At 41.3% G+C, this 206,156-nt stretch overlaps 4 protein-coding genes across 9 annotated transcripts; 2 read left to right on the plus strand and 2 right to left on the minus strand.

The window, feature by feature from the left end:
* Positions 1-27,913: 27,913 nt before the first annotated feature.
* Positions 27,914-34,227, minus strand: LOC139386478 (carbonic anhydrase). Its single transcript, XM_071132032.1, has 7 exons — positions 33,502-34,227; positions 32,960-33,157; positions 32,250-32,368; positions 32,054-32,146; positions 31,891-31,953; positions 31,602-31,757; positions 27,914-28,922 (listed from the first exon to the last, which is right to left on the minus strand). Exons 1-7 carry the CDS (start codon positions 33,533-33,535, stop codon positions 28,803-28,805), a joined length of 783 nt encoding a protein of 260 aa, XP_070988133.1. The 5' UTR covers positions 33,536-34,227; the 3' UTR covers positions 27,914-28,802.
* Positions 34,228-40,870: 6,643 nt separating this feature from the next.
* LOC139387200 (discs, large (Drosophila) homolog-associated protein 1a) lies at positions 40,871-158,615 on the plus strand. Of its 6 annotated transcripts, none has more exons than XR_011629138.1 (12): positions 40,871-40,983; positions 76,737-76,817; positions 111,873-113,008; positions 118,419-118,645; positions 128,412-128,607; positions 129,942-130,182; positions 153,226-153,623; positions 154,120-154,205; positions 156,260-156,693; positions 156,924-157,015; positions 157,130-158,062; positions 158,141-158,188. XR_011629138.1 is itself a non-coding variant. In XM_071133269.1 (12 exons), the coding sequence occupies exons 3-12, from the start codon at positions 111,941-111,943 to the stop codon at positions 158,354-158,356; spliced, it is 3,111 nt and encodes a 1,036-aa protein (XP_070989370.1). In that variant the 5' UTR covers positions 40,871-40,983; positions 76,737-76,817; positions 111,873-111,940; the 3' UTR covers positions 158,357-158,615. The 6 variants fall into 6 exon arrangements, 5 of the variants coding, with proteins under 5 accessions (XP_070989370.1, XP_070989371.1, XP_070989373.1 ...); XM_071133269.1 differs by having other exon boundaries at positions 157,130-157,282; positions 158,141-158,615; XM_071133270.1 differs by having other exon boundaries at positions 157,133-157,282; positions 158,141-158,615.
* A 9,239-nt stretch (positions 158,616-167,854) lies between these two features.
* On the plus strand, positions 167,855-168,780 carry LOC139387466 (pancreas transcription factor 1 subunit alpha). Its single transcript, XM_071133657.1, has 2 exons — positions 167,855-168,455; positions 168,563-168,780. Exons 1-2 carry the CDS (start codon positions 167,855-167,857, stop codon positions 168,760-168,762), a joined length of 801 nt encoding a protein of 266 aa, XP_070989758.1. The 3' UTR covers positions 168,763-168,780.
* Positions 168,781-177,541: 8,761 nt separating this feature from the next.
* Positions 177,542-196,400, minus strand: c28h10orf67 (chromosome 28 C10orf67 homolog). Its single transcript, XM_071133629.1, has 16 exons — positions 195,995-196,400; positions 195,606-195,726; positions 194,778-194,921; positions 194,595-194,669; positions 194,195-194,347; positions 191,924-192,071; positions 190,762-190,820; positions 190,540-190,605; positions 187,139-187,204; positions 182,206-182,325; positions 182,011-182,093; positions 181,686-181,751; positions 181,431-181,518; positions 180,673-180,753; positions 180,496-180,589; positions 177,542-177,672 (listed from the first exon to the last, which is right to left on the minus strand). Exons 1-16 carry the CDS (start codon positions 196,078-196,080, stop codon positions 177,551-177,553), a joined length of 1,572 nt encoding a protein of 523 aa, XP_070989730.1. The 5' UTR covers positions 196,081-196,400; the 3' UTR covers positions 177,542-177,550.
* Positions 196,401-206,156: the final 9,756 nt, after the last annotated feature.

Below are 206,156 nucleotides of genomic sequence, written 5' to 3' on the forward strand. Positions count from 1 at the left end.
GAGATACATCACAATAGCAGGCTCATGGATACATCACAATAGCAGCCTCAGGGATGCATCACAATAGCAGGCTCAGAGATACATCACAATAGCAGCCTCGGGGATACATCACAATAGTAGGCTCAGAGATACATCACGATAGCAGCCTCAGGGATGCATCACAATACCAGGCTCAGAGATACATCACAATAGCAGGCTCAGAGATACATCACGATGGCAGCCTCAGGGATGCATCACAATAGCAGCCTCAGGGATGCATCACAATAGCAGGCTCAGAGATACATCACAATAGCAGGCTCAGGGATGCATCACAATAGCAGGATTAGAGATACATCACAATAGCAGGCTCAGAGATACATCACGATAGCAGCCTCAGGGATGCATCACAATAGCAGGCTCAGAGATACATCACAATAGCAGCCTCAGGGATGCATCACAACAGCAGGCTCAGAGATACATCACAATAGCAGGCACAGAGATAGATCTCAATAGCAGGCTCAGAGATACATCACAATAGCAGGCTCAGAGATATATCACAATAGCAGGCTCAGAGATATATCACAATAGCAGGCTCAGAGATACATCACAATAGCAGGCTCAGAGATACATAACAATAGCAGGCTCAGAGATACATCACAATAGCAGGCTCAGAGATACATAACAATAGCAGGCTCAGAGATACATCACAATAGCAGGCTCAGAGATACATCACAATAGCAGGCTCAGAGATACATCACAATAGCAGGCTCAGAGATACATCACAATAGCAGGCTCAGAGATATATCACAATAGCAGGCTCAGAGATACATCACAATAGCAGCCTCAGAGATATATCACAATAGCAGGCTCAGAGATACATCACAATAGCAGGCTCAGAGATACATCACAATAGCAGGCTCAGAGATACATCACAATAGCAGGCTCAGAGATATATCACAATAGCAGGCTCAGAGATATATCACAATAGCAGGCTCAGAGATATATCACAATAGCAGGCTCAGAGATACATCACAATAGCAGGCTCAGAGATACATCACAATAGCAGGCTCGGATATTTCAAAGGGTAAAGTAAAATGGTTCTAAACCTGACTACAAATAGCCAAAGGCTAGGTTTCTAACATGGGATGTTGTCTATCTGATACAAATCTGAACGCTTTGTTTGGCCATTGCCTGGAAAGATTGATGATACCTGTACCTTTGACTGATATGAGCTCATTGATATCAGGCTGTACACCCTACTAGCTAGACACTAGCATTTCGCTGCACCTGCGATAAGATCTGCAAATCTGTGTATTCGACCAATAAACTTTGATTATGATTTGAGTTCTGCCTGTACGTAGTTTACACAGACAGCTCTAGTCTAAACATTGTATAAACAGAAAATAACAAGCATCAATTATCTTTTAATACAGGATTATAGTGGCTCTCTGCTAATACCTAAACTAAAAGGTCCATTGCCATTCTCAGCCTATTGTATGTCTGACACAAAAGAAGATGGGAGGTAAAAGACAAGGAGACAAAAATCATTATTTTAGTTTTGTGCGAAATCCAAAAATGTGATTCAAACAGCCTTCAAAGGATTCCAGATTTTGTTTTCATTCCAACCCCTGGGATTTTTTTACCATGTACATACCTCAGTGAAGTCAAGGACAAATACCAGAATGGCTCTGGAAACTGAGCGGCAACAACTTCAAAGAGAAATGTCTAAGGAATCGATGGGGAACGGAAGGATGCAATGAAATGAAGCAACGTAATTGATCTCATTATCATGAAAGTGTTGTAGTTTACTCTCTCTCTCTCTCTCTCTCTCTCTCTCTCTCTCTCTCTCTCTCTCTCTCTCTCTCTCTCGCTCTCTCTCTCTCTCTCTCTCTCCTCTCTCTGTCTCTCGCTCTCTCTTCACTACTGTAACTTCCTGAAAGTTGATGAAAGCAACCTAGACTTTACTAAATCAATTCTGACAGGTGGTGCAGCAAGTGTATAAAATGTTGCTATCTTTTGCTATCTTTACACATTTTTCCCATGGTTGTCTCTTATGTCTAAGGAGGACTGATGGGTCTCCTAAGGGAACAAGAGAGGTTTGAATCGATATCAGAAGGAAACCAAATGATGAACTACACTAACTGCACTAAGAAGAATTTAGCTGGGATATCTTGAGTGCTGGGAAAATAAAAATCCATAACAAGTTCTTAATTATGGAGGGTAATGGAAAGTATTGGATTGACATTTCAGAGAGTGGACCACTTTTGTACATGATTAACATTTCACCAGAAAAGAAAAAAAAGTGGTTCCATTAGTATGAACAATTTCATCCTTGACTGTATCAAATGCACATCAGGGGGGCTTCCAAATGCCAGTTGTTCTATTGGAGCCTGCCATGACCACCTACAATGTCTCCACAGGAAACCTGGAGACGCTGAAAGAACACTATATGGAGCGATCGTCACATTAAAAGTCTCAGACGCTTAACTCTTGTAGCCTATGTGCTTTCATGTTCCACTTAGGATATTTTTGATTGCATGTCTTTAAAGGAAATGGTATAAGTAGATGCACTTATACACTCTGAAGCAACAGTCCAAAGTCTATAATGGCAATGTGTAAATGAAGTGCCTGAATTTTATACAGTGAGCAGTTTTGTTGTGACTTCATTATTGACTGATCGGATCCAGCAGTACTCTACAACACTGTTTAGGCTACTATGCAGTCTTGCATTGCCTGCTCCTCCTCTGCTTCTTACAGTAACCTGCATGTAGGTTGTGCTAAGATACTGCAGGGTGTAGGTATTGTTTGATACTGTATTAAGTACATTCAATGCATTAAATACTGCAGAGAGAACCAGCTTCCAAGTGCTAAGCACAGGAGGTGTCTGCGTTGCACTGGGCCACGCATTCTGCTGTGCTGTAGCAGACTGCAAGGCGGTGTATTTTAATTCCCTTCACTGATCAATAGAAATACTTACACTTTCACAGATGAGATGAGCAGTTAGGCTCCACAGGGGACTACCCGGATCCATTGCTTTGCATACAAATGCTGTCCACTCTGGCATCCACACTGACTGTGTAGGGGCAGTATCATGGAATCATTCAGACGTTATTTCATAAGGTTAAGAGGTGGAAAGAATGTAAATTCACGAAACCTCATTATGATGTTATGATCCTACACTTTCAACATAACCAACTTTCACAAGAAACATTTGAATAAATCCACAATATACCCATAGCAGAGAGAATATGGCCTGAGGATTTGATGGATGGGTGTAGTGCAGATATTGGATAGCCTAAGTTCACTGTTGACTGCACCATTTCTTCCTCTAATTTAATATTCTCTTTCTGACACCCCACATCTGACCCACCTTCCGTGACTTGCTTTTTTATCCATGATACATTTAGGATGAAGTCCTGATATCTGTGATTAACTTTTAAGCATGTCTCAGTTACATTTTAATTACTTTCAGTATGTGCTCAGACGGAAGCTCCATTAGGCCTCATGTAGGCATAATTAAATTCCATGGCAGATTCTGCGATTGGGAAATGAGAGTGAGACTATCATCACGCTCAGCTATCTGTCTCAATGCTAATGACTAATTATTGGGCCCCCACTAGCCCTAAAGGACGACTGAAGAAAGTTTCACATCAGGGTTATTTCCTGGTGGCAAAGTCATATTACTAGTGGGGTTCTGTGTGGTGTGTAGTGACAGCGAATGCCTGCAGATTTTGGAGCAAGGCAGTTTTTCACCCCAACTGAACGTCTGGGATTTGAATTGGATTATATTATACAGCTAATCAGAGGCTAAATATAAAAGTTCCCTCATCAAACATAAAACCCAAAGTGTTCTTTTAAACTTTTTATTTTCTAATGTGAACTAACCTAGCAGGAGGAAAATATAAACTTCCACTATGTTGAATTTGTCTCGGATAGCTGCTATGTCAGTAAAAATACATGACATCTAGTTACAGTTACACTGTACAGTGCGCTATCTTGGAGTTTGTGTCAGCTTGCTGTAGTAGGGCAATCAAAAACAACGGACTACCCGAGGTACTGAGCATATGGGATATGGTAAAAGGCATTGGGGGTTGGTGGTATGTCTATGTTCAAACGTTAGGCAGTCTCTTCCAGAATGGTAAATATTGAACGTGTGGTTAGAGAATGTAGAGAGAGAGGTGGATGTAAAACATGCATCACAGCAGTATTGTTCCCTTTGTTCCCACAGCAGGTGACATCCCCAAGGGAACTACAGCCTCTTTTTGAGGGTTCCTACCAGGGTTGGGGTCAATTCCATTTCAATTCCAGTCAATTCAGGAAGTACAGTCAAAGTTTTGAGAATTACACAAATATTAATTTTCACAAAGTCTGCTGCCTCAGTTTGTATGATGGCAATTTGCATATACTCCAGAATGGTATGAAGAGTGATCAGATGAATTGCAATTAATTGCAAAGTCCCTCTTTGCCATGCAAATTAACTGAATCCCCAAAAATCATTTCCACTGCAATTCAGCCCTGCCACAAAAGGATCAGCTGACATAATGTCAGTGATTCCCTCGTTAACACAGGTGTGAGTGTTGATGAGGACAAGGCTGGAGATCACTCTGTCATGCTGATTGAGTTAGAATAACAGACTTGAAGCTTCAAAAGGAGGGTGGTGCTTGGAATCATTGGCAAGGCTTCACAAGCAAGGATATTGCTGCCAGTAAGATTGCACCTAAATCAACCATTTATCGGCTCATCAAGAATTTCAAGGAGAGCGGTTCAATTGTTGTGAAGAAGGCTTCAGGATGCCCAAGAAAGTCAAGCAAGCAAAGAAGCCACTTCTCTCCAGGAAAAACATCAGAGACAGACTGATATTCAGCAAAAGGTACATGGATTGGACTGCTGAGGACTGGGCTAAAGTCATTTTCTCTGATGAATCCCCTTTCCGATTGTTTGGGGCATCCGGAAAAAAGCTTGTCCGGAGAAGACAAGGTGAGCGCTACCATCAGTCCTGTGTCATGCCAACAGTAAAGCATCCTGAAACCATTCATGTGTGGGGTTGCTTCTCAGCCAAGGGAGTGGGCTCACTCACAATGTTGCCTAAGAACACATCCATGAAAAAATAATGGTACCAACACATCCTCTGAGAGCAACTTCTCCCAACCATCCAGGAACAGTTTGGTGACGAACAATGCCTTTTTCCAGCATGATGGAGCACCTCTGACAATATATATCTATATCTAATATCTAGAGTCCCATAGGGCGGTGCGCAATTGTCCCAGCGTTGCCTGGGTCATTGGCCTGGGGCTTTACTTGGCTCATTGTGCTCTAGAGACTCCTTGTGGAGGGAAGGCTCACTTCAGTCATCAGTTGAACTGTGTTTTCTCTGGCTCATTGGTGAAGCTGGCTTCCGGATTCAGCGGGCGGGTGTTAAGAAGCACGGTTTGGCGTGTCATGTTGCGGGGGAAGCATGTCATGTTTTGGAGGATGCATGACTCGACCTTCGCCTCTCCCAAGCCTGCTAAGGAGTTTCAGCGATGAGACAAGATTGTAATTGTAACCGGATATCATGGAATTGGGGAGAAAAAATAAAACATTTAATAAGAAATTCCAATTATCTTCAATGAGGAACATGTGGAATTGGAATTTTGTTTACTTTCTGAATTTACAGGAATATAAATTGAAGCGACCCCAACCCAAGGGTTCACCTTGTCATCTGCATAGTGGTCAGGGTGCTTATGAAGGTTTAACTGAGGACGCATGAATACTACTTGGTACTTCAATGAAGAACAGAATTGTCTGTTGTTTGTAGAAATTCCCTTGCGGTTTCGTGGTCTTAGCTTTACCTTTTTCATTTTGTGGAAACACTGTAATACACCACCAGCATACCACAATGACTGAGCATACATAAAAGTGGAACTTTATCAAAGGCATTGTCCAGAATCCTTTTAGCACATTGAAGTAGCCGTTTATTCAACCTGTTAAAGAAAGACATTCAGGAAGCTGCCACCAGACAGACTTGTTAAAAGCAGTACACTTGTGTCACAATTATACAGAAACGCTCAGTCTAAAGACGTCACTGGAGGATTGTACTGATGTTCAAGTGTTGTGTTAAATCCCAACACCTGATTCAATCTCCACAATGGATCAGCAGAGCTTGTTCAGTCTGCCTCTCAAATCCCTCTGAATACTAAACCTTATCTACCTCCACCAGCAGGCCACCACACTGTGTTCTCAGGGTGGCTCAGAGCAAGAGGAGACAGGTTTGCAATAAATGGAACATAGACAACAGATCGGAATATTGTATATTGCATTTGTGTAATACTATATTGTGTGATTCATCCAAGTGGTTTTACAGTGCCTTGCGAAAGTATTCGGCCCCCTTGAACTTTGCGACCTTTTGCCACATTTCAGACTTCAAACATAAAGATATAAAACTGTATTTTTTTGTATAGAATCAACAACAAGTGGGACACAATCATGAAGTGGAACGACATTTATTGGATATTTCAAACTTTTTTAACAAATCAAAAACTGAAAAATTGGGCGTGCAAAATTATTCAGCCCCTTTACTTTCAGTGCAGCAAACTCTCTCCAGAAGTTCAGTGAGGATCTCTGAATGATCCAATGTTGACCTAAATGACTAATGATGATAAATACAATCCACCTGTGTGTAATCAAGTCTCCGTATAAATGCACCTGCACTGTGATAGTCTCAGAGGTCCGTTAAAAGCGCAGAGAGCATCATGAAGAACAAGGAACACACCAGGCAGGTCCGAGATACTGTTGTGAAGAAGTTTAAAGCCGGGTTTGGATACAAAAAGATTTCCCAAGCTTTAAACATCCCAAGGAGCACTGTGCAAGCGATAATATTGAAATGGAAGGAGTATCAGACCACTGCAAATCTACCAAGACCTGGCCGTCCCTCTAAACTTTCAGCTCATACAAGGAGAAGACTGATCAGAGATGCAGCCAAGAGGCCCATGATCACTCTGGATGAACTGCAGAGATCTACAGCTGAGGTGGGAGACTCTGTCCATAGGACAACAATCAGTCGTATATTGCACAAATCTGGCATTTATGAAAGAGTGGCAAGAAGAAAGCCATTTCTTAAAGATATCCATAAAAAGTGTTGTTTAAAGTTTACCACAAGCCACCTGGGAGACACACCAAACATGTGGAAGAAGGTGCTCTGGTCAGATGAAACCAAAATTGAACTTTTTGGCAACAATGCAAAACGTTATGTTTGGCGTAAAAGCAACACAGCTCATCACCCTGAACACTCCATCCCCACTGTCAAACATGGTGGTGGCAGCATCATGGTTTGGGCCTGCTTTTCTTCAGCAGGGACAGGGAAGATGGTTAAAATTGATGGGAAGATGGATGGAGCCAAATACAGGACCATTCTGGAAGAAAACCTGATGGAGTCTGCAAAAGACCTGAGACTGGGACGGAGATTTGTCTTCCAACAAGACAATGATCCAAAACATAAAGCAAAATCTACAATGGAATGGTTCAAAAATAAACATATCCAGGTGTTAGAATGGCCAAGTCAAAGTCCAGACCTGAATCCAATCGAGAATCTGTGGAAAGAACTGAAAACTGCTGTTCACAAATGCTCTCCATCCAACCTCACTGAGCTCGAGCTGTTTTGCAAGGAGGAATGGGGAAAAAATTCGGTCTCTCGATGTGCAAAACTGATAGAGACGTACCCCAAGCGACTTACAGCTGTAATCGCAGCAAAAGGTGGCGCTACAAAGTATTAACTTAAGGCGGCGGAATAATTTTGCACGCCCAATTTTTCAGTTTTTGATTTGTTAAAAAAGTTTGAAATATCCAATAAATGTCGTTCCACTTCATGATTGTGTCCCACTTGTTGTTGATTCTTCACAAAAAAATACCATTTTATATCTTTATGTTTGAAGCCTGAAATGTGGCAAAAGGTCGCAAAGTTCAAAGGGGCCGAATACTTTCGCAAGGCACTGTATGTGTAATCAATCAGAAACTGAAATGAATTTTCAAATATTGTGTAAAACTAAACGATGACTTGTATGACAAATTCTCTGAAATATCTTTTCGATTTTAAAACATGATCACCAATTGAGTTGTGCCACTCTGCTAAATCAATCAATCTGTCTCTCACATTACAATCTCGTCGTGACACAGACTGTCACCAACACCAAAAATGTAGTATACAAATATTTTTGGAGTGTTCTTTACAACCACCACTCAGATCAGGGCCTACTCTGGATACCACAAAGCATCTCAGAGTAGGAGAGCTGATCTAGAATCAGTTTAGCCTTTTAGGTCATAGTAAATAAGATGATATGGACAGATCCTATATCAGCACTCCTACTCTGAGACGGTGTGTGGATATGAGCCATGGTCTCACCTGCTCTACATACTTAGGCAGAAAGACTCCACCATCTAGTGTATGATAGGAGCAACTGCATATGAGTGTCATGCCTCTGTAGCACTGTGCAAGGCTCATATACTATGTGACGATGGTTGGGTGTGGGATTTCCTATTGGCAGTGATCTGTTGGAAATCATGTTCTACCCCTTACATTTTACAAATGAGTGATTTTTACAGCAAACCAGAGAATCCAAAGCTGATCTATGGACACTGTTTTTGACCCTGCTCTCACACTCTGCAAGCAGGACTATCTGAGCATGCCTGTGTCTGAAGTGTCAAGATTTCACCAAGATCATACCATCACACCACTGACGGGGAGAACACACAGACAAATCAGTGAGCGGTGAGAGGCCAAAGGTGTCCCTCTCAGCTCAGATCATGTTTCACTTTTTGTCTCCTGCCTAGTAATTATAATCCATCAACCATGAAATTGACAATTGTGGGAATATAGTCTCCCTGTGAGGTATAGGGCAGATTGCCAGTTCTTTCATTCAACTCTAGTACAATAGAGCGCTTGCACTGTGTGTGGCTAATCGGTCTAAATCAATCAAAAGATATGAGTGGGTGAATACATTAAAATCGATGAATTATTGAATTATGAACACATTTAGAATAACATTACTACATGAAACAATATGTTATGATACAAATGTGTTGCTTGTTATTTGGCCTTTACAATAACTTCAATAAGCAGGTACAAGAACAATACATGTCTGAATTCAAAGACATAAGTGTAATTGTATCATTATGACAATGTGCATGCATACTGAACAAAAATATAAACGCAACATGTAAAGTGTTTCATGAGCTGAAATAAATGATCCAAGAAATGTTCCATATGGACAACAAGCTTATTTCTCTCAAATTTTGTGAACAAATTTGTTTACATCCCTGTTAGTGAGCATTTCTCCTCTGCCAAGATAATCCATCCATCTGACAGGTGCGGCATATCAAGAAGCTGATTTAACAGCTGGGGACAATAAAAGGCCACTCTAGAATGTGTCAATCTAAATAGTCCGGTGGCCATATGATTAATTGTACAGCAGCCTTATGGCTTGGGGGTAGAAGTTGTTAAGGAGCCCTTTGGTCCTAGACTTGGCTCTCCGGTACCACTTTCCATGCGGTAGCAGAGAAAATAGTCTATGACTTGGGTGACTGGAGTATCTGACCATTTCTTGGGCTTTCCTCTGACACCGCCTATTATATACTGTAGGTTCTGGATGCAGGAAGCTTGGCCCCAGTGATGTACTGGGCCTTACAGACTACCCTCTGTTGCGCCTTACGGTCAGATGCCAAGAAGTTGCTATACCAGGATGCTCTCGATTGTGCAGCAGTAGAAGTTTTTGGTGGTCTGGGGACCCATGCCAAATCTTTTCAGTCTCCTGAGGGGGAAAGATGTTGTCATGCCCTCTTAACCACTGTCTTGGTGTGTTTGGACCATTCGGTGGTGATGTGGACATCAAGGAACGTGAAACTCTCGACCTGCTCAGATACAGTCCCTTTTAATGGGGGCCAGTTCAGCCAACTTTTTCCTGTAGTCCACAATCAGCTCCTTTGTCTTGCTCACATTGATGGAGAGGTTGTTGTCCTGGCACCACACTGCCAGGTCTCTGACCTCCTTGCTATAGGCTGTCTCATCGTTGTCAGTGTTCAGGCCTACCACTGTTGTGTCGTCAGCAAACTTAATGATGGTGTTGGATTCGTGTCCAGGATCCAGTTGCAGAGGGAGGTGTTTAGTCCCAGGGTCCTTAGCTTAGTCATGAGCTTTGTGGGAACTATGGTGTTGAACGCTGAGCTGTAGTCAATGAACAGCATTCTCACATAGGTGTTCCTTTTGTCCAGGTGGGAAAGGGCAGTGTGGAGTGCGATTGAGATTGTGTCATCTGTGGATCTGTTGGGGCGATATGCAAATTGGAGTGGGTCTAGGGTTTCTGGGAGGATGCTGTTGATGTGAGCCATGACCAGCCATTCAAAGCATGGCTACCGACGTGAGTGCTACGGGGCGGTAGTCATTTAGACAGGTTACCTTTGTGTTCTTGGGCACAGGGACTATGGTGGTCTGCTTGCTACATGTAGGTACTACAGACTCGGTCAGGGAGAGGTTGAAAATATCAGTGAAGACACTTACCACTGGGTCCGCGCATGCTTTGAGTACATGTCCTGGTAATCCATCTGGCCTTGCGGCTTTGTGAATGTTGACCTGTTTAAAGGTCTAATTCACATTGGCTACCGAGAGCGTTATCACACAGTAATACAGAATAGCTGGTGCTCTCATGCATGCTTCAGTGTTGCTTGCCTCGAAGCGAGCATAAAAGGGATTTAGCTCATCTGGTAGGCTCGTGTCACTGTGCAGCTCGCATCTGGGTTTCCCTTTGTAGTCCGTAATAGTTTTCAAGCCATGCCACATCCTCTGAGCATCAGAGCCGGTGTAGTAGGATTCAATCTTAATCCTGTATTGACACTTTGCTTGTTTGATGGTTCGTCTGAGGGCATAGCGGGATTTCTTATAAGCGTGCGGATTAGTGTCCCGCTCCTTGAAATCGACAGCTATAGCCTTTAGCTCAATGCGGATGTTGCCTGTAATCCATTGGCTTCTGGTTGGGATATGTACGCACGGTCACTGTTGGGACAACGTCGTCGATGCACTTATTGATGAAGCCAATGAATGAGGTGGTATACTCCTCAATGCCATTGGATGAATCCCTGAACTTATTCCAGTCTGTGCTAGCAAAATGGTCCTGTAGCGTAGCATCCGGGTCATCTGACCACTTCCGTAATGAGCGTTTCACTTATCCAATGTCATTTTAGAGGACTTGGCAGTACATCCAACCGGCCTCACATGTACAGACCATGTGTAACCACGCCAGCCCAGGAACTCCACTTCTGGCCCAACTGCGGGATTGTGTGAGACCAGCCACCCGGACAGCTGACGAAATCGAAGAATTTCTGCACAAACTGTCATAAGTCGTCTCTGGGAAGCTCTTCTGCTTCAATGTCGTCCTACCCAGGGTCTTGACCTGACTGCAGTTTGGCATCACAACCAACTTAAGTGGTAAAATGCTCACCTTCGATGGTCACTGGAATGCGGGAGAAGTGTGCTTTTCACAACTTCAGCTGTACCGGGCAGATGGCAGTGTGTGTGGCGTCGTGTGGGCCAGCAGTTTGCTGATGTCAACAGGGAGGGTTATGGTATGAGCAGGCATAAGCTACAGTTTGGGATGCTCTGGGTCGACGTGTACAACAGCGAGTTCCAGTTCCAGCCAATATCCAGCAACTTGGGAAACAGGCCACAAATTCCACAGGCCACAACCAACAGCCTGATCAACTTTATGTGTCGCGCTGCACGAGGCAAATAGTGGTTTCACCAAATACTAACTGGTTTTCTGACCTATGCCCCTACTTTTGTTTTGGTATCTGTGACCAACATACAGTATGCATATCATATGCGTATCCAGTTATGTGAAATCCATAGATTAGGGCCTAATTTCAATTGACTGATTTCCTTATATGAACTGAAAACTCTGAGTTCTGCTGAGTTCATTTGTTGAAATTGTTGCATGTTGCGTTTATATTTTTGTTCAGCGTAACACTTCAGGCTGTGTGTGGAGAAATAAAATACATCTCATGTTGTTCTGGAACAGAGTTCTGGCATCCTGCTTCCTATTCCACAGAATTGTCATAAGTAGGACCAAGAGTTTTTCCTCACCATGAAATCTCTTCAGGAAAAACTCCCTTTACCTGCAGAAAACCAAACTGTGTTGTCAGAATTGAACCACAAGAGGACACTAGAGGGTTTCATGATGATTTCTAAACGCGCATGAAACCAGTGCACAAAGTATCCACAAGATGGGGACATTAGATACAATAAAAAGGAACAATCAAATTGGTGACTCAGTCCAAAACGTTTGACAGCGTTAGACTAATGTAGTGTCAAACAAGAGTATACATTAAAATATGCAGTTTTAGATTTTGATACCATCATCCATGGCCTCAACACATGGGAGAATCAGGTGTATGATCAAACCATCTTCATCTTACAGTTTTGGACTGAATTGTAGGCAGGCCGTTCTTGAATTGTTGTGGCATTTGCGTTCCTTGCCTTTGCAACCATGAAACACACACTGAAATGACAAATAGTTAAATATCATACATGTTTTTGTTTATATCGAATTCTTTATCAATCACAAAACATAATGCAAGTCCTTTTGTAATGCAAAACTTTGTTTATACATTGTTTTAAGTACAGATGTACTTCATTTGAAATGTTGTTGCTGAGAATTTTCCTTCACTGCAGGAAATGCAGATGAGCTTCCTGATTTATATAAAATCATTGAAAACCTTTTCCACATTTTGTTACATTACAGCTTTATTCTAAAATGGATTACATTTTTTTAAATCCTCATCAATCTACTGATAATACCCTGCAATGACAAAGCAAAAACAGGTATTTTAAGACATTTTTGCATATGTATAAAAAAAATATTAAAAAACAGAAATACCTTATTTACATAAGTATTCAGACCTTTTGATATGAGACTTGAAATTGAGCTCAGGTGCATCCTGTTCCCATCGATCATCACTGAGATTTTTCTACAACCTGATTGGAGTCCACCTGTGGTAAATTCAGTTGATTGGACATGATTTAGAAAGGCACATACCTGTCAATATAAGGTCCCACAGTTGACAGTGCATGTCATGAAGCAAAAACCAAACCATGAAGTCGAAGGAATTGTCTGTAGAGCTCTGAGACAAGATTGTGTCGAGGCACAGATCTGGGGAAGGGTACCAAAAAATGTTTGCAGCATTGAATGTCCCAAAGAACACAGTGGCCTCCATCATTCTTAAATGGAAGAAATTTGGAACTGCCAAGACTCTTCCTAGAGTTGGCCGCTCGGGCCAAACTGAGCAATCGGGGGAGAAGGGCTTTGGTCAAGGAGTTGACCAAGAACCTGATGGTCAGAGTTCCTCTGTGGAGATGGGAGAACCTTACAGAAGGAGAACCATCTCTGCAGCCCTCCACCTATCAGACCTTTATGGTAGAGTGGCCAGACCTAAGTCACTCGCTTGGAGTTTGCCATTAGACACCTAAAGGACTCTTATACCATGAGAAACAAGATTCTCTGGTCTGATGAAACCAAGATTGAACTCTTTGGCCTGAATGCAAAGCATCACTTCTGGAGGTAACCTGGTACCATCCCTACGGTGAAGCATGGTGGTGGAAGACTAGTCAGGATCGTGGCAAAGATGAACGGAGCAGAGTACAGAGAGATCCTTGATGAAAACCTGCTCCACAGAGAAGGTTCACCTTCCAACAGGACAAGAACCCTAAGCACACAGCCAAGACAATGCAGGAGTGGCTTCGGGACAAGTCTATGACTGTCCATGAGTGGCCCAGCCAGAGCCCGGACTTGAACCCAAATGAACATCGCTGGAGAGACCTGAAAAGAGCTGTGCAGCAACACTCCCCATCCAACCTGACAGAGCTTGTGAGGATCTGCAGAGAAGAAAGGGAGAAACTCCCCAAATAGAGGTGTGCCAAGCTTGTAGCGTCATACCCAAGAAGATTTGAGGTTGTAATCACTGCCAAAGGTGCTTCAACAAAGTATTGAGTAAAGGAAATTAATACTTATGTAAAAGTGATATTTACGTTTTTATATTTAATAAATTTGCAAACATTTGTAAAATCCTGTTTTTGTTTTGTCATTATGGGGTATTGTGTGTAGATTGATGAGGGGGAAAAATTATTTAATATATTTTAGAATAAGGCTGTAACCTACTGGTTACAATGTGGAAAAAGTCAAGGGGTCTGAATACTTTCTGAAGCCACTGTATATTGTAAAAACAAAGAAAGCTATTTAAATAAATACAAATGTTCTAGCATAATGTGTGACCCTCAGTTTTATGGCTTTGGTGTTATCACATTGAAAATTACTGATTACAAAGATATACCTATAGGACCTAGAACATTCTCTGCAGTGGAAACCTGTTATCGGGGTAGGGGTCTACATTAAAGAAAATAGTTAGCCAATAATTTAGTATGTCATCATTTTAGTATGTCGTCAATTTGAAGATTCCATTGATAATTTGTTGAGTCTAAATCTAATGTGTAAATTGGTCCTAATTAATTTAATGAAGGGAAATAACATTGTGAGCAAATTATTAATAATCACTTTGGTAAAATATTTTTAAATGGTTGACTACCTTAGATTTGAACATCAGTTCCCTCCATTTGAGAAAATCCTGAATTAGGGGTTTAAGAACAATGTGGCATGTAAATGTACAATTATGCATTGGTTTATTTGAAGACTGCTCTCACCTTAAAGTCTGGCATCTTGTGATATCTTAACCTGTTTGTATTTCTGCACCTGATTATCATAATGTCAATATTAGTACTGTACACATTTCAGTGAGGTTATTTTTTCTTTATCTTGACGTGACCTTTCCTCGTGATATTGTACCATAGACATACTCTAATCTTATTGTGCAATACGTGGCATAGCCTATATATTTGAAGAGTTTCATTCCAAAATGCTCTGGGTCAATTTTCTGAAATGTTGGTAAATTAACTTTAATTGTTTAAAGAAATGATGTGTTTTTTCACTATCTGCTGCGGCAGGGTAGGGGGCGGCAGGGTAGCTTAGTGGTTAGAGCGTTGGACTAGTAACCGGAAGGTTGCAAATTCAAATCCCCGAGCTGACAAGGTACAAATCTGTCGTTCTGCCCCTGAACAGGCAGTTAACCCACTGTTCCTAGGCCGTCATTGAAAATAAGAATTTGTTCTTAACTGACTTGCCTAGTTAAATAAAGGTTAAAAAATATATATAATAATCATGGTATGGGGTTGTTAAATATGTTTGTTTGAAACATATCACTTGATGGTTTCATTTCAAAGAGTCAAATAATCATGTTTTTTGCTAAATGCTACATATCCACATCACTCTCAGAGAAATAAGTAGTAGTGCCAGGTATTACACTATCATCTGGTGAACAGCAGGAAATCATCCAGATAGTACCACAGCACACAGACTACACACTGACTACATACTGACTACGCAAAACATTAAGAACACCTGCTCTTTCCATGACAAAGACTGATCAGGTGAATACAGGTGAAAGCTATGATCCCTTATTTATGTTACTTGTTAAATCTACTTCAATCAGCATAGATGAAGGGAAGGAGACAGGTTAAATAAGGATTTTCCTGAGACAAATGAGACATGTATTGCATATGTGTGCCACTCAGAAGGTGAATGGGCAAGACAAAAGATTAAAGTGCCTTTGAACAGGGTATGGTAGTAGGTGCCAGGCGCACCGGTTTGTATGGGTCAAGAACTGCAACGCTGCTGGTTTTTTCATTCTCAACTGTGTCCCGTGTGTATCAAGAATGGTCCACCACCCAAAGGACATTCAGCCAACTTGACACAACTGTGGGAAGCATAAGAGTCAACTTGCAACACCTTGTAGAGTCCATGCCCACCAATGAATTGAGGATGTTCTGAGGGTTAAAGGGGGTGCAACTCAATATTAGGAAGGTGTTCCTTATGTTTTGTACACTCAGTGTATAGCATTTTGCAAGAAAACACATTTTCATACACATCTAAAATCTATGAATAAAAAATCTAAGAACACTAATATTTTACACATACATGAAGGTATGCATAAGCAATCATTTCTGATGAAAAAACAAATGTGAAAAATTTGTGGATACAGCGTGTTGGAAATAAACTTTTCATTTACCGGTGGTGCATAATTAGTATTCAAGAAACATGACTATTGTATTATATATAACACACTTCATAGATCTTGGTATTGACTTTCTTATACTAATTGCAGAATCACTCAAGTAGCGTGTAGATCGGAGTCTAACATGGTCCTGCAAATGCAGTGTTGGTGTTGCTAAGCAATGGGGAGGCCACATCTGTGTGAATAATACATTCTGCTCCTATTCATATTGTGATTGCACAGTTAGAAATGTACTGTAGCAACAGTCTTCGCACAATTTACAAGGGAAAGAGCACTGTCTGGGGAAGGACACAGAAGTCCAGTCCTACACTACCATTCAAAGGTTTGGGGTCACTTAAAAATGTCCTTGATTTTGAAAGAAAAGCACATTTTTGGTCCATTAAAATAACATCAATTGATCAGAAATACAGTGTAGACATTATTAATGTTGTAAATGAGTATTGTAGCTGGAAACTGCAGATTTTTTATGGAATATCTAAATATCACACAGAGGCCCATTATCAGCATCCATCACTCCTGTGTTCCAATGGCACATTGTGTTAGCTAATCCAAGTTTATCATTTTAAAAAGGCTAATTGATCATTAGAAAACCCTTTTGCAATTATGTTAGCACAGCTGAAAACTGTTGGTCTGATTAAAGAAGCAATTAAACTGGCCTTCTTGAGACGAGTTGAGTATCTGGAGCATCAGCATTTGTGTGTTTGATTTCAGGCTCAAAAGGGCCAGAAACAAATAACTTTCCTCTGAAACTCATCAGTCTATTCTTGTTCTGTGAAATTACGGATATTCCATGTGAGAAATTGCCAAGAAACTGAAGATCTCGTACAACGCTGTGTACTACTCCCTTCACAGAACAGCGCAAACTGGCTCTAACCAGAATCGAAAGAGGAGTGGGAGGCCCCGGTGCACAACTGAGAAAGAGGACAAGTACATTAGTCTCTAGTTTGAGAAACAGACCCCTCACAAGTCCTCAACTGGCAGCTTCATTAAATAGTACCCACAAAACACCAGTCTCAACATCAACAGTGAAGAGGCGACTTCGGGATGCTGGCCTTCTAGGCAGAGTTCCTCTGTCCAGCATCTGTGTTCTTTTGCCCATCTTAATCTTTTTTTTTTATTGGCCAGTCTGAGATATTGTAAAGGTTCTCTTGGGGTGAAGTAGAGGCGGACCAAAACGCAGCGTGATTATATTTATTCATGTTTAATAAAAAAAGATAAACACGAACACTACAAAACAATAAACGTGGAAAACCAAAAACAGCCCTGTCTGGTGCAAAACACAGAGACAGGAACAATCACCCACAAACACACCGTGAAACCCAGGCTACCTAAGTATGATTCTCAATCAGAGGCAGGTGTCATTAGTTGTCTCTGATTGAGAATCATACTTAGGTAGCCTGGGTTTCACTGTGTGTTTGTGGGTGATTGTTCCTGTCTCTGTGTTTGCACCAGATAGGACTGTTTAGGTTTTCGCACATTTATTGTTTTGTTAGTTTATTCATGTATAGTCTTTATTAATTAAAGAAACGTGAATAACCACCACGCTGCATTTTGGTCCGCCTCGCCTTCACCACAAGAAAACCGTTACAGATATGGCTTTTTCTTTGCAACTCTGCCTAGAAGGCTAGCATCCCGGAGTCACCTCTTCACTGTTGATGTTGAGACTGGTGTTTTGCGGGTAACGTGCCATTGGAACACAGGAGTGATGGATGCTGATAATGGGCCTCTGTACACCTATGTAGATATTCCATAAAAAAAATCTGCCTTTTCCAGCTACAATAGTCATTTACAACATTAACAATGTCTACACTTTATTTATTATTATTATTTATTTATTAATGATCTGATGTTCTGATGTTGTTGTTATTTTAATGGACTGAATTTGCTTTTCTTTCAAAAACAAGGACATTTCTAAGTGACCCCAGACCCCAAACTTTTGAAAGGTAGTGTACAGTGGGGCAAAAAAGTATTTAGTCAGCCACCAATTTTTGCAAGTTCGGTAATTTTCATCATAGGTACACTTCAACAATGACAGACAAAATGAGAAAAAAAAATCCAGAAAATGACATTGTAGGATTTTTAATTAATTTATTTGCAAATTATGGTGGAAAATAAGTATTTGGTCAACAACCAAAGTTTATCTCAATACTTTGTTATATACCCTTTGTTGGCAATGACAGAGGTCAAACGTTTTCTGTAAGTCTTCACAAGGTTTTCACACATTGTTGCTGGTATTTTGGCCCATTCCTCCATGCAGATCTCCTCTAGAGCAGTGATGTTTTGGGGCTGTTGCTGGGCAACACAGACTTTCAACTCCCTCCAAAGATTTTCTATGGGGTTGAGATCTGGAGACTGGCTAGGCCACTCCAGGACCTTGAAATGCTTCTTACGAAGCCACTCCTTTGTTGCCCGGGCGGTGTGTTTGGGATCATTGCCATGCTGAAAGACCCAGCCACATTTCATCTCCAATGCCCTTGCTGATGGAAGGAGGTTTTCACTCAAAATCTCACGATACATGGCCCCATTCATTCTTTCCTTTACACGGATCAGTCGTCCTGGTCCATTTGCAGAAAAACAGCCCCAAAGCATGATGTTTCCACCCCATGCTTCACAGTAGGTATAATGTTCTTTGGATGCAACTCAGCATTCTTTGTCCTCCAAACACGACGAGTTGAGTTTTTACCAAAAAGTTATATTTTGGTTTCATCTGACCATATGACATTCTCCCAATCTTCTTCTGCATCATCCAAATGCTCTCTAGCAAACTTCAGATGGGCCTGGACATGTACTGGCTTAAGCAGGGGGACACGTCTGGCACTGCAGGATTTGAGTCTCTGGCGGCGTAGTGTGTTACTGATGGTAGGCTTTGTTACTTTGGTCCCAGCTCTCTGCAGGTCATTCACTAGGTCCCCCCGTGTGGTTCTGGGATTTTTGCTCACCATTCTTGTGATCATTTTGACCCCACGGGGTGAGAACTTGCGTGGAGCCCCAGATCGAGGGAGATTATCAGTGGTCTTGTATGTCTTCCATTTCCTAATAATTTGTCTGTCATAGTTGAAGTGTACCTATGATGAAAATTACAGGCCTCTCTCATCTTTTTAAGTGGGAGAACTTGCACAATTGGTGGCTGACTAAATACTTTTTTGCCCCACTGTATATGTAAGTGGATACCTCTTAAAAATGGATGCTCTGTGTACCAGACGGGTGCGCATGTCTCATTGATGACATGTATCGGTGTGAGCAAGAGAGGGATAAATGAAAGAGAGAGGAGAGAAAGGAAGAGAAAGACAGCGAAGGCCCAAGTCCATAATGTTTGATCGATAGATAGTGTGCCACAGGGCTACAGTTGTCTGCATGGCCACTGCAGGATAACACACCCAACATGGGGGAAGTGGGTGGGGAGTGTGTGGTGGTCTGTCTGACTGAGGGAAACCTTACATGTCCACATGTAGCCCCTGTATCCTGAACTCGCAGTCTGCTGGCCTGCCCTTTGTGGCCTTGACTATGGGATCAGTTTATGTAACAAGGATGTCTCAACGTTATCTTGAATCCACATACTAATGTTAACCCACTCCCATATCCAGGGTTGCCACCCATGGGGCATAAGCGGTGGTGTCATTAACTAGGCAAGTCAGTTAAGAACAAATTCTTATTTTCAATGACAGCCTAGGAACAGTGGGTTAACTGTCTGTTCGGGGGCAGAATGGCAGATTTGTACCTTGTCAGCTCAGGGATTTGAACTAGTCCAACGCTCTAACCACTAGGCTACCCTGCCGCCCCGTCATAATGAAACAATAAGTATATATTTGGCGTATCTCTTAAAGTTATTGTGCCACTTGGCAAGAAGAGATATTATGGAATAAATAGGACATGAATGCATTTTCTTAGAGTACATATCAGATTGACTCTATCTTTTACATTCAAAGTTAAGTAAAATGCCCGACTAATCTTGAAAAAGTAAAACCTTTGAACACAGGGTAAGCCATTTTAGGGAACTTTTCTCTCCTTTGTTAACTCAATTTCTGATAGTAAAATACATAATACTCTTGAGACCTAGAACTGACCTCTTTAAAGGCCCAGTGCAGTCAAAGACATGATTTTGCTGTGTTTTATATACATTTCCACACTATGGAATAATACTGTGAAATTGTGAAAATGCAGCTAGCTCTCACAGACTCACGTCAGAATTAGACATTCATATATATATATATATATATCTCAAACATCACATTTCGAAGTTGTTGAAAATGTCACATTTCAAAGTGTATAACGTTAAGGTTAGGCATTAACTCCAAATGGTTAAGGTAAGGGTTAAGGTTTGGGGTAGGCTTAAGACAAAAATCTCAACATCTACTTTCTATCGCTTGATTTGAACTTGCAGCCTTTGGAATCAGAGGCAGACTGTGCACAGTAACTCCGAAGGGTTAAGGTTTGGGATAAGCTTAAAACAAAAATCAAAATAACAACTTAATATCGCTCGTTTCGAAATTGCAACCTTTTGAATCAGAGGCAGATGGTTACGTCCCTAGTGGCTGGTTTCCACGTCATCTCCCGACGTCCTCAGAAAATGATGCTAATGCCCTTTAATGTAAAAGTTGCTTGGAAAGACCAACATTTCAGTCTGTTGTGGTGGGATGGAGTTTTGGCCTGCTTGGTTACATCATCAGGCGGTAAATTAGTTAATAGACCAATAAGAAAGACGGTTCCTCTGCCAACAACAGCTTGTTTTCAGTTTTCCCCTCCCCACTCAAGACCACTCCCAGACAGTCCTAGAAAAATTCTTGTTTGACAAATTCCTCTTTGTTAGGAAGCTATTTTAGTTAATGAAATGCATTAACTTCCTCTTAGAGACTGCATGGTTATGTAATATGTAGAATATGCTATTAATCTCTATTACCTTTTGGGCTATAGATGAATTTCATCGTGAGAACCCCTAAAACATCTACTTTAGATACAACACCCTTACAGTATATTCCAAATTACAGCTACTCCTATAGGAAAGCTGACCTCTCTCAATGACGGATGATCTTCCCCTGTTTTCACTGTACTGTAACGTATTTTAGCTCCCTTGGTGAGGAGGTGCTTACAGTCAGTGCAATGCTTTCATAACAGTTTATATTTCCGACAACGTAAAAGTTACAGATCACACTACTGGGTCTAGGGGGACATAGTTGAGATAAATTATAAACCATCAACTGCCAGTATGGAACAACAGTAAGGTCACTGAAAGGTCATTGAAAGGTAGAATATGTCTGAACATTGTTTTAGCTGGAGTATATCATCTCTGGACAGCCAAGGGAATACATTTCCCAGAACATGGGGCAATTACAGTACGATCACACAGAAATGACTTGGCTTCTAAGTGTCAGCCCCATGTTACATAATGGCCTCCAATTGAGGCCTTATTATGTTGATAAATCAGAACTATTACCAGATACGCTTCTTCTTCATCTTTTTCTGCATGGATGGATCCCTTGATGTGAAAGATAAGAAAGATTACTTCACAGTAATTCACTGTATCTGATCAATCCAACCCAGTACCACTCTTTTCAAATTTCTGCCCGTCTACAGTAGCGTATGTCATCTTCGCAACCATGTGAGTGGATCGACCTCTTGTATTAACATTGACTGATTTATTGTTGTTACCTGCTAATGTCATCACCTTCAAAAGCACTCAGAGCAGGTGATGATTTCCCCAAGGTTGTAGGGTTCAACTCAACTAGCCTAATTAATTTCACAATTAATATCTGCATGAACAACTAGGATTAATATGGTTTATGGTGCATGTTGGAACTAGCCCCGTAAGCTTTTATAGTGGGAACACGTATTGTTTATATTCTGTCAAGGTTGTTGATAGTAGGAATAACATCATGTAAAGATGACAGAATAGAGTAGAATGTTGAAGCCGATTGAGTTCTATAGAAAGGAACATTATGGGTGACCACTGGCCAGAGGCAGTAAATCACAGGAAGTCTCCAGCTGCATAGGCTCAGAGTACTATTTGTGTCTGGTGATCTGGTGAGCAGCCCAACCAGGAACACATGTGTGGACCGTGACCCCTATCAAACCCTTACCACACCCCCTCATCAGCTGCACACTGCAGCCTCTGCCACCAGTGTCACATTCATAGGCACTGTGAGATTGCAGCACAACAATCCAATTTCCTGTGAAATCACAAGAGGATAATGGTTTAAAGGACTGTATAGTAGGAACTGGGAAATGGTTGAAAAGAACAAAAAAGCACTTAATCAAGTTTAAAGTAGATCATATTCATTTTCTGTGAATTGATCATCTGTTCCGCCATGCACAGAATACCGAATGTATAATACAGCTGCAAGAGACAACTGGGATCCAAGGTAAACAGTCAGTCAGTTGTAAAAAAAAAAGTTTTAAAAAACCACATGCAAAAACCACAGGCTGTTTGTGACTAACTGTACTCTTCAAGTCTCCGTTACCTAGTATGTTTACTTGGCAACCAGGTCCAATGGGTCTGTGAATGATGATCATATTAGAATACATTTACTTGCCTTAACTGAGATCTGATGCTGTAAACAAATTATAGTACTATTATCTAGCAGACCTACTATAGTCCCAGCTAACTGTTGTACTGTATAGCTATTAAATTATGTCTTTAAACTGGTCATCTGTATATCAGGTGACAACCATGCCTCTGGAGAACGTCTGTCATTTATCCTAGGATAGAAATTAACATACACATTCATAAAGATGTATGAAGTCACTAAGAATTGGTGAGAAATACAGGAATATGATGAGGAGAGGAATGGGTGATTACTAGTCCACAACTGGGGATCTTGATAAGGATGAATGGTTGATTATAACTAGATATTGTATAGACATGTCTGTAAAATTAGGTTACAAAACCAGTGTTAAGTTTATAAATTACATTGCAGCTATGCAATTACATTGCACCTGCAAGCTACACCACAAATCTGTTGTTTACAGTGGAACAATAATCCTGTTATTGCAGGTCCTGTGAAAAGTTTTTTCCCACTTCTTCGACTCATGATGAAATATGAACCTGCAGTTGCCATGGCTACCATCTTCACTGAGCCATGTTGGTGAAAGTGTGTGATTGATAGAGAGAGAGAGAGAGAGGGGGGTGGGGGGGGAGAGGAGAGAGAGAAAGAGAGGGGACGAGAGAGGGGAGAGAGAGAGAGAGAGAGAGAGAGATAAAGAGCGAGAGCACAGCGGGGAGGGGTAATGGAGGGCATTTTTCGTCTGCCTTGCTCGGGGGTCTCTCTTGTCCATCCATCCATCCATCATGCTGAATGTGGTCAAGTGCGTTGATTCACAGTGACACTCTCAGGGCATCCCAGTGCCAGCCAGTCCTGGAGAGCAGGGCAGACAGATAGAATGACAGAGGCCCCATCAATGCTCCTTTTATTGTCTGACAAAGGCTCAAACAACCACAGTGTTCTTCTAATGAGGGATCCTCTCCTTCTGGGCCATCCAAAGGGAATTCTTCCTGAGCAGCCTGCCAAATCTAAAGAGAGAGAGACTATAATTCACATACTGTAGAGCAAGGGAACTCTCTCAGCTCCCCACCAAAACTCCAAATGGTTTGCTATTCCAAAAGGTCCCTATCATCTTGAAGATAATGCAGAATTTGTATTATTAGGATAATACCTTATGATGTTATTGGACGGTGCTACAATAATGTGTGCTGTTGTGTAGGATAATGTAATGATGACGCTTGCACATGCATTACACAACAAGAAGTAGAATACACATCACCTAACCCTCCCCTGTGTCCAGGCACAGAGGGATTTCGGTTAAAAACAATTAAGTTTCAAACCCCACGGAAGCTTATTAGCTAAAACACAGTCTTTTGCTTGTTGTCTATGTTGTTGATTTGGTATGTTTATTGGTATAAAAGACAAATGTTGTGGTTCATTAGAAGCTAATTTTGAGTACAGGACCAGGTGTGAAGTGATGTTTGTTAGCTTTTCAAACACACCTCTCTCAGGGGCATGCATGAAGTCAATGGCTGCAGTGTAAATAAAGGAAATGAAAGTTCCATTCCAATGGGCTAACTATGTGCCTGTTTCAGTGTCGTTACTTCTGATAATCTAACATTTTGACATGAAATCAGAGCTTGTTCATTTTGTTAAAAAGATATTCAAACCAGTTGCATTTGGTAGAGTTTGGTAGAGTTTGGTAGAGTACTAGTCTCACTAGCCATGCTCCCTCTCCCCATGCTCCCTCTTCCCATGCTCCCTCTCCCCGTGCTCCCTCTCCCCATGCTCCCTCTCCCCATGCTCCCTCTCCCCCTGTCAGCTGATAACACTGGCTTCTCTGTAATAATGTTCTGAGAACCTCCCTCTCTTTACACCATGGCAGAGAGGAGATTAGAGTAGAGGAGACCCCACCCTCTGACCCAGCCAGACCTGATAGACCCAGCCAGACCTGATAGACTGACAGGCAGGCAGACTGAGGTCAGGTCTAAAGGGTCAGGGGAGGAGAGATGCCATCTTCACCATGTATTGCATTTTTTTTAAATGTACACTTGTTGACTCTGCATGGGAATGGAGGTAGGCATGTCCTCAGGTAGTCAGGAAATAGCAATGAATTTAAACTTAGAATATTGAGTCATGAGTTGTCACTTTTTAATGCATCTCATACACAAAAACACTTGTTGGTTGAAAGAGTTTACATGCAGTACGTGACTTTAGGAGGCTGTGTTCAAGACAGTGACTGTGACCTCTAAATAAGAGAGTAAGCCACTTTCAGCTATACACAAAACAGTAAGGTCCTGCATTTGTTTATTTTCTAAATACGGAATTTATATGGCCCCTTTAGAGCTGCATTTTACTTCCCTTCAAAGTTGATGACCTTCATCCAAAGGACACACAATATTGTAACATTTATCCAATGATTCTTTGTATTCCAAGCTCAGCACATTGGTGAAGCTTGAATAAGCGTAGAAGCTTAAGACAGGAAAACCTGTAATATATTGTCAATGTGTTCTGACTTATCCCACATATGGTCACTGATGACTGGTGAAACAGGCTGCAGCGGCAATATTTCTGTAACCAATTTGTGTAGTAGACATCTGGACCAGGGACGCCAGCAAACGTACGGCGAGCAGGCATTTGCCTCAGCACTTTTCAGTAGGGATGTTTTTTTAAATTAGATTTTATTGTCACAAAAACATTAAAAAGATACTCAAAGTACTGTTTTTTTTGACTGACTTGTCTTGCCTCATGATTCGTTAGCTTGCGCAAAATTAGTAGCCTATGTCATTCTCATCGGCGTGCTGCAGGGTTTTGGTTAGATGGAGTAATCAAAATCAAATCAAATCAAATTGATTTATATGGCCCTTTGTACATCAGCTGATATCTCAAAGTGCTGTACAGAAACCCAGCCTAAAACTCCAAACAGCAAGCAATGCAGGTGTAGAAGCACGGTGGCTAGGAAAAACTCCCTAGAAAGGCCAAAACCTAGGAAGAAACCTAGAGAGGAACCAGGCTATGTGGGGTGGCCAGTCCTCTTCTGGCTGTGCCGGGTGGAGATTATAACAGAACATGGCCAAGATGTTCAAATGTTCATAAATGACCAGCATTGTCAAATAATAGGTCTGGGACAGGTAGCACATCAAAACTATGAAATACCACATGTGGAATCATGTATTAAGCAAAAAAGTGTTCAATAAATCAAAATATATTTTATATTTGAGATTCTTCAAAGTAGCCACCATTTGCCTTGATGACAGCTTTGCACACTCTTAGCATTCTACAGCTTCACCTGGAATGCTTTTCCAACAGTCTTGAAGGAGTTCCCACATATGCTGAGCACTTGTTGGCTGCTTTTCCTTCACTCTGCGGCCCAATTCATCCCAAACCATCTCAATTGGGTTGAGGTCGGGTGATTGTTGAGGCCAGATCATCTGATGCAGCACTCCATCACTCTCCTTCTTGGTCAAAGAGCCCTTACACAGCCTGGAGGTGTGTTGGGTCATTGTCCTGTTCAAAAACAAATTATAGTCCCACTAAGCGCTGTCCAGACGGGATGGCATATCGCTGCAGAATGCTGTGGTAGCCATGCTGGTTAAGTGTGCCTTGAATTCTAAATAACTCACTGACAGTGTCACCAGCAAAGCACCCCCACACCATCACACCTCCTCCTCCATGCTTCATGGTGGGAACCACACATGCGGAGATCATCCGTTCACCTACTCTGCGTCTCACAAAGACACGGCGGTTGGAACCACAAATCTTAAATTTGGACTCAACACACCAAAGAACACATTTCCACCGTTCTAATGTTCATTGCTGTGTGTTTCTTGGCCCAATCAAGTCTCTTCTTATTGGTAATCTTTAGTAGTGGTTTCTTTGCAGCAATTCGACCATTAAAGCCTGATTCACGCAGTCTCCTCTGAACAGTTGATGTTGAGATGTGTCTGTTACTTGAACTCTGTGAAGCATTTATTTGGGCTGCAAGTTAACTTGCAGTTAACTCTAATGAACTTATCCTCTGCAGCAGAGGTAACTCTGGGTCTTCCTTTCCTGTGGCGGTCCTCATGAGAGCTAGTTTCAAAGTTCTTGACATTTTCTGTATTGACTGACCTTCATGTCTTAAAGTAATGATGGACTGTAATTTCTCTTTGCTTATTTGAGCTGTTCTTGCCATAATATGGACTTGATCTTTTACCAAATCGGTTATCTTCTGTATACCAACCCTACCTTGACACAACACAATTGATTGGCTCAAATGCATTAAGAAGGAAAGACATTTCGCAAATTAAATTTTAACAAGGCAACCTGTTAATTGAAATGCATTCTAGATGACCACCTCATGAAGCTAGTTGAGAGAATGTCAAGAGTGTGCAAAGCTGTCATCAGGGCAAAGGGTGGCTACTTTGAAGAATCTCAAATATAAAATATATTTTGATTTATTTAACGCTTTTTTTGGTTACTACATGATTCCATATGTGTGATTTCATAGTTATGATGTCTTCACTATTATTCTACAATGCAGAAAATAGCACAAATAAAGAAAAACTCTTGAATGAGTAGGTGTGTCCAAACTTTTGACTGGTACTGTAATTATTAACTGATATTGAATTACCAACCTGAAACATGGTTTCAGAAATGATTTACAGAAATGGTATTACCAGAGCTCCACAATCTTAGTGGGCTTTTGCACCTTCCATCAGAGCATGGATGGGGCGATGAGCTGACTGTACCTATAATGATCCAGAGAAATTCACTGACAAAGGGTGCCTGCCTGGCAAAGGCACCCACAAACACAGAACGGCTTACATAAGCATGAACATAGACAACAAGCAATCAGCCATGACTCAAAGCAGTAATGAGATGTGAACTGGCATCCAACTCTTCTGTCATCGCTGCGGCAGTGGCAGACAAAGAAGTGTTTACTTCTTTTCCTTTTTTCTTTCCTTCGAATTTGAGTTTGACTATAACCCTCACTCGGACAGTATTGACGTAAAATACAAAAGAACAGAGGAAATAGTCAACATTGTTTTAATTATATAGGTCTCTTATTGACATAAAGGCATTTATTTTGAAGTGAATGTTGTTTGTACCACACAACTTGATTGATGAACCAAAGGTAAACAGTCCCATGTTAAGGGCACACGACTGTAAAAGAGGCCTTCTATCTGTACTTAAAATAGGGATGTCTGACCATCAACAGTGGGGTCTCTGTCTCCCTATCTGGATAAGGCTGATCCCACACAGCTTACATTTCTGTAGTGTGGTCCTTCAATATATCTAAAATATAGCGAATAAACACAGGATGCACATGTAGGTACAGTTATGCCATTTATTTCACTGATCAAATTCCCATCCATCAAATTTGACATGAACGAATCACACAAACCTTCCATTCCCATTTTAACAATTATATGCAAGGCTTAAAAATCATTCCAGGTATTTCCAAAAACATACTTCAAGATTTAATTTTTCAATATAACATTTATTTAAAAAAAAACTAAAACACACATTACTCTAGTCCCTCAGTCAGTGATTTATTTCAATGGATGGACTTGGATGATATGACATCTCACACATCTTCTTTCACTCTCATGATTTTAAGACACAATGTTAATGCACTGGGGTAGGTAGTAAGTTATGAGTCGTTAAAAAAATAATCACTTGAATTGGATCTCTTCTTTTCAGTATTGACCTGTAATCTAAAGTAAAAACACTGATGACGATTTGGAGACACAATCCAAAAATTGAAGGCATGTAATTCAAGATTCCATCTCTCCTTGTGCTTATTGAGAGTAGAAGCCCAGTAGTATTATACTATAAAAGGCCTCTATCTCTGACTGGCTGACTGACTGAGTCAGTCGTCTGTTATTGCAGTGACAGGCAGCTAAATGACGTTAATCTGGGGTGATCCCGAGGTTTATCGTCAGGGATTACAGGAGGGGCAGGCAGGCCAGGCGTATAAAGTGCTGTCCATCCATATCGGCGCAATAATCTCATCTACACTGGCTCTTGTTATTAAACTGCATTGGTTTAGGTTTAGGTTTCCTTTCTGTTTTCTGATTACTGATTGTATTGTCTATAGGGTTAACAATCTGCAGATTCTGATAGCAATGCATATAAAATGGCACACAATATATATATAATCTAGGGGAAAGGTTGGGGATCGGCAATGGTGGGATGGGGGATGGCGTGATGCATAGCTGTTTACTTGAAGGACCGGCGGACCTTGCGTCCCTTGAGAGGCTGAGGGGGCCGGTAGTTGTCCTGCATGCAGCAAGGTGCCTCTCCATCACCACTGAACATTAAGCTGCGGAATTTACCCATCTGTCAGGAGACAGAGAGAGAGAGAGAGAGAGAGAGAGAGAGAGAGAGAGAGAGAGAGAGAGAGAGAGAGAACGAGAGAACGAGAGAGTTAGAGAGAGAAAGAGAGAGAGAAAGAGAGAGATAAAGAGAAAGAGATAAAGTGAGAGAGATAAAGAGAGAGAGAGAGAGATAAAGAGAAAGAGATAAAGCGAGAGAGATAAAGAGAGAGAGAGAGAGATAAAGAGAAAGAGATAAAGCGAGAGAGATAAAGAGAGAGAGAGAGAGATAAAGAGAAAGAGATAAAGCGAGAGAGATAAAGAGAGAGAGAAAGAGAGAGAGAGAGAGAGAGAGAGAGAGAGAGAGAGAGAGAGAGATAGAGAGAGAGAGAGAGACCAACAATAGAATGGTTAGAATCATAGTGTCTCGGTGCAACTGTGGTCTGTGGCTCATGTTAAAGGAGTGTCTGTGACCTACTGTGTTCCAGTATTTACATCCCATATTTAGATCACTCAATGAGCAGGATGTGAACTGTTATCCCTGAAACAATACCCATTTAGTACCAATGTTAATATAGAGGTCTAACTGATCATAATGTAGAGTGAAGTTTTAAATGTATTTTGAATTAATGTAGAGAGTACAGGACACAATCAGAGAGAGGAGAATGTAATAGTGTGTGCAACAACACCGGCGTGTAGCGGGTGCATACCTCTCTGGTCAGTAATTCACCTGAGCCTCGTTGTAAACCATGTGGGTCTCGCATTGTCCTGCACAGCCACATGCAATGGCATAAGAACAACCCCCCACAATACCCACAATTGGGAGCAATGGCTCCCCATCAACATCGATGGTCAGCCATAAGCAAGCATAGAGAGTGTAAATGAATGTTGCTATAAGCATGAAAAACGTCTTCTCTAATTTACTATTAATATGCATGACCGGCTCCATCATTTCTTTAGACATTCAAGACTCTGTACAGTCTCATTTCCAAAGTTCAAAATAGGTTTAGAGCAACAGTATCAATTGACACACTGTTCAACTTAGTTCTCATTTACCGTGAGAACTGAAACACTTCTGAAAGTGCATTCATTTCCTTCATTCTATAATCTCACAATCTGCAAAGAACAACTACAAAGGCTTTCTGAGGTTGCTAACACTCACAGATTTAGACATGGGTCCTACTGCATGTAGGTGAAAGGCTTTTCCAACACAACATTGCATCAGTTCTCAGTCAGAACAGTAAACTCTCTCCACCCACTTTATTGCTGCCTTGCACTACTGCTTAACTTATCTTAACAATGCATATGGTTGGAGGTAGCCCTCCCTAAATTTACACTTTCTTTTCGTCATGACATATAGGGAGGGGACAGTGCCTTCGACTGCAGCTTTCAATAAACAAGCATCCTTGGGGTCCCATTTAAACGCTGGCTGGTGAAATTGGACTCGGGGATTTGATATCCCCAAAGGCTCAGCATGGAAAATCAATAATAAGGGGATGTGTCAGCTGTGTACAGTAGCTTACAATAACTATGTACTGTAGTTTGTGTACGTTTGGTTGTTATTTTATGGTAGGACAAATCATTTTCTGTGTGAATTATTTACAGACAGTCACAGAAACTTCTGAGACAACATAGAGAAATAAAAACGTATTTAGTCCATGACCTATACTTAAGTAACAAGAAAATGTCCCAGGACATAGACATATCTGGTATTAACAGATATCTTAAATTCTTGTTAATCTAACTGCACTGTCCAATTTACAGTCGCTATTACAGTGAAAGAATGCCATGCTATTGCTTGAGGAGAGTGCACAGTTATGAACTTGAAAAGTTATTAATAAACTAATTAGGCACATTTGGGCAGTCTTGATACAAAGTTTTGAACAGAAATGCAATGGTTAATTGGATCAGTCTAAAACGTTGCACATACACTGCAAAATCTAAATTGCGCCTGGGCTGGAATAATACATTATAGCCTTTCTCTTGCATTTCAAAGATGATGGCAAAAAAAACGTTTTTTTCTTTGTATTATCTTTTACCAGATCTAACGTGTCATATTCTCCTACATTAATTTCACATTACCACAAACTGCAAAGTGTTTCCTTTCAAATGGTATGAAGATTATGCATATCCTTGCTTCAGGTCCTGAGCTACAGGCAGTTAGATTTGGGTATGTAATTTTAGGTGAAAAATTGAAAAAAAGGGGCGGATCCAAAAGAGGTTAATGTGGGTGTAGGCTGCTTTCGTTGGAAGAGACAAGCTTCCCAAATATGATACTAGCAGGAGTTACTAAATAAGCGTTATGGGCCACTCAGATAATGTAATCTAAAGTGACAGGCAACAGTCTTGACCCTCCCTGTTTTGAGTGAATGGCTGAAACTTCTACTAAAAAACGTGGTTGGTACTTGCTTGGTAAACACAAACTTTGTAGCAATGCTCACCAAGACAAGATGGAAAGCAGAAACCTACTGTACACACAAACAAGTCCTTTCTACTGTATTCTACTGCCAAGAAAGCATTTTATTTTTAGTACCCGCACATAAAGTACTTCTAGCTTCATAAAACATTTGATTATTTTCTAAAAGATGTCCTATGACGTCTGTCCTCAAACTGACCTCTTTCAATTAACTGGGCCTGATGAAGCTGATTAGTGAAAGGAGAACACATTTCCTTGTTATGAAGATACTGTATAAAATGATTTTACCTGGGTAGGGCTGACACTGATCGGTTCCTTCAGGACGATCCAGGTGACACTCTCCAGCAGAGGGGGAGTGGTCAGGGAGCCATCATATGTCCAGTAGTCCAGTGAGCAAGGCAACAGAGTTTTGGCATCAAAGTTGGAAAATGTAGTTTGCTTTCCCTAAAGAATGCACAAATTGTGATTGAATACACAATGAATAAACAAAGTCTTACTTCAACATTCCCAACCAATTCTAGTCATTCGAGGCAAGATTTCTAAATCTAAATACCATTTAAGATCAATTTGATTTCACCTTTGATTTGATGGCCCCCAGAGCATCGAGAACCTTCTGCAGTCTGGGGTTTGCAGCACCAATCTATAAGAAACAAGAATTCACACAGCCATCCAAGGGAATCAGGCTACTTTCAGAATGCACTTAGAGGGAAACAAATAAACAGTGTATGAACAATCTGCACCTTCAGAAACACTCCAACCACAGCGAGTCCATCGGGTTCACTAGCGGCCTCACCAAAGCTAGGGTACTTGGTGTTCCAGTGCACCAGATGGAGCTTGAAAAAACAAAGTCAGGTTTAACTCAGGTAGCCAATGAAAAGTCTGATCTGAATCCATACGGCTTGTCCCGTTGTATAATCTTGGTCTAGGACTGCCTACCTCACAGGGGAACTTGATTCCATTGACGGTGTGCTCAGAGCCCCTGTCGTCACTGGCGCCCCAGTGGAAGTGGAACTGCTTCAGCCTGTATATGCCAGTGATGGGGCCTCCGGTCAGTGCTGTGGATAGGAACACGCACACACAAACTTTTAATGTTGCTTTTCAAAATGAACTACGTTTATGAGCATCTGCGTGTGTCCAAATGCAGTCAAATGACATGATTACTGCCATCACGTAATGAATGATAGGGTAGGGTAGGAAACATTCATTTTTAACAATGTAGTCTGCAGATTGATGTGCTTGCTCCCAGCACCACAACAAAAGACCTGACAACTAGCGTACTTCAGCCCAACGATACTAAAACCTTCAGAATGAACACCTACCAGCCTGCTCTAACGTCACCTATCATCAATGTTATCTACTGTACAGCAACCTATGTGCACAATGGACAAAGACAATGCATCAAGGAAATGAATTCACCACTGTGTTTGATATTTGTTTTAAGCAAAGCCACTGAAGTTACCATGTAAAGCCACTGAAGTTAACATGTAACCAGTTTGCCGCAGCACTCGTTCTCTTGTTGCCGCTTCCCCTTTCTATTTCACTCCTCCCTTTACTAAATGCTCACCTCATAACCTATGTGAGAAATGGAGATGATAATGTATTGACATATTAGCTGTATATCATTATATATGAATTCAAAGGCTTACTTGAACTGTCAACATCATCCACAAAGCCAACTTGGAAGGAATGGCCATTGTTCAGAATGTCTGTGGAGTTGGATGGGTCATATTTCAGTTTGAGGGGCTTCAAGGTAGAATCATAGGAGGTTTGACCAGGAATTATATCAATAGGAGACTGCCTGGGTCCATTAGCAACAGGAAAGCCATCACACCACTTCTCAGGTCCTATGATGGGAAAAAAACATGGGACAGAGTCAAACAGAACAAAAACACAAATGTATCATATTCACTCTATTCTAAACAGTCCGGTGATATCTGTGTTCTCACAGATACATGTATAAATGTATGATAATAACCTAATAATGTAGGGCTAATTATGCATTCATTAAGTAGCATATCAGAAAATATTAACACTTATTTACAGAAGTTATTTTGTTCCGATAAGAAATGTACTGAGTTATTCATGCAACAAAATCATGCAACTGTTGAAATTTACAGTTTCAACTAGCAGTTCCAAAAGTGGAGTCAGCATCAGATGACAATGTAGAATAGATTCTATAATGCCTCACCATCAGATGGTCCATATCCCCAGCTGTGAGACATGATTATTGACTTGTGTTCCTATGCGAATATAATCCCTTTCAATTGTAAAACCAAGATACAAGGATCCAGTTTGTGCTAACCTTGAAATAACAATTGTGAGGGTTTATATAGACTTCCCCTCCTGACAGTAGGCCTACATCAAGTGGGTGGGTTTGGCCTCTTGGTTTTAGCGCAGTCCAGTCATCACAGCAGGAGGTGTTCAAGCACCCATCAATAGACGATCCGAGTCACACCTCCATGTTCATATGGTCCCATTCACTGTGGAGCGCATCGCTCTATCGGTCGACCTTCTATCCGGTGGTGAGAATGAAGCAGACCCTGCTGAGAGCTCACACTCAAGACGTGTGCATTCCAGACAATATAGTCTTGCCAGAAGATTTGGCGTTCGTAGACTAACATTACACACATGTTAGGTACGGTTTCTTCACCATGGTCTCCTTTAACGTTTTATAGTGACATCCCGAAATATATGTTTTTTTCTTCTGAGAGCAAGGCATGCCAGATTCACTGACCTTGGGTTCTTCCAACGTAGCCTGCGTCCGTAGTAGAAGTAGGCTACTGTATAGCATGTGAGATGTGCAAATGGAAACTGTGTTTCGTTCTAGGAACAGAATGGACAAGAATGGACAAGAAGGAAAGCAAGGATGCAAATCAAAACGTGATGCATTGTAGGCTATATTTTTCCTTGAACTGCCCATGTCACTTTGCAGCCTGCGTCAGCGTAAAAACCTAATATTTTAAACGCAATCGCCCCTTCCTCTCCAGTGCATAATTTTAAAGGGGCCACGACAATAGACTGCACTGTGCTGTTAGTCACCAGCAGGGTAGTACAGCTGACTAGATTTGCACAGATTGCATGAATAAATATGAAAAGCGTTTTATTATGCACCGACCAGTGTATTGGTCACTTTAGGCTAATAAGAGATGTGGTTTGGAATGAGTGGATTTAAATCAAACATGTGCTGATGAATTATGGATTACATTTTGTTGCTAATGTGATGCATAGTTTTTGGTAATACAAAATATTCCTTAGAATTCTATTTTTCAAGGTTTGGATATTTAATTCATTAATGGATGTGGATAATGGCATAAGCAAACTGCTACAAGTCCAAGAAAATGCTATGTGCATTTGCTTCCATCTACTGGTACAATGATGAAAGCTAACACAGACATGTGCTTCCATCTACTGGTACAATGAAGGAAGCTAACACAGACGTTTGCTTCCATCTACTGGTACAATGATGAAAGCTAACACAGCCATGTGCTTCCATCTACTGGTACAATGAAGGAAGCTAACACAGACGTTTGCTTCCATCTACTGGTACAGTGAAGAAAGCTAACACAGACATTTGCTTCCATCTACTGGTACAATGAAGGAAGCTAACACAGACATTTGCTTCCATCTACTGGTACAATGAAGAAAGCTAACACAGACATTTGCTTCCATCTACTGGTACAATGAAGGAAGCTAACACAGACATTTGCTTCCATCTACTGGTACAATGAAGAAAGCTAACACAGACATTTGCTTCCATCTACTGGTACAATGATGAAAGCTAACACAGACATGTGCTTCCATCTACTGGTACAATGAAGGAAGCTAACACAGACGTTTGCTTCCATCTACTGGTACAGTGAAGAAAGCTAACACAGACATTTGCTTCCATCTACTGGTACAATGAAGGAAGCTAACACAGACATTTGCTTCCATCTACTGGTACAATGAAGAAAGCTAACACAGACATTTGCTTCCATCTACTGGTACAATGAAGGAAGCTAACACAGACATTTGCTTCCATCTACTGGTACAATGAAGAAAGCTAACACAGACATTTGCTTCCATCTACTGGTACAATGAAGGAAGCTAATACAGACATTTGCTTCCATCTACTGGTACAATGAAGAAAGCTAACACAGACATTTGCCTCCATCTACTGGTACAATGAAGGAAGCTAACACAGACATTTGCTTCTATCTACTGGTACAATGAAGAAAGCTAACACAGACATTTGCTTCCATCTACTGGTACAATGAAGGTAGCTAACACAGACATTTGCTTCTATCTACTGGTACAATGAAGGAAGCTAACACAGACATTTGCTTTCCAATACCATTTTCTTACAAATGACTACACCATGTGGCAGTTGGTGGGTATTGATTCTTGATTCAGATAATTCCTCCCAAACTTTAACAAGATGGTGCGGGTAAATTAAATAGTCATGAATAGGCTATATGGGATAATGTTTGGGATTTTACCAGTTGTGCAGTAAGCACATAGATTGGAGATGTACCTCTCCGTGTCATTTCTATACCAGAAAAACTCAATCAGAAAGTAAATAAAACATTGCATATAATTTTAATAATAACCAATTTACTTAAATTAGCATTTTCATCATATTTTGACACAATCATACATCTGCCCAGCTAGTTCTTTATTTATAAACACATTGATGTGTTTTATGTAAGCCCTGATTGGATCCCCATATTTGACAGTTGCTTCTCAACATTTTATGTAAGCCCTGATTGGATCCCCATATTTGACAGTTGCTTCTCAACATTTATATTGTTTTTCATCACTGGCACACATACTCAATGCCCACACATCCCTTTGTGCATTTTGATTTGCAAAGGCTGGATGAGATGATCCATGATTCACACAGTACAGAACATCTTGGAAGGAGGAAGTAGAATGTATATTTTAAGAACATACTATTTTAATTATGCTTCAGTATTCTTTAACTGTTTTTTTTGCCAAACTTTTTCACTGCAAACGGCACATCATACAGACACTTCTGTTGGAGTGTGGCACAGAGGAGTAGAAGGTTCAGCAATTGTAGATATTTTTAACTGTACAGTCAGTATCATGTACATCGTTAAGTCATATTAGTGCAAATCATACTGCGACTCATCTTCTTCAGACAAATAAACAAAAGGCCTGCATAAGGCCTAACCTTCCGTCCTAAGAAAGGCAGCAGTAGTCAAAGGCTGAGTGAATACATTAACATACAAGAGAGACTCTCCTCTGTAATTAGTTGTACTTGTATTGATATGACCTCCACACACTTCAGCCCTCCAGTTGAGTAAGTGGCCCGAAGCTACTCAGTACTATTAGACAAAGTCTCAGTGAAAAGAAGAGAACTCATTATGGCCACAGAAAGAATGGCTTAATTTCGAATTATATACTCCACATTGATTTAGGGAAGTATTCACAACTATTAGCAAGGGGTCAAATGACAATGCTTTATTGGCTTTATAGTGGGAGAGAGGATGGGGTAGCATCAATCAGATAACTAAAATAAAATAAATATGATTTTCAGATGACTGGGACAAAGATCTTACTATGCAGGTGCCCATAGACTGTAAAGATAACATAGTAAACAAAACCTAGTTAAGGTAGAATAGAATGAAAATAAAATGGCATAAAATGGCATTGCAGAGTGAGTGCACCTATAACTGCAAATACAATATTCAGTAGCCTACTTCTCTTTCCATTTTTCATGCAGCCATTTGATGATACGATTTGACTTACACTGAATGAGCATGATTACATTTTAAGGATATCAAATACATATTTATCTTCATTTCATCCATTCAGCTACTGCATGCTTCTTTTTTGATCTTACCAAATAACACCTAATCTGAGGAACAAAATCGTTCAAGAAGAATGTCAGCTCTGACCGGGGTGTGAATTAGCCTCTTTTCATGCCAGATGTGTGTTTTTGTCCACAGTTTCAGATGGAAGAGTAAGCCTGCGTATGGAAAATGGAGCAGGAGGCACGGTGGGGTGGGATGGTGAGCTTTAGGGATCCCCAAACCAATATAAAGGTATTATCATTAGATAGTATGTGAATTTGTCATAAGCCATGGCAACATGTTTAGAATTAAAGGAAACTAGCTTTAATAAAACAGAATATTTTGCTCTCTGACCCATGGCAAAATGTGTAGCGCTGCAAGAAGTGAGCGGTTTTCCCCAAAACATATTTGATTCCTACTCTGATTTCTCTGACTTGCAAGAAATGGCATCAGCAGTCTAACAAAAGATGAATAGTTTGACCTTCACAGACAGCTAAGTGGAACGCTTTCCCTCTCATGTTTTAAGTTTCTTTACAACGATCCCAAAAAATACAGTTCCAGTCAAAAGTTTGGACACACCTACTCATTCAAGGGTTTTTCTTTATTTTTACTATTTCTACATTGTAGAATAATAGTGAAGACATCAAAACTATGAAATAACACATAATCATGCAGGAACCTTGATGACAGCTTTGCACACTCTTGGCATTCTCTCAACTAGCTTCAACATAAATGCTTTTCCAACAGTCTTGAAGGAGTTCCCACATATACTAAGCACTTGTTGGCTGCTTTTCCTTCACTCTGCAGTCCAACTCATCCCAAACCATCTCAATTGGGTTGAGGTCGGGTGATTGTGGAGGCCAGGTAATCTGATGCAGCCCTCCATCACTCTCCTTCTTGGTCAAATAGAGCTTACACATCCTGGAGGTGTGTTGCGTCATTGTTCTGTTGAAAACACGTGATAGTCCCACTAAGCGCAAAACCAGATGGGATGGTGTATCGCTGGAGAATGCTGTGGTAGCCATGCTGGTCAAGTGTGCCTTGAATTCTAAATAAATCACAGACAGTGGCACCAGCAAAGCACCCCCACGCCATCACACCTCTTCCTTCATGCTTCAATGGTGGGAACCACACATGCAGAGACAATCCGTTCACCTACTCTGCGTCTCACAAAGACAAGGCGGTTGGAAACAAAAATCTCAAATTTGGACTCACCACACCAAAGGACAGATTTCCACTGGTCTAATGTCCATTGCTCGTGTTTCTTGGCACAAGCAAGTATCTTTTTATTATTATTGGTGTCCTTTAGTAGTGGTTTCGTCACAGCAATTCGACTATGAAGGCCTGATTCATGCAGTCTCCTCTGAACAGTTGATGCTACGATGTGTCTGTTACTTGAACTCTGTGAAGCATTTATTTGGGCTGTAATTTCTGAGGCTGGTAACTCTAATGAACTTATCCTCTGCAGCAGAGGTAACTTTGGGTCTTCCTTTCCTGTGGCGGTCCTCATGAGAGCCAGTTTCATCATAGCGCTTGATGGTTTTTCTGACTGCACTTGAAGAAACTTTCAACTTGACATTTTCCCTTCAAGTAATGATGGACTGTCATTTCTCTTTGCTTATTTTAGCTGTCCTTGCCATAATATATATATATATATATATATATTTATATATATATATATATATATATATATATATATATATATATATATATATATATATTTTAACCTTTATTTAACTAGGCAAGTCAGTTAAGAACAAATTCTTATTTTCAATGACGGCCTGGGAACAGTGGGTTAACTGGCTGTTCAGGGGCAGAACGACATATTTGTACCTTGTCAGCTCAGGGGTTTGAATTTGCAACCTTCCGGTTACTAGTCCAACGCTCTAACCACTAGGCTACCCTAATATGGACTTTATCTTTTACCAAATAGGGCTATCTTCTGTATACCACCCCTACCTTGTAACAACACAACTGATTGGCTCAAATGCATTAAGAAGGAAAGAAACTCCACAAATGAACTTTTAACAAGGCATACCTGTTAAATGAAATGCATTCCAGGTGACTACCTCATGAAACTGGTTGAGAGAGTGCCAAGAGTGTGCAAAGCTGACATCAAGGCAAAGGTTGGCTACTTTGAAGAATCTCAAATATAAAATATATTTTGATTTGTTTAACACTTTTTTGGTTACTACATGATTCCATATGTGTTATTTCATAGTTTTGATGTCTTAACTATTATTCTACAATGTAGAAAATAGTCTAAATAAAGAAAAACCCTTGAATGAGTAGGTGTGTCCAAACTTTTGACTGGTACTGTGGATCCATGTCATTTAATATCAGGACATTTTTAAATCCAAAGTGTATTATAGCATAATCCGTCAGTTCATACAAAATGAACGCCCATCTCTCGAAAAAGCAAGATTTTATTTCACTGTCTTCAGTCCCAAACTTAAAAACTTTATTACATCATCTTCACAAACTAGTTTGCTGTCGTTCCTCACAGTTTTGGCTGATCAGCAGAATTTTTTGGCAAACTAAATTGCATCTGTCATGGGTTTTCTTCATGTCCCCCTCTGTTTGTGGTGACAGCAGCGTAGCTAATGAGCCACAGTTGTGGACAAGACCACTCTGTTTTCAAAGCAGATGCCAGTTCTCATTTGATCTTCACTGAATAACCTGCATTCTCCTCTCCTCCACTCCTCCACTCCACTCCTCCACAATCCCTACAATACCTCACAGGATGGGATGGGAGAGTCTCTTATTGTCTAGTAGTGCTATGATAGGCCAACCCACAGTAGGTTGAGCTGTGTGAGCATAGTAAAGTTATAGTATGTGATGTTTCTTTATAAAAATGTGTGAGACACAAGACAGGTAAAGACATAGCACAGATTGTACCTTAACACTAAATAATGTTTGTATGATACTTTTATGTCAGTAGTTCTCTACTTCAATACTGTAACATTTAGGGCTGGAGGACACTGAGTTTAGTATTGCTGAATAGTCCTGATAGTCCTGAATGTAATCCATCGGCATTTCACTTTAGCATGTTAAAATGACTTTCAATAACACAATCATTGCCACATTAGTTACTAACACAGCTACACTGTGTGTGAGATAATTCGAATATTGATATGAAAAACTGGACACAATTGTTTGAAATGATTTTATTTTATAAGGGCCCCTAACACGCAATATACTGCTCCTCTCTTCCTGTAATGCTGGATTATTGGCAATGAAGGGAAACAATCTGCTGTTGCTTTTTAGGGATCATGTTGACCAAAACTCTAGGAAATGCTGAATTAATTAGGCTATGAATAGCCTGTACCCAATTGCATTTGTCATGTGTATATGTATGCTGTGCATAAACCTGTTTTGGCACAAGTATTTATATCTCTGACTTCAAATGCCATTTTTTTACCAGTTCAAAAATAACGTTTGAAAATATGACAGAGCAAATAATTGTTATTAAGTCTGTTTTATGTCTCTTGTTATGCACTGAAGGAAAAGGCACATTTTATAATTTATAATATATAACTATATTCTTTTCTATAAAATTATAGTCTATTCCTAACGCAATCGTCTCTATTGCAACAGAGCAGCAGCTTAATTTGTTTCCCTCTCCTTAGTCCTTCTCCATGCCGGGTCTTATTGGCGTCCTCATTTTTCCAGTATGTGGGTTTTCGTCCTCTCTGCGCTGCAGCAACAGAGCGAGCTGTCATGTGCATGGAACAGAGGCTCGTGCGGTTTGATACCCAGCTATACAGCCACCACCAGTCGCTCTTTCTTATTATTTCTCATAAAACTAATATCGTTTCATTTAGGATTTATCGAATGTCACTCCACTCATGAATTCTGACTTGAGAAGACTGAAGGTAAGCTTTCAATATTTTCCCTACATGCTGCATGTTTTCCTCCATAGCAATAGCGAGTGGTTGATTGGTACATTTTTCCAATACTGATGCTGAGGAACGAACCACATCACTAGCCTACTATTATCTGCCTTATTTGACAATTGTTTGTTGACCGAAAGCCATTGTTTTCAATGAGGCTACATTGTAACCACCCAGATGACGGTTGTCTCAGAAAGACTTGCATCACACTAGATGTGAAATAACATCATTCTATCGCCGATACAGCAGCCCACATCAGTTGCACACAGCAGCGCACCATAGGACGCTTGATGAAGACAAAAGGCAATCCCTACTTACTGCTCTTTCACATGTCGTGAATAGTCTGTGTGCTATTCGAGATCAACCTATTGATGAATGCAATCCTATGTTCCTTAATACAGTATTATATTATTTCCTAGTGATGGAATGCAGTGCATGATGCGGTCAAGATATCGTGAATCATCTAAGTTCAAACAAGTTGTAGCAGATTTAGCTATTGTCATTGTAGTGTTTTCAATTAAACGACAGTTTCTGCCATTAGCACATATAAAATAACCTACCATTCATATGACACATTTAGTATTAAATAAACGGATACTGTTGCTCAATGTGCGCAGCGGTGTTCCATGTTATAGAGGGATAGACGTTTATCATCATTCTGACAAAGAGAGAAGAGAACATCAGTGTTGCAGATATATCTGTTTAACTAAGCAGGTAGCGGGAGGTTTTTGCCCTCCTAATTTTACATTTTAGTAGTCACTCTTATCCAATTTACAGGAGAAGTTAGGGTTAAGTGCCTTGCTCAAAGATATATCTGCAGATTTCTTCACCTAGTCAGCTCAGGGATTTAAACCAGCAACTTTCCAGTTACTGGCCCAACACTTAACTGCTAGGCTACCTGCGGTTACCTAAATATTTAGTACCTAAATACTAAATACTATTGATGTTTTTCATGGAGCTAAGCTGATATTATTGGAATCATAGGTACAGTTGGCTATATGTTGTTACATATGTTACATATTCCACTTGCAGAACTTTACAAAATATTTTAATTTGAACCTTATCCTCTTGTTGAACTTAAGAAAGTATGACAAGGCACTGTCACTACAATAGCCTACACTCCTTTTACTGTGACAGGACAAAATAAGTAGGCTATTTAGATTTGTGCATCTCTCTCATCGTCTGTATGTCACAGTGCCTTTATCTTTGCTCAGAAATGTACTTTCTCTCGATTTCTCTCTCTCTCTCTCAGAGGCATTGGAGCAATATTTGTCGCACAGTAACTGGAATGTATTGTCTGAGACGGTCCTCTTCCAGTCTTGGATTGGTGTTTGTTTGAGAGGCGACAAAAGGCACTACATCTGATTAAAGGTCCAAATTGGTCCAGACAGAAATACTTCATATCGATGTTGACTTAACTGGCTTCTGTCAGACTGCCATTTTCTGCCATTTTCTTTATAGTTTGTACATCTACCAAGATGTCACAATTATTTTATGTTGAAAGAAAGACCTTAAATATGTTAGGCTTGGCTACTTATCATCCTCGGTCACTTTTGAGCCCTTTATCAATTTCACTGGATCAGTATGCCCATTTATGTCTTGTTATTTGGCAGCAACAGTAGTAAACAATGGGTTAATTAATTTAGAGACATTTGGTTGTCAACTTCGTTATGCCACACACTCTGGGGGGGGGGGGGGGGGGATAGATACTGTATTTCAATTGAGTTAGGACCAAAAACTGTTTGTATTCCTAAACATTTGTTTTATATAGTTTGTAGATAAAGAAGCAGTGTCAATGTGTCTTAACATCAAGGGCTGCAGTATCACAGTATCACATAGTGGAACCAATCGTCAAGTGCCAAGCATCCTCCGCATCACAGTCCCCCTCTCACTGTGTCAGAACTATAACAGGATTACAGAGATGTCATTTCTATATAAAAGATAGAGCATATGTACGTACATACTCTACCCCCACAGCAAATATGCTCTTTTAGATGTTTCTTCATCCTACCACAGACTGCCACTGCTGAAAATGAGATGTTTAGATGTTTCATTCAGATAAACTTGAAGGAAATCTGACATCTATAAATATAGCACGTCTGACTTGTACTCTCTCTAATGTCATCACAATTGCGTACAAAGGAGAGGAGGTTTAGGCTAACATTTAGTCTGACTAGTACTCTGACGTCATCACCATGGGTAAAAGATAGAGGAGGCTTAACATTTGGTCTGGCTGCCGAATGCCTGTCAGTGTAGGCTGGTCAGTTTGTTTCAGCCAGTGGTTCGTCATCATCATGCAGTGGGGATAGATGACAACCGAGTCCTGAGGAGGAGGGAGGAGAGAGGCCTGTCCAACTGCGGAGGAGGGTGCATAATCAGATTCATTAGAGCACAGCTAGTCCACTGTGTCAAGTGAACTGGCGCTATGTCATTTCATCTCTGAACAGCGTCAGCTCCACACAGCCAGAAATAGACTCCAGCCGTGGCTTTGCTTTTAGAACTGCAGCCAGCTCTGTCTCTACCACTATAAAATACATTGGATTCTATTATATAGGGCTGGAGCAGAAACAAAAAATAGTCTAAATCAGGAGTTGAATCAGTGTGGTGTTTTATGTTGTAATTTGTTATTGAGACAATACATTTCCTCTGATTAAAGCTGAGGTTCAATTGGAATGAGGCGTGATAGCTAATAGGAAGCTGGGTACTCTGTAGTAGACCCTGTGGTAGACCTTTGTCTGGGACTGAGTGACACTATCTGTGGTCTTCCAGACAGATTTCTGTATGGATCTAAAGGACAAACACTCCTGGAACACATTCTGCTGTACACACTCAGTTTTGTATTCTTGTTACAATCACTGCCTGGTAGATTCTTGAACAAACTCAATAGACAGGTAATAATAGTGGTTTATATCCTCCTCATGATAGCCAGCGTTGGTTTATCTGTCAGCCCAACAATGCCTATTCCTCTCAAACGTCCTCCTGCTCCACTAGTCCCCAGAGAGTCCTTCCAATGGCTTATCATCTAAACCATTCAACCACTGGGGAACATCATACTACATTAGGTCAGGTGTAAGCCACAATCTCTCAGGACAGTTTGACCCATGTCACACTTCTAATCCAAGCCAAGCCAAAGCAAGCTGTGCTGTGCTATCCTGGTTACCCATCCACCATAGTTGCTGGAAAGAACCATGTGAAAAGAAAATAAGCAAGCAAGCATAGTGTTTCAGATCTGCACTAAAAGGGTGTGAAAAGGGTATTTAATTGACGGCCCCCAAAGTGGTCTGTTTACCTGTCCCAGATTTGACCTTTCAATAGAGTGCATCTCTATAAATAGGAACTGCTTGTATAGAAGAAGAGCCATCTTTGCCATAATATTTGACTCTTTCATAAAGTATGTAACAACAAACATACAAATCATGTGTGGAATAGTATAAAATGTTTTTGTGAAAAGTTTACCTGCAAAACATGTAGTAACGTGTTTTCAAAATGATGAATGATTTCCCCCTGCTTGTGTTGGACTATACACCCACCACCCACATTCACTCTGTGCTGCTGAACCTTTGACACAGTTTTGTCTGAGGATGGGCCTGGTGGTCTGGTTGGAATAACTTTGGATTAACAGAGACTAAAACGTGATGATGTTTTCAAATGTGGGTAATGCCGGTGTCAAAAAAAAGAATGTCATTTTAATCTAACACTGGGAAAGAGGTTCCTGAAGTGAAAGTATCCTTTGATTTAAGTGGAAAATTCATCAAACCGGCTAAATAGCTTAGATTGAGATGTACAGTATTTGCTTGAGGATTAAGAAAATATGTAAATACATTCAGAACGTTTTACAACAGACCTGCATAATCCTCAGCCATTTTGAATGTTGATTGTGAGATTGGTTGGTTTATGCATTCTACACATTGCACTGTACACTCCAAAAGAGTTCTCGGCTGTCCCCATAGGATAACCCTTTTTGGTTCTAGGTAGAACCCTTTTTGATTCCAGGTAGAACTATTTTGGGTTCCATGTAGAACCACTGTGGAACCAAAAAGGGTTCTTCAAAGGGTTCTCCTATGGGGACAGCCGAAGAACCATTTTAGTATCTAGATAGCACCTTTTTGTGTGTGGTGCAGTTTCCACGGTTACCAGGCGTACTGTTGACCCTATGCAGGAATAATAGACCATTGCATTGATTGCAGAAGGTCCAGGGAGTCTGGGAAAACATCATGATATGTGGTATAGCACTGTTTCCCAAACTCGGTCCGCTGAACCCCAAGGGGTGCACGTATTGTTTTTTGCCCTAGCACTACACAGCTGATTTCAAATAATTAAAGGTTGATGATTAGTTGATTATGTGAATCAGCTGTCTAGTGCTAGGGAAAAAAAACAAATGTGCACCCCTAGGGGCCCCTAGGACCGAGTTTGGGAAACACTGTGGCATAGCAAGCTGTGATATATCAAGCTTTGCATCCCATAGGATAGAAATTGAATAATAGACTATTGCATTGAGTGCAGAAGGTCCATAGGGCTGTGAGGGAATCAGGGAAAATATCATGGTATGTTGTCTAACATGCTTTGCATCCGGATCTCACCCCATAAGAAGTGGATCGAAATTGAACACCTTGTCATGTTTCACGTTTAACAAACTACTATCATGAAACGGATCTGCTTGTGCATGGAAAATGTTGATGACCATTTCTCTGTATTAAGTCACACTACTGCGTGGCTTTCAATGACATGGATGAGTCATATTGCACTGAAGAGAACTATTCAAGGCACTCCCCTAAGTATGATATATTTAAGCAATAAGGCCCAAGGGGGTGTGGTATATGGCCAATATACCACTGCTAAGGGCTGTTTTATGCACGACGCTACGTAACCCTCGAGTTGCCTTATTGCAATTTTAAAATGGTTACCAACGTAATTAGAACAGCAGAAAGAACTGTTTTGTCAAACCCGTGGTATACGGTCTGATATACCACGGCTTTCTGCCAATCAGCATTCAGGGCTCGAACCACCCAGTTTATAATATAATGTAAAGTATGCTAAATATGTTATTACACTTCACAGCACCAATTGTGATGATCATTTCAAAGAATTTCAATATTTAGCAAATTATCGTTTTTTTGGCTCATTAATAAATATGTCATTTGAATTGAAATGACCACAACCTGCGTTAATAAAAAACAAAAAAGGTTTTGAGTCATAATTTATTCACACCCCGATGTCTGAATCATAGTTTATTAATGTGTCTTAGTAAAACTACTTTCCCCACTGCTCTGCATGCCTTCATCTTTACTTTGTAATTGGATGTGCCAAAGGCATGGCCTGAATCCTTCTCCTGGTCCCTACACGCCACACTAGTTGATCTGCCAGGCAGGAACCAACTTACCACTGGGATTTGCTTTGCTTTTCATTAATAGCTGGACTTTCGCCAGTGTATGACTTCACACTATTCATTGGCACCCTGCCAAGTTGCCTTTCTCCATCAGGTGTCTCGTAATGTTTTACGTTGCTATTCTTTTTTTTAGGGGTGTGGGGGGGGGGTGTAGATCAGTTGTAATATTGCAGATAGATTGTGGCTCCCATCAATGTAATTGTCTGCATCATTTCCAATTCACCATATGTTTTTTGTAAATATACAGTGCATTCGGAAAGTATTCAGACCCCTTCCCATCCTGTTTCCATTGATCATCCTTCAATGGACTCCAATCCAAGTTGTTTAAACATCTCGGATTGGAGTCCACCTGTGGTAAATTCAATTGATTGGACATGATTTGGAAAGGCACACACCTGTCTGTATAAGGTCCCAGTGCATGTCAGAGCAAAAACCAAGGCATGAGGTTGAAGGAATTGTCTGTAGAGCTCCGAGACAGGATTGTGTCGTGGTACAGATCTGGGGAAGATTACCAAAACATTTCTTGGGGACCAAAGAACACAGTGGCCTCCATCATTCTTAAATGGAAGAAGTTTTGGAACCATCAAGACTTTTCCTAGAGCTGGCTGCCCGGCCTAACTGAGTAATCGGGGGAAAGAGCTTTGGTCAGGGAGGTGACTAAGAACCCGATGGTCACTCTGACAAAGTTCCAAGAGTTCCTCTGTGGAGATAGAAGAACCTTCCAGAAGGACAACCGTCTCTGCAGCACTCCACTAATCAGGCCTGTATGGTAGTGTGGCCAGACAGAAGCCACTCCTCAGTAAAACGCACATGACAGCCTACTTGGGAGTTTGCCAAAAGGCACCTAAAGGACTCTCAGACCATAAGAAACAAGATTCTCTGGTCTGATGAAACCAAGATTGAACTCTTTGGCCTGAATGCCAAGTGTCACATCTGGAGGAAACCTGGCACATTGAAGCATGGTGGAGGCAGTATCATGCTGTGGGGATGTTTTTTCAGCGGCAGGGACTGGGGTCTGAGACTAGTCAGGATCGAGGGAAAGATAGACAGAGCAAAGTACAGAGAGATCCTTGATCCTTGATGAAAACCTGCTCCAGAGTGCTCAGGACCTCACACTGGGGCGAAGGTTCACCTAACAGGACAACGACCTTAAGCACACAGCCAAGACAAAGCAGGAGTGGCATCGGGACAAGTCTCTCAATGTCCTTGAGTGGCCCAGCTTTAGCCAGGACTTGAACCTGATCGAGCATCTCTGGAGAGACCTGAAAATAACTGTGCAGCAATACTCCCCATCCAACCTGACAGAGCTTGAGAGGATCTGCATAGAAAAATGGGAGAACCTCCCCAAATACAGGTGTGCCAAGCTTGTAGCGTCATGCCCAAGAAGACTTGAGGCTGTAATTGCTGCCAAAGGTGCTTCAACAAAGTACTGAGTAAAGGGTCTGAATACTTATGTAAATGTTATTTTCAGTTTTGTATTTTTTATACATTTGCAAAATATTTAAAAATTCTGTTTATGCTTTGTTGGGCATTGTGGGTAGATTGATGTGGGGGGAAAAACAATGTAATACATTTGAGATAAGGCTGTAACATAACAAAATGCTGAAAAAGTAGTGTTTGAATACTTTCCGAATGAACTGTATAGATTTCTTTGATATTTTCCTTTATTCTTTTCCCCTAGCCCTACCATCCCTCCCCAAAATGGAGTAAACTAATGGACTCTTAGGCTTCCACTTCCAGCCTATACACACTATATATATTTTACAGACACAGCACATCTCACGTCCTTCAGCTCCACTCAACCATTCCCATCTATCTCTGAACACCACCCAGTTTCGATTTCTATTTGCCAAATTTTGACTGGTACTGTATATGCCAATTATTTGATTGTACGACCGCATTCTGTCCCCTATCAACACTTTTTTTTTTTTTTTGGTGCCAGCGAGAATGACATAAGAAAGTAGTCAAGACAAGTAGCTTGATTGAGCCTCCGCCATGTATATCTCACTAGGTCAGGATATTTAAGCCTCCATATATCCACTAGTTCCATTATATCTATGATATTCGTGACCCCAACCAAAGAGAAAGAGCACTGTAGGTGGCGGGATTGGATCATTATGTCATTATCTTAGCTTCAGCAATGGTGACTATAACCTGTTTATCAGGACTTGGGGAACTGTGTGCTCTGACACACATAATCAACAGGACATGCTGAGGAACCCAAGTGACTAAATACTGTACCCTGGGTAGGGCTTGTTAAAGACCTCTGTGGTGACACAACAGTAGCCTATGTGAGGAGCTGAAACCCAATCTCCAAATAAAACAGAATTAACAGAACTACGCCATGGCGTGACGTTTTAATTACCACATGTGTTGCCGTATTTTAGCTGTCACAGAATTACGCCATGGCTTGACATTTTAATTACGCCATGTGGTACTGTATTTTAGCTGTCATCAAAAGTTAAACCAAAACATATGTTTAGGCATTAATTCCGAGTGGTTAAATTAAGGGAAAAAAATAGTTCTTAGCACTGGGGTTGAACACGCGACCTTAAATGCCCATCCACATCCACACATCCACATCCACACCTCCTGGCGTATTCCATAAGCGAATAAACCGAATTAGAAGATATTCATATTGATTTCAAACAGATGGTGGCAAATTGACTGGGCAGAATCTGTTCACTATTTAATATACCAGTCATTCACTGTAGCGGTCAATTTGCTATCTACAGTACCAGTCCAAAGTTTGGACACACCTACTCATTCAATGGTTTTTCTTTATTTTTACTATTTTCTACATTGTAGAATAATCGTGAAGACATCAAAACTATGAAATAACACATATGGAATCATGTAGTAACCAAAAAAGTGTTAAACAAATAAAAAATATACTTTAGATTCTTCAAAGTAGCCACCTTGATGACCTTCAAAGTAACCGCCTTGATGACAGCTTTGCACACTCTTGGCATTCTCTCAACCAACTTCACCTGCAATGCTTTTCCAACAGTTTTGAAGGAGTTCCCTCAAATATGTGGGAACTCACAAAGACATGGCGGTTGGAACCAAAAATGTCAAATTTGGACTCATCAGACCAAAATATGGATTTCCACTGGTCTAATGTCCATTGATCATGTTTCTGGCACAAGCAAGTCTCTTCTTCTTTTTGTGTCCTTTAGTAGTGGTTTTGTCGCAGCAATTCGACTATGAAGGCCTGATTCCCGCAGTCTCCTCTGAACATTTGATGTTGAGATGTGTCTGTTACTTGAACTCTGTGAAGCATTTACTTGGGCTGTATTTTCTGAGGCTGGTAACTAATGAATTTATCCTCTGCAGCAGAGGTAACTCTGGGTCTTCCTTTCTTGTGGCGGTCCTCATGAGAGCCAGTTTCATCATAGCGCTTGATGGTTTTTGCTACTGCGCTTGAAGAAACTCAGAGTTCTTGACATTTTCCGAATTTACTAACCTTCATATCTTAAAGTAATGATGGACTGTCATTCCTCTTTGCTTATTTGAGCATTTCTTACCATAATATGGGCTTGGTCTTTTACCAAATAGGGCTATCTTCTGTATACCACCCCAACCTTGTCACAACACAACTGATTGGCTCAAATGCATTAAGAAGGAAAGAAATCCCACAAATGAACTTTTAACCATGCACACATTATAATTGAAATGCATTCCAGATGACTACCTCATGAAGCTGGTTGAGAGAATGCCAAGCGTGTGCATAGCTGTCATCAAGACAAAGGGTGGCTACTTTGAAGCGTCTCAAATATAAAATATATTTTGATTTGTATAACCCTTTTTGGTTACTACATGATTCTATATGTGTTATTTCATAGTTGTGATGTCTTTCCTATTATTCAACAATGTAGAAAATAGTCAAAATAAATAAAAATCCTTGAATGAATAGGTGTGTCCAAATGTTTGACTGGTACTGTATTTCAAGCTTTTAGTGTATTCTTTTTTAATATGTAAACATCACATACATCTGTGGAGAGGTTTTCCTCGTTTCAGGAGAAACCAATAGTTCTGACACATTGAAGTGTTTCAGCATGCATTATTGTTTCACATGTACTGTAATATAAACTTGTGTCACATTTGTCGTATTGAAGAGACCAAGGCGCAGCGTGATAAGCATACATTCTTCTTTTAATGAAGAATAAACACTGAACAAACTAACAAAGAACCAAACCGCTATATACCACAAGTGCTTACATAGACAATAACCCACAAAACCAAAATGGAAAATGGCAACCTAAATAGGATCCCCAATCAGAGACAATGATAAACAGCTGCCTCTGATTGGGAACCAATTCAGGCCACCATAGACCTACATTACCTAGACATACAAAAAAACATAGAATTACAAAAACCCTAGATAGGACAAAAAACACATATACCCACCCTCGTCACACCCTGACCTGACCAAAATGATACGTAAAACATAGATAACTAAGGTCAGGGCGTGACAACTTGGACATTTTCACAGTATAAATCCAAGACGTTTCTCACTTTATTTTTTTAAACAAATTGGGTCTTAATTAACGGCAGTTGAATAGATTGATTCAATTATTTGATATGTGTACTTTATGAGTTTGAGATGATGAACACATGTAAACTTTGAAATGATCAGATTTGCCAAAAGGTATTTCTCACATTGCTATTCTCGCTGTGTCTATATTAAATGATCCTTTTATTGATCTACTTCTTTGACATTCTTTAGTCTGTGTACTATGAGATATTGTTCCATAATGGATTATACATTTTTCACATTTCTTGAATCCTCATCTCTGTAGCAGTTAGCCTTTATTTTCCTCACTTTGCTCAGCATTCCTCAACCATTGCAGAAACCTTTTAGAGAATGTTCACATAGTACCATGCTATGTTAATTATGGATGGATGTACAGTTCAGTAGGTTAGTGTCCCAGCTCACAAGCTATTTCTATATATACTGTTAAGTGTTCAGATTTGTGATACTGGTTTGGTTTCTGTAGGATGTGGGCGATGTGGGTGGTGGTGTGGTTGTGGTAGCCTTACACTAATAGATAGTACAACTAGGCTGTGAAAGATCCACTTTTAGGGTGAACAAGATTTCCCCATGCACTCCCCACTGTGTTCATGTCTACCTTCTGCAAGAAGAAAGTAGCCATGTAAAGTGCAGACGTCAAAATGATAAACAGTGAAACGCATGAATATACAGTATTGTGCAGAGATGTTAGCAAGAGCCTGCTTCAATGTTTTTTTATCACTTTGGTGCAATTTTCATAAGTACGTGTTACATTTTCACAAAGCTTAGGACAAAACTCAAAACAGATCACCAAGCAGATCAGCAGTTGTTTCAAAACCATAAGCACATTATAAATTGACTAAGTACAGTTGAAGTCGAAAGTTTACATACACCTTAGCCAAATACATTTAAACTCAGTATTTCACAATTCCTAACATTTAATCCTAGTAAGAATTCCCTGTCTTAGGTCAGTTAGGATCACTACTTTATTTTAAGAATGTGAAATAATAGTAGAGAGAATGCTTTCTTTCAGCTTTTATTTCTTTCATCACATTCCCAGTGGGTCAGAAGTTTACATACACTCAATTAGTATTTGGTAGCATTGCCTTTAAATTGTTTAACTTGGGTCAAACGTTTCAGGTAGCCTTCCACAAGCTTCCCACAATAAGTTGGGTGAATTTTGGCCCACTCCTGACAGACCTGGTGTAACTGAGTCAGGATTGTAATCCTCCTTGCTCACACATGCTTTTTCAGTTCTGCCCACAAATTTTCTATGGGATTGAGGTCAGGGCTTTGTGATGACCACTCCAATACCTTGACTTTGTTGTCCTTAAGCAATTTTGCCGCAACTTTGGAAGTATGCTTGGTGTCATTGTCCATTTGGAAGACCCATTTGCGACCAAGCTATACCATCCTGATTGATGTCTTGAGATGTTGCTTCAATATATCCACATACATTTTCCTTCCTCATGTAGCCATCTATTTTGTGAAGTGCACCAGTCTCTCATGCAGCAAAGCACCCCCACAACATGATGCTCCGCCCCCGTGCTTCCCAGGTTGGGATGGTGTTCTTCGGCTTGCAAGCCTCCCCCTTTTTTCTCCAAACATAACGATGGTCATTATGGCCAAACAGTTCTATTTTTGTTTCATCAGACCAGAGGACATTTCACCAAAAAGTACGATCTTTGTCCCCATGTGCAGTTGCAAACCGTAGTCTGGATTTTTTTATGGCAGTTTTGGAACAGTGGCTTCTTCCTTGCTGAGCGGCCTTTCAGGTTATGTCGATATAGGACTCGTTTTACTGTGGATGTAGATACTTTTGTACCTGTTTCCTACAGCATCTTCACAACGTCCTTTGCTGTTGGGATTGATTTGCACTTTTTGCACACCAAAGTACGTTCATCTCTAAGAGACAGAAAGCGTCTCCTTCCTGAGCGGTATGACGGCTGCATGGTCCCATGGTGTTTATACTTGCGTACTATTGTTTATACAGATGAACGTGGTACCTTCAGGCATTTGGAAATTGCTCCCAAGGATGAACCAGACTTGAGGAGGTCTACAATTTTTTTTTCTGAGGTCTTGGCTGATTTATTTTTGATTTTCCCATGATGTCAAGCAAAGAGGCACTGAGTTTGAAGGTAGGCCTTAAAATACATCCACAGGTACACCTCCAATTGACTCAAATTATGTCAATTAGCCTTTCCGAATCTTATAAAGCCATGACATCATTTTCTGGAATTTTCCAAGCTGTTTAAAGGCACAGTCAACTTAGTGTATGTAAACTTCTGACACACTGGAACTGTGATACAGTGAATTATAAGTGAAATAATCTGTCTGTAAGCAATTGTTGGAAAAATGTCTTGTGTCATGCACAAAGTAGATGTCCTAACCGACTTGCCAAAACGATAGTTTGTTAAAAAGAAATGTGTGGAGTAGTTGAAAAATGAGTTTTAATGACTCCAACCTAAGCGTATGTAAACTTCAACTGTATAACACACAAAATCATACAGACACTTTTTCACCACACTTAGTCAATGTTTAATCTAGAAATGCATGTTTCACGTTCATATAAAGTAAGTGCTTTTCACAATGCAATACTCACATTATGTTTGATATGATTGTCATTTCATGCCAGCAGCATAACACCCTGCATCCCACTGCTGTCTTGCCTCTGAAGCGAAGCAGGGTTGGTCCCTGGATGGGAGACCAGATGCTGCTGGATGTGGTGTTGGAGGGCCAGTAGGAGGGTCTAAAATAATATCCCAATTCCCCAGGGCAGTGATTGCCTTGTGTAGGGTGCTGTCTTCTGGTTGGGATGTTAAATGGGTATCCTGACTCTCTGTGGTCACTGGCTAAATTCTGGTGTCCTGGCTAAATTCCCAATCTGGCCCTCATACCATCATCCCAAGCCTCCAATTGGCTCTTTCATCTCCCCTGTAACTATTCCCCAGGTTGTTGCTGTAAATGAGAATGTGTTTTCAATTAATTTACCTGCTAAAAAATACATATATTTTACTATTACTTAATCTGACTACTCTTAGTTGATAATCACTTACCGTTTGGTAAGCCTATAGATTTTAAAATGGTTAGTCTACTACAGATTTAGAGAACTAAATAATGAATATGTATGTAAGTATAAACATGTAAAGTATGATATATACTGTAATGTGCTATTATGATACTATTACGATTTTACTTTACGGTACTCATTTTTTGAGGGGATATTGACAAGATCAGAGATGTACCAGAGGAGACTGGTGGGAGGAGCTATAGGAGGACGGGCTCATTGTCATGGCTGAAATGGAATAAATGGAACGTATCCAACATATGGAAACCACATGTTTGGTTCTGATCCATTATTCCATTTCAGCCATTACAATGAGCCCGTTCTCTTATAGCTCCTCCCACCAACATCCACTACAATGTACTGTATGTAAAAAAATGCATTCCCATATACAGAAATCATGTATCCACTATTAAGTTACTAGGATATTTTTGTTGGTGGGGGGTGTTCACACTGCTTTGGTCCATACAGTACTGTAATGCCGTAATATATGCCATTTATGTAGCAGATGCTTTTATCCTAAGTGACAACATATCCTAAGTCCCTACATTTTTGCATGTGACCCCAGTGGGAATCAAACCCACAAGTCTGGTGTTGCTTACTAACAGAGCCATACAGGACCAAACAATACATAAGTACAGTACAATACTGTAAAATACAGTACATGATTACAATCCATGAGTGTGCCACCCTCCTTCAGGCCATGGATCAGGTATGCAATGATATCAATCAAGACCTACTGTGTCTTTGGAAACTATTCAGACCTCTTGAATTTTTCCACATTTTGTAACAACCTTATTCTAAAATGTATTAAATTGTTATTTTTTTCTCATCAATCTACGCACAATACCTCATAATGACAAAGCAAAAACTGTTTTTTAGAAATCTTTTACTAAATTATAAAATGTAATAAAACTGAATCATCACATTTATGTAAGTATTCAGACTCTTTACTCAGACGCTTGGCAATCAGGCCAAAGAGTTCAATCTTTGTTTGAACAGGCCAGAGAATCTTGTTTCTCATGGTCTGAGAGTCCTTTAGGTGCCGTTTGGCAAACTCCAAGTAGGCTGTCATGTGCCTTTTACTGAAGAGTGTCTTCAGTCTGGCCACTCTACCATAAAGGCCTGATTGGTGGAGTGCTGCAGAGTTGGGAGAACCTTCCAGTAGGACAACCATCTCCACAGAGGAACTCTGGAGCTCTGTCAGAGTGACCATCGGGTTCTTGGTCACATCCCTGACCAAGGCCCTTCTCCCCCCGATTGCTCAGTTTGGCCGGGCGGCCAGCTCTAGGAAGAGGCTTGGCGGTTCCAAACTTCTTCCATTTAAGAATGATGGAGGCCACTGTGCCCCGTTAATCTTTTTAGTTTTATTTCACTTTATTATTATAATATATTTTTTTAGAGGGTGGATTAGCTTTAATATTGCGGAGAGATTGTTGCTTCCATCAATGTAATTGTCCACATTTTTTTGGTGAATACATATACCTACATACACTGCTGTTCAAAAGTTTGGGGTCACTTAGAAATGTCCTTGTTTTTGAAAGAAAAGCCGAAAATGTTGTCCCTTAAAATAAAATAACATCAAATTGATCAGAAATAAAGTGTAGACATTGTTAATGTTGTAAATGAATATTATAGCTGGAAACGGCAGATTTTTTTGCTTATTAAAGAACCAATAAAACTGGCCTTCTTTAGACTAGGGTTCGATTGCAAGCTCAAAATGTCCAGAAACAAATAAGGGTGCACAACTGAGCAAGAGGAAAAGTACATTAGAGTGTCTAGTTTGAGAAATGGACCACTAACAAGTCCTCAACTGGCAGCTTCATTAAATAGTACCTGCAAAACGCCAGTCTCAACGTCAACAATGAAGAGGTGACTCCAGGATGCTGGCCTTCTAGGTAGTGTTCCTCTGTCCAGTGTCTGTTCTTTTGCCTATTTTATTATTTTCTTTCTATTGGCCAGTCTGAGATATGGCTTTTTCTTTGCAACTCTGCCTAGAAAGCCAGCATTCCAGAGTCGCCGCTTCACTGTTGATGTTGAGACTGGTGTTTTGTGGGTACCATTTAATGAAGCTGCCAGGTGAGGACTTATGAGACGTCTGTTTCTCAAACTAGACACTGTTGTACTTGTCGTCTTGCTCAGTTGTGCACCGGGGCCTCCCACTCCTCCTTCTATTCTGGTTAGAGCCAGTTTGCGCTGTTCTGTGAAGGGAGTAGTACACAGCGTGGTACGAGATCTTCAGTTTCTTGGCAATTTCTCGCATGGAATATCCTTCATTTCTCAGAACAAGAATAGACTGACGAGTTTCACAAGAAAGTTATTTGTTTCTGGCCATTTTGAACCTGTAGTTGAACCCACAAATGCTGATGCTCCAGATACTCAACTCGTCTAAAGAAGGCCTGTTTTATTGCTTCTTTCATCAGGACAGCAGTTTTCAGCTGTGCTAACATAATTTCAAAAGGGTTTTCTAATTATCAGGTAGCCTTTTAAAATGATAAACTTGGATTAGCTTACACAACGTGAACATTGGAACACATTAGTGAAGGTTGATGGTAATGGGCCTATGTAGATATTCCATTAGAAATCAGCCGTTTCCAGCTACAATAGTCATTTACAACAGTAACAATGTCTACACTATATTTCTGATCAATTTTATGTTATTTTAATGGATTTTAAAAAAATCTTTCAAAATCATTTCTAAGTGACCACAAACGTTTGAATGGCAGTGTAGATAAACTCAGCAAAAAAAGAAAAGTCCTCTCACTGTCAACTGCATTTATTTTCAGCAAACTTAACATGTGTAAATATTTGTATGAACATTACAAGATTCAACAACTGAGACATAAACTGAACAAGTTCCACATACATGTGACTAACAGAAATGGAATAATGTGTCCCTGAACAAAGGGGGGTCAAAATCAAAAGTAACAGTCAGTATCTGGTGAGGCCACCAGCTGCATTAAGTACTGCAGTGCATCTCCTCCTCATGAACTGCACTAGATTTTCCAGTTCTCGATGTGAGATGCTATCCCGCTCTTCCACCAAGGCACCTGCAAGTTCCCGGACATTTCTGGGGGGAATGGCCCTAGCCTTCACCCTCCGATCCAACAGGTCCCAGACGTGCTCAATGGGATTGAGATCCGGGCTCTTTGCTGACCATGGCAGAACACTGACATTCCTGTCTTGCAGGAAATCTCGCACAGAACGAGCAGTATGGCTGGTGGCATTGTCATGCTGGAGGGTCATGTCAGGACAAGCCTGCAGGAAGAGTACCACATGAGGGAGGAGGATGTCTTCCCTGTAACGCACAGCGTTGAGATTGCCTGCAATGACAACAAGCTCAGTCCGATGATGCTGTGACACACCGGCCCAGACCATGACAGACCCTCCACCTCCAAATCAATCCCGCTTCAGAGTACAGGCCTTGGTGTAACGCTCATTCCTTCGACGATAAACGTGAATCTGACCATCACCCCTGGTGAGACAAAACCTCTGCTCGTCAGTGAAGAGCACGTTTTGCAAGTCCTGTCTGGTCCAGCGATGGTGGGTTTGTGCCCATAGACAACGTTTTTGCCGGTGATGTCTGGTGAGGACCTACCTTACAACAGGCCTACAAGCCCTCAGTCCAGCCTCTCTCAGCTTACTGTGGACAGTCTGTGCACTGATGGAGGGATTGTGCGTTCCTTGTGTAACTCGGGCAGTTGTTGTTGCCATCCTGTACCTGTCCTGCAAGTGTGATGTTTGGATATGCCGATCCTGTGCAGGTGTTGTTACGCGTGGTCTGCCACTGCGAGGACGATCAGCTGTCCATCCTGTCTCCCTGTAGCGCTGTCTTAGCCGTCTCACAGTACGGACATTGCGAATTAATTCCCTAGCACTTCTGCAGTCCTCATGCCTCCTTGCAGCATGCCTAAGGCACATTCACGCAGATGAGCAGGGACCCTTTATTTTGAGTCAGTAGAAAGGCCTCTTTAGTGTCCTAAGTTTTCATAACTGTGACCTTAATTGCCTACCGTCTGTAAGCTGTTAGTGTCTTAACAACCGTTCCACAGGTGCATGTTCATTAACTGTTTATGGTTCATTGAACAAGCAAGTTTAAACCCTTTACAATGAAGACCTGTGAAGTTATTTAGATTTTTACAAATTATCTTTGACAGACAGGGTCCTGAAAAAGGGACGTTTCTTTTTTTGCTGAGTTTATAGACATATATACACATCCACACTTTTTTAGAATATACCTTTCTTTATTATTCCCCGCAAACCCTACCACCCCTCCCCCAATTGAAGTAAATTAATAAACAATAACACTTACGCTTCTACTTCCAGATTATACATACTATACACATTCTACAGACAATCTATTTTACAATAGTTATATTAAGTTTGTTTTTAGTCCTTGACCTTCCTTTATTTCTGATGTCCATCCAGTTTGATTTCTATTTGCCATATATATGTAACTGATATTTCACAGTTCTGAACCTATATACATTTTACAGACCCTGTATATTTTACATTTGTTATCTTGTTGTTTTTAGTCCCATCCTTCAGCTCCATTCAACCCCTCCAATCTATCTCTTTAACACCATCCATTTTGGATTTCTATTTGCCATATTTTTCAACTGTGCTGTGATGCTTCACAAAAGTACACGTTCATCTTTCCCTCGATCCTGACTAGTCTCCCAGTCCCTTTCGCTGAAAAACATCCCGACAGCATGATGCTGCCACCACCATGCTTCATCATAGGGATGTTTCCAGATTTCAACTAGATGTGACACTTGGCAGTCAGGCCAAAGAGTTCAATCTTGGTTTCATCAGTCCAGAGAATCTTGTTTCTTCCATCTCCACAGATAACTCTGGAGCTCTGTCAGAGTGACCATTGGGTTCTTGGTCACCTCCCTGACCAAGGCCCCAACTCTAGGAAGAGTCTTGGTGGTTCCAAACATCTTACATTTAATAATAATGGAAGCCACTGTGTTCTTGGGGACCTCCAATGCTGCAGACATTTTTTGGTACCATTCCCCAGATCTGTGCCTCAACACAATCCTGTCTCGAAGCTCTACGGAGAATTCCTTCAACCTCATGACTTAGTTTTTGCTCTGACATGCACTGTCAACTGTGTGACCATATATAGACAGATGTGTGCCTTTCCAAATCATGTCCAATCAATTGAATTTGCCACAGGTGGACTCCAAGTTGTAGAAACATCTCAAGGATGATCAATGGAAACAGGATGCACCTGAGCTCAATTTCGAGTCTCATAGCAAAGGGTCTGAATAAGGTATTTCTGTTTTACATTTTTAATTCATTTGCAACAACTTCTAAAAACCTGTTTTTGCTTTGTCATTATGGGGTATTGTGTGTAGATTGCTGAGTATTTAAAAAAACATGTTGTAACGTCACAAAGTGTGGAAAAAGTCAAGGGGTCTGAAATCTTTCCAAAGGCAATGTATATCAGGCTTGGATTCGCCTTGCCTAAAGGTTTTTCCCCAGGTGCATGAACAGTGATGACATTTACTGCGATGTCGATGGGAACCTATGGCCAAATGCTCAAGACAGTCTTGAGGCAAACTAGAGCCTGCTCAACATGAAATTTATTTTATTAATTTAATTTGTTTAATTTGATTACAGTAAACCTTTGTTGTAATTATATCTGATCAATACATTTATTTTTTGGCATAAATGATTGTAAAATATGTGAAAGATGTCTTCAATGATCACACCTTTGATCACACATGGGATAGAAATGATGGAAATTAGAGTTTCTGTCAAAGTGTATTGCCTAATATGAAAACAGTGTAATGTACTGTCATTTCAAAAGGTAATTTTGAAACATATATCTTGCATTTTTTGCTATTGGATTAAAACAATTAAATTGAGAAGGTGTCACGATGTGTTTTGGTGATTAAATCAATGTTCTCATGGTATTTCACAGTTAAATTCTATTTTGGATCAATGGTTGTGTGGTGAAAGATGTCTCTGAACAAAATCAATGTACCATAAAAGGTTTTGAATTTAAGACTTGCAGCATTACATGTGTTAGCAGTTTGGAGTTTTATACTAAACGTTTTGACAATTCACCACATACTTGTGAAAATAGCACCAAAGCAATTTTTTTTTTTTTAAACAAACTTGCCAACGCAGCTCCTTCTTATCTTCTAATTGGAAGTGGGATCTGTTAAAACACAACTGTGTATTGTTGGAGAGTAAGGTCCTGTGTGTAGCGTTAGAAGAAAGTGTGTGTGAATGTGTGTGTGTGTGTGTGTGTGTGTGTGTGTGTGTGTGTGTGTGTGTGTGTGTGTGTGTGTGTGTGTGTGTGTGTGTGTGTGTAAGCATGCATGTGTGTATGCTCTATATGGGTGGACTAGGGCTGTTATGGTGACCATATTACTGCCACACCGGCGGTCACGAGTCATGACCACAGTCAAATTCGACATGAGCGTTTAGTCACGGTAACTAGACATCTCCAAACTCTGATGCTGCTGATGGTCATTAGTAGCCCACCAAACTTGCTAACTGCCTGGTACTCAGCACTCTATTGTCCGTCTAATCACTCAGACATTAATGCAAATGTAATCAAAAATCTAATCAAACACTTCATGAGAGCACTTGAGCTTATGTTGCGCAACATTTCTATAGGAAATGCAATTGTGTGAGAAAACAGAGGTTTGACAGCCTCTACTGATGGCCTCAGCTTTCCATAGGCTAGGCCTACTATATTTATTCCTATACATTCCTAATATTAAGCACATTGCTTCTCTTTACAAAAGGACTATAGACTACCTGGCGGGCACGAAAATGAATCCATTCGCTATTTAAGTGCATAGATTACATGTATTTTTTCCCCTTCCCCTGTTTCGAGACTGATGCATGATAATGGTCAATTCTAAATCAAAACAAATTTCACACATATATTATTTAGTACAGTGCATTCGGAAAGTATTCAGAACTCTTGACCTTTCCACATTTTGTTAAGTTGAAGCCTTATTTGAAAATGGTTCAAATAAAATAAAAATCCTGAACATACACACAATACCCCATAATGACAAAGTGAAAACAGTTTTTACCATTTTTTGCTAATTTATAAAATATTTAAAACAGACACCTTAAATACTTAAGTATTCAGACACTTGTTATGAGATTCGAAATTGAGCTCAGGTGCATCCTTTTTTCCATTGATCATCCTTGAGATGTTTCTACAACTTGGAGTCCACCTGTGGTAAATCCAATTGATTGGACATGACAATGAAAGGCACATACCTGTCCATAGGTCACACAGTTGACAATGCATGTCAGAGCAAAAACCAAGCAATCAGGTGGAAGGAATTGTCCGTAGAGCTCCGAGACAGGATTATGTCGAGGCACAGATCTGAGGAAGGGTACCAAAGAAGTTCTGCAGCATTGGAGGTCCCTAAAGAACACAGAGGCCTCCATCATTCTTAAATGTAATACGTTTAGAACCACCAAGACTCTTCCTAGAGCTGGGACCTTGGTCAGGGAGGTGACCAAGAACCCGATGGTTACTCTGACAGAGCTCTAGAGTTCCTCTGTGGAGAAGGGAGAACCTTCCAGAAGGACAAAAATCTCTGCAGCACTCCACCAATCAGGCTTTTATGGTAGAGTGGCCAAATGAAAGCCACTCCTCAGTAAAAGGCACAGGACAGCACACAGGAAGTTTGCCAAAAGGCACCTAAAGGATTCTCAGACCATGATAAACAAGATTCTCTGGTTTGATGAAACCAAGATTGAACTCTTTGGCCTGAATGCCAAGTGTCACGTCTGGAGGAAACATGTCACAATCCCTACGGTGAAGCATGGTGGTGATAGCATCAGAGAGATCCTTGATGAAAACCTGCTCCAGAGCGCTCAGAACCTCAGACTGGGGTGAAGGTTCACCTTCCAACAGGACAACAACTCTAAGCACACAGCCAAGACAACGCAGGAGTGGCTTCAGGACAAGTATCTGAATGTCCTTGAGTGGCCCAGTCATAGCCCGGACTTGAACCCGATCGAACATCTCTGGAGAGACCTGAAAATAGCTGTGAAGCGACACTCCCCATCCAACCTGACAGAGCATGATAGGATCTGCAGAGAAGATTGGGAGAAACTCCCCAAATACAGGTGTGACAAGCTTGTAGCATCATACCCAAGAAAACTTGCGGCTGCCAAAGGTGATTCAACAAAGTACTGAGTAAAGGGTCTGAATACTTATGTGATATCAGCAAATTTTTCTAATAACCTGTTTTTGCTTTGTCATTATGGGGACTTGTGTGTAGATTGATGAGGGAAAAAAATAATGTCATCTATTTTAGAATAAGGCTGTAACGTAACAAAATGTGGAAAGATTCAAGGGGTCTGAATACTTTCCGAAGGCACTGTATATGTAAAGACAAGATTAAATCCAGAATAGTCGGATGGGTGGCAATATTTGTCTTTCACTTATTATATATGAAATGTATATTATCACTTGTGAATGATGCCCAGCTTGTGTGCTGTAAGGCAAGAAACAGAGCAGGCCATTTTTTGCAACTTTTTCAAATCATAGTCACACACCTCATGTAGCCCAGTCCCTAAGGCCTATGTTTTGATAAGGTTTGTACCACAACTAAAATGGCCAAATAACTTCTTAAAACTGAGCACAATAATTCACTTTACAACAGGTGTAGAGCCTAACTGGCATATATACAGTGGGGGAAAAAAGTATTTAGTCAGCCACCAATTGTGCAAGTTCTCCCACTTAAAAAGATAAGAGAGGCCTGTAATTTTCATCATAGGTACACTTCAACTATGACAGACAAAATGAGAAAAAAAATCCAGAAAATCACATTGTAGGATTTTTAATGAATTTATTTGCAAATTATGGTGGAAAATAAGTATTTGGTCACCTACAAACAAGCAAGATTGGCTCTCACAGACTGGCTCTCACAGACCTGTAACTTCTTCTTTAAGAGGCTCCTCTGTCCTCCACTCGTTACCTATATTAATGGCACATGTTTGAAATTGTTATCAGTATAAAAGACACCTGTCCACAACCTCAATCAGTCACACTCCAAACTCCACTATGGCCAAGACCAAAGAGCTGTCAAAGGACACCATAAACAAAATTGTAGACCTGCACCAGGCTGAGAAGACTGAATCTGCAATAGGTAAGCAGCTTGGTTTGAAGAAATCAACTGTGGGAGCAATTATTAGGAAATGGAAGACATACAAGACCACTGATAATCTCCCTCGATCTGGGGCTCCACGCAAGAGCTCACCCCGTGGGGTCAAAATGATCACAAGAACGGTGAGCAAAAATCCGGGACCAAAGTAACAAAGCCTACCATCAGTAACACACTACGCCGCCAGGGACTCAAATCCTGCAGTGACAGACGTGTCCCCCTGCTTAAGCCAGTACATGTCCAGGCCCGTCTGAAGTTTGCTAGAGAGCATTTGGATGATCCAGAAGAAGATTGGGAGAATGTCATCTGGTAGATGAAACCAAAATATTACTTTTTGGTAAAAACTCAACTCGGCGTGTTTGGAGGACAAAGAATGCTGAGTTGCATCCAAAGAACACCATACCTACTGTGAAGCATGGGGGTGTAAACATCATGCTTTGGGGCTGTTTTTCTGCAAAGGGACCAGGACGACTGATCCGTGTAAAGGAAAGAATGAATGGGGCCATGTATCGTGAGATTTTGAGTGAAAACCTACTTCCATCAGCAAGGGCATTGAAGATGAAACGTGGCTGGGTCTTTCTGCATGACAATGATCCCAAACACACCGCCCGGGCAACGAAGGAGTGGCTTCGTAAGAAGCATTTCAAGGTCCTGGAGTGGCCTAGCCAGTCTCCAGATCTCAACCCCTTAGAAAATCTTTGGAGGGAGTTGAAAGTCCATGTTGCCCAGCAACAGCCCCAAAACATCACTGCTCTAGAGGAGATCTGCATGGAGGAATGGGCCAAAATACCAGCAACAGTGTGTGAAAACCTTGTGAAGAATTACAGAAAACGTTTGACCTCTGTCATTGCCAACAAAGGGTATATAACAAAGTATTGAGATAAACTTTTGTTATTGACCAAATACTTATTTTCCACCATAATTTGCAAATAAATTCATTAAAAATCCTACAATGTGATTTTCTGGATTTTTTTTCCTCATTTTGTCTGTCATAGTTGAAGTGTACCTATGATGAAAATTACAGGCCTCTCTCATCTTTTTAAGTGGGAGAACTTGCACAATTGGTGGCTGACTAAATACTTTTTTTGCCCCACTGTAGGTGGTGCAAGAGTTTCAAGGTTTGGAAAGACAATTTTCACCATAAAAATGCATCTGCATTATCTTATTTGCAGTCACTTTTGAGAATGGTGTTTTCCCGCTAACTGATTGCATTTTGGAACATTCACTCGTATAGCCTACTGCCGTGTGCACATTGCTGCGCATATAATGTGAAAAAAAAGCCTAATAATTTATCAACATTTAAACCTAAATGTTCTGATCTGTTGCATCAGCCTCATTGCTTTTAAAATGTTTTTTGATGCTAGTAGTAGTATTCATTTGGGATCTATCGCATCTCACAACTATCCCAGACTATTTTTGGAATATGTATTTATTGCACAGAAGAATAGGTCAACTTTTGTACTATGGTGGATAGTAGATTGACGTAGGCTAGTGCTTTTGCTGTTCGTTAGGCCTACTCATCTTGTTGGTGAGTGTGGACAGTTCTTTCAATATCTTCAATATGCGCCTCGGAATTCGATAAGGACGTGCGCAGGCACAACGACAACTGGTCGCAAAAGGCATGTCTTTTTTTGTGGGCATGACGGCCCCATAAAGGAGGTGCCACCGGGAAATTCAAGGCATTATTATGTGCTTGTCAGATTGTGAATGAGAGATTGATGAGTTGTGTGCAGCCTGTGCAAAAAAACTAAGCAGCCTTTCATGCAACCTTTTTTCAAATCATCATTAGAGTCGCATCATGCAGCCTTCAAATGTATTAAATATCAAAACATATAGCCCAATGTTTGTATCACAACTAAAGTTGCATAAATAACTCTAAATTAAGCATATAGGTGGACCTGTTTCCTCCTATATGAATAGGAGTGTGCACTCCCTCAAATCATTTGGAGAAAATATCCTTTCTATTTTATTCAGCTACGTTTAATTGTATTCTTCATACTATAAAATAATGCCAGGGAATTCTAAGCCAATCTTGTCAGCTAAATGAATTTGTGTTGCCCACAGCCATATGGCATAGCCAGATCAGGGCCTAACATACGGACATCTCAGAGTATGGTATTCTGTTCTTCTGAGATAGAGTACATTTTCTTCATATCATGTTCTTTAGACCTATCTAAAATAAATTATGCATTTATTGTAGGCTATATTAAATGTATTTATTAGACTTTTTAAATTGTAGATGTTCCAAAGGTCTGCATCGGTGGCTTGTGTTGAAGCCAGGAGATGCTAAATGTGTTTATTTTAATTACATTTTAATTTCACCTTTATTTGACCAGGTAGGCCAGTTGAGAACAAGTTCTCATTTACAACTGCGACCTGGCCAAGATAAAGCAAAGCAGTGTGACAAAAACAACACAGTTACACATGGGATAAACAAACATACAGTCAATAACAAAATAGAAAAACCTATATACGGTGTGTGCAAATGAAGTAAGGAGGTAAGGCAATAAATAGGCCAATAGTGGCGGAGTAATTACAATTTAGCAATTTACACTGGAGTTGTTAATGTTTATTAACGGTCAATTACCGTGAGACGACAGTTGTTTGCTTGAAATTCACCGATTGAAGGAGAAAGTGCAGTGACTGCAGTCAGACCACTTTGGACAAGAACATGGGCTTAAACACAGTCCTCACAAAAGGCAGTGAAAATGCATGGGAACGCAGTGATGTCAGAGGAATAATCCGTTAACCGTATCTGGGCCACTGCAGCTAGGGGTGGAGGAACAGAGGAACCTCAGCTACAAAGGGAGCTAGGCTCTGTCACAATGGATGGCTGAGTGGGAAGGAAGAACTGAGAAGAGGAGGGGTAGGAGGGAGGAGGAAGAGGAAAGAGGAGAAAGGAGGAGGGGGTTGGATTGCCGTCACCACATTAGTTGTAGTTCTGACTAACTGAGAGAATGGCTATGCCAACAGCAGCGTTGACTTGAATCACTCCAGCTGACACCGAGAATTCTTTGCATCCTAGAAAAAAGGTTTAGTCCCCAGCCCGGCAACAAGGTTGTCTTAGTCTGTGTCCCAAATAACATATGAATAGGGTGCCATTTGGTACACACCCTGAGACGACCATTAATCAGATCCGTCACCCTCCTAGCCTCTAGTGACTCCCCATCCCGCATGAGGGAGCGTAATCATCGACTGACACTAATTAGCATAACGCAACGGACATAAATATCCCTTGAAAATATTCTTATTCATGAAAATCACAAGTGAAATATATTGAGACACAGCTTAGCCTTTTGTTAATCACCCTGTCATCTCAGATTTTCAAAATATGCTTTACAGCCAAAGCTAGACAAGCATTTGTGTAAGTTTATCGATAGCCTAGCATAGCATTTTGTCCAGCTAGCAGCAGGTAACTTGGTCACGGAAATCAGAAAAGCAATCAAATTAAATAGTTTACCTTTGATGAGCTTCGGATGTTTTCACTCACGAGACTCCCAGTTAGATAGCCAATGTTATTTTTGTAGGCGAAATAGCTCCGTTTGTTCTTCACGTTTGGCTGAGAAATCGCCCGGAAATTGCAGTCACGAAAACTCCGACAGAAACATGGCAAACGTTGTTTATAATTAATCCTCAAGGTGTTTTTCAAATATCTATTCGATAATATATCCACCGAGACAAATCGTTTTTCAGTAGGACCGATTGGAATAATGGCTACCTCTGTATTTTACGCGAGAATCTCTCTGGGAGCATCAGGTGACCACTTGCGCAATGTAGCCGCTTACGGGTATTCTTCAACATAAATGCGTAAAACTACGTCACAATGCTGTAGACCCCTTGGGGAATACGGAGAAAAAGTAATCTGGTTGATAGCCCATTCACTGCTCAATAGGGACGCATTGGAACGCAGCACTTTCAAAACATGAGGCACTTCCGAATTGGATTTTTCTCAGGCTTTCGCCTGCAACATCAGTTATGTTATACTCATAGTGTTTTCTATCCTAAGCTGTCAATTATATGCATATTCTAGCATCTTGTCCTGACAAAATATCCCGTTTACTACGGGCACGTTATTTTTCCAAAAAATTAAAATAGTGCCCCCTAGTCACAAAAGGTTAGTGAATATGAACAGGAAGTCAAGCTGCAGTGAACAACCTGAGATGATACAGGGAGAGGACCTCAGTACAGTATGTACTGCAGACAGTAGCTGTTCACTCTCAGCCCATCTACTGGTGAAAACGGAGAGAAAGATCCCTAAAGCTCCAAATCTTATCAGTTTAGCGCAGAGAGGGAGGAAAGTTGGACGGTTGCAGCATGCTTAGTACAGAACTTTGGAGAGTTTATAGGAATATGCATGGTGTCACGACTTCCACCGAAGGTGGCTCCCTTGCCTGTTCGGGCGGCGCTCAGCGGTTGTCGTCGCCGGTCTACTAGCCGCCACTGATCCCCTTTTCCTTTTCTGTTTGTTTGGTCTTATTGGTTGCACCTGTCTCTTATTTTGTTTTTTGATTCAGTCTATTTAAGCCTGTTAGGCCCGCCTGTTTTTGTGCGGGCTTGTTTTTCTGTTAGTCAGGTTGTGCGTGTTGTGTTCCTGTCCGTTTGTGCCCTGTGTTGGGTGGGACAATTTCGTGTCGATTTTCGCCTGTTGTTTTGGGCGTTCGCTTTGGAAACCTAAAAAAGTCGGTTTCCCCAGTATCCTCTGCTCTCTGCATTTGACTCTGCACCCACCACTCCAGGCGTTGTGACACATGGGCTGATCTGAGGAACATACAGACATAAGTAAATGTTAGATCCATGTTAATCTGTGTTTCAGATTTCTTGTAAAGATGAATAAAAAAAAAAAAAGAATACTTTGCCCCAACAAGTGATTTAACATTATGTTTCTTTAATCAACAGATTGCCAACAGAGGGAAATGTAAATTCCTTAGGCCGAGTGATAACAGACAAATCTGCATCAATAGATAATGCATGATGTCATTTGATCAAATAAACTGTGATTGAGTAATACCAGTTTTACAAGTAAAATTAACAGTTTCTTGGGACATTGACACAGGACAGATTCCAATTTGCATGTTTAAGGCACTCGTAATCCTAATCTAGGATTAAATATGGGATTCTAGGATCAGATCCAGGAGTTTGAAACAATCAGTTTGGCTTTTACGCATTTATTTTATAAAGCATGTGCTCCAGACATCAACAGTTGTTACAAATGACGGTGGGGAGCTTTCAGTTTTTAGATAGGGTTTGGGCAGCTGAAAACTCTACACTATGACATCACCTCATCTAGAGAGTAGGGATCTGTGACATTTACTGATTCTATGCTCAAAGGTCATAGTCAGAGACTAGTCAGACAGTATTATTACCTACAGTTTCACTAGGGTGATGGGAGGTGTTGGGTTTGCGCCAGACATAGCCTTTTCCTTGATGGCCAAAAAGCTCAATTTTAGTCTCATCTGACCAGAGTACATTCTTCCATATGTTTGGGGAGTCTCCCACATCTCTTTTGGATAATATCAAACGTGTTTGCTTATTTTTTTCTTAAAGCAATGGCTTTTTTTCTGGCCACTCTTCCGTAAAGCCCAGCTCTGTGGAGTGTATGGCTTAAAGTCGTCCTATGGACAGATACTCCCATCTCCGCTGTGGAGCTTTTCAGGGTTATCTTTGGTCTCTTTGTTGCCTCTCTGATTAATGCCCTCTTGGCCTGGTCTGTGGGTTTTGGTGGGCGGCCCTCTCTTGGCAGGTTTGTTATGGTGCCATATTATTTCCATTTTTTAATAATGGATTTAATGGTGCTCCGTGGGATGTTCAAATTGTTTGATATTTTGTATATTCTGTACATGGTGGTGCCCCTTGCTTTGTGGTGTTGCCTTTCAGAACAGGTGTATATATATTCAGATCATGTGACACTTAAATAAAGTCCACCTGTATGCAATCTAACTAATTATGTGACCTCTGAAGGTAATTGGTTGCACCAGATCTTATTTAGGTGTTTCCTAGCAAAGGGGGTGAAAAAAGTACTTTTTAAAATTTCACTTCACCAATTTGGACTATTTTGTGTATGTCCATTACATGAAATCCAAATAAAAATCTATTTAAATTACAGGTTGTAATGCAACAAAATAGGAAAAATGCCAAGGGGGATGAATACTTTTACAAGGCACTGTAGAGGGATGGCCACCCTACCGTTTAGTTGTGCAGTATTGTCTGGTCACTGCGGCGTTTTACACACTGAAATGATATCTACCAGTCAAGACAAATCTACTAAAAACATGACCTTGTGAATAATTTCTTATTTATATATACACACTGTGTACTTCACTATTCTGGGTTTAATGTGGTGATACAAAGGAATAACAAATATTAATATCTGCAAAGCTTTTTAAAATCCCCCCATGAAAAAAATAAATGTAGTGTATTTAATCTTTCTATGACGTCAGACACTCCCACGCTGGGGACTGCTATTCATTTTAGGCTGCAAAGTGAGGCCCTGTGTAAATGTAACTGTTGATGCATGTTGTATTTCCTTAATAATACAGTATTGCCAGTGTGGGAGTAATGTCTTATTGCACATAGTCGAAGACCAGCTATACAGTTGAAGACCAGCTCAGTCAAAAACATGGACTATCCACAGGCCTTCCTAGTCCTATAAGAGTGTATATCCTACATTTCAATTTTCTAGTTTTAATGTCACACATGCACAAGTACAGTGAAATGCCTTTCTTGCAAGCTCTAAACCCAACAATGAAATAATCAATAACAATGTAATACAAAAAATAATATAAGGTCGCACAGAAACTAACAAGAAATAAAAAATGTGAGGTAATGGAGTGTCCCACATGTGGCAGCAGGCAGGCTCAGGTTAGAGCTGATGTGATTAATCTAGTCTATTACAAGGGTGTAACTCTATGTCCAGTTTGTCTGGAGAGATAAGAGATAGTGGTGAGAAACCTTTCAGATAATTTAGGCTACACTCTTAGAAAAAAGGGTTCCAAAAGGGTTCTTCAGCTGTCCCCATAGGAGAGAACCCTTTTTGGTTCCAGGTAGAGCACTTTTGGGTTCCATGTAGAACCCTCTGTTAATGGGTTCTACATGGAACCCAAAAGGGTTCTACCTGGAACCAAAAATGGTTCTTCAAAGGGAACTCCTACGAGAACAACATAAAAACCCTATTAGGTTAGCATAGCATAATTTTTTCTAAGCGAGAATGTTCTCTTAATATTCTATTGGGGAATAACAGCTCAACTATGAGATGCAAAGCTCTTGTGACCCATCCTAATTAAGAAGATTAATGTGTTTAAACTAATAAGTACTAAGGGAGTGAGAAGCATTATGAATTAGTCTTTGGGGACTAGGGGGGTCCTTAGTTTCCTTTGGGATAGCTCTAACCACAACTGACTCTTTAAACTTGGAGAGGGAATTTTATTTGATGGCCGTGGATTACGGAAAATTCCTTATGGAGGAGGGAAGTATGTCTATGTGGAAGTGATAGAGTCTGCATAATTTCCTCAGTGCTTGTCTCTCTGTGGTGGATCAGAGAGTGAGCGAGAGAGCGAGCTGCTACCTCTCAGGGGAGCGTCTCAGTCACCATTCATGTTCTCTTCCTCTCTCTTATTTTTGGATCCAGCGTGTTTACTTAAAGTCAGAGAACTAGGCTACAGCTGCATCACGTTCTGTATTTGTCATTATTTAACTTAATGAGTCTTCACCATGTAGCCTAGCTAGACAATGCTTTCAGGTGTTAAGTTTCGTTCTTGGTCCTGGAGTTGGTTGAAGGAAAGGAAGGATTATGGTATTAGCTGCTCAAGGGTCAAAGGAGCTACAGGCAAATTCTTCCTCAAAGTAAACCTTGCTTTCGAACTCAGTTGTAAGGCTATACGTTTTTCTGACATTGGATATTGCATGGCAAATCTCCTGAATTTTCTGTTGATGTTGCATGTCAATATTTGGGAAATGTATGTCAGGAAGCGGCAGTATGGTCGGGCTGCTCAGTTTACAGACTCCCTAAATGTAGTAAACTATTGATAGTCTGCCAGCCTGACTGCCTTCTAAGTGTCAAAGCCCACCCTCAGTTTCTAACAGTTACGGTGGTGAAACCATCCCCATCACCCAGACTATGACATCCCCAGGAGAGGCACCTATTCTCTCTCACTCTTAGTCATCCAGCAGAGACTAAGAGACCTATTGATCCTGAAATCACAGTGCACTTCCCCATGGGTCCTTGAAGGACAGCTTTCTGACAGATCTTCTCTGGATGTTCAGTAAACGCCCAACATAACCCCACATAAACTCCCCCACTGAATAAACAGCTGTCAGAGAGAAAGTACATAGCTGTGTGTTCTCATTCCCACATTCTTCTCCTGCTGGTACTGAACCATATCATCAATGTGCAGTGCGCATCTAGCTAGCAGATATGTGTTTTGGGTTTTGACGCTGGATGTAACATTTTGTGGGGTTATTTCGTATGTTGTGGAACTTGTGGGGAAAGAATCCCTTTTCATTAGTTTCTATAGTTCGCAGGTAGCTCACCTTGTGTCCTTCAAAGGCTAGCTTTCGCATTTTACAGACTGACCTATTGCATGTTACTTCTGTCTGATATTGACTAATTGTATTGTTTATGGGATGATTAACAAACCCACTAATGATGTAAGTGATGTCTTACCTCCATGAATGATGTTAATTGCATCAGTAATTGCTACATGAATCATGAACATTCATTAGCAAAAGGTGGTTAGAAATGCCTGTAGAGCAGAGTACGGGGAAAGGAATTAGAATCACTGATACAGGATAGAGATACAGTTCGGAATACCTTTTCACCATTGTATTTCAACAATATCCGAGAACCACATTCTACTATATCCGATAACCACATATCCGTCGCTGTTGTTCATTCACAAAGCTTATCAAGGAAATGTACAGTTGAAGTTGGAAGTTTACATACACTTTAGGTTGGAGTCATTAAAACTTGTTTTTTAGGTTGGAGTCATTAAAACTAGTTTTTTTTTGTAATTTTTCTAACAATTGTTTACAGACAGATTATTTAACTTATAATTCACTGTATCACAATTCCAATGGGTCTGAAGTTTACATACACTAAGTTGACTGTGCCTTTAAACAGCTTGTAAAATTCTAGAAAATGATTTCATGGCTTTAGAAGCTTCTGATTGGCTATTTTATATAATTTCAGTCAATCGGAGGTGTACCTGTGGATGTATTTCAAGGCCTACCTTCAAACTCAGTGCCTCTTTGCTTGACATCATGGGAAAATCAAAAGAAATCAGCCAAGACCTCAGAAAGAAAATTGTAGACCTCCACAAGTCTGGTTCATCCTTGGGAGCAATTTCCAAACACCTGAAGATACCACGTTCATCTGTACAAACAATAGTATGCAAGTCCAAACACCATGTGTCTCCTAGAGATTAATGTATGTTGGTGCAAAAAGTGCAAATCAATCTCAGAACAACAGCAAAGGACCTTGTGAAGATGCTGGAGGAAACAGGTACAAAAGCATCTATATCCACAGTAAAAACAAGCCCTATATCGACATAACCTGAAAGGCCGCTCAGCAAGGAAGAAGCCACTGCTCCAAAACCGCCATAAAAAAAGCCAGACTATGGTTTGCAACTGCACATGGGGACAAAGATCGTACTTTTTGGAGAAATGTCCTCTGGTCTGATGAAACAAAAATAGAACAGTTTGGCCATAATGACCATCGTTTTGTTTGAAGGAACAACGGGGAGGCTTGCAAGCCGAAGAACACCATCCCAACCGTGAAGCACGGGGGTGGCAGAATCATGTCGTGGGGATGCTTTGCTGCAGGAGGGACTGGTGCACTTCACAAAATAGTTAGAATCATGAGGAAGGAAAATTACATTGATATATTGAAACAACATCTCAAGACATCAGTCAGGAATTTAAAGCTTGGTCGCAAATGGGTCTTCCAAATGGACAATGACCCCAAGCATACTTCCAAAGTTGCGGCAAAATGCCTTAAGGACAACAAAGTCAAGGTATTGGAGTGGCCATCACAAAGCCCTGACCTCAATCCTATAGAACATTTTTGGGCAGAACTAAAAAAGCTTGTACGAGCAAGGAGGCCTACAATCCTGACTCAGTTACACCAGCTCTGTCTGGGGGAACGGGCCAAAATTCACCCAACTTATTGTGGGAAGCTTCTGGAAGGCTACCCGAAATGTTTGACCCAAGTTAAACAATATATAGGCAATGCTACCAAATACTAATTCAGTATATGTAAACTTCTGACCCACTGGGAATGTGATGAAAGAAATAAAAGCTGAAATATTATTCTGACATTTCACATTCTTAAAATAAAGTCATGATCCTATCTGACCTACGACAGGGATTTTTTACTAGGATTAAATGTCAAGAATTGTGAAAAACTGAGTTGAAATGTATTTGGCTAAGGTGTATGTAAACTTTCGACTTCAACTGTATGTAAAATATGAAAATCATTGTCAGGTAAATTATAGGCAGAAAGATTTGCATTCGACATGCAAACTCATTCTTAGTGTGTGTTTGTCAGAGTGGTTGGATAAGCCAATTTCAAGTCAGCAACTTTGACTCTTATTGTTTCGATTGCAAAAGACTCTCTTTTTTTTGCCAGTCAAGAGTGACAAATTAACTCTGACAAACAAATTAGTTTGTGAAACAACAGTGCCACAAATCACTCGTGTGCAGATGATGAAGTGCTGCCTGTAATATCAACCCTGAGGAGAGAGAGACCATTATCAACATCTGACTACTTTCAGCACAACGATTATCAGCAGCTGCAATATGCTTGCATTCAGTTCCGTTCTGCTTTAAACTGCTCTGCCTGCCGCATTGCTCTCTCTCTGCCTCCTTTCTCCTCGCCAGCTAATAGCCTAAAATTACATTTTAATTAACTTTGAATGTTACCCACCTTATGCTTTCCTGAGGCCATTGCTAAGCTGTTCTTTAAACCGCCGCCGCCACGGGAGGTTTAATTTCAAACACTTCCCAACAACCGACATACCGAGGCTTCGGTGTGATTTCACATTCACTCAGATTGTCACATAACACAGAAGCGAAAGCACAGAGGATAAGTGTTACGAGACGGCCATATTGGAACAGCTTAAAGCAGGAGGCCACTCAGGGCAGAGAACAAGTGGATGAATCTCCTTCCGCTTCCCTTCCAGTGTTCTGACATAGCACACAACAAGAGCTTATATTACTACTACCTCCAAAGTCTATCGGAAGTTTACTTTTAAACACAACCCCAATTTCTTCACCTTACAACACCCTCAACCATTCTTTCCTGTGCCATAGTAGCAGACCTTCAATCTCCCAGTGAAATTCAACCCGTGTGTCCCTTCAAATCTGAACATATTGCATTATCCACCCGCAGTCATTTGTTCCCCCAGCCCCTTAGGCAGTGGCATACATTAAGGGCCCTGACTGCTCTACTCCTCACCGATCCTCTGCTGTATCTTCTCATACTGGTTTAATATTCCCCAGCTTATTCCAGGGTTCTGGTGACTGAGGCTAGAGCTGCACCAGAGGGAGGGAGGGAGGGGGAGGGAGAGAGAGAGAGAGAGAGAGAGAGAGAGGGAGAGAGAGAGAGAGAGAGAGAGAGAGAACTGCCTCATCACATGAGGTAATTGATAGAGGCTCATAACTCATCCTCATCAATCATAGAGCCTTGATGCTGGCAATCAGGCATAACAATAAGGGCTGCAAATGGCTGACAATTGAATTAGCCATCTGCTCTATGCATTTTGACAGCCATTTAACTCTCCACATATTAGTGAAAAGAGAGAGATAGGGAGTCTACTTCCCACCTTGTCAAACATGATTTTTACATTAAGTATGAATTGAATAAATTAAGTGTGGTAGAATAGATCTGGTCAAAGCACGACATGAGAGGGTAGGTTGGAGGTGTTGCAGAGATAAAAGGTTTTATATACATTTTAATTATAGATATACACAGTTTCTGAGTTTTCGTATGCACTATTTTGGACAGCATAACCATAGATATAGAACATGAGTGAACAAAACATTAGGAACACCTTCCAAGTGTTGAGCTGCCCCCTCTTCTGCCCTCAGAACAGCCTCAATTCATCGGGGCATGGACTCTACAAGGTGTCAAAAGCATTCCACAGGGTCATATATTTAACTAGGCAAGTCAGTTAAGAACAAATTCTTATTTACAATGATGGCCTACCGGGGAACAGTGGGTTGTTCAGGGGTAGAATGACAGATCTTTACCTTGTCAGCTCTGGGATTTGATCCAGCAACCTTTCTGTTACTGGCCCAATGCTCTAACCACTAGGCTACCTGCCCCCCCTGAATGTCCTTTGGGTGGTGGACTATTCTTGATACACACAGGAAACTGTTGAGCTTGAAAAACTCAGCAGCGTTGCAGTTCTTGACACACTCAAACCGCTGCACCTGGCACCTACTACCATACCCCGTTCAAAGGCACATACATCTTTTGTCTTGCCCATTCACTCTCTGAATGGCACACATACACAATCCATGTCTGGGGTTTAAAAATATTTATTTTACCTGTCTCCTCCCCTGCATCTACACTGATTGAGGTGGATTTAACAGGGTGACATCAATAAGGGATCATAGCTTTCACCTGGATTCACCTGGTCAGTCTATGTCATGGAAAGAGAAAGTGTTCTTAATGTTTCGTACACTCAGTGTATAGCTCTATGGGCATAACCATGTGACCTCCATGTGCTGCACTCAAGCACCTGGTCTTTAGCCTATTATAATCGCTTGATGGCAGCAAAGTAGTTTGCACTAGCACACTCCACTGTATAATGCACTCAGTAAACCCAGGATGGTAGTACAATGATTTGACATGCCCATATGCACACATCCGAAGCTATTTGCTATTTTATGAGATGCAGCTGGAATCTAAGTTGTCCTAAGTATGTGCGTGTACATATACATTTGAGTGCGTGTGGTGTGTGTGTGTGTGTGTGTGTGTGTGTGTGGGGGGGGGGGGGGGGGGGTAGAGATTGGGAATAGAAAGAATCACAGCACACACCATAAGTTTGGCTCATCTGAGAAATCAGCACTGCATTCAAAGTCATTACATCCTCTTTTTACTGGCAGTTTACAAGTTTCTGTTATGGAGTCTCATCAAAGATAACATCTAATGATCAAAGCCAATGATGCTTGTCTGTGTGAATAACGATGTTGCCAGAACAGCGTGTGTTGTGTTACATCCTAGGGCTAGGGGGACTGGCGATGTGTAATCAGGGAAATGTTCTTTTTTGACCTTGGGTTGAAGCTGGAGCTTATCTCATAGCTCCTTCTTCAGATCAAAGGGCTGTGAAGGACAGTTGAAAAAGCCATTTCACTGTGTGTATGAACTACTGTAATGTAGCTGGCCAAATGAGCGTGAAGGAATTCAAGTGTCAGAGTGTTTACTGTAGCTATGACTTCAGGATTTCTGATTGCACAACTTGCTCGGTGTGACCCCTGTGGCATCTGAACTGAAAATAACCTTAATTGATTTAACTTTATAAAATGGAAAAATAGACAGTGATTTGTTTGATGAGACACCTCTAATAAATCTTAATGAAATGACAATTTCTGTTTGTTTTCTTTTGTCCTTTCCAGTGGACTGTATTGGTGTGAAGGCTAACACACAGGGATTCCAATGCCTTCCAGACAACAATCTAAGATGGGGAATTGAAGAGGGTGAGTAGGATTATGAACGGTTAATCAAGTGTTTGCTTTGCTTTTATTGACATGCCTACAGAAATCTATACTGCCCTACAAAGGAAAAATGCAGTAACTACGCCAACAGTGAAACTGACAAATGGCTTTACATTTTTTTTGTAACCAGTCATGTATGTTGTAGGTAGATAAGTGATAATGCACTGGTGTATCATCTTATTATGAAGTAATTTTAATGCACATTGACCTTGACCACTGATTTGACCTATGAACCCTAAAATGCAGATACAAAGCTCTGCCATTGTATGACCTGAAACAACTACAGTGCATTTGGAAATTATTCAGACCCCTTGACTTTTCCCACATTTTGTTACGTTACAGCCTTATTCTAAAATGGTTTAAATAACACATGTTCCTCAATCTACACACAATATCCCATAATGACAAAGCAAAAACAGGTTTTTAGAAATTTTAGAAAATGTATTAAAAATAAAAACAGACATACCTTATTTACATAAGTATTCAGGCCCCTTTGCTATCAGAGTCGAAATTGAGCACAGGTGCGTCCTGTTTCCATGGATCATCCTTGAGATGTTTCTACAACTTGATTGGGGCACCTGTGGTAAATTCAATTGATTAGACATGAGTTGGAATGGCACACACCTGTCTATATAAGGTCCCACATTTGACAGTTTATGTCATAGCAAAAACCAAGCCATGAGGTCAAAAGAATTGTCCGTAGAGCTCCGAGACAGGATGGTGTCGAGACACATATCTGGGGAAGGGTACCAAAAGATGTATGCAGCATTGAAGGTCCCTAAGAACAGAGTGGCCTCCATCATTCTTAAATGGAAGAAGTTTGGAACCACCAAGAACCTTCCTAGAGCTGGCCGCCCGGCCAAACTGAGCAATCAGGAGAGAAGGGCCTTGGTCACTCTGACAGAGCTCCAGAGTTCCTCTGTAGAGATGGTAGAAGCTTCCAGAAGGACAACCATCTCTACAGCACTCCACCAATTAGGTCTTTATGGTAGAGTGGCCAGACAGAAGCCACTCTTCAGTAAAAGGCACATGACAGCCCACTTGGAGTTTGCCAAAAGGCACCTAAAGGACTCTCAGACCATGAGAAACAAGATTCTTTGGTCTGATGAAACCAAGATTGAACTCTTTGGCCTGAATGCCAAGCGTCACGTCTGGAGGAAACCTGAAACCATCCCTACATTGAAGCATGGTGGTGGCAGAATCATGCTGTGGGGATGTTTTTCAGCGGCAGGGACTGGGAGACAAGTCAGGATCGAGGGAAAGATGAACGGAGCAAAGTACAGAGAGATCCTTGATGAAAACCTGCTCCAAAGCGCTCAGGACTCAGACTGGGGCGAAGGTTCACCTTCCAACAGGACAACAACCCTAAGCACACAGCCAAGACAACACAGGAGTGGCTTTAGGACAAGTCTCTGAATGTCCTTGAGTGGCCCAGCCAGAGCCCGGACTTGAAACCGATCGAACATCTCTGGAGAGACCTGAAAATAGCTGCACAGCGATGCTCCCCATCCAACCTGGCAGAGCTTGAGAGGATCTGCAGAGAATAATGGGAGAAACTCCCCAAATACAGGTGTGCCAAGATTGTAGCATCATACCCAAGAAGACTCAAGGCTGTAATTCCTGCCAAAGAAGCGTTAACAAAGTACTGAGTAAAGGGTCTGATGTGTTTTTGCTTTGTCATTATGGGCTATTGTGTGTAGATTGATGAGGGGAGATAAACAATTGAATTAATTTTAGAATAAGGCTGTAACATAACACAATGTGGAAAAAGTCAAGAGTTCTGAATACTTTCTGAATGCACTGTATATGGGTAATTCAAAGGCAAAGTACAGTGTCTACAATCTAAATGTGTTTATCCAAATGTCTTGTTGTTTTTCTGTTTGACATTCCAACTGTATTTAATGGTTTCATGTAGTTATGTTTTCATGTTTTGAAGGTTGTATTGTTGTAACCCTCATTAATTTTTTCACCATAAGGTAAGGACTATTTCATCACGCATAATGTATATACTTAAAAAGTAATATTTCATTTTGTGAAGTATCTACAATCTGTTAATGTGTTCATCCAACTTTCTTATTGTTTTTCTGTTTGACTTTGTATAGTCATTTATTTGACTTAGTGGTCATAGGTCACATCAGTGCTCATGCTTGATAGGCATAAAACATGACTTCATAATAAGATGATACATCAGTGCATTCTCACTTGTCTGCCTACAACATATTTGGCTGGACAGTAAATAAACTTTAAAGCAATTTTTCTGTTTCACTGTTTCAATAGTTACTTCTCTTATGGCAGAGCGGGTAACTGCAGTCAAAACATAGTGGAACATAGCCTTGGTTTTTACTTAGATTTTGTAGTTACTGCAAATCTCACACTGAAAATAATTGATGGTGATATCGAATCGTTTCACCTTACTGTCCAAAAGCATTGTATGCAGCCGGCAATACACTCGTATCCGCTTTGGACCGGTTCATACCTAAAATATTCTCCATTTAGTCCTGAAAGTTGTGTATCGCTTTCAGCCAATCATGTTGCAGCAAATTAAATTAAATCAAATCATATCATTTTTTATTGGTCACATACACATGGTTAGCAGATGTTATTGCAAGTGTAGCGAAATGCTTATGCTTCTAGATCCAACAGTGAAGCAGTATCTAACAGAAAATATATAACAATTCCACAACAAAGCCTAATATCTAACAAATTCCACAACAAAACCTAATACATACAATCTAGTAAAGGAATGGGATAAGAATTGACAGTTGAAGTCGGAAGTTTACATACACCTTAGCCAAATACATTTAAACTCAGTTTTTCACCATTTCTGACATTTAAAGTAAAAATTCCCGGCCTTAGGTCAGATAGGATCACCAATTTATTTTAAGAATGTGAAATGTCAGAATAATAGTAGAGAGAATGATTTATTTCAGCGTTTATTTCTTTCATCGCATTCCCAGTGGGTCAGAAGTTTACATACACTCAATTAGTATTTGGTAGCATTGCCTTTAAATTGTTTAACTTGGGTCAAACGTTTCAGGTAGCCTTCCACAAGCTTCCCACAATAAGTTGGGTGATTTTGGCCCATTCCTCCTGACAGACCTGGTGTAACTGAGTCAGGTTTGCAGTCCTCTTTGCTCGCATACTCTTTCTTAGTTCTGCCCACACATTTCCTATAGGATTGAGGTCAGGGCTTTGTGATGGCCACTCCAATACCTTGACTTTGTTGTCCTTAAGCCATTTTGCCACAACTTTGGAAGTATGCTTGGGGTCATTGTCCATTTGGAAGACACATTTGCTACCAAGCTTTAACATCCTGACTGTTGTCTTGAGATGTTGCTTCAATATATCCACATAATTTTCCTGCCTCATGATGTCATCTATTTTGTGAAGTGCACCAGTCTCTCCTGCAGCAAAGCACCCCCACAACATGATGCTGCCACCCCCATACTTCACGGTTGGGATGGTGTACTTCGGCTTCCAAGCCTCCCCCTTTTTCCTCCAAACATAACGATGGTCATTATGGTCAAACAGTTCTATTTTTGTTTCATCAGACCAGAGGACATTTCTCCAAAAAGCACGATCTTTGTCCTCATGTACAGTTGCAAACCATAGTCTGGCTTTTTTATGGTGGTTTTGGAGCAGTGGCTTCTTCCTTGCTGAGCTTCCTTTCAGGTTATGTCGATATAGGGCTCGTTTTACTGTGGATATACAGTGGGGCAAAAAAGTATTTAGTCAGCCACCAATTGTGCAAGTTCTTCCACTTAAAAAGATGAGAGAGGCCTGTAATTTTCATCATAGGTACACTTCCACTATGACAGACAAAATGAGGAAAATCACATTGTAGGATTTTTTATGAATTTATTTGCAAATTATGGTGGAAAATAAGTATTTGGTCAATACTTTGTTATATACCCCTTTTTGGCAATGACAGAGGTCAAACATTTTCTGTAAGTCTTCACAAGGTTTTCACACACTGTTGCTGGTATTTTGGCCCATTCCTCCATGCAGATCTCCTCTAGAGCGGTGATGTTTTGGGGCTGTTGATGGGCAACATGGACTTTCAACTCCCTCCAAAGATGTTCTATGGGGTTGAGATCTGGAGACTGGCTAGGCCACTCCAGGACCTTGAAATGCTTCTTACGAAGCCACTCCTTTGTTGCCCGGGCGGTGTGTTTGGGATCATTGTCATGCTGAAAGACCCAGCCATGTTTCATCTTCAATGCCCTTGCTGATGGAAGGAGGTTTTCACTCAAAATCTCACGATACATGGCCCCATTCATTCTTTCCGTTACACGGATCAGTCGTCCTGGTCCCTTTGCAGAAAAACAGCCCCAAAGCATGATGTTTCCACCCCCATGCTTCACAGTAGGTATGGTGTTATTTGGATGGAACTCAGATATTCTTTGTCCTCCAAACACGACGAGTTGAGTTTTTACCAAAAAGTTATATTTTGGTTTCATCTACCAGATGACATTCTCCCAATCTTCTTCTGGATCATCCAAATGCTCTCTAGCAAACTTCAGACGGGCCTGGACATGTACTGGCTTAAGGATTTGAGTCCCTGGCGGCGTAGTGTGTTACTGATGGTAGGCTTTGTTACTTTGGTCCCAGCTCTCTGCAGGTCATTCCCTAGGTCCCCCCGTGTGGTTCTGGGATTTTTGCTCACCGTTCTTGTGATCATTTTGACCCCACGGGGTGAGATCTTGCCAGATCGAGGGAGATTATGAGTGGTCTTGTATGTCTTCCATTTCCTAATAATTGGTCCCACAGTTGATTTCTTCAAACCAAGCTGCTTACCTATTGCAGATTCAGTCTTCCCAGCCTGGTGCAGGTCTACAATTTTGTTTATGGTGTCCTTTGACAGCTCTTTGGTCTTGGACATAGTGGAGTTTGGAGTGTGACTGTTTGAGGTTGTGGACAGGTGTCTTTTATACTGATAACAAGGTCAAACAGGTGCCATTAGTACAGGTAACGAGTGGAGGACAGAGGAGCCTCTTAAAGAAGAAGTTACAGGTCTGTGAGAGTCAGAAATGTTGCTCTTTTGTAGGTGACCAAATACTTATTTTCCACCATAATTTGCAAATAAATTCATTAAAAATCATACAATGTGATTTTCTGGATTTTAGTTGAAGTGTACCTATGATGAAAATTACAGGCCTCTCTCATCTTTTTAAGTGGGAGAACTTGCACAATTGGTGGCTGACTAAATACTTTTTTGCCCCACTGTAGATACTTTTGTACCTGTTTCCTCCAGCATCTTCACAAGGTTCTTTGCTGTGTTTCTTGGATTGATTCGCACTTTTCGGACCAAACTACGTTCATCTCTAGGAGACAGAACGCATCCCCTTCCTGAGCGGTATAACGGCTACATGGTCCCATGGTGTTCATACTTGCGTACTATTGTTTGTACAGATGAACGCGGTTCCTTCAGGTGTTTGGATATTGCTCCCAAGGATGAACCAGACTTGTGGAGGTCTACAATTTCCTTTCTGAGGTCTTGGCTGATTTCTTTTGATTTTCCCATGATGTCAAGCAAAGAGGCACTGAGTTTGAAGGTAGGCCTTGAAATACATCCACAGGTATGTATTGACTGAAATGATGTCAATTAGCCTATCAGAAGCTTCTAAAGTAATGACATCATTTTCTGCAATCTTCCAAGCTGTTTAAAGGCACAGTCAACTTAGAGTATGTGAACTGTATTAGTATAAAATATATGGATGAGCAGTGACAGAGCTGCTAAGATGCAATAGATAGTGAAGAATAGATAGTGAAGGATACAGTATACAGTATATATATATATATATATATATATATATATATATATATATATATATATATATATATATATATATATATATATATATATATATATATGAGATGAGTAATGTGAGATATGTAAACCTTCTTCAAGTGGCATTATTAAAGTGACTAGTGTAACACATGGGAGTGAGAGACAACAGACAGACAACAGGAGCAAAGTGACGCACAGAGGCTCTGCAGCAGGATGGGACAGCCTGGTCAACAGTAGTGCACAAAGTAGGGAATAGGGTGCCATTTGGGACACAAGCAGGGAGAGAGGCCAGTGACCTCACACTGCACATGTGTGTAGATGATCTTCTTATACGTGCAGTATTGAGCTCTCAGTTCACCGCAACCAATGCCATGAGAATACCAAATATGATGTTTTGTTTTGAAGGGAAAGCCTGCAGCTAAACAACAAATATAAGCTGTTGATGAAATGGAGATCATGATGCCCCGGGATTAGGAACAAACTAAATTGGAAACAAATCTGCAACAACATGGAGTAACATGGAGTAAAGAAACAAGCTTTGATCCCTGACACACTGACACAAAGCTGGAGAGCTAGAGAGGAGAGGAGGGGTGGGGGTGGGGGGGGGGGGTGTAAGTACTCAAAGGCTGTCTGATCAGAACCACAGCAGGGCAGCATTCTCTAGTCAGTTTGAAGAATATAGTGGTGCGGACCCATAAGTGAACATCAGAGGGCTTTTCCACTGTCTCATAATAAACTCCATGTGTTTTCACAGCCGACCCCTGTAATTTGGTGGGCTGTCCCAAATTAACAGCACACATTTGTGTCCAAAATCGGCCTAACTGATTCCATCAATCTACCTATCTGTTCTGGGGGGGGGTCTATGGTTAAAAAACGAAAGAAGGAAAATAATTTTCATTATTATTTTCATAATATCCCAGCATTTTCAGCTGGGATTTTTTTGTCTAAGTGCACCAGAAGGTAAGATACGTGGTGCGAAAGGCACTCACTTGGAATCTGTGCTCCATTTGCCCCTGGCGGAAACACTGCTCATTAAATTTTAAGAGTCATTTTTGGTCTTCTAGTGGTGTTGTTGGGGGGAGGGGCAGAGATCTGATTGTATAGTAGATAGTGGATGAGATGAGAAGGAAGCATGAACAACATTTATTATTGGATTATACACGCTGGAAATCTAGGGGTTTTGGGCTAGTAGTGTATTTACAGTAGACTTGAGGTAGAGGTAGAAGCAATGAGGAGTGTGAGTGTAAGCATTCAATTGTAACCTGGCTCTAACACAATTCCAAAACTGTACACAAGTACTATAGCTTTAAGGTACTGAGGCTAGGACACCAGTCTCAAGACATATTGGTTTGACATGCTGATGACAATCATAATATGTTACAACTGATACTGCTCACTTGACTTCCTCAATCTTTCATACTGGTAAATATTGATTGAAGGCTGCCTATTGAATACATTAAGAGATTCATAAAAAGTGATTAGTGTCTTCTGTACATGTTGTCTTCTGTACATGGTGTCTTCTGTACATGGATGACCGCATACAGTATATGAACCTGTGACATGCTCTAATTCTAGTACACTCACTGGAGATTAGCAGGAAGACAAGGATGGGAATACAGCTAGGTAGGGTACTGTACCTCATCTCACAGCTGTGGTGTGACTGTGAAAGCCAATGGGGCTGCTTAGAGATGTCTGGCACTGCGGTTAATAAGTGGTGAGGTGTGGAAAAATCAGCTCTGTATGAGCATTGATCCAGCTGAAAGGCTTTGTCTGCACACCCAAATGACACCCTTCCCAGGGTCATTCCACAAAAAGAGTGCCTTTTGATATTTGAAGTAGAGATATTAAAAGCCTGTTATATTTAATGAAGTGCTCTTTAATATAGAATTCAATAAATCTGTTTTTTTATATATGAATAAAGACTTGCTAAAGTGCCAAAATTCAGCATTTTAACATGTCCCTCACATGCTGACTAGACCGGGCACACACGTGCGTCTGCGTGCACCTTCACACGCATGTTGATTTTGTCCATCCACACCAAACACGATCAAGACACGCAGGTTGAAATATCAAAACGAACTCTGAACCAACTATATTAACACGTCGAAATGCATGAAACATTCATGGCAATTTAGCTAACTTGCTGTTGCTAGCTGATTTGTCATGGGATATAAACATTGGGATGTTATTTTACCTGAAATGCACAAGGTCATCTACTCTGACAACGAATCCACAGATTAAAGGGTTAAACTAGTTATCCACATGGGTATATGCTCCTAAAAACCAATGAGGAGATGGGAGAGGCGGGACTTGCAGCTCTTGTCATGGGTCAAAAATTGAACCAAAAAACATTTACTTTGCAACGCTCCCGTCACTTCTAAAAAGATTTTAACCAAATTAACTCCAACATTTCACCAAGTTTTACCATCATTGTAAAGCCCTATTTATTTTGTTGCTTTGACAAAGTCATTTCTGAAGATTATAATTTAATTCATGATTAGTGATTAGTGATTCATTTACGTCTGTCCCTCATTTTAAGGTCAACCCTGTTACGTGAGGTGAACTCTCATTTTAATATGGTGAAACTAGTCTTTTTGTGTTGTATTACTTGAGACCGGTCTCGAGTGTCTCGGTCTTGACTCGGTCTCATACAGTGAGGACTCGTAATTTCTTCCCAGAGACCAGTGGAGTAAAAAAATCATAATTAGCAGCTTCCATTCAGTCAGCGCATAAAACAGCTTCGCCAGGCCAAATATATACACTCCTGCCTTTAAAAATTATCTTTAGCTATTTTAGACATGTTTGCGCAGTGGCGAACCAATAGGCCTTCAGGGTGTGACACTCTCATGTCGGAGAGTGCACTTTTTGTAAACACAAAGGGCCAGTGGTGTAGTGGAGAGTATACACATGTATAAACCGTATACCCACTTGTTCTTCACTGGGCATTGCGTATACTCGCTTCTTAATCCCTACTGATGTGTATCAAAGTAATGTAGTGGAGGTATACGACTTATCAATTATGTACAATAGAAAAAGCGTGCACAAAGTAGCCTACACAATCGCAAAGCAAGTAAAATATATTCATGTGCACATAGCCTAGTTTTAACGAAATATCATCTGCAGGCAGCAAGACTGTGCAGCTCTCAACTGGTTTTAGAATGGAGCAGCTCACAGAAGAATACATCTGTAGACTGTAGGGTAGGAAATACGTTTCAATTCATGATGTCTACCGGTAAATGCTAACAAAGGCAACGATGGGTATGCAACCAGGTATTGAAAAAGTTTATTCCTAAGTGTTGGTTAGTAGGCTATTTGTGATGTGCAATTACCATCATGCACAGTTTGTATCAGGGGCGTAGATATGGATGGGCCTGGTTGGACAAAGGCCCACCCACTGGGGAGCCAGGCCTTGACAGACCCACCCAATCAGATTGATGTGGTGTAAGCATTGTTGTGGATTTAGACCCTCAAATATTTGTATTTTTTTCTATTTTAATTGAGAGTGAAAATCTGAAAAATCTATAGGAAAACAAATAAAAAGGATTTTCCATCGCTGAGCGGGCTGTTTGGGAAAACTAGAGTATACCTACTTCTCCAGGCAACACTACATCACTGCATAGGGCCGATAGAAAGACAGCAGTCACACACAGCATGATGTTAACTTCTTTGGGCTCATTGGGACGCTAGCGTCCCACCTCGACAACATCCGGTGAAATTGCAGAGCGCCAAATTCAAATTACAAAAATAGTAATAATAAAAATTCATGAAAATACAAGTGTTATACATCGGTTAAAAGATTAACTTCTTGTTAATCCAGCCGCTTTGTCAGATTTAAAGAAGGCTTTACGGCGAAAGCATACCATGCTATTATCTGAGGACAGCGCCCCCATACAACAGCATACAAACAAGCAGAGGCGTCACGAGAGTCAGAAATAGCGATAAAATAAATCACTTACCTTTGAAGATCTTCCTCTGTTGGCAATCCAAAGGGTCCCAGCTACACAATAAATGGGCATTTTGTTCGAGAAAGTCCCTCTTTATATCCCAAAAACTCAATTTTGTTGGCTGTTTTGTTCAGTAATCCACTGGCTCAAAGGCGGTCAAAACATGCAGAAGAATACACCCTAATAGGACCGCTATAGTTTGTCGAAACATGTCAAACGATGTTTATAATTAATCCTCAAGTTGTCAATTACCTCAATAATGGCTAAAATTTCAACCGGACAATAGCGTATTCAATACAAAGGAAAAGAACGAAGAGCACGCACACAGTCACAGGCACAAACCAGTAGTGCATGATTCCATATACCCCTTACCAAAAGGTCTTATTCTTCGTTGTTTTTTAGAAAACAAGCCTGAAACCATGTCTAAAGACTGTTGACATCTAGTGGAAGCCATATGAACTGCAATCTGGGCCCTAAACCCTTTATATAGTCAATAGGCTTTCAATGGAAAACCACTCACATAAAAAAAAAAAAAATCCTGGGTGGATTTTCCTCGGGTTTTTGCCTGCCATATCTGTTCTGTTATACTCACAGACATTATTTTAACAGTTTTAGAAACTGTTTTCAATCCAATGCTTCCAATTATATGCATATCCTAGCTTCTGGACCTGAGTAACATACTTTGGGCATGTCAGTCATCCGAAATTCTGGATACTGCCCCCTAACCCAAAAAGGTTCAACAATAAATAGTCCATAAACTCAGACATAATAAGCTAGAAGGTCCCAATCATTAGAATACAAAAACAATCATTAAACATTTCCCAATCGAAATGTACAACTACTACTTCCATTTGCAAAAAGCATTTCACGTTTAGCACACAAAGTAACCTGTGACCTAAAGCTTAAAGTGGGAACTGACAGCGTTTTAACTACTTTGCAGATATGAAACATACAGACAATCATATCAGTAACAAATATCAAATGTATGCTATAATATTTTTTTTAAATAGGTTATATTTGAATCAATGTTCCATGACGTACACAAAGGCATTGTTGGCAGAATAGATGGATGCAGTTCAATACATGATTAATATAATTTACCAATATATTTCTTGGTAGTCCAAAAAATATTGCTATCAGGTTGTAAATCACAGGTGGCCTGGTACATTGTTTGCTGCCTCTGACTGACTGACTTTTCCCCCTCATATTGTTTTTAGGTAACTATGCACAGCTAGAGATGCATGTATCATTTGGTTAGCTAGCAAGAACTTGAACGACTGTTATCCAGTTAGCATATCTTTTGCGTTCGCAAATTCTACTACGATTTCAGAGCACTCTCGCCTGAGTGTGCCACAGCGCAGAAAAGCTGATGAATTTACGAACGCGCAACACCTGCTGAATAGGACCGGTGTCAGTAAATTTTGTCAAAAAAAGTAAGTCAAGAACACTCCAGACAACATTTAAACAGCCTAACCAGCTCTGTTACGACGAGTAAAATGGTCAGAGTGAGGTGTTCTCTCATTTGCGTCTGGAAGTAGATAGCTAGCAAGCTAGACAACTTTAGATTTTTAGCTTGGGTGCTTGGTTGGGACAAGCATGCATTGGCAGGCAAGCTGCTGATTTTGGACAGCCAACTAGCTGAAAAAGTTTGAGGGTTTATCTAATGTTCCTTCGTTAGATTTTAGCTCATCTTGCTCTGTCTAACATTAGTTGTTGATCTTGTTGTTGTTGATGTGCATAACTGAGGGAGAGAGAGCCTACCTTTTCAAGGTTGTTTGATCAATAGGACTGTACAGTAACCAAATGTAAGAGGACTACCGTGGTGTTTACATATTTGCGATGTATTTTGTGGCTTTTGGCAAATGCGTTCTAATGATCTAACGTTGCGATGTTGCAACTGCCTGTAAACACACAGTAAGGTCCAAAGTGAATGATGGCAGGTATTTGTGACAAATGGCTTGTTTGTATAAAGGCCTACTGTAGCTCTGATTGGCTATAGCGCACCGGTCTGTGTAGAGTCCAGTCCTGGACAAGACATGTTTTTATTCAGTTTTATTTACTGCAGTGTCTATTAATTGTTCAAAAGCATCGCTGCTTTCCCACTCTATATTGCTATAGAGTTTTCACAAATGCCTTAGTATAGGTAATTCCCAATCCCTCTAAGAATTTATGAAAATGTGAAAATGACTATATCTAAGTGGTTGCTTGTCCAAAAATGTTTTTAAAAAGTGTCATATTCTTCCTGGGGGAGTATATGAACAGATTTTAATAATAATGTCATGATGCTAAAATGCTGTCAGTTCCACTTAAAATGCTTCACACACACGTTATTTTCAAAGAGATGGCTAACAACAGCAACCGCGCTGCAATAAAAAACACAGTTCCACTCACCAGATGATGATCATTTGAAACTTAACTTCTTGTTGAAAGTTATTCTTGAATAGGTAGAAGCTAACAAATGAACAACATCCTCTTTGATAACAGCTGCTGCAAACTAGCCAACAACAAAACATGCTAGCTAGGCCGTGGGAAATCTAAGTTTTTGTAAAAACAGTCCCTCCCATTAAGTCAAAATGTGATTGATTGATTTCACTGTCACTCAAACATTTTCCCCGAATAAAGTTGAATGGCAGATGCCTTGATCTAGCTTCTGATGGCTTAGCCAATGGCTGACTTAGCTAGCTAGATTTATCTCCCCTGAGACCAGCAAAGAAAAATCCTGATTGGATATGTTAACCCTTTCCTTTCCCCAAGAAACTGAAGAGATTAAATAAGAACATAATTGAAAATAATATAATTATTATTATTATTATATTATTATTATCATCACAATTTTATAAATCCTTAGCCCTTCTCTGAAGGTGTAGAAGGCCCATTGTTCCCCATTGTGTTTGGGTTAGTAATAATTTGCATTTGTTTATCTATTCTGAATTTCAAAAGAAACCATATGTCGTTCTGAAATGTGAACCCAGAAAAACTGGACATTTTGAACTCTTATTATGGTGGTGATTTGACAAAAATACACTCATGGTCTTGAATTGGACTTTTCTGGTCTCGGTCTTGACTCAGTCTCGGACCCCATGTCCCCTCCCTATCTCGGACTTAACTCAGTCTTTACCCACAATCCGGTCTTGCTCTTGACTCAGACTCGATTTGCTCTGGTCTTGGTCTTGAATAGGTCGTGATTTAGGTTGTCTAGAACACAACACTGCAAATCATGGTGTAACAGTAGGTGAGCTGGTTCTACTCTTTCTGGTCACTTTCTGGTGTTTTGTGGTGGAAAACTGAGTGTGTTGAGCATAACATGTTAACCCTGTTACCCACAGATAGACAAGCTAGAAAGATTTTAACAATTTTTTTTTAATGAGGCTTGCATTCAATTGCCACTCACTGTTGCACACAACAAGCTTCCATTCCCTCTGTCACAATGGGATTCATGGCTGATTTAAAATTAAATCCTCAACCCTCTAACTTTATTTGCCACTTAATAGGCACTTACTATAGTCATTTTTTCATTTTACCACTATTTTGTTATGACCCCCCTATATAGTGCACTACTTTTGACCAGAACCCTATGGTCCCTGGTCAAAAGTAGTGCACTATATTTTTTTACATAACCTTTATCTAACTAGGCAAGTCAGTTAAGAACAAATTCTTATTTACAAGAGTCCATTCTACAGAGCTGCACAGTATTCAGCAAACAGATGAATCTAAAACCCTGGGCGAGTAGATAGATGCAGAGCAAAATAAACATGTGACGTGGAGACTATTGCTTTGTTACAGCACTTCTACAGAGCCACCATGGTTCATTCCAAACATGAATTCATGGTAGCCAGGTTTCTCCGATGTTTAGAGCCACCTGTAGTGCTCTGAACAGTGGGATAAGACTGGAGGAGTGGATCGTTGTGGATCCACAGGGAACAAACAGGCCATTTGATGAATAAATGTTTCCCATATTAATTAAGATGTGACTCATACTTTTAGGGTCGAGCAGCAGGATTCTTAGTGTGCACGTGAGTTCCTTAGCTAGCAGTAATTAACAAGCGGGGTGCTGCTCAGAGGCCAGATTAACTCAGACTTTGAAGACTAAAAAAGGCTTCTTCCCCCCTCCTCTCAGCTTGGTCTCTCTTCTCTCTCTTCACCCAGAGTGATTTCACATTTCCTATGTATGTGTTCTTCTATATTTAAATGTGCCTCGTCCGCTAGCTAGGCTATATCTAGCCAGAGGATATGCTAATGATGTGCTGACCCTTTCAGGATTAAAACATGGCTGGGTGCACTGAACAATTAGCTGCAGTATATTCATCATTAAGTTACTTTTTTAGAATGTTCAGTTGATTTTCACAACTAATGTTTTTTCTGTTCGTTTTTACCAAGTGCAGTTATGACGCGGAGTGAAATGACTATTCTCAATATGATTTCCAGGTCTCTGACCTCCTCCTTATAGGCTGCCTCGTTGTTGTCGGTGATCAGGCCCACTGTTGTGTCATTGGCAAATTTAATGATGCTGTTGAAGTTGTACCTGGCCATGCAGTCATGAGTGAACAGGGAGTACAGGAGGGGGCTGAGCATGCACCCCTGAGGGGCCCCTGGGTTGAGGATCAGCATGGCAGATGTGTTGTTACCTACCCTTACCACCTGGGGGCGGCCCGTCAGGAAGTCCAGGATCCAGTTGCAGAGGGAGGTGTTTAGTCCCAGGGTCCTTAGCTTAGTGATGAGCTTTGAGGGCATTATGGTGTTGAATGCTGAGCTGTAGTCAATGAATAGCATTCTCACATAGGTGTTCCTTTTGTCCAGGTGGGAAAGGGCAGTGTGGAGTGCAATAGAGACTGCATCATCTGTGGATCTGTTGGGGCGGTATGCAAATTGGAGTGGGTCTAGGGTTTCTGGGTTAATGGTGTTGATGTGAGCCATGACCAGCCTTTCAAAGCACTTCATGGCTACAGACGTGAGTGCTACGGGTCGGTAGTCATTTATGCAGGTTACCTTAGTGTTCTTGGGCACAGGCACTATGGTGGTCTGCTTAAAACATGTTATTACAGACTTGGACAGGGAGAGGTTTAAAATGTCAGTGAAGACACTTGCTAGTTGGTCAGTGCATGCTCGCAGTACACGTCCTGGTAATCCGTCTGAATGTTGACCTGTCTAAAGGTCTTACTCACATCGGCTACGGAGAGCGTGATGAGAGAAACTACTGGTACTCCTTGTATAAAGTCTCGTTATTGTTATTTTATTGTGTTACTATTTCCTTTTAAATTTTTTGTAAAGTTTTCTAACTTTTTAACTCTGCATTGTTGGGAACATGGCTCGTAAGTAAGCAATCCACTGTAAAGTCTACACATGTGGTATTTGGCATATGTGACAAATATAATTTGATTTGATTTGATTTGATTTAGAGAAATGCTGTAGTTTTTTTAGAGCAAATTATGGACCAAGGACATCTATGTCTTCAATTTGGGTTTTCTTTCCCTGCTTCTAGTGTTTGTGCTCTTTCAGGAAATGTAAACCAAGTCGGATAGCTAGCACATTTTCCAAGTTAATAAATATGTTAGCACTACAGGCCTTTGATATTTGCTTGCTTTTTGTTTGGTGAGGAGGGAAAGTACAGAAGCACTTTAATGATAGTGCATGCCTTTAGGATGTGTTTTCATGTGGAACACAAATGGTGGATCTCGCTTTCTTGAAATTTAGCTGGAACTCTTTTACAACCTACATAGCACGAAGACTCAAGGGAGTGTTGGTTGGTTGGTTGGTTGGTTGGTAGGAATTAAAGCTTGTTGCTGGAAATATAGTTTTGGTTTCCAATGTAAATCACTTTTGAGGACAACTTTCAAATGATGGAATTTGATTTTTTTGAAAGTAATAAAAGCTTTTCATAAGTGGATAATGTATGGAGTTGATGGAGTTGTTACCTACACAGTATGTCTTTATATTCTGTTTTCCTGTCCATTCCCTTTCCTCCCATATCCTTCAACTGTGGTGTGTTAATGCATGGTGATTTAGTTTAATTGCAATGGTAGATCCAATATGTTTTAATCTATATATCAAAATCTATAGTCTCAGCCAGCCAACATTCTGTTCCATTGCCAGAAATGGGAATAAAGAATGATGTTTGTATTCACATTGATGCTCAGCTGATAAGAGACTATTCTACGTACGTGACAGAGGGATTACATATAGAATGTATTTCTGTGTTCAATTTTTACTTCAAATGTATTTCATCCAGATACTCATCTTTGCATTTTCCGATTCCTCTCAGCATCAGCATCAACACCTTCCCTCCACCATCCCCCCATCCACACAGCTATTCCTTCCATTTGAATATATGCATATTCATATCTTATATGAGCAACGTTTAGCATTGGGTGTAGAAACAGATGGAGGTTCCTCCAGAACAGAATTGCAGGGGAAAGAGGGTTGGAGCTGGCTGTTTTCTGTGTGAGAGAGAAAGCAGGCTGAGCCCACGCTCTGTGCAGGCTGGGATGAATCATAAGAGTGAGTGGGCGGGAAACGCGTTTCTTTCCTCAGAAAGGCAGAGATTCTGCTCTGACGTATATCCCTGGCGTACTGGAGAATAAAGCCTCCAGGAAGTTTTTTTTCTGACATTTATTTTCTTGCACTTTCTCATTTTAATGCGACTGTATGTATTATGGGTGTCTGTACTCAAATGGGATGACATCATCGTTGACCTCTGACAACAGACAGGAAGTGTATATGCATACATTACAAACACCTGTGTCATAGAAATACACAACCTCCAAACAGTACCAAATCATTTCTTATCACTCGGTGCTAGACTGGACAAAGAAGCTGTAAGTGTCCAGTAAATATTGATTGAATGCCTGCAACAGATAATAATTGAGTCTCTCCATCAACCCATGGACTCATATTGACCTGTTCAGACTTGTAATGTACAGGTCATATACTGTAATGGGATAGAGGAGGGTGTAAGACAGTGTGTACACGTGGGTCATGTACTCCCGGAATGTCATCCCAGAGCCAGATTAATGAATGAATGAGGTCAGTGTGCAGAAGACAAGTGATACCGATCTGGAGAGCACATGAGCGGTGTCCTCATGCCGTTGTCTGCTTTGATTAATGGAGCTGCCATCAGAGCGTCTGCTTCCACTGCCAGCTGGGTGATCATCAGTACTCTCCCTCCTGAACACAAGTAGCATTGCCTCCTCTGGTATGCCCTTACAGGAACATGGACCTGCTGACTGGATAACAGTGGACTATACCTAGGTACAGGAGAACAACTAACTATAACGGACTTGGTAGTACACTAGAGGACCAAAATAGATATCCTTACTCTGTGTTGCAAAGGTGTTAGCTTTGAGCGTTTCCCTTGGCAAAGTAATGTAAGAGTTGAGTTTGTCTTTTCTCCCAATGCTGTGATTTAAAGATTGTTAAAGATACCATTAGAAAATACTGTTTTGAATAGAAATAGTCTGTCTGGAACCTATATGCCTATCAGTGAGTATCCCACTGATGTGCTGGCATCTGAACCTTTTATTAACTGGCATTTTGTCATAAATCTGAGAATTTGGCTTGGCCAGGAAATAGTCCCTTACTTTGGGGAGCAAAATTATATTATTGTCACCAGGGTTCATTTGGAGGGTACCATATTAGCCTTGAGGGTGTTCAATCAGATATATGTTTTATTCGAGTGCACACCTTATAGTGTGTGTCAGTTATGAACTGTGTTATTCAATGTCTTGGAGCCTCAGCCTCGAAAACCATCATTACGTTACACAATGTTATTCAATGTCTTGGAGCGTCAGCCTCGAAACCACCATGACATTGATGCACCATGTTATTTAATGTCTTAAGAAACAGCCCAGCAGCACTTAATTTACAATGTTGACCAACGAGAGCCCCTTAGCTCATTTTCATGATTCTCTGTCTTGCTACTGAGAAAATTATAGTTTTCTATTGTAGATCTACTGTAATACTAAGATTAGATAAGAGATGTGTCTGTCTTGCTCCTTCAGGGGTGGCTTTTGCACATCTAGCCTGCCTGCTTGACAGTGATTCTCACAGACAAGCCAGGCATGGGAACACAACGCAGTGAAAATTGTTCGTTTCCGATGAATTAGCTTTGAATGTTCAATCGCTGCTTTTTTACTCCAAATTCAAAAATGAATGGTCTTGGTAGTGGATAGGAGCCCAGTGATATCGTCACAGAGCCATCAGACTGAGCATTTTAGAATGCACTATTTAGTATTCCAGAAAACGTATCTTCCCTGGCTTTGCTTTTCCATCCACTTACTCAGCAGCTTACCTCTTTCAAACATGAGTTCAATAAAATGTGTTGTTATTAACAGATCAACTTCAAAGACAGTAGTCAATAAAGAAAAAGCACATGGCTCACATTCTAAGCACATAGGGGATGCCTCTAGTTCCCACTAAGTTTGTGATTTTAAACTCTGTTAATAGTGGGGCTGCTTACCTGAAACATCTAAAAGAGTCGTGCATTTTGTGATAAAAGCATCAGAGGTAGATTTATATACCCTGAAAAGGTTTAGATTGGGAGCCAACCCAGATTTGTCCCCTCTGGGCATGGTAGAATTCTTTTAAATGGCCACCAGCAGTACCATTATTTTACATTTCAGAAGGACTGTTTTGAGATGATGGCACCAAATTTGGAACAGAAATAGATTTATAGACTCTAAGAAGATGTAGAAGTCCCAGATTTGGCCCCTGTGGGCTGAGGTGGCCATCTTGTAAAATGGCTGACTACGGTAACACTATTTTACAGTTCAGAAGTGCTGTTTTGAGATAAGCACACCAAATTTGGCACAGAGGTAGATTTATGTACCCTTGAAAGACTTAGATATGGAGCCACCACAGATTTGGCACCTAGGGGCCTTGGCAGTTGTTTTACAGAATTGCCACAGACGGTAATGCAATTTTACAGTTCAGAAGGCTTTAAAAAAAAATAAACACAACAAAAATGGCACAGAGGTACACTACCGTTCAAAGGTTTGGGGTCACTTAAAAATGTCCTTGTTTTTGAAAGAAAAGCAATTTTTTTGCCCATTGAAATAACATCAAATTGATAAGAAATACAGTGTAGACATTGTTAATGTTGTAAATGACTATTGTAGCTGGATTTTTTTATGGAATATCTATATAGGCATACAGAGGCCATTATCAGCAACCATCACTCCTGCGTTCCAATGGCACATTGTGTTAGCTAATCCAAGTTTATAATTTTAAAAGGCAACTTGATCATTAGAAAACCATTTTCCATTTATGTTAGCACAGCTGAAAACGGTTGTGCTGATTAAAGAAGCAATACTACTGGCCTTCTTTAGACTAGTTGAGTATCTGGAGCATCAGCATTCATAGGTTTGATTACAGGCTCAAAATGGCCAGAAGCAAAGAAGTTTCTTCTGAAACTCATCAGTCTATTCTTGTTCTGAGAAATGAAGGCTATTCCATGCGAAAAATTGCCAAGAAACTGAAGATCTCATAAAACGGTGTGCTCTACTCCCTTCACAGAACAGCGCAAACTGGCCCTAACCAGAATAGAAAGAGGAGTGGGAGGCCCCAGTGCCATTACTGAGCAAGAGGACAAGTACATTAGAGTGTCTAGTTTGAGAAACATCCTTCTAGGCAGAGTTGCAAAGAAAAAGCTATATCTCAGACTGGCCAATAAAAAGAAAAGATTAAAATGGGCAAAATAACACAGACACTGGACAGAGGAAGATTGGAAAAAAAGTGTTATGGACAGACGAATCTAAGTTTGAGGTGTTCGGATCACAAAGAAGAATATTTGTGAGACACAGAAAAATGAAAAGATGCTGTAGGAGTGCGTGACACCATCTGTCAAGCATGGTGGAGGCAAAGTGGGAGATTTGTACAGGGTAAAAGGGATCTCAAAGATAGAAGGCTATCACTCCATTTTGCAACGCCATGTCATGCCCTGTGGACGGCGCTTAATTGGAGCCAATTTCCTCCTACAACAGAACGATGACCCAAAGCACAGCTCCAAACTATGCAAGAACTATTTAGGGAAGAAGCAGTCAGCTGGTATTCTGTCTATAATGGAGTGGCCAGCACAGTCACCGGATCTCAACCCTATTGAGCTGTTGTGGGAGCAGCTTGACTGTATGGTACGTAAGAAGTGCCCATCAAGCCAATCCAACTTGTGGGAGGTGCTTCAGGAAACATGGGGTGAAATCTCTTCAGATTACCTCAACAAATTGACAACTAGAATGCCAAAGATCTGCAAGGCTGTAATTTATGCAAATGGAGGATTCTTTGATGAGAGCAAAGGACACAATTATTATTTAAATTAAAAATCATTATTTATAACCTTGTCAAATTCTTGACTATATTTCCTAACTCATTTCATTTAAGTTTTCATGGAAAACAAGGACATTTCTAAGTGACCCCAAACTTTTGAACTGTAGTGTAGATGTGGGTTCCCCTAAAAAGATTAAGTTATGGAGCCACACAGATGTGCCCCCTGGGACCATGGCAGCCATTGTACTAAAAGGATGCAGACAGTACCACTATTTTACAAACTTCTAATCCACAAAAAGAAGTGGCCTATACTTCTTCAGATTTGTTTATGTCATGGCCTATACTTCTTGCCCGGGATCTCCCAAAAAACCAAAAGGTTCAACAGTAACACACAGTATAATACAATGAGTACAGATGGAAACACAGCATTCATGTTGGCCAAATTGTAGAAAAGTGTAGTGGAGGTGAGTTAGAATTCTCGTGATGAGGTAGCCCTGCCTGCATCTTAAAACTACCTTCAGCCCAAGACGCAACCTTATTTTGGTCTAATGTATAAGACGTTGGGTTCTGAAATGGGAGACCAGGGTCCACATCCTACCTGTTACTTGAACATGAAAATGGCTAATAAAGCTACTTTGCAATGTCTTAATCAGGAGCAAAATTCAGACTTAACTACAGCTGTATCTGGGAAACAGGACAATTCTCTTGAGCTGTGCTTTAGTCAGAGCTGTGCCTGAAATACAGAATATTTTACTTTCAACCAGTTCATGAACAAAAGTATTCCACTAATTTAATATAATATTCTGCAATTTGAACAAATTAAAGGCTATGTCACATTTTAGTATGCCTTGAGATTTTGGTGGTGACGGTTGATCTGGAACAGCATCTGATAAAGGTGTACTTCCTGCACCCTAAGGCACCTCCAAAATCATCATTCAGAATTAGTCATTTTCGGGTCAGTGGAGGCAAACACACTCACAGACAGAATATACACCTTTCGAACGAGATACATAAGTCGAGCATCAAAAGCCCTGGAACTAACTAGCTAATTTACTAGTGGCTACTAATCAAAAGAAACTCACCTGACCTGACACCCTCAATTCAAGTGTATGGTCAACCAATGCTATCTATCAGCCAGTGGCAGCCATGTTACAAAAATGTTAGATGGACACAAGGGTCTCTGAAGTATAACATACAGTATAACATCTAGCCTAATTGGGGTTGAAGGCATTTTGTTAGACGGCTGTCACAGCCCCCATTGGCCAAAGCTGTGGAGCTTCCATATCTACATATTTTTGGGGTACATTAATCGACCTCTGTGCCACATTTGGTGCATTTATCTCAAAAAAGCCCTTTGGACGGATGCCACGGAACCCAGGGGCCAGCTCTGGGTCCATAAATCTAGCTCTGTGACAAACTTGGAGCCTTTATCTTGAAATAGTCCTTCTGATTTGTAAAAAGATAAAGATAGCTGCCATAGCCCCTAGGGACAAATCTGTGGTGATGTTACATTCAAAGTATGACTGTCTATTATCTACTATCTAAGTATGTGGTATCCATCTTGCATGTTGAGCCAATAGTAGATCGGTATCTGTTGTTAGTGGCAGAGTGAGCCAGGACTCCACGCCTTTATTGATATTAACCAGTGTATTTATTGATAACATCCAAAGATGGCAATACTACTGTTGGCTATTTTTAATTTCAGCCATGTGCAAGCTGTTATTGAAAATATCAGATGCATTTGCAGCAATTATGCAACAAGGTTTATAGTTTTAAATTACATATTGTTTCCATGGTGACATGTCCTGTCCTTCCTTTTCTTCAGCAATATTCCCTGAAGCAGTATGCATGTGTTTGCTTACATATACACACATGCCATACTTTGACAACCCATATTAACACCCCAAACTAAATGCCATGAAAATGTGAAAACGTATTACAATAATGCCCCCTTTTCTGTAAACCACTTGAAATAGACCTGTATCAACTGTAAATGGTGCAGTAGTGTGTTGATATCCTTTTAGTATACTTGATAGAGCCTTTCACAGCTTTGTTTAGATCCATTAACGTCACACGGTTACGCCCTTGTCAAGCTTGCTCCGCATGGTGAGACCCATTTGTCAGGGATGCATAGTTACACTGTCTGGGCTGTGGTGGCTTCTGGTTTTCGTGCCTTGCTTAGTAACTAATTCAGACCTGGGAATTCAAGAGTGTTAATATATCTTCCTGATGTATTACCTTGCTGGAAAAGTATCCAATCAGATGAGACAACCATCAACATTCTGGTCCGTGCAACATTCTGGTTCTTATTATTTCAGCTGTAAAATGTATTATTAGTAAATTACCAGTAAACCACATAATAGCTGTGTTCTTTTTAAGCAGAGGTGTGCCTAGATATAGCCTTTAGCCGTGGTATATATTGGCCATATACCACAAACCCTGAGGTGCCTTATTGCTATTATAAACTGGTTACCAACGTAATTAGAGCAGTAAAAATAAATGTTTTGTCATACCCGTGGTATACGGTCTGATATACCATATAGTTTATAATCACATTATAAACTAACATCTAAATTGTTGAATCGTTACAGAGAGAAAAAACATAACATGGGCCCCGAGGGGCCCTCAGTAACAAATAACTTAAAATGTGTCAAACTGATCTCATTTATTGATCAAGATTAGTGCTGTAACATGTCGGTCAGTTTGTCCTAATATATCAAATAATTTCACATCTGAGGTACATGTAATGGAAATGTGTTAGTTCCATAGGTTATGCATATTATGGTTAAACCAATGAGTGTTCACATACAGTACAGGAGAGCATCCAATGATTACACATGTTCTTATGATAATGTCCTACTGAGCAACACACAACCCTTATTAAAGAAAGTGCCATATAGTGAGAAATGTAGAGTCTATGTGGACTCTCAATAGTGTTGGCATGTATTTCTGTGACTCAGGCTTTTGTTTGCCGGCTTCCTTAAAGCCTAAAATAACCTCATCTGAGCAGATTCTCTCTCCTCCTACACAGAATTCAAACGCTTGGCACAGGCGCTTTGAAAAAGATTGTTGAGAGGTTTTAGCTGTCAGTCTGATGGATTTTTCTGTTTCCATCCCTCCTTTAGAGAATGCAGTTTGTCCAACATTTATATATGTTTCCTTAGTGGTGGCAGGTAGCCTAGTGGTTGGAGCGTTGGGGCAGTAACCGAAAGGTTGCTGGATCTAATCCCCGAGCTGACAAGGGCAATGCTGTCGTTCCGCCCCTGAACAAGGCCATTAACCCGCTGTTCCCCGGTAGGCTGTCATTGTAAATAATAATTTGTTCTTAACTGACTTGCCTAGTTAAATGAAGGTTAAATGTATTATTATTATTTTTTATTTTTTTGTGATTTTTTGAACATTCATATCTTGTATATGCTATTGTGTTTCAATTGAGTTGTTTTTGCCAATCCCGAAAGCACTACAATGCACAGGCCTAATGGGTATTCTATTTATGTCTCTATTCTTCCTGTCGGCCTGATATAAGCAGCTTGGGTCCTTTCAAATCAAATGAACCAAGTCATACATCATTTCAGAAAAGCCTTAGACAAATAATATGCTGCTGCAGTGTTGGTACATTGTATACAATGATGTTACTATTGCAGCGGTGTGTTCATCATTTGTCCACATTTTTCTATTTCCCAAACTTTGCGGGTAAAACCAGTTAAAGGCCCAGTCTTTACAACAGGCTCATTCACGTACCTTCCCAAACCACTCATCAAACAGGACTACATGTGTAGCTCATGGTCCTTTAGTTTAGTCATCAAATAAACAAAAGAGAAGAACTTAATCAGATTCATCCAATAACAGTTCCATTCATAAAGCCAGGTCTACATGCTGCTCATGCAATTAATGTCCCTAACCCTAAGCTAACCCTGGCATCTACAGTGAACTCAAAAAGCATTACGAATAGTGACTTTTATTGTAAATAAGAATATAATATATTTCTAGACACTTCTACAATAATGTGGATGCTACCATGATCACGGATAGTCCTGAATGAATCTTGAATAATGATGAGTGAGAAAAAGCTAGACACACAAATGTCATACACACCAAAAAATGCTAACCTCCCCTGTTATTGTAATGGTGAGAGGTTAGCATATCTTGGAGGAATGGTATTTGTGTGTCTAGCTTTTTCTCACTCATCATTATTCACAATTCATTCAGGACTAGCCATAATTATGGTAGCATCCACATTAATATAGAAGTGTTTAGAAGCATATTATATTCTTATTTACAATAAAAGTGACTCCAAAATGACACAATACATTATTTGCCATTAATTTCTATTGGGCACAAAATAATCTGAAACACAACCAAAACAAACAGCAAATCCATCCAACAAGTTTGTAGATTCACAAGCCTGATGTAATCATTGCGTGCTAGGAATATGGTACCAAATACTAAACTTTTGACGACACATATAAATGAATTTGTCCCAATACTTTTGGTCCCCGAAATTGGGAGGACTATGTACAAAATTGTTCCAAACGGTTCACCCAGTATGAATGAAAATACCCTTCAAATGAAAGCTAACAGTCTTTACTATTATCCCACAGTCATGTATACTTTCAAAGTACTGGAGTACAGAGCCAGAACAACAAAATGTTTGTCTCTGACCCAATACTTTTGGAGCTCACTGTATATCAGGATGGCTTCCCACTGCTTTTCTATCTTGGAGTGGTGATGAATGATAGTCCAAGCAAAGTCCAGCCAGGCATTCACTCACAACCTGACAGCACTGAGAATGGGAGACTTTTGAAGGCCTTTGACATCAGTGTGTTTCAGTGTGTCACCCTGGCCCAGGCAGCATCATAACAGGCCAAAGCAGGGCTGTAGTGACAGGGAGACGGGTGGAGAAGAGGCCCTCTCATTACAGACCGGTAGAGCTGTGGACCTTTAAAGGGCTGGCAGAGGATTGTCAGGAGACATCATATGATGGATCTCTGCACTTCAGAAGGGACAATAGCAATATATTGAACCCTCAGTGGGCTGTCACTCCTATTGTACAAGACACCTGAAATATCATGATTCATATCATAACCCAGCAAGAAAGTTTGTCATTGTTGTTGAATTACCTTTTTAGAGAGGGCCAATACCCAAGAAATAGTTACAGAGAGTAGGTCCTTGTTTGATTGGTTACAGACGTTGATACCTTATTTTTGTTATTTTTGTTATTTTACATTTTTAGGGGGAGTAGATATTGCAAATAGACTGTGGTTTCTGTCAATGTAATTGTCTGCATCATTTCCAATCCCCCATATATATATATATACAGTGCCTTGCGAAAGTATTCGGCCCCCTTGAACTTTGCGACCTTTTGCCACATTTCAGGTTTCAAACATAAAGATATAAAACTGTATTTTTTTGTGAAGAATCAACAACAAGTGGGACACAATCATGAAGTGGAACGACATTTATTGGATATTTCAAACTTTTTTAACAAATCAAAAACGGAAAAATTGGGCGTGCAAAATTATTCAGCCCCCTTAAGTTAATACTTTGTAGCGCCACCTTTTGCTGCGATTACAGCTGTAAGTCGCTTGGGGTATGTCTCTATCAGTTTTGCACATCGAGAGACTGACATTTTTTCCCATTCCTCCTTGCAAAACAGCTCGAGCTCAGTGAGGTTGGATGGAGAGCATTTGTGAACAGCAGTTTTCAGTTCTTTCCACAGATTCTCGATTGGATTCAGGTCTGGACTTTGACTTGGCCATTCTAACACCTGGATATGTTTATTTTTGAACCATTCTATTGTAGATTTTGCTTTATGTTTTGGATCATTGTCTTGTTGGAAGACAAATCTCCGTCCCAGTCTCAGGTCTTTTGCAGACTCCATCAGGTTTTCTTCCAGAATGGTCCTGTATTTGGCTCCATCCATCTTCCCATCAATTTTAACCATCTTCCCTGTCCCTGCTGAAGAAAAGCAGGCCCAAACCATGATGCTGCCACCACCATGTTTGACAGTGGGGATGGTGTGTTCAGCTGTGTTGCTTTTACGCCAAACATAACGTTTTGCATTGTTGCCAAAAAGTTCAATTTTGGTTTCATCTGACCAGAGCACCTTCTTCCACATGTTTGGTGTGTCTCCCAGGTGGCTTGTGGCAAACTTTAAACAACACTTTTTATGGATATCTTTAAGAAATGGCTTTCTTCTTGCCACTCTTCCATAAAGGCCAGATTTGTTAAATATACGACTGATTGTAGAGCTGTAGATCTCTGCAGTTCATCCAGAGTGATCATGGGTCTCTTGGCTGCATCTCTGATCAGTCTTCTCCTTGTATGAGCTGAAAGTTTAGAAGGACGGCCAGGTCTTGGTAGATTTGCAGTGGTCTGATACTCCTTCCATTTCAATATTATCGCTTGCACAGTGCTCCTTGGGATGTTTAAAACTTGGGAAATCTTTTTGTATCCAAATCCAGCTTTAAACTTCTTCACAACAGTATCTCGGCCCTGCCTGGTGTGTTCCTTGTTCTTCATGATGCTCTCTGCGCTTTTAACGGACCTCTGAGACTATCACAGTGCAGGTAACAATGGCAACAATGCAAAACGTTATGTTTGGCGTAAAAGCAACACAACTGAACACACCATCCCCACTGTCAAACATGGTGGTGGCAGCATCATGGTTTGGGCCTGCTTTTCTTCAGCAGGGACAGGGAAGATGGTTAAAATTGATGGGAAGATGGATGGAGCCAAATACAGGACCATTCTGGAAGAAAACCTGATGGAGTCTGCAAAAGACCTGAGACTGGGACGGAGATTTGTCTTCCAACAAGACAATGATCCAAAACATAAAGCAAAATCTACAATGGAATGGTTCAAAAATAAACATATCCAGGTGTTAGAATGGCCAAGTCAAAGTCCAGACCTGAATCCAATCGAGAATCTGTGGAAAGAACTGAAAACTGCTGTTCACAAATGCTCTCCATCCAACCTCACTGAGCTCGAGCTGTTTTGCAAGGAGGAATGGGAAAAAATGTCAGTCTCTCGATGTGCAAAACTGATAGAGACATACTCCAAGCGACTTACAGCTGTAATCGCAGCAAAAGGTGGCGCTACAAAGTATTAACTTAAGGGGGCTGAATAATTTTTCCGTTTTTGATTTGTTAAAAAAGTTTGAAATATCCAATAAATTTCGTTCCACTTCATGATTGTGTCCCACTTGTTGTTGATTCTTCACAAAAACATACAGTTTTATATCTTTATGTTTGAAACCTGAAATGTGGCAAAAGGTCGCAAAGTTCAAGGGGGCCGAATACTTTCGCAAGGCACTGTATATATATATATATATATATATATATATATATATTAGTGTTTATTTTCCTTTATACATACAGCTTATATGTACTATATACATTTCATGGACACAGTATATTTTACATTAGTTATCTTTTGTTTGTTTTTAAGTCCTGTCCCTCAGCTACCCTCAACCCCTCCCATCTCTCTCTGAAGACTATCCAGTTTTGATTTCTATTTGTTATATATTTTTCAACTGTGCTGTGATTGTTTCACAACAGTTCTGAACGTATATACATTTTACGGACACAGTATACTTTACATTAGTTCTCGTTTATTTGTTGTTTTTAGTCCCACCCTTCAGCTCCCCTCAACCCCTCCTGTCTATCTCTGAACACCATCCTGTTTTGATTTATATTTGTCACATATGTTTCAACTGTGCTGTGATGTTTCACAAAAGTTCTGATCCTTTCTATTCTCATAGTTTCTACGGATTGTAAATTAAAGATAACATTATTTGCTAAGAGTATTATTATATTATTGATTGATTGATTGCTCCAAAACCTCCATAAAAAAGCCAGACTATGGTTTGCAACTAAACATGGGGACAAATATCATACATTTTGGAGAAATGCCAAAATTCACCCAACTTATTGTGAGAAGCTTGTTGAAGGCTACCCGGAACGTTTGACCCAAGTTAAACAATTTAAAGGCAATGCTACCAAATACTAATTGAGTGTTTGTAAACTTCTGACCCACTAGGAATGTGATGATAGAAATAATAGCTGAAATCATTCTCTCTACTATTATTCTGACATTTCACATTCTTAAAATAAAGTGGTGATCCTAACTGACCTAAAACAGGGAATTTTTAATTGGATTAAATGTCAGGAATTGTGAGAAACTGAGTTTAAATGTATTTGGCTAAGGTGTACGTAAACTTCCGACTTCAACTGTATAACATTATTTTGGTTGCAAGACTTTTGTACAATACATTTAATTGAAAAACTATGTTTTGAATCCGGCGTTTTGTGTGTCAGTTCATTAACCATGTGCCATGGAATTGGTATATCGCAAATCTCCTCCCACGCAATCTGTATGGCACAGAGGTCAATTATTTGGTCCTTAAATGAAACTGTTATACTTTTTTATTTCTCACAATTTTCTTTAACCAATTGTGGCATTTAATGCAGGGCTAACAGACACGTTCCTTACTTTCTCCCTCTTACACTTGCTTCTTCCATTTTTGTGGTGATGCTGCAATTAGCCGGTTGTAATGTTGGATAGTTGTTACCTTATTGGTAATTAGGAACACTTCAAAACCTAATCTGTGTCCCATCATATTACCTATATAGATAGTGCACTGCTTTTGTCAATGGCTCTGGTCAAAATCAGTGCACCATTTGGGACGTAACCCTAGTGTTGAAGTATTTGGTATGTTCAGATTATGAACCCGGAATGCAAAGGCAATATGTGAAACAATTGTGTAATGTCAGGATTGTAAATGTGAATGCTTTTGAGTAATGCTGTCACTGTATGGTTATTTATCTCAGTTGTTCAGGTTGTCAAGGTTACGCTGCTGGCTCTGAAAAGACATTAGAAAAAAGAGAAAAGCAGTAGAGGACAACTGATCAAAGGAGAGAGCGGAGTCCCACTCTCCTTTGGACATGGTCTGTTTGTCGACAGCACTCTGATACTGTCTAGCAGGAACTTCTCTCTGTGTGTCTGTCAGATTATTGCCTTGAATTACAATAATCTATTTATCTGTTTGTTAGGAAAAATGATTCTCAGTGGTGATTCAAATGCTTGACGGTATGCTTGGGAATGGGATAGCTAGCTACCATATCTTTCTATGCCCTCTCCACACTCTCTCTCACCCTCTTTCTCTCCCCCCTTCTCTCTTTCTTTCCTATCTCTGTGTCTCTCTCTCTTCCCTTTGTTCCATCTGCTCTACTTGCCTCTGTGTAATGACCCTTTTCCCTCAGAGACCAATTACTCACTAACCGTAACCACTCTCATTAATATTTACTGTATGAAACATACTGATGGATAGTTTTCGTGCAACACTGTTGTAATTACACATATAGTTAGCTATTCTGTGATTGGTGATTGTGACATCCAAACCACTGTTTCCACATCTTTGAACAGAATCTTAATATTATTAGACACTCTTTAACATAAAATGTGAAGTATCTAGGATAACGTTGAGTTGGAAATAATGAGTTCTTCTTTTTCACTAGGAAACTTCAATCAGTCAATCAATCAAATGTATTTATAAAGTCCTTTTTTACATCAGCCGATGTCACAAAGTGCTATACAGAAACCCAGCCTAAAACCCCAAACAGCAAGCAATGCAGACATAGAAGTGTGGTGACTAGGAAAAACTCCCTAGAAAGGTAGGAACCTATGAAGAAACCTAGAGAGGAACCAGGCTCTGAGGGGTGGCCAATATCAGATATGTCTATGTCCTGGGAAATGTTCTTGTTACTTATAACCTCATGCTAATCACATTAGTGCACGTTAGCTCAACCGTCCTGTGGGGGGGACACCGATCCTGTAGAGGATAAGCAGCATGCTGTCTGTGGAAGGCCAAGTATGTCAGGGAAGCCAGCATCACATTTTCCCCATGCAGTGGATGGTCCTCTGTGGAGTTAGAGGTGCTGCATACTGTACTTCAGATGTCCTTTGGGAGTTTTCTCTCTGAATGTGTTGAAGAGACCACCTTCCAGACTCACACACTGCCTGTGTTCCAAATGACCCACAGGGCTCTGGTCAAAAGGAGTGCACTATGTAGGGCGACAGGTGGTTAGAGCATTGGACTTGTAACCGAAAGGTTGCAAGATCGAATCCCCGAGCTGACAAGGTAAAAATCTGTAATTTCTGCCCCTGACCAAGGCAGTTAACCCACTGTTCCTAGGCCGTCATTGAAAATAAGAATTTGTTCTTAACTGACTTGCCTAGTTAAATAAATAGATAATAGGGTGCCATTTGTGAAACAGCCACTGTAAAACTTCAGATAATTTCTGTTCCTCTCTAGACAATGGCAGAGCAGATATAAATATATGTATGTGTTACAGCTCTTTCCAATTATTCATATTTTTATACAGTACCAGTCAAATGTTTGGACACACCTACTTATTTTTTTATTACATTTTTATTTAACCTTTATTTAAACTATTTTCCACATTGTAGAATAATAGTGAAGACATCAAAACTATCATGTTGTAACCAAAAAAGTGTTAAACAAATCTTTTGAGATTCTTCAAAGTAGCCACCCTTTGCCTTGATGACAACTTTCTCTCAACCAACTTAACCTGGAATGCTTTTCCAGCAGTCTTGAAGGAGTTGCCACATATGCTGAGCACTTTGGACTCATCATACCAAAGGACAGATTTCCACTGGTCTAATGCCCATTGCTCGTGTCTCTTGGCCCAAGCAAGTATTTTCTTATTATTGGTGTCCTTTAGTAGTGGTTTCTTTGCAGCAATTCAACTATGAAGGCCTCATCTCAAACAGTTGTTGAGATGTGTCTGTTACTTGAACTCTTTGAAGCATTTGTTTGGGCTGCAATTTCTGAGGTGCAGTTAACTCTACTGAACTCCTCTGTAGCAGAGGTAAATCTGGGTCTTCCTTTCCTGTGGCGGTCCTCATGAGAGCCAGTTTCATCATAGCTCTTGATGGTTTTTGAGCCTGCACTTTCAAACTTCTTGAAATGTTCTGGATTGACTGACCTTCATGTCTTAAATGATGGACTATCGTTTCTCATTGTTTATTTGAGCTGTTCTTGCCATAATATGGGCTTGGACTTTTACCAAATAGGGCTATCGTCTGTATATCACCTCTACCTTGTCACAACACAACTGATTGGCTCAAACGCGTTAAGAAGGACATAAATTCCACAAGGCACACCTGTTAATTGAAATGCAATCCAGATGATTACCTCATTAGGGTGGTTGAGAGAATGTGAAAAGTGTGCAAAGCTGTCATCAAGGCAAAAGGTGGCTTCTTAAAAAGAATATAAAATATATTTAGTTTTGTTTACCCCTTTTTTATTTCATAGTTTTGATGTCTTCACTATTATTCTACAATGTAGAAAGTAGTAAAAAATAAAGAAAAACCATTGAATGAGTAGCTGTGACCATATCTTGCCATTTCTACTCCACAGGCATAATTTGTGTTAATTATATACATGATGGCTGCATCAAATACTTATAAATCATTACTGTGTGGGTTGTCATTATGTGTTTCCAAAACTCCCATTCCTTGGCAGCAGCTAATGGGGATCCCTAATAAATACAAATACAAATACAAAACTAGCTCTCTCTCCCACCACAGAGAGTGATATTAGGAACATGGGGTGGGTTGGGGGCTGAAGCAGCGGTTCAACCCCCAGTACCATTAGAGGATCACAGTGGCCAATAATAGCCCAATAATAACATGGCTGGCTGCTCACTCTCTGCCACCCGTTGAGCCCTCTTCCTTCCTGCTGTGTGTGGCGCCATGTGGCCTGGTGTGTGCTGCTTCCTGTCCTGAAGGACGTCACACAATTAACACAGCTGAATGAAGAGCCCCTCCGCCTGCTGCAATTACTCTGATGCGCCTTGCATGTGAAATAAATTAATCGAGCCGATGTTTGTGCTCTCGTGTCTTTGATATTTATTTCAAGACGTGTGATTCAAAATACTGCCTCATTGTTAAGTATGTGGTTATGATCTGTTCTATTGTACAGTGCAACCAGAAGAAGACAGTTAACATATTCTTGTTGTCAGTGTTGGTTGGTGGAGAGGAGGCTTTTCTATTTTATTTTTGTACATTCTCTTCGGATGGGGTAGAGGTAAAAAAAGAGTCAAAGAAATATGTACTAAGATAACCCCAACTCATTCCCCCCTCAGTCCCCATCCACCCACCTGCATCCTCCCCACCCGGAAACCATGTTATAATATTAAATGTTTTCGCAGCAGTGCTGCCTGCCAGCAGTGATCTTCTCTGAGTGATTCAGAGATGCAAGGGGCTATCATTGTTAAGTAACATAATAGATGCAAAGCATTTAATATTTTAATTCATGCACTTTGAAACTGCAGGGCACTCCCTCATCATATGGAGGAATGTGTCTACCTGATTTAGGGGACACAGTGAACAGTTGGGAGTTGGGGACAATCTCATCATAAAACATTTCCTTGGTGTTAAGTACAGTCTGTGAACAAACTGAAAATGTTTTTCCATATTCTGTTCCATTTGAAGAGTTGTTCAGATTCAATCTGATCTGTGGACCTTACTTTTTTAATGGCTAGCTCAGAATATGAACTTTCCAAAGGTTGTTCCAAAGGTCAGTCCTTTTGGGAGCCCAGATAATGTTTTTTATAAATCCCGTCATTGGATGGTTCGGTAGTTGGGTTTCCCAAGGGACTCCTAAAAATTGTTGCAAGCAGCATAGTCAAAGTCACCAACACTCTGGATAACATGAAAATAGTCTAACCAGCTCTTCTAGGGCGAGTAAAATGGTCAGAGTGAGGTGTTCTCTCATTTGTGTCTGGAAGTAGCTAGCAAGTTGGCCAACGTTAGCCATTTAGCTTGGGTGCTTGACTGCCGTTGTGAGGTCAGAACGCTCTGATCAACCCTACTCCTCGGCCAGAGCGTCCAGTGTGCACTCGGAACACTCTTAGAGCGAAATGGTCTGAATTTATGAATGGACAATCTGACAATGCTCTGAATTTACGAACACCCAGAGCGCACTCTGAGTGCTCTCTGGCACTCCAGAGTGGATTTTCGAACTCACCCATAGACAAAAGGAGTTGCCTGGTAATGTGTATCTTTCAAATCTTGGAATGTTCTCAAACCATTACAGTCCATGATATTGGTAAGAGTACAGATTACACATTTGGACCATTGGAGGGATGTGAAAGTCCACACTCTCTATACTGAGCCAAGGGGCAGAAGAATCATGTCTAAACCAATTTAGGATGGGGCGAGATGCTAGTGACTGGAAATACGATTTAACGTTTGATACAGATAGTCCTCCTACGTCTTTCCCTCTTTGCAAATTCCAGTAACCAGAAGGGGGAGCTATGGGACGCAGTGAGCTACAGCAAAACATTTTTTACTCATCAATCTACACACAATACCCCATAATGGTTTTTAGAAACGTTTGCAAATGTATTAAAAAACATTTTTTTAAAACAGAAATGCCTTAATTACATAAGTATTCAGACCCTTTGCTATGACACTCGAAATTGAGCTCAGATGCATCCTGTTTCAAGTCATCATCCTTGAGATGTTTCTACAACTTGATTGGATTCCACCTGTGGTCAATTGATTGGACATGATTTGGAAAGGCACACACCTGTCTATATAATGTCCCACAGTTGACAATGCATGTCAGAGCAAAAACCAAGCCATGAAGTCGAAAAGGAATTGTCCATAGAGCTCCGAGACAGAATTGTTTCGAGGCACAGATCTGGTGAAGGGTACCAACAAATGTTTGGAACCACTAAGACTCTTCTTAGAGCTGGCAGACCGACCAAACTGAGCAATTAGGGAGGTGACCAAGAACCTGATGCTCACTCTGACAGAGCTCTAAAGTTCCTCTCTGGAGATGGGACAACCTTCCAGAAGGACAACTGTCTCTGCAGCACTCCACCAATCAGGCCTTTATGGTAGAGTGGCCAGACGGAAGCCACTCCTCAGTAAAAGTCACATGACAGCCCACTTGGATTATGCCAAAAGGCACCTAAAGACTCTCAGGTCATGAGAAACAAGATTCTCTGGTTTGATGAAACCAAGATTGAACTCTTTGGCCTGAATTCCAAGTGTCACGTCCGGAGGAAACCTGGCACCATTCCTACGGTGAAGCATGGTGGTGGCAGCATCATGCTGTGGGGATATTTTTCAGCAGCAGAGACTGGGAGCATAATCAGGATCAAGGGAAAGATGAACGGGGCAAAGTACAGAGAGATCCTTGATGAAAATCTGCTCCAGAGTGCTCAGAATCTCAAACTAGGGTGAAGGTTCACCTTCTAACAGGACAACGACCCTAAGCACAGAGCCAAGACAATGCAGGAGTGGCTATGGGACAAGTCTCAATATCCTTGAGTGGCCCAGCCAGAGCCCGGACTTGAACCCGATGAGTAACATCTTTGGAGAGACCTGAAAATAGCTGTGCAGCGACGCTCCCCATCCAACCTGACAGAGCTTGTGGGGATCTGCAGAGAAGATCTACCCTCACACATAATGGTCTACCCTCACACATAATGGTCTACCCTCACACATTACAAGAGGGTAGGATGCCGCTCCTTTAATATTCATGGAGATTCACTCATGACTAGCACATCAAAATACCAGACATCCAGTCAAAAACGTGGGCCATGGGAAACTAGCTAGTGTCGCAGAGGAAATAAATCACAGCTGAACTGTGGCGGAATTCTTGAAGTGAAGCTTTTTACTCTTTGACATACCCTCTGTGTCTGTCATTCTCAATGCTAGGAACCCAATACTCTTCTGGTTTTGTGTGTGTTTAAATCAAAATAACCTCTCAGAGACTCATGCTTTACTGACAAAGTAGATTGTGTATGTGTTAAAAAACACTGATTTAGGATCTCAGCTCTCCCCACCACAATCCTAACCTTCACAATTATTAGAGTAGATATGAGAAATAATTATTAGAGTGCATTGTTTTTGGGAGTATAAAAGCGCATGAACAGAAGGACAATACAATGTCTACATTTTCATTTCTTCTAACATTTTGTTGTTGTTTCTCCACCTCTGTCTTTACAGCTCCTATCAGGAACATAATCTGAAGTGGTTCCCAGGTTGGCCCACTGTCTGTGGACTGAACAGACACCATGAAGGGTCTATCAAGCAGCCGCAGCCACCACCATTTGGTCACCTGTGACCCTGGTTCCTATGATGCCCTAGGCCATGGCCACCACCCTGACCGCAAGCCCTACCTGATCAACCAGATGGACATGCCCATGTCCCACCCCTCAGACCACGCCTACTACACCCAGGTCCAGAGCCAGCATAACCAGAAGAACCACACTGCCTTCCCCTCAGACAGTAGTGTGGTGCCCTATGGGACCTTCCCCAGACGACACTACAGCAGCTCCCACCACGAGCTGAAGGATCGGGTGGGGATGGATGAGTGTGCTGTGGTGCCCTATGGTGTGGGTGTTGGTGTGGGTAACATGCTTCCCAACAAGGGCGTCAACATCCGCCTGCCAGTCAACCTGCTGGACCAGTTTGAGAGGCAGCCGTCATTCACCCGGGACGGCTACCACACGCTGCAGTACAAGAGGACTGCACTGGAGCAGCGCAACGACAGCCCCGGACGCATCCGCCACCTGGTCCACTCCGTCCAGAAACTCTTCGCAAAGTCCCACTCCTTGGAGGGGCCAAACTCCAAGCAGGGAAGCATCAATGGCAGCAGGAACAGCCCCGAGAGTGAGACGCCCCCCACGCAGAAGCACCGCAAACGTAGCAAGAGCAGGGAGCGCTGCAAGTCAGCTGAGCCCAAGCACAGGAGCCCCACCTCGGGGTACTGGAGCTCAGACGACATCCTGGATGACCGAGACGTCTGTCACAGCCTGTTGCACAGCCCCACTGGAGTCATGACCATGGGCCGCCACCCGGACAAGTCCCAGTCGCAGTACTTTATGGAGGCCTACAACACCATCAGTGAACACGCCCTGAAAACGTCGCGCAGTAATAACGACGTAGTAAAACACACCTGTGTCCCCTCCCATATCCCCATAAGCATGGACGCCCAGCTCATGAAGAAGAGCTTGTGGTCGTCCAGTCTAACGGTGAGCAAGGCTCGCCAAGTCTACCAGAAGGCCTCAGTAAATTTAGATCATAAAGCGCTAGTGAAATCTGAGGCTTGTCAGCAGGAGCGCTCATGCCAGTTCTTGCAGGTATGCAATTCTTTAAATTCACCCCTAAACCCAAACCCCCCCTTGCCCACCTACCTACCCCACCGGAGAGGACCTACCCCCTCCCCACTTTCATTTGATTTGAAGAGAGAAGTAAGTGCAAACCAGTAGTGGCCTTACTTCCTTTAGTAGGCTTTTTTCTTTTAAACCCATCAGTGACTGGCATTATTTCCTGTTTATAAACCTCTTAATTTCATAAATTTCCCAGTTTTTGGGTTCTTTAATTATTACCTAATAATTTTGTGTGGTGTGTGTGTGTGTGTGTGTGTGTGTGTGTGTGTGTGTGTGTGTGTGTGAATATTCTCCGGAAGTTGTACACAAAGATTACATTGCCAAAACCATCACCTGTGAAATTCCACTCACGAGACACAGTTTGCACAACAAGAGCACAAATAGCACATCTCTAAATGGATCTAAGCACTCAATTTCAACTCAGTTTATTTGCAGAAATATCCAAATACTGATTATGAATTATTATGTTAATGTAAATAGTATGTAAATGTTGTTCTCAACAATAGTTCATCTCCTCTCTTTCTCACGCTCACTTGTTCTACACTGAATGCATTTTCTAATGTATACCAGACATGTAGGAGTGGTTTTATGTATGATAGGCTAATAGAAGACATTGAGACACAGTCAGCAACACTGTGAACCAACACATTAGTGGATGTTTCCCATGTACTCCTTCATATCCTGCTACAGGTGAAGGATCTTAATTTGAATACCCTGTTGCAGAAGAACATTCCTGCGATGCAGGATATTTGAAACTTGTAGTGTATTTGAGGTTTAAACAGGCTTCTGAAGTTAGTCATTTCCACTGTGAAATTTCAGACATGATTTTCCCTTACGAAAAATGTATCAACCACTACAAAAATGACCATTAATTATAATCCACATAATAATTCACATTTTCTGCTGTAGCAAACAGGTTCAAATTAAGATCCTGTATCTCTTTCTGCCGTATATAGTAACTCTGTTACCATAGAAACACCCACCAACAATAATGACAGGATTGATTCGAAAGTTGGGATAGGATAGTGGTAGCTGTGTTATTAGTACAAATGGAGACCAATTACCTATATGTCTGTGAGTCGAGTGCCATGTGAGGAAAGATGGCAAAGATTTTATGCAGCTTTTTGAAATTATGTAAAAAATATATACAAAAATACAACTGGAGCCAAGCATTTTGATTTCTCAAATCTCAGATCTAAACTTCTAAATTAGTGTAGTTATTAGGGATGTTGTGTTGTGAGTAGACTTGTTATGTATTTTAAAGTATTATTGATACTGTATTGTGTACATGAATATCCAACAGGGAAGACCCCAGTGACAAATACACATGCACAGTACCCAATTACTTAGCCAGGCATCACAACATTTAGATCTCCACATATTCAGCCCCACACTGTGTACAGTGAACGGTTAGCTGCAGTAAATAAAAGTAACCAAAGCTGTTATAGGGGAGTTGTCACAACAACAAAGTGCTGAACACATAAAGTACGGTATTTAAGATACAGCACATGTTAGTTCTGTGTGAACTTGTGAAGATAGGCCTATTTCTGTGGCGAGCATGTTATACTGTGTTCTACAGATGTAGGATCTTAATTTGAGACAGTTTTCTACAGCAGGAAAATAATCCTGCAGCAACAGGAAAGGTGAATTATTATGTGGATTATAATTCATGAAAAGTTTGTGGTCATATGCACATCCTTAAAAACATAGGTGTTGGGCTAATAAATAATACTAGTAAAGAGAAGGAAGGCCCGCTGTTACGCTCTTTGATGGAAGGATCGGACCAAGGTGCAGCGTGGTAGGTGTACGTCTTACTTTATTCAATGAACACCGAAAAAACAACAAATACAAATGAAACGTAAAGTTTAGTAGGGCTAAACAGCACAGTACCAAAACAAAATCCCACAAACTACAGGTGGGAAATAGCTGCCTGAGTATGATCCCCAATCAGAGACAACGATAGACAGCTGCCTCTGATTGGGAACCATACCCGGCCAACAAAGAAATAGAAAACATAGATTGCCCACCCTAGTCACACCCTGACCTAACCAAATAGAGAATTAAATGGATCTCTAAGGTCAGGGTGTGACACAAGCACACTGTTTATGCTCCCAATTCACCGCTTTATTGACAATGTTTAGAACCGAAACGGATCTTCGTCAGGTCAAATCCCACCTCACATGACCATTACACACATGACGCATGGTGGGTATGGAAAAAATTCAAATCACTTTGCGCATAGTCAGTCATAATTAATCACAGAGGTACATATGGTCATTAGGGATTATATACAAATCGGTCCAAGTTAAAAACCTAGGCAGCAGTAAAAAAGATTACGTTGGAAACTGTTGGAATACCCACCTAGGGGTGGAGATACTGATCATCTATTACTGAGAAGAGAATTGTATTGGATTCACCATTTGTCTGCCATGTCTCCGAAAGGTCTCAACCAAGAGTTTGATATCAGACCATTTCTTACGTGAATATGTTATGTTGATTTGTCCTGCCATCCAGGTCTCCACTTGGTCATTTTGTACATTTGTATATATTAGATCTTCTGTAATTACTACATGTGCCCATCTCATTGATATCAAATTATTAGAGTTGTTTTTGAAATAGGTCACTGTAATTATATCAATAGCCACCATGCGTCCTGCGCGTAATGGTCATATGGGCAGGTATTCCATATGTTTCCAACGTAATCTTTTTCTACTGTTGCCTAGATTTAAATTTGGACCGGTATGTATGTATATATATATATGTGTGTGTGTGTGTGTGTGTGTGTGTGTGTGTGTGTGTGTGTGTGTGTGTGTGTGTGTGTGTGTGTGTGTGTGTGTGTGTGTGTGTGTGTGTGTGTGTGTGTGTGTGTGTGTGGTATGGTATGTATGTAATCCTTTATGTGATTGACTATGTGCAAAAGTGAATTGTTTCCACACCCACCATGTGTCATGTTCATAATGGTCATGTGAGGTGAAATGTGTATATTTTGGGATGTGAGTGCTCAGTCTGTTTGACCTGACGAAGATCCGTTTCGGATCAAAACGTTGTCAATAATGCAGCGAATTGGGAGCATAAACATTGTGCAGGCCTTCCTGTTCTTTACGATTATAATTAATGGATATTTTTATAGGGGTTGATGCATTTTTTGTTCAGGAAAATCAAGTCTGAAATTTCAAAGTGGAAATTACAGAAGCCTTTTTAACCCTTTACAGTTGTGGGAATTGGGCTTATTGGGCTTATTGGAGAAGAAATATGGAACGTATATGCATAAGGGAACAGTTTGGAGATTATGGGAAAATGATTAGATAAATACTGAATCCAAAACTTAAAGTACACTGTTGATTTTAGGTGCATTTTACATTTACTGTACTTTTTGCTGCATTTGTTGTTAACGAAATCTAAAAATACTCTGGATTCATTCAGTAACATGATAAGAATATTATTAAGGTGCAACATAACACCAAAAAATGTAAAGCGTTTGAGTGAGAGGTCTAACTGGTGTTCCTAAGGGGCCACATACCTCTTCAAAGAAATTTAAATGCACTTTTATGACTCAAAGGAGAGTCTTCAGCTATTAGGTGCTTTTTGAGCTCTCCTACCTGTGCAGTTGAGGAACTACAGATGTCAAACTTGTAGTTGTTTTCTTTGAAACACAGCCCTGCATCCCCGCATTTACACAATTACTGTTGTTGTTTACACAATCCAAAGACGGTCCATTATAAATCGCAATCTGGGTAAGGTGGGCATAATTTGAAAGCTTGTTCTATTGACTAGCTAAAATATAAAATACGATCTTACAGTGTTAGGATTTCACTAGGCAATTCAGTGAAGCAGGTCTTAATTTTAGTGCGCATAGAATGGCGTCATGAGTGCATTCAGATGTGTGGACCGCAGCAAGTTTTCTTCAAAACACAACAAACATAGGCTCATTCTGGTCAGGAAAACCCAGGATGGAACATCATGTCATCTTGTAACTGTACATCAAACATAGTGATCATAAATGTTGACACTGTGTATGACATGAGTTTTATGATATGGAAATGTCTCATCTTTCAAAATACATTGAGTCCTCGTAATTTGCAGCATTTCCCTTACTCAGACAATAAAACATTTGCTAAATTTCCCCAATAACTGGAGGGGTGTGGGCAACTTCTTGTTGCGCGTGTTGTTCATGTTCAGAATGGCTGTCAGTCAAAACCCATACAGCGCTGTGAAGCGGAGACCCTGTGCTCTGACATCAGGTATAGCATTTTATTGTATAGCCACTGCGTTCTCTTTTAAGCACTTATCAGTGTCCAAATCTGCTATTTTCAACCCGTATACAGGAACGAGTGTAAAAGGCTACACCTCAAATACACTACAAGTTTTACATTTCTCCTGCAACAGGGTGACCAAATTAAGATCTTACATCTGTAGTGTGTGGGCATGCAGCCGCTCAGCGGTAATAGAGTAACTCTGCCTCCACAGCCTCCTTTTATATTCAACCTGCTAATTTCTGCTCTGACGACAAAAGCCCTAGCAGCCTAGCCTTCCCAGCTCTGGCTGTCTCCCTAGTTACCAAGGCTCCTCTCCCTTTGCAGAGTCATGTAATTACTAAGTCTTCGGAGGAGTGGGATTCTCTCTCCTCCAGCATCAACTTCGTCTCCAAAGTATTTTTGAATGCAATATGGTAACTTCCCAAATTGGGTATATCACTGGAAGATGAATAGATCTTCTCTGGTAACACATACTTTCACTGTGTCTGAATGAACCTTTTGGAGAAGGGGCACCATAATCCCTCTCTGTATGGACGTAGTAGTATTATTAGTACTATTAGTAGTATTCCTATTAGTAGTATTTCTATCAACTATTATACAATAAAGAATAGTTTGGAAGTTCAGGTTGTGCTATTGTTTGTGCCCTAGTTTTACTCATTTGTTCAACACATATTTATGGCTACCTCATTGTGTTTCTCCTTCAAGCCATTATTTCCCTCACACCTATACAAAGCCTTAAAATACTTTGTTTCAGGTTAGCTCAAATGTTATACCACCCCGATGATGTTGTTTGAGCTCAGATAGACACCCTAGTTCTTTGTGAACATCCTCTTGATAAGTCTTTGTGTGCCCTTAGGAGGACTCCACACTAGCGGATGCCCAGGTTGTCAGGAAGATGTTTTTAGTGTAATCATGTGAACTCATACCAGCCTCTTCCTTAATCACTTGTTTATTACCTTCAATGCTCAGTATGAGAGATAGAGAGGTAGGGGTCTGACTGTGCGTTGGATGTTGTTGTGACGCTGCGTTGGCAGGACCGGACCAGGTAGATGTGGGTTCATGGCGCCATACAGTCATCCGTGGAGGTGCCTGATGCCCTGTTGTCACCTCCCCCGTCCCCACAGGTGCCACAGGACGAGTGGAGTGGCTTCTCGCCTCTGGGGGGTAAGGAGGATGACATCCCATGTCGACGCATGCGCAGCGGGAGCTACGTGAAGGCTATGGCCGAGGAAGAAGACAGCGAAGACTCGGAGGGAAGTCCAAAGCCATCGCCAAAGGTCCAGGCCCAAGGTCGACGGGCCAGCTATCTCAAAGCCACCCAGCCATCACTGACTGAAATGACCACCTTAAAGTAAGACTCTGCGCTATGATATTTTAAAGTGACTTTGACTTAATTTCATTATCATAGTCCTTATGATTTCACATTCTTTGGAGCATGATGTGTGTACTTAAATGACCCATTTACTGCAGTGGGAGAGAAGCAAAGCATGAAGAAATCAGACAACCGTTTAGGATAAGGTCCTCCGACCCCCAGCTTTATTGGGACCGTTATATAGAGAGGTTGCTCGTAGCTTTCAGTATCACTCTGGCACATCTGGGACTTCCAGCTAGAATTTGTGAATTCATTAAAGCAGCATCCAATTTAAGAGACAGCCAAGCCCGGCACCTGTGCATTTTCACCTGCATGCCGTTCCACTCAGTGAGTAAAGAGTATTAATGTTTCAAACACCAGGGGAAATGACTGGAAGGTTCTCCTGACTGTAGATGAAGTGAGAAGCTATTTTAAAAATGAACGTTTCAGTTGAAAAAGTACAGTATATTCTAAGTTATATAATTATGCTCTTATCTGTTTATTATAATCTTCACAATGAACAAATATGTCAATCCCTAAGCATTGCAAGCATCTCTCAATTTAAATTTGAAAGGATCTTTGTCAAAAGTTGAGCTAAAGGCACTAGGATTGTGAGAAAAGCTTCCCTAACCGTGACTGTGATCCATGTTCTAAATCAGCTTGTATTTCTGGCTGAAGCTCTGCATGCCTCATGACCTTTGATAGTGTACTGTGCCTCTCCTAGTTCTGTGGTTCATGTTATGAACTCCACTAGGCGTCTGAAACCGTTTGGCAGGCACTAAGTGATCCTTAGATTACCACATCTGCTGCCCGATGGTTACTGTACTGTATGTGGGCCATGCAGATGTACTACTGAACTTACTGTGGAGTAATGATGTGATCATCTACACTGATAAATCACCTTCCCAATCAATAAGAACAACATTGATTTATTACACAAAAAGGAATGCATTTAAAGTTTTAGGAGATAGATCAGTGTAATAGTTTTACACTTTTGTTTCATTTTCTCTCTTTGACGCCAGCCTACAGTAGCTAATAGGCTCCATAGACTTTGCACTAACAGCAGGGATATGATTAGGTTCTCCCCAGAAACACACCAGGCCTGTCTCTGTCTCTAATTAAGTACCCACACTGCTAGAGAAGGTATGGTGAGCCTGGGGACTTCTCTTTAAAAGTGCTGTACTCACAGATTGGAACTTCATTGCTGTGCTGTTTGAGATGAATTACAGGCAGAGGGTATGTGTCATCATTAATGATATATGCATTTTGATTCTGTTATCATATAGGCCAGTTTTGATTTTTTTATTATGGTGTTATGGTAATGTTTAATAGGAGTCGATATAATGTATGTGTCCCACATTTCTATGTGCATGTGTGTACGTATTCTTGACATTTATCTGTCTTCGTTTACTGCTTGTTAGATAATATTGGAAACATATTGGTTTATTCCACACCAATGACATCATGCATAACCAAATTCGTTAACATCCCAACACTGAGGCAGCCGCAGCTCTTGCTTCGCCCTTCAAGCACTTCAGGTTCCATCTTCTTCCATTTATTTTGTTCTGGATGTAGTCGGAGTCCAGCTCCCAGAAGGCTTGCTGGACCACAGTGGAGTTTCAGTAGGAGCTTCTGATCCAAAACAACCATGCTGCAGCAGCAGATTAGACATGGAGTTTAGACAGAGTTTCTCAGGTGCCAGCCCAACCCAACCCAGCACTGTCCTAGATGTCTATTCTGCGTGGCTTCCCTCACTGCTGCAGCTTAGCCGAGGTGTCTGTCAGCACGGCAGGCGAGAAAGATTTGCGTGGGCAGCCTTAAGTGAATTTAGCTGTTTCTCCTCAGCGCTGTGGTCGCTGGCTGGCCCGACCTGCTTTATGGGAGAGTGCATAATGTATGATCCCTTATTGATGTCACTTGTTGAATCCACTTCAATCATTGTAGATGAAGGCGAGGAGACAGGTTAAAGAAGGATATTTAAGCCTTGGGACAACTGAGACATGGATTTTGTGCCACTGGGCAAGACAAAAGACTTAAGAGCCTTTGAACGGGGTATGGTAGTAGGTGCTAGGCGCACCAGTTTGAGTGTAGTTAAGAACTGCAACGCTGCTGGGTTTGTCACTCAACAGTTTCCCGTGGGTGTCAAGAATGGTCCACCACCCAAAGCACATCCAGTCACCTTTACACAACTGTTGGAAGCACAACTGTTGGAATGCTCTATTGATTTAATGACATTCATTGTTGACCAGTTGAAGAAGGATTTTATTGAAATGAATAACACGATTAGAGACAAACGCACAGCTCTACAAATAGCTGTTAATGATGATGGCATATTCAATGAACTGATAAAAACTAACCAAGCGCTCCAGGACAAGTTGTCTACAGAAATAAACTTAAAATCAAGAAATTCAACCAAGGCAAAAAAGACAAGGCCGAGGATAGAGTCTACTTCTGGAGAAACCCTGACAGGGGAGGTCCTGCTCCTCCTCTCCATGGCAGACGCAGGGGGGATGCCGCTTCCTTCAATCCACCCCCGTCGGATCAACGCTCCACAACCAGCGCCTCATCGGCTTCCAGTGGTAGTTTTTTATTCAACGAGAGACTGGACGGACGGAAGGGCGGAGGAGGCCGCAGGCACGCGCATTGTAGAGATGCCACACCCGACGGGGTAAGAAGAAACGACTATCAGAGGCAGAGGAGACCGTTCACACGGTCCCAGAACCCACGGGACTGAGTGTCTTTAATTTATCAAGCAAGATATTGAGCCCTGCCCATGTCTCTTTGCTTAATAAAGGGTTATCTTTTGTGCCTACAACCCAGTGCAACCATTTTGATGTTAAGGTAGACAAGTTTTTTAGAAACATCCGTTTAAGGGAATACTTTAGCTCCCCTAATTCTGACACTTCCATTGAACCAGTAGGTTGCTCTCCTGCACATACTCCGACTCCTAGAGTTATTTTATACCTCCAGCCAATCGCAAAAATATTCCACACGAGGGCAGTATTGAAGCTATGGAACATTTTCTTCTGCAACGTGACCCTAACGAACTACCTTCCAGTGCATGCATTATAACATTGGCTGAAATACTACTCACACATAACTATTTCATGTTTCTAAATGATTTCTTCATTCAGACGAAGGGCACTGCTCTGGGATCCCCCATGGCTCCTAACTATGCTAATTTGTATGTGGGTTACATGGAGAAACAGTCTATTTTCAATCCTCTCAAAGGTGTTTTCTTGCCTCACATCATTATTTGGAAACGGTATATTGATGATATTTTTGTTCTATGGAGGGGTGATGCAAAACAGCTCCAGGCGTTCCATGTTTTTCTTAACTCCTGTTCTGATCCTTTGAGATTTACTATGCAATCTGACACACGTCAAATCAGTTTTCTTGATATTCTGATCTTGTGTGAAGATAATGTTCTATACACTGATCTTTACAGGAAGCCTGCTGATCTTAACAGTTTGTCACCCACTTCCCTTGAAAAATAGTTTGCCCTACAGCCAATTCTGTCGAATCAAAAGAATTTGCAAAAAACAATCAGATTTCGACAGAAATATGGCTGAGACGCAAAGAATGTTCAAGGAGAGGGGCTACAAAAATGATCAGATTAATATTGCCATTGAGGAAATTCAAAACAAAACGAGACATGACCTTTTTCAAGGTCAGTCTCGCAAAAAGACGCATTCTTGTGTTCTAACTACCCACTATTCAAAGCGTTCTGAACAAATGAAGGGAATCGTTCACAAACATTGGCACATTCTAAAATCCGATGATAGTCTCGGTAATGTGTTTTCGGACCTTCCTTTGGTCGTATTCTCGCGGGGCAGAAATCTCAGAGACCAATTGGTACACTCTGATTTACCACCCCAAGATAGTCCTGAACAAAGTCTATTTGCGCCCCTACTGGATGGAAATTACAAATGTAATGGCTGTGCTCAATGCAATGGCACTTATAAATGTAGAGCGTTCAAACACCCACAAACAGGGAAATCGATCCCAATCAAAGGTGTTATTACGTGCTCCACTAAGGCAGTTATTTATCTTATAACTTGCCCTTGTGGTAAAAATTATGTGGGTAAAACAAAGCGCGAATTAAAAGTACGTATCTCAGAGCATCGTAGCACCATTAGGTGTAAAAACTTTACTTACCCAGTTGCGGCCCACTTCTTAGAGGCAGGCCCCTCAATTTCATCTCTTCGTCTCGATTTCGTCTCCCTCCCTAGGAGAGGGGGTGACCTTGATAATTTATTGTTAAAACGAGAGGCTGCCTGGATCTTTAACTTAAAGACCCTTGCTCCCTTCGGTCTCAACGTAGACTTTGATCTGAAGCCATTCTTGTGATTATTGTGACTTTGCCATTGTAATTGTTTGTAAGCTTGTGTAGTCAAATGAATGTATGATCGTATGCTATCCATTTGTTGTTTGTATGCTGTGCTTTGTATGCCATTTTAATATTTGATAATTAACCAATGATATTAGGCCACTCTTGGCCATGATTACAGACACCTGTGTCTTTTGACACTACATAAACAAGTCATCCCGCAGTGTTTGTGATTATACCCTGATGAAGACAGCTTGGCTGTCGAAACGTTGGAAATTACATTTTTGCATCTGAGCTCCTAGAGTGTGCGGCTCTCTGTTATTTTCAAGGAAGCATTGGAGTCGACATGGGCCAGCATCCCTGTGGAATGCTTTTGACACCTTGTAGAGTCCATGCCCCGACAAACTGAGGCAAAGGGGGGTGCAAATGAATAATAGAAAGGTGTTTGTAATGTTTTTTACACTCAGTGTATAATGAATGCAAGGAGCAGAGTGGACAAACATGGAGTCAATGAATTAAGAGATCTTGTTGGACGTACTTTAAAAAAAAAAATGTTACCTTTATTTCACTAGGCAAGTCAGTTAAGAACAATGACAGCCTAGGAACAGTGGGTTAACTGCCTGTTCAGGGGCAGAATGACAGATTTGTACCTTGTCAGCTCGGGGATTTGAAGTTGCAATCTTTGGGTTACTAGTCCAATGCTCTAACCACTGGCCTACCCTGCCGCCCAACTTACCATAGTCAGCATTAAGGAAATCTGATGTGAATGTGCACTGAGCATGTACATCTTGTTGTCATCTATTTTCATCTGGTTTGTTTGTTTTTCCTCCCCAATTTCGATCTTGTTTCATCGCTGCAACTCCCCAACGGGCTCGGGATGCGAAGGTCGAGTCATGCATTCCCCGAAACGTGACCTGCCAAACAGTGCTTCTTAACTTCATCCTACCCCCTCCTTTTTCGAACATTCTGTTAAAAATCGCGCAACATTTCAGCGTCCTGCTACTCATGCCAGGAATATAGTATATGCATATGATTAGTATGTGTGGATAGAAAACACTCTGAAGTTTCTAAAACTGGTTAAATCACGGCTGTGACTATAACAGAGCGTGTGTTTCATCGAAAAGCGCAAGAAAAACTGGTCATGTATTTCATGTATTGTTTAAAGGAAACCAAATTTAATATGGACACGGATGCAATTCCTACAGCTTCCACACGATGTCGCCATTTTCATTGACAAAAATCCTTTGAGACATTACCAATAGATCCGTCATTCTATCCAGCCTACAACAATCGATTTTGGAAGATTGAAAAATGGACATTGTTTTCTTGAGTAGCTGCTATTGAATACAGATCGCCCAGTGATCAATTTGATCGCTTATTAACGTTTACAAATACCTAAAGTTGGGTTACAAAGTAGGTTGAAGTGTTTTGTCAAAGAATATAGGCAACTTATATAATTTTTAAAAATGACGTTGCGTGTTGGAAGAGAGCTTTTTTCCTGAAGCAGACAGGCTATACAAATGGATATTTTGGGCATTCATGGACGGATTTAATCGGGAAAAAGACCAATTTGTGATGTTTATGGGACATATAGGAGTGCCAACAAAGAATATCATCAAAGGTAATGAATGTTTTATATTTTATTTCTGCGTTTTTGTGTAGCGCCGGCTACGCTAATTATTTTGTTTACGTCGCCTTCAGGCATTTTGGGGTGTTGCATGCTATCAGATAATAGCTTCTCATGCTTTCGCCGAAAAGCATTTTAAAAATCTGACTTGTTGGCTAGATTCACAACGAGTGTAGCTTTAATTCAATACCCTGCATGTGTATTTTAATGAACGTTTGAGTTTTAACGAGTACATTTAGCATTTAGCGTAGCGCATTTGCATTTCCAGGTGCCATCCAGGATCAAGAAGTTAACACCCGCCCACCTAACCCGGAAGCCAGCCACACCAATGTGTCGGAGGAAACATTGATCAACTAACGACGAGGTCAGCCTGCAGGTCCCCAGCCCGCCACAAGGAGTCGCTAGAATGCAATGAGTCAAGTAAATCCCTAAGTAAAGCCCCCCCGAATCCAGGTCTGTAGTGATGCCTCTAGCACTGCAGTGCCTTAACCCGCTGCTCCACTCGGAAGGCCCTTGATTATGTTTTGATGGTGAAAATTAGACACAGCGTGTTATCGAACCAAAATAGACTATACCTCTCAATTGTGGTCTGAAAAAAGATTTTTATAATTTAATGTTCCAGTGTGATGATCCACGGAGCTATAATTGTGACTACTGTACAGCTTGGCAGTTCCCCAGGAACGTCTCTCTTTGATCTGTCCATCTGACGTCACTACAGCTAACAGTGCCATACCTTTGACTGATGGTCAGAGTGAAGTGGACTACAACTCACATACATCACTAGATGATGATGACATGCTTATTTGTCATAAGAGCCCATGACATCAGAGAGTAGCCTGATACCAGATCCCAGTACAAAATGGCGCCGACAGAGAGGGTCGCCTCGCTTCGAGTTCTTAGGAAGCTATGCAGTATTTTGTTTTTTTATGTATTACTTCTTACATTGTTACCCAAGGAAATCTTAAGTCTTATTACACACAGCTGGGAAAAACTATTGGATATAAGACCAACGTCATCTTACCAACATTACAACCAGGAATATGACTTTCCCGAAGCGGATCCTCTGATCGGACCACCACCCAGGACAATGGATCTAATCCCAGTAGCCGATCCAAAACAACGGTGCCGCAGATGGAGCGGCCTCCTGGTCAGGCTCCGTAGACGTGCACATCGCTCACCACTCCCTAGCATACTACTCGCCAATGTCCAGTCTCTTGACAACAAGGTAGATTAAATTCGAGCAAGGGTTGGCTTCCAGAGAGACATCAGAGATTGTAACATTCTCTGTTTCACAGAAACATGGCTCTCTCGGGATATGTTGTCAGAATCGGTTAAGCCACCGGGATTCTCCATGCATCGTGCCAACAAAGATAAACACCTCTCTGGGAAGAGGAAGGGCGGGGTGTATGCTTTATGATTAACGACTCATGGTGTAATCATAGCAACATACAGGAACTCAAGTCCTTCTGCTCACCCGACCTAGAATTCCTTACAATCAAATGCCAACCATTTTACCTACCAAAAGAATTCTCGTCATTTATAGTCACAGCTGTGTACATTCCCCCTCAAGTGAACACCAAGACAGCCCTCAAGGAAATTCACTGGACTCTATGTAAACTGGAAACTATATATCCAGAGGCTGCATTTATTGTAGCTGGTGATTTTAACAAAGCAAATTTGAGAACAAAGCTACCTAAATTCTATCAGCATATTGATTGCATGACACGCAGGGCTAATAATCTCGACCACTGCTACTCTAACTTCCGTGATGCATACAAGGCCCACCCCCGCCCTCCCTTTGGCAAATCCGACCATGACGCGATCTTGCTCATTCCATGTTATAGCCAGAAACTCAAACAGGATGTAACAGTGAGAGGAACCATTCAACACTGGTCTAACCAATCGGAAGCCACGCTTCAAGATTGTTTTGGTTACACAGACTGGAATATGTTCCGGTCAATCCCAGAGAACTACATTGACCTATACGGTGACTCGGTGAGTGTGTTTATAAAGAAGTGCATTGGAGATGTTATACCCACTGTGACTATTAAAACCTACTTTATCAGAAACCGTGGATGGATGGTGGGATTCACGCAAAACTGAAAGCTCGATCCACTGCATTTAACCATGGAAAGATGACTGGAAATATGGCTGAATATAAGCAGTGTAGTTATTCCCTCCGCAAGGCAATCAAACAAGTAAAATGCCAGTACAGGGACAAGGTGGAGTCGCAATTCAACAGCTCAGACACGCTATGTGGCAGGGTCTAGAGGAAATCACGGACTACAAAAACACAAACAGCCACGACACGAACACAGACGTCACGCTTCCAGACAAACTAAACACCTTCTTAGCCCGCTTTGAGGATAATACAGTGCCACCGTCAACACAATTCAGTGCCAACATTCAACACCATAGTACCCTCCAAGCTCATCATCAAGCTGGAGGCCCTGGGTCTCAACCCCGCCTTGTGCAACTGGGTCCTGGACTTTCTGACTGGCCGCCCCCAGGTGGTGAATCTAGGAAACAACATCTCCACTTCGCTGACACTCAACACTGGGGCCCCACAAGGGTGTGTGCTCAGCCCTCTCCTGTACTCTCTGTTCACCCATGACTGCATCTCCATGCATGCCTCCAACTCAATCATCAAGTTTGCAGACGACACAACAGTAGTGGGCTTGATCATCAACAACGACAAGACAGCATACAGGGAGGAGGTGAGGGCACTCAGAGTGTGGTGTCAAGAAAACAACATCTCACTCAACGTCAACAAAACAAGGGAGATGATTGTGGACTTCAGCAAACAGCAGAGGGTGCACCCCCTATCCACATCGAAAGGACCGCAGTGGAGAAGGTGGAAAGTTTTAAGTTCCTGGGCGTACACATCACAGACAAACTGAAATGGTCCACCCACACAGACAGTGTGGTGAAGAAGGCGCAACAGCGCCTCTTCAACCTCAGGAGACTGAAGAAATTTATGTTGTCACCCAAAACCCTGACAAACTTTTACAGGTGCACAATCAAGAGCGTCCTGTCGGGCTGTATCACAGCCTTGTACAGCAACGGCACCACCCTCAACCGCAAGGCTCTCCAGAGGGTGGTGCGGTCTGCACAACGCATCACCGGGAAAAAGTACCTGCCCTCCATGACACCTACAGCACCCGATGTCACAGGAAGGCCAAAAAGATCATCAAGGACAACAACCACCCGAGCCACTGCCTGTTCACACCGCTTCCATCCAGAAGGAGAGGTCAGTACAGGTGCGTCAAAGCTGGGACCGAGAGACTGAAAAACAGCTTATATCTCAAGCCATCAAACTGCTAAACTGCAATCACTAACTCAGAGAGGTTGCTGCCTACATTGAGACCCAATCGCAGGACACTTTAATAAATGGATCACTAGTCACTTTAAACAATGCCACTTTAAATAATGTTTACATATTTTACATTACTCATATCACATGTTTATGCTGTATTTTATACCATCTATTGCATCTTGCCTATGCCGCTCGGCCATTGCTGATCCATATACTTATATGTGCATATTCTCATTCGCCCCTTTGGATTTGTGCGTATTAGGTAGTTGTTGGGGAATTGTTCGATTACTTGTTAGATATTACTTGCCTGTCAGAACTAGAATCACAAGCATTTCGCTACACTCGCATTAACATCTGCTAACCATGTGTATGTGACCAATAACATTTGATTTGACTTTGTGCTGTCTTGCCAACTCCTTGTCAATGAGTGATCATGCTAACGTTAGTAGGCATTATTATTAACACCTGTTTGTTGACTTGTCTTCATTGGCAGGATCTCCAACGAACACTCTCCGAAGCTGCAGATCAGGAGCCACAGCTACCTGCGGGCGGTGAGTGAAGTTTCCATCAATAGGAGCCTGGACACCCTGGACCCCAAAGGGCTCCTGGACCCCAAAGCGCTGCTCTCCTCACCCCAATACCGCTCGCGAAACGAGAGTTACATGAGGGCTATGAGCACCATCAGCCAGGTTGGTGCTCCCGGCATTACGTCACCTTCTCTGGTGCTACGTCTGTGCAAGGGAGGAAAGTCACATCAAGTCAAAGTCAAATCAGTCATGAAATCAGCCACAAATTCATCTCTCCAGCGATGAGATGAATTGTATTTCAAACCAGTTTCAATGTCAATGTTCAGCCCTCAACCATCAAGAGTCAACTTAAAGAGAAGTAAAATTAATCTACCATTCCATTTACCATATATCCTCTCTAGAGTTTGGAAGAATACACAGCCTTTAAAGCCAGTTGTGCATTGTTTTATAGTATTTTGAAGATAGCATAACATAATAAATCATTATAAAAACCCGAAACCATTATCATATTACCTCCATACTGTATGTCATGCACATTACTTCATGTTACTCTTAGCTAAAGAAACATTTAAATATTGATTCAAATATAATAATCAAATTATTGTACAATAATCTATTCCAAGGACATTGTAGATACAAAAGTATTTTCAGAATAAACTAGTCACACAAAATATTTCTAATGAGTGACCTTTTGCTTTTCATGTCTGTAATTACAAATATAACTCACTGAACAATCATGTTTCAAATCTGTGAAATCTCCCAAACTAAAATGCGATAAAGATTTGGATTAAGGATCAGTATTCACCAACTGTTTCTTGTTTAATACCCACCCTCAGTTATCAGTGAAAATCAGATGGGATTACAATCATCTCAGCATTAGTGTTGCCAAAAGCCCCTCAAGCTCTTGTCTTTTGGTGCTTTAGACCATATCCAAAGCATCTTTATCCCACCCTAACCTACAGTATGTTATTAAACCATCTTAGATGCTCTGGCTCTTGTCTTACCTTTTCTCAATTTGTCTTTTCTCGAAGATCCAAGGTTACTTTTATGTGTTTTGGCGTTGAGGAGAGAGGATAACAGGAATAGAGGAAACACAAGTTGAGAAGGGAATGCCCAACTCCTTGCTTCAATAATGCAGAGCTCTGTTTTAGACCCTAAATTAAATATCCTCATCATCCCAAACAATCTCTTCATTGCACTTGCTTGTTCTCCAATTAACATTGACCCTCACGCTCCCATTCCCTCTGACTCTTCCTCCTGTTGCTACTGCTGCATTGTGGTTCCTCTTTTTCTTCTGTAGTTCTCTTCCTTACTTCTCCTAATGATTTCAGATGTGTTTACTCTGCCCCTCAGCATTGAATGTGCACGGCTATTAAACTCTAGGTAAGTGGCTCTTCTATGGTGCGTTCTCCAGGTTAGGGTACTGATATTTGGATGTCCGGTTGTGCTGCACCCCCTCTCTCCCCCATCGTCCCCGACACCCTGCCCCCTTGCAGGTGAGTGAGGTGGAGGTGAACGGGCAGATAGAGCAGGTGTGTGAGCAGGTGTACAGTGAGATGGAGTCGCAGGCCATGGATGCGTTGGACCTGCCCATGCCGAGCTGCTTCCGCATGCGTAGAAACAGCTACGTGAGGGCCATGGACCAGGGCTGCTCAGAGGATGACGGGATGTCCCTGCTGCCCTCCTCACCCCCCAGGACCACCACCACCACCGTCAGGACCATCCAGAGCAGCACAGGTCAGTCGGTTTATCACTCTTTGAATACACACGGAGTAGTCACAGGTCAGTCTAGATCTGTTGCTCTGTTTATCTGGCGAGTCAAAATATGCACTGCTCAACCATACCACTGTCCACGGTAGAAAATGTCAGTGTCTTCTCAATCACCCTTTAAATCACCTCCAGCAGGAGTAAATGTCTACTGGCTAGCAAAAACCAATGCTGCTGCACAGACCAATAAAGGTCAATGTCTCCACTGGATCACCATTAATACACACCACCATCACTATGGAAACCCTCAAGAGCACCACAGTTTGGTGTGTTTATCCCTTTCACAACACATATTGATCTACTGTACCAACACTGTCAGGGAACCACATACCAGCAAAGGTCAATGCCAAGAAAGACTCTCTCCACAGCAGCACAGTACTGTATGTTCACCTGACTCCCAAAGCATACACCACACAACACAATGTCATAGCAGCACTAAGCCTGAGGATCTTTGCTGTCTTTGTAAGCAGGAGGATGAAGAGCCTGAGGATTGTCACTGCTGTATCTCTTTGATAGATGATTATTTGAGTGCTATGGACAAAACATGGCTTCTTGCCTGGTCCAGTCCACATGAGCAACATAAGCATCTCTCCCTGGTATTTTAAACCATTATTATTATATCCACAACATTTCAAAACAGAGCTGGTGTGTGGAATAGGTTTGGAGAAATGTCGCACATTTCTAAAATGTGGTTAATTAAGGGATCTGAAGAAATTCCCCTTTTATAATTGGTTTTAATTCTGGCATTGTGTACATGCTTACAAGGAGAGAAAAAAGAAATGTTCTGTAATGAATAGCATGCTATCTGAGATACAGTATGTATTTATATGATAAGGACTCTCTGAAGTTTACTGTTATCAAGTTATTTATAAAAAATGAAAGCATGTTTTTATAATTTCACTGAAATGCTTCAAGCGTCTTCATCAAATGTAGAGACTGCCCCGTCAGATGAGTCCCAGATGTCAGTGCTGATTTGAGTCGAACTTCCTGCTACTTAGTTTGACTGTTCCTCTGGGAATTCTTAGATTGTTATCCTAGTGGTAATCCACTGACAGCAAGGTTCAGTTTGACATCCCAGGATGAAACGTTGAGAGATGTCTCTGTAGTCCCAGAAAATTATCACCTGGACCCTTTACCATATTCTAAATGAAAACAAATGTATTTTGGCAATAATTGTTATATTTATAGATAACCATAAAAGGACAGATACCATGCAGAGGTGGAATGAAATAATAACAGAACTGTAAAGGACCGAACTCTCTAACTGACGTTGAGTTGTGTTGTCTTGTGAAAACAAAATGAAGGTGGCATTTGCTTATCTTCAGGTTTATCTCTTGAAACTGAGAAAGCTTGAGTACTGGAGCAACAAATACTTCAGATATGCATAGTTGATGAAAAATAAGCTAGGCACAATCTTCTAAAACAAATAAATAATAAAGGCAGTATTTGACTTCCCCTTCAACTCTTTGCTGGTGCTGCATGTCTGAATGAAGATTGCCACTTTCCGTCCTGCTGCTCTCTGCGCCTGGGGCTAGTCAAGGCAGACATATGGGCTGGACCCACAGGAGAGCTGCTTGGGCAAGTGGAGAAAAGAGAGAAAAAGAAAACAAGGGACATGGGATGAGAGAACGTGTGGAGGGAAGTTTCTGGACTAGTTAATCTTTCATGATGGCCGTTGGGTCTGAGTGAAAACATCAAGCTGGCATTTGTGTCCCGTCCCGACTCTGCCGTCAGCTCTCCACAATAACTCGAGATATTGAGCTGTGTGGGGGATCAGAGGCTGCTCTCATCAGTTGGATGCCCAGATCTAGTTTGCATGTTAGAAGAATGGGCCTGAGAGTGATACTGTTTTTCATTTTACTGTATTTGGGTACAGAAGCTGTATATGTTTTTGATATACTCTGTACAGTACAGGTATGTTATTGTTCATGCAACAAACCTTTTCATCTTTATTCCTCTTTAAACTGACCTATGATGTCCTTGTCCATATTAAATAAAAGCCGTCGAAGCAGATTTCTAATGAGGCAGCAGAGTAATTAGGCGTTAGGGGAGCATGGCCCTGAAAGAGGTCATCCCCAGTTAAGAGCCAGACTAAGACATCTAAAGCCCATGCAAATCACTTCCCCTTTATGGCCCATGCAAATCACTTCCCATTGCATCTCTGATATCTTATTTTCCCACCATTTATAATTTCCCCAACCATTTCAAAAGGCTCTAAACGCAGACAAGCCATTTTATTTTTAGATAAATCTGCCTAAGAGTAATTCTATTGATATGAACATCCTTTGTAAACCTTGCGTGTGAATTGAAAACAGCAGCAACGACGTCATGAACTGTTTTGTAAGGAGTAGAGGCAGAATAGGGAGTCAGCCTCAGAGTACGGCCCTGACAAAACCTTGCGGTGTTGTGAGGAAAAGGGGTTTGGTCCACAAGGTTTTGAGGCAGCCAACCTCATCAGAGTGAGGCCCTGACATTGACGTGATGCTTGGTGTGGAGTGGAGGGAGTGGTGTGGTGTGGACAGAGATGGGCAGTATTTCTGTTACATGTATTTGAAATAGTATTTTGTAATTTGTATTAGACTGGGCTGAACTACAATCCAATGTGTTTTGTAACAAGATAACTTCCAGCGCTGTAATTTGTATTTTCAAAATACTAAATACTTTTCTATACCATTTTTCTATTGTGGTTCTCCATTTTGTGTCCCCCTTTCACCCTACGTTGGTATCAGAAGTCTGCTGAATGAACTAAATATACATGTATATGTACAAATGTACAATTGCAAAGCATGCTGATATTATTATAATGAGCTCCGCACTGAAACAAGGCCAATAATAATAGCTAGTGTGCTTTGCAGGTCATTTTGGTATGTTAATTTTCATATACACTACCATTCAAAAGTTTGGGGTCACTTAGAAATGTCCTTGTTTTTGAAAGAAAAGCACATTTTTTTGTCCATTAAAATAACATCAAATTCATCAGAAATATAGTGTAGACATTGTTACTGTTGTAAATGACTATTGTAGCTGGAAATGGCTGATTTCTTATGGAATATCTACATAGGCGTACAGAGGCCCATTATCAGCAACCATCACTCCTGTGTTCCTGTGTTAGTTAATCCAAGTTGATCATTTTAAAAAGGCTAATTGATCATTAGAAAACCCTTTTGCAATTATGTTAGCACAGCTGAAACTGTTGTTCTGATTAAAGAATCAATAAAATTGGCCTTCTTTAAACTAGTTGAGTATATGGAGCATCAGCATTTGTGGGTTCGATTACAGACTCAAAATTGCCAGAAACTCAAAAACTGCCAGAAACTCAAAAACTCGTCAGTCTATTATTGTTGTGAGAAATGAAGGCATTTCCATGCGAGAAATTACCAAGAAACTGAAGATCTCGTACAACGCTGTGTTAAGTACTACTCCCTTCACAGAACAGCGCAAACTGACTAACCAGACTAAGGAGAGGAGTGGGAGGCCCCGGTGCACAACTGAGCAAGAGGACAAGTACATTAGTGTGTCTAGTTTGAGAAACAGACGCCTCACAAGTCCTCAACTGGCAGCTTCATTAAATTGTACCTGCAAAACGCCAGTCTCAACGTCAACAGTGAAGAGGCGACTCCAGGATGCTGGTCTTCTAGGCAGAGTTCCTCTGTTCAGTGTCTGTGTTCTTTTGCTCATATGAATCTTTGATTTTTATTGACCAGTCTGAGATGAGGCTTTTTCTTTGCAACTCTGCAAGTAATGTTTGGAAAATATTTGGTGAAGTGAAAAAGGAGGATGATAGCAGTGCCGGCTATGCTGTGTGTGATTGTGAGGCGCTATACAATTTCCACAGTCACAAGACGAGACTTTAAGTAGGCCTATGGCATGTCAAGGAAAATGTAGTCTACTTTCGATTCGTTAAATGGAAACTGAAAATGTTACATTGACTAACCAGAATAACCTACTGACGGCCTACACCGGCCAAACCTGGACAATGCTGGGCCAATTGTGCGCCGCCCTATGGGACTCCCAATCACGGCCGGTTGTGATACAGCCTGGATTCAAACCAGGGTGTCTGTAGTGACGCCTCCAGCACTGCGATGCAGTTTCTTAGATCGCTTAACTTTTTTTGGTTTTTAAATGCGACGCGAGTGGTGTGGTCAGCATGTTACAACCGGTCAAACTGATGTCATTTGGACATTTTCCACAAAAAAATGTATCCCGTTTGTTTTTGCTTTATTGTATTTTCTCCCCAGTCCCAAAACAGCTTTGCTCACCAAAAGATGACTGAGAAAACATTACAAATGTAAACTAGATTAAAGCATTAATTCTATCGATCTATTACATTATTCTGTTGAGCAATGGTTTATTTAGTCTTCTAGGGTAATATATGACAAAAGAGAAGCTACATGTATCTAATTAGACAAGTTGAATAACAAATAGCCTACCAAATGTCAGAAATTATAAGCAGAAACATATCTAAATCAGGCAAAACAAAATCCTGCACCCCCTGTCAAAAAATCATTCTGCAGTCTTTGCCTGTAGCCTACAGCACATTTTCTCCATTTGCTGGTTAGGGTCGGGTGCAGGCCTCAGATTTTCACTTTATCACATATAGTCGGGTGGTTGCGGATGGGTTATTAGCAATTGCAGGCGGGTGCAGGTGAACAAACAGCAGACATGCGCACCAGCAGTGCACTCAACTAAGGCAGAGATGGGTATAAATTACAAATTACAATCAGAAAATACACTAAAGACCAATGTATCAAAATAAAAAGAAAGATACAAAAATAGATATGCAAGTAGCTGGCCGAACAGCAACAACATTCTCAGTAACGGTTGCAGAAACGTCTTACTTGCTACGACTGTGATATGTTGTTGTTTATCTAACTTAGTTGAATGTACTGTCACTCTGGATAAGAGTGTCTGCTAAATGTCCAAACTGTAAATGTATATTTTAAAATGAACAGCTGCAAAGCACACTGGGTATTGTCATTGGCCTTGTTTCAGGGCGGAGCTCGTAAGAGTAATACTCAGCATGCTTTGCAATTGTTACATTTAACATTTACATCCATGGTGGTTCAGTGCCGTTTAAGATTAGGGAGGATGATTTCATTTTTTAATAATCATGGCCTTATTTCTTTTACAGCATATTGGATGACTGTCTGTCCGTCATCCAGCTCAATGTAACACTGATAGGTTTAGGCTACTACATAATACTCGAATACTCGACAACCAAGCCTACAAATGAATGTTTGTAACATAGGTGCACAGGTTGAGACAAAAAGGAGTAATGAGGCTGACGAACAGTGACACATTCAATACCACCTTGCACAATCTTACCTGCATCTAGCAAATCTAGGATGTAATCATTAGTCTAAACAGTTGCAAAATGTTAAGTTTTGCAACTAAAACAATAGTTTCTATTGAACAAATTCAGGTAGGTCCATCCCCGTTTCATTCCGTTTGTTTCTGTTTAAGAAATGTTTTGCAGCAGTTTTGGTGGAATAAATACACCCATGATCCCCCGTACACACAGTTCACTTTTATAGCAGCCATACAAACAGCATCATCACATCTGCACGCTCTCCTCCTCTCTTATTTCCCCTTCTCTTGTGGACAACAGCTGTCTGTTACCATCAAAATAAACTCTCCAAGCCCAACCTTCATACCATAACCACTACACACAGCCTACATCATTGTCACCATATTAGCTAATGTCATAGTCAATATACAGTAGCTACTAGAACTAACACATTAGTAAGCCCACAATCCAATCCATGTGTACAATCACTCAGTACCATATAGCAAGCAGTTTAGCAGTTACACCGCCAGGCCCCGGTGGTAATAAATTATTAAAACCGGAAGCTTACCTTGATTTGGAAGTGTTGGTTAGCCTTAGCACCTAGCTAACATAAATATAATTCCTCTCTGTTTGAGTCAGGTTGTTGAGTAGGCTAAATTAGCTGCATTAGCTAGCATAAGTGAAACTGAAGAAAACAAAATCCAACCAAATATCTCTCTCTCTGCTGTTTCTCCTTAATTGTTTAAGAAATGTATTGAAAACTATTGTCTTTGTTTTTGAGTCAACTACTCACCACATTTTATGCACTGCAGTGCTAGCTAGATCTATCTTATGCTTTCAGTAGATTCATTCTCTGACCCTTTGATTGGGTGAACAACATGTCAGTTCATGCTGCAAGCGCTCTGATAGGTTGGAGGATGTCATCCGGAAGTCATCAACATTACTGTGTAAGTCTATGGAAGAGGGTGAGAAAATACAAATGACAGCTTTTGAAAGTATCTTGTTACAAAATAAATTGGAGTGTAGTTCAGCCCAGTGCAATACAACATACAAAATACTCAGAAGTAATTCAAATAAGTACTGTATTGCAAATGCATGTAACAGAAATACTGCTCTCTTAACTATGGTAGATAAAAAACAACATATTACAGTCATAGCAAGTAAAACGTTTCTGTAACTGTTACTGTGATTTTTGTTGCTGTTCCGGCCAGGCTATGTAATTTCTGTATTTTAAAATACAAAATACATGTATTTTATTAAATACATTTCAAAATACAAGTGTGTTGTATTTCATTTTTTTGTAATTGTATTTTGTCATTTTTGTCTGTCCCTGGGTCTGTAGTGGAGGGAGTGGGCAATCCCAATGATGGCTAATCGCCATGGTGCTGTGAGGGAGATTTATGCATGGCTGTACTGGAGAGAGAGAGAGAGTCTGGCTTGCCAATCGGAATGAGAAATGGAGAGGAGGGACCAATCACTTATGGGAGAGTTAATGGGGAGGAATGTTGGGGCTGACATTCAGAGGGCACCTCTGTCCCTCGTACACGGGTCTGGCTCCCTGAGACATACCATCTGCCTCTTGGTATGGAAAGCAGGAGCAAAGTTGTAACTCAGGTCTCTAGGTTAGTTTAGGTGAATGCACATTACAAGGAAGCCTTGTTGAAGTCAGATACATTTGGTTCTCTTTATCTGATTAAGTAAAAAATAAGCATAGGGGTGACTGAGGTAAGTTGAGACATTATTTACATTCAGCATCATTCCGTCAAGGGAAATATAGTATTCCTATTAACAAAGGTACCTACATATATTTCAGGATGTTGTGTATTCCTGGAAATAATCAGAATTCATGTAAACATTACAGTTTTGAAAACATAGCTTGTCCAAAAAAAGTGGTCTCTTGGGGAAAGTTGAACAGCAGAACAGGGTAATTTAAGCCGCCTACACATTTCTGTACTGAATGAAATATAACCACTACTTTTTAAAACCAAGTCTATCTTTATTTCCCAAACACAATTCAACACAATCACAATATTTTTTTTGTCTTTTAATCATTTTAAGCATATTTTAACACAGGCTTAACAAACACTTTTTTTTAAACACTTTTAAAATAGGCCAGGCCCTGTTACCTCATATCCCAGCGATAATGCCTTGCATTATGCCTGTGAAGTAAACACTTCAATTTGCTCAGCTTGCCATTTGCTCAAACATTGGCTCAACTCACCCCAAGGCAAACATTTTGACTGTATTAGCCCACACAGTTACAAGGATGGACTTAAATGATCTACTTCGGTTGAGGGACAAGCATCATGAAATTAATTTGACTTAGTGAAAATCCGTTTTTTTTTTTGTTTTTTTACCTAACTTGCATATTACTTTTTCTTTTTTATGTCCTATTTTACTAGACTTGCTATGCTATCCTTCCAAGTGTTGTTAGTCATGTGAGAATGCTTGGAAAATGAGGCTATATTTTTATAGAATGTATGCAGCAGACACGATTTAGAGCTTCAGAATCCCATGACACTTTTGAAAGTGTTTTCCATCCATCGTTCCATCGTTAGTAATCTGTGACGGTTGATGTGTGTGAGTGACGCGTTTCCCTAAACAGCTGCGATGATGGGATCCCAAGAGGCCCTTGATGTGTAGCTGTGAGTGGGTGTGGGTGCTGCTACTGAAAGTAGATGTGTGATTGTACATGACATCCGTGTAATACTGGTGCAAGCTGAGCCCTAGGGCTCTGGCTGGCTCATACATACAGCAAAGGAGAGAGGGAGGAGGTAGAGGAGAGGGAGGAGGAGAGGAGAGAGAGATGAGGAGAGGAGAGAGAGATGAGGAGAGGAGAGAGGGATGAGGAGAGGAGAGGGAGGAGGAGAGAGAGATGAGGAGAGGGAGGAGGAGAGGAGAGAGAGATGAGGAGAGGAGAGAGAGATGAGGAGAGGAGAGGGAGGAGGAGAGGAGAGGAGAGGAAGGAGGAGAGGAGAGAGAGATGTGGAGAGGAGGGGATAATATTACAGCTCAGGAGTTGTGCAAGCAGAACTGTTACGAATGGATGTCTCCTGGAGTAGGACAAGAATAGTGTATGTACTGAGTGTACTCAGTGTAGGGATCAGTATTTGGGGAAAGAGAGCACTCTTAACACACTAGATGTTATTGTATTGTGTTCTTCAAGAGGCAATGCATTTACGCTAACAAACTACAGTATCTTAAAAATAGTGACCTTCGTCTCCACCAAGACAAGCAAGGCGCTAGAATACAAGTAGCTGCCATCTTACCCTAGACTATTATTTCCTCAGACACTGTTATACAGTGCAAACAACACTAGCTACAGCTGGAGAGGCACTACATGTCCAAAAGTATGTGGACACCTGCTTGTTCAACGTCGCATTCCAAAATCATGGACATTAATATGGAGATGGTACCCCCTTTGCTGCTATAACAGCCTACACTCTGCTGCGAAGGCTTTCCACTAGATGTTGGAACATTGCTGCGGGGACCTGCTTCCATTCAGCCACAAGAGCAATAGTGAGGTCGGGAACTGATGTTGGACAATTAGGCCTGGCTTGCAGTTGGCATTCCAATTCATCCCAAAGGTATTTGATGGGGTTGAGGTCAGGTCTCTGTGCAGACCAGTCAAGACCTAGCCCGAACCATGAAAAACAGCCCTAGACCATTATTCCTCTTCCACCAAACTTTACAGTTGGCACTATGCATTCGGGCTGGGGTTTTTTTTCCGCCAACCCCAGATTCGTCCTTGAACTGCCAAATGGTGAAGCGTGATTCCTCACTCCAGAGAATGCATTTCTTCTGCTCCAATGGTGGCGAGCTTTACACCACTTCACCCAACGCTTGGCATTGCATATGGTGGTCTTCGGCTTGTGTGCTGCTGCTCGGCCATGGAAACCTATTTCATGAAGCGCCAGACGAATAGTTATTGTGCTGACGTTGCTTCCAGTGGCAGTTTGGAACTCTGTAGGGAGTTACAACGGAGGGCAGACAATTTTTACACACAATTTTCTGTGTGCTTGTGTGGCCTACCACTTCGCAGCTGAGCCAATGTTGCTCCTCAACGTTTCCACTTCACAATAACAGCACTTCCAGTTGACCGGGGCAGCTCTAGCAGGGCAGAAATCTGACGAACTGACTTGTTGGAAAGGTGTCATCCTACGACGGTGCCACATAGAAATTCACTGAGCTCTTCAGTAAGGCCATTCTACTGCCAATCTTTGTCTTATGGAGATTGCATGGCTGTGTGCTCAACTTTATGCACTTGTCAGCAACGGGTGTGGCTGAAATAGCCGAATCCACTAATTTGAAGGGGTGTCCACATACTTCTGTATATATAGTGTGTTAGTCATGTGGGTCCTGTCTCTGTGCCTCATTCCCAGAAAGAAGACCACAATGGACTGAGGTCATTCCCAAGGCAGTCTGAGTAGCACTGCTGGTGGACGATTCATCTGTGTGTTCCAGCTAGGAGGCCTGCTTCACTCAGCGTCCGACCCTGCCCTGGCTCCTGCCTGTCTGTCAACCACTGTTAACCTCCAGCCTAGCAGAGCATGAATGAGGAGTCAGTCCACTGGCTACTAACTCTGAGTCTGATAAGCCTGTCCTTCCTTCCGCTGACGCTGCATGCGCCAAATCACACAAGAGGGGCTCTACTTACACTCTGACCCTGTCGAGGAATACTTAAATACTTTGAATCAGTTGAAACAGCTGAAACTGTGAATCAGTTGACAGATACTTCCTACTGCGTACTGGAGCAGAGGAGATGCATATGGGAAGAACTGTGATATACACCATATCATTTTTTATGAGAAAATTCTACATTGTAAGATGGAATGGCATTAGATTCCTGAATTACATGTAACACAGGATCATTTCTACTATGCATGTTTATTAAAGTGGCTTTATGATGCCAAAGCTGATTATTTTGATAGATGTATGCTTTGGTGGCAGTGGAGATGGGGGCGTGGCAGTGGAGATGGGGGCGTGGCAGTGGAGATGGGGGCGTGTTAAATGTTGAAGTCCTTTAGCAGTTTGGAGGTCTTTTAACACTTTGCTCCATGTTTCACATCTCCCCTTTCACAAGGGCTCACACAGACAAGAACGAGCTGACATTGTGGGCAATTAAAAGGAAATGGTTGTCATGGCACTTCTTGTTACAATGGATTTACCTGTCCGCAGGGACCTTCAGCGTGGTTTATACCGTACTTCACCAACTTCATATTTAGCTTTTACTATGATTATAATTACCTCTCTTGAAGTAAGAAAGCGCTGTGTCATACTCACTCAAGGTCTCAATCTGTTCTCTTGGCTCCTTACTCATAGTCTTAATTCTGTACATTCCCACATAGTGCTGGTGACAGAGAATAGCAAAGGTAGAGATTAGTCTAAATAACTCAAGCAACAGTGTTTTGTAAGCCGCCATGTTTGTTGTTGTTTTCTATGTAGGACGGTCCTAATTAGAAGACGACTTGGCTAATGAGCTTTCTCTCCCCTGCAACGTATACAGTACGACACATTTCACATGAGTACATACTTCCACCTACACTGCCTGCTGAGTGATCATGCATGGCTGAATACAAGACATTAAGAATTCAACATGGCTCTCAAGTGTTATACATCGTCCATCTCTGTTCTTCTGTAGCAGAGAGGGAGGGAACACACAGCCACTTACTGTAGGGAGGGAACACACAGCCACTCTGTTCTTCCGGCGCCGACAGAGATGGCCGCCTCGCTTCGCGTTCCTAGGAAACTATGCAGTTTTTTGTTTTTTTAGGTGTTATTTCTTACATTAGTACCCCAGGTCATCTTAGGTTTCATTACATACAGTCGAGAAGAACTACTGAATATAAGATCAGCGTCAACTCACCATCAGTACGACCAAGAATATGTTTTTCGCGACGCGGATCCTGTGTTCTGCCTTACAAACAGGACAACGGAGTGGATTCCATGCAGCGACCCAAAAAAACGACTCCGATAAAAAGGGAAACGAGGCGGTCTTCTGGTCAGACTCCGGAGACGGGCACACCGTGCACCACTCCCTAGCATACTTCTTGCCAATGTCCAGTCTCTTGACAACAAGGTTGATGAAATCCGAGCAAGGGTAGCATTCCAGAGGGACATCAGAGACTGCAACGTTCTTTGCTTCACGGAAACATGGCTCACTGGAGAGACGCTATCCGAGGCGGTGCAGCCAACGGGTTTCTCCACGCATCGCGGAGACAGAAACAAACATCTTTCTGGTAAGAAGAGGGGCGGAGGCGTATGCCTTATGGCTAACGTGACATGGTGTGATGAAAGAAACATACAGTAACTCAAATCCTTCTGTTCACCTGATTTAGAATTCCTCACAATCAAATGTAGACCGCATTATCTACCAAGAGAATTCTCTTCGATTATAATCACAGCCGTATATATCCCCCCCAAGCAGACACATCGATGGCTCTGAACAAACTTTATTTAACTCTCTGCAAACTGGAAACGATTTATCCGGAGGCTGCATTCATTGTAGCTGGGGATTTTAACAAGGCTAATCTGAAAACAAGACTCCCTAAATTTTATCAGCATATCGATTGCGCAACCAGGGGTGGAAAGACCTTGGATCATTGTTACTCTAACTTCCGCGACGCATATAAGGCCCTGCCCCGCCCCCCTTTCGGAAAAGCTGACCACGACTCCATTTTGTTGATCCCTGCCTACAGACAGAAACTAAAACAAGAGGCTCCCACGCTGAGGTCTGTCCAACGCTGGTCCGACCAAGCTGACTCCACACTCCAAGACTGCTTCCATCACGTGGACTGGGACATGTTTCGTATTGCGTCAGATAACAATATTGACGAATACGCTGATTCGGTGTGCGAGTTCATTAGAACGTGCGTTGAAGATGTCGTTCCCATAGCAACGATTAAAACATTCCCTAACCAGAAACCGTGGATTGATGGCAGCATTCGTGTGGAACTGAAAGCGCGAACCACTGCTTTTAATCAGGGCAAGGTGTCTGGTAACATGACCGAATACAAACAGTGCAGCTATTCCCTCCGCAAGGCTATCAAACAAGCTAAGCGTCAGTACAGAGACAAAGTAGAATCTCAATTCAACGGCTCAGACACAAGAGGCATGTGGCAGGGTCTACAGTCAATCACGGACTACAGGAAGAAATCCAGCCCAGTCACGGACCAGGATGTCTTGCTCCCAGGCAGACTAAATAACTTTTTTGCCCGCTTTGAGGACAATACAGTGCCACTGACACGGCCTGCAACGAAAACATGCGGTCTCTCCTTCACTGCAGCCGAGGTGAGTAAAACATTTAAACGTGTTAACCCTCGCAAGGCTGCAGGCCCAGACGGCATCCCCAGCCGCGCCCTCAGAGCATGCGCAGACCAGCTGGCCGGTGTGTTTACGGACATATTCAATCAATCCCTATACCAGTCTGCTGTTCCCACATGCTTCAAGAGGGCCACCATTGTTCCTGTTCCCAAGAAAGCTAAGGTAACTGAGCTAAACGACTACCGCCCCGTAGCACTCACATCCGTCATCATGAAGTGCTTTGAGAGACTAGTAAAGGACCATATCACCTCCACCCTACCTGACACCCTAGACCCACTCCAATTTGCTTACCGCCCAAATAGGTCCACAGACGATGCAATCTCAACCACACTGCACACTGCCCTAACCCATCTGGACAAGAGGAATACCTATGTGAGAATGCTGTTCAACGACTACAGCTCGGCATTCAACACCATAGTACCCTCCAAGCTCGTCATCAAGCTCGAGACCCTGGGTCTCGACCCCGCCCTGTGCAACTGGGTACTGGACTTCCTGACGGGCCGCCCCCAGGTGGTGAGGGTAGGCAACAACATCTCCTCAACGCTGATCCTCAACACTGGGGCCCCACAAGGATGCGTTCTGAGCCCTCTCCTGTACTCCCTGTTCACCCACGACTGCGTGGCCACGCACGCCTCCAACTCAATCATCAAGTTTGCGGACGACACAACAGTGGTAGGCTTGATTACCAACAACGACGAGACGGCCTACAGGGAGGAGGTGAGGGCCCTCGGAGTGTGGTGTCAGGAAAATAACCTCACACTCAAGGTCAACAAAACTAAGGAGATTATTGTGGACTTCAGGAAACAGCAGAGGGAACACCCCCCGATCCACATCGATGGAACAGTAGTGGAGAGGGTAGCAAGTTTTAAGTTCCTCGGCATACACATCACAGACAAACTGAATTGGTCCACTCACACAGACAGCATCGTGAAGAAGGCGCAGCAGCGCCTCTTCAACCTCAGGAGGCTGAAGAAATTCGGCTTGTCACCAAAAGCACTCACAAACTTCTACAGATGCACAATCGAGAGCATCCTGTCGGGCTGTATCACCGCCTGGTACGGCAACTGCTCCACCCTCAACCGTAAGGCTCTCCAGAGGGTAGTGAGGTCTGCACAACGCATCACCGGGGGCAAACTACCTGCCCTCCAGGACACCTACACCACCCGATGTCACAGGAAGGCCATAAAGATCATCAAGGACATCAACCACCCGAGCCACTGCCTGTTCACCCCGCTATCATCCAGAAGGCGAGGTCAGTACAGGTGCATCAAAGCTGGGACCGAGAGACTGAAAAACAGCTTCTATCTCAAGGCCATCAGACTGTTAAACAGCCACCACTAACATTGAGTGGCTGCTGCCAAAAAACTGACAATGACACTGACTCACTCCAGCCACTTTAATAATGGGAATTGATAGGAAATGATGTAAATATATCACTAGCCACTTTAAACAACGCTACCTTATATAATGTTACTTACCCTACATTATTCATCTCATATGCATACGTATATACTGTACTCTATATCATCGACTGCATCCTTATGTAATACATGTATCACTAGCCACTTTAACTATGCCACTTTGTTTACATACTCATCTCATATGTATATACTGTACTCGATATCATCTACTGTATCTTGCCTATGCCGCTCTGTACCATCACTCATTCACATATCCTTATGTACATATTCTTTATCCCCTTACACTGTGTATAAGACAGTAGTTTTGGAATTGTTAGTTAGATTACTTGTTGGTTATTACTGCATTGTCGGAACTAGAAGCACAAGCATTTCGCTACACTCGCATTAACATCTGCTAACCATGTGTATGTGACAATTAAAATTTGATTTGATTTGTAGGGAGGGAACACACAGCCACTTACTGTAGGGAGGGAACACACAGCCACTTACTGTAGGGAGGGAACACACAGCTACTTACTGTAGGGAGGGAACACACATTCACTTACTGTAGGGAGGGAACACACAGCCACTTACTGTAGGGAGGGAACACACAGCCACTTACTGTAGGGAGGGAACACACAGTCACTTACTGTAGGGAGGGAACACACAGCCACTTACTGTAGGGAGGGAACACACAGCCACTTACTGTAGGGAGGGAACGCACAGCCACTTACTGTAGGGAGGGAACGCACAGCCACTTACTGTAGGGAGGGAACGCACAGCCACTTACTGTAGGGAGGGAACGCACAGTCACTTACTGTAGGGAGGGAACGCACAGCCACTTACTGTAGGGAGGGAACGCACAGCCACTTACTGTAGGGAGGGAACGCACAGCCACTTACTGTAGGGAGGGAACACACAGCCACTTACTGTAGGGAGGGAACACACAGCCACTTACTGTAGGGAGGGAACGCACAGCCACTTACTGTAGGGAGGGAACACACAGCCACTTACTGTAGGGAGGGAACGCACAGCCACTTACTGTAGGGAGGGAACACACAGCCACTTACTGTAGGGAGGGAACACACAGCCACTTACTGTAGGGAGGGAACGCACAGCCACTTACTGTAGGGAGGGAACGCACAGCCACTTACTGTAGGGAGGGAACACACAGCCACTTACTGTAGGGAGGGAACGCACAGCCACTTACTGTAGGGAGGGAACGCACAGCCACTTACTGTAGGGAGGGAACACACAGCCACTTACTGTAGGGAGGGAACGCACAGCCACTTACTGTAGGGAGGGAACGCACAGCCACTTACTGTAGGGAGGGAACGCACAGCCACTTACTGTAGGGAGGGAACGCACAGCCACTTACTGTAGGGAGGGAACACACAGCCACTTTTTTAAATCATTATTATAATTATTTTTTTAACTGTCTTGTTCAGGGGCAGAATGACATATTTTTTTTTGCCTTGTCAGCTCGGGATTCGATCTTGCAACCTTTCGGTTACCAGTCCAACGCTCTAACCACTAGTTTACCTGCCGCCCCTTACTTACTGTAGGGAGGGAACACACATATCTGTGCTGCCTGTCCGTGAAATGGAGACTGATTGTGTGGCTGAGATGGATTATCTTCTGGCAGTGTCGGTGTCATTCACCCTGTCCTCTAAGAAAGACCAGGGTTAGTTGGCTCTGTTGGGGACCTGTCCTCTAAGAAAGACCAGGGTTCTGAGCCCTCTCCTGTACTCCCTGTTCACCCACGACTGCGTGGCCACGCACGCCTCCAACTCAATCATCAAGTTTGCGGACGACACAACAGTGGTAGGCTTGATTACCAACAACGACGAGACGGCCTACAGGGAGGAGGTGAGGGCCCTCGGAGTGTGGTGTCAGGAAAATAACCTCACACTCAACGTCAACAAAACTAAGGAGATGATTGTGGACTTCAGGAAACAGCAGAGGGAACACCCCCCTATCCACATCGATGGAACAGTAGTGGAGAGGGTAGTAAGTTTTAAGTTCCTCGGCATACACATCACAGACAAACTGAATTGGTCCACTCACACAGACAGCATCGTGAAGAAGGCGCAGCAGCGCCTCTTCAACCTCAGGAGGCTGAAGAAATTCGGCTTGTCACCAAAAGCACTCACAAACTTCTACAGATGCACAATCGAGAGCATCCTGGCGGGCTGTATCACCGCCTGGTATGGCAACTGCACCGCCCTCAACCGTAAGGCTCTCCAGAGGGTAGTGAGGTCTGCACAACGCATCACCGGGGGCAAACTACCTGCCCTCCAGGACACCTACACCACCCGATGTCACAGAAAGGCCATAAAGATCATCAAGGACATCAACCACCCGAGCCACTGCCTGTTCACCCCGCTATCATCCAGAAGGCGAGGTCAGTACAGGTGCATCAAAGCTGGGACCGAGAGACTGAAAAACAGCTTCTATCTCAAGGCCATCAGACTGTTAAACAGCCACCACTAACACTGAGTGGCTGCTGCCAACACACTGACACTGACTCAACTCCAGCCACTTTAATAATGGGAATTGATGGGAAATGATGTAAATATATCACTAGCCACTTTAAACAATGCTACCTTATATAATGTTACTTACCCTACATTATTCATCTCATATGCATACGTATATACTGTACTCTATATCATCGACTGTATCCTTATGTAATACATGTATCACTAGCCACTTTAAACTATGCCACTTTGTTTACATACTCATCTCATTTGTACATACTGTACTCGATACCATCTACTGTATCTTGCCTATGCTGCTCTGTACCATCACTCATTCATATATCCTTATGTACATATTCTTTATCCCCTTACACTGTGTGCAAGACAGTAGTTTTGGAATTGTTAGTTAGATTACTTGTTATTACTGCATTGTCGGAACTAGAAGCACAAGCATTTCGCTACACTCGCATTAACATCTGCTAACCATGTGTATGTGACAAATAAAATTTGATTTGATTTGATTTGATTTAGTTGGCTCTGTTGGGGACCTGTCCTCTAAGAAAGACCAGGGTTAGTTGGCTCTGTTGGGAACCTGTCCTCTAAGAAAGACCAGGGTTAGTTGGCTCTGTTGGGGACCTGTCCTCTAAGAAAGACCAGGGTTAGTTGGTTCTGTTGGGGACCTGTCCTATACGGAAGACCAGGGTTAGTTGGCTCTGTTGGGGACCTGTCCTCTAAGAAAGACCAGGGTTAGTTGGCTCTGTTGGGGACCTGTCCTATACGGAAGACCAGGGTTAGTTGGATCTGTTGGGGACCTGTCCTCTAAGAAAGACCAGGGTTAGTTGGTTCTGTTGGGGACCTGTCCTCTAAGAAAGACCAGGGTTAGTTGGCTCTGTTGGGGACCTGTCCTCTAAGAAAGACCAGGGTTAGTTGGCTCTGTTGGGGACCTGTCCTCTAGGAAAGACCAGGGTTAGTTGGCTCTGTTGGGGACCTGTCCTCTAAGAAAGACCAGGGTTAGTTGGCTCTGTTGGGGACCTGTCCTCTAAGAAAGACCAGGGTTAGTTGGTTCTGTTGGGGACCTGTCCTCTAAGAAAGACCAGGGTTAGTTGGCTCTCTGTTAAAGACCAGAGAGTTGGCTCTGCTGCTGCTCTCTAAGAAAGACCAGGGTTAGTTGGCTCTGCTGAGGAGGCTGCTCTCTAAGAAAGACCAGGGTTATTTGGCTCTGCTGGGGAGGCTGCTCTAAGAAAGACCAGGGTTAGTTGGCTCTGCTGAGGAGGCTGCTCTAAGAAAGACCAGGGTTAGTTGGCTCTGCTGAGGAAGCTGTCCTCTAATAAAGACCAGAGTTAGTTGGCTCTGCTGAGGAGGCTGCTCTCTAAGAAAGACCAGACTTAGTTGGCTCTGCTGAGGAGGCTGCTCTCTAAGAAAGACCAGACTTAGTTGGCTCTGCTGAGGAGGCTGCTCTCTAAGAAAGACCAGGGTTATTTGGCTCTGCTGGGGAGGCTGCTCTAAGAAAGACCAGGGTTAGTTGGCTCTGCTGAGGAGGCTGCTCTAAGAAAGACCAGGGTTAGTTGGCTCTGCTGAGGAAGCTGCTCTAAGAAAGACCAGACATAGTTGGCTCTGCTGATGAGGCTGCTCTCTAAGAAAGACCAGACATAGTTGGCTCTGCTGAGGAGGCTGCTCTCTAAGAAAGACCAGGGTTATTTGGCTCTGCTGAGGAGGCTGCTCTAAGAAAGACAAGACATAGTTGGCTCTGCTGATGAGGCTGCTCTCTAAGAAAGACCAGACTTAGTTGGCTCTGCTGAGGAGGCTGCTCTCTAAGAAAGACCAGACTTAGTTGGCTCTGCTGAGGAGGCTGCTCTCTAAGAAAGACCAGACTTAGTTGGCTCTGCTGAGGAGGCTGCTCTCTAAGAAAGACCAGACTTAGTTGGCCCTGCTGAGGAGGCTGCTCTCTAAGAAAGACCAGACTTAGTTGGCTCTGATGAGGAGGCTGCTCTCTAAGAAAGACCAGACTTAGTTGGCTCTGATGAGGAGGCTGCTCTCCCTCTCCTGGCAACAACAACACAAGGCTACACATCTCATCATACTGATACCCTTTCACACTGCTGAGCTAACCTGAGCTGAGCCAAACTGAGCTGTACTGTCCTGGGCTGGTCTGCTTATGCATCCACCGTAGTTGCTGAAACCAAACTCTGTAAAAAATGTAAGGCAGCCAGCTGCAATAGGATCGTGAGATTGCTCAGCAAAAATGTTGTTGCGCAAACTCACAACAAAAAGTTTGTGTGTGAACATTTTCTTGAGAAAACTCAAACCTATTGCAGCTGGTTGCCTTACAATTGTACATTGAATCTTGTTTTTTACAGTGTACTGAAAAGGAAAATGTGATAAGAAAATATTGAAGCCACTATCTCCTCCACTGTCAAAGGCCATACACAACCCTGGAGGAACCTTCTACTATTATTAAATATATGTTTTATGTGTGTGTAATATACAGGGAATTTTTGGTCGTCAATGTTTACACACATGCACGTACACCACACACAGACACACACACACACACACACACACACACACACACACACACACACACACACACACACACACACACACACACACACACACACACACACACACAGTCAAGTTGTTGCAGTAATATCTTCAGCCTACCAACTAGAGAAAGTGCCTCTGTGCTTCTCTACCCATCACATCTAATTCCCATAAACTGACTGTAGACCTCCAATCATGCTTTACATTTTCAGATGATAACAGGAAAATCACTCTTATTTCCCATTCCAGGCATAGAAACAAGCTGTAGGGCCAGGGGCGTCCCGGGGCAGGAGGGGATCACACTGCACACACTAATGAGCTCCACAGTTTCAGTCAGAGCAGAGCTGGTGTGTGTCTGTGTGCTCCCTGCCAGCCATCACTTATCAAAAACATCTACAGGAGAACTCGCATGGAAAATACAGTAGCTGGCTACCACAGAATCTTTTGCCTCTACTTATAATTATTTCAGATGAGGTTCTTTTGTCTGTCTAATTTAAGAATTTAAGATATGGCATAAAACTGCAGCCGTTGAGATACAGGATGTAGATTTGAAATTAGTTTTATTGTCGTATTTGAAAGAGGAAATGGGATAGATGGAAGACAGTGTTTTGAAAGGAAATTACTGAATATATTAACATTTTGCATAGTTTCAGAACAATCTTGATTTTTTATTTTCCTTGTCAAGGCTAAAGATGAGGCCTACTCTTTTTCACACCATGTTTTAAAATGAAATCCCCAAAATGAGCTAGATTTCTATCATAAAAGTGTGTTCGCTTCAGATGTGGCAATATCAAATTAGTGCGTGTGTCTGTGTATAAGAAGGAAGGAGAGAGAAAACAACGGGCAAAGGCCACGATACTACTTATTCAGTCCTGTCAGAGTGTCCGTTTTGAAGTACTTGTCAAAGCAGACAGAACCTGGGGCCAAGACAGAGCAAGAGCTCTTGCTATCGAGGTAACAAAAATATCCTGCCACCCTTCATGGATCATTCCTCCACAGACACCTCACTTTCCCAAACCAGAAACCGTGGCAGCATTCGCACGAAACTGAAAGTGCGAACCACTGCTTTTAACCAGGGCAAGGTGACCGGAAACATGCCCGAATACAAACAGTGTGGCTATTCCCTCCGCAAGGCAATCAAACAAGCTAAGTGTCAGTATAGAGACAAAGTAGAGTCACAATTCAACGGCTCAGACACAAGAGGTATGTGGCAGGGTCTACAGTCAATCACGGATTACAAAAAGAAAACCAGTCCCGTCGCGGACCAGGATGTCTTGCTCCCAGACAGACTAAATCACTTTTTTTCTCGCTTTGAGGACAATACAGTGCCACTGACACGGCCCGCGACCAAAACCTGTGGGCTCTCCTTCATTATAGCCAAAGTCAGTAAAACATTTATTCATCAATCCTTATCTCAGTCTGCTGTTCCCACATGCTTCAAGAGGGCCACCATTGTTACTGTTGCCTAGAAAGCTAAGGTAACTGAGCTAAACGACTACGTAGCACTCACTTCCGTCATCATGAAGTGCTTTGAGAGACTAGTCAAGGACCATATCACCTCCCCCCTACCTGACACCCTAGACCCACTCCAATTTGCTTACCACACCAATAGGTCCACAGACGACGCAATCGCAACCACACTGCACACTGCCCTAACCCATCTGGACAAGAGGAATACCTATGTGAGAATGCTGTTCATCGACTACAGCTCAGCATTTAACACCATAGTACCCTCCAAACTCGTCATCAAGCTCGAGACCCTGGGTCTCGACCCCGCCCTGTGCAACTGGGTACTGGACTTCCTGACGGGCCGCCCCCCAGGTGGTGAGGGTAGGTAACAACATCCCCGCTGATCCTCAACACTGGGGCCCCACAAGGGTGCGTTCTGAGCCCTCTCCTGTACTCCCTGTTCACCCACAACTGCGTGGCCATGCACGCCTCCAACTCAATCATCAAGTTTGCAGACGACTCTACAGTGGTAGGCATGATTACCAACCATGACAAGACAGCCTACAGGGAGGAGGTGAGGAAACAGCAGAGGGAGCACCCCCCTATCCACATCGACGGAACAGTAGTGGAGAGGTTAGTAAGTTTTAAGTTCCTCGGCGTACACATTACAGACAAACTGAATTGGTCCACCCACACATACAGCGTTGTGAAGAAGGCGCAGCAGCGCCTCTTCAACCTCAGGAGGCTGAAGAAATTCGGCTTGTCACCAAAAGCACTCACAAACTTCTACAGATGCACAATCGAGAGCATCCTGTCGGGCTGTATCACCGCCTGGTACGGCAACTGCTCCGCCCACAACCGTAAGGCTCTCCAGAGGGTAGTGAGGTCTGCACAACACATCACCGGGGGCAAACTACCTGCCCTCCAGGACACCTACACCACCCGATGTCACAGGAAGGCCATAAAGATCATCAAGGACAACAACCACCCGAGCCACTGCCTGTTCACCCCGCTATCATCCAGAAGGCGAGGTCAGTACAGGTGCATCAAAGCAGGGACCGAGAGACTGAAAAACAGCTTCTATCTCAAGGCCATCAGACTGTTAAACAGCCAGCACTAACATTGAGTGGCTGCTGCCAACATACTGACTCAACTCCAGCCACTTTAATCATGGAAATGGATGGAAATTGATGTAAAAATTGTATCACTAGCCACTTTAAACTATGCCACTTTATGTTTACATACCCTACATTACTCATCTCATATGTATATACTGTACTCTATACCATCTACTGCATCTTGCCTATGCCGTTCTGTACCATCACTCATTCATATCTTTATGTACATATTCTTTATCCCTTTACACTTGTGTGTGTATAAGGTAGTAGTTGTGGAATTGTTAGGTTAGATTACTCGTTGGTTATTACTGCAATGTCGGAACTAGAAGCACAAGCATTTCGCTACACTCGCATTAACATCTGCTAACCATGTGTATGTGACAAATAAAATGTGATTTGATTTGACTATGTTGCCATGGAATAAAATATCTCATTGGAGATGTATTGGAGATGTATTGGAGAAAAATGCTTTTCAAATGAGTTCTTAAAGTATGTTTCACTTTTTACAACTTTAAGAACTCATTTGAAAAGCATTTGTCTAGTACAGTTGGACCTGTATTGATGTGTTTCACCAGTTACTGTGGATAGAAGTATGGCGTTTGTCTCTGTGATGTAAAGTCAGAACAGATACTGAGTATCTGTCTGCTAATATGTGCCGCACAATTTAACATCCTACAGTTCGGCACTATGGGCGCTGACCTACCGGAGAATGGAACTCCCTGGTTGTTCCCGAACTGTGGTTTATGTTTACCTTTTGGTTGTGTCATTATGAAGAGAAAAATGACTAACACCTCGTTATTTTTGCTGTAATAACACTACTCTGTCTTGTAAAGAGCAGGTAACTAACTCTTTGATAGGTTATGTAAGCTATCACAAAAACACGACATCATAAACTTTAAAAACAGGGTGAGCATAGTAAAAAAAATATAAAGGTGGAAAGAGAAGACTAAAAAACCCTTGTGTTTTATCCATGTCTTTGTATTAGTTGGCTCACAACATACTACTACTACTACTACTACTACTACTACTACTACTACTACTACTACTACTACTACTACTACTACTACTACTACTACCACTACTACTACTACTACTACTACTACTACTACTACTACTACTACTACTACTACTACTACTACTACTACTACTACTACTACTACTACTACTACTACTACTACTACTGATATTGACATGTTCCCTCTACACCAGTGAGTATAATGGTCCTCTGCTGATCGCCTATAGATTTGACTATGTATGAGAACATCAGAACCTGTCCACAGCGGGACAGTAGAATATAGAGTAGAATATACTTTGATATACTGCAACTCTGACATACTGTGTATGTTTGTTTATGTGTGTGTGTTAAATATCCCCCTGCCTCACAAGTACTGTATCTCTCCCATGGTTCCCCACAGTGTCATCATGCATCACCACCTATAAGAAGACCCCTCCCCCGGTGCCGCCCCGCACCACCATCTCCAAACCCTTCATCTCCATCACAGCCCAGAGCAGCACCGAGTCGGCCCAGGATGCCTTCATGGATGGCCATGGCCAGGGGAACAGGGACAGCCACCCCCGGGGAGACATGACCGTCCAGTCAGCCCTGTCCAACTCCACAGAGAGCATCGACAGCATGAAGGCCCTGACGGCAGCCATCGAAGCGGCCAACGCCCAGGTCCACGGCCCCGCCAGTCAGCATGTCTCAAACAGCACCATAACCATCACCACCACCTCTGCCCTGGCCCAGATCACTGAGGACAGCAGGAAGGAGCAGGCCAGGAGGGCCAAGTGCCAGCTGTCCATCGGCATCCAGGTCTGTGGTAGACGCTACCTCACAACAACTTTTGAGGTGTCATTTGACATTTAGTTTGATCTGATATGGGAATGATAAGAAATGCATTAGGTGATACAAGAGCAAGGTTTTGAGAGACTGGATCCCCATACCCTTTCTGAGTTGACAGGATGTGGTTCTACTTTTGCTCTATACTGTCCTCTAGTGGCAGATGTTTATATTTACTTCAGCCTGGTGTTCTGTAAATCAGTTTCCCAACTCCAGTCCTCCACTACCCCCAACAGTACACATTTTAATTGTAGCCCTGAACAAGCACACCAGATTCAACTTGTCAACTAATCATCAAGCCCTGGATGTATTGAATCAGGTATGTTTGTCCCTGGCTACAACAAAAATGTGTACTGTTGAAGGTACTGGGAACTGGAGGTTGGAAACGCTATGTGTATATTGTAGTGACTCTGAGAGGTAAATGTATATTTTATTATTTCATTTCTTTCTTTGATGATTTTATTTTCAGGTGGACGGACCAGAAGAGGAAGCTTTGGAGATGGAGGACCAGTCCAAGTTCCAATCAATTGGTGTCCAGGTGGAGAACGAGAGGGGGTGAGTCTCTCTCTCTCTCTGTCACCCTCTCCCTGTCTCTCTCTCTATGTCCCCCTCTCCCTGTCTCTCTCTCTCTCTCTCTCTGTCACCCTCTCCCTGTCTCTCTCTCTCTCTCTCTCTGTCAACCTCTCCCTGTCTCTCTCTCTCTGTCACCTCTCCCTGTCTCTCTCTCTCTCTGTCACCCTCTCTCTCTGTCACCCTCTCCCTGTCTCTCTCTCTCTCTCTCTGTCACCCTCTCTCCTCTGTCACCCTCTCCCTCTCTCTCTCTCTGTCACCCTCTCCCTGTCTCTCTCTCTCTCTCTCTCGCTCTCTGTCACCCTCTCCCTGTCTCTCTCTCTCTGTCACCTCTCCCTGTCACCCTCTCCCTGTCACCCTCTCCCTGTCTCTCTCTCTCTGTCCCCCTCTCCCTGTCTCTCTCTCTCTCTCTCTGTCACCCTCTCCCTGTCTCTCTCTCTCTCTCTCTCTGTCTCTCTGTCACCTCTCCCTGTCTCTCTCTCTCGCTCTCTGTCACCCTCTCCCTGTCTCTCTCTCTCTGTCACCTCTCCCTGTCTCTCTCTCTCTGTCACCCTCTCTCTCTGACACCCTCTCCCTGTCTCTCTCTCTCTCTCTCTCTGTCACCCTCTCCCTGTCTCTCTCTCTCTCTCTCTCTGTCACCCTCTCCCTGTCTCTCTCTCTCTCTCTCTGTCACCCTCTCCCTGTCTCTCTCTCTCTGTCACGGTCTCTCTCTCTGTCACCCTCTCCCTGTCTCTCTCTCTCTCTCTCTGTCACCCTCTCCCTGTCTCTCTCTCTGTCACCCTTTCCCTGTCTCTCTCTCTCTGTCACCCTCTCTCTCTGTCACCCTCTCCCTGTCTCTCTCTCTCTCTCTGTCACCCTCTCCCTGTCTCTCTCTCTCTCTCTGTCACCCTCTCCCTGTCTCTCTCTCTCTATGTCACCCTCTCCCTGTCTCTCTCTCTCTGTCACCCTCTCCCTGTCTCTCTCTCTCTGTGTCACCCTCTCCCTCTCTCTCTCCTCTCAGTCAGGTCAGAATGTCAGTCACTCACTGTTTCTTGCCTTCAATACCTTTTGTGGGAATGTCCAGAGAAAGGCATCCGTTTACAAATGAAGGCCGTTATCAAGGGAGTCATGGGGGTTTCTGGGGGAAGAAGTCTGAGCCTAGGGTTTTGAATGCAGTGGAACAGCTGTGCTAGTGAAACAGACATTTGGAACTATGGCATTTCCGGCCCCCTTCCTCTTGAAGGAAAATAGTGAGGGAGTTGTGTTTGTCTGTTGGACTCGCCAGTAACACCTCTTCAGTGACTTCAGCTGCGTCCTCTCCAGCTGACCTGCAATTGCAGTCTGACGAGGCAAATTAAAACGCCTACACTCTCTACACTTTTTTTGTTCCATAACGGAGATAGAAGTTAGATAAATAATGCTGGAATACTTTAAAGTAGCTGACTGCTGCAGCTGGTGTCTCAACTTCTGTTAATGAGGATCACTGACCGCCCACTATGGCAGCCTGGTCATACTAGACTGTGGGAGTTTTAATATGAATCAGAGTGAAATTATTCATGTACTAAACCTTATTGTATATTTCTTCCTGGTTCCTACGTGTGTTCTGCTCCACCCTAAGTGTTGTACAGGACAAATATAGCATCAACAGTCATCGGCATGGTGAGGCTGTTCTTGTACAGCTCTGCTGTGTGTCTGTAGTGTAGGGTGCTCGCTCTAAAGGAATGGTCATGGCTGGTGGGTGGTGTTTCACAGTAGTAGCCTGCTTCTTGATGACTGCAGCCTAGGGCCCATTCCCTTCCCTCACTCTGTCTCTGTACACCTCCCACACTACCTCTCTATGTGGGATGTTCATTCATGGTGCCATGGATTGTCTCAAAATGTGGTAAAATACAACTTCTGTCCATCAGAATGGATTCAATTCAGGGCCTGAGGTTTGTCTGACCACATGATCTGAACCGGAAAAACTCTGGGCCCTATATAGGCTTAAACTGGGGTTCAGAGTTTTTCCTGGTCAGGTCACCTCAGACTGGGCACTGATGTCTGTCTCCCCCTGTTGGCAGATACCGGCGGCTCACCCGCTCCAACAGTGTAACAGCCGCAGTACAGGCTGACCTGGACATGCCTGACATGTTACACAGCGCCCTGGACTCCCCAGAGACAGACCTGCCCTCCTCAGTCTCTGTGTCACGCCAGTACTCGCGCGACGCTGCCACCTCGCCAGCCTCCACCGTCAGCATCCAGGGCTCGGGGAACCACTACCACGCCTGTACCTCAGACGACTACGATGACGTGGGCTTCGACCCGTCCATCCTGCCCCCGCCCGATCCCTGGATCGACAGCTTAACCGAAGACCCCCTGGAGGGGGTCCAGAGGTCAGTGTGTCAACGGGATGGGCGCTGGTTCCTCAAGCTGCTGCAGGCTGAGACAGACCGCATGGAGGGCTGGTGCAGACAGATGGAGCAGGATGAACAGGAGAACGAGCTGCCTGATGACGGTGAGTCTGCCCAGTCCAAAGGCTCTTATACCACTACCTATCACAAATGTGGGTGTGTGTCAGTGGAGGCTGGTGCTGCGTACCTGTGTGTCATTGTACTTGTGCAAGGTACAATTAAGTGGGCTCATTCCAGCCATTACACTGAGCCAGTCGTCTGAGTTCTTCCTCCACCAGCCTCCACTGGTGTGTGTGCTATCTGTTCTGTGTTTACATGATCTTCCTCTCCACAGTCTTGGGGAAAATAAGGCTTGCTGTGGGAAGTGCTCAGCTCCTGATGTCACAGAAGTTCCAGCAGTTCCGGGAGCTTTGTGAGGAGAACCTGGTGAGTGACTCTTCTGGTTCTCCAGCTTCCTTTGTCCCTCTCCCCCTGTTCTTCACATTAAAGCTGAGATAAAACTCTGTTTTGTTCTTCCCCTCTTTACTGATCTGTCACCAGAAGCCCAACGCCCAACCGCGGCCCATCTCTCAGGACCTGGCTGGTTTCTGGGACATGCTCCAGCTGTCCATCGAGAACATCAGCCTGAAATTTGACGAGCTGCACCAGCTGAAGGCCAACAGCTGGAAGCACCTGGACCCCCCGGAGAGAAAGGTAAAACAGGCATCCAGAACCAGCTAGTGTCTGTCTGTGTATGACACAGAGTACATCATGATACCGACCAGCCGAGACACACTCATCATGCCGAAACAAATCAGTAGCTTTGTAACTCATCGCATGGTCTAGTATCGCTGTTGTAACTTCACTATTCTTTTATATTAACATACTGTATCAATGTTTTTGGCGGGGTTTGGCAACAACTGACGTTTGTCTAGATGGTGAGGGTTTATTAGATGTACCCCATACCTTATTAAGTGCTTTACACATTACAACATATACACTACTCCCACTGACAGCCTTTTCCCCGGGCGTCGAAGACGTGGATGTCGATTAAGGCAGCCCTCCGCACCTCTCTGATTCAGAGGGGTTGGGTTAAATGCAGAAGACACATTTCAGTTGAATGCATTCAGTTGCACAAATGACTAGGAATGCCCTTTCCCTTCCCAATAGTTTTGAACACAATCATATTTTAACACAGAGAAAAACCTCACCGCCAAAAGATGTTGAATGTTGCCATTTTCCTGTCATGTGTTGCATATAAGTCAATAGAGTTGTGTTTACTGTACTGTATCATGGCTGTTGCTTTTTATACTATTGATTTTCTGACCGCTTCTCCATGTTTTTGTTTTGTTGTTCTTGTCGACAGTGAGCTGGTTTTAAGAAGTCATTCCATCTGCCACGCACCACGAGGCCTGACCTCGCTGGGCCACCGTACTTCATGCGCTGCATCGCGTGTGGTTGTCTATCTGTAACTCTAGCCGTGTGCTGCTATAGGTGTGCAAATGCTGTCTGCGCTCCTGTCCCCATCCCCCCTGGGAGGCGGCTAACTGACTATTTGTCGTCCCTGTTCAGGAGAAACGGATCCCTCCTCCTGTGCCAAAGAAACCCCCAAAAGGTCAGCCTCCCCTGGCCCGAGATAGGTCCCTGGAGAGCTCCGAGAAGCAGAGGCTGGATGCGCGAAAGCGCTTGATGGCTGCCAAGCGAGCTGCGTCGGTGCGGCAGAACTCAGCCACTGAGAGCGCAGACAGCATCGAGATCTATATCCCCGAGGCCCAAACCAGGCTATGAGCACCATGGCAAGCACATCTTCACCACTACACACACACCCTGGCTCACACACATACACACACAGATTCACTTACAGTACACCTCACACACCACTAGAACACAAACACACAGGTAAACACACACAAGCTTTTAAAAGTATGGTTCCTGTGGACACAAACACAGAGACCTACTCCCACTGATAGGTAAGTGCAGGGTATTTGTAATATAATCACACTATTCTGTCCGTAATGGGAAGAGAAATGCCACCGGTATAGTTGTTTCTCTTACATATTATTATCTGTCTCTCACAAATTTGATCCTGGTCTTGTTTCTATCTATGTAACATAGATCATGGTCTTGTTTCTATCTATGTAACATAGATCATGGTCTTGTTTCTATCTATGTAACATAGATCCTGGTCTTGTTTCTATGTAACATAGATCCTGGTCTCGTTTCTATCTATGTAACATAGATCCTCGCCTGAAGAGGACCGCTTCTTGATCCTTCTTTTAAAAAGTTGAGCACTTTTACCCACACCTGTGTAACATACACCATGATCTTGTGAAATGTATAGCATTCTTAATCAATGTAGACAGCTGTTGATATCCTAACAGAAAGCAAATAATAATGATCTTTGAGCATTTGGTTTCTTTAGCTCTTTGTACTTTCACCTAAGCACGGGCCAAACAGAATGCCTTGCTTCATGTCCCATTCAAACCTCTGAATCTTTTTTCTTTGATTGTGACATGATTGACAAACGAACAGGGTATATTATGCATAAGCAATATTTGTTTGAAATCAGATGAAGTAAATGTGTAAAACAAATGAACACTTTGATTTTGGAAACCCATCTGTGAAGATCAGAGTTGAGACAAAAACACTTTTCTGTAGCCAGTTCTGTTGGTTTGTCATGCTGAAGCTGTCTATTGTAAAGACATAGTTGCTTATTCCAGAGAAATATCTGTTTAAACGTTTTAGAAATTCTTGGTACAAGGACAACTAATCCTGCTTTCCCTTTTGTAAAGTCTGATGCGTGTCTAAAGTGGATTTATGACAGCTGAGGATATTTGCAATGATGAGCCACCCAATATGAAATACCCTAAAAACAGAGGGACACTAAGAATGCAAGTCGTTTTATTTCTTAACAATGTTTTTCCAGTAGCAAGTTCAGTGGTTTACTTTTATTAGTAAACTGTTTCTGGGTATATTAGTGAAATCCTAAGTGGGCCAGTGTGATGCTCCAGCAGGCTTAGCTCTGTGTTATTTCTCAGGAAGAGATGGAAATTCAGTCTGTCAAATCAGGGTCTCCTAGTGCTGGTGGTGTGTGTGTGTGTGTTATTGACATGTGCGTGTGTTTGTGCGTGCGTGCGTGCATGCCAGTATGTGGGTGTGGGTGTGCGTGTCGTTTTGTGTGCATCAGTGTTTAGAGGTGAGTGTGTGTGTGGTTGTGGGTCTCTTAAAGTGCTTCCTGATTTCCTCGGTTGACATGTTGGCCTTTCTTCAATACGGTCAAGTAGCCTCATGAACATTTTGTACATAGTCAAAACACCACTTGTACTTGAAAATAACCATTTGTGTGTTTGTACAGAAGTGATACATGAGGATGTGCCAGTAAGCATGCAGACACAATATTAGTATTATAAAATCTATACCTAATTCATCTGTTTATTTATCAAACTAATTATTTATTGATGATTTCATTTTTTTTTTTTTTTACTGTTTCTGTTCAGTGGTCTGTCATGCTACTCTGATCTTATGTTGTATTGTATAGAGAGTATATGTGCATACATATGATAAACACAGAATAAAATAATTATCAACTCTGTTCTCAGTCTTGACCAGTATTCATTTCCATTGACTGATTCAATTTTTCGGTCAGCCTGATGTGCTTTTCCTATTTTAACCACTGGGTGGCACTGATGTATTTTGAGATTTTCTTCAATGTGATGCCTCAGCATTTATGATCCATTATTGGACCAAAAAACTGCAATGTATCTGCAATATTGTAACTAAAAAATATATATATATACCATTTATAGATAATTTAAAAAAGATGCCCAAAATGTGGAGGAAATGGGATGCATGCTATTGTCTTGACATGCAAACAGGTGTGTAATGCCTGCACATTATGATAACATCTGTCTTGACCACCATGAGTCCTCAATGGCAGGAAACAACAGTGGCATGTTCCTAGAAAACATTACCGAATGCTCAGATTAAAATATATTGCTAGAACAGACACTTTTCTGTTATGAAACCGACGCTCATAGAAACAGTTGATATTAGTTTTTCCCTATAGGATGACCCTTTTTGGTTCCAGGTAGAACCCTTTGATGGTGAAAAATGTTCTACTTAGAAACTTGTATTAGGGAAAGGGTTCCACTTGGAACCAAAAAGTGTTATTTTAGAGGGTTCTATGGGGACAATTGAAGAACCTTTTCTGGTTCTAGGTAGCACCTTTTTTTCTGAGTGTAGATTAAAAATCATCAGCTTTCACATTAAATTTCTATCTGCAGCTTTACTTGGCTTACTACATTTTGATTTAAATTACTTCATCCAAAGGAACTATACCTCAAAACTATATGTTTGTGTAAAACTTAAATTGCATGATTTGTCAATAATTCATATTCAGATATCCATATGAACATATCACAACTTGCCTGTCAATATAAGGGAGAGGAGATGGGTTAAATGTCACACCAGGGGTCAATTTGTCCAAATGTTTTATTTAGGTTCAAATAACCTTGTGCTGTGTTAAATTACACACCATGGCTAAAAGTATGTGGACCTCTGCTCGTCAAACATCTCATTCCAAAATCATGGGCATTAATATGGAGTTGGTCCCCCTTTGCTGCTATAATAGCCTCTAATCTTCTGGGAAGGCTTTCCACTTGATGTTGGAACATTGCTGCGGGGACTTGCTTCCATTCAGCCACGAGCATTAGTGAGGTCGGGCACTGATGTTGGGCGATTAGGCCTGGCTCGTAGGCGGCGTTCCAATTCATCCCAAAGGTGTTCCATGAGGTTGAGGTCAGGGCTTTGTGCAGGGCAGTCAAGTTCTTCCACACCAATCATGCTGAAACAGGAAAGGGCCTTCCCCAAACTGTTGCCACAAATTTGGAAGCACAGAGTTGTCTACAATGTATCATTAAGATTTCCCTTCACTGGAACTAAGGGGCCTACCTCGAACCATGAAAACAACCACAGACCATTATTCTTCCTCCCACCAAATGTTACACTTGGCACTATGCATTCGGGCAGGTAGCGTTCTCCTGGCATCCGCCAAACATAGATTCAACCATCGGACTGCCAGATGGTGAAGTGTGATTCATCACTCCAGAGAACGCATTTCCACTGCTCCAGAGTCCAATGGTGGCGAGCTTTACACCACTCCGGCCGATGCTTGGCATTGCACATGGTGATCTTAAGCTTGTGTGTGGCTGCTCGGTCACGGAAACCCATTTAATTAAGCTCCCGATGAACAGTTATTGTTCTGACGTTGCTTCCAAAGACCGTTTTAAACTCTGTAGTGAGCATTGCATCCAAGGACAGACAATTTTTACACGCAACGCCCTTCAGCGGTACCATTCTGTGAGCTTGTGTGGCCTACCACTTTGCGGCTGAGCCAGTGTTGCTCCTAGACATTACCACTTCACAATAACAGCACTTACAGTTGACGGGATGCTCTTGCAGGACAGAAATTTGACTTGTTGGAAAAGTGGCAAACCTATGACGGTGGCACGTTGAAAGTCACTGAGCTTTTCAGTATGGGAAATTCTACTTCCAATGTTTGTCTATGGAGATTGCATGCTCGATTGTATACACCTATCAGCAACAGGTGTGGCTGAAATAGCCGAATCCACTCATTTGAAGGGTTGTCCACATACTTTTTGCAATGTAGTGTACAGTATGTTGGTCCCTCCTTGCTTGTTGATAACATTTTGAGAGAAATTCATCATATCACATCATACAGTCAAGCGCATGCTAATGATCCCATGACATTTGGTTAAAATATTAATTAACTTTCTGTTTCCTTTTGAACAAGGAGGCTGAAAAGAGGTTATTGGGGAGAAGAATCTAAAACCTAACACAGAATCATTTTTGATCTGGATTAAACCCTGCCCCAGGGCAACCTGAAACTCAACCGTGTTGGGTCTGGTCCATCCCTAGATCAGAGACCAGATGTTGCTGGGTATTGGTATTGGAGGGCCAGTACGGTGCATTTATCGCTCTACACCAACACCCCAGGGTTTGCTGTACTGATCCTCTGTGGTCACTAAAACCTCTAATCCGATACTAATCCCAAGAGTTAGTGATTTAACCCCAGTGTCCTGGCTAGATTCTCAACATGAGTGCTCAGATTGTGCTCTAATTCCCAGTTATAAGGCTAATTGGGTCATTCAAATTGTCTACTCTACCCTTCAACTTTTAGTTAGGTTGTTGCTGTAAAATGTGTCAATTTACCTGCAGTTAAGTAAAAAAGTATAGGTTGATAATACTGTTATAACAACCTGTGCAAGATTCTATCAAATAATAGCCAATGCAAAATGTATTTATTTTCCACACAAAATGTGCATCACACACATACTGTATCTGGCAAAACATAATCATATTCCAAGTTAAAGGCCAGTTTGAAAAGTGTTAAAATATGAAGTAGGCATTTGAAGCATTTGAAGCATTTGAAGCTGTCTCTTTGGGAAGGTGAGACATGACATGAGCTACATAACTGCATGGTTTTGTTTGTCCCAGTAGCACATATGTGTAGCCTATGTCACACCTGATTTAACTAATCAACTTCCAATGTGGTTAATGGACATATGTATTTATGTTTCCTGGATGTCTCTTGATCTGTCTGTCTGTCTGACGCTGTGATTGAGCTCTGACGCTTTGGGAGAGAGATGGTAAACCTACAAATTAACACAGGTCACCAGATGACCATTCTAAAAACCCAATGTTGATGTACCATGTATCAAATGGTTACCCAGATGTCGAGGTAGTTATTCACTTTTCATTTAATGCTAATTGACTAAACTGCTATTGCTTGGCTACTTATAAAACAGACTGACAGATTTGTTGCAAACGAGACCAACCCAGACAGGAAGCATCAGGTTTCCCGCGTTGTATTAAAAGATTTGTAGGACGCTAGAATTACCCTACCCTAATCTCTCCCTGCGTGAATAGCCATAACCACCCCAGGGCTCCGGTCAGAGACTTTCAGATTAGAGCAAAAAATCAATTAGGCCAAGGAATAGTGAATCAATAATCTTCCTTAATCTCTTTGAGGATATATTTATGATTACTTAAGCGATTTTTATGTTAATATTTTGTCGACTGAAGAAGGGTGTGTGGGTGGAGGGGGGCATTGGGGGGCTTTGATTAGCGGTTCATTTCGCTGCCTGTTAAAGTGCCTCGATTAAATTTGTAATTAATTGATTGAATCATAGGCTAATCATCAGATTTGCTGGAAATGATCAGAATAATGATAATCTACACTACATCATAGAAACAAGACTCTGCGTTCTGTCCCTATTATAAGCCTTCCAGCATTTAGTTAACAAGTTATTCATGCTGCAATGCCTAAACCGTATGTCAGGTGAAAATTGAAAGACAATATCTTAAACAAGACATTATTTTAAGAACGTTGTGTGCATTCATTGCTATCAATGACTCAAGTCTCTCCAGACCCCATGAGCACCGTTCTAATTTGTCTGGCAATCTGGAGAGCGAGCACCCCGCGTGCTATTTCAGTGGCCAGGGCGCATGTGGTGGGATTCCCAGGGAATCCCCAGTGTTCGGCATCTTGCGCATCCAGCTCGCACTGACATCTGACCTCCTCAATCAGGCCATGAAAACGCATGGTTGTGGTAGTCAATGGCACTTTACCAGCAAGCTTTTCAGGTACCAGGTCACTAAAAATGTGAGATGAAAAGAAAAGCGTGCGAGCAGAATAAAAGCAACTGCATGGCACAAGGCTGGAAGTGCGTCTATGGTGCGGGGCTGACTTCAGCACCACAGGATATCCTGTGGGGTTACATTGGGTAACCTGTGAGTCTTAAAATGGAAACGTGAAAGGGAAAATTATCAACTGTATCTTGTTGACTGTCACTATTCGTTTTGTGTGGACTTGTGATGGTAAAATGCATTAGTATGAATTCACTAGTTGCAGGTGCTTTGGAGACATAGGCTAATGGTCACCTGAGAACGTTCATATTTCAGGCTCATATTCAGCATAAATATTTATAGCACCTTTTCTTAACCCAATTTGTACATTGTATCTTGATCATTTGTTGTTTTTATGGGCTACATGTGCGCTCCATCGCACTTGCAAACTTGTAAGATTTATTAAGTAATTCCAAGTTCTTTATCGGTTTGAATAGGTTTAGTTTCTAATGTTATCTTGATTTTCTCCAATCCTTTGCACACTCAAGCTTACATGGCTTTATCTTGACTCTCCACTGTGAGGATTATGTCCACCATTTGCACTGGAGTAAGCTTTTCGGTCTCCAAGAAAGAGATGTTCAATATCCATAACGTTTTTTTATCAACAGCAGACAGCAAGTAAGTATATGTGAATTTAGAACTTTACTGAGCGTAAAGCTACTTTGAAAAATCTGCAATTAAACTGTAGGCCTACGCATATCGAGTCTTGGAATCATGCATCACTGGCCCTCCCTCACCATGAATTGTAATACACCATGACCTTCGCAATACGACATCTCATTTATAATGTTCACCATTATGCCGTCTGTTGAAGAGACCCAAGTGTTGCTGTTCCCATGCCAGCGCTCGCTTTGCAGCGTCCGCTGGCACTGAGCTTTGTCACACTGGTGAATTGATCGTGTGACGCTGACGGTCACGGTCCTGTCTGCGAGCAATTTGTGAGAGTCCTGCTTAACGACCAGTCAGCGCTCAGGTACCAGTCTGGCCCAACAGACAATCATGCAGACTAGTGGACCAGTTTATAACGCTGATATATTGAATGAAAAGTAATAAATCAAATCGAAAATATTAATTAATCCAGTATGAATAAAACAAATGTGTTGTTTATTTTGATCATGGATTGATAGCAGACTGTCTCATTCCAAAATATATTTGATATGTGGAAATATATGATATGTTATATTAGCTCTTCTAACATCAGCGTGTTTAAATTCCAAGAAAAGCAAACTCACAGAGAACTAAACAAAATGCGCATGCAAGGTGCAAAGCAGCAGCAGCGCTCATTATTATGGGACGAGTTGCATTGACTGGCTCAAGGCGCAAGTGGCGTTATTCCCACGGACTGTGCCTCTATTGCCTCGTGTAGCAGCTTGCGGCGAGGCGCAAGACCCATAGCCTACATTCAAATATTTTTTTTCGCCTTCAAGTAACAAAGTGACCCCCTCCATCTCAATCTGAATGGGGGTGTCCTATAGACTCCGACCAGTCAATATTTCAGGTACCGGCGTAATTTGTTGTGAGGTGTCTGACAAACACCCTCTTTGACGCTCACTGTGAGGCCACACTGCCATTTGTCTGACACCAGTTTCCCCATAATAAAACCATACTTGCTGTCATAAGTGGGCAGTCGGTCTCCTTCCTGGTGCATGTATTTATGTTCGTAGAACCACTTAGACTGAAGGATTGTTATTATGGTGCTGAACACCTGAAGGATTTAAATCGAGTTTTTCTTGCAGTATAGTCTATTTGGTATCCCATGTTGAGCACGTTTTTATGCACATTCAGAACTCGCGTTAATGTATATAAGCCAAGGTAACATGTTGTTTTAAATTCCAGGTCTATCCTTATTTTATAACATTCTGCAGTCTAGAAAAAACTAACAATAGCTTAATACATAAACCTTCCTTGAAAATGAAAACTATTCCAGCACACATGGTTTCAAGACAAACCTTATATTGTATTAGAAATAGGCTATTTTTACATAAAGGCAGGTGAATTCAACCTTAAATGTGAAAGCGGTAACAAAAATGTAAACGAGATTTAAAATTATGCAAGTTTTGAACATTGTGCAAGCGATGCCTGGTATTCTGTGTCTGCATGCTTTTGATAAAAAAATTGTCTACCCCATGCCAATATTTAACTAGACCTACCTTAGAAAGGCCTACCTGTTGCACTATCAGTGTTGGATATGATTGCATCCTTATCTTTGCGTGAGATCAAACAAAATTAACGATTTATCTGGAGTAGCCTATTGCAATATGTAGTATAGTTTTACATTGTTGCGGCGTGAACAAGCGAGTGTCCACTGCGTAGAGCCAACGTGTTGGCAGAGCGGCGTCATAAAACCTATGATTGATGAACACATAATTTTGTCTGCCTGTCTAACACTAAAATTACTTTTAATTTCAATGACATGCACATTTTTTGCTCTGCGTTCTATGGGTTCTAATAGGAATTGGAATCCTCCAATATAGCAGGGTGGCCTAGTAATGAAGTGATCAGACCACTCTACAGTTTGCTGCAGGCATGAGTGGTCGGCTATTGAATGTGGAAGGTACCTGCTTTCAGATGTGCATGCCTTCATGAAGTGTCAGGGGTGTTATTGTTATCTGCGGTGTTATTGCTCGACCCTTTAATTAGGCTACTATCGAAATGTTGTTTTTTCTTCACTTTACACATTGTTCAGTCCCAATAGATGCAAGGGTACATTAAGTGTAATATAAGCCTTTTCAATTCAGACGTTGTATGTTCTTGTATAAAGCTCGAAAGGTAGGTTTTGAATAAGAGGAAACAGATTTAGAGATCATTGACAAAAGACCAATAGGATCATTAAGACGTGGAGCCTTGGAAAACGACTCTGGTGTTTATTACAATATTATTGTAGCCAAATAGTAATAATAGCCTACTAGTATTAATAATAATAATAATAATATATTGTTGTGGAAGCATGCAACCAGATATGGACACTTAGTCTGTAAGTAAATCCCTTTATAATTGTATTGAATCAACATTTAAAAAATCTACCACTCTGAGTTCTCGTTGCAGGTGGGTGGGAATAAGGCGATTACTTCAGATAAAATAAAAAACACTACACTTGCTCAAATACAAACTTCCACAAAAGCTCTGACGAAGGCCAAGAGCGTCGGGCTAAGCTTCAATAAATAAATAATGATACATACTTGCAAGACTAGAGTGTGGGTTTCTCTTTTCTTTAAAATTATTGTAAAGATGTTAGGGTGGCTGCATGTTTTGGACTTAGTTGGTCATTGGCCCTGTAATGCTTTGTTGCCCATTTAGCCCTGTGTTCGGTTTTCCATGTAGTGCAGGAGGGGGGTAAACACTGCGCGGTAGAGGGGGGCGGAGTGGTAAGAGATTATCTCTAGGTGCACATTCGGCTGCGGAGTGTAGTGTATACTCAACGCTGATTGGCTGACGCGTTTGCTTAATGGCACGCGACTGTGGATGTAGTTATAAGAGTCCTCGCGTGTCAGCCTTCAACTGAACTATCTCTTGAGCATCCAGAGGCAGCGCAAAGATCACATTTGTTGTTACTGGGCAACAAGAAAACAACAGCAAAAAATGGACACTGTCTTAGATACATTTACAGGATTGGACTCCTTCTCTTCCCCTTATTTTGACGAGGATGATTTCTTTACTGACCAGTCCTCCAGGGACCACTTGGACACCGACGAGTTTCTAGATGACGATGTCGATTTTCTCACCAGCCATTTCCAAGATTACTACAAGGACAGCAGGTTAGCGCACGATGGGGACTACTGTGAAATTGGCAACTTTTCCTTCTCTTCCTCCTCCTCTACCTTCTCGTATGAATGCACTGACAGCACCTCAGAGCTGTCGCCTCAGATGGGAGGAGATGTCCCGATGCTAAAAAGGCGGAGGCGGATGAGATCCGATATGGAGATGCAACATTTACGGCAGGCTGCCAACGTCCGGGAGCGGCGGAGGATGCAGTCCATTAACGATGCTTTCGAAGGACTCCGGTCTCACATCCCCACTCTGCCATACGAGAAGAGGCTCTCCAAAGTCGATACCCTGCGCCTGGCCATTGGCTACATCAACTTCCTCGCTGAGCTCGTACAGTCGGACATGCCCATCCGAAACTCGGACAGTGAAGCACCGACTCAACCCAAAAAAGTTATAATTTGCCACAGAGGAACAAGTAAGTTTTCCATATGGTTAGATAATGATAATGACTTAATTTTAGACTGTATTGTTACTCATTTGTGAAAGACTTGGTCCATTACTAATAATTTGTCCCCTTCTCAGGATCTCCGTCTCCAAGTGACCCTGACTACGGGTTGCCTCCCCTTGCCGGCCACTCTCTGTCCTGGACAGACGAGAAACAGCTGAAAGACCAGAACATCATTAGAACCGCTAAAGTTTGGACACCCGAGGACCCACGAAAACTGCACATGAAACCCTCCCTGAACAACATTGAAAACGAGCCTCCTTTCAGCTTAACCTGATCCCAATAAATGTTATGTTTATGTCTAAAAGAACGTATTGTTATACACACATTGTAAATCCATGTTAATATATAACGTTGTCTTTAGCGTTGATTATTTACGTGTAAATATATATTTGTCAATGTTCTCCTAATTAAGGCAGCTGGGCAATCATTTTATATGTAGCAAAATGTATTTAATTGTTTTCATGATAATATATGTTTTAATTTAACATTGATGAATATACGAAAACCAAACTATTTTTATAATACATTTTAAAATAATTTATATTTATATGCAATCTGAGAATAAATGTATCTTTTAAATTATGAATACATTGTGTTGTCTGGTCTATACCACTTTCCTCCACATAGGCTCCTGCTCACATTCAAAACATGTCATTTTTAACTCCATGTGGTGAAGATCATACTCATAAAAGGAAAGTTATTATGCATAACAACAGTGCAACAAGCAATCAACATGCATAAATCAATCAATCAACATGCATTAATCAATAAGTCAACTAAAGTTATATTTTAGAACGTGGTTGTTCACCTGAAAGTCAGTGATATCCAGCAGTATAAGTTTAAATGCATGACTTATTGGGCCTCTCAACCCAAGCCCGCATATGCAAATACTTAATTAGCAAATAGTTATTATACTGGGTATCTGATGATGGAGACTGATAACTCCTTTTCTAGAGGCCTACGTTTTATAAAGCTGTGACCTGCGTAGGTCTTAGTAATGTAACTTCTATACACCAACAAACTTCATTAAAAAAAACTAAATTGGGTATGCAAAGCAGATGTAAATGAAAACAAACATGCAGATACAATTCAATGGCTTAAAATACCAGGGCCTGCAGCTATAAACCATAGTTGTACTATGTTGGTCTACTATATTGTTTAAAGGGGCATGACTAAACCGATTGCTTGCTGTAAAAGCTGTTTTCTTCAATGTGCTGCAGGTGCTTCAAGGCAAAATTTTCCCGTGGTAACGGCATCCTTCCAACGTGTTCCCTTGCCATTTTTACGTCAGCTCTCCCCCATTTATGTAGTGGTAGCCCAGATATATGCCTATGCCCAAACTTGCAAACACACATTCATTCAACCATCTGGCTAAGAGCATTTCGGATAACACTTGCATTTCGGATGGGGAAAGAGAAAGGTATATTCATTTTCTGGATTAGTCTTTGCATTTCGATTATTTTCTTCTAAGTATTATTATTATTATTAGTAATAGTATTATTGTTATTATTGTTATTATTATTATGCATAGTTATTGTATTATTGTTATGGATAATATTATTATCCTACTCGAATTTGTTCCTAAATAATGAGATATGTGCTTTTTTCTACGTTGAAACTCTCAAGTTCAATATTTTGACAAGTTTTCAGTGCATGTGCTTTTTAGGAATCTCAGTGGACCGACCTATAATCCCATCTCTTATTGCATTACCGCCTCATTAACAACGCAGTTATCCGCGTTCTAGACACCACACAAGAGACCATGTAATCGCATTACATTCATTAGAAAGTCAAATGTTCGCAAGTCAGCCTTAAACTTAATAAAGGACCCAGAAGGTCTTGTAGCTGGTCTTCATCTATTTTGTCGGGGGCAACATTTAAATTTAATTTGGTGAAGTGGCAGAGAACAATAAAACAACAGTAGGATCATTGTTTGGTCGCACCTAATGCTATAGAGCGATTGTGGTTTTGTGTGCAAGCACAGTTCAAAACCCCTCAAAACATCCTTTGGTGCAATACCAATCAAGCGGAAGGGAAGGGCTTAAGCAGTGAAACACTTGGGTCTCTATCTTGTCACTCTTGTGCTTGGTCTTGGCAAAGGCTTAAAAGAGCACCATTTACAGGCTGACAGGTTTTATTCCTTTTCTTACTCGGCTAAACATTGGAAAACCATGCCAAGCTCCAATTTGGTTCAGAATAAGTTAGTGATACTGAAAAGGCTTGCAATTCCCTATAACATTTGGGTAGCCGTTGACTACCTGTTGCAGACTGGCGGAGGTGCTTTGGCATGCAAGGCAAGTTTATGGTCAGTAAATGTGTCACAAGCCATAGAAAACAGCCTTATGTTATTAGCGCGGTAGTCGTATAGACCCAAGTAATTCCACGGTGTCGGTCTGTCTGTCTGCCCTCTTGGAAAAAAGAAAAATATGGTTTATGTATGGTTTAGTAAATGTATGATAACGAAGTCATGCAATATGTATTACTATGTACTATTTTAGAGCGTTGTAACAATTCAGGGCTGCCACATTTGAAGAAAGTTATGAAGAAAGTTATGACATTGTTCCCTGTCAATTATATCGACACTCTTCATAATGAACTCGTGTTTGTGTATTTAAAAAAATCATATATATAGTCTATCTTTACCATTTAAAAGTTGTTGCAAAAAAATAGAAATTACGCACAAGGGTGTCCATGACCAAGCGCAGGCCTATGCGCAACAGTTTTGCATGCAACTCAGCATACATTGTAGAAGATCAAACATATGAAGAAATATAAAACAAAAAGCTGTGATAGGTTAATAATGACACGTGTTGGAATTACAAATAATTAGGCTATATTGGAAAACCAACCACTAAGAATATTATTTCATGAAAGTAGGCTACATTATAATATCCAACACATTTCAGTCATATCTCTATTAATCAGATGAAAGTAAAATGATTAAATGCATTATATTCATTGTCTATAATAATCCCCAAATAAGCGTATGGTAAGCACTGGGAAGGACGCCTAATAAGATTCTCATAAACTGTAAATCTGCTCATACTTTGGATTATCGCGCATAAAAATATGGCCTCAGAGTCTTTAAATCCCCCGAACTCCCGCGTTTTCATTAATGTATCTCCACGGTGGCATCGGGGTACCAGCTGCGAGGTTGAGGTTGAACAAACACCAGTTGAGTCTGCCCCATGGGCAGTGTAAACCTCGTGGGTAGCCTTATAAATCCTTTCGCACCAAGCGCCAAAATGTTCAAATGGCCCAACATTATGATTGAAAAACATATGCACATACCAGTGATAATTGAAAATAGATTATTGTGGTACTCTGGATGTTAGGACTTGGCTAGCCAACAGGTGTTACACTTTTAGAAAAAAAGGTTATGGATAGAACCAAAAGGTTTGCTTCATATATGACATCTCTAAAGGTTCTATATATAACTCTTTTGTAGGGTTCTTTGATCAGAACCCCATGGGTTATTCTTCTTCACTGAACAAAAATTGCTCTATATATTAGGGTTCTCTATGGAACCCATTTTAGGTTCTATATAAAACATTATGGGGTGCTATATATAAAGCGAGCATAGAACCCTTTTTGGTTCTATCCAGAATCCTTTTTTCTAAGAGTGTAGGACTTGGCCCGGGTTAATGAGTACAGAGACCCATGGAGGGAAGGGCGAGGTTGCCAGAGAACGCGCTGCCCAGGCGCCTCTCCTTTTACATGGCGTGGAGACGCCTTACAATCCAAATGATATCTTTATTACTCACATGTCCAAGGCTGTAACATATCCATCCCCGTCGACGTTCTTATAGGATGCACCTGGTATTTCAAACTTGTTATTTTTGTGCTTCTGGGTCCTGGACAGCAGCTGCTTAAAACAAGCAAAGAGAGAGGTCCTTACAATGTCTCCAATACGTGTTGGCATGGTTTTCTCGTCTTTAATGTCCCAAACCATTGTCTAGATACAATATGGGAACTGTAAAGCATGACGTTTTGTTATAATAAAACAAATTTTCAATGATACACTTGGATTGAAAGCTTTATTACGATCCAGCAAACATTCAATCTCGTTTTGTCCCCCGGTCTATCTGCAGGCAATTAGACTGCGGCCTTTTGCTGTGCCTTGATAAGCCAATTAAATGTATGTCTGCTAATTTTTTCAAGTAGAAAAAAGGACTTAGAGCTAGCCTGGCTCCTAAGGACATTGATTTTCTTACCATCACCTGGCGTTCAAACAGGTTCCATTTACCAACAAGGAAAATGTCAGGCGCTTCATTTGGCGACTCTTGTTACCGTAAGGCTCTCTCCACCCTGAGTCATTGTTTTCTCCTGTTAATAACTCATTACCAGGATTTTACAAATCTCCATTACATATGTTTTGTCTCCATATTTTGATCCGTAAGATTAAGCAGATGTTACGATTGAAAATGGAAAACTCCAGGGCTACTCCTGTCTGAAAGGAAGAGGCGGACTCCGCGCCGAGCTAACAAAGAGGTTGGGGAGATCTTTAAAAAAAAACATTTACGACCAATAAACAGACTTCAACCTGCTCTATTTCAACCATTGTGGCGTTTTTGAATAATTAGGTTAATAGGAATAGGTTTGTGTACTTTCAATGCCAAGACCACAGGTGCGGGGTGACATGATGAATGACGTGCCTGATTTTTGCCAAGCTCGAGGGCCCTTCTCTTGGACTTTCAAGCTGATAGAAAATATTGTCATTTCTTTAATTCACAGCATTACTTTCATTCAGAACAAAGCAGGGTGATGAAAAGCTTATGCTGTAATGAAACAAGCTATGGTGGTCGCTTTGCTTCCTGAAAGAAAGGACGAGTCAATGCCCAGGCGCGCTTTGGTTTGTGCGCAAGTACTCCATCTAAAGCAAATAAAGGACCCTTTCCAACTTTTAAAAGACCGCGTTTTACCTTTATTAAAGCCTCCATGGCTAAATCCATTAAGCATATAGTGCTAAGGCACCAGTCTTTTGTACTGGGGAAGCCCTCGAGATGGTAACTTGTGTGTTTTAGGGGATATTTCACTTCTCAATAGACAAACGTGATCGAGGCAACAAGTGTCCCCAATGCGCGCGAGTACAAGATGATGCAGGGAGGTGCAAGGTGCAAGCTACATTTATAACCTTCCCTGAAAAATGAACCCCATTTAATGATGAAAAATGTCGTAGGCCAAACTGTAGACCCAAAGGGAGGAAATAAATACACCAAAATCAGTTACCGTTTTGCGCATGGAGATATATCCTCAGCTATGAATGGACAGGTGAATGTAAGGGTGCTAATGGAGAGCTTCTCTGTTCTTTTACGCAAAGACCGGTTATAGACTTAAGTAACCACATGCCTTGTACATGGTCCTTGTTCGTCAATTGTTCATTAGTTGTTAATATTTCAGTTATATGGGCTTTGGTTAGCTAACATACATTTTCTATACGCAGTAGTATAGTGTCAACGTTACCCCATATTACAATAGTCTATAGCCCCAAAAGAGTAATTTAATTATGGAGGGTTGGCATTTTAGTTCATGTCGTTATAGGATCATGATGGTTAAATAAAAATACCAATCCAATACTTTTACGTGTAATGGATAGTTTCATAGCCGATTCTTAATACGCACTGAAGTTTACGCGCACATACCTTAAGTTATGATAATTATGTGCAGATATTAAGGTTATAATTTGGCACATTGAGATGAGCGCACAAATGAGAGGCATCTAAAAACCACCACTCAGCATGTACCGTATTTTAACATTGTTTAATCAATTTAAACCAAGACGTTCAATAAATAATAATTGAATGTGACGCTGACTTTTTTTAAAGAGTGAGTGGCTCATTGGGTGGGTCAAATCTCAGTGAGAGTCATGTTTGATGGAGCGAGAGTGATGTTTTATGGAGCGTGAGATCAGAGTGAAAATGAGAGGACGTCTTGACTGTAACGGAAAAGCAAACAAGTGAGAAGAAGCCTAGTCTATATCAGCGAGATATAGAACAAAAATGAGCACATCTACTACTGTATCAGTAATTCTCTCTTCATATTCTTATGTGTTATATCTTCTGTTCATTGGCATGTTGACGTCAACCATGTTTTCATGGGTGAAAAATATAGAACTGTGCGTAACATTTTAAGTATTTCATGAAGTGGGAAGCATATAGGCACGTATGCCTACTTGAGATACATTGACATGTTTATGATAATAGTACAGCATATCTGAGTGGTATTCCTCTAAAGATTCCAATAACATTTATTATTTAGAAAAACTCGACAAACTATACCTCCTGTTTAATTATGTTGGGGACTTTGTTTAACAAAAGTAAATAACTAATTTCTATATTGCAAAATGTTTGAATCAGTAGACCTATAGCAATATAACAAGCATGAGAGTGTGCGCTCTCCCAATAGCTGGACTATGACAGAGACAGCTGGCTTGGACTCTCCGCTGAAAAAGCCCCCTTGGTGGACCAAACACAACAACACTGACCTTTCCACGGGGTAATGGGAGATGGGCTTTTGACTGAATTAGCCATAAAGACGTCTTGCTATGATCTTTGTTCGACTGAAAGAGTGGTGGATATTGTGCTTAATATGAGAGGCATTTTGCACAGCTTTTGCGTGCCCCATATGAAATATTAGAGTCCTTTCATTAACGCTCTTTCACACTAAGGATCCAGTGACCATATGTGTTGGACTTTCACAGGACAACGCGTTTGATTATAAACGTGTATATATTTTCCTATAGGCTTACGTCCTAGAAGGAGTCATGATAACAATTGTTATGCCATTCCATTTCCCAAAAACCTAATTATAAGAAATGTAACTTTTTTGGTAGATGTGATTGATTCCTGACAGTTAGGCTACATTATTAGTCTACAACCTTAAGGTTTCTGATTCTAAATGTAAATAAAAGTTGGCATATTATGACATTCCCACAACAAACAGTTTGAAAGTGTTAATAAAATTTGTTTTTGAAAAGTTATGCCGAGAACACATTTGTTTCACATATCATCGAACTGAGTTTTTGATAACGTTCTTTTGGGAAACTGAATTGCTTGGCTCTCTCCCTCTCTCTCCGTTGATGATTGATCTACTTTCATTTAGTCTACTTTTTACCTTGAGTAACGAAACAAAAAGGTTGAAAAAATGTGATAAATTACAAATATGCTAATTTCATTCATAGGCAATGTAAGTGTGTCTAGCTGAAAGTGAATAACGCCTTGCAGTCAGTCTGAGCGCATTCGGGGAACTGGGGACCCCAGGGCGCTGATCAAAGAGACCCTTTCTCTTTCATCCCCAGTATTCTCCTCAAAACTATTTCGATACAATATGTTTCCGTGATGCACGTCATGTGCCTGGGACACAAAACTCGTTGCAATCCTGCTAAATGTGTCCAGCTCTTTTGTTCTCCAAGATTTAGTTCTTCAAAGTTTTTTTTTCTCCCCTCAGTTGCCAGGTTCCAGAAGTGTAAAAGCATGCATCATTTTTCACCAGGTCTCGTTTTAATATTCACAAAAGGAAATCTATGAAACAGGCCCTTTAGTTGTTCGCTGGGTTGAACTTCACTGCTGTCCAACTGATCTCTTTTCCTATTCTAAGCATTGCGCAGCAGGGATGCATTTGCAAGACAAATGCAGCTGAGATTCAAGTGGCACAAAACGTTTCGGGTAAATTCAGCTTTATGTGAAAACAAAATGGTTACATTTCAAAAGACAAGACGTTCGGGTTTACATTCTGATAATATTTTAATGGAAGAACTGGTATATATTTACAAAAAGTTACCATATATACTTCAAAGATATTCAGGAAAGTAGACTATATAGGTTGAATAAAAGATGGTGCAAGGTGTAAATCAATAATGACAAATGCATATATTATTATAATTGGAAGGGATTGTATAACTTGCAGACAGTGGGTCTATTCAACTTATGCTATAAACAACCAGTTTTTCACATTCTATTCCAAAGAGTTGAATCAAATGGTAAAGCTTGAACTGAGTAGTTCTGTACTAAGTGACCATAAACTTGGGGACTTGTTAAGATGGCTGAGAGCCATGGTGTTGGGAAGGTTTCCAGCCAGCACTTACTCTGATTAACCCTGTATGCTGAAACTCTGCTGGACTCCACCATACCAGCAATTGCTATTTATCCAGCATTTAATGAAAGCAATTACTTTAAGTCCAACAAAAATTCCCCACTTTGTTGTCTTACAACCAATGCAGAAGCTCTGAAAGAGGCAAACGTCCTGAGTAAGAAACCCTCCTGAGACTTTTAAGGGACATAATATATATGCCAGCAGTTTCTATGACAACATGGTTACCCTACAGCCCATAGTGTTTTACTGAATGACCGGCTAGAATGTAAAAGTGTCTTATTAAAGTCACCAAATGATGGACTGTTGAAAATAACAAGAAGTTAATGTATAATCACATAATGTTTATAAAGAGGACTGTGAGACAGTGAAAGAGTCATATTCTAACCATCATCAGTAATAAATGACATCCAATTGAAGGAGAAATTGCTAATTGATTTTAAGCCTGTCGTTTAATGTCATGAGGTTTGGCATGAAAGGGGCCTGCAGCAGCGGACTGTGGGGGTTTGGCTTTTTTTTGAATGCAGCCTGGGAAAGTGAGATGTGGCTGGCTGGATTAGTGGTGTACCACAGTTTCGCAGGCCCCCCAAGCAAGGTCTGAGCAAGCCTCCCCCACAAAAAACTGTTAACTTCCTACAATTCTACACATTTTGCCAATGAGGATGAAAGAAAATGTTGCTGTTTTAAAACTGATTTACTGCAACTGTACAAATATTGCATGGGGCAGAGAGAAAAATTAGGCAGACTAATTATCTTTTTTCACTAATTGGTCTTTTGACCAATAGATCAGCTCTGAAAAAGATCTGATGTGAAAAGATCTGATGTGATTGGTCAAAAGACCAATTAGTGGGGAAAAGATCAGAATTGGGCTGCCTATGTAAATGCAGCCTTAGGCTACTGAAATGCATCAGATATGTATGTAACTTTCTAATTTGTTTAATTGTCTGTAAAGCATAAATGTTGGTATAGGTTTGTCATTTTGAAGGGGTGCAGATTGCAGATGTGAGGGATGCTCTTTGCCTGGTATGGGACAGAAGGCAAGGAAGAGGAAGAATTCCACACAGCTCCTCTTCATCTCCTGATTCCATCTGGGATTCTAGAATAAAATAATGTGGCATTAATATATTGGCATCATGGGCTGTAAGTTAAACCGTTAAAACAACTGTCATTGTGATTCTGATATTATCATTGTTCTAAACCTACAGGATGACATGAGAAGGATGTATCATCTTGCAATGAAACTCAATGTGTGCAGTAAAGCATTTTACAAATGTTTCCATTTTTTGGGGTATTATTTCTTATTTCAAAGATCATTGACACTTTTAGTCTGGACTATTGATCCATCCTTGTGGATTGATTCCCACCTTTACAATGTGTATTTTTCTTGTCCGGTTCAACAAATTGTGATTCAAAAGCAGTGGTTTCACCATCCCAAGTAATTTTTTTTAACCAATAACATGAATTTGGGTACTGCCCATGGGAGGGGCGACATGACATCTCCCTGGCCAATTCTAAACAGGTCAGGGACGCTCCATAGACCCCAAGGCAGTGGGAGGGGGAACTTTACTAAACCGTGTAACTGAATCAAACCAGTGGTTACCCCCTTTCAACAGCAGAGGAATGGCCATAACAATACCATTCACATTGCAGCACAGAGGACATGGTCCTTAGGGAGTGACTAGGATACTTTTTATTAACTAGAAAGCCAATGAGGCCCTTGAATAAAGAACATTTAGGTTATTTCTCTAATCTTTTTGGTTTATTTTCTTGCTTCTAGTTGTAGTAGTTATTCAAATATGAAAATTGTATATAGATAAACAATGTTTTAAGACATGGAAAAGGCAATAAAATGAAAAGGATGCTGAATTGAGAACGGGGCTCTGATGTGCCCTTCTACTGACCTAGAGGTTTCAGGGTGCTTGAACACATCAGAATTCCCATTGTTGAAGTTGATTAATTGAGACTGATAACTTACCATGAACAAAGATTGTAATAGAGTTTAATGCGGTAGGCCTGGGTTTGTAAATGCCTTATTCACATAGCTTTGTACTGAAGCATATGGGGGCCAGACGTATTCACTGACAAAGACGGACAAAATTTATTAGCCGTGTATGTTCTTCTAACAACCCATTATTGAGGATATTTTTGGGGGTAAATTCACTTAGCATTTTAAAACAGCTTGCCATAAAAATATAAAATGTGTACCCTTTTACAATTTTGTTTTAGATACCATTAACTTGTATGTGTTTAGATAAGTATTGGAATGTTATACAGATTACAAGCAAACACTGGGTCCTTATTGCTAATAATGACAAAAGTATGTTTAAAGCAATATGCATAAATATAATATTAATTTATATTAATAAGAACAACTAGAGTTAGGCCTATTTAAAATGTATAAGTGACAGATATGATGAACAATTATACAAACATTTCAAATCACTGCCTAAAGCTTAGCCTGTATTATGAGCAATTTAATATAAGTTCCTTGTTTATTGGAAGCCCACCACCCACTCAGTATGTGAACCTTTTCCACTCAACTGGTCAGCAATCAAAGAGCACGACACAGAGCACGAGCGTGCAATATAGGGCCAAAATCATTCAGACCATCTTGGATTACTGACCCACAGAATACACATAATCTGATGTGTGACAACAGTGTTTGCCAACTCTTACTAAGTGTCAAGACCTGTATGCTGGCTGGTGCCTTATCTCCAATGTTTCAATTATGGGCTGTCAATGGTGATCTATGGGCTAAATTCCCATGGTTTAGTCAGGGGCTGGATGCATGATGTAGAGGTCATTGCCCACGGACCAATCGGTCTGAAGACCAGTGGCTTTTCAACTTTGTCACCCTCCACCATGCTGTTTGTCAGCCATGTTGACTCTACGCTATTGCATCAACGGGCCCTTTGGACCTCTCACACAAAGCTAGGTCTGTATCAATGGACACTTGGACAGGGCTAGACCAAGTCATAAAACCTCACAAAGCATACAAATAAACTTACCAATATACAAATAAATGACCTGATATAAAATCACTAAAAACATGAATTAACACAAGCACAACTAACAGTTATACAGCTAATCATAATAAACTATTAATTATAAAATGTATATCCATGTTTGCTATCGAATTTGAATGGATACATTTAACCAAAAGTTACACAGTGGGCTGTCTAAGACATTTGAATAATATCATATCTGTGACATTAAAAAGTGTTTAAGGGAAAGGAGGAAGTAGCTAGTCCTAATGACACAGACATATGTTCTCAGGTTATTGGATTGTTTAGGCTACGTATTTCAGCAGGACGACAGAGTAATCTATCAGATTAATTTGTTGGCTTCTGTGCATCAGATAGTTCTGTCTGAGAGAGAGCTTTCATATTGACAGAAGGAATTAAGCCTCCTACTTATCCAGCCTAGTCATGTCTGCTAAGCTCATTAGTGGGGATCCCAATTATCAGAAAGTCAATAGTGCACAAACAGGAAGATTAAAGGGAGTTTAGCCAGGTTGATTCCTGTTTCTGTCACTCCTGATACCACGTTAACAAGGGATCCCAATCCTATACATCTGTAATCCATTCCCAAAGGCAAATGGACATATGAACTCAAAGTAATTTTTCATCAGGCAAGTTACACTGTGTGTTGGGACAGGAAATATAGGTATTTGCATATAGGTAGTAACTTTGTCTCTTTATTGAAAACAATACACCTTCAGGGATACTGAAATAATCCATTCCTTAATGTCTTTTCTAAAGGTATTTAGGTCATTTCTTATTTGACATGTTGGAGCTGAATCCAAACATTAGAAGCACATACTTGCATCAATGACAATGGAACTTAAGCTTCAAAGTTTGAGTTATGAATGCATGTCTCAGGTTAGGATTTGGTCCTAGTAGTCAGTTAAATGAGTTACCTGAACAATCTGTTCTTCTGCCACACAACACACTGATGTCCATGATCTCACCGGTTCTGTCCATCTTCTGAAAACCTCCAGTACCTATGTTGGGCTGACACAGAAAACACATTTAGCTAAAGAATCCAACACACAAGAAGTTAGAATACATTTCTGCCTTTTCCTTTTGATACAAACCAGAGGTGTCCCTGTGGCATAGCTGCTCGGCATTTTGAATCCATTGTACACAGGACTTTGGTAAGAACCAGCACTGTCCATCTACAGGAAATAAAATAGACATTCATAATACAAGATATCTTTATAATTGGAGCAGGCTACTGTTTTCAATGGGTTGCATTGATGCTTAGAGTGATAGGTTTGCAGTGTGATCAGTGTATAGCACTGTGCAGCTCACATCCATAGCATTAGAATCTTGACACCAGTGAGCTTTTAGAGAAACATCTTTGGCTTTCATTGTAACTGTCTTTCTAATGATTGACTGCTCATGGTGAACAGCCATGTGTGGAAAAGAGGGGGAAACAAACAAAAAAGCCGGACCCAAACCTATAAATATTCTTAAGCAACATCCAATGAAGGACTAAATGACGGGCTTCATGGGGCTGCACCTGTTAAACTCTGATCTGTGTGCTCTGATGTACCCATTTGAAAAATAAGACTGGGTGTGTGTGTGCATGTGTGGGTGTGTGTGTATATATTACACAAGTGTTGGTTTCCTCTGGTGATTGAGCCATGGAATTGGCTGACAAAAATCATGCCAAAGCCCATGTAATTGTTTGAATTTTATACTCAGTGAAATGTACTGTATCCCTACTACATGCTCTTTTCAGATCAATGTACTGCCCTTATATTAATACATTTGGATAAAGGTACCTCTTTACATGCACTATCCCTAAAGATCCATCCTAAAATCTCACTATGAATGGTTTGTTGCTCACCATGTAGTTGACTGAGGCATGTTGCAGTGAAGCTGCCTGCCGCTGTAACGTCTGTCGCAAGAACATCTCATCTTTGATGGCATGGAAACTTACAATGGATGTTTGAGAGAAACATTTGCTCAAAAACAACATTTCAATATAATTAAACAAAATGTCAACTGGCTCAAAAAAAAAGTATTGAATAAAAGATGCAATTGACATTCTATGATCAATTTGCTATGCGCTAAGTCAAAGTTAAAACACATTCATACATACCTCGCCTTCAGAATCTCAAATTTCTTTTCCCATATTCCGTTACAGCGAAACAACTGCTTTTGGAGTCTTTGGTAAACAACAAAGTAAAATACAGTGTGAGCGAATTAAATCCCATGTTGAGCCAGATGCACGGAGTCTGACATGCACTGAGATTAGCGTGGTAGGTGATCCTACTATAAATTATTGTGTTATAGCAAGGCTGATCTTTAACACTGCAATAAACACTGTAATACTAGTAGATAATGCATTATAACATGTAATTGTCTAACCTATTCATGTCCCTTCTTTCCAACCCAAAATGAGATTAGACAAAGTAGATACATACTTCTCTATATCTTGTTTCTGTAAGGTCTCCATCTTTTTTAGCTCATTAAGTTGTTGGATCAACTCCTCCCCCCCTTCAGCAACCTGAAACTATAGAAATAAACTAGTGAAGATTCTATTAATGTGTTCAGCGGTTGTCTTCTCCTGCTTAGTATAAATCATGTCATGTATGGATATTGAGGAGAGCAAATCTTACCACAGGTTGTTCTTCTGCTGCTTGAGCTTTTAAGACGGCCTCCTGAGCAAGCACTTCTCTTTTTTGTTTCTCCTTCTCTGCACTCAATTTCTCATTAACTTCCTTTTCCACAGCAAGTTTCTGAAATAAAAACATGGCTATTCAGTTTTGGTAACTCACATTGTTATCCCTTGAACATCAGTTGTGAAAAAAGGAACAATAGGATTCTGGAGGCCCTTGTGTGTTTTATCCATTTTCAAACTCAATTTAAAAATGGGGGGCCCCAGAGTCACATAGTACTGTGCGGTCGTTGCCGTTTAAGACGAGGGAGGACGATTATTTTTTCATGAGCATGGCCTTATTTCTATTACAGCATTTTGGATGACTGGAATTCATATTCCACTCACCCAGCTCAATGTAACATTGATAGGTTTAGAGCCAGCGCAAACTGGCTCTAACCAGAATAGAAATTGGAGTGGGAGGCCCCGGTGCACAAGGAAAAGTACATTAGAGTGTCTAGTTTGAGAAACAGACGCCTCACAAGTCCTCAACTGGCAGCTTCATTAAATAGTACCTGCAAAACACCAGTCTCAACATCAACAGTGAAGAGGCGACTCCAGGATGCTGGCCTTCTAGCCAGAGTTCCTCTGTTCAGCGTCTGTGTTATTTTGCCCACCTTAATCTTTTCTTTTTATTGGCCAGTCTGAGATATGGCTTTTTCTTTGCAACTCTGCCTAGAAGGCCAGCATCCCAGAGTCGCCTCTTCACTGTTGATGTTGAGACTGGTGTTTTGCGGGTACTATTTAATGAAGCTGCCAGTTGAGGACTTGTGAGGCGCCTGTTTCTCAAACTAGACACTCTAATGTACTTTTCCTTGTGCACCGGGGCCTCCCACTCCTCTTTCTATTCTGGTTAGAGCCAGTTTGCGCTGTTCTGTGAAGGTAGTAGTACACAGCATTGTATGAGATCGTCAGTTTCTTGGCAATTTCTCACATGGAATAGCCTTCATTTCTCAGAACAAGTATACACTGACGAGTATCAGAAGAAAGTTCTTTGTTTCTGGACATTTTGAGCCTGTAATCGAACCCACAAATGCTGATGCTCCAGATACTCAACTAGTCTAAAGAAGGCCAGTTTTGTTGCTTCTTTAAACCAGAACAACAATTTTCAGCTGTGCTAACATAATTGCAAAAGGGTTTTCTAATGATCGACTAGCATTTTTTAATTATAAACTTGAATTAGCTAACACAACGTGCTATTGGAACACAGGAGTGATGGTTGCTGATAATGGGCCTCTGTACACCTATGTAGATATTCCATTAAAAATCTGCCTTTTCCAGCTACAAAAGTCATTTACAACATTAACAATGTCTACACTGTATTTCTGATCAATTTGATGTTATTTTAAATGGACAAAAATGTGCTTTTCTTTCAAAAACAAGGACAATTCTTTCAAAAACAAGGATAATTCTAAGTGACCCCAAACTTTTGAACAGTAGTGTATATGCATGATCCTATATCCTATCCCCTATAGAGAGAGAGGGAGAGAGAGCGAGAGTTTGGCTAATGAGGTTTCTGTCTGAACATTCCGAGAACGTCACTTTCTCCTCTATAGCTGTTGCTATAAACGCATTGTGCTTTTTTCATTTTGTATCTCTGATAGTTTTTAGAACACCTATGAAGATATCCAGTGAAAGCAGATATGCAATTTGTTGACACCACAACACAGTACAAACTTGGATACACATTATCATGAATCAATAAAAATGTCTTAAAATCGCTGCTCAGTTTTGCACGTTTACAGAGGGTCATTTTATAGTGAATTGTAGGTGGCGCTCATGTTGTTATATCACCAACATTCCAAGTATACAGGCACTAACATGGCAGCCGTTCTAAAACCTTGCCGAACTCTCTATATATATGGCTCTGGGGGGGCCCTATGTTTTGAGTCATCCCACTAACTCAGGTCTAACAATGGTTGCTTTAAACAAAGTAGTGGCCGTTATAATCAGAACCTAAGGCAGCATTGTGAATGGCCATGTTAGCTGATTTAGTGCACATGGTCTGGGGCGTGTGAAGGTCAGGTCAAGTCAGGTCACTGCCGGACATCGGCTTTTCTTAAGAAACTGAGAGTCCTCAAAGACCAAATTCTGACTCTCAAGACATATCTGGTTGTCTTTTGTATCAAAAAGGCATCTGTAATATCAATAGCCTAGCCCTGCCACTTTGTTCTGTAAGCAGAGGGGTGGGGCTGGGGATATGTATGCTCATAAAAGCGTTAAGTTATATTCCTCAATAATTATTCATTAAACAGCAGAAAATGTTAAATATTGTCTTTAAGAGTATGTTCCCATAGTCTGAAGGACTAACTCAGGTCTCATTATAAAGGCTTGAGACAGAGAGCCAGTTGGTTCCTATGTGGAAATGAATGAATAGGGAAAGACTAAGATTTGCCATGGTGAGTGGTGGGTGTATTATAGCTGTGTTGTTAGTCTAGTTAAGACAAGGATGTCAGGATGGGGTTTCCATTCTTCTCAGTTTGAGAGAAAAAGAAAGGAAGGCCTTCTTGTCACCTTTCAGAAACTCATTGTCTTTAGAAAGGGATAAAAGGCGTAGGTGTTTGTCCGTAAAAACAGGATGTAGCCTACAGCCAGCCTCAGCAGCTTGGATAAAGCACCAGGCCATAACAAGAATACCTTACCATATACAGTTGATAGTTTACATACACCTTAGCCAAATACATTCTCAATTCCTGACATTTAATCCTAGTAAAGATTCCCTGTCTTAGGTCAGTTAGGATCACCACTTTATTTTAAGAATGTGAAATGTCAGAATAACAGTAGAGAGAATGATTTATTTCAGCTTTTAATTCTTTCATCACATTTCCAGTGGGTCAGAAGTTTACATACACTCAATTAGTATTTGGTAGCATTGCCTTTAAATTGTTTAACTTGGGTCAAACGTCTTGGGTAGCCTTCCACAAGCTTCCCGCAATAGGTTGGGTGAATTTTGGCCCATTCCTCCAGACAGAGCTGGTGTAATGGAGTCAGGTTTATAGGCCTCCTTGCTCGCTTTTTCAGTTCTGCCCACAAATTTTCTATAGGATTGAGGTCAGGGCTTTGTGATGGCCACTCCAACACCTTGACTTTGTTGTCCTTAAGCCATTTTGCCACAACGTTGGAAGTATGCTTGGGGGTAATTGTCCATTTGGAAGACCCATTTGCGACCAAGCTTTAACTTCCTGACTGATGTCTTGAGATGTTGCTCCAATATATCCACATAATTTTCCTGCCTCATGATGCTATCTATTTTGTGAAGTGCACTAGTCCCTCCTGCAGCAAAGCACCCCCATGCATCAAGGTTGGGATGGTGTTCTTCGGCTTGCAAGCATCCCCCTTTTCCCTCCAAACATAACGATGGTCATTACGGCCAAACAGTTCTATTTTTGCTTCATCAGACCAGAGGACATTTCTCCAAAAAGTATGATCTTTGTCCCCATGTGCAGTTGCAAACCGTAGTCAGAATTTTTTATGGCGGTTTTGGAGCAGTGGCCTCTTCCTTGTTGAGCGGCCTTTCAGGTTATGTCGATATAGGACTCGATATAAACTTCTGACCAACTGGAATTGTGATACAGTGAATTATAAGTGAAATAATCTGTCTGTAAACAATTGTTGGAAAAATTATTTGTCATGCACAAAATAGATGTCCTAACCGACTTGCCAAAACTATAATTTGTTTACAAGAAATTTGTGGAGTGGTTGAAAAACGAGTTTTAATGACTCCAACCTAAGTGTATGTAAACTTCCGACTTCAACTGTAAATCCATAACATTTTCCAGTTTGATCATCATTGATTTTTCTTTCTTTTATAACCATTTAGGTACTGAGAAAACCTCCCAGCAAAATCGTCTTGTATGACTGTTGGTGCCTAACAGACAACTCAGCTCATTGCACTGAATCCATATTAAATAGCAGGACCCAGAGCAAACTTGTCAACTAGTAGACCATGGCCTGAGTAGGATAAGACAGTACATATTTTCCATAAAAAATCTCCACGGATCCATAATGATCAGGCTCTATGGTCCCTGTATTGTTAAGTCATTGTTTATGAAGTGGACTTTCAACCACTCATTGTGGTGGCCCATTAAATCAGGCTAGCCAATCCACTCCAGCCATCAGCGTGTTGTGTCAGCTGCATGCATCTCTCACACACACACACACACACACACACACACACACACACAAGCTGTCTGGCTCTATGTGATCAGTGTGTTGACAGAATCATACCCATCCTCCCCCCCAGACCAAGGGATGAATAAGCAAAAGTGGAAGTGATATGTAGCTGAAGTGCTTCAGCTTTATTGTTGAGTAAACTGTATAGTCAATATAGTAGGGGGGGGTATCAAAGCTGGGTGTCAAAATGATTTAGAACAATTATAACAAAGTATAGATTTTGTGCTGTCAATAAATCCAGCTGTGGTAATGTGAGTGTAGAAGCAATATGGTGTTATGCTATAATGAGGCTTGCGGACTTTAAAGTTGCAACATTCAGCACTTTTTGTTTTATGTTTCTGAAACTGAAATAAAAAGGCGTTGCCTACACATTCCTTGTGTCGTCTCGAAATAGTGCCACGACAGACACTTACTTCGTTGATGATTTCACTTCGCTGTTGACTTATGTGGAACAGGTTGTATTTTAACCCAACTCCCATGGCTAAAATCAATAGGACAGAGAGAACACGTGCGCACATTATCCCCTCTCTTTGCTTTATGAGCCTAATGTCTGCACTGATGAACTAACTGTCCTTCACCGGAGAGACCCAGACTTCTAAACATCCTGACACTGATAGCAGCACTTGACCGTGGCACGTTTTTACCTGTAGGGAATTTGGAAATATAATGGCGGCTTCCACGACTCGCGAAACGTGTGCAGCCAGGTCATGTCAGTTACTTACCTCACTCTTCCGGAAGTCTTCAATGATTTGTATTTCTTTTTCCAGCTCTTGTTTTAGCGACTTCATCTGTGAAATTAATAAACCAGGTTGTTACAGAGAAAACAATCCTATTTTCCTTAAAATACATTTTCTGAATGATAAAACAGTACCAAATGATTTATCGATCTAGGCTTGAGAAATTCATTGAATATCATTCATTAGCAACACATGATTATCATCTGAAGAGATTACGAGAGTAAAATGATGACACTGTGGTTTGTTCTTTAAGTACTTTTGCAGATAATTTTTTTTAAAACCAAGCCAATGAAAATGATTCAATTTAGTTAAAAAGGACACCGAAGGCCTTGATTCCTTGATAGGTGTTTGTTAAATGCTATTGTGTAGAATCAACACCCAGGATATAAGTTTCTTCAGTTGCATTGAATGAAGAGCCCTCTAAAGACACTGTGGGTGGACACGAAGATCATTCAGCACAACAATAATGTGGGTAGAGCAAGACAGGACCCACAGGCAGGATTCTACGCTGACATTTTTTACAAGGAGCACAGTTGCTCTTAAGTTAAAAAAAATCTTAGGAGCACACAAATAAATAAGAGCACAATCAAAACAAACTTGAGGTATTAATGATAAGAATTACCAGCAATGACAAAACACTGGGTTTAGGAGCACCAGAATAATAGATTTTTAAGATTGAGATATAGCCTATATAAGGCCTATATCATGAATCTTAGCTACATCCACTGAAGAAGCGCTTCCTTTTCCTTTCTTTCTGTGCCACCAAGTGTTTGCACACTACTGGTAAAGTTCCCACAAGGATTATGATAACTTTCATCTGTGGTTACCAGGTTCTGTACTTAGTTAGCTAGTTAATGCTGTAGCATACACACCAAATGGTTGCACTGTAGAGCCCTGACAGGGTAAGCTAGATGCCAGACTGCACCTGCCTGTATGATTGACGTATCGCTACCCTGCTTTCATGACTGTCCGCATCACACCCGGCCTAGAATTGGTACAGGGTCCCACAGTATCCCACAGTGAAAAGGTTATGGGACATGGACAAGAATTCCTCCCATGGTGCCCTTCCATATACTGTGTGCGACATTTTTGCATGAGCAATACACGGGTCAGGATGACATATTATTTATTACATGCGAGTTCCAAACACTAACTCTTGATTGCTTCAGTTGCATCCCATGACTCCCACAGTTTAAACTTTAGTTGACTAAACTTAAATAATCATCTCCTTATCAAACAGTTAAAAAGGTAATTGTGCTGCAGATTATGAGTTTTACGGTTGCTTTTGCACAGATCTGTGCTCTTTTGCGTGATGAAAATGTCACCTTATAGCTCCATATACATTTCTGTTAAAATAAAATGATGTTCTCACAAGTACAGATGTTTTGTATAATTTATCCTTGATGCAAGCCAATGTACTGTTGTTGTTCTATGTGATTGTGACATTCAGGGATGAGAGAGTGAGTCTTGAAGGGTAGCTGAAGCTTACACCCAGCTGGGCTTTCAGCGGCTAGGCTTTGGCCTCCCATTGGAAGTCTCTCCCTTGGGGCCCTACAGCTATGGAAGAAGCAAATGTTCTGCTTCATTGATCAAAGTCAGCAAAATAATGTGAAAAACGTCCTCTTTTTTTTCATTTTACATTTTTATGCATAAACACTATAGTAGCACTTAACATTGAGTTTGTCAGTCACAGGAAGGGTACAAAAGGCCCGGTAACAAAGACATTTGAAAAGAGGGGGATTTGAATTGTTACACTAAATATGTATAATCCTTTTGACTGATGATTGAAATTACATTAAGAACATCTTTATTAGAAGTCTTTAACTAAAGCTGCTCCTTAGGAGGAGTTTGGATACACACCATCTGCTCCACACACCATTAACCTCTACTCATCCCTGGCTGTTTGGTGTTTATTGAAGTGAAGAGAACAGGGTCTATCAACGAGCCACACTTTTGATCTCTAACCAATCTTTTTTTGTTGCTGTATTTCTAATGGTGATCATCCTCTGACCAAGATCGCCAATTAGTGTTGTTTTGATTATGATGAAGCCCAGTATCTAATTTCAGATTCCTTTTACTAAGTGCTTTCTCTGATGTTCACTTTTATTTGAACCATTGCACCTACAGGTCCCAAAATGACCTAGGTTATTACTGGATACTAATAATGCATCCTTCAGGTGGACAATTGTTTTGTATGTCCAAAGAAAACTATGATTAGAGGGAGGAGAAGGCCTGTAGTAAATCTCAAGTATTCAGTGACAAATTAACAAATAATTTATACCTTATACAATTAATATTTTATTTTTATCAGTGCGCAATTAATTACAATAAATCAATGCGGTGAGACTTAATTTTAATCTAATTAAAGTAAGTATCCTAGCAACCCTATGGGGTCAGGGCAAGGCATTCAATAAAGTGTGTTAGAAGTGACCAAATTGAGTGCTAGAGTAGCACGGGAAGTGTTAGCTTTTAGATTCTACCACTGATTAGTATCTTTAAAGTGAAAAGAGAAGGGGCTGAGAAAAACAATTATGACTTGTATATTTGCTTTATCAACAATCCACATCACCCATTTCTGTGGGCAATGATTGCTACCTTTTGTAAATGAAAATGCCAAGGGTGTAGTTGTTTTGTAAGAATGTATTTTTCTACATTGACCAAATCAATACGACACCTGGTAGGCCCTTTAAATAACCAAGAAATATATACTGTAGGGTAGAGCTGTTCAAAAGAGTTGACATGCATGAATAGTAGAACTTGCACAATTTCTATAATTTCAAGCACAATTCAGTAAAATGATCTGGCAGAATTCCATTTTTCACACCACATATGACTGTTAAACAGATCATCTACCTTTTCAGTATCAATAAAGAATGATAAATAATCCTAACCCAACACATTAAAGCATGGCCTTCAAGGTCCATTCGCCAAATGTTATGCCAATGGAACCACACCACTGTGTCAAATATTAACCTTTGTTTTCTCAGTGAAAGCTTGATAATACCTCATAAAACCATTTAGATTGTCTTCCTCCACTTACCAGTTGCTTTACAGTAAGAGAGATGCAGCAATGTGTCGGCATCCTTCCATTTTGATGACAAAACTAACAGAACATTTACCTGCACTGAAATCTATCAGGGCTCTTGTCTTACCTGGCATATGCTAGCAAGGCTTTTTTCCCACTCTATATGAGTGGACTGCAAACACTGCCAGGAAGATTGCCTCTTAGGCCATGTAATGTGGATAGAACAGCAGTTCAGCATGGGCAGGGTTGAGGGTAGAGAACTTTGAGACATGTTTTGTAAACATAGTTTTCTCACCAGCCAAATTCAACATTGACTCACTTGGAGGTCGTAAAGACTGGTGACAAGGGAAAGGATGCTTACCTTGTTTCTGGCGGTGTCCTTCTCAATGCTGAGTTGTACTTTCAGATGATCATAGTCACTGGTCATCTAGAATTAAAATGGGGGGGAGGGAGGGTCACCGTAAGCATTTCTCCTAATTCGCTCCACTTTACACAAAACAATGCATGGTAATCCTTTTTGCTTTACGTGTACATAAATGTTTTTCTTTATGCATAGTTGCAAAATAACCATTGTTGCATGTACCTTTTGCAGGGCTTTTTTCTCGTCCTCTAACTTTGCTTTCACATCGTTTAGATTATGTGCTGAAAAAAAGTAAAAAGAGCACTTTGGTTATCTGAGATGGATAGCAAGAGACAGGAAACACTCCCACTTTCGTCTGGTTTCAGGCTATCAGAGGAATAGGGTGGAAGGGGAGGCTAGGCCTAAGAGACAGGGTTGTTGGAGTTTGAGAGAGTAGTGTGACATGACGTCCATCCACGTCCCATTGAGTTACGGCGGTGGCCTGAGAAAGTACACTTGAATCCAGTGTGGCATGGGTCCTGACAGGGTTCTGACCAGGCATTCCACCCTTGATGAGCTTGGCCTGCCACCAACTGTTCCTCTGGTGACCTAAAACACTAAGTTCAAGGACCAAGTTTGGGTTTGCAAACTTTGCACCCAACTTCTTCAGATAAAGCTCTTGTAGTTAGTCACAGCACATACAAAATACTTACTTGATTTGAATAAACAACATATAAAAGAGGAAATGCTCTTTGGCCAGACACCACACACCACATTTTAAGAATATGGTTAAGGTCATATTAATGAGATGTGCCCTCTTCAAAACCCCATCCGATATGAAATGTAACATGTAGCAGTCAACGGAGGCCATGGCGCTATCACATTTTATCAGGTGAGATATGTTTGTGCTTCGTTTGTATCTATACATCCGGGGGAACATATTCAGATGGTTACCTAAGTTACATAAGCAATTAATGAACATCAAACATTTAGAGAGATAAAACGCTGATCCTTGAAAATACACCTGTGCACTGTTTACTTTCTCTTGAAGGACTCCCACACTGTGGACTGGATGGCCAAACATTACAATCTGACCAATGGCTGCCAAACTGTGAGTTATTAGCTCATGTTTCCAGACAATATCTGCTGCAGGGGGCACATGATTAGCCTAGTTGAAACAGCAATTGATGTAGGAAGTTTGCATATGGGGTTAAAAAGTAAAGATTTATCAATTACACTAAACAGTTTAACATAGTTATTGAGTCACAGAATGACATCAATATGGATTTTATGGTCCAGATTCTATGACTTAACATCTTAAATCCTATAACATTTCAATAAGCAGATCTTAAAAAACTGCAGGGAATAGGATTTGTTACAAAAATGAAAAGAATCCCCACAATACCTAGATCTTCCAACTGCTGCTCTTTAGCCTCCAAGGAATTGCGGACCTGGTCCATGACAATGTGCATGGAGTCAATGTCGTCTTGTAGCTTTTGATTCTCTTGTCTCAGCCATTCTTTATCCGGGTCATCCACAGCCTCACAGCTAATCTGAAGAAAAAAAATGACAACTCCTTTTTAACCTTTTTTCTTTAATCCGCAAAACAAAAGGCACACAGCTCAAGCAGCGTGGCAAGTATGAGTCCTTTTCAGAAACAAAGCAATCGTACAACTTTCTGCCTCCTTCGATTTCCCCCTGAATAATAAAAAGCCGAGACACACAAAAAAGAACTCCGGCCATGAGTTTTTTTTCACCCCTCTTTGCCCGGAAGAAAGAAGGCAGTACATTATATACAAAGACCATAATTCATGGGGACATTTTTATTGACAGGGATAATACATATCATACTGTTTGCGTGCCCCTGTCATTCAGGTCAATTTATTCTGGAAGTCCAAAGCGGCAGCTGGGCCTTTCCACCCACGGTTTGGGCCCTGGTCTCTAACAACCGCTGCCTGTAACTAGGCAGGGCTGAGGGGGGAGACTGGGGGAGTACGGTTGGGCAACACCAGGGGGTTTGAAGAGTGCACAGCTTCCAGGGGGGGGCTTGTTGCCTTTGTGTCTTCCCTCAGTGGCAGCGCTGCCAGTGTCACCAGGATCACATCACATGTCAGAGCAGTGAAGTTTGCAGACTGGGAGCCGCATGGAGCCCATCAGGTTCCTGTGATATCCACGCAGTTGGCCCTCTCCACTTTGTGCTGCAGCCACCATTCATGCCCTGGACATTAACAGGGCTTTTGCATGCCTGTCACACTTAGGACTGTGCAGTGTGCAGGCGTTCAAAGGCTTTCAAAGCTTCAAGGTCCCCCCCACCCTGCTTTTCCCTTGTTTTGTTTCCTCCTCTTGTTTTATAATGAAAGAAGACAGTACTTTTGTGAGCAGGCGTCATATTTGAGTAAAGAAATCTAACTTTTAAAAATAATATGAATGCCTTTTTGTTTCAGTTGGAATGATGCCAAAACTGTGTGAATTCAATAGATTTTTGTAAGAGAGCCACCAAATACATCCAGGTTTGCCAAAAGACACATTTGAATTAAAAAGGAAACACACCATGCTTCATAAGCTTGACATTATCAGGAACTGTATGCTCTCTATGGACTAAATGCTGTATCAGCGTTAATCAAATAATGAAAAAACTATTTAGAGGGATTATAAGGTTAGGAGTGCTTGCGTTGCGTGTGACACTGCAGTTTTGACGCCGCGTTAGGCTAAGCTACATGTCATGCCACAGAGGATTACCCAGTTGGTCCTCTCTGTAATCAGCCTGGGCACCGTTCCATCTACCTTGGCACAGCCCCGACCCGATCGGCATCAACAAATGATCACCTCTTCATGCACCACCAAACACCATCCATCCCCTCGTCTCTCTCCCCATCCAAGATAAAGTTAACTAACTATGAGTGACAGCAATAAACACAAGTTTTTCTTGTTTTATGGGGGTTCCCTCTGTCTCTGGTTCTCTCTACACAGCTGTATCTAAAACCCAAAACACTGCATGGCTGACTGGGACTGTTTCCACTGCGATTGAAGAAGAAACGCTACTTCCTTTACCTCTGGCTCCACCATCTGCCATAGAGTGGTAACTACGAGTGATTAGCCATGCGGTTCTCCCATGGCCGTGACCACTCTCATTAGCACAAAGAACAAAGGAGCGATTCTCCAGAGCTGCAGTCATCTGTTTCACTTTGAGAGGCTGGTTTTGTGTGACTACTCTCCCTGCCATCTGCCTACAGTAGAGTCCCACTTGTGTTGGACAAAACTAAAATACTGAGGGGCGAGAGAGGAATCGAGAGATAGAGTGAGGGGCTGCCCGGCCTCATTAAAACAAGGCAATTAGGGGAATACACCTCACCATGTAACACTAAATATCTAATTAATGTTGATTTCTGGGGGGGTGTCACTCACCACATAAAAGGTATGACTGATGAGAAATGAATACCTTTTGGTCAAACAAAAGGTGTGTATATCACCACCCCTCCCTTGAATGCATTTTTATCTAACCATGATTAACTACAATCATATTGTTCACCACTGGCAGCTCTAGCAGAACCTTTGAATATTCTTAATTCTTTAACTTCTTAATTTGGAATATAATTAGGATAAGACAAAATACAATATGTGACTCACATCACTAGAGTAAGTGGGCAAAGTGAAGAACACACTGATCCCAGCCTACCTTTGTGAAGACTCTCTCCTCATATTCCCTCAGCTGTTCACTCATACACGTGATCTTCAAGTTCTTCTCTTGGATCTCATTCATCAGATCTTTCAGCCTCCCTGTCTCACTAGCAACAGCAGCTACATTTTCTCCTTTTTTAAGGTAGTAATTCTGAAATAAAACAACACAGTCAAATCAAATGTTATTGTTCGCATACACATGTTTAGCAGATGTTATAGTGGGTGTAGCGAAATGCTTGAAATACACAGTCAATATATTTTGAAAGCATTATAAAAACTTGGTGATAGAGACATGCACACATGCAATGCTCTTTAGTATTTGGGATACAATAAGAGTTATGACAATATACAGTGAAACGTGTTATTGTTGTAACACACTAGGCTTAATGTGTCCATACCTTGTAGCTGCCTCTGATCACATGGATTGCATCATTGAATTGTTGTTGATAACTTCTCCGTATAACTTTTACTTTCTGTATGAAACAATGTTTAGTTTAGTTTATAAGCATAATGCAATTTGACTGAGAACATGGTAATTATTTATGTAACAAAATAAATTGTACAAATTAAATATCTGTCACCTCCTTATGATGATTCTCCAAACTCTTCACTTTGTCATTCATGCTGGTATACAAGGACTCTGCCTCTTGCTGAAGTTTGGACTCATAGTGTGCCTGTATGAACTTTATTTTCAAAAAAATGTCTTTTTTCAGGGTATCCATATTCTAACAAACAAAGGGGGAGATTAGTCAACAGCCTTTAATTTGACAAATACACAAGGTGCAAACACATCAAGACTGTGCTCTTTTAAAGCACAAGGGACATAAGTATAACTCAGCAGCTAGCATAATCAGCTTGAATCAGTAGGAAGTAGCTACTGTACTCTGTTTTGGTTCCTTCTTTGTTGAATTGGTATCACTTTCAATCTTTGGAGGATGAATACCCCACAAATCTACTAGCCTGCCAATCAATTTGTTTAACTCTGCAGGAAAGGGCAGTCATTGCTGCGCCCTTGCTAACATTTTCTTCCCCAGAACAAAGCCTCCATATGCCCTCTCAGCAGGGGACTGGGGAGATATAAGAGCCATGCATTTAGGCCTAAAGTTATAGGAATTTTGAGATGAAAGGGGATGCAGAGTGAATTGAAACACTGAGCAAATCTAGAGGAATGCACAAGTCACTGTCACTCAGGCGTGGCGTTTCACTTTCTATGTTGCTCTTCTGATTGCAGTGTTTTTTTGTAAGTAGCCAAATCAAAAAGGATAATACTAATAATTGGAGTTGTTTGAAAATATAAACTTTTCGATTGTATAAAGTGCATCTTTATTTTGTAATAAACATGTGCATTTATTGTATGGAGAAACAAAGTTATTATATAAGCAAGCAATGTACAAACTAAAGTAACCTACCTTTATAAGTTCAGCAGTGTGGTCAGATAGTAACTTGACAGTGGGTAATTCTGAGACATCGGTTTGGACAGAAGCATCTGGACCAAAGAATCCCACCCTCAATTGATTCCCCAGTGAAAACCTCCACATTAGGCGCCGCAGCAGACAAACAGGTAAATTAGACAGACAAAAAAACAAACAGAGGAGAAAACAATGTCAATCATTATTAAAAAATATATATTTAGAAAAATGTAATAGGTGCTTGCCCAATATGATAACCAAGATAGCTAACGTTACCAATATTGAGAGTCGAGAGATAGCTGGGTACCGTTAGAATGTGCATGTGACAGAAAAAAGTTACAGCTAGCTAGCTTGTTTGGCTAACGTTAGCTAATTAGCTAGCTACTTACTTGCGAATTTCCTCTATTTCTTTAGAAAATAGCCCCTCTTCGTCCTCATTCATACACATCTTTTTTTGTTTACACACGAGGTTCATGACCGTGAATGTCAGACAGATTTTGTGTTTCAAAATCACTTGCTTGCTAGCTAGTTGATTTGCTAGCTTGTCTTTGCCACTCCAGATTATGGTGTTGCTATAGCTACTTGGACAACTGGGAAACTAGCTCTCATCAGGAGCAGGTATGATTTTCTACTTGTTTCTATCTTATTTACTTTAAATGGTCATTGAGCTAGTTATTTGAATGGTAGACGTGTCAAATCTCTCCAGCCACGATTATCGAACAATTCTTATTTTCATTTTTTTACATCACATTGTAACTAGCTGGCTTGCAACACTGACGCGCGCACTGTCATGAAGGGTCGCTACTAGTTACCACAAACACAAAGTCATAAACCCCGCCTATTTCTACAATTTATCTTCTTAAAATGTGATTTTAAACCTTACTTAACCGTAACCCTAACCTTAACCACACTACTTAACCACACGCCTAACCTTAAATTTAGACCAGAAAGTACATTTGAGTTTTCATTCATTTTTACCATATTGAGCCAATTTGGACTTTGTGGCTATGGTAACTAGGGTAAACCGCCACCGCAAGTGCTTGTTCAGTCTAGGCTGCAGGTTATGGTTGACCCTCATTTAATTAAGAGGTTTTGGGCACCAGAGGGACCCCAATGAAATATGTTTTTTTTCTTCTTTGTAACAACCAACTGATGTTAACAACATAATCAAAATATGAATCTTTGAAACTGCAACTTTCAGATGATGACACTTGTTTTTGTGCAAATGTATGATGAGTGCATTCGTTGATTCAGATTACTATTTGATCTATAATTTCCAAATGTGCAACATTCTGTTCCTGTGAACATAACAATTTGTATCCAGACAGGCTTCACTGTTACCACTCTTGTGAATTTCAGTTCATCATATTTTTGTTGGTTATTGAAATTGAGCCAAATAGGGCCAATTAAATTGTACACATTTTAAAATTGAATGGATCTGAGATTAGTGAAAAACTCTAATCACAAAATTAATTGTTTTCACACAATATAAAAACATTAAAATAGTTGTCCTAGTCTGTCTAAATAGCATAATCTCTTAGAGTCTGATTGAGCAACATAATCCCTAAATCTGAAATCTATTCCCCTGGTAAAGCCCCATCCATAGTCACAGAGGCAGCAGACTAGGTATGTCTCCTCCCCTCCCCCTTTCACACAGCGTTGCTTACAGTACATCTGAGTCTGCCCTGAGGGCCAGGCAGTATGGCGCTTTAATTAATCAAAAACAGTTTAGTCCAATGAATAGGAGGTGATGGTATTATTATTTGTTTGTCTGTTTTTACTAGTGAATATAATCCTATTTTCTGGAATGTGAAGTCTTTGTTTGAGATATTCTGTTTTAAGATTCAGTGCCTCACAGCTGTGTGGTTTTGGAATGGAATCACACTGAAGATCAATACCACACACGTCAATAGGGATATAGCCTAACCACCGTGGAGACTCAGGGGAGGGATGTGTGTGTGTGTGGAGGGGGGTTGACCACCACTGAAGCAATTGTCTCAAACATCTTATTTAGCAACACCTCACAACATACATAGAGATTGTATTATGTATTCATGGTTGTTCACATACAGTATTTGTAAGTTTAACTAACTTGAACAGAATTGAAATCTATTGTTATTTTTTTTCCAAACTGTTGGTTTTGAGGGGAAACTTGTCAGAGTCCATATTTTTCCTGACCATACTGGGTGAGAACAATAGGCCATCTGCAGCTCAGAACAATGTCGAATTTTTAAGGAAGAACGACACGGGGGTCTCCATTCAGTAACACTGGTTAACGACTACTACAGGAAATATAAGTGTGTCTTACTAAAAAAATAAATGTCCCCATGCATTGGAGATTAAAACATTTATCATTTATTCAACCAATACTTTTGTTTTGAACAAAGGATGAATTTTGGGACACATTTGCTAATGTTAGAAAATAATGGATTCAAAAAATATGATCTAATCTTCACAAGTTAGATTGTGCATGCATGATTGCTCTATCAAATGCATATTGGAAAGCAGACTTCACCCCATCAGCTCCAGTGATGCTGGTGATTTCTATTGATGAAGCACATAGGTTACCCATAGTGCATTAATGGGCTGTCCAAGTAATTTGATTTGCTAATTGTGATGGCGTAGTGCACCAGTGTAACAGGGCTGGAGTTGAAGGGCCCTTGTGAAGTGGTTGGTAAGTGTTTCTTCAATAGAGAAAACATAAGACATTGTGAACCCTATGACACAAATTTATATAATTTTTTTCTGATGTAATTCAGAGGCATGTAAGAAAAGCATGTTCACTGCATTTGAAACACTTTAATTGTGATTGACAGTTTAAAGACGTCAAGATTTTGTTTTTCCCTTTGCATAGGACCTTACTGTTGCAATGCTATGAGTTGACTTTGTTTATGTGTTAAAGTCAGCATTCATTATAAACTCAGCAAAAAAAGAAACGTCTTCTCACTTTCAACTGCGTTTATTTTCAGCAAACTTAACATGCGTAAATATTTGTATGAACATAACAAGATTCAACAACTGAGACATAAACTGAACAAGTTCCACATGCATGTGACTAAAAGAAATGGAATAATGTGTCCCTGAACAAAGGGGGGGTCAAAATCAAAAGTAACAGTCAGTATCTGGTGTGGCCACCAGCTGCATTAAGTACTGCAGTGCATCTCCTCCTCATGGATTGCACCAGATTTGCCAGTTCTTGCTGTGAGATGTTACCCCATTCTTCCACCAAGGCACCTGCAAGTTCCCTGACATTTCTGGGGGAAATGGCCCTAGCCCTCACCCTCCGATCCAACAGGTCCCAGACGTGCTCAATGGGATTGAGATCCGGGCTCTTTGCTGGCCACGGCAGAACACTGACATTCCTGTTTTGCAGGAAATCACGCACAGAACGAGCAGTATGGCTGGTGGCATTGTCATGCTAGAGGGTCATGTCAGGATGAGCCTGCAGGAAGAGTACCACATGAGGGAAGAAAATGTCTTCCCTGTAATGCACAGCGTTGAGATTGCCTGCAATGACAACAAGCTCAGTCCGATGATGCTGTGACACACCGCCCCAGACCATGACGCACCCTCCACCTCCAAATCAATCCCGCTCCAGAGTAAAGGCCTGGGTGTAACACTCATTCCTTCGACGATAAACGCGAATCCTACCATCACCCCTGGTCAGACAAAACTGCGACTCGTCAGTGAAGAGCACTTTTTGCCAGTCCTGTCTGGTCCAGCGACGTTGGGTTTGTGCCCATAGGCGACGTTGTTGCCGGTGATGTCTGGTGAGGACCTGCCTACAAGCCCTAAGTCCAGCCTCTCTCAGCCTATTGGGGACAGTCTGAGCACTGATGGAGGGATTGTGCGTTCCTGTTGTAACTCGGGCAGTTGTTGTTGCCATCCTGTACCTGTCCCGCAGGTGTGATGTTCGGATGTACCGATCCTGTGCAGGTGTTGTTACACGTGGTCTGCCACTGCGAGGATGATCAGCTGTCCGTCCTGTCTCCTTGTAGCGCTGTCTTAGGTGTCTCACAGTACGGACACTGCAATTTATTGCCCTGGCCACATCTACAGTCCTCATGCCTCCTTGCAGCATGCCTTAGGCACGTTCACGCAGATGATCAGGGACCCTGTGCATCTTTCTTTTGGAGTTTTTCAGTCAGTAGAAAGGCCTCTTTAGTGTCCTAAGTTTTCATAACTGTGACCTTAATTGCCTACCGTCTGTAAGCTGTTATTGTCTTAACAACCGTTCCACAGGTGCATGTTCATTAACTGTTTATGGTTCATTGAACAAGCATGGGAAACAGTGTTTAAACCCTTTACAATGAAGATCTGTGAAGTTATTTAGATTTTTACGTTTTATCTTTGAAAGACAGGGCCCTGAAAAAGGGAATGTTTCTTTTTTTGCTGAGTTTAGATGTTGTGTCAGAAACATAATATTTTCTAAACAAATTAAACAACATTGTCGGTAGGCTAGTCCGGTCTTTCTGTTCTGTTGTGGTTTACCATTCCATTTTCATAGAATTTAAATGGTTCGGCCTATGAATGACTGAAGGCTTCCGTCCTTCTCTCCTCCACCAAAAACTGTTAAGCTTTAGGAGAGTGTGTAGGAGAGTGTCAATTTGTGTATCCTACTGCGGTAGAGTTTTGAAATCCACCACACACACTTTGAAACAGCTGTTGTTTTTCTCAGATGAGAAAAGAATACACACATTTAAAAACAATACGCTACTTATGCTTTTATCTATCAAATGTATAGCACAACTATCTACATTTCTTTTTACACATGTATTTTGGGTTTCCCCCTCTGTGATTTAATTTTCTTGATGATACACTAGAGATTTTTGTATTCTTTTTTTTGTTGTATTATTATTAATTCTTATTGACAGCCTACCCTGGCGAAACCCAGACGATGCTAGGCCAAGTGTGCGCAATCACAGCTGGTTGTGATACAGCCTGGAATTGAAGCAGGGTGTCTGTAGTGATGCCTCTTAGCACTGAGATGCAGTGCCTTAAACCACTGTGCCACTCGGGAGCCCGCTGGAGAGTTAAAGGAGAGTTTCATTTCATACAAGCACATTAGTATCCACGTTTTCTCTGCACATCTGATTACCTTTGACCTTTTTCAAGAGGAGGCGAGGAGAGGATAGAATTCCAATTTAGATTCTCCCTTTGTAACAGTGATTTCACGATGCAGAGTTTTAGAATACATGTTGCCCTTTAGTGGTGATAGGATAGTACCTCATTGAGGAATTAAATCTTGCAGCAATAAACTGCACGTTTATCACATTTGTCGTTTAGGCAAAGGCTGCATGAGTCAATCTGTTGATGCGAATTGTGGTAAAGTTAAATATGTAATCTGTAGGCTTAAGTAACACATTTGGGCGGCAGTGTAGCCTAGTGGTTAGAGTGGTGGACTAGTAACCAAAAGGTTACAAGTTCAAATCCCAGAGCTGACAAGGTACAAATCTGTCGTTCTGCCCCTGAACAAGGCAGTTAACCCACTGTTCCTAGGCCGTCATTGAAAATAAGAATTTGTTCTTAACTGACTAAATAAAGATAAACATTTTTTAAAAATGTAACCACAACAGCTTGCATGGCATTTGTTAAGCAGTACCCCAGTATTTGATATTATTAATTCTCTGTTCTATTCAAGTCAGCAAAGCTGTTGTTTTTTAATCAACAGAGTTGGGCACTCAGCCAATCATCCAACAGCGCTGTTGTAAACGTTTTAATTTCCAAGCATGTTAGCAGTATTGAATCATAAAACAGAAAATGTAAAATGATCAACATCCATATTTTCCATTTATTACTGTGTGATTTAATCAGAATCAAGTGCCATCTGCTTTGAGACAAAAAATCTGAAACATCCAAAATATCACCTCACATGGCTGCAGCCTATAAAATAGACTAGAAAGTAAAACATTGACATCATAGCTCAAGTGGGGAAAGCCAGGGCATGATGAAATCACTAAATACCCCAGGCACAAAGTAGATTAAGCCTAGCAGCTCATGACCCAATCATTCAGAGGCAGACAGAGCCCACAGCAGGCGATGTGTTAAGGGGACAGAGTCAGCAAATTAACCCCATGGGATCACAACATGGTCCACACACAGAGGGACAGATTGGATGGAAAATAAATCAAAACAAAGCTCTTTTAGGCCAGCCCACCCACAATAGCCAGCGACAATAACATCACAACAGAGGAAATGTGAATATTTGGAACAAATGGCGTCCCATACTAAAATAATCCGAACTGCAAAGCCTCCATATGCAAATAAAAAAAAGTAATTACTTAGTCAGAGGTTTAGGAGCATCTGACACTTTGAGGTTTTAATCTGACATATGGTTTGTTTGTGGGAGCAGAGGAGTGTTGTCATACAGAAGGTTTAAAGGTTTTAGGGGGTAGAATACTAATTGTATATGATTCAGATTACAAATATTTTAGTTCCATAATATTATATCATCTGTTCCCCCCAACATCATCTCTGATGTTTTATGTGATGACATCACAGGTATAGCAATAGGATCTCAAATGGTCAGAAGCCTTTTGAGAAGAGGAGCCTCAGCCATATTATATCCCTTCTTAGTTGAGACCATTACAATGTGCTTCAGTTACATAAAAAAACTATGACGGTTCCTTAATGATTATGACACACGACCATTTTATGCCCAGTCTGTGGAGAAATTGACTGAATTGGCGACACTTTTACATCAGGGCCTAGTGGAGAGGAAACACTTTATTTTAATACATTTCCTTGCGTCCTCTCCTCTGTCATTTCTCTGTGATAGTAAACTCTCCATCAGTTTCTGTGGCCAAGAGTTGGAATAAAATCATTAAACCATAAGTCACTTGGCAAGCAGGAATAAAGGGCCCTCTGTTTCTCTGAGTCCTGAAAAGAGCTGCATGGTTTGTTGGTTTCATTCAGAAACCAACAAGTTAATATTGCATATAATGTAATGTTTTGGTACTTAAAATGTGATTTTACATTGACTGATGAAGCATAGTATATAACTACTGTAAGGTAAAACTGGTGTAATCAGAGGTGAGGCTTCTTCCAACAGCCAATCATTCTAGAAAGGGTCTGAAAAATGTACCAAATATGATACACGTATGACCACACGAGGGCCCCAGAGAGAGCTCTGAGAAGACAGTTCTTTAAAAAAAATGCTGGTTCCAGGACCCCACCTTAAATAAGTAATTCAGTATCAATAACAAAACCAGAGTAGAGCTACAATTATCTGGTTCTCAATAGATTTGGGATATTTAAGAATACAGTACATACTAACATTCACTTACATTGAAAAAATCACCCTATAGCCTGTGTGAGCAATGTGCTGCGAAAAGCACAGAATGTGTCACGCTATCAACACCTGTCATTGACTATTAACTACATAAAGGTGATGTTTAACCCTCAGTGGTATAAATGTTTAAGCATTCCCTATAATGTTTCTGGCTTTTCTATACAAGGCTTTATTTAGTTTTGAATTGATCAAATTGCCCCATTGTAAAACAGTGCCTACTCAAGTGCCCACCACATACTGGTTATACTACTTGTAACAGGTTATATTCCTATAACCCTAAGAGGATAGCTAGGGACCTCTGTGTGCTTCCTTGCCTGTGTGTGTATACCCTTTCTCAGGGCTAGGGAAACCCCCTTGGCCCTTCCTCAAGACATGAAGGGAGAGTGTTGGACTGCTGAAAATAAACCCCTATTAAAGCCATTTTATTCTTGCTTCAGAGAATCATGACAGCAGAAACTGTCTCCCTCTGTAACATGTGGTGGGAGATATTTTGGGACATTAGCCTGCAAATAGACCTCAAACCTATACATGACACAGAGAGCCAGGACAGTGATCTTAATTATTATGATGACAATTAATGATGCATCTTATCTACAGTATATGGTCCTATGCTTCTGTATTGCATATACTGCGTGTACACCTTAGAACATAGTGTTTTCAGTGGTGGAAAAAGTACCCAATTGTCATACTTGAGTAAAAGTAAAGACACCTTAATAGAAAATGACTCAAGTAAAAGTGAAAGTCACCCAGTAGAATTGCTAAAATATGCTTAAGTATCAAAAGTAAAAGTATAAATCATTTCACATTCTTATATTCTTATATATTAAGCAAACCATACGGCACCGTTTTCCTATTTTTTAAATTGACGGTTAGCCAGGGGTACACACCAACACTCAGACATTTACAAATGACGCATGTGTGTTTAGTGAGTCCGCCAGATCAGAAGCAGTAGGGATGACCAGGGATGTTCTCTTGATAAGTGGGAATTAGACCATTTCCCTGTCCTGCTAAGTATTCAAAATGTAACAAGAACTTTTTGGGTGTCAGCGAAAATATATGGAGTAAAAAGTACATTATTTTTTTTTAGAAATGTAGTGAAGTAAAAGTTGTCAAAAAAAATTGTATAGTAAAGATACCCAAAAAAACGACTTAAGTACTTTACACCAGTGAGTGTTTTAGCACTATGACATTTAAATTGGTCTCGGGAAAATGGCACAATGGGTCATTTTGGGTTCAGTGATTTTAAAAATAAACAGTCTACATCTGAAATGTTTTGTCAATAAAGAATATACTTAGTTGTGATTGTCCTGTTTATGAATATAATATTGTCTGGGGGTCTGTCTACTCTTATTGAAGACAATAATATTCTTCAAGACATGTTTAGCGTACAATTTGAAGGTAAGAATTTCAGAAACTAATTTTCACCAACAGAAATGGTTACGGCAGTAGTTGTCTTCAATGTTTCAATATTTAGTCACCAGTATTTAGGGACGGTTACCAATGCAAGGCTTTCTCATGACCAAATGCCATGGAGCCACCCAGGGCTGTTCTTGTGATGATGAAGTTTGACCATCCCGTGTCAGTATCATGATGAGGGAACAGTCCAATGGAAGATTCTCTTCCACCACCACTACAGAGATAATTGGTCCCTTATACTATATGATTGAACTGGGTCACTTAACTGTGAAGTGGCCAGGACTTTATAGAGGATTTTAATACAGATCATTTAGTTTAACTCCAGGAGGTGCAGTAGGATAGGGAGAGTGGAGATCACTGGTTTAGTGAGAAGCTGAGCCACAGGGCTGAACCACAGTCCATTACCCCACATTTAGGTCCTGTACTGTTGGTTCATGTGGCTATAAGGATAGTTCCAACCAGCAACACAGACAGATGAATTTCACCACAATAACCTACAGATACTATTTTAATAGAAGGGAGTATTTAAAGATAATCTATTATTATGTTTAAACTAACCCCAACCAAACATTTAGGATAAGTTGTTACATATGTATGTTTTGTAAATGTGCCCACAGAGAAGGCTTAGAGATTGTATTCAGTTGACATGATGCCTTTCATTTGTGATTTCCTGGCTCTGTTTATCTGACTGTCACATCCTAATTTTCTTTAGGCTATGGAGGCTGGGAGCACAACTGGGTCAGTTATACTTCCTGAATGCTCCCGATCCTTCCAACGAGGGAAGGACAGGGGACTGGCTCACATGGCAGCACATCTGCATTATGTCTCTTGCTATAAGGGCACAAGGCGAGACCCAAATGCAGACACAGGGGGCAGATGGTTGAGCTCTGATATTTATTATAACAAAAGGGGCAGGCAAAAAAGCAGGTTGGGGACAGGCGAGAGTTTATAAACCAGGTCAGAGTCCAAACAGTACAAGGGGATAGGCAGGCTCGAGGTCAGAACAGGCAGAGTGGTCAGGCAGGCGGATTCGGTGTCAGGACAGGCAAGGGTCAAAACCAGGAGGGCTAGGAAAAAACAGACGGGCAGAAATAGGAGCTAGGAAAAAACGCTGGTTGACTTGGCAAAACAAGACGAACTGGCACAGAGAGACAGGAAACACAGGGATTAAAAACACCGGGGACTAATGGGGAAAACAGGTGACACCTGGTGGTGGGTGGAGACAATCACAAAGACAGGTGAAACAGGTCAGGGCGTGACACTTGCCCGTGGTGTTTTTTATTTTTTTTACCTGTTTCAGATTTGTCTGGGTTGGTTCTACTGGGGTTTGCTATGCTACAGTAAGGTGTTTTATCTGACCTTTTATTGTCCAATAAGATGTTATATTTCATATATAATCAGCTTTTTATATACTTGTAATATATTATATTTATTTGTATTTTAGTTGTTACTGTTTTCTGTCATGGCATGTTCTAACACATCCAATCTCCCCTGTCATCTAAACCCACATCAACTGTTTGGATTTTGTCCCAAAAAAACACTTATTATTCCGAGATATTCTAACAATGAACCAATTCCAAATGACAACTTATCTGTTAGTTTACCTCTATATCTGTTGTCTCTAATGATGTGAACTCTACTAACCAGCAAGCAGATTTCCCTGAGGCAGCCTATCAGAGAGCACTACACACTACTTAGTGAGGTTGTAGCTGCCTGCCTGCGCTGGCATCCATGCCTACTCAGCAGAAGCAGGACAACCGTTAAACTGTAATCATCTGTGCTCTCTGCAACCTTATGCCATTAATACTGTGTAGGCTAAACATTCCGTGCTGAGATTACCTTCA

This window comes from Oncorhynchus clarkii, chromosome 28 (genome assembly GCF_045791955.1).
Source record: "Oncorhynchus clarkii lewisi isolate Uvic-CL-2024 chromosome 28, UVic_Ocla_1.0, whole genome shotgun sequence".
In the NCBI taxonomy this organism is placed as follows: domain Eukaryota; kingdom Metazoa; phylum Chordata; class Actinopteri; order Salmoniformes; family Salmonidae; genus Oncorhynchus; species Oncorhynchus clarkii.

Bases quoted from the DNA above. Each gene is read 5' to 3' on its own strand.
- LOC139387200 (XM_071133269.1), top strand. From the start codon at position 111,941: ATGAAGGGTCTATCAAGCAGCCGCAGCCACCACCATTTGGTCACCTGT. The intron at 153,624-154,119 runs GTCTGTGGTAGA...TTTTATTTTCAG, and splicing joins AGCTGTCCATCGGCATCCAG to GTGGACGGACCAGAAGAGGA. The intron at 157,016-157,129 runs GTGAGTGACTCT...ATCTGTCACCAG, and splicing joins AGCTTTGTGAGGAGAACCTG to AAGCCCAACGCCCAACCGCG.
- LOC139386478 (XM_071132032.1), bottom strand. From the start codon at position 33,535: ATGTCTCACAGCTGGGGATATGGACCATCTGATG. The intron at 32,147-32,249 runs GTAGGCAGTCCT...TGTTTTTTCAAG, and splicing joins GAATCAAGTTCCCCTGTGAG to CTCCATCTGGTGCACTGGAA. The intron at 31,954-32,053 runs GTGCAGATTGTT...TGTTTCTTATAG, and splicing joins TGGTTGGAGTGTTTCTGAAG to ATTGGTGCTGCAAACCCCAG.
- c28h10orf67 (XM_071133629.1), bottom strand. From the start codon at position 196,080: ATGAACCTCGTGTGTAAACAAAAAAAGATGTGTATGAATGAGGACGAA. The intron at 190,606-190,761 runs GTACATGCAACA...TTTTAATTCTAG, and splicing joins AGAAAAAAGCCCTGCAAAAG to ATGACCAGTGACTATGATCA. The intron at 182,094-182,205 runs GTAAGATTTGCT...CTATAGTTTCAG, and splicing joins CAGCAGAAGAACAACCTGTG to GTTGCTGAAGGGGGGGAGGA.
- LOC139387466 (XM_071133657.1), top strand. From the start codon at position 167,855: ATGGACACTGTCTTAGATACATTTACAGGATTGGACTCCTTCTCTTCC. The intron at 168,456-168,562 runs GTAAGTTTTCCA...TCCCCTTCTCAG, and splicing joins AATTTGCCACAGAGGAACAA to GATCTCCGTCTCCAAGTGAC.